The following is a 265,092-nucleotide window of genomic DNA, read 5'->3' on the forward strand; positions in this document are numbered from 1 at the left end:
AGAAGTCATTTGAAACCATTTTACAAATTATAGACACAACTTGTCCGAAGTAGTCGGTTGTCCTTTAACAACAGCTGAAGCTGGAACAAAGCGCTAACATTGACAAACGGCAAATGCTGCCCCCTCGTGGAAAGGAAAAAACATAGCCAGAGATCTGGCCAGCGCTTTATCGGCACCCCCCGCGAGAATAAACAAAACCCAAACAAATTCGGGAATGGCGCTCAATGTCACACTTTTCAATTCCCGAATAAATTCGGGAACGGCAGCAAATGAGTCAAAAATGACAAAACATCCTAAACAAATTTGCATGACACTTGTAATTCTCACATAAATTGTGAATTATGTGACTACGAACACTACATTTTAATTCCAAAGATTTGTCACAAATAGAAGCGATGGACAGTCATTCATTTCTAAACTATCTTTTCCAACGCGTCAGACGGAAGAAAAAATGGAATCTGTATTTGCCGTGAGCAGCAAGCATGTTTGTGGATGTTCCAACTGTGTCTGTGGGAGCTGCTGGTGCCTTGACTGGGACAACTTCAGAGCACATTAGTCCAGATTACAGGCTGATGCGAAATGGCAGGGAAGCGAGCCAGAAGAAAACAGATGGATCAGGAACTCGCAACCTTGGAAAATGTGGGGATGGGGGCAGGGAGGGACCTTTCATGTTTCAGATTGAAGGTCCCCTATCAAGGAAAGACAAGTCTAAACTTGCCTGGTTCATCCAAAAACCTCAAATTGTTCAGTTCTGCTGATGCACTTGTGTGTAAATTATTTTGGCCCAAAAATTACAACTAGTCCGACAGAGATGCCTTGTCAAGCTAATCTAGGATGTACATCATGAGCATGCTTTCCTTTGGTGCATGAAAAGAAATTCATCATAATGTGAATGTTTTCTCAGGCAAAAGCTCGCTTAAGGTCAATGAAAGTATAGTTTAAGGTTACTTAAAAGCCTCTGGATAAAAACTTGATCTGAAATGTATGTTTGTGTGTGTCTGCCCGCTACTCTTGGAGGAACAACGAGAATGCCAATTAGCCTGGTGATTTTCTTTCTAAATGTCACGTGCGTGCTATATTAAGACCACAGTACTTTTCTTGCTCTTGGGTTTCTGGATTTACACCCTTGTTTTATTTTTTTATTACAATTCACACACATCGGCCATCTTTGATTGTCCTAAATAAAAACTTGCACAAAAAAAGATGAGACACACTGTATCTATATTTGGTCTATTTTTTTATGGTTTTTTTTTAACAAATGTGTCTCTCTGCCCTTTCTGCTCTTTTTTTCTCCAGCATCCTTTTATGGCGATGGCTTTGTACAGCTGAAGGCAACAGGGTCGTCCGACCATAATAAGCTCCATATTCGCTTCCGAACTTCCAGTACTAACGGCCTGCTGTTTCTCGCCGCCGGCCAAAGCGCCTACTTTCTGTTAGAGCTCAATGCCGGTCGCCTACAGGTGGGTACATCCATGCCCCCCCCCCCCCACCCCATGCATGAGCATATGTGTTCAAGCATACATGGTATGAGCACACACATGGATGCATGCATGCATGCATGCCTCAAAAAAAAAAAAAAAAAAGTCGCACCCATGCCATCGCTGACTGACCCAAAGCAATGACTCCAGATCCGCTAACAGTGTCAGTCTCTCGAGCCGGGAACACAAGCAGACAAGTCTGCGTGACACGAGCTGAGTGTCCGGCGCCATACTAGTCTCATCATGTCACAGCTGCGCATTCCGAAGGCTTTCTAATTCCCTTGTGTTTTTTTATGATTGGAGTTAACATCACCGATTAACAGTTTGGTGTGAATTAGAATTAGAAGGAAGTTCATGTTGTAGCAGAAGCACATCATGACAAAGTCAGACGAAGAATAAAAAAACAGACAAAAAAACACATTCAGTATGATCGTATATCTATAAAAGTGCAACACACGGATATGCAAATAAACAATGGTAATTCTTGGAATTTCGATCACCGTATCAAATATTGGAAATAGATTTTGAGTGTAAATAATACATTCTACGATCAGACCCTTTGCCATCATTATACCGATATACACCTTCCATCAAAGTCTCAACTGTAAAAGTGAAGGTGGTTTCTGTCACAGATGCACTTCAACAGTGGTGGTCCAAGCACCCCCCCTTTCCCAAAGCTTTACTGGCTAAAGCTACATACAAAGGGAATGTACACTACATGTTGGAAGGCAATAAAATAGTTCTGAGTAAATCATTGCTAGCAATCTTGAGAAATTGTTACCAATCTTTTTTTCATATCAGACATGGATTGAAAGTCTGTACACTGTTTCATGCCTGAATTTTGGGATGTGGGGGGAAGAGGGGTAGACTGCTCATCTCCTCTTCCTTCAACAGGGTCAGGCTACCAAATTATTGTTGTGTTCACTGGCACAAGTGAACAATTGTGAGTCAGGCTTGCGCGTCTCTCCCAGGAAGCCCGCGCTCATTTAGCAGGGACTCAGCCGCAAGCCTCGACAAGCATGTCATCAGAATTAGTTTGAGAAGGTGACATGATGCACTCCAAGGTGTAGCTCGAGAGATAATATAGCTCATCTTGCTCGGAATCTCCAGACAAATTCCATTGTTAGATTAAGAGACGATGTCCTTTTCCACTCAAAAATATGTATGACATGTTTTATAACACAGCATGTCTTTTCCTCAGCTGAAACTGGACTTGGGATCTGGGGAGCAACTACTGCGATCCGAGAGAGGCATGCAGCTCAATGACCTCGCCTGGCATTCCGTGGAGGTCAACCATTTCAAACGCAATGTTACTCTGACAGTAAACAAAAACTCTCACACATGTGCAAAGATACCCGGCCCCAATCATGTTCTCCGCATCTCCGATGGTATCTATGTAGGAGGTTCGCTTGGCCTTGACAGACTTTACAATCCCAGAGACCTAATTGGCTTTCGAGGCTGCATGGAAGATGTTGTTTTCAATGAACATGACCTGCTATCTTCGCTGAGGCCATACACTGGATTTAAGACCGTCCATGAGGTGTCGCTTGGTTGTAGTCCTCAGTTTTTTGCCACCGAAGAGGACCCAGTTAGCTTCTTTAGCTCCAGAGCTTATATTTCTCTTCCTCCCTGGAATGGCCAGCAAGAAGCGGTGTTTGAGTGTGTTGTGCACACTTCAGCCAGGGAGGGCATAGTCCTGTACAGCTCGGGCAAAGAAGGTGACTTTGTGGCACTGGAAATCCAAGAAGGCTTGCTCGTGGCTATCGTTGGGAAAGGAGGTACAAAAACGGAGCTGAGTTCACTTACGTTTGTCAATGACAGGAAATGGCATGCTGTTAAAATGCGATTCAATCCCAAAACACTTGACTTAACAGTTGATGGAAAAATGGTGAAAAGCAGCATTAGCTCCCGTTCGAAGGGGCTACACTTTAAAGGCTCCATTTTTATCGGAGGCATCGATGATAGCACCAGATCAGAAGTCCGAAAGGTTCAGTTAATGTCTGTGGCGGGAAAACGAATGCGCGGAGGTTCTTTCAAAGGATGTATGAAGGATATTCAAGTGAATGGAGTGAAGATGGGTCTTGCCAATGCGGTTGTCACAAAGGACATCTCAGTTGGCTGTCAACCTGAGAAAGATCCACTGCCGTCCACCACCGCCAGTCCAACAAGTGCTCCAGAATCTCTCTTTTTCTTGGTGAGCCCGACACCGTCACTGTCGACCCTGGCATGGGGTTTGGACAGAAGGTACGGCTCTAATTTCGTGCAGCTGAAGCCTTTGATAGTTGAAGAAGGCGGACGGGCGTCTCTCGAGGCCAAACACATCAAGGTACTCTTAGATTTTAAGATTCTTGGTATTCGTCAGTCTCAAATTGTATTCCAAATTCAAGAACAGCCATTGCACGGTCAGATCAGGCTTGACGTTGATCAGGACCAACCTCAGGATACCTTCAGTATGTTGGATCTTTGGCATGAACGAGTCATGTACATCCATGGAGGGTCGGAGGATCCAGATGACTTTTTCATGTTTTCAATAACTTCCAACAGTCGGAAAGAAGTACCGGATTATCTGCAGGATAACAAATTGTACCGCTTCAACATAACAGTAACACCCACCAATGACGCACCAGAATTGAGTCTCCCCGAAGGCAATCTTTTCGTCTTATTGGAAAACTCAAAAAAACGACTGACCACGGATGTTCTGAAAGCCAGGGACATTGACAGCGACCATAGCAGTCTTGTTTTTACCATACTCGGGAACCTGAATGCGGAGGCGGGCTATTTGGAAATTGAGAACAACCCAGGAACTGCGGTGACCTCGTTCTCTCATTCAGACTTGGAAGAATTAGGGGTGTATTACGTTCACACGGGGGTGAGAAACTCGAGGATAGTGCTTCGAGTCAGTGATGGGAAGAAGGTTAGTAACACCGTCGTTTTGAGGGTAATGGCTGTAGCGCTTGAGTATAAAATCGGCAACAACACGGGGTTGAAGGTCAATCAAGGAGAAATAGCTCTAATCGGTTTACAACAATTGTCCGTCGAAACCAACGCCATCAAACAAATGATTGACATTCGTTATGATGTCATGGAACACCCGCAATATGGAGAGCTTCAGAGACTTCACTCGAGTGGCGAATGGAGGCCCACCGACTCGTTTTCCCAAAGGCTTCTAGAAAAGGGACGCCTGAGATACGTCAGCACCTATCGCGACATCCAGTCATCCGATGCCACTGATCACTTTAAATGTCAAGTCCTCGTGGCGTCAAGGGCAACCGTGGAAGTAGTTTTCACAATCGCTGTGAAATGGGTGCGCTACAACTTGGTGAGGAATGTAATGATGAACTTGGATAAAGTTAGGAAAGTCACGCTCGACTCGGATTATCTGTTTGCCGAGGCCACGGGTGTGATTGTACCTGAGGAGGATCTTTATTTTAGAGTTCTCACCACCCCAAAGAAAGGAAAACTACTTCTGGATAAAACCATTCTGACAAAGAACTCCACCTTTAGTCAAAGAAATATCACGGATCTAAAAGTACACTACGAACTAGTTGACCGTCCCCATGAGGACACACATGACAGATTCAAGTTTCACATATTTTCCAAACATGCTCAGTCCCAGAATTACGATTTTCAGTTTTCAATTAAAGCAGATGTGAATAACATTTTCATCAGGAATGCCGGATTGGTTCTTCGAGAGGGGGAAAGTAAACTAATCACAAAAAATGAGCTATTTGCAGAAACATTACTGACACAGGATATGTACTACACCGTTCTAAGCAGCCCCAAACATGGAAAACTTGCTCGGATTTCTCAATCTAATTCAAACTCGAGCTACAACAACATCTTAACCTTCAGCAATCAAGATCTCTTAGAAGACCGGATCATGTATGTTCACGATGATGGTGAAAAAAGTCAGGATGAGTTCACTTTCGTTGTCTCCGTCACCCAAGGTTTCAAATCCGTCATTGCAGATGATGACATCGGGTCCAAAGAAGGAACGTTCAACATATCCATTCAACTTGTCAATGATGAGAAACCGGTACGGGTCATTGATAAAGTTTTCCATGTCGTGAGAGAGGGGCGAAGACTCCTCACGGTTGAAGATTTACGTTACCATGATCCAGACTCCGATTTTGACGACAGCCAGTTGATTTACATCCGTCGCGGAATTCCTATGGGAGATTTGGTGCTGGCGAATGACACAAGCCATCGCCTCTTTGAGTTTCGACAGAAGGATTTAGAAGAAAAGAAAGTCTTGTTCATTCACAAAGGTGTAAGCGTCGGAAGGTTCGTCCTCTTTGTCTCCGATGGCAAAAACTTTGTGTCAAGTCTTTTAGACATTAATGCACAGGACCCTTTCTTGGAAGTTGTCAACAATACCGGCTTACTGGTGCAAAAGGGACAGTCAGTGATATTTTCGGCAAGTAATTTCACCATCAGATCCAATCTGGATATACGAGATGACCGAGAAGTTGCGTTCAGACTGGATCACGCCCCCAAGCACGGAAGACTATACCGAGACACAAACGCGCTGGAGTCATTCACGCTATCCGACGTCAAGAACGGATTGATCTTTTATCAACACGATGACAGCAAACATCTGGCGGACCATTTCAACTTGACAGTCACGGCGAAGAACATCCACCTTGCAGCGAGGATCAACGTCAAGGTTTACCTGGAAAGTCATCAGAGGCCGCCCATTGTGCAGCAACGCGACACTCTCCTGGTTGAGGAAGGACAACCAGTCAAGATCGACGAGACTAAACTTGAGGTTAGTGTGAGAGATGGTGGCTTTTACTTGGTTTGTCTTTTTTCAGTCTTTTTGTTTTTCCTTGTCTAAAATGAGGCAGTGTTTCCAATTGACACACAGGTCACACATGAAGACAATGTGCCATCCGAGATCGCGTTCACAGTCAAGGCGGGTCCCTATTACGGCTTCCTACGACATTTTATGGAAGCAGAGCAACGTTACGTCGGAAGCAAGGAGTCTCCCGTCAAGACATTTACCCAAAAGGACATCAACAGCGGAAGCATCCAGTACGTACAGGCGGAACCGAACAAAGTCAACGACACATTTGTCCTGGAGGCCACCAATGGAGTCACCGACGTAGGCGACATCAGCATGTCGGTCGATATCATACCCCGTCGCATCCCACTTCACGTCTCCAATTTCACCATGGAAGAAGGTGGCTACAAGGCCCTGACAAAGGAAGTACTTCAAGTCAACAACCGACACTTCGCTGGAATTAACTTCCTATTTAATGTGACCAAGCCCCCACGTCACGGCCGCATCGAGCACTCCCGACATCCCGGAGTGCCTTTAACGTCTTTCAGCAGGAGGCAGGTATGATACATGACAGATGGTCAAGCATCTACGGCAAAATTTCAAAATGAATGTGACATTGTGGAATGTCTAAATATTAACTCATTCACTGCCAGACGTGCAAAAATATGTCCACTCCAGTGCCAGAGTTTTTGTCATTGTCACTTGAATTCCGGGACCCACAGAATATTGAGTTTTAGGACTACAAAACATTCATTGCACCGTAAAAAACCTTAGACCCTTCTTTCATCAGAAAAAAAGAGTTAATTCCTAAATTATACGGGCCCGCTTGTGGAAAAGAAAATAAACATTGCCCGGAGGTGATGGCCAGTGCTTTCTCGGCACCAAGTATGAAAAAACAAAATCCGAACAAATTCGAGAATGCCGCTCTACATCATATTTTCAATTCCCGAATAAATTCAGGAATGGCAGTGAATGAGTTAATCTGATCATAAAGTTTACTCACCTCACATGATTAATTTTGTCCCTAAAATAAATCAAGTACTGTATTTTCCGCACTATAAGGCGCACCTAAAAGCCAGTTTATTCAAAAGCTGACGCCTTATAACCCAGTGCGTCTTATATGTGGAAAAACTTTAAAATGTCATTCGTTGAAGCTGCACCTTACAGTCCGGAAAATACAATACTTTTTTGTAATTTCCTATGGGAATTAAAAGAAAGAAAATTGGAAATACCAAAACGGGTTGTGCTCAACTTCAAAAGTTTGACTTTACATTTTAAAAAACTACCCATTTACTTTAACATACTGCCCTTGTTTTCAAACTGCGTCGACTCCCCTGACGTGAGTCACAAATTATTTTGTATTTGTTCTGTTCTGACTTTTCCGGGCTAATAATTTACAAATTTCAACCAGGTGGATCATGAATTCATCTACTACGTCCACGACAGCAGTGAGACATCAGCAGACCACTTCACAGTGGTTGCCAATGACACAGGCCTTAAAAAGCAGAGCGAGGCTCGCACGCTGTTCATCCAGGTGACAGCTGTCAACGATGAGCCCCCCGTGATCACTTCCAACAGAGTCCTCAGGGTGAGCCTACACTCCTACTTTATATTTAAATATCAAACAGTACGTCCAAGCACCGCACTCATTCATCGCTTCCAGATGCTTTCTGTGGTTGTTTGTCGTTATGTACTATGATACCAAGTACCAAGAATCAGGTGGGATGCGACCAGAATGAAGGCTGGCACTGTAAGAGCGTTGAATTCTGTACAATATGAACAAATGTGCTTAACAGTTTGGCTGTCCACAAGGTGTCTCTATTGTACTTTACTTTGAATTGTTCAGAGGATTCGTTTGAAATAAATGAAAGACAGGTTTGTTTGAAAATCACCATCTTTATATTCGCTGAAAGTGACACGAGCCAAATATACACAGATGCACATAAATATACAATTATTGTGAAAAAATGTTAAAAAATAAAATAAAATCTGCATTTATGTATGATGTAGGTTTCCCAACAAATAGGCATTTTTTTTTGAACAATAACAAGTGAAAACCCACAATTCACCAGATTTAGCATATAGAATATTACATCAAAAATATCTGAATCTTAAAAAAAAGAGGGAGGGGGGAATGGGGGAAAGGAGGAGAGAGAGAGGGGGAGGGGGAAAGGGGGAGAGAGACAGACAGAGAGAGAGAGAGGGGGAGGGGGAAAGGGGGAGAGAGACAGACAGAGAGAGAGAGAGAGAGAGAGAGAGAGAGAGACACAGACAGACAGAGACAGAGGTAGGGGGAGAGGGGGAAATGGAGAGAGACAGAGGGAGGGGGAGAGGGGGAAACGGGGGGGAGAGAGAGAGAGAGAGAGAGAGAGAGAGAGAGAGAGAGAGAGAGAGAGAGAGAGAGAGAGAGAGAGAGAGAGAGAGAGATCGAGAATATATAGAGTTTTGGCTATGACACAAAATGCTTGGAAAACACCCCAGTGTTGCAAGTGTAATGTTATGTATTCGATAGAAGAGGTTGAAAAGTGCTGGAGTGTTGACAGGGTTGCTGTCAGCTCCGCCGCGAGAAAGACTTGATGAGCTGTTGACTCAGCGTGGAAGCCTTTTTGTCAAACTGATCCACCAACCTGTAACTTGCTACTAAGCGGGAGAGTGCTCGAGGTGGTTGCTGTTTCCTCCGGAGGTTTTGCTGATTAGCATGGTCCTATGAGGCGTTTTGTGGCAGTGTTGATGGGAAGTGCGAGTGTCCCATGTGGTTGTCTTACATAGGTGTTAATTGAAAAATGATTCTGTGCTTCCGTTCCAGTATGAGCAGTTTACTCACTGAGCAAGTGGCAGACTGGGGCAAGGCCTGTCATTTGATCAGTGCTAAGTCAAACCCTGCAATTTGAACACCATTTTATCACCACTAAGTCATAAATCCCAGGTAAAAAAAGCAGTAGAGAGGAAACAATTTTTAAAAAAAGTGCTATTACACTCATTTGCTAGAATGACGAGTTCAGTCTTAGCGTTGACCTTTATTTCGACCAAGACGACATCCGTTTTTGTGCTTTGTGCCTTGTCCTCTATAAACTCTACCGAGCCGTAACTGACATTGGCAACAATAAAGGCGAAGTACTGTCATAGTTTGGATCTTCACTGCAGAACTGCCCGTGGGAGTTACGACCTGTGTTCGTGGCAGCGTTACGCAATAGCTGCTTTTGGCGCAGCAAATGGAAGCTCATCCTTTGTTGTCAAGTCTTTGCACAGCTCACGAGTTTTGCTTTGGAATGAAATTTACATGGCATAATGACGAGTTTAGATTTTTGCTGTCCGTAAAATGCGTTCTTACATTCGAAATTCATTCAGACGGTGTATCTTCTTTGCCACGGTTTGCAAGGTGGTGATGGCGGGTCCGGATGCCAAAAAGCAGGCAGGAGGGAGCAGGAGGTTGTATTTGAGAAATTGTATTAAAATAAAGTCAGCAGGAACAAAATGTAAAACATCAAAATCATCTGAATGGAAAAAATACAAAGTATCAAAAGAAAACTAAGATTAAAAGTCCGCCAAGATTAAACAAACACATGCACTGCACACAGTGCATACAATTGCATCCAACAGCATACATGTGTTCAACAGCATTCAATGACATTTAACAATTACCCGACACCGAATGGTCGTGCCAGGTGTCCTTTTGAGTGTGACTGATTGGAAACGACCGGCACCTGTGCAGGTGCAGGTGGGGCCGACAGCGCCACCTGTTGGTTTCCAACCAGATCATGACATTATTTCCTTGACTTTAATATAGGCTCTGCCCTGCTTCCTCCCACATTCCAAAAACATGCATGGCAGGCAGATTGAACACTAAATTGTCCCTAGGTGTGAGTGTGAGAGTGACTGTTGTACGTCTTTGTGTGCCCAGCGATTGGCTGGCAACCAATTCAGGGTGTCCCCCGCCTCGTGCCCGAAGACAGCTGGGATAGGCTCCAGCACCCCCCGCGACCCTACTGAGGAATAAATGGATGGATGGATGGACTCACCACCTGCTGGACCTTGAACACGACTCCCTTAGCAAGCTGGCTATTTAAGTTTTAAATCAATTGATATTGTTCTACAGAGGGAAATGGAGTTGGCTGCTGACAGTAGTTGCGAGACTTGTTGTGGCTCACTATTCACACATGAGGCGCACTTGCGTATAAGGCGCAGGGTCATCTTTTAAAGAAAATTGAGGCTCTTGGGTGCACTTTTTACACCTGAAAATATGGTATTTTTATTCTGAAATGCCATGGATGTTCCATCTAATACATACAAAAGAGCAATTGTGTACCTCTGTCACACTCTAAGTGCACACCGTGACACTGCCCCCACCACCATGCACGCATACATTACATTTCTTGACTCATTTAGAAGATCCTCAACCATTTAAATTATGCTTGGTAATTCTGTTTGGAAAATCGGACTCATTTCTTCCGGTCATCATCTAGAAGACATTTTATTTTCTGCTTCATTGGATGATGTGCAATGGAAAAAGGCTAAGGGAGATTAAAAAAAAGTATGGGGAAAATAGCCTAAGAGGTGAGCGTCCGTAGGACTTTTTCTGTCATTATGAAGTGAAGGACACAGCTGCTTCCGAAGGCCTTCAGCGGTCAAACCGTCACGAAGCATTTGTTATTGCAGCCATTTTGATTTTGCGATACATTCTATTTGTATGTATCAAAAATATTTGTTTGTAAAAAAATGTTTTGTCATGATTCAGATTAGTTTATTAAGTACAAATTTTAAACATTAATAATCGAAAGTTCAGGTGTGTGGTTTTTTTTATTACGCTGACTAGTATTTCTTTTCCTGACACGCATTTATGCCCTGTGTCAAGGTTTGGGTGACCTCGGTGACAGAGATCAGCCCGGAGGACTTGAGGGCTCAGGACCTCGACACATCCCCCGAGGAGCTCCACTTCATGGTGACCCCACCCAGCAATGGTCACCTGGCCCTAAAGAGCGCCCCCATGACAACCGTGCTCAACTTCACCCAGGCCCACATAGACCGAGGACAACTGCTGTTTGTGCATAAAGGTGAAAATCATTTTTCATTTGGCTGCGAAACCGCTGTGAAATTGTCATCAGCCACTCAAATCCTTCTTAGTTTCATTTTGGAATCTGGTTCCTTCCAGGGGCCATGTCCGGAGGATTTAACTTCCAAGTCAACGACGGTGTGAATTTTACTCCCCGGCAGATTTTTAGCATCACTGCTAGATCCTTGGTCCTCAATTTGGCCCGAAATCGCCCGCTTAAGGTTTTTCCAGGTAAATCCCACCACAAAGTAAGCTGACAATGCATCTTGATTGCCTCAATGTTAATGTTAATTTGTAACCAAGAAAAGAAATTTATTTAGAAATACTGTATTCTCACTTCTCTTCCGTTAAATCATTTCTCACCAATTCTCACTGACGGCAGCAGCCAAACGCAGCATTTGCCTTTTGTACAGCAACCCCCATTTCAAGCTCAGATAACTCCAGACCGATATAACTTAGGAATTAACTATTTTTTTTCTGATGAAAGACCAGAGTCTAAGGTTTCTTATTCTGCACTGAATGTTTATGTAGTCCTAAAACACAATATTCTGTGGGTCCTGCAATTTGAGCGAAAATGACAAAAACCCCTGGCACTGGAGTGGACACATTTTTGCACATCTTCTAGCAGTGAATGAGTTAATGGCTGCGATGCTATTTTACATAAAGTTGAGCTAAAAATAGGCCGCTGACTGTCTGTGAGCTTTCCTGGGATTTCCAGCTGTCTGGATGCGCGTTTGGAGGGAAAAGGATGATAAGAGGCGTCGCAACCAGCCAGTTGGCATACTCTGCTATGCTTCCCAGAGTGGTAATTCGAAGAGCTTTACACTGTCTCGTCTGAGGAAGCTTTTTTTATTATTTTTTTGTCATCAGATTTAACAGTCAATTAAAAATGTGTGAGAAATACAGCGAATCACTCTCATGATGCAGAGTGATAATTGTGTAGCTGAGCATGTAGCACTCCTCGGCTCACTAATTATGGCCTCAGAACGGCTTCACAATGTTTCCACAAAGTGTCTCTACCGTCAACAAGAAAGACGACAATACCGGGAGTGGCACGGTTTTGCAAGGTGGTGATGGCGGGTGCGGATCCCAAAAAGCAGGCAGGAAGGAGCAGGAGGTTGTTTGACAAATTATATTAAAATAAAGGTCAGCAGGAACAAAATGTAAGACATCAAAATCATCTGAACAGAAAAAATTATCAAAAGTATCAAAAGAAAATCAAGTGTAAAAGTCCGCCAAGGTTAAACAAACACATGCACAGCATACAATGCATACAAAGCATGCGACAAACATGCAGCAAACAATGAACCGACACCGGATAGTCGTGCCGGGAGTCCTTTTAAGTGTCAGTGATTAAAACGACCAGCACCTGCGAGGCTGCAGGCAGGGCTGACGTCGCTACCCGTTGGTCGCCAAGCAGATCATGACAGGGAGAGCTCATGAAAGTTGATCTATTCACCTGCCTTCAGTGTTGCGGCTTATGTATAAACCTACCAGGTAGCATTTGTGACTGAGTCCATTTTTCTCGCCTTGCATTTGTTCCGGAATCATTTGTTTGTAAAAAAAATGTGGTGACTGTAAATACTGTTTCCTTTGTTCAGGTTCTTCAACGGCAATTTCAAATGAGGAATTGCAAGTCGTGACCAATGACGTCAGCCATACTTCAAACCGCACAATTACATTCAACGTAATCCGACATCCCAAATTGGGGCGACTGGTGAGAAAGCAGTCTGAGAATTTCTCCGTTGACATTTCCACGTTCACGCAAGATATGGTGGGTGGAAAACAGGAAGAATTTCCAACCAGCATGAAATTCCGAGGAGGATGCAATTTGTGATGCAATCTTTTGTGATTGTATGACAGGTGGATCGAAAAGAGGTCTTGTACATCCAAACCCCCGTTGAGGCGGTGGGCTGGGAAGCCACAGACTCGCTGAGCTTCTCTGTGACATCGCCGCCTTCATCCCTAGAGAGTCTTACTATTAAGATTGACATCTCGTATGAAAATAAAGGACCTCAACATCACACAGTCCTTTTGGCGAACACAGGTAACAACATTACAGGCCACCATTCAGGCTGGAGATTGAGCTTACAACTCTCATCATTTTATTTTGTCATTTTTTTTCTTCTTTTGGATGTTACAATACAATACATATTAATTCATATAGTGTAGTAGCTGCATTAAAGCGGCTCATTGTCAGCCACGAGTATATACAATAGTATTTATTTATATATTTATTTATTTTAAAGTTTGGCAGATGCTATGTGGACCGGGGCTTTGGTCCTGGTGTGGTCACTGTAGAACACATATAGGAGTTGTGGGTTGCGTGAGAGCACGTGCGTCATGTGGAGACACACCGGAGGGGTTTAAAATAATTGAACGCAGTTAAACTTGACGCCACTTTGTAGAAAAGTTCATGTGTTCTCTTTTGAAGCTTCAGTTCATCACACTTTTTTAATCATTCACGTTTATACTTTTTTTATGCTTTGCAGTATGTACAGTTCTTTTTTGGATTTGATTTGACCTTATTAGTCTCACAGTGGAGAACTTCACATTTCACATAAGTTCTGCTTATAAATTCAAGTTATAAAGCAATGTTATGAAAGGAAGAGGAAAAGAAAGGAAGAAGTAGAAAAACAAAATACTGTACAGAGCTGCTGTCAAGTCAGCCACTGTCGCGGCACCATCTTGAAGTCAAAACAACAATATAACAAATAATATGTACAAATAATATTAACAACACAAAAGTCATTCAATCTTAAGCACTTTCTACAACGTCTTTGTTGTATGAAGCAGTTCTAGATGAAAGAGGAGAGTACCAAAGCGTCCTTTGTACAAGCTAAATATTGAAAGCAAACACGAAGCTGTAGATTCCATTGACGAAAAGAGATTGTCCCACATCTCCTGTTCCACGTAAATATGTTTCAATTCCAAGCCGCGACAGTTCCAGATACGCATTGGCACTTTTTATGAAACTGATTTCACTACTGTGTGACTATTTAAGGCTTTCTGATTCGGATTTGCTAAAGTTGTTAACAACACTTCTCTCAAAACTAACATGTTTTCTTGATGCCAGGCGCTCAGGTCACGGAAGGCGAAAGCGTAATTATTGATGAGTCCAAGTTGGACGCCAGTAACCTAATGTGGAAGCTGCCAACGCCACAACGGAGCGCCAACGAAGTCTGGTTCCAGGTGAAGTCGTTGCCGCAGCACGGTGTCATCGTCGTTGGCGAAAGAAACCTCACCAAGGAGAAACCCAACTTCTCTCAGTTTATCCTCAACAAATATGGCATTACCTACAAGCACGACAACTCGGAGACGAGCCACGATTCCTTCGCCTTCAGCGCATGGGTCAACTCAAAGGGCAAAACTGCCCAAAGGCCTTTCGATGACATAGATGTTATCGAGGAATTGTTCAACATTTCAATTTCTGCTGTGAATGATCAGCCGCCTGTGTTGAAGACCAAAACGCCAAGTCTGACCGTGGTACAAGGAGAGACTGTTGCCATTAAACCGGAGAACCTCAGTGTGGAAGACTTAGACAACCCCCCGGAGGATATTTTCTTCTCTGTGATTAGCAAGCCGAATAATGGCTACCTTGCTCTTGACGGAAAATTGAATGAATCAATTGTCTTTTTCACCCAAGCACAGGTCAATAATGCGAGTGTTTATTTTATCCATGACGGCAGCCCAATGTCAGGGGTGTTTTACTTCAGCGTGACGGATGGTCACCATAAGCCGATTTACAAACTCTTCAACCTGGATGTGACCAAGATCACCATCTCGCTCGTAAACCAAACGGCGTTGACACTTGAGCAAGGGAGCACAGCGGTTTCTTTCATTCGAGACAACCTGGCCGCTAAGACTAATGGAAGAAACGCTACAATTCATTACTTGATTTCAAGACCACCGAAATTTGGCAAACTTCTACTGGACAATCGTGAGGTGTTTCAGTTTGAGCAGGAAGATGTACTAACGGGACATCTCGCTTACCACATGACTGATCTTTCATCCGCGGAAGACAGTTTTGAATTCACGGTTTTCACTTCAGAGGCCAATCTGAGTGCGCAGGTGTTAAACGTCACTGTCACTCCTCTGATCCGATTTAGCAAAAGTATCCAGGCACCCAATGGGCTCGTTCTAAAACTGAACTCCGCATCCCTTGATGCCTCGAAACTCGCTGAAATTTGTAGCTGTGACCCCGTGTTTGAAATCATCTCACATCCCAATAACGGCAAAGCGATTCGGCCAAAGACGAAAAAGTGGCGTACATCTGAAAAGGTTGAATCGTTCACTTTCCAGGATATCATACAAGAGAAAATAGGATTGGAGTTGAATGCCAACTTGACAGGAATTCAAGCGTTAAACGACTCACTGGTGTTTTTACTGAAAGCTGACAATGTCCAACCTGCTAAAGGGAACTTCCATTTTACCATCGTGCCATATGATCCCACGGCTTTTCCAACCACAAAAAATCCCATGGTAACAACATCATCTCCTTCTCAGACAACAATCCAGACGCTGAAAAATGCTTCTCCTCCACCTGACCGCTCCACCGCCGTCGTTTACACCCAGCAACCGAGCAAAAACCAACAACGATTCAAAGGACGCAACCGCTGGGGGAAATCCAATCGAACGAGCGTTTTTACCACAACCCTTGCAAAACCGACCACGGGAACGGCTCATTTTCCCTTCATGAACACACCCATTCGTGTAGAATCCTACCCGCAAAAAAGCTCCAACCCTCTTCTGGTGATTTTACCGCTGCTCGCTCTGCTGTTACTTGTGCTCATTTTCGTGGTGTTGGTTGTTTTCCTTCGACACGACCGGCGACGGAAGCAAAGGACTGACACACCAAAGGAGGGGCCACCTGCCGGTCCCCCAAGCAGCCAGTCATACCGAGGTCAACCCCAGAGGAGCGCCGCCGCCCCGACTGTCACTGTCACCCCACTTAGCCCCAGCAACACAGGAAGCCCTGCTCTCAGTCACTTACTGGTACGGAACCAGCATCCGTACAATCATAGCACGTTCGATTCCAATGTTCTCATAAGCTCTTGGAGTTGCGATTCTTCCACTGCGTCATCCCAAATTGTCCAAACCCCGACTCCTTCGCTTAGGAGGAATCAGTATTGGGTTTGAGCGCAAACTATTGGGCGCATAGGTTTGTCCATAATATCTCGGTAAGATGAATTATTCAAGAGCATTGAACTCATTCACTGCCATTCCCTAATTTATTTGGGAATTGAAAATCATGACGTGGAACGCCATTCCTGAATTTGTTCTCGGTTTGTTTTTTCTTCTGGGGGTGGGGGTGGGGGGATAAAGCACTGGTCAGACCTCTGGCAATGTTTTTCCCCTCCCACGAGGGGGCAGCATTTGCCTTGTGTACATTTCAAGCTCAGATAGTCCCAGACCCATATAACTAAGGAATTAACTCTTTTTTTCTGATGAAAGAAGAGTGTCTAGGATTTCTTATGCTCCATTGAATGTTTATGTAGTCCTAAAACTCAATATTCTGTGGGTCCTGCAATTTGAGTGAAAATGACAAAAACCCTGCCACTGGAGTGGACACATTTTTGCACATCGTCTGGCAGCAAATGAGTTCAAGGGTTATTGACCAACTTCCTATCTTTTTGGGACGGCGGAGGTCTCCCCCAAGACTTTGTCCCTTTTGAGTATGTCAAGGTAGTAGCACATAAGTCAGAAAGACGGTTCAACACTGCACGAGTATGTCCGCCTGAGATGAAAGATGTGAAATCAGGTGAAGTAATTGTTAAAAAAAAGCTAAAAAAAACCTTTGTATATCACACAAAGAAGACAGGACAAAAATAATCATTGTACAAACAAAGAGGGGCTGTTAAAGAGCTGTCAAGAAATCACACATTGGTCATTCTAGCTGGCTAACATTAAAAGTCCTTGCATGTCCCAAAAGTCCCAAAAAAGTATTTAATTACTTCACAAATGCAACATTTGGTTATATCATCTTCCCCAATTTCAAACAAACGTTTTTTGGCAACAAAATGTTGCAAGTCTCCTCGTTAATTAGGAAGTGGTGGGAGTTGTGACACTTCCCTTTGTTCGCAAGTTATTTTCAGTCCTCTATATTGGTCGAGAATATCTCAAATCAACAAATAATGAGAGGATAGACCACAAGTATTGATTTGTTAAGGGGTAAAAAATATTGACTCGTTTTTAGGCATGCTGGGTTCCCCCCTCCGACAGTGATATGTAATTTACATGACCAACATCACTCTTTTCCAGCACAACTGACCACTTACCTCGTCGTTTTCTTTGAACTCACGTAAACTCCTCTGTTTTATTTCAGTTAATTTGGGAGGACACTGATAATAAACTGTTGCTTGTTGAGAATTGAACGTAAGGATCAACGTTCACCTCCTCCAGGGTGAATATTTACGAAATTAATGATCCATCCATTTCATGTGGGGCACTTTGGCTGAACTTCATCGTGTATGACTGCAGACATTTGTACAATTATCAGCCGAGAGGCACTTAAAATGGTGGACACTGGACAGGTATATGACCTCACTTTAAAAGAAAATGTAAATTTGAGATGAGTTAACTTTTTGCGACAAGGCATAGTGTAGACCGATTTTTAAAATAACATGCACTGTGATTTATCAAGATTACGTCTGTTTTTAATAAGTTTCTATCGAAGGGGCAAAGTTAAAGAAATCAACATTTATTGAAAAATGGAATCACTTTCAAAATTCAAAACATATTATTACACAACGAAATTTCAAGCTCAATAATACCTACTTGTGTTAAATTCCGCCAAATCATCGATGGTTTGTCCTGACCGAGCGCTCAACAAACTCCTCACTGACGCCCTCGCCTACACGCACAAACAAAACACGTGTACCGTCGCCGACCTACCTGCAGTTGAAATTTGCATACTCGGCACGGCAGCCAATCAGAAGCCTGCTTCTTTCTTCCGGACTTTCGCAAGCGTTATAAAGTCGTGCAATTGCATGTCATTTTCCAAAATAGATGCACAGAACCTCAGACCAGAAGAAAGATTCAAAAGAAGCTAACAACATATGTGACGCTAAAAAAAAACGTAAATTTACATTAAACCGTGACTGTAAAGTGTACGTGAGACTTATGAAAGGGGCTTAGTGGCTCGTAGGAAGGAATGCAAATGTTGTATTGTGCACCGCAATGACAATAGACTACTGCAGCAAAAGCTACAGCCTTGCACATTTACCGTAAATTAAGCAAGGTAGCATTTGTAGTAGGTGCATTCTTGTTTTAAAGAAAAAAACTTTATACTTTGTTACAATGTTTTTTTAATGTGATTAGTTGTGGCTTTGTGCTTCAAAAAATGGGACAGGCAACTTTTCAGTATCTGCCCTGTTGTTCGCTAACTTTTTGTCATGAGTTTTAGACACTGTTTGAACTATAATTTGGGCAAGTTCGGCGGGCCGGATTAAAAAGCCTAACGGGCCGTATGTGGCCCGCGGGCCGTAGTTTGCCCATGCCTGGTGTAGACCGATTTAACAGGAAATCCAGTAATTTTTCCAAATAAAATATTCAAATTCTTAAATACAACGGAAGTAATGAAAGTTATTGATTATTTCTATGCGGCTCGAGATGGAAAACCGTCGTACTCTGACATATTGTTGGCGGCTTCTTGGCAACTTCGAGACATTCAGGGGAAAAGTCCAACATTCGTTGTTCTTTTAGGTAATTATCTTGTGATTGGAAAGTGTCGTTAAGAGTTATGAAAGGCGCTTATAAATGAAATGTATTAGTATATTTATTTTATTTGTCCGTCCTGCTGCTGTTAAAATGTATCTCCCAGTTTAGCCCTCTGTTAACACCACTAGAGGGCGCAGTTGTTGTTACGAAACGTTACGTGGTGTCACTAACCACTGAACAATTGAGGCAAATGGTTGCTAACTGAGTGGTGTCCGAACAATGGGAATTTCTGATATTGATTAAGCTACTGTCTAAGCATTTCACTACATGATTTTCAAAACTCAATCGACTACTGATTATATTTTTTTAACTCAGGTACCAGCTCCCCAATTTGTTTCACTTTATATAGATATATATTGTTATGTGTTGCAAGTCGGCTGCTCCAAAATGGCATGTTCATAGGTCCAATCATGGATTGAAAATACTACGTATTCATTCACAGATTTTTACTGCATCGCGTTGTTACTCGTTGCATGTGTGAGAACAAATGGTCATAGTTAACACACTGTGTAATGCTTGCTCGCTTGCTTTCTGATGGGATTTCCCTCATTAGCCTTTGTTGTCATCATGACTCAATGAGAGTCAACTTAAGCAGGAAACAAATGGACTCAAATTTGCCTGGTATTTATTATTTAGTCATTTGTTTAAAAAAAGAGCTGCTGTTGATGGAAGGTACAAAATAATCACTGGAAACCTTATTTCAGAATGGACTGATACAACCCTTTTAAGTAATGCACATTATTCTAATCTTTGAATGATGTAAACCGATATGATGTACATTGCAATATTTTATTTATACCGCATTTTTATTAAACCACTTTCAACGAGTGTATTGTCTCCCCAACTGGTTTTATAATATCTCCCTTAAAGGACAACCGACGCCCTCGGACAAGTTGTGTCCGTAATTTGTAAAATCACTTCAAATGACTTCTACTGAGTGTATTTTACAAAGATTCCACGGCATATAGCTATATTTTACGTTTGAAGACTCGCGCTGAATATTCCGGAAGTCTTGTTTTCGGGTTGGTGACGATTCCTGACGTGTTGTCACGTCAGGAACGTCCATGACCGAGAAAGTGACACACAATGCATTTTGGGTACTATGTTTGATCTGAAAACTTCGTGTTGATGGCAAAATTAGAAGGAAAACACATAAATAACGCGATGGTGAATCGTTGTGTGTTGCACCAAGACTACTATTTGATACTAGTTGACACAAATTACCAGCCCTTTTCCAACGGAGCTTGGGCGCCATCTTGTACATTTTCAGGGGCGCTAAATTGGAGTCCTGACGGCTCGAATTGATATGGAAGGACTTCTTTAATCGAACATTTTTGCTTTCCTCTTCAGCACTATTTGAATCATATTCATAACTGGATGAGTAACAAGAAAGCATCTTCTCCGAATCTGAAGCCATTGTTTTATTTCTAGAGCAAGGCAAGATGTCCTGGCGTGACGTCACGAACTAGGGGGTGGTACCTTCTGAAACCCGCCATCTCCAAGGTCATTTTGAAGTAGTTTTTGGACACTAACTCATTTCTATTGCCGTTTTGCTCTTGACGTTTGGGTGTTTTGGGTGTTTTAGATGCTATAAAACGTTTTTCTGGTGTCAGTTAGGAAACAAAAAATGGTGTCTGTTGTCCTTTAAGTCTTCGTTTGGATCTCTTCGGTTTACTCTCATTACAAGAAGCACTTAATGCCCTGCTCAGGATCTCTACACGTGGTACTAAAATAATGAGGGAAGAAACATTCATTACAATTACCATTATCTGTCACACTTATCTTTCTTAATTATTGTACCCAAAGACAATATAATTGTGCCCCTTTGCCAATGCATGTCACCTGCTAATTAGACCTAGGTTTTAGTCACAAATGCTAGATCGACCGCCTCACTGATGCTATGCAAATAAATCGCCAACATGAAGATCGAGCAAACGCTAACAAATCCCCACCCCCTTTCCCCATTTCCTTTCAGTAGTTTGAAGTGGAAAACTGAGAAAAGGAAAGCCGTTTATAAGTCAGTTTTTAAAAGTCTAACTTCTTGACCTTTTGTCTGCATGATAATGAGTCATAAACTTTCAGCACTGTCAGGACCATTGTTTGTTTTATTACACACGCCACAGGAGAGGGTCGGCATTCAAAGAAGCTCTCTATGTGGAGCAGTTTAGTAGTTGATGTGGAAATACTTCTACAATATGTCTGATGACTGTAATTTAAAGGTTGCTAATTGCTGATGCGCACCAAGACATGTCGATGCAGAGTGCTTTTAACTTCCACACATTAATGAGGTTTCACACTGAGGCTTTATTGAACTTCTGCAACCCCCACACTTGCTTCATTTCACTTCCGAAGAGGTTTCTCTCACCTCACACTCTGACTCTCTCTCTCACCCTCACTCTCACCGTCTCTCTCTCTCTCTCTCTCTCTCTCTCTCTCTCTCTCTCTCTCTCTCTCTCTCTCTCTCTCTCTCTCTCTCTCTCTCTCTCTCTCTCTCTCTCTCTCTCTCTCTCTCTCTCTCTCTCTCTCTCTGTCTCTTTGTCTGTCCTCTCTCTGACTGTCTCTCTCTCTCTCTCTGTCTTTGTCTGTCTGTCTGTCCTCTCTCTGACTCTCTCTCTGACTCTCTTTCTCTCTCACACACACAGACTCTCGCTGTGTCTCTCTCATTGTCTCTGTCCCGGACTGTCTCTTTCTCTCTCTATGTCTTTCTTACGGTCTGTCTGTCTCTCTCCCTCACTGACTGCTGCTCTCTCACTCTCTTACTGTCTCTCTCACTGACTCCCCCCCCCCCTCTCTCTCTCTCTCTCTCTCTCTCTCTCTCTCTCTTTCACTTTCTCTCTCCCTGACTGTCTCTACCTCTCATGGCCTGTCTCTCTCTCTCCCTCACTGTCTCTCACTGACTCTCTCTCTCTCTCTCATTGGAGCTGCTCTCTCACTCGCTTACTGTCTCTCTCACTGACTGTCTCTCTCTCTCTGAGTGTCTCTCTCACTGCTGTCTCTCCCACACTGTCTCTGACTGTCTCTCTCTCTCTCTCTCTCTCTCTCTCTCTCTCTCTCTCTCTCTCTCTCTCTCTCTCTCTCTCTCTCTCTCTCTCTCTCTCTCTCTCTCTCTCTCTGAGTGTCTCTCTCACTGCTGTCTCTCCCACACTGTCTCTGACTGTCTCTCTCTCTCTCTCTCTCTCTCTCTCTCTCTCTCTCTCTCTCTCTCTCTCTCTCTCTCTCTCTCTCTCCCCACCCTCTTAAATACCCCATTAGGAAGCCGTTTAGTTTATTCCCAAGGACCAATCAAGACATGTAAAATACTGCAGGGGCCTATAGAATGTGGCACGTTAGTGTCATGGGGAGCATGCGCCTGGAGCACTGCCAACGTAGCACAAAAATATACGAATGAATATATATTCAGCGCTAAATTACTTTATTCTGATTATACCTGCTGTGTAGTTCATCACTGCTCCACATAATCATAAAGATCCTCGTGGCTTTTGTACTACTCTTCCCCCAGGACACAATTGGGACGGGCTTTTATTTAAACTATTAAAAACAGATGCCCCGTGTGTGCAAGTAGGCACTGATTACACTTTAGATTTTCCTTTGAAATGTACACTTTGCGAACATATGTTAGCAGCTAATGATTGGACTTGATTTCAGGAGGATGTTGTGTTATTGACGTCTGTTTGACATATCTGTGACAGTAATATCATCGCAAAATGATAGGAAGACAAGTGAAGTTAGCCAATATACCGTGGCATGCTATCGGGAACAACTTCAAAATAAAATATATCGACGTGCATATAGTATACTGTATTTCTTTTTATTTGAGAATGGTTTATTTTGAAGTGAGCAATGCATCGCATGAACAATTGTTGTGTGGTTGTATTGACTTGAACTCCCTCATGAATGTGTACATCAGATAAGTGGGTACCAGATTCAAATCAAAAACAAAAAAAGAAGCGATAAATTGTAATCATGGAAACTGATGTTACTAACTGAATGCTACTATAAATAACGAAGCAAAAAATGGACATTTTGGAACGGTAATCTTTACAGGTGCGATGTTGTCCTTGTCAGGTGGCTTTAAGAGTGAGTACGGTAGTTTTACTCTTATTTAGGTTCATGTTGTTCTTAACTTGGCTTTAACTTTGGCATATGTGACGCTTAAGAAAAAAATATCAAGACGTTATTTAGCCTTCATTTTATTTCTTGTTTAGAACACAGCGACAGTTTATATTGAGAGCGAAATAATTCAATTATTTTCTCTGAGAAGTAGAAAAGTATAATTAGTCTCCAGTGTGAACTTCTCATTAAATACTAAAGAGAAGTCTACCAACGTAGTGTATTATGTAAGCGACAAAATAATCCTGAGCAAGACTCTGGGCCTTTCCCCCCATGGTTGTTCCTCCTCATTTATTTTAATTAGTGTGTTAAATGAAGCTTTGTGATGGAGGCTAACCTGGGAGAATGTACTGTGCTCCACTAAGATCCAAAAATAGAGGAAAGAAACCAAACATGACCATGTTGTGTATATTTTGGAGCTTAGTCAGTGAGTTGGAGGCTTATTTGGGTGGGTCGGGTGGCGTTAGTCAGCGTTTTGTCAGACTACATGAATGAGGCCCCCACCAGAGAGAGACGCTTCCTGTGTGAGGGCTGTAAAAACAAAAGCAACACAGCAAGTGAAGTGCACACGGTGCTCCAACATTCCAGAACCTTCTGCCAGGTACTGTAAGGGGACAACCATCCCATGATGCATTGCCTCAAACCCAAAACAAAAAAACAACATATTGGAATACAAACATGAAATGCTCCATAATTATGGAATTTTGTTCCTGAACAATACGTTTAGGAAACAATACCTTTTTACACAACACCAATACACCAAACAACAATCGTATTTATTCATCTAAATTTCAGTATTGCCTTGAGATATGAGTAAGCCTAATGGTTTTTAGCTTATTTTTTTTGCTTTGACTTGACAGTAAATACACTTTCATCTGGTAGATTACATAAAAGATAATTTGTCATGTATTAAAAACACACAAAAAAACAGACAAAAAAAGCACATATCTAGCCTCTAATTTAAGGCTAATGCTAACATTGGCGTTGGTTAGCATCTATCTCTTTATCTATCTGTCTTATCAACTGGTATCTGGTAGATATACACTTATTTCGCTCACGCAGTATTTCAAAATAATAATGTATTGTTTCCCATCTATATGTGTGATGCAGATGTTTAAAAATGCTTCCTCTTTCTCTGGGTCCATCACAAGTCCTACTTTTATGTTTCAGCGGACATCCTGGGCGAAAACGGCTCACAGAGTTTCAGACCCAGGTGTCGTCGTTGCATGATGCGGTCGTGCTGAGGTTGGCAGATGATCTCATGGGAGTGCGCTGACCAGGCCCACGTGTTTGTCTAATCTCTCTGACTGTCTCTCTCTCTCTCTCTCTCTCTCTCTCTCTCTCTCTCTCTCTCTCTCTCTCTCTCTCTCTCTCTCTCTCTCTCTCTCTCTCTCTCTCTCACTGCTGTCTCTCTCTCTGTCTCTGACTGTCTCTCTCTCTCTCTCTCTCTCTCTCTCTCTCTCTCTCTCTCTCTCTCTCTCTCTCTCTCTCTCTCTCTCTCTCCCCACCCTCTTAAATACCCCATTAGGAAGCCGTTTAGTTTATTCCCAAGGACCAATCAAGACATGTAAAATACTGCAGGGGCCTATAGAATGTGGCACGTTAGTGTCATGGGGAGCATGCGCCTGGAGCACTGCCAACGTAGCACAAAAATATACGAATGAATATATATTCAGCGCTAAATTACTTTATTCTGATTATACCTGCTGTGTAGTTCATCACTGCTCCACATAATCATAAAGATCCTCGTGGCTTTTGTACTACTCTTCCCCCAGGACACAATTGGGACGGGCTTTTATTTAAACTATTAAAAACAGATGCCCCGTGTGTGCAAGTAGGCACTGATTACACTTTAGATTTTCCTTTGAAATGTACACTTTGCGAACATATGTTAGCAGCTAATGATTGGACTTGATTTCAGGAGGATGTTGTGTTATTGACGTCTGTTTGACATATCTGTGACAGTAATATCATCGCAAAATGATAGGAAGACAAGTGAAGTTAGCCAATATACCGTGGCATGCTATCGGGAACAACTTCAAAATAAAATATATCGACGTGCATATAGTATACTGTATTTCTTTTTATTTGAGAATGGTTTATTTTGAAGTTAGCAATGCATCGCATGAACAATTGTTGTGTGGTTGTATTGACTTGAACTCCCTCATGAATGTGTACATCAGATAAGTGGGTACCAGATTCAAATCAAAAACAAAAAAGAAGCGATAAATTGTAATCATTGAAACTGATGTTACTAACTGAATGCTACTATAAATAACGAAGCAAAAAATGGACATTTTGGAACGGTAATCTTTACAGGTGCGATGTTGTCCTTGTCAGGTGGCTTTAAGAGTGAGTACGGTAGTTTTACTCTTATTTAGGTTCATGTTGTTCTTAACTTGGCTTTAACTTTGGCATATGTGACGCTTAAGAAAAAAATATCAAGACGTTATTTAGCCTTCATTTTATTTCTTGTTTAGAACACAGCGACAGTTTATATTGAGAGCGAAATAATTCAATTATTTTCTCTGAGAAGTAGAAAAGTATAATTAGTCTCCAGTGTGAACTTCTCATTAAATACTAAAGAGAAGTCTACCAACGTAGTGTATTATGTAAGCGACAAAATAATCCTGAGCAAGACTCTGGGCCTTTCCCCCCATGGTTGTTCCTCCTCATTTATTTTAATTAGTGTGTTAAATGAAGCTTTGTGATGGAGGCTAACCTGGGAGAATGTACTGTGCTCCACTAAGATCCAAAAATAGAGGAAAGAAACCAAACATGACCATGTTGTGTATATTTTGGAGCTTAGTCAGTGAGTTGGAGGCTTATTTGGGTGGGTCGGGTGGCGTTAGTCAGCGTTTTGTCAGACTACATGAATGAGGCCCCCACCAGAGAGAGACGCTTCCTGTGTGAGGGCTGTAAAAACAAAAGCAACACAGCAAGTGAAGTGCACACGGTGCTCCAACATTCCAGAACCTTCTGCCAGGTACTGTAAGGGGACAACCATCCCATGATGCATTGCCTCAAACCCAAAACAAAAAAACAACATATTGGAATACAAACATGAAATGCTCCATAATTATGGAATTTTGTTCCTGAACAATACGTTTAGGAAACAATACCTTTTTACACAACACCAATACACCAAACAACAATCGTATTTATTCATCTAAATTTCAGTATTGCCTTGAGATATGAGTAAGCCTAATGGTTTTTAGCTTATTTTTTTTGCTTTGACTTGACAGTAAATACACTTTCATCTGGTAGATTACATAAAAGATAATTTGTCATGTATTAAAAACACACAAAAAACAGACAAAAAAAGCACATATCTAGCCTCTAATTTAAGGCTAATGCTAACATTGGCGTTGGTTAGCATCTATCTCTTTATCTATCTGTCTTATCAACTGGTATCTGGTAGATATACACTTATTTCGCTCACGCAGTATTTCAAAATAATAATGTATTGTTTCCCATCTATATGTGTGATGCAGATGTTTAAAAATGCTTCCTCTTTCTCTGGGTCCATCACAAGTCCTACTTTTATGTTTCAGCGGACATCCTGGGCGAAAACGGCTCACAGAGTTTCAGACCCAGGTGTCGTCGTTGCATGATGCGGTCGTGCTGAGGTTGGCAGATGATCTCATGGGAGTGCGCTGACCAGGCCCACGTGTTTGTCTAATCTCACTTCCTGCTTTGTGTGAGGCCACCAAGGAAGAAGATAAGGTCAGTGACACATGGAAAGGAGAAATACAGTAATACAAGAGAAGAGGTTATTTTTTAAAATCTTTAACTCAGCTTGAAAAGAGATGCAATGGCAGGTCAGTTATATTACCTCACAATTCCATGTAGATCTCAACTGTGATAATGTTGTTCCGGCTCCAACATCACTATCGCCGGGCTCGTCATGGCCGATAATAAACCGGTTGTCATCTTGCCATCACGAAACAACAGATAAGTGCAATGACCACTTTCACTCAGACGTGAGTGTGACGCAGACTTGACATCCTGCTCATGTGTGACAGCATAAAGTGGGCTGTGATTGAGTGCGGCGCAGAGAAGAAGTTACGAGGCATTTTTGTTGTTTTTCTTGGGGAAGCAGCGTGGGTGCAACAGGAAGCGACGCAGTGGCGTTGATTAGCTTTTCGGTGCCAGCCTTTGAAGGAAGAGACATCCATCCATCTATATTTCTTATATAGTCCACATTAGGAGTGCGGTTGAGCTGGAGCCTTTCCCAGCTGACTTTTGGGCAAAAAGTGGGCCGCTCTCTCCGCCACTTGCCACGGGGCGGTTAAAAGTTGTATGGCTGCCATAAAAACCCCGTAATTTATACCTTGATGACTTATACCGGGAAAACCAAGGAGTTGGTAGTAGACTTCTGCAGGAAACAATCGTCACCTGCACCGTTGAACATCCAGGGTTCAGACATTGAGAGGGTGACCTCCTACAAGTACCTGGGTGTTACTCTCAACTATAAACTGGACTGGACTACAAACACGGATGCTCTAATCAAAAAGGGACAGAGTCGCCTCTTCCTACTCAGGAAACTGAGGTCTTTTGGAGTTCAGGGGTCACCCCTAAAGACTTTCGATGACTCTGGTGGCTTCAGCCATCCACTATGGAATTGTCTGCTGGTCAGGCAGCATCACCACCCGGGACAGGAAAAAACTGGAGCGCCTTGTCAAGAGGGCCAGTTCTGTCCTGGGCTGCTCGCTGGACTCTCTGGAGGAGGTGGGCAACAGACGGACGCTAGCTAAAAAAAAGCTATGATGGACACCCCCTCCTGCCCACCCTGACAGCACTGGGTAGCTCCTTCAGCCAGAGACTGTTACACCCGCGCTGCAAGAAGGAGAGGTACCGCCACTCGTTCCTACTGACTGCTGTCAGGCTTCGCACTTCTCAATGATCGATGATGTGAAAAATGATTTGAAAAAACTGGACACTTGTAAATATGGGTTGATGCAATACAGCTACGTATATCAATATGCATTTCTTTATACTTGCACGATGTAGTTTTTTATGAAACAGTTTTGCACATTGACATTTGCACAGTTGACATTTTTATTTTGTTATGCTTAGAATATCTTGACTATCTGGACTGCAAATTTCCCCATTGTGGGACGAATAAAGGTTTTCTGATATATTGTGGTTTTCCTGCCATTTCAGGTTCTTGACATCCATCAAATTAACTGATGAGTCATGAAAAATGACAGCAGATTTTACTATGAGGAAAAGGGACAGAGAAATATTGGCGCACCCCTACTGTTTGAAAAGAGGAATTGAACCTTGATTTCTAACAGCATTCTACTGAGAAGATTAAGATGCCTTTTCCTGAGGAAATGTCACCACTATGGGCAAGTTTTACTTTTAGAAATGAGTCTAGCATGTATGTTTTTGAATGTGAAGCCTAGTTTCATGCTGTCATCATAGAAATGGGCGCTGATCCTATGGTTGCACTGCCAAAAAAATTGAAAAATGAATGAAAAACAAAGTTAACCGTATGTTTCAATCCAAGAGGCATGCACTTTTTTATGATTTGGAAAAAAACGTTTTAAACTAGTACATCATTTTTTAAAGATATGTTTATTCATACCTGTCAACTTATACGTGTAACCATATTTTATCATTTCAAATAATGTACGGCGTACTACAACTATTATACCGAAAAAAAAGTGAACCTATTTTACAAAGTTCGCTGCGTACGGTAGCATTGATAAAAGCATAACGTGCACATGCACGCTGAGCTGTCTGCATTTCCGCTTGGCTTACCTTTTTTTTTTATCATTTCAAATAATGTACGTCGTACTACAACTTTTATACTGGAATTGTAATCATTTCTAAGGGCAGCTTTTAGCTAACGGTTCATTTGTAGTTTGACACATTAAAAAAAAAAAAAACAAAAAAAAACTTGAATACAGCTTTTCATATATTCCCGGCATATTTAATATATTTGAGGTTGAAAAAATATTTCTACCTCTTAAATCATAAATATATTCCCATCCTACATGTATTATTTTAATTGAGAAAATGTTTACTTGCATCGTAGATGAAAACATTTTGCAAAACACTTGTTCACCATACTGAGTGTTCCAAAAGTGTCTTAGTAAAAATCTTTAGACACTCCCCTACTTACGAACATTCTAGTTACGAACAACGGTACATATGAACATTTTTGTAGTAACATATAGTACAGTGAGACCTCAACTTACGAACTTAATTGGTTCCCAGACAGAGTGTGTAAGGCGAAAAGTGTGTATCTAAAAAAAAATCCCATAGGAAACCATTAAAATGGGAATCATCCGTTCCCGGGTTTCCATAAAATATACTTTTCAACTAAATAAGCCTTAAAACTACACACAACATACCTTAGTCTATGTATAATAAATGTGCTATTGTATTGTAATGAAAGAAATACACTGCATTGTGTCATAAAGTCACTTTATTTACATTTGTGATGGTCATTGATGGCTTGATGGAATGGCGTTGGAGGTCGAAGGTCAAAAGGAATTGCTGTTTGGAAAGAGAGGCACATTACATGAGGACTGTAATTAAAGAAATAAACTGCTGTAAAATAACGTTTTATTTACCTTTTTGATGGTCGTTGATTGCTTATGGAAGGAGAGTCACCTTCCATAAGGACTGTTGGTAACTTAACCTCTGGTGCTGTTCGGTCGTGTGCTTCCGCCGAAGATCACTCCGCCAGCCGTGGTGGGTGTGTATTATGAAAATAGTGCTTATAATAAGGTTTAATTTTCAGAAATTTGACGTTTGTAAGACGAAAAGTTAGTAAGATAAGGTGTTTGTAAGTTGAGGTCTCACTGTATTCTCTCCAGTTGTACATGTACAGATCTTTATAGAGCATACATTTTATGAAATGTTTATTTTTCAGTACAAACCAATACAGGTTACTTATACAAGCCTTAAACATACATTCCATACAAAATATAACACTGAAGGAAGTTACAAACAAACTCACCTTACGAACGACCGCTCGGAACGTATCTTGTTTGTAAGTTGGGGAGCATCTGTATTCATTGTCTACACAAACATTCAATTTCTCATAGCAGCCGCTCCAAATGGCAGTGAACAAGCCTCACATAGCCTCACATAGTGCAAAACGCTTCTTGCAAAAAAAAATCAGCAGTGAGAGATGAATCAAGTATAAAAGGTCGTCGTACTTCTGGAGCACGTCTAGTCTGCCTGTGTTGTGACGTGTTTTGCCGCAGCAGCTATTTGCGGTGCAGCGTCTTTACACGTCTCTTTCGTTCTCAATCAACAGTTTCCTGTTGTCGTGAATGATGCTGAATGGAAATTTTATATCACGACTTTCCATCCTTTTATTTTCGCTTATCCTCAGATTCAAAGGGAGTCCATCCCACATAACTTTATAATAATAATAATAATAATAATAATAATAATAATAATAATAATAATCTTCTTTTCCTTTCGGCAAATCAGTGTCCTCCATCTTTAGAGGTTTGATCCCCATGTTTGTTTTGGCCAAGCTTTTACATCGGATGCCCTTCCTGACACAACCATCTGTATTTATCCGGGCTTGGGACCGGCACAAGAAGACTTATGTCCCTTTGTGGCTACAGAACAAGAAATTCAGTCAGTAAAAGGCTCCCATACACAAAATGGTCATCGGCACAGCAACATTCAAAGCAAAAACTATACTCACCATTTGATCACAATGCTCTGATCTTACCATGAAATGGGCAACTTCAAAGTCCTTTAAGATGCTTTATCTTCCAGTCACAGTATATATATCTAAATGATCATCGCTTTCTCTATATTACATCACACTATGACAAACTAATTGTTTTGCTGCGGGTCATAATAATAATAATAATAATAATAATAATACATTTCATTTATAAGCGGCTTTCAAAACTCTCAAGGTCACTTTACAGACACAGGATACATTTTTCTGTGGGTGAGCAGCGGCAGGCACACGCGCCAGCGTTCACTCAACCCGGAATAACTCATATAAATAGAAAGCGAGCTTGCTAGCTAGCTAATGGATGGATGGATGGATAGGTTTAGGCGTGATCTGCCAACCGATTTGTCAAACAACCACCCACAATGATTGTATTCACAGGTAAAAACAGTTTTGGGAAATCACAATCATCAATTTTTTTGGGGTGAAATAGTATTTGACCCAGATTCACTGTGATCTGTGCACAAAAACACCTCTTAGCAGGTCACACAAGTGAGAACAAATGCCCCAGCATGCATTGCATTTCTCAAGCAACTGTCTCCAACAAGGCAAATCCAATCCAATCCAAGCCCTGCGGGGAGCTGTAGAAGCCACAAAACAAGAACACCCATTTCCTAAGGGGTTGAAAGCACACAGACCAGAAATAAGAGGCCTCAGGACATTTTGTATGTATCGTGTTCATATTTAAGAAACTAACATTTTTTTTATACATTGAAGTCTAGCGTCAGCACAAAGTTGAAAAAAAAAAAACACTTTTACGGCATGATCTCAGGCCTAAACAGCATATCACTACTAATGCTGATCATCATTTTTGATCTAGTATGCAGTGGTGGCCCGGAGTTATGCGTGACTCAACCAACTCGTTTCTTCAGCAAACCCAGAAAACAGGTTAGCTGTGACGTTCGTAATGACGTCCATTCTTATGTACAGTTTTTAATTACAATACTGTTATTGCGAGAGAAAAAAATCCTCACAAAAACCACATAATTCAGACCGCTATCTCAATGCTAATGCTAAACGGCATCTATGTTGGGCAGCTATTGACTGTACGTACCAAACACTCATATATTCTTTATCCTCTGCAAAGAACGAGCAATGTTAGCACCGTTTTGTTGTTGAGGAATCTCATTGGACAGGAGGTTGTGCCTGTCTGGACTTTGATGCCCCCAAGTAGCAAAAGCAAATACAACAGAAATAGCAGAACATTAGGTCATTTAATGAATGCAGCACAACAAAAACTGTTTAATTATGGATAATTATGCCTGATGACAGCTGGGATAGGCTGCAGCATGCTCACGACCCTTGCGAGGATAAGCGAATTACAAAATGGGTGCATGGATATATTTTTTCTGAAGTATAAAAGTGGACAATTTCATTGAAAAACATCAATAGACTTAATTTCATTCACATAAGTTGAGAGCTTGTTTAAGGCATTTGTGTTGACAGCTGATAAATAAATAAAATAAATCTTCCCCAGCTGTCAGTGACGTCTTCCTGTCCACTGCACCCCCCCCCCCCCCTTAACTCCCACCCTCACTTAACGCGACCCGCATGTCCCACCCGGCATCCGTCAGCACATCTGAGGACCGGGCAGGAAAACACTGACACGGCACAGAGGCAAATGTCCAACCCCTGCAGTGCTTTTGCTGTCTATGCGGCTATTTCACAACATTGGAAGCCAGAGGTGGGCCCACAGTGCTGGAGAGGCACTAAATGCAGTTAAAATCTGCATGTCGAGTTGTTAATTTAACTCATTCACTGCCACACACATGCAAAAATGTGTCCATTCCAGTGCCAGGGTTTTTGTAATCTCATCTCATTTCATCTCATTTTCTGTACCGCTTATTCCTCATTAGGGTCGCGGGGGTTGCTGGAGCCTATCTCAGCTGTCTTCGGGCATGAGGCGGCGGACACCCTGAATTGGTTGCCAGCCAATTGCAGGGCACACAAAAACATACAAAAGTCACTCTCACACCTAGGGACAATTTGGAGTGGTCAATCTGCCTGCCATGCATGTTTTTGGAGTGTGGGAGGAAACCGGAGGACCCGGAGAAAACCCACGCGGGTCCGGGGAGAACATGCAAACTCCACACAGGGAGGCCGGACCGGGACGCGAACCGGCGATCTCTGCACTGTGAAGCCGGTGTGCTAACCACTCGACTACTGGGCTGTCCGGTTTTTGTAATTGTCACTCAAATTCCAGGACCCACATAATCTTGAGTTTTTGGACTATATAAACAATGCAATGCAAACAATAAGAAACCTTAGACTGTCTTCTTTCATCAATACATATTGGTTTATATAGCACTTTAACAACAGCTGAAGCTGGAACAAAGTGCTAACATGGAAAAATGGGAAATGGTGCCCCCATGTGGAAAAGAAAAAACATTGCCAGAGGCCATAGCCAGTGCTTTATCAGCAACCAAGCAAGAAAAACCAAAACCTAAACAAATTCGGGAATGGCGCTTTGTCATATTTTTAATTCCTGAATACATTCACGAATGGCACGAATGGGAGTTAAGAATTTAAAGAAATCATTTTTAATATTTTTTTTACAAAATTATGACAGCAATAATTTCAGAAGTCTTAAAAAAGAGGTTTCAAACTGTCATCACCACTCCCACTTTTATGATCTCACTAAACAAGAAATTGATGATTATATTTTGCATACGTAAATTTACCACTTTGCTCTGCCTTTCGGCCTCCTAGCTTAATGCTACTATGTACTAACAATACAAACACTAGAACATCACTCTCAGGCATAGAAGTCGAGAAAATATTTTGAACGATCATTGCGATGGCATTTTTAGTTCAACTGTGAATTTGATGTTTTGTTAACTGCAATCGAAACACATTAAATTGATAGCGAGTTGAACATATCGATTGGAACTGCAGTAATTCAATTTTCCCCAAATTCCACGATGTTCTAATTCACTGAATGGCACCTGCAAATAAAACACTACGATATCCAGTCAAAGAAGGCGGTGGTGTTTTCAGCGACATACTTTAGTTAAAAACAACATGTACATGTATGTAAAGCTTGAGTGACAAAAAGGAGAAGGCACAGTGAGAGGATGTGTAAACATTTTCGTCTGGGTTAGCTGCAGTAGTCTGTTAATCAAATAAGGCTGGGGGGGGTAAAAAAAGTAACATGGAAACCTGATCACCTTCTGTGCGCTAAGCTAATGCCGTTTACTGAAACAGAAGGCCTAAAAGTTGCGTTAAATACAACGGTGTCCAACATTTTTCATCATTGGCAACAAAAGGAAAACTCCAGGATGTAAGGCCTACATTTGTGTCAAGCAACTTTTGATTTATAAAACAAGCTAAAACAATTCTGTCAAACAACCATAAGTTGATTTTTATAAAATACAGGTTTAAATTTGTTTTGTGATCACATGGATCTCAAACATGGATCTCAAATCATGGTTTGTCATTGAAATGAATGAAAATATCTTATCCGTTTGACCTCCCCACAGAAAAAAAAGCTTTTTAATAAGGAAAATAGCACCTTATGGTATTGAAAGTCAAAAAAAGTAAATCACTATGATTACTGAAATACAATACACTCTTAAAGGACAACCGACGTCATTTTTTTGTTTCTTAACTGACATCATAAAAACGTTTTCTAGCATCTAAAATACCCAAAACACGCAGTATGATATTTTAGTCAAATGCAAAACACCAATAAAATGACTTAAAGTGTCCAAACTCTGCAAAAAATGGAGCTGCGAATTGGGCATTTTCAGAAAGTCCCGCCCCCAGTTCGTGATGTCACGGTAACACGTCTTGCATTGCTGGAGAATCAAAACAATGGCTTCAGATTCGGAGAATATGCTTTCTTGTTCCACATCCAGTTATGAATAGGATTCGAATAGTTCTGAAGAGGAAAGCATACATGTTTGCGATTGATTAAAGAAGTCCTTCCGTGTCATTTTGAGGCATCTGGACTGCAATGTAGCGTCCCAGAAAAGAGGCAGAAAATGGCGACCAAGCTCCTGTGAGGAATTAATCAGCCCGTTTCCACAGGCTGATAAATTCAATATTTGGGGCTTGGTCGCCCTCTTCTGGCTATTTTCGGTGCAACATGAAGTTTTCAGACCAAACAAGCACAGCAAAATGCATTGACGTGATGGAAGGACTGCTACAATGTGTCCTTTTTTTTTCGGTCAGGGGCGTTCCTTCAGTGACGTCACGTACGGACTCGTCAACTACTCAAAAACAAGACTTCCTGAATATTCAGCGCAAGTCTTAAAACGTAAAATATAGCTATATGCGGTGGAATCTTTGTAAAATACGCTCAGTAGAAGTCATTTGAAGCCATTTTACAAATTATGAACACAACTTGTCCGGAGACGTTGGTTGTCCTTTAAAGGACAACCGACACCATTTTTTTGTTTCCTAACTGACACCAGAAAAACGTTTTATAGCATCTAAAATAGGTGACATCACGCCAGGACATCTTGCCTTGAACCAGAATCAAAACAATGGCCTCAGAGAGTTCAGATTCAGAAAAGATGCTTTCTTGTTACTCATCCAGTTATGAATATGAATCAAATAGTTCCGAAGAGGAAAGCATACATGTTTGCAATCGATTAAATGAATTCGAGCCGTCTGGACTCCAATGCACAAGATTGTGCACAAGCGCTGTTGGAAATGGGCTGATTTGTCCACTGGGAATTTGTATGAACTTACACCTTCTTTATGCGTGTTACCGCAATTGGCTGCGACACACAACATTTCACCATCACGTTATTTATGGAGTTTTCCTTCTAATTTCGCCATCAACACGGTGTTTTCAGATGAAAAAAAGTACCCAAAATGCATTGTGTGTCACTTTCTCGGTCACGGGCGTTCCCTCCGTGACGTCAATTAGGGGATCATCATCAACTCAAAAACAACACTTCCTGAATATTCAGCGTGAGTCTTAAAATGTAAAATATAGCTATATGCCGTGGAATCTCGGTAAAATGTGGTCAGTAGAAGTCATTTGAAGCCATTTTACAAATTATGGACACAACTTGTCCGGAGACGTCGGTTGTCCTTTAAACAACGTTTTCCATGCACAACCAGAAAACAATCTGCATTGACGGTGACATCTTGTAGCTCATGATTTGTTATTCATGTCCTTACATGCCACATATCACCCAATTGATGCTATATTGCTTATTCACGGAGCTTCATATATGCTTCATATGTCGTGTCCTTCACCAGTTTCGTCGCGTACAGCTCAAATTGATACGGAAGGACTTGTTTAATTGATCTCAAACACTGATGCTTTCCTCATCAGAACTATTTGAATCATATTCATAACTGGATGAGTAACAAGAAATTGATTTTACAAATTATGGACGCAACTTGTCCGGAGGTGTCAGTTGTCCTTAAAGCTGCAGTATATTCCTAATTTTGGGGAGATGATAAAGAATATATGCCCAATGGGAGTTTTATGTTCTATAAAATGGACGACAGGGTTTAAATGTAACACAGTTTGGACACCCCTGTATTGACCAATTTGATTGGTCCTCCAAGCCTCGGTTGCACTTGCCCTTCTTTGAAAGTTCCTCCGAGCCGTAGCGCCTTTGTCGGGCCTTTTCAGTCAAAAAAAAAACAGGCGGTGTGACAGACATGAGGCTACGCGGCGTCGTACTTGCTCAGGGCTTCCTCCAATGTGGCGGTGATCTTTTGGAAGAAGGCCATCTGTTGTGTCAGGAAGTGTTGCATCTGCGCCCGGAAGTCCCGTACGCGGATCTGGTGGAAGTGTTGGATCTCGGCCAGCGTGGCGCATGAGATGATGTTGCAGCGCTCTGTGATGCCCTCGGCCTGCTCCGCCTCCATCTTGCCCTCCTCCACATGACGCTGGCTCTCCTTCACCTTGGTTAAGGCGCCTACTCGACACAAGATATTGGTGGAGAAAAAGGTGACGACCAAAAACAAATCTGATCAAATTAAGACCTGTGTTTCGATACATATTTTCGGTACACGTGCATCCCTTCTTTATCTGTACAAACTTGTATCTTGTTTTCTCAACTGCATGGGTAGATGGGTAAGGCATCCTTTGTGGGGAAGTATTTATTTGTATAAAACCACATTTATTTAGTCAATTACACGTGAAGGAGGTCTTTATTTTGCCCAAAATAGCAATTTACTGAAGATGAGAGAAGATTAGACAGACAGATGGATGGATGGATGGATAGATAGATAGATAGATAGATAGATAGATAGATAGATAGATAGATAGATAGATAGATAGATAGATAGATAGATAGATAGATAGATAGATAGATAGATAGATAGATAGATAGATAGATAGATAGATAGATAGATAGATAGATAGATAGATAGATAGATAGATAGATAGATAGATTATTTTTGTCAACTGCAGCTTTTGGTTCTGAGCGCCTGTGAAAATGAATGGATATGTGTGACAGAGACTTCTAATTTATCTCAAAGACCAATTAGCCGATTTGGTTGTTGCTGCTTTTTGGTTAGCAAAAGGCTTTTAATGGGATGAGCTTTTTTTTAATGTGGTACTTGCACTATATTTAGTTGAGGCGTTTATTTGTCTAAAACGGAAAACAAATTGATGCACGGCATCTCATAGAAAGATGGTGAAAAGTGGTAAAAATGGTTGCAGTCTGAGATAGTCATGTGGGGAAAACATAGCTCACACAAAATAAAATAAAACAATTTGGATGCACCTGCTTGACTTTGCTGCCACAATCTCAAATGTAATATTTAACTTTGTGCACACACAGAACAGGGAGAATCGTGAAAGCGTCATTTAAGGAAATGTTCTGCGCCTACCAAGGTCAGCGGCTATTTCAAGGACCAAACGTCAGTGCTGTATCAATTTCAATCATTATGTCATCCTACATTACAATCCATACAATCGTTACAAAGTCAAAAGCATAGAAATGTTGTTCCGCAAGAGTGGGAACATTTGCACATAAGTGACGAGTTCTTGCGGCGCAACCTGATTGCGATATGATGCTTCGCAACCTCGCATGTCCACACTGAAACCAAAGTGGAGCCACTTCCTCTTTTTTTACTCCAAAACATTACTCATTTACAAAGCCATCATGCCAATGTGCGGTGTTTTCACAGTGGACCAAGGCGCTAGATCTCACAGCCAATTGGATTTAACTGAAGTGAGAAAGCAACAATAAGAGTAAAAACTGTGATCCAAAACGTGAAACATTCCAAGCCCTCTAAACGTGGAAAATAATGCTGATTCGATACGAATCTCAATACATGGGTTGTGATATGATTCAAGTACCGTATATTCCGGTGTATAAGGCGCACCCAAACGCCTTGATTTTCTTCAAAAGATTACCCTGCGGTCTTCGCGAACGAGCCAGTTTTTCTAACAACAAAATGGCAGCCGACTGTTTTTGTCCTCTATTCCCCGCCCCCAGTCTTCGGTTAAAGGTACGTGATTGGTCAAGAACGCAGCAGTGAGTGGGGGTGGTTTAAACATTAAATAGACAGGCAGACGACAGTGAGAGTTTCAACTTTGATAGTTCAAAGGCAGAGTGTAGACTGCAAGGTTAAAATATCCCATCAATCAGGCTCCACAAACAACCCGCACAAACCATTTGTACACTTGATGCAAAAAGCTATCAACCAGCCAAACAGAGCACAATTGATGAGAAACTAGATACAAGTATCATAGAGAAAGCACCTACAAGGGATCATTCCTCCAGATGGTGAAAAAAGAAGCTTACGTTCCTCATCAGGTGTTTAATGCTGATGAAACCGGCCACTCCATTCCATCAAGCCATCAATGACCATCACAAAGGTAAATAAAATGACTTTATTATACAGTACAGTTTATTTCTTTAATTATAATACCACAGCACATTTATTATACATAAAATAAGCTATATTTATGTAGTTTTAAGGCTTATAAAATTAGAAAGTAGAAAATTATGTTTTATTGGGGACCTAGGAACGGATTATTCTCATTTTAATGGTTTCCTATGGGAAATTATTTTTTGGGATACACACTTTTCCCCTTACACACTGTCTGGGAACCAATTAAGTTCGTAAGCCAAGGTATCACTGTATTATATTTGAATATATATGGAAAAACTTTGAAAATACATCATTCATTGGGGGTGCGCCTTTTACTCCGGTGCGGCCTATACATCGGAAAACGATATGTTTCATTTTGATGTGGATTCAATTTTTATTTTATTTTTTTAATATTGTCATTTTCCGATTATTTTCAACAGCTGTGCTTTCAGATGTACTCCACTAAATTGGGTGAAAATTGGCCTCATGGATTTGGTGGAATCTGTCTGAGAGGTGAGTGAACCTGTTTAGTTCAGAGAAAATAAAGAAAAAAAAGAAAGAAAATACTAATAATAATAATACATTTCATTTATGAGCGCCTTTCAAATCTCTCAAGGTCACTTTACAGTCACAAAATAAGTTTTTCTGTGGGTGGGCAGCAGCAAAAAAGTCCTGTTGTGGTCGTAGATTATGGATTATTTTTCATTCACTCAAAACATTTTATCCATTAAACAGCTTACTGATGTCATCCATTTACTGACCAAATATCATTGATTTAGCAGTTACAGTTTGGGCATTGCATGAGTGCTGCTAAATAGTGCTAGCATGCTAACCATGCTAATATCAACTGTCCATAAAGATTCCTAAAATGGTGAGTATAGTTTTGCTTTGTTTGAATGCTACTGTGCCGATGACCATTTTGTGTTTGGGAGCCTTTTCCTGAGCATCTTCACCTTTATTAAGTTCATAGAGTTGCTTGTTCTGTAGCCACAAGGGGACACAAGCCAGTGTCTTCTCGTGCCGGTCCCAAGCTCGGATAAATACAGAGGGTTGTGTCAGGAAGATCATCCGACGTAAAAGCTTGGCCAAAACAAACACACGAATTAAACCTCTGAAGATGGAGGACACTGATTCTCTGTGGCGACCCCCTTGAGGGGAGAAGCTGAAAGGAAAAGAAGAAGTGTGCTGCTAAATAATGCTAACATGCAAACTATGCTAACATTATCTGTCCATAAAGGTTGCTTGGATATCGTTTCAGAGCTCCTTGGCCATGGATAGTTTTTCACTGGCAGATATTTGACTGTATGGCCCACCAAATACCTCCAAGGAGATGGCTCCCATGAGGGGGGGGGGGGCTAAGGGGTGTTGGCACAGGTGGCATTGAGCCCTATTGGGCCGAGTTTATGTAATCCCCGCTTACATAATACTCAGCTAGTCGAGCGTGCGACCTCAGGGACAATCCCTATCTCATCACCACACTCATCCATTAGGGCACCGCGTCGCATTTGACGGCTGTCGCCTCAAGTGTTTCTCACTTTGCGGGTGACAGAAACTGGGCTTTGTGTGATTTCGCTCAGCAATGTAATCATGGCTCCGACGGGGGAGGACATTCCGTCTGACCCCATTTCAGTGTTGTTTTAGCTGGCCCGTTGTAATCCCGAGCTGCGTTTTCTTATCACTTTGAAAGTTTACACATGGTCAAAGCGTGATTATTTTTAGCTTAACAGTTAATAAGAGCAGTACCAAAGTCAGAAATGTGTACTTGTAAAAAAAAAAGCACAGCAGGCAGATTTGGAATAACGAGAACAAATAAAAGTGTCAAGTTTTGTTGGAAAGGATTCCGAGGATTTCATATTGTTTGAAAGTCAGAGAGGAAACATAAAAAATAACATTGACACCTTTATATGTTTAAGAGAAGACGTGAGGGTTTAGATTCAATTTTTTTGCTAAGGTCATGTGATCAACAAGGTGATATTATAGGTCAAGTGGAACGACCTTTTTGCAAAGTTGGAATCCTTGTCAAAGTCACTTCCCAACAACCGTAGTTGTATTAAGGCTGAACCAGCACTACCCGAGATCAGCATTCAAACGTCAAACCCCTCCTTGGACTGACCGAAAATATAACGTTTCATCTTCTTCACTATCAAATAATTAACTGCCATTCTGAAATTTATTCAGGAATTGAAAAGTGTGACGTTTGGGTTTTAGTTTTTCTTGCGGGGGAACTGATAAAGCGCTGGTCGGACCTCTGACAATGTTTTTTTTTCTTCCAAAAGAGGGCAGCATTTGCCTTTTGTCCATGTTAGCGCTTTATTTCCGCTTCAGCTGTTGTTAACACGCTATATAAATCACTATGTATGCAAATCACTATGTATCCATTTCAAGCGCTGATACCCCCAGACCCATATACTTTAGGAATTAACTCTTTTTTTCAAATTAAAGAATAGAGTATTAGGTTTCTAACACTCTCTTGAATGATTATGTAGTCCTAAAACTCACTATTATATGGGTCCTGGAATTTGAGTGAAAATGACAAAAACCCTGGCACTGGAGTGGACACATTTTTGCAGAGTCTGAATCAGCTTGGATAAATGTTTTTGATCTTTTTGTTTGGCTTGGTACAACCCCGACGCAACACTCGACAGCCTTGCAAAAGCTCAATAAGAACCACCATCGTGCGTGAACAAGCCACCCATCAAACTATTGGCTAATAGAATGCCTGCAGATCAATAGTCACGTTGATCGGGCCAACCCCGCAAATGGTGTTGCCACACATTGTCTGCTGTGGCTTTCATTTCCATTTCCAGCAACGTGTGTGGTAAAAAAAATCTCAAATGTTGTTTCATGAGAAAAAAAATAAGAGGACTGGAAGTCACACAGCCAGGCAGCCCATGTGGTTGGAGAATAAATAGCACCCAAAAATGAATAAACACATCTGTTTTTGACCAAGATCAGCAAACATCTGTTTGGTTAGATTGAAAACAAAAAGCCCTCTGGCTGTAACTTTTAATTCCTGCTGTGAGGTTGATGTTATCATGATGTTCCTGGGGATATTTGGGATGTTGTCGCAGCATTCAGCATGGACAACTGAGTCACCTGTGTTAGGTCAGCTGATGGCTCAATGTTGGCACACAGAGCTCCTGATGATGGAGTCAATGGGCTCAGTGTTAAATCAGAGAGTCAACAAATAACGTTACTTTGGAATGAAGGCGGTTCGCACAATGCACAACTGCTTTTGTTTAAATCAAGCCATAGCCCATTAGCGGTCCAATTAGATTAGAGATTTGTACTTAGATACGGTGCCATGGAAAACACATTTTCCCCTCTTCTCAAAGTTGCATTTCAAATTCTTATTTTTGAATACCGTATTTTCCGGTGTATAAGGCGCACCCCCAATGAATGGTGTATTTCATTTTTTTCCATATATAAGGCGCACCGGACTGTACGGCGTACCTTTGATGAATGTTTTTTTTTCCCTAAAAACTACTACTACTAATAATACCTTTCGTTTATAAGCACCTTTAAAAACTCTCTTGGACACTTTACAGTCACAGGATAAGAACAACATTTATTTTTTTCTGCAGGTGAGCAGCGGCAGCCATTCGCGCAACCCGGATAAATATATGTTTTTCAAATAGGAAAACATATTAAATAGGCTGGGGTTGCGCACTTCTTGTACGGGGGAAATGGAGTCGGTGGCTGCTGACAGTAGTTGCCAGACCTGTTGTGTCTCAATATGACTTCACATATAAGGCGCACCGGCGTATAAGGCAGGGTCATCTTTTGAATAAAATGAAGGCTTTTAGGTGCACCCTATACACTAGAAAATATGGATTAAATAAATGTGAGACAAAAGTAAACATTTAAATGCAGTTTTAGATGCAATTCTCTCCCTCATCGTATATGTGACAAGCATCAAAGAAGTACAGATGACGGCTGAAGAAACCCTATCATTGATGGACCACTCCTGTACGACTGAGAGCTTACACAGACGTGTGACAAGCATAGATATTCACAGTTTCATTTTTATCTTCTACGTGTGCTCCTCTAAAGGTGTGCTCCTCTAAAATCCAAAATGATACAACGCCACCTTCTATAGGGATCTTTTTGTCACGAATTTCATTGGAAAGCTGTGTAAGACTGTAAAGTGACCTTGAGAGTTTTGAAAGGCGCTTATAAATGAAATGTATTATTATTATTATTATTATTATTATTAAGACCATCTTCCGGTCCAAAACGTACTGCACAAAGAGTAATCAATATCCAACTGTTCGTAGTGGTGTCAAACTCTTTTGTTGTCGTTGGTGCAAGCCACGCGCGGTAATTCCGGTTTCCCTAGTCACGATGACTGTGAAAACAGAAACTTTTATTTCCCACACCAAATTATTATAGCTATCCCACAAATTATTGATTAGTCCATTTCAAATTGAATGAGTTAAGACTTCCTGTACACTTTCATATGTTCTCTCCACATTGTTGTCGGCATCCATGTTTTTCAGATGTGTCTTCTTCGGTTTTTAGGAAAAATCCAGTTACTTATTACATAAATAAAAACAGCTGAAAATCTCCACGGCAGAATCGTAGCAGCTATTGAAAGCTTAAGCTATTGAACGTGAACAGTACAAGACCACCGGGGATGAATTATTAATACTGCATCCAGCCTTGGTATTTATGTTTCATCAGAGATGGATGGAACATGACATCACAAGGATTTATTCATATTATCCTCTTATCTCTTCTTGTGTCCGTGGTCAACATGCTTTCTCCATAGTGCTCAATGGTGGCTGCAAGGCATAAATGGGGAGTGACGAGGTAAATATTTCACTGCTCATTTGGCAGAATTTCACTGGGCAACCCTGGTTACCAAACAAGATTGTCCCCAAATTGCGTAAAACAACCCCACAAGGAGCGAGCAACAACATGAATGAGGACATGATGACGGCCTAATTGCAACTCCACTGCGAGCCGATAACATATTCGTTACATCTGGCAGTGACATGCTACCAAGTGTTAGCGAGTCAGCCTTTTTGATAATAACGTGGCCCATTTCTACCACGCCAATGCGCAATTAGCTCTGAAGCTATTCCTGCAACTGGAAAAAAAACATGTTTCCCTAAAGTGTTATGTGTTTTTGTGTTACAATTTAAGCACGTCGTAAAATCGTGGCAAAATATAAACATGCGATGTCTGGGCTAATTTCGCGGCAAGATGTTTTTATTGTTCAGCCACATTGGCTTAAAGATTTCATGAGCCACTGCCAACCCCGAGTAAGTTAAGGTCTTCCTATCCTGTCAGAAAGTCAAGTAATTGTGGTTTTATCGCAACAAGCGCCACATCCTCCTGAACAAATGCATCAATTGTGTGTCATTGAGGAACAATGTTGACACTCATATCACGACCACATCGTGAGAACAATCAAGGGTTTCGTTTCTTGCGGGATGTCAACTGACTTCCTGGAGGTTTACATTAACGTATGTCACTAGGGAAACAACCTCAAAAGTGCCACTGCAGATGAAAGGCAATTTCTTTTTTCTTTAATGGACGCTACAGCTTCTTGTTGCGTTGAAACTTAGCTTGTAGCAGATGTGTGCTCATTTTCAGTCTTCGGATTCTTTGATTCGCTCCTCTTTTATCTAGAACTGTTTCAAACAACGCGTATGCAGGAAAAGTGGTTAACATTGTGCGACTGACTGACTGTGTCTTATGTGTTGTGTTGTATTATTTTGGTCATTTTATGTTATCTGTTCTTTGGCGGCACGGACACCAGCAACGACTCCTCTTGTCTGTTGTCTGGTTGAGAAGGAATAAAGTTGTACTTAACTTCATTTTAACGCGGTTCTAGTAGCAATTAGTTTGATTTTGCTACCTTTCTTCGAACTTCCCTCTGTGAGAATAATAAAGCTAGCTTGCCGAAGCTTGTTGTTAGCTAGGTGGTGTAGCACAAGTATTCTCAGTTGTTCAATGTTTTTTTTAATGCTAATATCCTTTGTTCAGCGGAAAGGATGGTGCTGTTGGACAGTCTGTGGTTGGATTGATGCATGGCTTGAGGAACCTGCGCTGAGAAGAAAGGAGCGTCAGCGCAGAGCGCTGTTGTGTAAGTGGAGCAGTCGCGGCTTGGAATTGAAGTGGATTTACGTGGGACAGGAGATGTGAGACAATCTGTTTTCGTCAATGGATGCTACAGCTTCGTGTTTGATTTCAACACATAGCTTGTAGCAGACGTGCACATTTCACCGTGACGTCCTTGATCCACTGGTGAAAAGGAAGTGTTGATCTTTTTCTCTTTCATCTAGAACTGCTTCATACATGACTGTCTGTGTTTTTTGTGTTGTGTCACATTATTTATTTAGTTTTTTGCTGTTGTTTTGCTGTTAAGATAGCGCCTCTAGAGTGGCTGCCTTTCCAGCGGGTCCTGCATTTTGTTGTTGTACTTCTTCCTTTCCTTTCCTCTTACTTTCATCAATTTGATGCTGTGAAATGTAAATTTCTCCACTGCGAGACTAATAAAGGCTAATCCAATGGATGCTACAGCTGCATGTTTGCTTTCAAAACTTTGCTTGTAGTAGACGTGCACATTGCACCATGACGTCCCTAATCCACCGCTGAAAAGGACGTGAAAAGGACGCTTTGATGCTCTCCTTTTTCATCTAGAACTGCTTCATGTCACAAAGAGGGTAAAGCAAGTGCTGAAAAATGAATGACTGTGTCTTTGAGTTGTCATGTTATTTGCCATTTAGTTTTTTTTTATACTTCAAGATGGTGCCGCTGGAGAGGCTGCGTTTCCAACAGCTCCTGTATTTTGTTTTCCACTTCTTTCTTTCCTTTCCTCTTCCTTTCATAACTTTGCTGCTGTGAAATGTAAATTTCTCCACTGCGAGCCGAATAATGGCACATCCAATCCAATTCAATCCGTCATTGCCCAACCCCTATCGCCTCCATTTGATAGATTATTTTTGTGTCCATGACAGGAAAATACAAGTGGCAGCCTACTGAATTAGTGCTGAGCACATCCATCTCATTAAACAAGGAGACAAGCGGTATAGAAAATGGATGGCCAGATAAACTTCAAAGTGGCCCGACTATTATTCTCCAGTCTTAAAAAAAAACCCTCTGTTGTTGAGCAAATGTGAAGTGCGTTACCTTTCTGGACATGGATGATGTCCGGATAGTTGGCGAGGTGTCCCTGATAAAGAGCCAAAAGGTCCATGATAGGGTCCAGATCCTTGTTGGGCTGCTCTGCAAAGTAATTCCCAATGGATTCAAAGGCGTCACCGGTGAAGGAGATGGCCTGGTTGAGTCCGGGTGAGTAGATCTGCTGGTCCATCTCAAAAGCCTGGCTGAGGACCTTGAAGGACACGCCCATCTTGTGGTACTCCTTCCGGAAGCCGCTCATCTGTTTGCGCGCAAACTCGCCGGCGGTGGCGTTCAGTTGTAGGGCACTGTCATCCATCCTTTTGGTGAAGGCTTTGAAGCCATCAATCTTGCTTTCCACCTCCTGGAAGTCGAGGGGCGCTGCCGGCGTGCTGATGGTGAGGAAGAAGTTGGCGCCCACCATCTCGTCCTTCTCTGCCTTCCTTTTGCCCATCTTCCAGGCTTTGTCGTCCGTGCTGCAGGTGAGGAAGTGCTGGAACACGTCGCAGCGCGCCAGCACCGGGTGGCTGGTCATGTGATTCATCCACCAGATGAGGCCTTTCAGTCTCTTGGAGATGAAGTCCTCCTCGAAGCGCCCCGTCGCCTGCTTCTCTGGGATGTGAGGCACCGAGATGACGGGGAACTTCTCCACCAGGCGGGCATACAGCCAGTCGAAGTGCTTGTAGCGCCTATTGACCTGCTCTTGAGTGTGCGTTGGCATTAGCTTGTACGACATGTAGCTCTTCATCCCTTTGAACTTAGTCTGCTTAGTGGGGTCGTCGATGGTGCAGGTGAACGGGTACGGGTTCTCCTGCCACTCGGGACCGTGCTGACCCACCACCACACAGATCTTATCCCCGTCTTTCACAAAACCCGCCGCCTCACCCAACACGAAGGCTTCACCTCCGGACTTGACGAAAGTAGAGAATCGGTTCAGGTTCCGGCTAACTGTCGCTGAGCTTTTGGCATGCTGACCTCTTGCCGTGGAGCATGTGGACACCCTGTAGGTGGAAGCCCCGTTGCCATCGAAGTCCTGGTAACGGTTTCCCGCGGTACCGGGCTCATCCGCTACGGTTGAGGTGTCATCCCAGTCGTCATCCCAGTCATCGTCGCTACCCTGGCTGGGCTGCTGGCAGATTTGTTGCTCAGCAGGGGCCGGGAAGGCGTTCTCCCCTCCCGTCGCGGATGGCACGTTAGCGTATCGGGACTCGGATTGCGCATCCCCCAGTGTGTTGTTGTTCTCCCCCCTCAGGATCTCCACGTAGGACGCGGGAAAGAGCCCCCTCTCACCTTTACTATTCGTACCTTCCAGCCAGCCCTCGATGTCCTGCTCGCTGAACAAACTTACTATCTCGTTCTCGCGCATCGACACCTCACCGGGATTCTCCGAGTTAAAGTCATAAATGGCCCTGGCTCGGAGGATCGCCGCCATGCTTGAAATGAAACGGGGCCACGATCAAAGGGGGGCGGCCGGATAAGTTCCGAGCGGCTGGCCGGAGCCGTGTGGTGGTTTGGGGAGGGGGGCGTGCAGAGAGCGGCACGGCGGACAGTCACAGCTAGCTCAGCCCGCCACTAACTTAGTACAATGTAGTCCGTTTCTTGCAACCCCCTTTACACACAAATACAACACGATGTTTTGGTCTCCCGCGGCGAAAGCTGTTCCTCACCTCCAGAACTCCTTCGATCCTCGTCGGACGCTGCCCGCCGCCTGGTGCTGCTCAGCAACAGCAAGTCGGCCAGGCTGGCTAATCGAAGGCGGAGTTGTGTGATTCCCTCTCCCACCCCCAAATGCACACACGTTGCTGGTTTATCAAAGGCGGAGCTGTGATACCACCACCCACAACTCGCCAATATGTTTTATGGCGAATTTTTGAAACCGTTGAAAATGTGTTTTTGTGGTGTGAATGTGCGTGTACGTGTAGTTTCCAATGACTCTGTGAACGACAATGGACCACTAGATTTGTTTTAAACTAAAAATACATTGACTCAAATACGTATGTTTCAGCAACAGCATTTGTTTTACGCTCACTGTTATTTTACGCCTTTGTTAAGTCGATGTATCCTTTCCACGTGTATTACGCAACAAATCAGGATACTTGCAAGGCTTAGACATCCAGGATCAGGTTAACTTTTAGCTATTTATTTGAAAGCTCAACCTCACCTTTCACCCGTTTGAAAGCAACTGGCTGTCAGAAAGTGATTTTAAAAAGATAAGATATGAAAACCTTTATTTGTATCACAATGGAGAAATTACCAAATTACAGCAACAAAGCCATGAAAGGAAAAAGAACAATAAAAACATTTTCTTCTAGCAAAGGCAGGTGAACTCTCCTATTGCAGACTAATAGATGTGTACCTTGAATGCCTTGGCAGTTCAGGTATTGTAACATGCTTAGAAGTTGGCTGAATTTGGTGTTGTCATCATTGGCAAGACTCGGGAGCATAATATTTTCTCACTGAAAAGTAGTGAACGTCAATTATGTTCAGAATGTAATATTCGTAAACCAATTTCACAAAGGCGTTTCAAGGGAGGGCTCGTGTGTGTTTTAGCACATATAGATACTGCCATCTTGTGGTTTGCTGTAAATTTGGGATTTGTTGTTCAAAGATGATGCATAAAACGCAGGACTGCACATGGTAACTGCAATCAGTACTTAATGGTAATTCTAAAGTATGACTGTATTGTTTATTACTACTGCGTACTCTTTATATTCCTGCAAAGCAAGTTTCAGATAGAAACAAAAGTATTTCTTAATAGTATGTATCTATTGCTAATGTCTACTTACGCTGGTTACTAACACATTTTATGAATAGTTATTACAGTATGTATTGGTGCTACCAGATACGACAATGTATTTATTAAACACATAATGTAAGCCCAGTGTAATTTTTTGCTGCTTGTTTTGGTTACATCAAAATATTTTATTTAACCCTATTATTTAACATTTGTAATATAATTTCCCAATTACATACGAAAGGTAAACATACGTTCCACTAAATAGATGATGATGTAAAACTCATTGATCAGCAATAGACCAAATATTCTGTTGCATATGTACTGCGGTGTTATGAATGTTTTTAGACGTGTAAATTTAAAAATAAAAAATGTTCACTATTATTTACACATTTTATTTTGATATTTATGTAGCAGTAAATGTAAGTAAATTACATGTTATTCACACCAGAAAGAAGTGGACAATATCCATGAGCTATTCATGGATATTGCCCTCATCCTTCCGCACATAAAATATTGACCAAGATTTTTTCCTCAAGGGAAATGAAATACTGTATCCAGCAATTGAGCTTGCATCATAGAAGCACAATTCCTTTTTTTCTTTTTTTTAGACTGCTTATATAAGGAAACCCTCGTGCCCCTGTGATTATTCCCAGTCGCTATTATTTGTGCCCCCTTTCCAAGCCAATTACACTCTTGAGAGGCCTTTATGTGCAGCAGACACATCAGGTATGAAAGTAAGTAAATATTTCACGCTTTTTCCTGGGCATACATATTAACAAGGAACCAAACATGGACTTTGCACTGTCTTTCGATGTCGTCTTCCTTCTTGTAGGTGTTTGCGTAATGTATTACAGGTGTAGTTTTCAGCAGATATGATACCCAAATGTACTTCAGTTCTTTATTGTGTTTTGCATTTTGCTTGTTCAGCACTGTCGACTTTGAGTTTTAAAAAATAGTTTTATTTTTATTATTATTATGAATATTTATAATAAACAGTATGTTCAATCTTAATATGTTTATTATTTGTTGACTAAAATATATCGTTACATTTCTAGCTAATTTACTGCAATTCCCAAATTTATTCGGGAATCGAAAATATGACATAGAGCGCCATTCCCGAAGTTGTTCGGGATTTGTTTTTTTCTTGTGGGGGTGCCGATAAAGCGCTGGCAAGACCTCTGGCAATGTTTTTCCTTTCTACAAGGGGCAGCATTTCCCCCTTTTTCCACGTTAGAGCTTTGTTCCAACTTCAGCTGTTAAAGTGCGATATAAACCAAACGGTATATATTGTATTGTATTTTGGACAACCACCCTCATTTCAAGATCATATAACCCCAGACCTACATAATTTAGGAATTAACTCTTTTTTTCTGATGAAAAAAGAGAGTAAGGTTTCTTACGCGGTATTGAATGTTTATGTAGTCCTAAAACTCACTATTGTATGGGTAAAAAACCATGGCACTGGAGTGAACATACATATTTTTGCACGTCTCGCAGTGAATGAGTTAAAGATGATCAAGTAAGGACTGTGAATAGTCACGGATTAATTATGATTATTCAAATTGAGTTTACAATACTTAATTCATAAGTATTGTAAACAGTTTACAAGTTTACAGTTTACAGTTTACAATATTTATTTCATATTTGAATTCTTAAATTAATGGAATAAAAAAAACGGGAAACTCTAAACTATGAAACCAACTCGATTGGATTAATATATTTTTGTTGATACTTCGCTGGGCTCATTGCTTTTCCGAATCAACACAGTCGCCATGTGTTTGGTCACGTGAGCACGTTACGCTCATACGCCGTCTTGCGTGACGTCACCACGGAGGCTTCGTCGGTTTCCTCAACTAAACAAGCCAGACAGCCAACCAAGCAAGCAACCAAAGCAACGACTTTTGTGCTTGCTTTTCAGTGTCTGTGACAAGAAAAAAACTGCAAGCTCGAGTGTATGCTCCAGGCAGGAAAACGCCCTCGAACCGACAAGCTTCCCTTCGCTCGCGTCGACCCGGGACGTCGCTGCCTCGTTTCGGTTTGCTTTCAGCAAGCGGCGTTGGAGACGGTGAAGAAGAAAAGCCCTGAGTGCTAGCCCACTGAAGGCTCTTTTTACACACCGCCGTGGCTTGTCGGAAGGCGGGGAATACAAAGCGACGTGTTGCCAGGACGCCCCTCTTGTCAAATTTTGGACATTTTGGTCAAAGTCTGCTCGTCTTGCTGGGACGCCATAGCGGTTGCACATGGATTATCTGGTGAGTAAATGTGGCAAAATGGAGTGGCGTTGTTGCTTTTTCTGCCTTCCAATATGATTACGCCTTTTGACGTTGCTGTTGTTCGTAACAAGGGGTCGCCCGGATATGTTAAGGGAATCCTGATGCTAATGAGTTTTCTCATCCAGACGCTCTTGTTAAACGTCGATTTATTGTGTTCCCAACTGATTGATCTTTTTACGTTTACACCCTCCATCAAACTCTTGAACCAACTCTGTTCAAGTTCCAGCTGTGCCTTGAGATACGTGCTTGATTCGTTCTGTACTCTTGTGTGTTCAAGTTCCAGCTGGGCCTTGAGTTACGTGTTTGATTCGTTCCGTACTCTGTTTTCAAGGTACAGCTGTGCCTTGAGATACGCCCTTGATTCGTCCGTGACCTTCCACCGAACTCATGAACCAACACAATTTTCAGAATCAGAATCAGAAAACCTTTATTCGCCCCACAATGAGGAAATTTGAACATGTATACAATATTATAACAACTATTTCAAGTACCAAGATATAGTTCACACAAAATTGAAATTGAATGAAGATGACTAAACATAAAAAAATGTCAACCCTAAATTATCCACTTATACCACAGGTGTCAAAATCAAGGCCTGCTGGCCAAATCTGGCCCGTCACATCACTTTATTCGGCCTGCGAAAGCAAATCAAGCATGTCAAGTTCCATGATGCTTGCTAAAGTCTGAACCAAAATTTAACATTGTCCCATGTAAACCTCAATGACAGTCATTCTACTTCACTTCAGATTTGAAAAGTAGTCATTCATGAATTTGTTGTGCACTCTATATGTAATAAATGGAGGGGTTGAAACATTCTAATGGCTTCCCTAAATTCACAACTACCCTCGAGAGGAAACCATAACGACAATGTGGCCCACAGTAAAAAAAATGAGTTTGATACCCTTGACTTATACAAACAGTCCTTCTTGTAAAATCCGTAAGAAACCTGTCCTTGTTTTACAGTACTGCCCCCAGTTCTCACAATTCTAGCCCCTCAAACAGTAAGTAGTCTCATGTTCATGCAATTCTTCATGAAAACAGACAAATTATGTTTGTGTAATAAGACATTTATTTGTCGATATCTGCTTTCACTTTGAAATAAAATGATCACGACTTTTCTCTATTTTCGGACATTTTACGGATCAAACCCTAATCTTAATTTGCTTGTGCATTTTTTTTTTGCTTGTGTAATTTTATTTTTTCAGTAGTAGTTCTGGTTTAAATAGTGAGTGGTTCATATGTGGGGTAGGGAGTGGTGGGGCCTTGTGCCTGTGATGGGAAGGGTGCTGCTGAGTTGAAACAGTGCAACAATAGACAGGAAGCAGGGGAAAATAATAACACAGACATTATTGTTGTCATACTTCAGGGAGTGCAAATGCAGAGGAAGTTGGCCCCTCAGTATTGTCAGAAGGCTTATAACAAGTTGTACACCCAACCAATATCGAAGTAAAATGGATTGTGATGCCAATCCATCCCATTTCTTACTAAACGTGTCTTCATTTTGGTTACGGGTGAGTTGGAACCGTAATATGGGTGACTTTGGCCGAGAGGCAGGGTGCGGTTCGTTTTTTTGCCAATCAGTCGCACAACAAATAGAAGAACAACCAACTTTCCACTCATACTCTCACAGACAATTTCAATACTCACACAGACAATTTCAAAACGGAGACCAGTCCAAACACCCATTTTCGACAGCACATCTCCTTAATTAAGGTTATTGCCAGGCAAACAAACATCCACACTCACATTTGCACATCTGAACAATTCCGATTATAATCAATATTATTATTATTATTTTTACAATAACCTTTGGAGCACCATTAGTCTAAACCACAGTCAAAATGGTCGTAAGTCGAAATCCATTCAAAATGTTGAATAGAGACTCTGTGCTAAATGACATGCATACGATCTGATTCGGACGCCACAGGGGCGGGTGGGCATGGGTCTGGGTCGCCCGTGTTCTACCAGTTGCCCTCTCCCTGGCCTTATCCCGCATCTTAAGTATAGGTGGTCGTAAGTCGCACCGGCCATATGTCGGATGTTACCTGTATTCTGATTGTGGAAAATGAATTAAGCATCAAAATCGAGCATTTAAAAAAATCAATGTCCATGGGTGGCCAGTTTGGTAATTGTTGTCAATTGAAATTTGTACTTGACACTTGCGCAGGACTCAGATCTTCTTCTTTTCCTTTCGGCATTTCCCATCAAGGGCTCACCACAGCAAATCAGTGTCCTCCATCTTTAGAGGTTTGATCCGCATGTTTGTTTTGGCCAAGCTCAGATGACAACCAATTACAGATCAGCTTGCAAACATCACATGATCAATCTCAAAATATTTTTTTCATTTAAGTGGAAAGTTTTTCCACACATTCAGCCATTCACAGACATAACGAGGAGGCGGTTTTGAGTGTTGTTTAAAGTCATTCAAAAGTACGTAGCTTTAGTTGAGAGAGCTCCAGAACCTCCTAGCTTTGAAGTAGCTAATAACACTGTATATTCTTTAACACACTGGAAATAACTGAAAGGTCGACAAAGCAATAAATACTCGTATTTTTATTGTTTGTATTTTTTTGTCTGCGATGGTTCAAAGAGCTTAAATAGTTCCATGGAGATTTTTGATGGTGCACGGTGGACAAAGTGTTAAAATGGGACCTCACAAGCAAGCAGTGCTCAGAGAGGAATTTGCTGCTAGCTGTTGCTATGATACAACCTTGCTAAATTACAAGTCCACCAAGTGGCCGGACACGACCTGGCAGCGGACTGGACGCTTGTCTCGTGTGAGAGGGAGACAGCCTTTGTCAGGCTTAAGTTTGACTGTCTGGAATTCATGTCATTTTTTGTGCTCATTTCTGGTTGGAGGACTATTCACAGACTTGAAAAAAAGAGACAGTGGCACAATCATTGCGAATTCCATATTTGTTCCACTTGTCTAAGTATGGTTTAACTAAAAAAGCCATTCAGTAATCCATCCGTCCTGCGTTTGAGGAACACTGCAGTAAATGGATAACGACTCTGTTTAACTATGAACGTTGACAAAGGAAACATGGCACGATAGTCAAATGCTTTTCAGAGGTAATTTATTTGAGCCACATGACCAGCTTCTTTCATTCCAAAGGGAAATACCATGCTCGAAACGTCACCTGAAAGAATGCTTTCTTCAACTAAATTTGGTATAACCTCAGTATAACCTCAAAGCTTTAATGCCGCCGGTTCAACATCTGTTTTTGGATTTAGGTCATGTGACAGTCGTTAAGTTGGGTTGTGATTGGTCGCTGCCTGAGAAACAGTGATATCATTTTCAGTTGACAGCAAGTAGCATCGTGGCCACCCCATGATGTGTGGATTGGATTGGATTGGATTTGCCTTTATTAGTCTTGCAGTGGAGAAATTTACATTTCACAGCAGCAAAGTTATCAAAGGAATGAAAGTAGAAAAACAAAATACAAGAGCTGCGTGAAAGGCAGCCACTTTCGCGGCGCCGTCTTGAAGTCAAAAGAACAAAAAATAATAATAATAACAAATAACATGACAACACAAAGACACAGAGAGTCATTCATTGTGTGGGGTGAATATGGCTGTTTATTTCATATTCTACGAGCGCAATGTTCTTCACAATGTTTGGATTGGTGGTGCAGAATATGAGCGTAAAATAACAAACATTTCTTGACTTTGCTGTTCAAGTACAGTGGGACCTCGGTTTACGAACCCCTTGGCTTACGAACTCTTCGGTTTACGAACGTTACATTTATGAAAATTTTACCTTGGCATACGAACTATTTTTCGGGATACACATGGAGCTGGCACAATAAGAGATGTGTCGTTCGTGAATGAGCCCGTTCTCCAAACAAGGAAATGGCAGCTGAATTTTTTTTTGTCCTCTATTCCCCGCCCTCAGTTGACGGTTAAAGCCACATGATTGGTCAAGAACGCAGCAGTGGGGTATGGGGTTGTAGACTGAGAGAGAGTGAGGCCGTTCTCCAAAAAAATAAAATAGAGCCACGCGATTGGTCAAGAACCCAGCAGTGTGTGTGTGTGTGGGGTGGGGGGGGGGGTCAACATTAAAGAGACAGGCAGACAGAGAGAGAAACACACACACACGAAAGGGAGAGGACAGAGCTTGAAACAAAAAAGAAAAGGTGAAAAAACAGTAAAATGGTGAGAAAATGGATAGAAAACAGTGACGTTTGGACCCATTTCAACTTTGATAGTTCAAATGCAGAGTGTAGACTGGAAGGTTAAATATCCCATCAATCAGGCTCCACAAATAACGCACAAGTCATCTGACACTTGATGCAAAAAGCTATTAACCCAGCTAAACAGATCACAATTGATGAACTAGATACAATTACCACAGAGAAAGCACCTACAAGGGATCATTCCTCAAGACGGTGAAAGAAGCCTATGTTCGTCATCAAGTGTTTAATGCTGAGGAAACTGGACACTCCATTCCATCAAGCCATTAACGACCATCACAAAGGTAAATAATATGACTTTATTGTACAGTACAGTTTATTTCTTTAATCATAATACTATAACACATTTATTCTATATAAAATAAGGTACATTTTGTGTAGTTTTAAGGCTTAGAAAATTATGTTTTATGGGGACCTGGGAACTGATTATTCTCATTTTCATGGTTTCCTATGGGAAATTAATTTTTGGGATACACACTTTTCGCATTACACACTCTGTCTGGGAACCAATTAAGTTCGTAAGCCAAGGTCTTTATTGGGTCTTAGTTTGGCTTCATAGAAACTAAAACTGCTCATGATAGATAGTGCTGGGCAACATGGGTAAAAAAATATGTCATGATATCGGCAACGATAAAGATACACCACCACAGGTCCACGATGTGGAATAAAGATACACCACCACAGGTCCACGATGTGAAACTGTCGCGGCTTGGAATTGAAGCGGATTTACCTGAGACAGGAGATATCAGATGATCTGTTTTCATCAATCGATGCGACTGCTTCGTGTTTGCTTTCAAAAGCTTAGCTTGTAGCAGATGTGCACATTCTGCCATGACGTCCCTGAGCCACTGGTGAAAATGAGGCTTTGATCATCTTCTCTTTCATGTAGGACTGCTTCATGCAACAAAGAGGGTGCAGAAAGTGCTTAAGATCGAATGACTGTCTGCCTCTTTTGTGTTGTGTCACATGATTTATTTTGTTTCTTGTTTACTTCAAGATGGCGCAGCAGTGTGGCTGCCTTTACAGCAGCTCCTGTATTTTTTGTTGCTGTTGTGAAATGTAAATTTATCCACTGTGTGACAAATAAAGGCTCGTATAATCTAATAATAATAATAACTTTTTTCACAACCCTTCAATTCAATGATAAATCCACTCAAAAGTGCGACTACAAAAAGTTAGCACGTGCTAACAGAGGCAAAGCAGTCTAGATATTTTTTTTTACAAATGTAGATATCAATCAAAATATCAAATGAAGTATTACAGAAATTGTTTAAAAAAATCAAGTCCCACCTATTAAAAATAGACACAATTCTAAAGTAGTTCAATAATACACTAAAGTCCGATACTGGTCATGAATATTATATATCTTGATCTGGATAATTGTATCCCTAAAATATTTAGTACGGTCTTGACCAGAAAAGCTCCTCGGGACATCGCACAGGTTCAGATAAGATGAACCACAAATCCCAACAAGTCGCAGTCATAAAAAGAATCTGTTATTAGATTTGGGTCCATGCAGAAAGATGTCTTGGCCACAATATGCGATCTTGACGGCGTTTTGTAACAGACTTTTAGTTCAATTTGACAAAAAATATCAGCCTGCGTGTTTTGGGTATTTTAGATCCTATAATGTTTTTCTGATGTCAGTTAGGAAACAAAAAAAATGGTGTCGGTTATAAGGGCAATCATGGGGACTGTCACTTGACATCGGTGCAGATTCAGCAACATATTGACTCACTTGACTGTTTTCTACAAGACCAGTGCAAGTCTACCAACTTACAAGAGCACTGTTTTCAAACGACAACGTAAAGTATGGACAGTCCGGGCGTGTAACGGTGCCTAATCCAATTTACGGTTTTATTCTGGATTGGAGTTGTGACTGCACCCTTAATCTCTGAGACAAGATCTCCCACACTGATTCTTGTAACACTATTTTTGTTTCATAGCGAGTAAACACATGGCAAGCTTCTCTCCCACCCGTCCGTTGAAACCTGATTTAAGAAGCCCACCGCGAGGCGTCGAGACACGCGACTCGTGTCGCTTCCCCGATGCCGTTTAGCTGAGCCACTCCTGAGCCGCCTCCGTCCATTGACTCACTCTGGGAAGCGTGGCTTCCATGTGTTGCCGTGGGATACGCCTGTTGCCGGGCGCTATGTCGGAGGACATGCAGCTCTCCTTTGCCTTGTGCAGAATTGGTCTATACAGGGTAAGAAACATTCCCCAGAATGCTACAATGGTTTCTTCCAGAGAGATTTTGTTGCGTTGTACATATTTATATATGCGTTGTGAGTTTCAGGATGGTGGATTTCTCCTTGTGTTTAGAATCAGGCGTTGATCAGCTCTGGCTGTTACCTGATCACTGAATGGAGTGTTTTGCTGTGATTCACGTATGCAAAACGCTTAGCGGGAGGAGTCAGAGGATGTCAATATTTTTATCGTGTACTGTGGAGGTAAACGTTTCCAATAAGATGATATTTTGAGGGTATCCTTATTGTGGGTGTCTGTCTGTGTAATTATTAATTAATTATTTTGGGTGCTGTTTTCAGTATGTGGAATAAATAATTGAGATATTTACCGTTTTAAGATTTTCTCTGGTGTCTAAACCTCACCTGGCCACTTTGATTATCGGATGAGCTGACAAACAGCGAGCCTCGTTGCATCTATTAATACTGTGTCTCGCACATGACTCATCGCACCCTCTGTTGCACTTGAATCCAGCATGTGGGAACACCACAGATGAATGTTGGCTTTATTCGAAGCCCACTTTTGCAGAGACGTCTCTGTTTTTTTTCATGCAGGCCGATACGCTTGACACAGTTGACAATTTTGAAGGCCGGTTTGTCACAGAGGACCTCGTCCCATCGGACAGCTGTTCGTCGGTTTGAATGGATGCACCATTCGAATGAGCAAGTTGCCTCTTAGATTTTGCGCTGATTGTGTTGGTTGGACCAAATACTCAACTCAATTGTGTTTGTGACTTTTTATATTTCAAACCCAACAATCAACATGCAGGCTGAACTCACATTTTTTCTAATAGAGGTTAATGGGGTGCCCATTAGGCACGTTGTGGTCACTTCATTTTGTCATTAATGATCTGGAAAATGACCCCCCTACTGCCCCTCCTCCTTTGAATCCTTGGGCTCGATAATCTTATGGCAGGTTCATGCTTGGCTGGAAAAACAAACCCATCAGAGTGTGCATGGGCGTCTGCTCCAATTAAAGCGAAAAAGTACTCTGGAAGTTACACGTCGCAGCACCTTGCAGCAGATGTACTGCTGCTGCTTCTCAAAGCGAAAATTTTGTACCGTGCATTTATCTTACTCTTGAAATTGTAATAAAATTAACAAGATCTCGGTAATTCATGCTTCTGTTTGAGCCGTAAGCTGTAGAAGAATTTGCGCTCAGCTGATAAATATTGCATGCCGTATCCTGATTTATGCACTTTAACACGGTTTCTATAAATAGAAATGAACCAATCTAAATAGAACTGCTTCTTCACGATACTGTTAATGAATTGGTGTTGAAGTGCCATTACAAAACAACAACAACAAAAATTTCTGACCCTTTTAAAATAAAAAAACAACAAATAAAACAGAGCCTATAAAATTACCACATAAGAGCAAACAGACAAATCTGTGCTGTATGTCATGCATATTAGCATATTTGACAATAAAGCTGACTGACTTTGACGTCCGTGTAAGCTCTCAGTCGTACAGGAGTGGTCCATCGATGAAAAGGTTTCTTCACCCGTCATCTGTACTTCTTTGAAGGTGTCGGACGTTTCACTTCTTATCCAAGAAACTTCAGCAAACTAAAGTCTTAATGGTAGTTTAGGCCCTATATATATCCCTACTCTCCACACGTTGCGGTGCCGGACTCTGCTATGATAGGTCCCTGCTCTCAGGTTGGGGGGAGCAGAGGACTACTCCCTGCAGCTGCTCCACTGATAGTTCCTATCGTTCTGACTAGCGACTGACCTGATTGCCCCACTTCGACCGGTATCACCTCATCAGTATTACTAATCCTATATTTGTTATTTTTTCAATTTTTTTTTTCCCCAAGATGGCGGCGCATGAACACGCAGCGGCTCCCCTCTCCCGGCAAATTGGCGTTTTCATGTTTATGTTTGTTAAGTAATTATAAGTACCTTGCATGCTGGGTTCGAGAGGACAGTAATTTCATCTGTGCTGTATGTCATGCATATTAGCATATTTGACAATAAAGCTGACTTTGACTTTGACTTTGATGTTGCCTAAGCAGGCTATTGTATGAACGATCCAAATTGAACCTCACCCCACCAAACCGGTGTAATGAAGGATTTAGTTGTTTTATGAAAATCGCTTCACATCAATATCATATGAACAATATGGAGCACATCAGTAACTGTCATGTATTCTTTCACTGCAGGCCAAAAACATGATCGTCACAAAAAAATAGATAAGTCTCGTCAATGGAGGGACAAATCGAACGATTGCTTCATTCAGTGACTTTATTGGTGCATTTTGACAACAGGCAAAAGGTATGTTCACAGCCCATCGGTGATTCGAGTTTTTAATAGAACCAAAACCACTCTGTGAACATAGTTGGCCGCCATTCGATATGTGTCGTATAAAACACTCTTTGGACTGGTCGAATTGCTTTAAAGGACAACCGACACCATTTTCTTTGTTTCCTAAGTGAAATCAGAAAAATGTTTTATAGCATCTAAAATACCCAAAACACGCAGACTGATATATTTAGTCAAATGCAAAACACCAATAAAAATGAGTTAAAATGTCCCAAAACTACTTCAGAATGACCCCGGAAATTGCGAGTTTCAGAGCGTCCGGCCCCCTTGTTCGTGACGTCACGCCAGGACGTCTTTGCCTTGCTCTAGAATCAAAACAATGGCTTCAGATTCGGAGAAGATGCTTTCTTGTTACTCTTCCAGTTATGAATATGATTCAAATAGTTCTGAAGAGGAAAGCATAAATGTTTGCAATCGATTAAAGAAGTCTTTCCGTATCAATTCGAGCCGTCTGGACTCCAATGTAGCGTCCCAGAAAATGCACAAGATGGCACCCAGCTCCATTGGAAATGGGTTTATTTGTCTGCTGGGAATTTGTGTCAACTAGTATCAAATAGTAGTCTTGGTGCAACACGCGATTCACCATCGCGTTATTTATGTGTTTCTCTTCTAATATCGCCATCAACACGGATCAACACAAAGTTTTCAGACCAAACAAAATGCATTGTGTGTTGCTTTCTCGGTCAGGGGTGTTCCAGACGTGACGTCATGTCAGGCATCGTCATCAACTCAAAAACAAGATTTCATTGAATATTCAGCGCGAGTTTTAAAACGTAAAATATAGCTGTATTCCGTGGAATCTTTGTAAAATACGCTCACTAGAAGTCATTTGAAGTGATTTTACAAATTATGGACACAACTTGTCCGGAGGCGTCGGTCGTCCTTTAAACACAAGTGTCAATTCGAGCCGTGTCATGTTTCATATGCTCCTCACGCCACATTGTCTTATCACTTTTGGAATTTTCATGCTTTGCTGGGCGCGACGGGATAGACCCATATGGATAAATGCTTTAGTTGTGCCTTTAATGTAGTAATTTTACGGGATCTCTGTGTCAGAGTTTCAATTCCAAACAAGTGTTGTCGCCTCCAGTCCTTGTGGTTTGTCTTGATAAAACGCTTGCTTGTCTGTTACATGATAACAACTATCCTTGTGTTTAAAATCAGGCAACCCAGGAAATGATATTTTTAGCCACATTATCTCGCTATACTTAAGTCTGGTTAACTCATCCGCTGCCATTCCCGAATTTGTTCGGATTTTGGTTTTTCATTGTGGATGCCGATAAAGCACTGGTCAGACCTCTGGCAGTTTTTTTTCACTCCCACAAGCAACATTTTCCTTTTGTACAGCCGCCCCCATTTCAAGCTCAGATAACTCCAGACCCATATAACTTAGGAATTCAGTATTTTTTTTCTGATGAAAGAATACAATATAAGATTTCTTCCACTGAATTGAATGTTTATGTCGTCCTAAAACGCAATACTCTGTGTGTCCTGCAATTTGACTGAAAATGACAAAAACCCTGGCACTAAACTGGACACATTTTTGCACCTAGTCTGACAGTGAATCTTTCATTTTATCATTTGATTAAGATTTTATTTCCCGGTGCAATAACACATACTTTGAACTATGACAAGTTATAGGGTCACACTGTATAGATCAAATGTGTGCGATGAATACTCTTTGTTTAGGTTACCAAAATCACAAGAAGTCCGATTTGTTTATTGTTTTTATGCTCTCTAAACCCAGCTGTGCTCTCAAAGTGTGGGACCAACCTTCTACTTGCAACCTGCTTCCGTCCTTTTCGAAGGCAGGATGGGAGCAGCGATTGGGCCCCCCCGGGCTGAAAATGTCCCCACACTTGGAAGTGCGTGGTGGGATGTTGATTGAATGGTCACTCACCCATTTTTACTGGTTTCCTCAAACGTGTATGTCAAGCTTTACTGGTTTGTTTTGTTTTGTCAAGGTCATTTTTGGGAAGGAATTTTGCTCCGCTTGTTTTGGGGGGGCAAAAGAACAAAGAAGTACTTCCTGTTTGACGTTCGACTTTGGGTGGAGGGGTAACACATTGGCCTTTTGTGAATTTTGTATACCAGGAACTGGAGCGTAGTAAAGTATGTCACATTGTGTATGAGTGATTGCTAAACAGAGCAACAATTGTACAAAATAATTTGTCAATAGTGCCACATTCAACCTCAATACACCCTCATCCATTTTGTTTGACACACAACATGCCCAACAGAAGCCCATTGCACAACCTTTGTTTATGACCAAAATGCCTCCAACAGGTAGTAGGCATTGGTCCTTCTCTCGCTCTTGCCCTCTAATCATCCAAACCATCCATTATCTGACTTACATTGCCCTCATTTCGATATTACCTCATTTTCCGGTCTATAAGGTGCACCCAAAATAACAAGCATTCTTCTTAATTTTCTCCAGAAGATGACCCTGCGCCTTATTAAATTCAGAATACCCCTCACATACTACTAATTCTACAGGGGGAAATGGAGTTGGTGGCTGGTGACAGTATTTGCGAGACCCGTTGTGGCTAAACATTACTTCACACATAAGGCGCACCTGCGTATAAGGCGCATGGTCATCTTTTGAAGAAAATGAAGGCTTTTGAGTGTGCCTTATACACCATAAAATACAGTACTTTTTGGTAGAATCAGTGGCAAACAATATTTTATTCTAAGATGTTTTTCTGAGCAAGATCGTTTGACTTGACTTGCGTGCTTTATTTTTTTGGCTTTCGTAAACAAAATAATTTCCAGAATTCTGCCATGCCCTCCGCATTTGTGTGTGTGTGTGTGTGTGTGTGTGTTGTGTGTACTGTATATACAGTATAAGTACTGTATATAAAGTGTAATGTGGTATGGTGGTTTATGGGTTAATGTTCATTTGTGGTCGACAAAAAAGGGTGGGATTTCAAGCATTGCCCATTGGTTATAATATCTTTGCATTGCAGTCGCAGCAGGTTATTACCAGCGGGTCAATTACCGATTTGGCAACCATGTTGCAATTACTATTCCTGAAACCCTCTTTTTTTTTGATGAGATGATGGCCATTTCGTCACTAACGTAGAAAGAGCAATGGCGTCCTCTACTGGTAATGTACGTTAAATGATTTAGTTAATTTGTTTATCATCTATCCATTATTCCGTCGATCTATCTATCCATCTCTCCGTCTGTCTGTCTGTCTCTGTCTCTGTGTGTCTGTCTATGTGTCTGGCTTTCTCTGTCTGTCTGTCTCTGTCTTTCTGACTATCTCTCTGTCTATGTCTCTCTCTAGCTCTCTCTGTGTCTGTTCTATCTGTACTGTCTCTCTTTATCTCTGTCTCCCATTGTCTCTATGTCTCTCTCTGTGTCTGTCACTCTCTCTCACCCTCTCTGTCTCTTTGTATATGTCTCTCAGTCTCTGTTTATGTACCCCCCCCCCCCCTCTCTCTCTCTCTCTCTCTCTCTCTCTCTCTCTCTCTCTCTCTCTCTCTCTCTGTCTCTCTCTCTCTCTCTCTCTCTCTCTCTCTCTCTCTCTCTCTCTCTCTCTCTCTCTCTCTCTCTCTTTCTCGCTCTCTCCCTCTTTCTCTCTTTCTCTCTCTATGTCTCTCTGTCTTGCTCTGTCTGTCTCTCTCTCTTTCTCTCTCCCCCTTTCTCTTTCTCTTTCTTTTTATTTCCTTTCTGTTTCTCTCTCTCTTCTCTCTCTCTCTCTCTCTCTGTCTCTCTTTCTCTCTCTTTCTCTTTCTCTCTGTCTTTCTGTCTCGCTCTGTCTGTCTCTCTCTCTCCCCCCTCTCTTTCTCTTTCTCTTTCTTTTTCTTTTTTATTTCCGTTTTCTTTCTTTTCCTTTCTCTTTCTCTTTCTCTTTGTCTCTCTCTCTCTGTCTGTCTGTCTGTCTCTCTCTCTCTCTCTCTCTCTCTCTGTCTGTTGAGCAGTTAGCATGTCAACCTCACAGTGCAGATGTCTGGGTTTGATGTTTGGAACTGTCTTCCTGTGCGGAGTTTGCTTGTTCTTACCATGCCTGTGTGGGTTTTCTCCGGGTATTCTGGTTTCCATAGGTGTGAGTGTGGATGCGGATGGCTGTGTGCCCTGCGATTGGCTGGCAACCATTTCAGGATGTTCCCCGCCTCCCCTCATGAGGATAAACCAGACCGTAAAATGGATGGAAGGATAGATGAATGTTCTACAAATGCAGAATATCCCATTTTCAGCAAAGGATGAACTTCCTTCTTTTGTCCTCTGTGTGGTGCCAAATAGTTACGGATCTTTTCTTACTCCAAGCAAGTGAACTGAAAAGAAATGCTTGACCTGCTTAATTGTTTCCAGTGATTGTCAGCACAACATTCAACACAACATGGAAGCCTTGGCAGCCATCATGTCATATCAATCAATCAAAGTTTATGCATATGTTGTCCTGTTTTATTTATCTCTATCTGAGCAAATACAGATGACCTCGGGTTGTTTTTGTGAGCATTCGCTCCCCTGATCCCGTGCCCACTTCATGGCATATTATAATTGTAGTGTTTTTGTGGCATTTCAGACGTATGTGTGGGAACTGGCACATCAAAGAGACATTTTTCAGTGAAATCCTAATCTGGTTTTATTGTGTGCAGCCCTTTGCACCTATTAAATTTAAAAAAAGGGAAAACAAGTTTCTGTGAACAGAGGCCAAAACATGTTGAAACCATTTGAGCCTTTATCGTAAGCACTTGTTTGGCTCAACCCCATTTACTTTTTCTCACATTAGAGGCCACTTTAATGTTTTTACTCCAAATCTGGCTCTGTTCATTTGCTCAAATATTGTTGTGATGGCCACCAGTTACATGGTAAGAAAAAGATACAATTAGTGCTGCCCCGTGAGTCTTTTTTCATCCCAAAACCTCAAGAATGAAATATATTCCTCCAGTGACTCAAATGATGTATACTTGTGACAACATCAACAAATATTCTTCGTGAAGAAGGATCATGGCTCAGGCCTTACACCTTTGTTGAACGTGTCACATCCAGTAGGTGGCATCCTAATACAAGGGAACAAAAACCATGAAGGGTCGCATTGAAGTAACCACACATGAATTATATCGATTTATTAAAATAATAATAGCAATTAAAAAATAACAAGTGCAGTGTCAGTGCCAAAAAACAAGGACTGAAAAGTACTGTGTGCCTGCTTTGGTTGAATTTTTCCTCTGTGCTTTTTTCTAAGCTGCTAAGAACTGTTTTCCCTCTTAACAAATTCGATAACAATCTTGTGGTTCTGCATTTTTCCTCCCCTTTCAGAGAAGATGTCTATTATGTGTTTTGAGTAAATGGCATGTTGTGAAAATATGTCAAAATTAATTTGTAAACTGAAACTCAAAACAAGAAAAACCCAAGGAGAACCATGGCCGTTTGTCAAACACTGTGGGTACTAGATGCGCCCATAGAGACGTCTTCACTCCCACATTTTAGCTTTAGCAGACAAACTATTAACGACACAGACAAATATTTTTTAATGCGCCTTGATTTCTGTCTCTGGAAATGTGGGAAATGTAATTAAATGTGTAATGCGCATGTTCAAAAGAAACTGCTCAACGTATGAGCCAGCCACGCACGTCGTTCATAAAATATGATGTGTCTCTTGATGATGAGCCAGACATGTTCTGCTGCTGTCTACCATTCAGGTCTCGTTGTTTGTTTCATTTACTGCGCAGATGATACGAATTGCCTGGGAAATTTCGGGTAGGCAAGTGATGTCATTATCGAATGTATTACTGTATTATATTCAAACTGGACCTCCATATTTTGTGAAAGCTTCCGACTTGATCCTAAGCTCAGTTTTCAACCAAAAAAGATTCCGATGAATGTGTTGTCACTGTGAAGACGTTCGGAAAGTAAAGTGGGTGTACGGAAAATGTACAAGATATTTTAACTGACACTTGAGCAAAAGTTTTACTTGGGATCAGCAATTGGGCACAGTGAAATACTCTGGCCGCACTATATGGGCCATATTCTCCCAAGTGCTCAAGTAAAAAGACGTCTGTGTAAGCTCTCAGTCGTACAGGAGTGGTCCATCGATGAAAAGTTTTCTTCAGCCGTCATCTGTACTTCTTTGAATGTGTCGGACGTTTCGCTTCTTATCCACGAGGCTTCGTAAGCGAACTGAAGTCTTTTTGCTGGTAGTTTCGGCCCTATATCTATATCCCTACTGTCCAGGCGTGGCAGTGCCAGACTCTGCTATGATTGGCCCCTGCTCTCATGTTGGGGGGAACAGAGGACTACTCCCTGCGGCTACACTGATGACTTCTATTGTCCTGACTGATTCACCTTGAATTGTGATGGCGCAAGGGTCCCGTGTTAAAAGACAAGCCTGTTTTTGTTATTTATGTCTTTATTTACATATTATACATTATACATAGGATTAGTCATGCTGATGAAGTGATTCCAGGGCCAATTGGGCAATCAGGCCAGTCGTCAGTCAAGACAATGTGGTCCTACAGGAATGGTCCATCGATGAAAAGGTTTATTCAGCCGTCATCTGTACTTCTTTGAAGGTGCCGGACGTTTCGCATCTTATCCAAGAAGTTTGCGAAGCTTCTTGGATAAGAAGCGAAACGTCCGACACCTTCAAAGAAGTACAGATGACGGCTGAATAAGCTTTTTCATCGCTCATGCTGAGTTCTGTATTCAATCTTTTTTCCTTTTCTGGTACATTAAAATATGTCGCTGTTGAAATTTCTCCATGATGAAAAAAAGGTTGAGGTCTACTAAGCAAGCATCATTGTTTTTTAGGTCTGGTACTTCCTGCTTGGCTTCTCGGCAGACTCTTTGAAATAGGCAGAGCTTACACCGAGGCTTTGTCGTACTCACGCGCAACGAAAATCAAACGCAGTGTGAAATGGCAGAAGAGATGACTGAATGATTGACATTTTTCCATGTACCTTCTTTAAGCTCACGAGTCTGAGCGCATCTCCTTCACTCTTATCGCTTTTATTAGCGAGGTAATTGAGTTTGGGAATTGAAAGTCGCATTCATTTTTGCAGAAGATAACAAAAGGAGTGGAGTCCGTCTGAGCCGAAACAATGTCCAACGCGTCCACATCAACAGTAGACAGTGACTGTGCCACAAGTTCACGCGGTCAGTGCAAGATATTGATTGATGCTCGATGTGTATTGCAAAACGATGATGGACGGCCATCACGCAGTCTGAGCAAAACGGTACTTTGCACCCATCACGTTGTCTTACGTGGACATCTGGATGGTGTCTATCTGGTTCTTATTTTCCACTTAGTCTGTTAGAACACAGCAGTTAATTTGCCAGTTTGGGAAAAGTAGTCGACAGCAAGGCGACTCCAAATTGAAATGTTGAATTGAAACTCCCGCAACAAACGCGGTACTTTTAGTCAGTTATTAGTCAGAGGTAAACTGATTTTGCGAGAGGGCTGGGTGAAATCAACCCCAAAAGAATTGCCTACAAAATAAAGACAAGCCCCTCTTGATAGTTGACTTAACAACGTACCTGTGCAAACGTCCGACGTTTAAGCAATCCAGCAGAAATGCAGCGAGAAGAGCCTATTAGGTGACTTTGAATTTAGCGTTTTAAATTGCCCCAGCCGAGGGGCCCGTGGGGTGCAATTATTAATTACTGATGGCTTTTGCTTCCCAGTGTCAGAGAGTCATGGGGCCATTGATATCACATGCGTCGAGAGGCAGAAGAGCAAAAGGCCTGTCATTACCATCACCCCTCAAACAATGCGGGTGTTTGGGTCTCATGCATTTTATTTGCCTAATTGACGGTTAGGATGCACTTTTTTGACCCCAGTTTTGTTTTTTGAGGAGGCGACCGCGCCCCCTACAAGCTTGGTCTTGATGAGGAGAACTTGGTGAGCTTTCAACCTCACCCAGCAAGAATCTTCCGAATGTTCTTTGATGGCAAGAAAAGCCACTGGAGACCTCAGGGGCCTCGTTCGCTTCCATTTATGTATCAACACCATCACACATTTTGGATTCTTCTTGACAAGAAATGAGTGAGGAGCAAAAAAGAAAAAATGTATGAAAGGCGGTATAGCGCATATGTGGGATATGAACACCCACATCTCCAGGGTGGTACATTTTGTGTATGTGAGGAGGCAATGAAAGGGTGAGGCCATGAACTCATACCGGGGTTTCCTCATTTGCATAATTAACTGTTGACACTAACTGTGCTTAATGAAGGCCTATTGAAGTCACTGACCCTTCTACACAGCCAGCCCCTGGGAATGAGACACAGGCTCCTCCGGCAAAGGTTAAAACAATGTGTCTGCTTCGTTTCTGACAAAGAATCATCCTCCACCCGAAACGACCTCCCATTTCCCACATACTGTCACATCCATTATGATTGTTATCATTCACCATCGGCTGACTACCGTGACTCGTTATAAAGTTTTTAGCTTATAGAAATGTTCAGATATGAGTCCGCATCACTATAAAGTGTCTTTGGTGTCCCCAAGGTTTTACTCTCCACACAACAAGGCCTTATAGTTGAAAATGCTGTCCACCCCGTTATTGTGTGGTATCTGCCCCCTTTGATAAGCTGTCAGATTTATTTTTCAAGGACATAACCAGCTTGATGTTAGTTTTCAATACAATCTGAAACAGTGGAAAGTTACAGAATCAATCATTATTCTTATTTTTCTGTGATTTTCAACATATTTTGTGTTGTTGGATATTGTTGAGTTTGACATGTCCACTCAGTCATAGTATAACACAAATAGATAACAAACACCTTTAATGAATTTGAAATATATTGCTAACTGAATCATGTTGACCGAAGTCAAGGTCCAATGTGATGTTCAATAAATACCATTGACCAAAAATGTCCATCAAGTCGTATTGTACATTGTTTGCTAGTAATGAATTTATATGAGAGAAAGTACCGTTAGCTTAACCTGTATACATCCCAAACTGCAAACATGTATTTAATAAAAGGAGGATGAGGTCCAATTTATCTATTTATGTATTTATCTCTGTATCTTTTTATTTGGGTATTTATTTATGTATTTATTGATCTATTTATTTATTTATCTATCTATGTATTTATGTATTCTTTGCTTATCCAGTTCTATATTTATTTGCCAGTTTGTGTATTTTTCTGTTTATTTATTTAATTTATGCATTTTCCACAAAGCTTTTTCAATGTATCCTTTTGTCTATTTATATACAGTAAAGTCTCGTTATATCGATATCGGATATATCGATAGTCCCGGTTATATCGATACTATTTCTATGCACGCACGGAGAAAATTACATGCGAACAGGGTCGGATATATCGATAGTCCCGGTTATATCGATATTTTTTCGGACTCCCTCGAATATCGATATAACGAGACTTTACTGTATTTCTTTGCAGTGTAGACTGGGTATTTCTCAAAAGCCCACAGTCTGGTATACTGTACTTGCTTTTTGGGATTGGTATTTGGTATATTTGGTATATATTGGTATAGCATTGGTATATATGAAAAAATCAGATTTATTATTATTAATAATAATAATAATAATAATAATAATAATAATAATAATAATAATACATTTAATTTCTGAGCGCCTTTCAAAACTCATTCAATCATAAAAAAAATATTTCCATTGAAATTGGATTGTATTGCATAAGCCTTCATTAGTCTTGCAGTGGAGAATTTACATTTCACAATTAGCAGGGTGAGGAAAGGAAAGGAAGAAGTAGAAAAACAAAATATAGGACCTGCTGTAGAGGCAGCCATTTTCGCGGTGTCATCTTGAAGTCAAAACAACAATAAAAAAAACCTAAATAACAAATAATGTGACACAACAAAAAAGACAGACAGTCATTCAATGTTAAGCGCTTTCAGCACCCTCTTTGTTGTATGAAGCAGTTTTAGATGAAAGATGGAAGGATCATAGCGTAACAAAGATAAACAAACCACTCTGGAAATTTTCAATAGTTCTTCAATGCATGTGTGATAATTTAACACAACGAGAACTATTGTGTGATTGAGATTTTTTGGATGTTGTTCAACCTCCCAAACTGGACGTCATGTTGTTTTTCCCTTTTTCTGCAAACTAGTTGAGACTTGAAGTCGGACATCATTTATACAACATGCTAAAACTACACCAAAGCGACTTGGTTGATGGACATTGATGGAGTGCATATAGGCCCGCAACTTCACATGAATAAAGTGTCACATGAATAAAAAAAAAAAAAGTAGCCTGTGGGATTATTATTGGATGTACATTCGTGTGGTGTAGTTGCGAATGGGAATCTAATATGATCCAAGTGTGGGAGTAGCTTTTTTTTTGGGGAGTGGGCGTGGGGGGTTGGGGGTGGTGGCGTCATTAAAAACACCAGAAACAAAAGTCACAACAATATTTTGCACTGAATGCATGTTATGAAAGCAAAATACTTTTGCACTGGCGGGATCTCTTATGAGATTGCTATCATCTACATTTAAATAGCCCCTTATGTTTTATATTACTCGAACTATGTTTCTATCGCCTAATTGCTCGCAGTGCAGAAAAAATCAATTTCTGCTTTTGTCTTTGCAAGGAAGCTCGTAACAGAGATGTTTTTCAAACCCTGCAGTAATTTGATAGTGTTTTTGTGGTACAAAAATCAAAGTTGAAAGACAAAGCCAATGATATTCTGGTCAATCATCAAAAACATGTTGATCAGCGGCAAACCTTGAAATCTTTTTTTTTCTCTAAATCCCCGCCAAAAAGGGTGACCCATTTTGTCATTGCCGTTTTTCTTCAGATTGTTTTATGTGCATGAGCTAATGATTTTTATAAATAATACGACGGGAATTTCTGACTTTATTACCGAATTAGCATAAGTCAGTGATACACTTTGGCACATCCTGCCAATGTAAATTAATATGACCTGGATAGGTGAGACAATATAAGCCATTTTTAAACTAGCAATTTTTTTGAGTTAAAAAACAAGTTAAAAAAATTACTAATTACATTACACTGTTAAGTTAACAATATCGTGGGCACTTTATTTGTCGAATGTATCTATTTACCATATTTTCCGGTGTATAAGGCGCACCGTAGTAGAAGGCGCAGCCACAATGAATGGTGTATTTTCAAACTTTTTCCATATATAAGCCTCACCGGAGTATAAGGTGCACCTTGAATTAATGAAAAAAGTTTTCCATGTATAATATATAAAGGATTTCCAAATACACGATACACCACTTTATAAGGCGCACCAATAAAGGCTGGTGTTACGCACTACTTTTTCTACAGGGGAAATGGAGTTGTGGCTCAATATTACTTCACATATAAGGTGCATTTTTGGCTGCGCCTTATACACCGGAAAATACAGTATTGATTTCCTTGCTGTCTGATACTTTCAAATACAGCTTGGACAATTTTACGATTAGACATAGATATATATTTTTTCAATACATTTGTAAATGTACATAGTGTTGTTTATTTTTATTTTTTATGTATTTATTTTTAGTACGTTGACAGTAATGGACACTAGTAATAGTGGTGTGACTAGTAGCAGTCATATTGCATCCTGCAAATCCACATAGTTTTTAACTCATTCACTGCCAGACGATTTGCAAAAATGTGTCCACTCCAGTGCCAGGGTTTTTGTCATCTTCACTCAAATTGCAAGACATTGAATTTTAGGACTACATCAACATTCAATGCAGCATAACAAACCTTACACTCTCTTCTTTCATCAGAAAAAAAGAGTTAATTCCTGAGTTATATGGGTCTGGAGTTATCTGAGCTTGAAATGGGGGTGGCTGTACGAAAGGCGAATTCTGCCCCCTCATGGGAGAGAAAACATTGACAGAGGTCTGACGAGCGCTTTATCGGTATCCCCGCAAGAAACAAAACCTGAACAAATTCGGGAACGGTGCTCCACGTGATGCTTTTCAATCCGCAAATAAATTCGGGAATGGTGGTGAAAGAGTTAAATAATACATCTCATTTATTGTATCCTGTCCGTGTGTCCTTTGCTACACAAGGTTGATTGGAGACTGGTTGCTGTGGACTGACCTTGTTTTGTGTGTACAATATGATATACGTGTGTCCTCTATTTTAGGAATCAAAATTGTGCCATATCCTGCTAAAATCTTTTTTATAATTGAAAGGACTTTCCCAGTTTGTGGGCCATACTCAATCAATTGCAATCTGTATGTATTAAAACAGATTTATTGTTCACTTCGAATTTTTTTTTGTCTCACAGGGGCCTAGAAATAGTTGATGGGGCAGCCTCTTTCATATTTTATGACAATGTCCTCTTGTAAGAAACTTTCCCACACTTGATTCGGTGAGAACGGGGGCCCAAAGATTGGTTTTGAAATCAGAATTTATTTTGTCATCACAAGATGCCTTATGAAAATGTGCTATCACTGATGTAAATGGGACAATTAACAACCCCATCCACCCTTTTAATGTCTATGAGAAGGGCCTCCCTGCACCCCCCTCGGTTCTTGCACACTGCTTTCTGGGCGTTCAAAAGGGGGCCCCTTGAGCTTTGATCCTCCAACATGGGTATGTAAAAACATCTTTTTTTGGCCAACAGTTTGCCCACAAAACCATACTTTTTGCCGCCATATGCTAATGCGGCCTAGCTAATCACCCTTTCTAATCACAAGATTTATATCCCATAATGGTACCCCGTGGCTCCTCTCTATTCTCTGCCCCACTTATCTATCCTCCGGATGTCCCACAGAGCAAAGGTGATCTTCTATCTTTGAATGCAGCTGCCCTGCCACCACTTCAACCTCCTGCTTACTTGTACAAAAAAGTGTGTGTGTCTGTGTGTGTGTGTGTGTGGGGGGGGGGGGGGGTCGTGCAGGTTGAAAATAGTCCTTGGGCGGGCCCCTTAATGCCCCTTCCTCCCTCCTCCTGTCATTGTCTATCTAATGTACTTTTGCAGAAGCACACAGTGACTGCCAGGTAGGCTCCAGACAGACAAATGTGTCGGGTGGGATGGTTGTTTGACGCAGAATTGCTAAGCTTATACATATTTGAAGACACATTTCTGGAAAAAATGACACTTCTGATTATGCTTTACGGAGTTGTAAAGGTTCAATGTCAAACTGTGTTTCACCTTTTCTTTGTTTATGTATTTATTTATTTTTTGTGGTGTTGAGGGGAGTTCCTGATACGGATATTATGTGCTTATCTGTCTAATTGCGATTTCCTTTGTTATTCTTACTGGGCCCATTTCTAATTACTCATTCTTTAAAGCCAGTCGCTCGTGCAATTTTAAGACGATAGGGAACAAGGAATAAAAAAAAAAAAATGTTTCAATCACGTACACGTTGACTTTGCGTTGTTAGACTTCTACTTGGAAACAGATTTATGCTGAGGCTATATAAATTCGCTTCAGAGTACAGTAGGAGCATAATAACACAAAGTCAATGTGCTGGCTGATTACATTTTAACATGCTCTTTAACTGCTCTGTTTCATTTCTTGCAAGGTTTCTTAACTCATTCACTGCCAGACGTGCAAAAGTGTGTTCACTCCCGTGCCCGGGTTTTTGACATTTTCACTCAAATTCCAGGACCCACAAAATATCGGGTTTTAGGGCTACATGAATATTCAATGCAGCGTAAGAAACCTTAAACTCTCTTTTTCATCCGAAAACAAAGTTAATACAATACAATACAATACATGGGTTACATGTATTACAATAGATGGGTTGGGAGTTATCTGAGCTTGAAATGAGGGTGGCTGTACAAAATAGAACACAATGCATTGATTTAAATAGCCCTTTAACAACAGCTGAAGCTGTAACAAAGCGCTAACATGGACAAAAGGCAAATGCTGCCCCCTCGTGGGAGGGGAAAAACATTTCCAGAGGTCTGATCAGCGCTTTATTGGCACCCCCTGCAACAAAAACCAAACCAAAAATTTGTTCGGGTTTTGGCGCTCCATGTCATATTTTCCCGCCTATCAAAGGGCAGCATTTGCCTTCTGTACAGCCGACCCCACTTGAACCTCATCTTTCTCCAGACCCACATAACTTAGGAATTAACTCTTTTTTCTGATGAAAGAAGAGAGTCAAAGGTGTCTTACACCGCATTCAATGTTTATGCAGCTCTAAAACGTAATATTGTGTGGGTCCTACAATTGAGTGAAAATTACAAAAACCCGGACATTGGAGTGGACACCTTTTTGCACATCGTCTGGCCGTCAATGTGTTAATATCACATGAACAGCAGCATATGGAGTTAAACGCAAGAGATTTTCTCAGAATAAAGTCACCAAATATGATTGACAGTGACACCAAGCAGCAAATGGCATCAAAAGACCGAAATGTAAATGCCCAATTTTGACAACATAATATATCGCCTCTTGGCTATATTATGTCATCAATGTATCACTTATTCTATATATTATTTCATCAATGTCAGGCGTTTAAAATTTTCTGTTAATCTGATATTAAACATTATCTTCACTCTATTCTTGAGGTTATACATTGCACGACGTGTCTATCGGTAAGTTTGACACTTTGAATAGACTGTCAGCAAATGACGCAAAATTCCCCAAGTATTGTTTGGGCAATATACATGTCAAAGCCTTTGCGGCAGCTATTGGAATAGTTCGCTTTGTGCACTTGTTGTGTGTGTGTGTGCGCATGTGCGTATGTGAACCGTAACAGCAGACACTTACTGCCACATCCAGATGGTGTTAGAAACAAACAGGGCTACGCTGTAGGACCCCTCAATAGGAGCGTCTAGACTGGTCCTTTAGCAGACAGATACAGCCTCCCATCAAATTAGCGTTTGTCAGATTTATGGTAATGGCCTGCAACAGTCTTCCTGTCATTGACATCAAGATTTACAGCGCCCTCCACCCCCTACCACACACGCACGCACACACACACACACACACACACACACACACACACACACACACACACACACACACACACACACACACACACACTCTCCTCATCCTCAGCGCTTTTGCACCCCCCCTTCCCCGAGATATGCGTCGATTCTATTTCACTTTCTTTTCACCCACCAATCTCTTTGCTCCAGAACAACTTTTATTTGATTTTGTAGTTGAAAAGTTGTGTTTGGGTGTGTATGTATGTGCTTTAGGAAGGTTAGTGAGAGGGCTGAGGGTGCTTCGCTCTCACAATCAAAAGTGGAGGGGAAAAAAGTCCCACACAGGATGGCAGAAGCCCACAAGCCCCCTTCTACCGCCGTAACAATGGCTTGTGTCAAGGTTTCCGGTTAATCCTCTGTGATGAAGCTAGAGTGTTTTTTTGGGGTGAAGGGTTGCTCTGGTGTGTGGGGGCGGTGATGGTGTTGTGCGGCTTGGGAGTTTAAGGGGGTGCAATTTTGGTGGTGTCTGGAGAGGACACAGTTCTACAGCCTGATACTTTATTGATGGTGGACAGAGCGCTAAAGTTACCCGATGTCCAACAGTGGGAAACACCTAATGACAGACGTCTCGTCCATTCTCAGCCCAAATGTTTTTCAAAGGCTCCCTCTCTGTCTTTGATCCCTTACCCACAGAAAGAAAAAGAAAACATCCTAGGTCGCAAGGAACCATGTCAGAGGAAAAGGATGGTATTGGTACTTCTGGAATTCCAGCGCATGTTTCTCGCACCATTACGTTGAACCTGGAAAAGCACAGAATTAAGTTTATCGCTATTCCATGTTAAGCTCTTTGTTGCAGCTTCAGCTGTTGTTAAAGCACTATATAAATCAATATGTATTGTATTGTATTGTATTGTATTTGGCAATTCACTGGCCGTTGAGATGCGAGATGAGTGACCTGACTTTGGCATCTCTAACAGATACGACAAAGAATTGCTAAATGATTAATTTTGTGACTGCTCCTACGGCGCTTTGTACGATTATTATTTGTACGGTTATATCACAGCTCTTTTTTTCACTGAATAATGATTTTTAAAAAATCACTAAACTTAAAAAAATAGGATCTTTTCACATCCCCGATAGACCTGAATTTCTGATCACGTGATCATATCTTGACCACTTTAACTCATTCACTGCTCCAGACCCATATAACTTGGGAATTATTTTTTTTTCCGACGAAAGAAGAGAGTCTAAGGTTTCTTACGCTAAATTAAACGTTTGTCGTCCTAAAACTCAATATTCTGTTGGTCCTGTAATTTGAGTGAAAATGACAATAACCCTGGCACTGATGTGAACACATTTTTACACATCGTCTGGCAGTCAATTAGTTAATACAGTATAAAGAGAAAAGTTGTTTTTCTGGAAATTTTCTGTGCGATAAAGCCCGTCAAAATTCGTTCTGAAAGTGCCTTTGAGTTAATGTAAAATGACATTCCTCCTCAACCCATTGACTGGTAAAAGAGTACCCATTTTTTGACTGACAATTTTCTCAAAATGAGAATAACCACCTCTTAGGATGGGTTGACTTGCAATTAATGTAACTTGGCATTGCTGTAAAATGGCATTACTGGTTATAAAAACTCAACTTAAAGGACAACCGACACAATTTTTTTGTTTCCTAACTGACATCAGAAAAACGTTTTATAGCATCTAAAATACCCAAAACACGCAGGCTGATATTTTTTGTCAAATGCAAAACACCAATAAAAATGACTTAAAGTTGCCCAAAACCGCCACTAATGGGCTCAAAACTGGAGATTCAGAAAGCCCCGCCCCCAGTTTGTGACATCACATCAGAAAAGTCCTTCACAAACTGCCTTGCCCCAGAATCAAAACAAGAGCTTCAGAGAGTTCAGATTCGGAAAAAGATCTTTTCTTGTTACTCATCCAGTTATGAATATGATTCAAATAGTTCTGAGGAGGAAAGCATCAGTGTTTGAGATCTGAAGGAACGCCCCTCAGCGAGAAAGGACATACCTTGCATCACCTCAATGCATTTCGCAATACTTTGTTTGGTCTGAAAACTTCGTGTTGATGGCGAAATTAGAAGGAAAACACATAAATAACGCGATGGTGAATCCTTTTGTATGGCATCTATTTGATATTCACTGACAAAAATTGTAAGGAATTAATCAGCCCCTTTCCACTGAGCTTTGTCGCCCTCTTCTGCCTCTTTTTGGTGCTAACCCCCCCCCCCCCAGATGACACACATTCGGTGCTACATTTCCCCCCTCAAAATGACACAGAATAAATTCTTTAATCGATTGCAAACATGTATGCTTTCCTCTTCAGAACTATTTGAATCATATTCATAACAGGATGAGTAACAAGAAGGCAAATCTGAAGCCATTGTTTTGATTCTCGAGCAAGGCAAGACGTCTTGCCGTGACACCCCGAACATGGGGGCGGGACCTTCTGAAACTGGCCACTTCCGGTTTCAAATTGTAGTACTTTTTAGACACTTATTATTATTATTTTTATTGGTGTTTTGCATTTGACTAAAAATATCATACTGCGTGTTTTGGGTATTTTAGATGCTATATAACGTTTTTCTGATGTCAGTTAGGAAACAAAAAAGTGACATCGTTTGTCCTTTAAAATTTCAAATTGAAGAGTTACAAACTTACGTATGAATGACAGCATGACAGAATGACTGCTCTACTCCTTTAGAAATACTTCATGGCTAGTCCGCTGGAAATTTGTGTAAACTTACATCTTATTTATACGTGTTACCGCAATTGGCTGCCACATGATTCACCATCGTGTTATTTATGTTGTTTTCCTTCTAATTTTGCGATCAATATGGTGTTGTCAGACGAAACGAAGTACCCAAAATGCATTGTGTGTCGCTTTCTCGGTCAGGGGAGTACCATTGTGACGTCACTTCGGGCATCATCATCAACTCGAAAAGAAGACTTCATGAATATTCAGTGCAAGTCTTAAAACGTAAAATGTAGCTATATGCGGTGGAATCTTTGTAAAATGCGGTCAGTACAAGTCATTTGATGTGATTTTACAAATTATGGACGCAACGTGTCCAGAGGTGTCGGTTGTCCTTTAAGTTGCCAAAACCCACACTTATTCTTGAGAAGAGTTCATGTACTTCCATACTTGTTTTTTATCAATTTACTTTTTCTCAGATTTCACAGGACTTTTCAAGTGCACATTCCACACTATTTTCAAAAAGTGCAGAACGATGACAACCACCTGTCACAATATGAATCATGATTAACAATTATGGATAATAATTCACTTCAATCAGAATCCTAGACTTCATTTTTCCAAGTAAATCAAGTGAGGCAATGCTTCCCTCCTCATTGTTTAATGTCCTCTGAAGGAAGCCAGGGGGAGCTATAACTTCACTGTAGCTCTCTGTGTATTTGTGGGTGCTGTCTGTGTCGGATACTCTCATTGTCCAGACACCTTAGCGTCAGGGCAGTAGTGTCGAAGCTCTTAAATGAAGGCCAGACAGACAGAAGCGGAGTGAATGATTGGGCAGCAGGGGTGCAGAGAGAGTTAGAGAGAGAGAAGGGGAGAACGAGGATATGGCTTTAGTATAAGGGGATGATGTGCCTGAAAAATGGTGACAAGAAAATCAGCTTTAAAACAGGGTGGTGGTGATAGTGGTGGGGGAAGTCTACCGTCTGCACACGCAGGCATAATAGTTTGCGGGTTATTTTGTCCTGCCGAGGTAAGACATGGTCTGCTTCCCCAGATGGGATATTGAGCCGGTGCAGACGGTGTCGTCTTATTATTGCTCTGTGTCTGTCATTTCAATCCACCCCCATCTTCTCGATATCACCTTTTGCAGGCGTCCAAGTAAACAGTAGACATATTCTACATTTCATTGCAAACGTTCCACGCCACTGCAAGCGCATTGTTCAGGTGCAGAGTGTCTCGTATCCCCCCCAATACTCTCATCTACTAGTGTGTGTGTGCTTGTCCTTCTTTGTGTCCGTGCGTGGCTGTCTTTTTGGTCACGCATCTATTTCTGATGCGGGGTGTCATGACTGGCACCTGTTCTAGTGTCCTTAGTTGGCCATCATTTTTTGCACACAGGTGCTTTGCGGCTGTGGCGAGGAGCGTTCTCATCCCATCACTTTTTGGACTCTGGGTGGTGTTCACACGCTTGATTAACACGCATCGATAACCTTTTGGCGCAGGGCGATTCGTTATAAACGTGTGAGTTTGAAAGTGGTTATTTGAATGCTAGTGACTGAAGAGGTGGAATCCAGATTGAATGTGGCTAGGACAGGTAATGTCCTGGCCACATTTCACATGTTTACTCAAGTTTGAAAACTGGTGCAAAGAGGTTTGCCAAGTTTTAAAACTCTTTCCGAATGTCCGGCGAACCCCCGACAAAAAAATAAACATTCATGACGTTCGCAAACACGATCAAACTGTCACGATGCAGTGGGATAAAGGATAAACTGAAATGTAAATGCTGTCCTGACCAAAGACCGGGGTTAAAATTCTTTCATTTGTTCATCTTCCTGACCCCCTAATCGTCATTAGGGTCGCGGGGGGTGCTGCAGCTTTTCCCAGCCGTCTTTGGTCATTAGGTGTGTGACACCCTCAATTGGTTGCTACCCAATCACAGGGCACACAGACACAACCATTCGCTGTCACACTCATACCTCAGAACTATTTGGAGTGTTCAATCAGCCTCCCATGCATGTTTTTGGAATATGGGAGGAAACCGGAGGACTCGGAGAAAACCCATGCAGGCCCGGGGAGAACATGCAAACTTCACACAAGGAGGCCAGAGTTGGATTTGAACTCATGATCTCTGCACCGTGAAGTCGGCGTGATAGCCATTCGACTACCGTGCCGTCGCGTGTTAAACATTACATTTTAAAAAATTAATACATACGTAAAAAGAATCCTGAAAAGATCCAAGTTGAATGAAAGACTGTGTCATTATGAGTGTGAAAAGAATTGGCTTCAGCTTACCCACAGCAGCGTAGAAAATGGACAGTCAACATACCTACTTCCTATCTCTGAGCACAATAAATAACACAAAAGTTACAACTTGTGCTATTTTATTTTATTTTATTTTATTTTATTTTATTTTATGAACAAGGACCATTTGCTTTCAAGAACATTACAATTGCCTTTTACACGCTGGTTCCTTCGTCATATACAGTATTTGTGTCATTATAGTGTATAGTCAATGGAATTGGGTAAATTGGGCATTGTGTGGTAGGAGCTGTGACACACTAAGCATGGGAAGAGTCCAGTTTGCCGCTTTTTGTGTATCGCATGTCTCTCTCCACCTCTTAATGAGAACGGCATGCAACGCGCCCCAAGCACCCTCTTCCTTCCCTCACTGTACTGAATCCCACCGAGCAGCCCGCCATCCAACTTCAAAGCAGCAAATAACAACAACTGAAAGAGGGGATGAATGAGGATGAATGAATGCCCCCTCGTCCCTCTCCGACCCCTCCTCTCTTGTACACCCGTCCACCTCTCTGCTTCCAATTCCCCACTACTCTCCTTTACATCCCCGACTGGCTGGTCTCCTGCATGCCTCCCAACAACGTTTTTTGCTAGCCCGTGACTGTGTACACTCTTACTCGGTTAGCACCACTCTTCTGTCAGGATAGACGACCATCTATGTTACTGTCATATCCAAAAGGTCACAAGTAATGCCCTGCACACAAGTGCTGTCCCGACATGTCGTCTGTATAAAACATATAAAATATAAAACAATAACAAAATGGCCCGGCAGCCCATTCGTGTCTTATATCCGCCTCTTTGTGGAGATGATTCTCAGGCGCTGGTATCCTCCATGATCATTGTACACACCCAATTGAAAACCATGACGTGGAGCGCCATTCCCGAATTTGTTCGGGTTTAGTTTTTTTCTTGCAGGGGGGGTGCGTTTGAAGCTTTGGTCAGACCTCTGGCAATGTTTTTCCCTCCCACGAGGGTGCAGCATTTATCTTTTGTACAGCCACCCCCACTTTCAATGGAGATAACTACAAAAAAGTAGTAAGCTCGAAATAAACACTCCACTGCCATGGGTTTTGTCATTTTCACTCAAATTGCAGGACCCGCAGAATATTGAGTTTTAGGACTGCATAAACTTTCAATACACCATTAGAACCCTTAGATTCTGGTCTTTCATCAGAAAAACAGTAAATCCCTAAGTTATATGTGTCACGGTTTGCGAGGTGGTGATGGCGGGTTCGGATCCCAAAAAGCAGGCAGGAGGGAGCAGGAGGTTGTTTGACAAATTGTATTAAAATAAAGTCAGTAGGAACAAAATGTAAAACATCAAAATGATCTGAATGGGAAAAATACAAAGTAGCAAAAGAAAACCAAGTGTAAAAGTCCGCCAAGGTTAAACAAACACGTACACAATGCATGCAGCAAACAAACAATGAATCGGCACCGGATGATCGTGCCAGGTGTCCTTTTAAGTGTTATTGATTATAACGACCAGCACCTGCGAGGCTGCCGGCAGGGCTGACGTCGCTACCCGCTGGTCGCCAATCTGATCGGGACGACCAGCACCTGTGCAGGTGCAGGCGGGGCCGAGGTCTGGAGGTATCTGAGCTTGAAATGAGGGCGGCTGTACAAAATACAATACAATACATATACAGTAAAGTCTCGTTATATCGATATTCAAGGGAGTCCGAAAAAATATCGATATAACAGGGACTATCGATATATCCGACCCTGTTTGCATGTAATTTTTTCCGTGCGTGCATAGAAATAGTATCGATATAACCGGGACTATCGATATATCCGATATCGATATAACGAGACTTTACTGTATATTGATTTATATAGCGCTTAACAGAAAAACTAAAACCCGAACAAATTCTGGAATGGTCCTCAACGTCACACTTTTGAATTCCCGAATGTATTCGGGAATGGCAGCGAATGAGTTAATATTCACCAGTAACTGCAGAGTGGAAACATAAGTGGCTTTCAGGTGAGCTTTTTAAGTTTGGAATTTTTGTTAAAATCGCTTTTAGAACTGTACTTATTTTGCATCATGTATGATTCTGAGTTCTGTGTCTTCACCATGGTTTCCCTGAGTAACTTAAATTGCTGTGTTTGGTTGATTGATATATAGTCAAGAGAAGTGATTGTTATTCAACACTTTTCACATTGAAGTACGTCTCATACCGTACTTCCTTTGAAGGTTAATTTCAGCGCCAGAATCGTGAATATGAATGCGAACAATCATGCCGAATCAAAAAACAAAATGTGACCGACCCTACCGTGTGCCTTTGTGAGAACCCCGACACTTTTCAGTGATTACACAAGGGATAAAGAAAACTACGCCATAGAAACTCAACGCTTGGTTGGGTGCCTCAATTTGGACTGTGCTCTCATTCATGTCTCAGCTCAACTTTATGTCCTTTTGGTGTCCCGACGGTAGCCATGGAGTACGAGAGTGAAACATGAACCAGTCTGCTGCAGGAGTAGCGGCTTCCCTCTAACCTACATTTATTACTTCTAAAAATACAAAGGAGTTTTCCAAAAAGAGCCTGGCCGGCTCTTGTTATGTCTGACCACAGCAGGTGTACTTATAACATGGTGGCTTACGACTCATTGTCGGCAGAGTTTCCCCCATTTTTATTTGTCAACTCCCGATTGATAATGACTCAATCCAGTGCCCCTGAGCATTTTCCATTGCTCTACAGCCCAAACATTCATGGATCTGACCCGTTATGAAAGACGGTCATCTGAGGTCAGCCTCTATAATAGGTTTTGACTTTATCTGCCTTTTAGCATAGTTTACAGAACCTGACTGAACAATGTTCAAAGGCAGGAATGTAAAAAAAGCCAGAGGAGTGTTTCCCTCCTAATTTGAAGTACTCATTCCGAATAATTCAAATCCTCAATGGCTAAATGTTGCCATTTAAAACACATTTGAACACCTATCAGCCGCTTTGTATGAATAGCAGCGGGCTTCCATGTTATATTTTGCAAAGAACCAGGTCAGACAGATGGATTTAATAATTAGTAAACATATAAATATGTAGTTACATGAAAAGCCAGAAGACACTCCCCACACAATCACACACACACGCACACACACACACACACACACACACACACACACACACACACACACACACACACACACACACACACACACACACACACACACACACACACACACTAGTATTAAAAAATGGTTCATCAATACGCTCTCCATTTTTTACAGAATGTTAAATTTTGCCATGATTTGGTGGCCGCTTTGCATTTTTAATCTGAATACATTTTTGTCATCATCCCATAGCTTTTGCACTATAGCTTCCGCTTCCGACTTCCTGTACATATGACGGGATTTGTGTTGTTCCCGCCTGTAGTTTTGCTTTTCAGTGTGTCCCCATGAGGCACAAAATTAACATTTTGACCCGCAAACAGCGATGCAAGACCACTTAATTGTAGTCCTTTCACATTTATTTTCTCGAGGGAAAAAATTAAACATAGCGGTGATAATTACATTTTCCAATCTTGGTCATTTACGTAAAGTCTGGTTAATGAGTTTTCACAGTAACAATGAGGTAATGTCTCGACAGGCTGTTCAAGAAATGACTTTTCAGATATAACCTGGTTTTACAAGACACAGACAATCAATGAACCTGTCTGTGTTTTGGCGGGGATTTGCTTGCAACCTCAGAGTTTTTTTGTAACATTCCTAATGTACCACAATGTCAGTTTGATAACGAGGGTGAATCATTGACTTGTAAAAGTGGAGAAATAATCTTCCACAGTGTCAAAATCACTCCCAGATTCAAGACCTAAACAACTCAGCGTTCTACTTTTATCTACTTTTTATCGTACTTGTATTGGTGAGGCAACATTCATTTTTAGGAAGGTTTAGAAGAAATTCTGGTCAGAGCATATCGCCGAATGACGGGGTTGACGTTAAAATTTGCTAGGTACCATTTAAGCGACATTTGTGTGTACACACTGTTTGTGGATGAGGGTCATTGTAAGGGTATGAATTCATACTTTTGACTCGTCTCGTGTACAATACGTAGGGGAGCTGGTTGATAGACAAGTAATAAAATGGAGTTTAACTGCTCTTCTGAATCAATGTAGCAATTTTTCATTGATTAAATGTCTTTGGCACAACAGTCATGCTTGATGTTAGAGTCAATGGCACAACACACTCTGACTCGCCGATCTTTACGGGTCTGTCTGACAGGAGAGGGTTATCTCTTGAGTCTCTTTAAGTCACTAAAGGCCTTCGGATGTATTTATTTTTCTCCTGTGAGTCTTTTGACCAAGCTCCCCCTCGTCTATCTTGGTGCTGTCAAAGTGAGGCCAGAGGTGGGAGCTACGATTTCTCTTGTTCGCAGTGACCCGGTGTGCATAGAGACCCTGGGGTCAGGCACTGGGTGCTTCTCTAGTAGCGCTTGTGAAATTTGGACTGTACAGCAAAGAAAGAAGTTTGCCTCCACAGCAAAGAATGAAGTTTGCCTCCACGCAATAACAGTTGGGAAAGCTTTTATTAGATCATCAAAATGTTGAACGCATATTCGTTCATCCATTTCAGCTTTTGTCTTTTAGCTGAGGGAAAATTTCACTCTCCATAGACGTCTTTGCATGTAACCTTGGGGCAAAGTAGATGAACTGTGGCGGGAGATCGAAATGTCCGAGCAGAGCAAAGAAAATAGAGCGACTTCACTAAACCGTCTTTTTACATGTGTTGCTACTTCGAACATGTGTATATAAGTGTGTTTCTGATCTTCCCATTTCTCCCAAAGAGGGGAATGTTTCCTGTTTGAGTCGACTGATGGGTTCACGAAGGAGTCGGGGGGTCGGGTTGCTCAGTCAACGTCTGGTTCTGTTGAAGCAGATTCCCCACATCTCGATCAAACAGCAGCTCTGTTTTGGCACTGCACTGGAAAGTGACCCGAGTGGTCACTGATGTCTGGAGTTTGCTTGATCTGAAAAGAAACCAAGAACTGGACATCATCATATCAGAGCCAGACTGGCGATTAAAATGACAACAGGTCAATGTTACACAGTGGTTTGTTTAGAACTCTTCTTCCCGATTTAACCCTCGTCTTCATTTTATTTTATTTCATAGTTTCTGATGTTTTTTTTTATGTCATGGCTGAGTACACCTGGAGAATGTGCTTTTCAGTTTGTATACACTTATGTGTTTACCTTCCTGTCAACCTTTGATTGAGCAGGATAGTGGTGTCTCAAACAGGGTTGTCTACGGACAAGAGCCGTGAGCCACCTTGTTTTGATCTTCTTCACCCTGAAATGTGATAGGAGATGCTAAGAGTCACGGTTTGTCGGAGTTTCTGCTCGACCCTAGCCAGGCTGGTTCCTGCCACACTAGTTTAAAAAAACACATACACACACCTATTTAGTTTTGTCTTTGGATCCTTCTACACAAGTTAAAAAGATCTCATTCACGGTTCACACTGCATTTGCCCCTTAATGTCTCACAGCAGGCCTTGAGTCTCAGGCCGTGATTCATTGGGTGTCAGGTCTGCCTCTGGCTGACATACGGGCCCAATCAGACAGGGTATACACACACACACACACACACACACACACACACACACACACACACACACACACACACACACACACACACACACACACACACACACACATACGCACAGAATACAAATAATGTGCACCAGTCCTTCGATGCACCCATTCAACACACTTCATAACTCTTTACTTTGACACAATGACATTAAAATTAAACAAATCAAAGTTGTAGCTTTGTTTCCCATTCCTCTTTCTAAGATGTTGGTGCTACTCTGGTGGAAGGAGAGACATCAGCTGCCACTCCAAAAGTATTCCCAAACGCAAACGCAATCTTTTTTTTTCTCGTTTTTTTTCCCTCTTTCAAAGGAAGACAGCTGGGAGGCCCACGAGAGTCTTCCTTCAGAGCTCTTGCGACTCCAAATGCAGATACTTAATCACTATCCCAGTCGTGCTGAAGAATTTGATCCCCCTCCGACCACCCCCCTCCAGCCACCCCCCTCCATTTGATCCATGGTCGTGTTTGTTTTCGTTGCAGTGTTTCCGGGCACTGTGCTGTAAAGGACCGCCACCGCCAAGACCGGAGTATGATGTGGTGTGCATTGGCCTGACAGGTGCTGGAAAGACCAGCCTGCTATCGCGCCTCTGCAGTGAAGGCGGTGACGGGATCGTTCCCACTACAGGTATTTGGGAAAAACATTTCAACTGCTGTTCCAGGAAGATGAAATAGGTCACCTTTGCTTTCCAATAAATGTTTCAAGCCTCAAACTGCCCTAACCCTTCAATAATACTGTATGCTGTCTTTCAAATTTGAGCCACTTATTGCAACTATCAGCGTAGGGGGGAGGATTTGCGGGTTAGGGGTATTTTTCATCATACATCTGTTTCGTAGGCTTGCCAGAGAAGCCGTTGCAACCTCACCTGCCAATACACAGGTCCCCCCCAACCCCCTTCCAGCGCAGTGGGAGTTGGGTAAGTTTGTCCAGAAGAGGAGGCTCCGTGGTGAGCGCACGAGTCTCCTGGCAGTCAGCGCTCCGCTCACCGTATACGTAATGCAGCCCTTCAAGGTCACTGACATTCCTCTGGCTCCTCTGGCTTTGTCTGCAATCAGCGTTGAGCTGTTGCAGAAATCCCATCATAGGTTTAGCCGCTGTGTACCTTTACTGAGGAGAAATGTGCTTCATCAGCCCATCAAGTCGGAATGACGTTTTTCAAAAGAAGCCAAACCTGTCTGCACCTGTCATAGACACAAAATGCGTGTTTGCTTGTTTGTTTGTTTTTTTGCAGAAACTTAGTTTTATCAGGTTCTCTGAAATTACATTTAGCTGCCAGCAACGTGTCCATCTGCCAAAAGAATTGTAAGAGATGTGCCTGGCATTTGCCACCCACAACTGCTTTCATAGCTTTTCGCTGTTGCAACACTCTTAAAGTCACGTCACAATCACATAAAATGTGTTTGCGTCTACAAATAGAATTTAGTATCATTTGGACATGAACCAGATGCAATCTTGACCCCCCACTGTGTTTTTCTCTGCTGCTTTTCATTCGAAAAGCACACATGTGATCTGCACAATACATGATGCTCAGCTCATATTGGCACGCCCCCAAGACCCCCCCTGTCCTAGTCAACTTGGACCACACAAAATGTGATGTCACATAAATATGTTTTCAATCCGTTGATTTACCCACCTGTAGAAATACGACGCATTCTAATATTGAGTGAGAAAACAAAATGGCACCGTCAATCATATTGGAATTCTTGACACTCAAGACAATGACATTTGTGTTTCCTCTTCAGGTTTTAGCATCAAAGCAGTGCCGTTTCCAAATGCCATCTTGAATGTTAAAGAACTTGGAGGTAAGACAAATTGCAGTTCAATTTCTCCACGATGCTGAATTGTATACATGTGTGCATTTACTACCATACGTCTGTGTAAGCTCTCAGTCGTACAGGAGTGGTCCATCGATGAGAAGGTTTCTTCAGCCGTCATCTGTACAAATTTGAAGGATGACGGCTGAAGAAACCTTCTCATCGATTTACTACCATAAACCAAGGAGAAATGTGGACTACTTCCCCGGTGAAGTGTCGTTAACTAAAAGAAACTAGACTTTCAGTGTGCTTTTAGAATGTTTCCGTTGATATATCAATATGATGTAGTATTAATAATTACCCTATTTTCTTGTGTATGAGGCGCACCCAAATGCCTTTATTTTCTTCAAATGATGACCCCTGCGCCTTATACGCCAGTGCACCTGATATGTGAAGTAATTGTCTGGCCACTACTGTCAGCCACCGACTCCATTTCCCCCCGCAGAAGAAGTAGTGCGTAACCTTGCCCCCCCGACTGTAGCGCCTTATAAAGTGGTGTGCTTTATATTTGGAAAATTCTTATATATTGTGTATTGTGTATTCCAAACATTAATTTCCGATAGGAAACCATTAAAATGAGAATAATCCAGGTCCCCACAAAACATAATTTTCAACTAAATAAGCCTTAAAACTACACACAATATACCTTATTTTAAGTGTAATAAATGTGTTATGGTATTGTAATTAAAGAAATAAACTGTACTGTGTAATGAAGTTGATTTATTTACCTTTGTGATGGTCGTTGATGGCTTGATGGAATGAATAGCTTTTTGAATAAAGTGTCTCAAGGAGCTCTGGGTTGTACATCTTAGAAGTTGTGATATTGCAACAGATACAGGCAGATACACTGGAAACTTCATTAATAGCTCGTTCCATTGATTACATGTTCTCGTCATATTGTACAGATGGATTGTATGGGTTATTTGTTAAGCCTGATTGATGGGATATTTTAACCTTGCAGTCTACACTCTACTTTTGCAATATCAATAAAGTTGAAACGAGTCCAAATTTCACCAATCTTCACTTTGTTTTTTTTGTTTCAAGCTCTGTCGTCTCCCTTTCGTGTTTGTGTGTGTGTTTCTGTTTCTGTAACCCCTAACCCCGCTCATTGCTCCGTGTGTCTTGCTGCGTGTGTCCCCTCCCTCCTTTACCATGGATATTGACCAATCACATGCGGCTTTAACTGAAGACTGGAAGTGGGGAATAGAGGAAAAAAAGCCGGCTGCCATTTCAGGAGCTCCAAGAACCGGCGTGTTCGCGAACGATACATCACTCATTGTGGCGCTCCTTGTGTTTACCGAAAAATAGTTTGTATGCCAAGAATATATTCTCGCGAATTTAACGTTCGTAAAGCGAAAAGTTTGTAAGCTAAAGCATTCGCAAGCCGAGGCATCACTGTACACCGTTCATTCGGGGTGCACCTTATACTCCGGTGCGCCTTATACACCAGAAAATTGAGTAAATAGATGAAATTGATCCAGAATTTATAATCCAATGGCCATCCCTCTCACACATAGGTGTCAAAGTCACATTCCGGGGCCAAAGCTGGCCCGCGAAAGCAAATCAAGCATGTCAAGGGCCATGATGCTTGCTCAAGTCCGAAGTCATTATTCTTGACTTTAGGTTTGAAAACTGTGTATTTGTTAATTTGTTGTCGTTCCGTATGTAATATGTGGAGGAGATGTAACATTCAAACAGTTTCCCCAAATTCATAACGGCACCGAAACCGTAACTACAATGTGTCCTGTGGCAAAAAATTAGTTTGACACCCTTGCTCTAACATAATTTCTGCCCTAATTAGTCCCCATGAGAACCATGCAAATAAATACAAATGCAACCCAAATAGAGACCTTAATTTACCAATCATGGAAAAGAGACAATTATTTCATTCTAACGGATTATTCAAAGTGTAGAAATTTGGCATCAATTCAATCAATTGTAAATAATTTCTTTGATTAAAGCTTTTGTTTCTTGTTTAGTGCTCTTCTTACTGTGAGTTGTGTTCGATTTTCTTTTTTTTTAAACTACATTTTCAGTTGACATACATTATATGCAACATACCGCAAACTGTCTAATAAAACATTTCAAAAAAGAAAGGGTCCCCCCGTAGAAGCCTATCGTAAATCACATGTGTTTTAACTTTAGTTACTCAATTTTGGCCATCCGTTTGTGTGTCAGTTTCAATCATTCTTAAATAAAATTGGATCATCTTAAAATGATTCTATTTGTAAGTGAGCAAAGGAGGTGAACGTGTGTTTTTTGTTTACCCCGACTTGCGTCACACAGTTTTGCACACATGCTGACGTTTGCGCACCGACGTCAGACCTGTTGATGTTTTTCTTTCGTGTGGCTCCGTACAATCTAAACGCTATGATTCCTGGAAGTGCGCAGCACTCAAGGAAGCCGTTTAATAAGCACAGATGCAAGATCTCGAGGTGGAGAAACGTAAACAGACTCAAAGGCAATGAGAGGACCTCCCCTTCCCTTAAAGGGAGCCTGAGGCGTGGGGCACGTCGGTGCTCGAAGTTCTTTCTGTAACACAAGATGTATTGTTTTGATAAATGTTCGAATTATTGTTGTCTTCCGCACACTCCATTTGACAGGTGCAATGTATACTTTTGACGCCTCACCCAACATGGCCTCCTGAGCAGACAAAACACACGTACACCACATACAAAGAGGAACTGGGTGAAGACCAACGGGAGCGCTACCAAATTTGGACACATGAGATGGGATTTGAAAGAGGGGTTTCTGGTTTGGGTCAAAGGCTTGTCTCGCGGATGACACTTTAGATTTAAAGGAGTTGGCGTAAATGCTGGAATCGATGTACTCATATTCTGTGCTTCTGTCTCTTAGCAACCTTAGTTATTTGTTTTGTTTTTTTAACATCACAGTGGGAGCATTCTGTTCAGGTTCATCGGTTGACAGTGAGGTTCTTCTATTGTTGCCTTCATAAGACTTAAAAAATATACTGGCAGTGTTTTTGAAAACATTTGAATATTCTTAATTATCACATAGGTCAGGGGTGTCCAAACGTTTTGCAAAGTCGGTCAGATTTGGTCTGTTAAAATTGTACTGGGGGGGAAATCTTGGCAGACATTCTTTATATATAACAGCAATTAATTTAAATACATCTGGGCGAGCCATTCTATGTTTCACATTTGTTTTTTTGGTTTTTTTTTATTTTAATTTCAGCTAACTCATCTTAACTCATTCACTGCCAGAAGATGTGCAAAAATGTGTCCACTCCAGTGCCAAGGTTGTTGTCATTTTCACTCAAATTGCAGGACCCACAGAATATTGAGTTTTAGGATGACATAAATATTCAATGCGGTGTTAGAAACATTAGACTCTCTTCTTTCATCAGGAAAAAAGAGTTAATTCCTAAGTTATATGGGTCTAAGCTTGAAATGGGGGTGGCTTCATAAAATACAATACAATACTTACATATTGATTTACTGTATATAGCGCTTTAACAGAAGCTGAAGTTGTAATTGAGCGCTAACATGTACAAAAGGTAAATTCTGCCCCCTTGTGGGGGGAAAACATTGCCAGAGGTCTCGGCACCTGCTGCAAGAAAAAAACAAAACCCGAACAAATTCGGGAATGGCGCTCCACGTCATGCTGTTCAATTCCAAATAAATTTCGGAATGTGACACCATTTTTTTGTTTCCTAACTGACATCAGAAAAACGTTTTATAGCATCTAAAATACCCAAAACACGCAGTATGATATTTTAGGCAAACGCAAAACGCCAATAAAAATGACTTAAAGTTGCCCAAAAACTCCCACTAATGAGCTCAAAACTGGAGAGATTCAGAAAGTCCCGCCCCCAGTTTGTGACGTCTCGTCAGGAAACTCCTTTACAAACTGCCTTGCTCCAGAATCAAAACAATGGCTTCAGAGAGTTCAGATTCGGAAAAAGATCCTTTCTTGTTACTCATCCAGTCCAGTTATGAATATGATTCAAATAGTTCTGAAGAGGGAAGCATAAGTGTATGCGATCGATTAAAGAATTCCATCCGTATCAATTCGAGTCGTGTAAGCAAAGCTTGAGAGTTTTGAAAGGTGCTTATAAATGAAATGTATTATTATTATAAAGCGACGAAAATGGTGAAGGAAAGGACATATGAAGCATATATGAAGCTCCGTGAATACGCAATATATATCAATTGGGTGATATGCGGCATGAAAAAAACTAGCACCAACACTTTTTTTGTACATTTTTAATGTATTAAAAAAAACTAGCACCAAATATTTTTTTATGGAGGGGGTGATTACTAGCTAGCTTTCTGGCTGGATATCAATTGGCTATGTTTTAGCTAGCGTTCTCTCCATTTCTGTTATTCTGGGTTGAGTGAACGCTGGCGCGTGTGGCTGCTGCTGCTCACCCACAGAAAAACTTATCCTGTAATTGTAAAATGACCTTGAGAGTTTTGAAAGGCGCTGATAAGTGAAATGTATTATTATTATTATTATCATTATTATTATGAATAACAAATAATAAGCTACAACATGTCATCATCAATTCAGATTGTTTACTGGTTGTGCATGCAAAACGTTTAAACTTTCAAGATTGCCCAATATTCATCAGGGTGCGACATTATGGCTAGTTTATCCTCGGCCATCGAGTAAGTGTCATCCGTCGTCTGCGCATGAACGTCTGCGCCCTCGGGACCCGACTTAGAGGTCCCTCGGGGTAACTTCCGCCCTACTAACGTGGATCCCACTGTGAACCATTTTGGGGTTGGGCATACCCCGGGCTGATAACAGACGAAGAGTTACGAAGTTACGTATGAATGACAGCGGTTGTCCATCACTAACTTTTCAGACAAAGTACCCAAAATGCATTGTGTGTTGCTTTCTCGGTCAGGGGCGTTCCCTCAGCGACGTCACTCTGGCATCATCATCAACTCGAAAACAAGACTTCATGAATATTCGGTGCGAGTCTTAAAATGCAAAATATAGCAATATGCCGTGAAACCTTTGTAAAATGCGGCCAGTAGAAGTCTTTTGAAGGGATTTTACAAATTATGGATGCAAATTGTCTAAGGTGTCTGTTGTCCTTTAAAACATGCATATCAAAATTGAAATGACATTGACAGTCAACTCTCCTCCTTTTGTTGATTGTCACATTTTTTAGGCAATTGCAGGGCTCATTCAGTCAATTACTCATATACTAACTTGCTGTTCCTAATGGAGCCTCTAGATGGCAGCACTCACCACAGGCAAGTAATAGCGCTACTGCCCAATGTATTGATTCTACATGTGAGCCAGACGTTATTTATTTCATGGCAACGGCTGCGGACCGGATTATAATTGACCATGGGCCCTATTTGGCCCCTGGGCCGGACTTTGGACATAGATACTATCTAATAAAGCAAAATGAAGCGGGAACAGGAGGATGTTATGTGGATGTTTGTGTGGAATACAATAGATTCCAATCTGATCTAAATCATTGCGTATGGACTCTGATCTAGGCCAAATTGACCAAGTAAGGCGAGCCAAGAGTGGGACTAGAAAGAGAAAACCAGGTTGCTCAAATTTTGGAGCGTCTTCCCATTTTCCCTTGAGATTTTATGGTTCCCGCCATTGAAGCGGCCTCTCATAGGGTGTGAAGGTATGATGTTTTGACACCTCCACTGACAGCTTTCTATTTAGGGAATGAGGTTGAGCTTACTGCTTCAAGTGAAACGTTGACATACTTCCCCGTATGTTTAGTCGAGTGAAGATTGGCTCCGCCTGTTCCAAATACATGAGACGTAAGTCTGGCGTCTGGGGAACTTCTAACCTTGCGTGTTGTTCCAATTGTCAGTGCTCATAATGAGTCTTTCCAATGGTTGCCAGATTAACGACCCCTTGTAACTTGCTCAACACTTTGCCTCTCTTTATTTTCGAGTCTTTCCCAACGGTTTTAGAACAAGCAAACATGCCCTTGTTAGCGTTGTGATATTTTGCATGACTTTGCGATGATGCGGAAAAACGATACAAGATGTGAGGTGCAAGCATTGATATTTCTAAGCCTCAAAACATGCTTTACACGCTACATTTGGGGCTTGTCCTGCTCACTCATCCTTAACTAAGACATGGGCAGAGGGCCTGATAAAATGCAAGAAGCACTTTCTATGTATTTATTTCCTTCCTTTTTGCAACCAAAGTCTCCCTTGAATGCCTACCACATAGAAAGAACTACATCAAGTCTTGCATATACAGTTGTTCTTTAAGTGCAAGAGGTTCAAAAGTCCATCGGAGACGCTGCTGCTAAATTAATGATTTGCCGGTGGGTGAATGTGGGGATGAAATACCGTACTTAACACATGAAAAACTAAAGACGCTCATGCTTACGGGATGCTTGAATGTCATAATAAATTGCTTGGATTTTTGTAAAACAGTGATTCATGAAGCTTTGACACCAAATACCCCCGTTAATTACCAATATTATAAAATAGTTACAAAATAGCATTGATCGTAAATAAGGTAAGATGATAGAGTTTGGTCAAGACGGTGTGTGTGTACTTCACCATGGGCACACAACATGTTCAGATCAGTAAGCAAAGCTTAGCAAGGGGTTTGGCCGACAGGAAGGGAGCAACTGGCGACAAAAACAAAAAACACCTGAGTGAGAAATACATGTTTGCATTGGGCATGTAAAGAACACCCACAAGTATTACGGGCATCATACATCAGAGTTTCCCGCTCATAAGCCGCTTTGGTCTTCTGGTTTAAAGGACAGCTTGAGCTTATCACAAATCCCGGCCTGTAAATTCAAATGCAGAGAGAGTTACACCCTTGGGCTAAGCAACAATACAGAAGATGGAGGTGACGGTCTGACTTCTTGATGATGTTAATCTTGTAAAATCTTGAACTGCGTAATTTGGTTTCTTGGGCTTGTTGATTCATAAAGCTGCACGGAGTAATACCCTAGTGAATATTCAGATAATGACACAAGAAAATATACCTGTACTACCATTTGCTATATGAATCAATATGCATTGCAGTGGTGGGCCATGTATTTAATCGCTAGGCCTTCAGTAGTGCCCCGTCTGAATCAATCTAGACTGAAAAAGTCCGTCTTGAAAATGGCTTTAACAATAAATCTCCAACCAAATCATTTACTTCTCCTTCAGCCATTGTGGGTTGACAAACCTCTACTAAATTAACACAATATATTTGCTTATGCAGCTTGCTACTGATACAGTGTGCTAGCTCTGTGCAGTCTGCTCTTGTTTCGTCTTGTGATCAGAGCAGTTTTCGCAAACTATATTTGGCTAGTGACTATCCAATCATAGTTTGTGGAAACTCTGACGTTGACCAGCGCCTTCAAGAAGGCGTTGGTACCCCATTTGGGTTGCCAACTCGTAATCTGACTGGTTAGAGCAACAGTTTGATCGACACATTTTACGCGACAGTAATGAAAAAAAAGTAATGAAAGGAAGCTGAAAGACAATTTGGAATTATTTAATAAGAATTCATGGACAAAATATAATTAACATAAGTCTGTGATTCAGATATTTTCAGGCCAGCAGAGAAGGCTTTCCAGGCCATGACGGTCCGGCAATGCTGTATTGTATTATATTTGGACACAATATTATTCTTTCCTATATTCAACCTACAAAATGACTCCAAATTTAATTCTGGATATTCGTGTTTGTCTCCCTTTCAGAATTTTTTCCTAAATGTAAAATTTGTCACCACCAATAATAGGGGACATGTTCTTGTGAAATTTACAGGAAATAAAAATGTTATGAACAAGTTGCAGGTCTGAAAATAATTTTCTTGGGCATCCAATCAGAATTTTATAGAGATTCTTTTTATTGGTATCTTCCCGGAATGTAATATTTCTTTTTGTGATCCCCTTGAAACCATCCAAAAACATTTTTGTGATGCCTTACACACCAAATTGTTTGCACTGTTGTTAAATTTCATTAACCCAGACATTGTATCCACATTATTTACCCAAATGATACTGTGCATTGCAGATGGAGACTCAAGCGAGTCTCGTTTTGTTGCGAGGTCACTCTCATCACTGCAGCATAGCATAACTGACAAACTAAATCAAGTGTGGTCAAATCTATTTCATTGACCATTGGTATATGATGTCCGTTACAAACGTGACAAATATTTCTCACTCAGCTTACTATCAGGTACACTGTGACAAGATTGCAGTGTGCGTGTGTGTGTGTGTGTGTGTGTGTGTGTGTGTGTGTGTGTGTGTGTGTGCGCGTGTGTGTAAACTGGACTGTGATATGACGTCAAGTCTAGACAGACCATTTCACAGTCTGCTTTGATGCCACACTGACAGCTGATGAAGAGGTGGTCCAAAAAATTCACACTCATCGCTGTTGTTCTTTCGAGCCATGCCTGTCATCACTTGATGTGCAGAGGCAGATATACCATATGCACATGCCGGACACATATTTTTATATATTTATATACAGCCAGACTGCACAGGATTAGTCACTTGGAAATCTCACAAGAGGTGTTTTGTTCTGCTTTTATGATCAGATTAAAAAAAGAAAAGGGGAGTATATAATATTTATTGTCGGAACACTTTTTGAATATTTTATGTTTCATTGTTTGGTGAATATCCGATGTGTAATTCGGGGTGATTTATTCTTGCCAAATCACATCATAGTCCGGTAGACAAAAATTAAAACAAAATGACAACATGAAACTCAATATTGCTTGATGTCACTTCAAAACCCAATGTTTGAAAATATAAATACGTATCATCAAGTCAGGTCTGTGTAAGCTCTCAGTCGTACAGGAGTGGTCCATCGATGAGAAGGTTTCTTCAGCCGTCATCTGTACAAAAGTGAAGGTTTCGGACGTTTCGCCTCCTATCCAAGAGGCTTCGTCAGCGAACTAAAGTCTGACTGGTCGTATCGGCCCCATTTATATATCCCTAATGTCCAGACCTGGTGGCGCCGGACACAGCTATGATAGGTCCCTACTCTCAGGTTGGGGGGGGGGCGCGGGACCCCCCCCCTGTGGCCCCACTGATTGTTCCTACATTCCTGACTAACGATTGGCCTATTACACCCACTCCCCCCGGTATCACCTCATCAGCATAACGACCCTCATCAGCATTGCGAAAGTTGCCTAACCTGTTTTGCCTGAGCAGGCTATTGTATGAACGATCCAAATTGAACCTCACACCACCAGACCGGTTTAAAGAAGGATTTTGTTGTTTTATAAGAATCGCTTCTTTCACCCCCCTTTCAAACCATCTATGTTCTTTCGCTAAGATTTTAACCTCATTGTCGTCAAATGAGTGGTTGCTAGCTTTTAGGTGCAAATGTACTGCCGATTGAGGCCCACTAGTATTATCCCTGCGATGTTGATAAAGTCTTTTTTTGAGAATTTGTTGAGTCTCCCCAATGTACTGCTCTTTACAATTTTCATTCTTACAATGTATGGAATAAACTACATTACTTTGTTTTTCATTTGGTAGCCTATCTTTTGGATGCACTAATTTTTGCCTTAACGTGTTTATCGGTTTGAAATAAGTAGGAATTTTATGTTGCCAAAGGACTCTTTGTAATTTTTACAAACGTTTTTACAAAGAGTCCTTTGGCAACATAAAATTCCTACTTATTTCAAACCGATAAACACGTTAAGGCAAAAATTAGTGCATCCAAAAGATAGGCTACCAAATGAAAAACAAAGTAATGTAGTTTATTCCATACATTGTAAGAATGAAAATTGTAAAGAGCAGTACATTGGGGAGACTCAACAAATTCTCAAAAAAAGACTTTATCAACATCGCAGGGATAATACTAGTGGGCCTCAATCGGCAGTACATTTGCACCTAAAAGCTAGCAACCACTCATTTGACGACAATGAGGTTAAAATCTTAGCGAAAGAACATAGATGGTTTGAAAGGGGGGTGAAAGAAGCGATTCTTATAAAACAACAAAATCCTTCTTTAAACCGGTCTGGTGGTGTGAGGTTCAATTTGGATCGTTCATACAATAGCCTGCTCAGGCAAAACAGGTTAGGCAACTTTCGCAATGCTGATGAGGGTCGTTATGCTGATGAGGTGATACCGGGGGGAGTGGGTGTAATAGGCCAATCGTTAGTCAGGAATGTAGGAACAATCAGTGGGGCCACAGGGGGGGGGTCCCGCGCCCCCCCCCCCAACCTGAGAGTAGGGACCTATCATAGCTGTGTCCGGCGCCACCAGGTCTGGACATTAGGGATATATAAATGGGGCCGATACGACCAGTCAGACTTTAGTTCGCTGACGAAGCCTCTTGGATAGGAGGCGAAACGTCCGAAACCTTCACTTTTGTACAGATGACGGCTGAAGAAACCTTCTCATCGATCATCAAGTCAGGTAATTGGTCCTAATATAACCTTTGTTGTTTATACCCCCGAAGCCGCATTTATAGGCTCACCAGGCAGAGTCCAGCATAACAACATGTTAGATTGATGAAACAGTCTCTGATTAGCCAAAATAGACCATGCAGGCAATAATAAATAATAAATAAAATAGATAAATAAATAAATAAATAAATGCTGGTAACAGGAACACAGTTTGTCGATCGCAAAAGCAGTCACCTGCATCTCTTATTTTGCAGCCTGTAGCCAATGACAATCCAACATGTGTGTAGTTTAGCACCCACCGTTCCTTTTTTTGTTATTGTGTGATCAGTATCAGAATTGGTATTATTTTCGATATCCATTTTAGTTGATCATAATCCGTAGAATGAAACCATAATTGGAACACCCTAAGTTACTTCTGAATAAAAATATTCACGTGACATTAAAAACTACTCTCACAATTAAGGTTTTACAAGAAACATATTTCACGAAATGTAATGCTGCAAATCTCGCTCATGAAGGTAAAATTAATCAAAAATAAACCGTCGGTCGAAAGCAATCATGTCAAAGTAATTTTTTGTCGTGGGCCACATTGTAGTTACACTTTCCTCTTATAAATTTGGGGAACCCAATGGAATATGTAAACCCCTCCAAATATTACATATAGAATGCACAACAAATTAATGAATAACTCGTTTTCAAATTTGAAGTAAAAAATAATTTCTGTTTTTGTGGTTTACATGGGACAATTTTTGGTTCGGACTTTAGCAAGCATCGTGGCACTTGACATGCTTGATTTGCTTTCACGGACCAGATTTGTCCCCCGGGCCTTTACTTTGACACCTGTGATCTAAAGGGAGTGGGAATTTGAAATCTCCGTGAAGATGTCAGTAAATCTTATGCACTGGCATTCTCAATCTGGTACTGTGAGGCACAGGCTATTCTCATTTTAGACTTCTGGCAGCAGTTGTGGATCAGATGTGCATCAGAGGGCCGTTCCCCAAAGTTAATGTTAGTTATGACGTGGGAGCCATGTGTCACAGATACCGCGCTGAGCAATACAGCAAAGGCATTATTTGCTGCGATATGATGTCAAGTGAGAAGACATTGCAGTGCACAATTTCCATTCAACCGTCGGGAACGTTAAATGGCACATGACCCCACTGAGAAACAAACAAGAATTTGCTCTGGTTGAATTTCAGGTGGGACAATGTGTGGTGGAGTCTAACTGTTTTAAATGTGAGTTTGTATTCTTTGTTTTCTTAACACCCTGTGTGTTGGTTTTACTTTGCGAATGAGCCAAACATGAGGTCATCCTTTGATTCTTTGCCAAAATAAGGTCCCACGAGATGATGCGCTGATGTCTCTCGTCGCTTGTTCATGACAGAGGTTACCAACAGTCTTAAAGGACAACCGAGGCCCCCGGACAAGTCGTGTCCATAATTTGTAAAATCACTTCAAATGACTTCTACTGAGCGTATTTTACAAAGATTCCACCGCATATAGCTAAAAAAACAAGACTCGACTCGAACTCGAAAACAAGTTGATGACGATGCCTGACGTGACGTCACGTCCGGAACGCCGCTGACCGAGAAAGCGACACACAATGCATTTTGGGTACTTTGTTTGATCTGAAAACTTCGTGTTGATGGCGAAATTAGAAGGAAAACACATAAATAACGTGATGGTGAATCGTGTGTTGCACCAAGACGACTATTTGATACTAGTTGACACAAAGCGGACAAATCAGCCCATTTCCAACGGAGCTTGGGCGCCATTTTGTGCATTTTCTGGGACGCTACATTGGAGTCCTGACGGCTCGAATTGATACGGATGGACTTCTTTAATCGATTGCAAACATTTATGCTTTCCTCTTCAGAACTATTTGAATCATATTCATAACTGGATGAGGATCAAGAAAGCATCTTCTCCGAATCTGAAGCCATTGTTTTGATTCTCGAGCAAGGCAAGAGGTCCTGGCGTGACGTCACGTACAAGGGGGCGGGACCTTCTGAAACTCATTTTGAAGTTGTTTTGGGACTCATTTTTATTGGTGTTTTGCATTTGACTAAAAATATCAGCCTGCATGTTTTGGGTATTTTAGATGCTATAAAACGTTTTTCTGATGTCAGTTAGGAAGCAAAAAAATAGTGTCGGTTGTCCTTTAAGTTGTGAATTTTTAAAAAATGCCTGTTTTACCAACATCTTCAGGTTAAAGTTGTCGGGTTTTGTTTGCTGTTTTTTTTTTTTTTTTTTTTTTTTTTTTTTTAATGGGGGCGGGACAGGATTGAGGGTGCGTTATTTTGGCACAATGTCATAATATTGTACAGATATGCAATATCATATTTTGCGAAAGTTTTATGTCAGTATTCACAGAAGTTATTTCCTTTTTTTTGTCCTTTAACTTTCAAATGTCTTTATTTTCAGATGGCCTATTATTTCACCAAAATTTAGCTTTTGTTTCCTCTGTACAAAAAGAAAAGATTTTTTTAAATGCAAACTACAAAGTCAATGTTTTCTAAGAACTGTTGGGGTGTCCTCGTTTATGTTGAGCACTCTATGTCAAATATTTAGAGTTACCGTATCCTAATTTGTGAAGTCTGGTGTGGTCTCCCACATACATCTGCTCGGGGTCTTAACACATGTGACAGTCCAGGACTTCCTGTTTACTGTTTACTTCCAAACAGCTGTGTTCCAAACGTCACTGCTTTAGATCCACCCTTGGCTCGTTCGTCAGCGAAGTAAGCAAACTGCCAGAGCTGGTCCTTGACACCACCCCCAAAGTCCCTCCTACTATCTTGTTTCGAGAACACCTTCAATGATTCACACTTTCCATGTGAGGTGATTAGACAAAAGTTCTTGACTCGCGGCCCTCGAACTTGCTGCGCTCTGACATTATTCTTTTATTCAGGATAACCTTTCTTGATACTTCATGTAGCAGTTGTAAGAGCCCGGATGAAATGAGCGTAATGTAACACACTTTTGAGAATCACTACAGCGACTGGTTGTGAATGGCAGGTGCACAGTCCAAGGCCTGAGTGTGTGAGAAAATGTTTCAAGTTGGCCGAGGAACCATTCTAAAAAGTCTTCCAACAAACAAACAGAAATCCATTTGTAGCCCAAGATAAACAAAATGTGCCTAACTGGACTGCATTAGTCATGTCGGGAAGAGTAATTTGTTTTGGAAGGACTTCTCAGTAGGTCTCAGCAGTATGTTTTGTTTTTTTGATCTAGTTCAAATGAAAACACAAAGTGGTCCATAGTAAATGTGATGTCGGCTTAATTATGTGTCCTTAGGTTGTTGAACCCTTGGAACAAGATGTCCTTCCTTTGAACAATGTTTTTTTTTCCACCGTAAACAAATAAATAAATAATTCTTGTTTTGAATGACTTTGCTAGGTACACTGACCGTTGTGTGCCGCTGACACATTTCTCACAATGACGCCTTCACTTTCAGCGATCTCGTGCTGACCTCAGAGTGCACCCGAATAAATGAGAATGTGTCACGTTGATGAAGTTATTCAAAGCCTTGTTTCAGCTTGCCTTCATTTGCAAGCAAGAGCTGACAAAATATTTCTTGGCCCATCTCGAGCTGAAGCGACCGGTGGGTGCGCTGCTTTGACGTGTTTTCCTCACATTAGATGTTAAGCCATTTAATTCCACAGAGACCTCTCTTTGACCCCTCCTTGTTGACTCTTTTTTTCGTATGTTTTTCGTGTTTCAATTGTTGACCGCGGTCCAAATGTAAAAGACTTGTTCAATGTAATCAAGTTAGTTCCAATCAAGTTAGTTCCAATATTACTGCGTTGGTATGTAAGGTAACAATAGTTTCATATAACACACAAATCTTCATTAACTCATTCACTGTGCAAAAATGTGTCCAATCCAGTGCCAGGGATTTTGTCATTGTCACTTGAATTCCAGGACCCACATAATATTGAGTTTTAGTACTACATAAACATTCAGTACAGTGTTAGAAACCTTAGACTGTCTTCTTTCATCAGAAGAAAAGAGTTCATTCCTAAATTGTATGGGTCTGGAGTTATATGAGCTTGAAATGACGGTGGCTATCCAAAATACAATGCAATACATAGATATTGGTTTATGTTGCGCTTGAACAATAGCTGAAGCGGGAAGAAAGCACTAACATGGAAAGAAGGGAAATGCTGCCCCCTTGTGGAAAAGAAAAAAAAACATTGCCAGAGGCCATGCCCTGCGCTTTAGCACCACCCAAGCATGGAAAAAACAAAACCAGAACAAATTCGGGAATGGCGCTCTACGTCATATTTTCAATTCCCGAATAAATTTGTGAATGAGTTAAAGAAAGAAAGCAACTTATTTTTCGACCTGTAACAATCATAGACAACTATGTCCTGTCACTCCCCATTTTGACATTTCATTTTATTTCTCAATTGCCACTCAATGCTTATTTTAACCATTACATTTTTTCATAGAAACATCGACTTTAAATGAGACACAGCTTCCTAAATGGCCTTTCAACCTTGTCAGGGCAAATATGTTCAGAGTAAAAGATAGATCCGAGGACTTGAGCTTAAATCTTCCTCGATGCCGTTGGATATTATTTCGATTCCCAGTGTCTCATGATCCTGTGTCTAGAAGTCCTGTCGTCACACCAATAGGTGGCAGAAGTTGCAAGCTGGAGTCAATGACGTTGACGTGACGGACATGGCAAAGATGAGAGGGTCAGTCTCAAGTGGCACTTGTATGAACAGCTTTCCTCTTCATCTGGAGGTCTCAGCAGGGAAGGGGGGGGGGGGGGGGCGAAGGCTGCCTGAGCACATGGGGAAGAGAGAGCAAAAGGAAAGGGAGATGTCTCCTCTGTCTTTTTCTGTGGAAGTGAAAATTTCAAGTTGTTAATTTTTACATTGTGTTGGTTTACGTCGGCTCTATAGGTGGGAATTAAGGGGGCTAATGAAGCTAGCTAGCTAGCATTATCATGTTTGCTCCACAATATTTTTCATGGTGCAAATCTATTACTCATGGCTTTAGAATGTTAATGCAAAGAAAGCTTCATAGATGATAAAATGCAATATAAAATGTGTTGCAAAGATTTATATCTTTGAAATTAGTCCATGGTGTGGTCTATATGAAGTCAGTGTGTTGTTTCTTTGTTGATGGAAAGACAACCCTTTTGAAGGGTTGCGAATGTAGGAGGTCCCACCCGAGTATCTTGGCTCCCGTTCATCTGTTGGAAACGAATGACATCTCACCATATAGAATTTATTGTCAGACGAGAGAGGAATGTATCGTTGAAACGCGAACAAAAATACAGAAATCAAATTCTGGATGGAGGCAACACACTCAACTCATGTCAAAACAATCAGCAGTTAAGCAAATCAGTCACAAAATAAAGCTACAAGCCGTTTAATGCCACTCAGAGGTGAAGTTGATACTTTGACTAAAAATGGAACAAAAATAAATTACGAGTTGTTTTTTTGAGAGCAACCACGTAACCGTAAAGTTTGTTTGCTTAACGTCAACGCAGTCTGCTAGCTGAAAGGACAACCGACACCATGTTTTTGTTTCCTAACTGACATCAGAAAAACGTTTTATAACATCTAAAATACCCAAAACACACAGGCTGATATTTTTAGTCAAATGCAAAACGCCAATAAAAATGACTTACAGTGTCCCAAAACTGCCACAAAATTAGATCAGAAATGGTGAGATTCAGAAAGTCCCGCCCCCTTGTTTGTGACGTCACGCCAGGATACACCGTCACAAACTGCCCTGCTCGAGAATTAAAACAATGGCTTCAAAGAGGTCAGATTCGGAGAAGATGCTTTCTTGTTACTCATCCAGTTATGAATATGATTCAAATAGTTCTGAATAGGAAAGCATAAAGTCAAAGTCAGCTTTATTATTATGCTGATATGCTGATATGCATACATACATACATACATACATACATACATACATACATACATACATACATACATACATACATACGTGTAAATAAATGTTTACAATCAATTAAAGAAGTCCTTCCGTGTCATTTTGAGGCGTCTGGGCTCCAATGTAGCGTCCAGAAAATGTACAAGATGGTGCACAAGCTCAGTTGGAAATGGGCTGATTTGTCTGCCGGGAATTTGTGTCAACTTCACATCTTCTTTATGCGTTTTTACCGCAATTGGTAGTCTTGGTGTGACACATGATTCACCATTGCGTTATTTATGTAGTTTTCCTTCTAATTTCACGATCAACACTGTGTTTTCAGACGAAAAAATGCCCAAAATGCATTGGGTGTCGCTTTGTCGGTCAGGGCCATTCCGAATGTGACGTCAAGTCAGGCATCATCATCAACTCGAAAACAAGACTTCCCGAATATTCAGCGCGAGTCTTAAAACGTAAAATATAGCTATATGCGGTGGAATCTTTGTAAAATACGCCCAGTAGAAGTCATTTGAAGTGATTTTACAAATTATGGACGCAGCTTGTCCGGAGGTGTCGGTTGTCCTTTAATGCGAACACATGACAGGCAATGCAGATTAATAGTTGTGAAACTTCTTTGTTTATGTCTGCGGTACTATATTATACGTCCCCATGCTGGCCAAGTCGCAATGAAATAATCAGTTCCTTAAGATTTGTTTTTAATTTACGAGCATAGTCATGCAATGAACAACACTCCCATCTTGAGAAACGCTTATATTTTTTTTAATTTGACACATTCAGGTCAAAGAAGAGGACTGTATATTCCAGTGTATAAGGTGCACCGACATATAAGGCCCCACCCCCAATGAATGGTGTTTTTTCAAACTTGTTCCATATATAAAGCGCACCGGAGTTTAAGGCGCACCTTCAGTGAATGAAAAAAGTTTTCCAAATATTCTGTATAAATGTATACAAGTTATGCAAATATAAGGCACACCGCATTATAAGGCGCTACAGTAGAGGCTGGGGTTACACACTACTTCTACAGGGGAAAGGGAAATGGAGTCGGTGGCTGTTGACAGTAGTTGCAAGACCTGTTATGGTTCAATATTATTTCACATATAAGGCGCACCTGCATATAAGGTGCAGGGTCATCTATTGAAAAAAATGAGGATTTTGAGTGCACTTCTACACCAGAAAATACGGTACATATGAAATTATAAATATGGGACAGTGTTGTTGTAAAAATATATAGTATATTTCTAATGATATATTATTATGGCATGAATATATTCTTTGACCTTAAATAGTACCTCGGAACATGTTTTATTGCCCTATCCATCCAGGGTCACCAATCGGAGGGGTGACTCAAAGAACAACGTTATAATGACATTTTTTATATACGTAATTCCTACTTCCACATGATGCCACTTTTTCATTTTCGTACATGCCAACAATGAGTCCCTCCAAAAGTTGACCATCTACCGGCGTTACGTCCTTCCACAGGAGCTGACAACATCAAGAAATATTGGTGCCGCTACTACCAGGGGTCGCAGGGTGTCGTCTTCGTATTAGACAGCGCTTCATCAGACGAGGACCTTGAGGCGGCACGTAATGAGCTGCACTCGGCTCTGCAGCACCCTCAGCTCTGCACGCTGCCTTTCCTCATCCTCGCCAATCACCAGGACAAGCCCGCTGCAAGGACGCCCAACCAGGTAACGATGCCCTTCTCGGGACACCCCGGAATGGCTCATCGACTGACTTTCCCCACATGTGTTGAAAACATTTCACCCAACATTAGTAATAGTTTTTGATGAATTCTGCTGTATTCATCTGGTATCTTCTCATGAAGCGTCATGAACTGCTATTTAACTGACTTGACACAGGCACGACCATTCAATAAATTGCACAGGATGCAGGCTATTGATGTGTACCCTTGGGATATCACCACCACAATGTTGGATGCATGTCGTACAAGTTCAGCCACCATTGTTTGATGGCCAGAAATAGATTTACACAGGAAAATGTTGATGACTGCCCTACTGTGATCACAACACTGATTGGATACTAATGTGATGATGCTGCACTGATATCTGGGGCTTCACATTGAGTCAACTACCACATGTCGGATAATGACATGAATATTCTAACTCTGCAAACCTAATTCCTTTTTCAGTAGTGTGCAAAAACAATTGTATTTTACACACAATATTAAGAAGTAAAGTAATTAATAATAATTCATTTCTCACATCATTACTTTAAGCTTTGGAATATAACCCAGCACATGTGTAATACTCATGGGAGTTTTTTGAAATATGTACATCTTACATGCGAATTAAACCTCTAAAGATGGAGGACACTGATTTGCTGTGGCGACCCTTTGAAGGCAAAAGACAAAAGGAAAAGAAGAAGAAGATATAATGGCTGGTGCATTTGTCTAAAAGCAGATACTTGATGCTGTTTTGTGTTTTTTTTCTTTCTTGTTTGATTTCTGAAGCTGGATGGCAACATATGATGAAATACAATGGATGCAAAGAATACCAATAATTCTTAATCCTTAGTGCTCACCCTATATTAGTTCCCTAAAACTAAGTCAACACACTACTGTATGCGGTACTTGAGTCTTGTGGGTTAAGTACACAGCACTATTTGTATCTATCTAACCAGCTATCTAGCTAGCTACATCTACCTCGCTAGCTAGCTAGCTAGCTATTGCGCTCTGTCTCTGTCTCTGTTTGTTTATTTAGTTAGTTAGCTATTAACCTCCTTAAACATGTTCTGCTCTTTGCCCGATTATTATTTGTGATTTATCTTGAACACCAAAACATCAGTTGTAATGTCACTATTTTTTATTTTTGTGTGAATCCTTGAATTTTACTTTACTCTTCTAACTCCGACTGTAGAGTCAATGATTGAGTTGGAAGTCATCATACCCAACTCAGAACCCCATATTAAACAGTTGTCATTGTGTTGCTCAATATTGTGTTGTTCTGACAAAAGATAGAAAGGCATAAATGTCATGGAATAGTCATGCTGGTCATGTTGTCACCTCCCTGCAGAACACAATTAATCCCTCGTTGTGGAGATAGGGATTTAAAAAAAAAGGCAAAACAAAGCAAAAATCCAGAAACAATGATAACATGTTCCATATTTCTTTTTCTCTTTGGTTACTCCAGTGTCTTCCCTGCTTGCTTCACCACTCCAGTGTAAAATGTCATGTTCCCAGTACGACTCTCACTCATGTTTCAAAAAAGCTGGAGCCTCACTTTCCTACAAATGCATTTGCTCACACATACATAATCTGCCAAGGACTATTTTAATGTCTCTGAAGGATTCACTAAGACAGATGCCTGCAGTGAGGACCATCTGTATTTCCTTGCTTGGACCACCGGTGTTACGGCTCTAAAGGGATGGGAGATCCTCTCTGGGAAATGATAGTGAGAAAATTCCTCTACCAGATTGTATTTATTATGACCCAAAGTGGAACCTTTTGACTGCCCCTCAACCAGTTTAGCTTGATTTAAAGTCATTAGTATGGATTGATTGCATTTGTGCACAATTCACAATGCTCACGGAAACCCACTTATCTCAATAATGGTTAAAATTGCAAGCACTCACAGCGGAGGCGACAACATTGCTCTCTTTGTTGGTGCCCATCACAGAGCAAGTTCATCCAGCCTGTTCACTGCGCGCACTGGCTTCACTGGTTTTAGCGTGATGTGTCCTTTGCTATATTTGACCCCCCTGTTGTATCAATTTCTGGAAGTATTGACTTTGGGCAACTGTTTACAAACACCAATGACACGTGTGACTGGCTGATGTGGATGGATGAATGGGGATGGATGTCGCCCAAAGGCCACATTTGCACTTTGGGAAGGCCATGTCAGTTCAACTGAATGACTTACATAAAGTAGGTCTGCTTCTATTACTGATGTGATGTGTGCCTCATTCAATTATGGCAAATCAGTCATTGGGACATTAAAGCTCTGATTACTATGATGCTATTTTGTATTTATAGTATCTATGCCATTTATGGCATAGATACTATGCACTTACTAAGCACTTTCTCAAGATTTCCCTGATCATTACAGTCAACCTTCTTTTCATATCAACGTACACAATTTCTCCATTGTGGGACAAATAAAGGTTTTTACTTATCTACTTTTCCATCCATCAATTTTTGAATCTGCTCAGTTGTCTTTGGGCAGTAGGTGAGGTACACCGTAAACTGGTTGCACATAGACAAACAACTATCTGCACTCGCACGCCGCGGGACAGTTTAGAGCAGTGGCGTCAAATTTAAGGCCCGGGGGCCAAATCTTGCCACCACCTCATTTTTTCAGGCCCGCGATGTCCTTGCTAAAGTCTGAACCAAATTTTCAAATTGTCCCATGTAAACCACAATAACAGTCATTATTTTGGACTTCAAATTTGAAAAGTAGTTTTCATTAATTTGTTGTACGCTCTATGAGTAATATGTGGGGGGGATTAAGCATTCTAATGGCTTCTCTAAATTCACAACTGCAATGTGGCCCACGGCAAAAAAAATAGTTTGACACCATTCGTTTAGAGCGTTTAATTAGCCAGAGCTCTGCACTTCTGCGTGGTGAGACCAGTGTGCCAACCAGCTGACCACTGTGCTGCCCTCATTAAATTCCAACAAGTTACCCCCTTCACAGCTCTGTAATGTTGATGTCATTGGTGTGTTAAAAACAGATCCTCCTGATGGCCTCCTAGAGCTTGTGAAAGAAGGGGGGGGAACTCACATGGAGCCTGGTCAGATGTGTTGCTTTACAGAGATAGTCTCGCCAACATATTGAGGGCCGCAGGCCACCGAAATCCACTCAACAATCTCCTGTATACTTCCCTCGTGAATGAAACTCAGCAATTGCTCAATCGCAAATTATAGCCTATCCAATCCAAGAAACATTATACACAGGCAAGCTGTGTATATCACCTGTATTATCACCAAGTGACACAGTTACCACCAAATGATAGCAATACATTATAAAATACACCTACTGTGCTTTACAATAACACTGTCCCATATTTATAATTTTATATGGAGCTGTAGATTAAATAGTGAAGCTTGTGATGAAAATATTCTTTCCTGTGTTGTCTTTCTGTGGCAGCCTGCATCTTCCTGGACTGGCACTCCAACTTTTTTTGATGACCGTATTTTCCGGTGTATAAGGTGCACCCAAAGGCCTTGATTTTCTTCTGCCTTACACGCAGGTGCGCCTTATATGTGAGGTAATATTGAGCTATAACAGGTCTCGCAACTACTATCAGCAGCCACCTACTCCATTTCCCCCTGTCCCTAGCTTCTACTGCAGCGCCTTATAATGTGGTGTGCCTTATATTTGGAAACTTATAATATTTGGAAAACTTTGTTCATTCCTTGAAGGTGCGCCTTATACTCCGGTTTGCCTTATATATGGAAAAAGTTTGAAAATACACTATTCCCTGAGGGTGCACCTTATACTTCGGTGCAAGCATATACACCGGAAACTATGATAATAAAAGTGATGCGGACACCAACATATGAGGAGCTTCAGAATGTCATACACGCTCTTACAGTTCACATCGCATGGAGTCCTTATGCTATACTTCCCAGTTAAATTCGGATGTATTTGTATGTTTTTGTAGGGTTTGAATGTCTTTTAACTAGTTTGTGGTTACAATGTTACATCCTGATCTCATCATTTATTAGTCACGATACTGTTTGCATTGTGTTTGAGATTGCATTTTGATAGTGCGGATGTTTTATCATTGACTCACGGCTGTTTCACTTGGTATTCAGTGACTCACAAAAGAAGCATTGCCGAGATCAAACCGCAACTAGTCACTGCCTACACCACGTGCTTTGTTGCCTCCGTACAGCTTCCCGTCAATGAAGTCATGGCAGTCTTGACTTGAGATTGTTATGCCCCCCTATACACACACACCATACACTCTTGAAAAGAAACAAGGAAAGAGTAAGCTTGCGCGACCACTGGAGTGTGCCAGAAGAAAGCAGTGGGCCTCCATATGTCAACCAAACATTTTCTCAACATCTGCAGGGGTCTCTTCCAAGGCTGTTTGAGGGTGTATTGAATGACCCAATTGACAGTGGAAATGGTCTATGCTGTACTTCGGTATACTTTCAATTAGGCTAGTTCAAGATGTCAGATTTTGAAAGTATATAAAGTAACCTTGAGCAATTATCGATGAAAAGGTTTCTGCAGCCGTCATCTGTACTTCTTTGAAGTTGTCGGACGTTTCGCTTCTTATCCAACAAACTTCGTCAGCAAACTAAACTGTTTGCTAACCACTCTTGTACGACTGAGAGCTTACACAGACGCCTTGTGCAATTATCAACTTTTCCTATTTTGTAATTTTCCAATATGGACAAAATGTCTTTTCTTGGTTAGTATGAAATATTTTTTTTCTAAATAAAATGAAAACAATAGTACAGGTGGAACTACATGGGCGGTGTAAATACATTATTGTTATTTATTGGCGAGTCACAGCATGGATGTTGTGCATTGGCCGACATCCAGGCAGACCTTAGCTATCACATCCATGAATCACCCATTGTCATTTAAAGGACAACCGACGTCACTAACTGACATCAGAAAAACATTTTATAGCATCTAAAATACTCAAAACACGCAGTATGATATTTTTAGTCAAATGCAAAACACCAATCAAAATGACTAAAAGTGTCTAAAAAGTACTTCAATTTGAAACCGGAAGTGGCCAGTTTCAGAAGGTCCCGCTCCCATGTTCGTGGTGTCACGGCAAGACATCTTGCCTTGCTCGAAAATCAAAACAATGGCTTCAGATTCGGAGGATATGCTTTCTTGTTACTCATCCAGTTATGAATATGATTCAAATAGTTCTGAAGAAGAAAGCATACATGTTTGCAATCGATTAAAGGATTTATTCCGTGTCATTTTGAGGCATCAGGGGTGGGAAATGTTGCATCCAAAAAAGGCAGAACATGGCGACAAAGCCGTGTAAGGAATTAATCAGCCCGTTTCGACAGGCTAAATAATTCTTTACATGGAGCTTTGTCGCCCTATTCTGCCTCTTTTTGGTCCTACAGAACGTTTTCAGACCGAAGTACAGCAACATGCATTGACGTGATGGAAGGACTGCTTCAATGTGTCCTTTTTCGGCCAGGGGCGTTCCTTCTGTGACATATGGTGAGGACTCGTCACCAACTCAAAAACAAGACTTCCGGAATATGCAGTGTGAGTCTTAAAACATAAAATATAGCTATATGCAGTGGAATCTTTGTAAAATATGCTCAGTAGAAGTCATTTGAAGCCATTTTACAAATTATGGACACAGCTTGTCCGGAGACGTCGGTTGTCCTTTAAAATCAGATTAAAATAACCCAAAGTTTATCAAAAACAATTTATTTCTCCTGCCTTAAAATTGTTGACTGCCATAACCTGATTACCGCAATCATCCCATTCCGTATGAATAAAATTTGCTTTCGCTTCTGAATGATAAATTCTCTTTCTGAAGTTGAATTATTCACAAAATAAGAGGTTCTTCTCAATTGTTTGTCTTGTCATGACTTATTGATAAAGATCAAGATGCTCCACTAAGGTGCTTAATATTAAATGACAGTTACACTTTCAGAGTACACAGGTATGTGTGTGAAACATGTCTTTATAGTGGCTCAGTGTAAGTGCAGTTATTTCTACTACACACAGGTTGGACGTTCAGATAAAGAAAAATCCTTGTCCAACAGTATCCAATCCTGTATCGGGATTGTTGTCCCTATTTTGAATTGAAGCGTCTCCTGCTGGTCCAGAATACTGATTCTCGTCCCTTGACTGGTACTTGTAAGAGGGAGCACATAATTCCTACTCTGGGATCCCTTCACTGGCTCCCTATACATTTTCGAGTTCTTTTCAATATCTTATTATTTCACTTCAAATCTTTAAATGGCCTTGCTCCTTCTTACTTCTCCGAGCTCACCCACCATCAGGTGTGCTGACCAGACATTATTAGATGTGCCAAAAACTAATCTGAGGCTCAGAGGGGATGGAGCTTTTTCCCTTGCTGGTCCCACTCTTTGAAATGACCCGCCTCAAAACTCACTGTACTGTACTGGCATTTGACTCAGTATGATTCAGACTTGATATTAGTTTTACTAGGGTTGTGTCAGGAAGGGCATTTGACGTAAAAGCTTGGCCAAAACAAACATGCAAATCTAACATCTGAAGATGGAGGACACTAATTCGCTGTGGCAACCCCTGAAGGGAAAAGCTGAAAGGAAAAGAAGATATGTTAGTTGTCCATGTTAAGCGCTGTTGTTTAAGCGCTATATAAATTAATGTGTGGTATTGTATTGTATTGTATTTTGGTGTGACCCCCGGATTTGTTTTTTTTTTCTGTGAATGAAGCTTTATTTGTTTGTCTTTTAGAAACAAAGTTGGTGCAGATGGAAACAGCGCTGTTTTTTACAACATATTGTTTGTTTAATTTGCTTTTGAACTGTTACGTCAACATAAACTTTAAAAAGAATTAAGTCCTCAAAGAAACCCACATCCACTGTTATCTCTTCTTCTCAAAATACTCAAATGATGTCACATGTGCCCCTATAGGAGAAACCATATATGCCTGGTGTATGCTATGCATCTTTCTATTATTCATTCGAATTTCCATTAGCTTTTTACATGGAAGTCATCTTCAGGGTCAGTGCACATTGCTTTTCAGACGTTTTGAGCCACTGGAGCTACTTCAAGCAAACTTTCTCGATGCCGTAGCTTTTTTTCTCCCCGTCCCTCCTCGTTCTATCTGTGGTCATGACACATAGTGAAGTCTTATCATCACGGCCAATTTTGATGAAAGCAGTTTTACAAAATAACTTCCTGGACAAACGATTTGATAAGTGGGTATCATAATGTCAGTAAAATGAGGTGTGAAATAGATAAAACTGAGACATGGGTGACCAAATTTAAATCTGGAGGGGGCTCATTTTTTCATCTGGGTGACTCAGGGGCCACATAGTAACATGCACTGCCTAACCAGATGTAGGAGGAAAATCCCATGAAATATGGAGAAAATACATACTTCCTTGCAAATTGCACACTCTTAATAGATTTAATTGTATTTTTATTTTTTAATACATGAAGAAAAGATCATCGGTCCCTATGCAGCGATAAAGGGCTTTAAGCAAACAAAATTACACTATAATGTCATTTTCCCCATTGCATAAAAATCACCAATTATGGCCAGCACAAAACTGCACTTTGTGCAGGAACATTTTTTCCGACAAAAATTAACTTTTGCAAAATGTTTGAGGTACTATGTTTATATTGCATATCATAAAAAAAAGATCTGCAAAAAAAGGCCTATATGTAGAAGACGGCAGCATAAGACCCAGTGTGAGCGCACCTAAGACATGACTGCTATCTAATGGTTACTGGAGATATTACAACATAAAATGAAAAACATTCCATGACTATTTGCAATTTTATTTTCATCATTTTGGGTGATTTAGATTTTTTTATGTGGTGCTTCTCAGAATTATTTGGATTTGTAAAAAAAAAACATCATTTTGTAATTATCTTTTTTAAGCAGTTTGCATTAAATTAAAATATACACTTAGATTAGATTGGATTTCCCTTTATTCGTCTCGCAGTTCAGAAATTTACATTTTACAGTTAAACTACCACTCTCAAACTTACACACAAAAAGACCCTCACCCCGCCTGGTCGACTTGGGTGTGGATAATACCACAACCACTGATTGAAGAAGCCAAAAAAGAAAACTTTGTCGACTCACTGAAAGGACAACCGACGCCTTCGGACAAGTGGTGTCCCTAATTTGTAAAATCACTTCAAATGACTTCTACTCAGCATATTTTAAAAAGATTCCATGGCATATAGGTATATTTTACATTTTAAGACTCACGCTGAATATTCAGGAAGTCTTGTTTTCGAGTTGATGACGATGCCTGACGTGACATCACGTCTGGAACGCCCCTGATCGAGAAAATGACACACAATGCATTTTGGGTACTTTGTTTGGTCTGAAAACTTCATGTTGATCCGTGTTGATGGCGAAATTAAAAAGAAAACATATTAATAACGCGATGGTGAATCATTGTGTGTTGCACCAAGACGACTATTTGATACTACAGTAAAGTCTCGTTATATCGATATCGGATATATCGATAGTCCCGGTTATATCGATACTATTTCTATGCACGCACGGAGAAAATTACATGCAAACAGGGTCGGATATATCGATAGTCCCGGTTATATCAATATTTTTTCGAACTCCCTTGAATATCGATATAACGAGACTTTACTGTAGTTGACACAAATTCCCAGCAGTCAAATCAGCCCATTTCCAATGGAACTTGGGCGCCATCTTGTGCATTTTCTGGGACGCTACATTGGAGTCCAGACACCTCAAAATGATACGGAAGGACTTCTTTAATCAGTTGCAAACACTTATGCTTTACTCTTCAGAACTATTTGTACCATATTCATAACTGGAAGAGTAACAAGAAAGCATCTTCTCTGAATCTGAAGCCATTGTTTTGATTCTTGAGCAAGGCAAGACGTCCTGGCATGACGTCACGAACAGGGGGCAGGACCCGAAACTCGCAATTTCCGGGGTCATTTTGAACTAGTTTTGAGACACTTGAAGTCATTTTTATTGGTGTTTTGCATTTGACTAAAAATATCAGCCTGCGTGTTTTGGGTATTTTAGATGCTATAAAACGTTTTTCTGATGTCAGTTAGAAAACAAAAAATGTTGTCGGTTGTCCTTTCATGAATATATACTTTTGATTACGCCATCATATGCGAGAAATTTAAGTTTCGATATGAGGATTTATTGGTATTGATTTGAAGGGTCCCGTGCCCAACAGGTTTTCTTGTGAATTCCACAAACCTTCAAAGATATTTGACATAGAAAAAAAATAACTGGAAGGAACCCAAATTCATTTGGTCCAAATTCTGATGTCCCCGCTTCTCCTACTCACAAGAACTGCTGTGTTGACATAAAAGGTGACTCGTTTCCTCAACATACAAACACACAGGCATTGGCTTGCACTGTTTTCTAACGCCACTCCTTGTTTACAGCATCACATTTGTTACTGAGGGTGTTTCTCAACCAGAGTGAGGGGTGAAGGAAAGTGCAGGTGCCCTAATACGGTTCTGCAGGACTGCTGAGGCCTCACTGGGGCTCTCTGTGCTGGTGCAAATGTTTGTCAGGAGCTGGGTGGGTCTGGAGGAGTTGTAAGGAAACGTGGGACAAAATTCCTTGTTGACATCAATCTCCTGCCATTGGGGGGGAGAAGAGGTGGGGGTGAAGGGAAGTCACCCTGTTGATATAACACCTCGACAAAGTTGGTCTGTTTGAATGGTTGGGACTAATGGGCTGCGTCCACGTGAATCTCTTGTTTTCGAAAATGTTGTCTTGAGTTTGTGGCGAGAAGTGGAGTTCTCTTTGAGCCCTTTTGCGAACTATGGTTCAGAGACCTAATATGTGAAACCATAACTGCTGATACTCTGTAATCCCTAAATCGAATCACAGCTCAAATTGACTTTTGTGGGAAATACATGGAATGACACAAGTGATGAAGATAAAAAAGATGAACAGTCGTTGGCTTGTATATCCAGCCTTATTACCCCATGACGGCAGCTATCAAGACTTTACAAATCAAACTTTGATGTCAAATCCCCAAATGACAGAACAGATCACCCGCTCCGACAGTCCTGAGGTAATCTGGTACTGAATCATTCCTTTAAACTTAAGTCGAGTACGAGGAAAACAATGCCTGGTATGAGTCGGAGAATATCTGTTTTAACTGGACAATATCAAGATTTGCTTCTGCATTGTGACAAGAGTTACACTACATAAAGAAACTACAACTGAGATGTGTAGTTGCCATATATGACCGGAACGTTGAATTACTATGAATAACATCACCTAGTTTTAAAATATCGTTTCGAGCGATGAAACAGTTTCTTCAGCCGTCATCTGTACTTCTTTGAAGGTGTCGGATGTTTCGCTTCTTATCCAAGAGGCTTCGTCAGCGAAGTAAAGTCTTTTACTGGTAGTTTCGTTCCTATATATATCCCTACTGTCCAGACGTGGCGGTGCCAGACCCTGCTATGATTGGTCCCTGCTCTCAGGTTGGGGGGAGCAGAGGACGACTCCCTGCGGCTACACTGATTACTTCTACTGTCCTGACTGATTACTTTTATTGTCCTGCCTCAGTATGAGGTCTACGACTGACCTGATTGCCCCATTTGATCTGGTATCACCTCATAAGCATAACTAAGCCTATGTTGCCTAAGAAGTCTGTTGTACGAACGATCCAAATTGAACCTCACCCCACCATGGCGATTTAGTGAAGGATTTTGCTGTTTTATGAAAATAGCTTCTTTTACTTCCCTTTCAAACCATCCATTTTCTTTCGCTAAGATTTGACGACAATGAGGTAATAGTCTATTTTCTTTCGCTAAGACTTGACGACAATGAGGTAAAAATCTTAGCGAAAGAAAATAGATGGTTTGAAAGGGGAGTAAAAGAAGCTATTTTCATAAAACAGCCAAATCCTTCACTAAATCGCCATGGTGGCCTGAGGTTCAATTTAGATCGTTCGTACAACAGACTGACGAAGCCTCTTGGATAAGAAGCGAAACGTCCGACACCTTCAAAGAAGTACAGATGACGGCTGAAGAAACCTTTTCATCGATGGACCACTCCTGCATGACTGAGAGCTTACAGAGACATATTGTTTCTAGCATTAACTTCCCTTGAGTGAGGACAACAGTTTCAAGAAGCAGAACGGAGTCAGTCAATATCCACCAGCAAACATGCAAACTTATCATTAATCATCTATTTGGCATCTTTTGACAGAAACAGTCAGACAGACACACGTTGGCTCAATGACGCAGACGCTTCGTACATCTCATGGATATGTTTTCGGCTCACCCGAGGAGTCATTTTCTCTGAAAAGGAAGCTTTTGTCTGGGCTCCTCGTGACGACTGCTAACGCAATCGCGAGCTTCTCTTCGCTCGTCGTCAGAATCTTCACAAATCAAGTTTTCAACAGCAGTTCAATGTGGGGGCCTCTTGGCTTTGCCCTTGTTGCAAACACGGTTTGCGTTGAGTTTATGTATTAACACTTTGATGCACCTTATGAGGTGGTAACGTGATAAACTGTCCACTGTACTAACTGCTGTCCTTCAAAAGGGTAAAATTCCTAATCACAATGCTGCGGCGGGTAGGAATGGTGCCTTCATTAGTTGTAAAAAGTTCTGACTGTTTATATTCAGAGTCATTCAAAGTTTCGTCTTAGGTGAACCGTTTTTTTTCTCCTGTCTCCCAAAAAAGAGGCTAGCCACACAAGGCTCACAAAAATTGTTTCTTTTATTCAACATTTCCATTTTTCAGGAGCAATGTTTTACAGGACCTCATGAGTTTTAATAAATAATAAAAATATCACGGTTGAACTGCGTAACTTTAGGGCTGTAGCCAGTCAATATTTTAGGATTTGAACATCCTACTAATAAAAGTCCATCAAATAATTGAATGTTTGGATAAACTATATTTTTGATTGCTCAAATCTCAAATATAATCACAAAAGACAATTTAAAACATTTTACTCAATAACAAATTACCATTAAAAAAGTAAATAAAATCAACATTTTAAAATCGCCCAGTAACTTAGCCTGACACTAAACAAAATTTAGATGCAATTTGTTGTATTTCACTCTCAAGTGATGGAGACATCCAGATCTGTGTTTGCTGCTGTGACAACCGTAAGCGACACCGCAGTTGCAGATTAGGAGGGTAACTTGGTCATGGTTTCGAGAAGTAATTGTTAGCCATCTTTTTTTGTCTCTATTTCAGTAAGCCTGATAATATGGTGGGCGGAGTAGGGGCATGGGGAAATGGGTAGGGGGGGTGCTGGGCCCGGCTCCCTGTTTGATCATTGATCTCCGTGACCCCATTTGAAGGGTCTTAATCTCTCAGTTGACCTCCTCCAGGATATTTTTGAGGGAGGGTGACAGGGGTGGATGTTTACTGGGAACCATCAAGAGTGAGGATACTGTGGTGAAAGTGATTGTCGGGTGGGGGGCTTTTTCCACTCCAGTGCAGTGTGGCGTAATGAGCCTGGGAGGTCTGGGGATGTACGTTTATATGCCTGAAGCGGTATTCTACCTGTAAAATAGAAAAGGCTATTTTTATGTCGGATATCTGGCTTCTTGTGCCGGTCCCAAGCCCGGATAAATACAGAGGGTTGTGTCGGGAAGGGCATCCGACGTAAAAGCTTGGCCAAAACAAACATGCGGTTCAAACCTCTAAAGATGGAGGACACTGATTTGCTGTGGCGACCCCTTGAAGGGAAAAGCCGAAAGGAAAAGAAGAAGATATCTGGTTACTATTGTTAAAGTTGTGCAAAACAAAACCAAAAGGTTGTCTCATCCGACTGTCTGAATTCAGATCCTTCTTGCAATGTTTGTCAGTCAAACAAAGGTATGCCTCTTTCCCGAAATATTTCAAGCTAACTTTCCTGCAGCTTTTGTTTCTTAAAACTGCCAGTTACTATTCTTCATCTCTATAAGAGGATCACACAATGTCCGTCTTCAGGGCTCAAAGTGATTGTTGTGACGGGAAAACCATGCAGGCTCCACCCTTGCATATAAATGTGTACTGTACTTTGCGTGCTGTAGTTGGGAAAGCATTGGTATTGTACCACACCAATTTCGGACAGAAACTCTCTCAAACTACTTGAAATGTCTCCTTCAACTCCATTTAGTACAATCACAGACTTGATGCAGTTCATTTACCCCTCTCTTGAAAGCAGTCATGCATACTGGGACGATTGACCAAACAGACTTTGCAAATGTCCAATTGAGATGCAGTGATACCTCAATTTACGAACCCCTTGGCTTACGAACTTTTCGGGTTACGAACGTTACATTTATGAATATTTTACCTTGGCATACGAACTTTACCTTGGCATACGAACTTTTTTCATACACGTAGCTGCCTCAATGAGTGATGTGTCGTTCGCAAAGGAGCCCGTTCTTCGAACAACAAAATGGCAGCCGACTGTTTTTGTCCTCTATTCCCCGCCCTCAGTCTTCGGTTAAAGCCACGTGATTGGTCAAGCACGCAGCTGTGGGGGGATGGGTGGTTTAAACATTAAAGAGACAGGCAGACGACAGTGAGAGAGTTTCAACTTTGATAGTTCAAAGGCAGAGAGAGTGTAAACTGCAAAGTTAAAATATCCCATCAATCAGGCTCCACAAACAACCCGCACAAGCCATCTATACACTTGATGCAAAAAGCTATCAACCCAGCTAAACAGAACACAATTGGATTGGATTTTGGATTTGCCTTTATTAGTCTCACAGTGGAGAAATTTACATTTAACAGCAGCAAAGTGATGAAAGGAATGAAAGTAGAAAAAAGAAATACAGTAAAGTCTCGTTATATCGATATTCAAGGGAGTCTGAAAAATATCGATATAACCGGGACTATCGATATATCCGACCCTGTTTGAATGTAATTTTCTCCGTGCGTGCATAGAAATAGTATCGATATAACCGGGACTATCGATATATCCGATATCGATATAACGAGACTTTACTGTACATGAGCTGCTGGAAAGGCAGCCACTCTCGCGGCGCTGTCTTGAAGTCAAAAGAACAAAAAAAACCTAAATAACAAATAATATGACAACACAAAGACACAGAGTCATTCATTAATAATAATAATAATACATTTTATTTCAAGCGCCTTTCAAAACACCCAAGGACTTGCTGTACCCTCTTTGTGACGACATGAAGCAGTTCTAGATGAAAGAGGAGAGTATCAAAGCGTCTTTCCACCAATTGATGAGGAACGAGATACAATTATCAAAGAGAAAGCACCTACAAGGGATAATTCCTCAAGATGGTGAAAGAAGGTTACGTTCCTCATCAAGTGTTTAATGCTGAGGAAACTGGCCACTCCACTCCATCAAGCCATCAACAAAGGTAAATAAAACGACTTCATTATACACTACAGTTTATTTATTTAATTATAATGCAATATCACATTTATTATACATAAAATAAGGTATATTTTGTGTAGTTTTAAGGTTTAGAAAATAAGAAAGTAGAAAATTAGGTTTTATGGGGACCTGGGAACGGATTATTCTCATTTTAATGGTTTCCTATGGGAAATTAATTTTTGGGATACACACTTTTCGCCTGACACACTCTGTATGGGAACCAATTCAGTTCGTAAGCCAATGTATCACTGTACTTGACTCTTGACGATGCACACAAATTTGGATGTTCTCATTATTCCATTGTATAACTTGAGCTAATTTATGTAGAGAGGAATAAACAGGAAGAGGGAAAAAATAAGAGGGTGACTGTTTTCACTCAAGCGTCTTTGAATAATCAAATTGCTCATCATGGAGACCACCAAATTAAAAGAATATTTTGGAGAAGGTGGGTCGCTCCAACACACCTATTCATGACAAGCCGGCAGATGTCTGCACATGTGACTTAACTGTTACGTTATACACCACGAAACATTTCCGCTCTGGGCCAATTGTGTGGGCAAGCCAGCGGTCACACTTAAGAGCAAAGGTGGAGTCAGTCGCATAAGATGCAAATCAGACGTGCGTATCAAGTCTTAAGTCTCAAGTAGCTTCTTGTGCTTCTTCTTTTCCTTTTGGCTTTATTCTTCTGGGGTCGCCATAGCGAATCAGTGTCCTCCATCGTCGGAGGCTTGATTCGCATTTTTGTTTTGGCCAAGCTTTTACGTTGGGTGCCCTTCCTGACACAACCCTAGTCAAAACTGAAATTGATGAATAAGTACTTTTCAATTTTGAAGTAAAAAATAATTACGGTTATTTTGGTTAACATGGGACAGTTTCAAATTTTTGTTCGGAACTTAGCAAGCATCATGGAACCTATGTTTGAATTGCTTTCCCGGGCCACTTGAAAAGATGTGGCGGGCCAAATCTGGTCCCCGGGCCTTGACTTTGACACCTGTGGATTACATTAACCATTATGAGTCTTACAGTGGAGAACTTCACATATCACAGTAGCAAAGTTATGAGAGGAAGAGGAAAGGAAAAAGTAAAAGAAGAAACTATGGGAACTACTGTAAAGGCATCATTTTCGCAGCGCCATCTTGAAGTCAAAATAAATAATATTACACAACACCAAAGACACAGACAGTTAAAAAGCACTTTTTGGAACCCTCTTTGTTGTATGAAGCACACTCTTAATTATTGCAGGTTTTCAAATGTTATAGGCAAGCCGTGTCGCTCAGGTCTAAGTCAACCTGAGTCTCCAACATTAGATTTATCCAAGCAAGTCCAAAATTTGGTGACCCAATTCCAAAAGGGGTCGAGTCATGCGACTTGAGTCTATTTAAGAGTAACCACCAAAGCACCATCTTCGTTTGTAGACAGTTTGGTCTTGATTATCTTTTCTGTCTTTCGCTAGCAAGGTTTTCAAAGGGGCCATTTGTTGTAGAATATCCGAAATTCATAATGAGTTGATGCTGGGAGGAAAGTCACTTGTTTATAGGAAAGATAGTGATCTTGCCAAAATTCGCCAATGTAGCCGCCACCCGCCTCCTTGGTTGAACTTGTAGACCTTGCCTTCCATTTATCCCTCTTTCAATCATCTTTATCAGCACAGAAATACTATTCAGGGCAGGTGTTATTCAACGTTTTAACCCCCAACTATATGAATACAGTTAGTTATATTCTAAAACAGTTAGGTGGGATTTTGCATCAGTCACGATGACAGATAGAAATTGTGTGTTAACCATCTTGACTTGGAAGCTGAACGTGGCGACTGAATTGGGTTTATGGCACCATTGTGCGTCCTGTTTCTCGGCTGCCAACATCGTCAACATTGACTGGTCGGATTTTGTTATGTCTTTTCTAAATGATTATACACAATCAACGAGGCCCACACACATGCATATGCATTCTGTATATTGACCTAATGACGATCCACATTCATTCTATTGCCTTTTTACTTAAAGCGTCTGCATTCCTTCATGGCGCAACCACCTCCAGATGTTCACTTCTTGTACACCCCCCACCTTCCCCCCACACAAATTTATTTCAAAAGATGGAGAAACGACGTCTTTAGATAGTTTCTGTCACATAAAGCCACCATGTGCCAATATTTAATTTCTTTCTTCGAACTTTCAACATGTTGAACCCTTTATTGGGAAATGTAAAAACAGCAGGTTGTAAACAAAGACAAAGGTTGGTTTTAGCTTTGGACCCACAAAAAAGAATGCATCCTGACAGCATTAATTTAACTTTTTTGAAATTTTGCAATAACTTCCTAGTGTAATGTATTTCCACGCGTAAATCCCTGGTTATTTTGGTATTTCTTTCCATTTTGTGCTCAGTTCTTGAAGCAACCTACCCCCTGCAATGGCAGACATGACTGATCTGTGGGCCTGTCAGGTACCATCAGTGTAAATCTGGTGCCATGTGACGCCCCCGGCGGCTTGCCAAAAGCTAATTGTGCTAATTGGCGAGCGCCAATCCTGTAACAAGGCTTTGAGGGGCGACCCACCGACACAGATGAAAGCGCACAGATTTGTCTTGTGTCAAGGACTTGCGGGTAATCGGCGCGTCCAATGACCTGCGGGCCAGGAGGGCAGGAGCAGGATGGTGTTGTGGAGGGTGAAGAAGCAAAGGGGATGTGAATTAAAGATTCCACTCAGACCCTCTGGCTTCAAATCCGATTTAAATTACATTACACAATGTGTAAGAATCTCTTCTGAAATCTAACCAAGAAAACATCTAGCCAAGAAAAAGAATTGAGTTCTGCCTGTTCACAATCAAGATGAGTGCTAACGCCACCCACTACTTCCCATTTTCCTCATTCACAGAGGTTTTGAGCAACCAGAGTGAAGTCTCCTTTGGTCTGTGAAGTATAAATAATGTTCTTTCTGGTTTGATGAATGATCCTGGAAAGCAGACGGAGCTCTCCCAAGCGCTTTACCAGTCATCGGGTCATTTTATATTTGCGGCTTCAGTTGTCTTATTAGTCTTAGGTTGGAGTGCAGAATGTACGAGAGGCCTGGGTGATATTTCTCGGTTCTTCAACGGTCAGTGGTTTATAAATTAGACATTTATCGACTCGGGTTCATTAGCTGACTTAAGCGACAACTAACGACTGTAACATCCTGTTTTCACAAAATTTGTCTTTCAATTTTCACACTGCTTTGAAATCCGAACCGTTCGTAGGAGTGCTTGTTTTATTGCCTGCCTCCTTGATATACGTATAGGTACACATACAGAGCCATAATCATGTCAAGACATTCTTGCCATAGCACGTAAATGCATTGTTATCCATATGCTATCATTAGAGAATAATTTATTTCTCAAATATCAAATATCTCCTTGTGACTAATTGCATTTCTCATTTCTGCTTTCAATAAATGTGTCCCCTTTATTTGTAAAAATCTAAATGACTGCGACAGTTTTTTGAAGCAAGTTTTGTTTTGGCTTTTTTTTCCTTTTTGAGGATTTGCTTTCTTTCCCGATTACTTGCATCTACTTCCACAGAAACAAAACTATCTCTGTCTGTCTGTCTGTCTGTCTGTCTGTCTGTCTGTCTGTCTCTCTTTCTCTCTCTCTCTCTCTGTCTCTCTCTCTGTATATGTAAAACAGCTATATAGCTAGCTAAATAGATAGCTAGATAGCTAACTAATTAGATAACTAGATAGCTAACTAATTAGATAGATTGATAGATATATTGATAGACCGACAGACAGGCGGACAGACAGACAGACAGACAGACAGACAGACAGACAGACAGACAGACAGACAGACAGACAGACAGACAGACACAATCCTTACGAAATAAATTAAGCAATTTAACAACTATGTAATAAGGCTCAAATTTCATGGCTCCTTTTCCACATGTGTCTTTTGCCAGCTCGTCCACGATCTTTTGTCACGTCCCGACCTCTGCAAAATATTTGTGGCTTGGAAGCATCCCTCTGGTCATACGTTTCCAACATATTGTTTAAGCGTGTGCATATGCATACCATCGCCGTGTCTTTTCAATATGTTGATGATTGAATGTGCGATGGGTTCTTGCCGGTCTCCTTTCTTGTCATGTGGAAAACAATGTTCTCTGTATGTGTGGGTTACTGTTTTATAAGCAGAATTGGAATTTGTGAGCTACATAACATGACCATGGCTATATTGGCAAGGAAAAAAAGCACAATGCTATGTTTTATAAGAGTTCATATTATATTTAATGGTGGTGACTTGTGTGAACAGACTCACACCCCACGGTTTTACAGATTGCAAATTGAAATTGTAAACATGGCCATGAATGCACACCCTCCTCCGTTGGTGATCTCAGCAGTTCTCGTCACATCCGCGGATAAATGATGTGGGATTTTTTGGGAACTTTTGCGATTGACATGTCCCCGCCTGAAGAGTTTGCTTTACAGGATCATGTTGAACAAAAAGTGCAGTGTTTGTTTTTAAGTGACATCGGCATTTTCAAACTGGTCAGACAAAAATGTGCCCAATTTTACTTGGCAATCTCCAAAACGGGCATAGCATGACAGCCGTTTTTAAACAAGTCATTTTGCATTAACATGAGTGATCTTTTCTTCTTAGCCGTCCGTTTAAAAACGTAATTAAATTCCGTTCCCTGTAATCAAGTGTGAAATAGATAATTACCTAATGATCTGTGATTTCTTTCGACATACCTGCTTTGGATAATGTCTGGAGCTTGACAGATCCCCCCGCCCCCATGTCCATTCACCCACATAATACTATCATTACCGCTTTAGCAGCGGTAATCATATATTAGAATATAACAAAGCAAAGCCTCAACTGTTGGCCAGTAACAAAGCCATATGGCGGCGCTACCCCAAATGCAATGAAAGATCAAACGCACCTCCTGCGTTGACTTTATCACACCTCTGACAGCTCACGTTGGAGGGGTTAATCTGCGAGTGCCAGAAATCAAATGAATGCGCAGAATACTTGGCATGTCACTCTTCCCCGGGTGAGATGTAGCCACATGAACATGTAAACTGTCTGAGTTTTGCAGACATGGCTGCAGGCTAGAGGGAATTACACTGTCACACAGAGGATATGGAGCTGCCGTGACATCCTCTTGGCACATAGTTGAAGGCCATCCAGGTGGAAATTGCTGCGCTCTGCCAACAGCGAGGTGGGGAAGGGAGGCGGTTAGGTTCTGTTGCATCTGCATCAGCGAGGATCGTCTTTCATGTGTACTATTTTCTGTTACCTGTTGTAGCTGTCATGCACAAGGAGAAGTGTTTAGTGTTAATCAATGGAAATGCTTGCAGATGTCAAAGCTTTATTTCACCTCTCGGTTGCACAGTTGTTTTTTAATTATTTTTTTTAATTATTATTTACTAGTGCTGGGAAAAATTGACAATATTTTATATTTTGATAATGACACATTTAGTGGTATACGGCTTACGAACATCTCTTCATACGAAATGTTCAAGTTAAAAAATGCCTCAACAGGAAAATACTGCTCATTTTTATGAAATACATTTTATGATACGAACGATAAAATACAAATGATAAAAATATAGCATGGACTGCCCCTTGCCGTTCCTGAATGCAACATATGTATAGCTGCTCTGCCATTGTTACGTAATTGGCGAGCATCATTTTGGCATCTCATTGGTTAAGAGGGACCTCGACCGCATGTGTTCATGCGTGAAGATGTATGGATGGATGGATATGTGGATGGATGGGTTGTGTGGGCTGAGTGGAGGGTTGGGTGGATGGATGCATAATATGACTCAAATGTGAATCACCAAGAAAAACCAGTCTGGTGATCACGCACAATGCTGATATTAACCCTGGACATTTTCTTGAGATTAGATGAGATGAGATAACCTTTATATATATATATATATAAAATTCCTAATTGACAACAGCAAGTTCTTAGAGCATTGTCATCAAATGGTGAGTATAGTTTTACTTTATTTGAATGCTGCCGTGCCGATGAGCATTTTGTGTTTGGGAGCTTTTTACTGAGCATCTTCATCTTTATTATAAATTCATCGAGTTGCTTGTTCTGTAGCCACAAATGGGACACAAGCCAGTGTCCTATTGTGTCGGTCCCAAATACAAAGGGTTGTGTCAGGAAGGGCATCCGACGTAAAAGCTTGCCCAAAACAAATATGCGAATCAAACCTCTGAAGATGGAAGACAGTGATTCGCTGCTGTGACCCCTTGAAGGGAAAAGCCGAAGGGAAAAGAAGAGGTTTTGTTCAAAGATTGTTAAAAACCGAAACAGCTAATGTCCTTGGATCAGTTCTCTACAAAATGCCAGGCTTTGACATGTAAAATGCGTCTCTCCTCACAAAATGTTCTAATTAAGACATTTCTTCCAGAACAACTTAATTTCGTAAATCGAGGTACCACTGCATTCCAATTTAGTATTGCGGTTACGACAGTGGTCTTTGTGACGATACGCGACTCAGATAATGGACGCATTCATGGAAGTTTGCCAGCTCATTTTGAAAGCTCCAATTCACACAACTGTAGTTTCATTCTGATTAGATGAAAAACCATAGTCATGTGGGTATACAAGTACAAAAACAACTACAAGACTGTTTTTTGAGAACACCACAGCCACAGAACCTAACCGTTTGGACTAAGTGGCCCAGCCCAGCCGGCGTCACCAACCAGATCCAAATTCCAAAAAATCTTAGTTCTGGATCACTTGCCTAGTGTGTCGTAAGAAAGCGGTGATCTCTGGAAATAAATGTGAATTGCAAGACACATTGATCATCCCCACTTTGAGCTGTTCCTCACTGTTGGACCAGACCCTAGTTTCTCCAGGCTTGGCCGTCAGTAGACCAGCTTGTCTCGTAGCAGTCCTGCTCATTGTCATCATATGACTAAAGAGGTGCGAGAAAAATACATGCAGGAGCAACGAGGGGAATCAAAAATAATGATACATTTTATCAGTGGCGGACCGTTAAGTCCTGAAAGCCTTCTCTGATGGCCTAAAAATATCTGAATCACAGACTGATGTTATTTATACTTCTTCCAGCAATTCCTATTAAATAATTCAAAATTGTCTTTCAACTTCTTTTGATTACTTTTCTCGCTTCCCTGCTGACAGACGTGTGTTTTCGTATTTAAGCATTTAACCAATCACATTTCAGCTGTCATTTGTTACCAGGGTGAGAAATCAACCTGGACGCCTTCAAAATCAATTCTGGCGGCCCTGGAGCATAAATGTGTCGATCAAACTGTTGCTTTAACCAATCAGATTTCGCGTTGGCAATCCAAAACGGGTACCAGAGCCTTCTTGCAGGCGCTGGTCAACATCAGAGTTTTTGCAAACTATGTTTCGCTTGTCACATGATTGGCTAGTCACTAGCCAATCATAGCCGCTGGTGATAAGAGCATACTGACCAGAGCTACCACACTTTATCGGTAGTGAGCTACCTAAGCAAATATATTCACAATGGCTGAATGAGGAGAAGACATGGATTTGGTTGTAGATTTACTGTTGAAGCCATTTTCAAGATGGACTTTTCAAGAAAAATGAACATCATTAAGAAAGGTCAGACTAGCAAAAATAGCAAATAATATTGCAGTTTTATGAGGGTTATTATTGATGATTCGCAATCCTGTTCAATCTTCTCTCCGGTGTGAGAGTGATTTCTAACCCCATATCATGAATCCACACATTTATCGTAAATACGCGAACAGTTTAATGACAGTAGTTATTTCCTGGATCACTGTACCCTCTAGTACAGTACAGGACGTGTGGTAAACCACACCACACTTTTTTACAGTGGCAGCTGCGGATTGATTCAGACCTAGCACTACTGAAGGCCTAGGAATGACATGCACGCCCCACCATTGAAAATTATTTATTATTATCGCATCTCTTTATCGAATTGGGCACATAGTTTCTAACACCAAAATACAAAATTAGAACTTAACTCTGTGCGTATGTGAAAAACAGTTTGTTGTTGGTTTTTTGAAGACGAGGTGGAAAAATACTCCCACTACTTATCGGTTGAGTGTATACCTTTTGTGTTTACGGCGCTTTGGACGACAGAGAAAGTTCTGCAGCGTAACATGATGTAACCTGAATTTCATGGCGCGCCTTTGGAAACGTCTGCGGAAATAAATTTGTGATTACAGGGTTGGCACACAATCAAAGCACACTCCATTCTTCATAAGGCCTTGACAGGTAACTTTCCTTGTCGAGTTCCAGTGACAATGGTCGTCGATTTTTCCACATGTTCGCAGGAACAGTTCAATCATTTGATCCAATCAATCCATCAAATGATTTGATGTTGATAAAGCTGTTACTGACATCGGATGGCTTTTTTTTAATTATTGCGAAACCTTGCCAATTATGCGGCTGTCCAGAAGCACTTTATGCTACAATTTATCAGTTTCTAATTTTATGACTCTTCAAAATGCACTTTAATTAATTTACAAAAACTGAAATTAGTGGAAATGGTATTCTACTTTTTAAGAACCGCATGTTGACAGCTAAACGTTAAGGAATTGGGAACTTTGGCATTGAAGATTTCTGGCGACCTCTCAGTTCTGTGGATTTCAGATCATTTCTCCCCGTGGTGAGTCAAGATGCCTCCTCATGTTGATCCTGTGGTGCTTGCAGAACTGATAACGGTACCTTGAGGCCTCATATGACGTCGCAGATGGTAGCTGTTCAAAATTGAATTCTCATTTGTTGTTGGTTAAGGCTTGTGAAGCTGAACTGGAAATGTTTTGGAAGGCCTTTGGTGTGGTCTACTTGCGCAGATTTGTTTTTTCCTCTGGCCTCAGAAACACCGTCGAGGGTAAAATAATGTCTCAGTGGAAAGCTATTTGTACAATCATTAATCCAACCTAGCATGTCTTCAAGCAACTCTGGTTCAACACACAAGACAACATTCAAAGAGGACTAGATGGAAAATAAATTGAACAATGCGCAGATGGAGGCAGTCATTCCTGAGACGTTCCTATTAAACTTCCAGAAAGTTCCAAGAGGCTTTTTGGCAATATGCGCCAAAATGGAGGTCAGCCATATTTCCATCGTCTTCACTCATGAACCACATCGACGAATGTGTTGAACCGTTTTGCTTAGTTGATCACAAAACGATTGTCCCAAGCCATTGGGTTGGGTTCGGTCACTGCGGTGTTCTTAAGAAATTCTTGTAGCTGCTTTTGGTCTCCATTTAAAATGTCTACGATGTTTTTTTTTTTTTGTCTCTTATCTGCGTAGTCCTTTGAAATAGTGCCCCTTCGTGTTCAGAATGAAACACCACAGTTGTGTAAACTATAGGTTTCAAAACAAGCTGGCAGACTTCAATTTTCATAGAGTTTGAAATGAACTAATTAATTTGAGAGTCTGTTTTTATCATTAGACTTCGATTTTCATAGAGTTTGAAATGAAATAATTAATTTGAGAGTCTATTTTGATCATTAGATTTCACAACCCCACCTAAGGACATTTTATAGTGTTTCATTCATCTGACATGAATCTTTTTGGAATGTGGGAGGTAACTGGAGTACCCGGAGAAAATCCACACCAAACATGCAAACTCCAAAAAAGTAGTTCAGAACCAGAATCGAACCCCTGTAGGCTTCACATGAAGAAAATTGGTCGCGGGAGAGTCTGACGTTTTTTGTAGTGCTTGAGGCTTGGTGTGGCCTTTTTAGAGTGCCTCGTTGTAGTATGGAAAAGCCCGCAACAGCCCGGTGGAATATATTCCAGTTACGGAACGGCTTTAGGCGGATATATTTTAAAGGTTCTTTGTTGTTATGTGTGGGCATACGTAAAATGACAGATGAGGTGGCATCCATTTTTTTCCAGGTCATAGCAATGACTGTTGATAAAGCAGATGGACCCACAGCGTCCAAGGGTGGAGAGATAGGCCAGATTTTTCACAATTGTGAACCTTTGTTTTATATACCGTATTTTCCGGCGCACCCAAAAGCCTTGATTTTCTTCAAAAGGTCACTCTATGCCTCATACGCAGGTGCACCTTATATGTGAAGTAATATTGAGACACAACCAGTCTCACAACTACTGTCAGCAGGTACTGACTCCATTTCCCCTCTGTAGAAGTAGTGCATCACCCCAGCCTCTACTGTAGCGCCTTATAATTTGGTATTTTGAAAACTTGTGTGTGTGTGTGTGTGTGTGTGTGTGTGTGTGTGTGTGTGTGTTGTGTGTGTGTGTGTGTGTGTGTGTGTGTGTATATATATATATATATATATATATATATATATATATATATATATATATATATACATACAGTAAAGTCTCGTTATATCGATATCGGATATATCGCTAGTCCCGGTTATATCGATACTATTTCTATGCACGCACGGAGAAAATTACATGCAAACAGGGTCGGATATATCGATAGTCCCGGTTATATCGATATTTTTTCGGACTCCCTTGAATATCGATATAACGAGACTTTACTGTATTTATATACAGTATATTATACAGTGATACCTCGGCTTACAAATGCTTTAGCTAATGAACTTTTCGCCTTACGAACGTTAAATTCGCGAGAATATAATCTTGGCATACAGTGAGTGATGTGTCGTTTGCGAACGAGCCCGTTCTCCTAACAAGGAGTTAGAAATGGTAGCTGACTTGTTTTTGTGCTCTATTCCCTGCCCCCAGTCTTCGTCAAAGCCGCACGTGATTGGTCAAGATCCGTGGTAGAGGGAGGGGGTTGGAGACACAGAGCAGCACATAAAACAGAATAGGCACATAACAGAGAGAGAGTGAGAAAATGGATGGAAAACAGTGAAATTTGGACTCGTTTCAACTTTATTGATATTTCAAAGCAGAGTGTAGACTGCAAGGTTAAAATATCCCATCGATCAAGCTCCACAAATAACCAGCACAAACCATCTGTACAATTTGAACAGAAAAGACAAGCAAGGGAAGCAGGTATTAATGAAGTTTCTTGTTTCTGCCTGCATCTGTTGCTGTTGCAATATCACAACTTCCAAGATGTACAAATCAGGGCTCCTTGAGACACTTTATGCAAAAAGCTATCAACCCAGCTAAACAGAACAACAAAATTGATGAGGAACTAGATAAAATTATCGCAGAGAAAGCACGGCAACTTCACTCAGATATCATCAAGAGGCAACTACATTAACGACCGTCACAAAGGTAAATAAAGCGACTTTATTATATACAGTAAAGTCTCGTTATATCGATATCGGATATATCGATAGTCCCGGTTATATCGATACTATTTCTATGCACGCACGGAGAAAATTACATGCAAACAGGGTCGGATATATCGATAGTCCCGGTTATATCGATATTTTTTCGGACTCCCTTGAATATCGATATAACGAGACTTTACTGTAGTATAGTTTATTTCTTTAATTAATAATGAATCTACAACAGCACATTTATTATACATAAAATAAGGTATATTTTGTGTAGTTTTAAGGCTTGTTTATTAGAAAATTATGTTTTATGGGGACCTGTAAACAGATTATTCTCATTTCAATGGTTTCCTATGGGAAATTAATGTTTGGAATACTCACTTTTCGCCTTACACACACTTTCTGGGGACCAATTAAGTTCGTAAGCCAAGGTATCACTGTATTTGGAAAACGTTTGCGCCTTATACAGGGAAAAACTTTTAAAATACACCATTCATTGGGGGTGCACCTTATAAACCGTAAAATACGGTATTTGAGGATTTTATTTTATTGACCATCTAAATTTAGCTGTGTTAACTTTATTCCTTCTTAAATTGTTTTATATTTTCATTCTTTCTTAGATTTTAACATAATGCTTGACTTGAAAAATGTATAGACTAATGATGATTCAGTTTTTCTAACACTACATTTTATTGAAGATTGGAATAAAAGTGTAGAATTTTCGATTTTATTTTTCTGTATTTAAATTCACCATGTTGGTCCCTTTGGAAACCGTTTGACCGTTTTTAAGTCGAGGTGGGTGGTGTTGTCTTTACACCCGCACTGTCCTTTCCGAGGGCCAGCTCGTCTGAACCCAAACCACAGTTACATTTGTTCTGCCAGGGTTGGGAACACATTCAGCCACCTCTAGCGGTTATTCTGCCAAACCCCCCTGATGCCAAACCTGTGGGCCTTACTCATATGCCAGCTCTCTTTTTACGCTTTCTTTTCACCCTGTCTGATTCTCTCTGACATCGTCACAGTCTCTGGCGGAGTGTCCTGAGAGGGAAGCCATCTGTGTGGCTACATGATAGGGAACCAACTTATAAAATAATTTAGGCTACAAACAAACAAATACACTGCTTTGAGTGGAATTTTAGGATGTTTAATATGTCATCTTACAAAAACAAAATACAAGTTTCAGGCAAGTCATATATTCTAACTGTTCCCACTGTTAACTACTCAAATCTTAAAACTAAATGTCCAAAGTCTAGCCCGGGGGCCAATTGCGGCTGGTGGTCAATTGCGGCTGGTGGTCAATTTTCATCCGGCCCATAGCCTCCGTTATAAAATTACTAACGTTTGGCACGTACAGTGATACCTCGGTTTACGAACCCCTTGACTTACGAACTTTTCGGTTGACGAACTTTACATTTATGAAAATTTTACCTTGGCATACGAACTTTACCTTGGCATCTGAACTTTTTTCGTACACGGAGCTGCCTCAATGAGTGATGTGTCGTTCGCGAACGAGCCTGTTCTTCTAACAACAAAATGGCAGCCGACTGTTTTTGTCCTCTATTCCCCGTCCCCAGTCTTTGGTTAAAGCCACGTGATTGGTCAAGAACGCAGCAGTGACGGGGGTGGTTTAAACATTAAAGAGACAGGCAGACGACAGTGAGAGAGTTTCAACTTTGATAGTTCAAAGGCAGAGTGTAGACTGCAAGGTTAAAATATCCCATCAATCAGGCTCCACAAACAACAATCTGTACACTTGATGCAAAAAAGCTATCAACCCAGCTAAAGAGAACACAATTGATGAGGAACTAGATACAATTGTCACAGAGAAAGTACCTACAAGGGATCATTCCTCAAGATGGATACAGGTTACGTTCCTCATCAAGTGTTTAATGCTGATGAAACCGGCCACTCCGTTCCATCAACCCATCAACGACCATCACAAAGGTAAATAAAACCACTTTATTATACAGTTTATTTCTTTAATTAGAATACCATAGCACATTTATTACACATAAAATAAGATACCTTTTGTGTAGTTTTAAGGCTTAAAAAATTATAAAGTAGAACATTATGTTTTATGCGGACCTGGGAACGGATTATTCTCATTTTAATGGTTTCCTATGGGAAATTAATTTTTGGGATGCCCACTTTTCACCTTACACACTCTGTCTGGCAACCAATTAAGTTCGGAAGCCAAGCTATCACTGTATGTAGAATTAATACAATGGGTAGTAGCGCTGTTATCTGCGTGTGCTAAGTGCTGCCATCCAGAGGCTCATTTAGGAACTGCAAATCAGTACCATATTTTCAAGTGTATAAGGCGCACCGGAGTATAAGGCGCACCCCCAATGAATGGTGCATTTTCAAACTTTTTCCATATACAAGTTGCACCGGACGATAAGGTGCACCTTCAATAAAACGAAAAACATTTTCCAAGTATTATATATGTAAATATATAAAAGTTTTCCAAATATAAGGCACACCACATTATGAAGTGCTACAGTAGAGGCTGGGGTTATGCACGACTTTTTCTAAATAGTCAGTGGCTGCTGACAGTAGTTGCGAGACCCATTGTCGCTCAATATTACTTCACATATAGGGCACACCTGTGTATAAGGCACAGGTTCATTTTGTGAAGAAAATCAAGGCCTTTGGGTCGGCCTTATACATCAGAAACTACAGCACTTCTGTTCAATTGTTACAAAAAAATGTTTGTGTTAAAAAAAGTGAAGTTAAGTGAATATTCAATTTTCAATGTCAATTCTATATTGACACACGTTTCAAATGAACCAAAACACATGCTTAAAATAGCTGAAATTATCATTAAAAAGCAAATGTGCAACACAGAATGACTCGCTGAAATGTATTTAAATGAATTGCCGTTATATGTTTAAAACGTCTGCCAAGGTTGCCCCACCCTCCCCCCTCCTACATTTTTAACACAGCAAATCTATCTTTTCAAAACGTTTGGACGCCCCTTCCTTAAAAACAGACTTCTTCTTCTTTTCCTTTCGGCTTTTCCCTTCAAGGGGTCGCCACAGCAAATCAGTGCCCTCCATCTTTAGAGGTATGAACCGCATGTTTGTTTTGGCCAAGCTTTTACGTCGGATGCCCTTCCTGACACAACCCTCTGTCTCATCTCCTTTTAAAAAAATGCCTCGGCAGCCTCTTTTCACAATAACCACATCGGCGATGGACTACATGCCTCATTACCTGACACTCTTCCATCACCATTGTGTGTGAGATAGATGAGTGAGCGTTTGCACACACAACATCGAAGTCGCAGTGGTGTCCACAGTGCACAACCAATGTGCAACGCTTCAGAATCCTCTTGAAGTGTCAAGCTGCCGATTGCTATCTGCGTGTTGGCTCTTAAAACAATTATTGTTTCCTAACTGCGTACATGGGGGAATATATGGAACACATTCACATTGTTAAATTTTTTATTTGATCATATTTAACATGTACTGTGACATAATCTGCAAGGTGGGAAAACAAAAATCGGTGCAATTCAAGTTCAGACTCTGATTCATTTTACTTATTAAAACCTTTGACTCCAACGGTTTTCATGTTCCATGCCAGGAACATCAGTGCCATCCAGCAAACAGGCAGCAGAACAGAGTAAGTGTCTGACTGAAAGGGAAGGGGCTTCCTTGGCTGAACGTAGGGAATGAAGAAAGAGGGAGTCATCTGTTCTGTCTGCCACATTAGCCCTGAATGAGGCCTGAGCACGTTGGCCCAATTCACAGAGGGTGCACTTTGGCCTCGGGAAACAAAGAAAGGCCACATCGAGTTACTTGGTCGCACTTTAGGCCACCTCTTCTTCTACATAAGATTTCAGGAAAGAATTTGGTCACTTGTCCATTGCAATTTGTATTTATTTTTTTGTCCATCTTGAATAAAATGTCCATATTGACGTTTCTCATGTTGGTTAGAAAGCAATATGGCAGACCATGCCTCCTTTTTAGGTGTTTGCTGTATTCTGCAGATGCGTCCCTGTTTATTACCGGTTGGGTATTCTGGCCATGGCCTAGTACATGTGAGATGACCCAGGCTCGCTTCAGTATTCTACCAAAGGTGGACAGACATGAGGAATTACAGACTTTGCTGCTCAAATTACTGTAATCTTGTGGTGTATGAGGCCAACTGGGGTGTAAGGCGCGCCCCCAATAGATATATTTTCTAACCTTTTCCATATATAAGGCGCACCGGACTATAAGTCGCACTTTCAATGAATGAAAAAAGTTTTCCAAATATCATAGATAAATATTTAAAAGTTTTCCAAATACAGGTAACATCCGATTTACAACCGGCGGGAGTTACGACCACCCGTACTTAAGACCACGACCGCTAGACCTTTTTTTTTTCAATATAGGCTTAGTTATGCTGATGAAGTGATACCAGAGCAAATGGGGCAATCAGGCCAGTCGTAGACCCTATAATCAGGCAAGACAATAGACTCCTGTACGACTGAGCTCTTACACAGAAATACCAAATGCTGTTCAATGTCCATATTCGCAATATGACAAACCTTGTTCAACTGAAAACACATGAGTCAAACATGTAAATTTCACTTGATCAGTTCATTCCATAAATATGGCGCGTCGGATTATAAAGCGCATGGACAGCTTTTGAAAAAATTTCAGGTTTTTAGATGCGCCTTATTACTCTCTCACATATCAGACTCTCCTTTGACATCATATATTAGAAATGTTGCATTTTCTCTGAGCAGGAGCAAAAAAAAGGTGCATCACCTGTTTCCTTCTCTCGCACGTTCCTCAAAGTGTCATTGGACAAACACCTTGTAAACAACCTGAAATGTAATCCACACGCTCCATCTCTCTCTACATTTAGAACCAACCGGGGACGTCCGGGCTGGTATTGACATGTCCGGACTTGTTTTCCAGCCTTTGCCCCCCCCCCCCCTCACCCCCAATAACCGGTGGCCCTGTCCGTTAATCACAGGCATGTTTTTGTAAGGGATATGTTAACCTTTCACGTACATTGGGCAGTGTTACTCTCCGTGCCTTATTCTTGACTTTGGTTACTACGTAGATGATCTGATTATAGCAATATAGTAACATATTCTATGGCGATGCTGTCACGAACACAAGACACGTCCATGACCTCAGTGCAACATGATTATGCACTAGGCTTAACCCAGGGCATCAAGGGGGGGGGGGGCTCAAGGGTCTGCATTCCTCTTATGTGTGTATTATGATCTCATGGACTTCGGTGACACTGATTCATGCTTCCTTGATCTGTCTCTGGAGTGTGCTAAAAAATTGGAACTGTCATGGCTTGGAATTGAAGCGGATTTAAGTGGGACTGGAGATGAGACAATCTCTTTTTGTCAATGGATGCTACAGCTTCGCGTTTGTTTTCAACATTTAGCTTGTAGCACAGGTGCACATTCCACCATGACGTCCCTGATCCACCGGTGAAAGGGACGCTTTAACCATCTCCTTTCATCTAGGACTACTTTATGCAACAAAGAGGATACAGAAAGTGTTTAGGATTGTCTTTTGCGTTGTCACATTTTTTTGTTATTTAGTTTTTTTGTTGTTGTTTTGACTTCAAAATTGTGCTGCTTGAGTGGCTGCCTTTACAGCAGGTCCTGTATTGTGTTTTTCTACTTCTTCCTTTACTTTCATCTTACTCTTATCACCTTTCTGCTGTGAAATGTACATTTCTCCCCTGCGAGACTAATAAAGGCTAATTCAATAACTTGCACTAATGACAGAAATGTTGGCCTCATGCGTGGTCATAAATGAGGGATCATCCACATCAATATAACAAGACGATGAGATGCAATATCGGCCTTGTACGTGCGAACAAGCCACGTGAAAAGGACGCAGTGAACATATTTTTTTGGTATTCAGATGAGCAGCTCGAGGCTACAGTTGATTCGCCCAGACATTTAAAGATGGTTTGTTCTGCAAAGCAAGACTGCGAGCGCAGCTTTTCGATGCAGACAGTATTGTGTGGGACTTGGCAGACACCCCCCAAAGCGTCTTTTCAAAGAGGTTACCTTGTTTGCCCCTTCAGCTATTTTCACCCCGCCTGTGTCTGGACTCGCAAGTCTGTGAAAAAAATTAAATAAAGAAAATACTCCTCACCAACCTTATCTCTACCTTCCTTTTCTCCATCCGTGCCTGCCACGACGTCACCGACGTCAAGTATCCAAAGCACACGGCGGTAAACGAAAGGTTTATTGAATATGAATTATTTACACACCTGCTTTGCGGCACATTCCTGATTACGTGGTCTCACGGGATGGGCACTCCAAGCGGGATTAGTTAAGCCCGGCGGCCATACACCTGAACCGCCGTACTACCCCTAGTCAAACATCCTCCTGCTAAGACAGAAAAGCTTGTGGAAAAGTTTACTGTAATCTTGTGTTCTTTTGGCTTATTTATGCATATATGCCAAATAAACCACGCTGCCAGATTGCACCCCCCACCCTTCCAAGTATTTTGCAAAAACTTGATGAGACCATGTAGGGGACAAAATGTTAACTCATTCACTGCCATTCCTGAATTTATTCGGGAATTGAAAATATGACGTGGAGTGCCATTCCCGAGTTTGTTTTTCTTGCGGGGAGGATGGCAATCAAGCGCTGGTCAGCCCCCTGACAATGGTTTTCCCTCCCACGAGGGGCAGTATTTGCCTTTTGTACAGCTGCCACCATTTCAAGCTCAGATAACTCCAGACCCAAATACGCTAAATGAATCGCTAAACTGTATTTAAAGGACAACCGACACCATTCTTTTGCTTCCTAACTGACATCAGAAAAACGTTTCATAGCATCTAAAATACCCAAAACACGCTGGCTGATATTTTTAGTCAAATGCAAAACACCAATAAAAATGTCTTAAGTGTCCAAAAACTACTTCAAATTGAACCCGGAAGTGGCCAGTTTCAGAAGGTCCTGCCCCCTTGTTCATGTCACGCCAAGACGTCTTGCATTACTCGAGAATCAAAACAATGGCTTCAGATTCGGAGAAGATGCTTACTTTTTACTCATCCAGTTATGAATATGATTCAAATAGTTCTGAAGAGGAAAGCATAAATGTTTGCAATCGATTAAATAATTTATTCCGTGTCATTTTGAGGCATCTGGCCAGAAATGTAGCACCCAGAAAACACAGAAGATGGCGCCAAAGCTCCATTGGAAATGGGCTGATTTGTCTCCTAGGAATTTGTGTCAGCAAATATCAAATAGTTGTCTTGGTGCAACACACAACGATTCACCATCGCATTATTTATGTGTTTTCCTTCTAATTTCGGCATCAACACGGATCAACACAAAGTTTTCAGACCAAACAAAGTACCGCAAAATGCATTGTGTGTCCTGTCTCGGTCAGGGCCGTTCCTTCTGTGACGAGTCGTCAGGAATCGTCACCAATTCAAAAACAAGTCTTCCTGAATATTCAGTGTGAGTCTTAAAACGTAAAATATAGCTATATGTATGTATATGCTTTCTTGTTACACATCCAGTTATGAATATGGTTCAAATAGTTCTGAAGAGGAAAGCATACAAGTTTGCAATTGATTAAAGAATTTATTTGTGCCATTTTGAGGCAACATTGGGGGGAAATCTCTCACCCAAAAAAAGAGGCACAAAATGGCGACCTCCTGTGGCCACCTCCGTTTCCACAGGCTGATAAAATCCTTATATGGCGCTTGGACGCCCTCTTCTGGCCTTCTGGCGGGTTTTGGGTGCAACACGAGGTCCTCAGACCAAACAAGTACAGCAAAATACATTGACGTGATGGAAGGACTGCTACGATGTGTCCTTTTTTTTGGGTCAGGGGCGGTCCTTTAGTGACGTCATGTATGGACTCGTCACCAACTCAAAAACAAGACTTCCTGAATATTCAGTGTGAGTCTTAAAACGTAAAATATAGCTATATGTGGTGGAATCTTTGTAAAATACGCTCAGTAAAAGTCATTTCAAGTGATTTTACAAATTCTGGACACAACTTGTCTGGAGGCGCTGGTTGTCCTTTAACTCATTCACTGCCACTCCCGAATTTATTCAGGAATTGAAAATATGATGTCAAGCGCCATTACCGAATTTGTTTGGATTTCGGTTTGTCTTGCGGTTCTTGCCAATGAAGACCTCTGGCAATGTCCCCACAAGGGGGCGGCATTTGCCTTTCTTCCAGCTGCCCCCATTTTAAGCTCAGATAATTCCAGACCCATATGACTTATTATTATTATTTTATTTTTGTCGCATGTAGTTTTTGTTTTGTGTGTGTTTGTGTAAAAATGAAAATCTGTCTCATTTCCCATGAACGTCCAAGTGTGGGTGGTGCTATTTTTTGTCATTTTAGCACCCAAATATTTCCTGGCATGTACCGAATTTCCAAAAACATCTTTTGATTCCTTTATTTTATCCTTGTGGGTGAACTAGCCATGCTTTTAAAGCATGTGCCATGTCGCATTATACCATGACGGGATGGTGGGCTGCTAGTCTGGCTTTTTTTTTGTAGGCCTCTTTCCAATTAGTTCAAATTGAACTTTCTTTTATTTGAATGGAATGTTGATTATTCCACCTTTAAATTTGAAAATCGCATCACTTCAGATGAAGGACTTGATATCAAAACCACGATTTAATGCCTGCGTCACAGCCCCTCACAGATGCGCAATACGAAGGCCGTGAACAAAATGTGTGGGGAAGATGACTCACCACCGCCGAAACCTGATTGGGGCTAATGGTGAAATATTTAAGGTCTCTCATGTGGCATATTCAAATTGATCCTCATGGGAGTTTACTCTCAGGCAAGTCGACTCAGTGTTGGCACCCTGCGTCACAAGCACGTCCGAGCGCTGACGTTTTTTGGACACTTGAGGCCATGTTCTCCCATTCATGCGTAAGTCTGTTTTTTTTCACCCTCACTTCTGGCTTGTGGACTTTCAAGGTACACCGATTCTTCCGTAATGACTTGTCACACACCCGCTGTGTGTAACTGGCTCGAGTGTCAGCAAGGACTGAGGTAATGTGAGTCATTGAAGTGGTTAAACAGAACAAACGTTAACACGGGAAGCAACAGAACAACAGGGCGAGAGTCACACTGTTTTTTTTTTTTTTTAATGAAACTGTGCTCTCCATAAAGTGTGTTAGTGCAGTCGCATCATAAGCAAAATAACACTTGTCAGCTCTATATAGCTGTCAGCATGGCAGTAACAGTGTGTAACTTAGCCATTGTGTACTTTTTGCTTTTTTATTGGTATGGAAATTTTTACTAGTAAAAGTTGTGATTATTTTTTTTAAATGGCAATCTTGTGTTCTGCCTCGCATACTATTATGAAAGAGATACTGCAGCTTCCATTCATTTTAAAGGACAACCGACGTCTCCGGACAAGTTGTGTCCATAATTTGTAAAATGGCTTCAAATGACTTCTACAGAGCGTATTTTAATAAGATTCCACCGCATATAGCTATATTTTACGTTTTAAGACTCGCGCTGAATATTCAGGAAGTCTTGTTTTTGAGTTGGTGACGAGTCCATACATGACGTCACTAAAGGACCGCCCCTGACCGTAAAAAAGACGTATTGTAGTGGTCCTTTCATCACGTCAATGTATTTTGCTGTACTTGTTTGGTCTGAGGACCTCGTGTTGCACCCAAAACCCGCCAGAAGGCCAGAAGAGGGCGTCCAAGCGCCATATAAGGATTTTATCAGCCTGTGGAAACGGAGGTGGCCACAGGAGGTCGCCATTTTGTGCCTCTTTTTTTGGGTGAGAGATTTTCCCCCAATGTTGCCTCAAAATGGCACAAATAAATTCTTTAATCGATTGCAAACTTGTATGCTTTCCTCTTCAGAACTATTTGAACCATATTCATAACTGGATGTGTAACAAGAAAGCATATTCTCCGAATCTGAAGCCATTGTTTTGATTCACAAGCAATGCAAGACGTCTTGGCGTGACGTCACGAACTGGGGGCGGGACTTTCTGAAAATGCCCAATTCGCAGCTCAATTTTTTGCAGATTTTGGACACTTTAAGTCATTTTTATTGGTGTTTTGCATTTGACTAAAAATATCATACTGCGTGTTTTGGGTATTTTAGATGCTATAAAACGTTTTTCTGATGTCAGTTAAAAAACAAAAAAGTAACGTCGGTTGTCCTTTAAGGTTCTGTATTATTGTTATTATTATTATTATTATTATTATTATTATTATTATTATTATTATTATTATTATTATTATTGTTATTGTTAATGGCAATCTTGCGTTCTGCATACAATACGATACCGACACAGCAGCTTTTATTTATTTTAAGCTTTTTTTTCAGGCAATCTTGCACTCTGCATACAATTACGGTACCGATACTGCAGCTGTTATTTATTTTTAAGTTCTTTTTTTGTTTGTTTTGTTTTAATAACAATCTCGCATTCTGCCTCACATTCCATTATAATACAAATAATGCACCTTTTATTTATTTTAAGGTTTGTTTTTTTAAAATCTTTTTTATGGCAATCTTGCATTCTGCCTCGCATACAATTGCAATACCAATACTGCAGCCTTTATTTATTTTAAGATTCTTTTTTTATGGGAATCTTGCGTTCTGCATACAATTACGATATTGATACTGCAGCTTCTATTTATTTTAAAGTTCTGTTTTTTTATCACAATCTTTTTTTAAAGGCAATCTTGTGTTCTGCCTCACATATGATTACGACGCCAATGCTGCATTTTGTCTTTATTTTAAGGTTATATATTCTTCGTGGCAATCTTGCATCCTGCACACAATTATGATACAGATACTGCAGCTTTTATTTATTTTAAGGTTCTTTTTTTTTGTAATGACAATTTTATATTCTGCGCCACATGTTTATTTTTATTTATTTTTTGGGTGCGGAGACAGAGTACAATTGGAATGTTCTCCCGAAGTAGTAAGGATCTAATGCATTGTTTAACTTTTTTTGTCTTTTTTTCCATTTCCATTACATTACATAGTTTCACATGAAGACATCATTGAATATTCACGTTTACTGTATGTTGGGTGACAGGAAGTGCCGCCACGATATCGATAGGATTCATATTTTGCGCATCTACTACTTTTCTTGGATTTCCTCCAATAAGCAGAATGTTAGAATTGATGACTATATCAGGTGATCCCCCTCAGCGAAACATGTTAAGTCCTGACTCCAAACATCGGCGTCTTGTTGGCCTTCTACAAATATGTCTGGATTCCTCTGATTGATTTATTTCATTGCATACTTGCTTTAGAGCTCATGACTCACACGGCTTTGCGTGATGGGCGGGGTGGAATAACTTATAAATAAGAAACCTTGATTAATAGCATAATTATACCTGCTCTGAATGTGAAATAAATATAAAGGAAGCTCAACGTTTAATTGATTAACTGCTCCCGCCCCCAAGATGTGTTGAAAAGTTGACTGCTTCATCCGTCACGTCTCAGTCCGACGTAGTTCACGTGAACTCTGGTGCGTGGCGTATGTCACAAAGTACGCTGCCAAGTAAACAGCGCACCGATGCATGTCATACCATGCACGACTTTTGAAAAAAAAAAGATTCATGCAGAATCTTGCCTGCCTCGCTCAGTCTTTACCAATCGTAGCAAACGTTTGCAGAAATTGCTCCTGAAAATTGTTGGCGCAAGCAAACGGGTAATTTGAAGTTCGAAGCTAATTCCTTCCAATGCCACGCTATTCATATATTATTGTGTTGATGTAACATTTTAATCGTGTTCAACTTTTTTCCAATTGTTCGGGGTTGAATGTAGATTTCTGAAAATGCAAATAAATAAGGAAAACTGAATCGTAAATACAAATGGGACACATTTCCGCACAATGCAATGAGTTCAGTTTGCAACATTTCCATTTCGGAGCAACTGAAAGAGGCAAGCGGACGCTAGAATGAGAACGAATCACACGTTACAGCACTGCTATTAAGGTCAAGGCCCGAGGGCAAAATCTAGCCCGCCACATCATTTTATTTGGCCCGCCAAAGCAAATCAGCCACGTCAGGTGCCATGATGCAAGCGAAAGTCCAAAGCAAAATTTCAAATTCTCCCATGTAAACCACAAGAATGACAAGTCGTTATTTTTTACTTCAAATTTGAAAACTAGTTATTCATTCATTACAACTGAAGAAAGTTGAACCCGTCAACTTCAGTCGACAACATTTGAAATATCACCTCAACACAATAATATATGTCAACCGTGTCAGACACTTTCAAGATCAGTGTCCCAAGAGGGAGGTCAACACCAACTCCATCCTGAGGAAGGCCCAAACGAGGATGTACTTCCTGAGGCTGCTGAAGAAGCATGACCTGCCACAGGAGGTGCTGCGATATTCCTACACAGCAGTCAATCCTGTGTTCCTCCATCACGGTTTAGTTCAGGGCCGCCACAAAAATGGACAAAATCCGACTTCAACGGACAGTTTGGACGGCGGAATAAATCATTGGCATAGCCCTACCCACTCTCGAGGACTTGCACACTGCAAGAATCAAGACAAGAGCGCGGAAAATCCTACTGGACCCTCTGCACCCTGCCCACCACCTTTTCCAACAACTCTCCTCAGGCAGGCTCTACCGATCCATGCGTACCAAATCCAGCAGACATTTAAACAGCTTCTTCCCCAGTCTCCATTAACCCAAATATAAGTGTACAGTGCCTCTTTGCAATTGTGCACAACCCTGTGGAACAGCATCCCGTTATCATAATGATCGCTCCAGTTCTGTACTTAATTGAACCACTGTCTTCTTGATACTTTGCACATTGTCTCACAGTTGTTCCTGAGAGGTACCACTTACATGAAGGAATTCGATTTGATTAGCCTTACTTAGTGTACTCCATACATATTTGGCATGTCTTTTTTATGATGATACTAGTGCAGCGTGTTCGGAGACAAATTTGTTGTGTGTTTTACATATTTGGCCAATAAAGATGATTCGGATTCGGTGCACTCTACATGTAACGTGGAGGGGATTAAACATTCTAATAATAATAATAATCATCATCATCATCATCATAATAATCATAATCATCATCCTCACAATCATAATAATAATACATTTCATTTCTAAGCGCCTTTCAAAACTCTCAGGGTCAAAGCATAAGTTTTTTTCAGTGGGTGAGCAGCGGCAGCCTCAAATTCATAACGACCCCCGAGACCGTAACTAACTACATTGTGGCCCGTGGCAAAAAAATAAGTTTGACACCCTTGTTCAATGATACCTCGGTTTACGAAGCCCTTGGCCTATGAACTTTTCAATTTATGAACGTTAAATTTATGAACATTTTACCTTGGCATACGAAATATTTTTCGAGATACACACGGAGGGCCACAATGAGTGATGTGTCGTTCGCGAACGAGCCCGTGCTAACAAGTAAATGGCAGCCAACTGTTTTTGTCCTCTATTCCCCGCTCCCAGTCTTCGGTTAAAGCTACGTGATTGGTCAAGAACGCAGCAGTGAGGGGAGGTGGTTTAAACATTAAAGACACAGGCAGACGACAGAGAGAGAGTGACAAAATGGATAGAAAACAGTGAAATTTGGACTCCTTTCAACTTTGATAGTTCAAAGGCATTGTGTAGACTGCAAGGTTAAAATTCCCATCAATCAGGCTCCACAAATAACTCGCACAAGCCACCTATACACTTGATGCAAAAAGCTATCAATCCAGCTAAACAGAACACAATTGATGAGGAACTAGATACAATTATCAGAGAGAAAGCACCTACAAGGGATCATTCCTCAAGATGGTGAAAGAAGAAGGTTACGTTCCTCATCAAGTGTTTAATGCTGATGAAACCGGCCACTCCGTTCCATCAAGCCATCAATGACCATCACAAAGGTAAATAAAACGACTTTATTATACTGTACAGTTTATTTCTTTAATTATAATACCATAGCACATTTATTATACATAAAATAAGGTATATTTTGCGTAATTTTAAGGCTTAGAAAATTAGAAAGTAGAAATTTATCCAATTGTCCAAGATGGAAACTCATCAACCACTGTCCTCCGTCACATTTGGACACATGGTGAGCTTGCAGGTCCTGGCACACGTTGGGGTGGTGGCTGTTCTGTTGCGTGACTCACGCGGCACCCAGCGTCTGAAAGTTTCGTCAAACGTCTAGCACATTCTATGTGTGTCATCGGGGCCGGTGACGTCCGCGGCACTAAATTCCCCACCGGTCGTTGATTGGATGCTTGGTGGATGAGGCACAGGTGAGAGCCAATCAAATGAACCTTTCCAAGGAAACAACACGGCGTGAGCAACTCTGTCGCCAAATGGCTCCCAGTTTACTTGTTAAGATCACCCTTATTATACCTTGCACTTGCGTCACCGCGGATGGGAAAATGTTGATTTCATTATTGCCAGCTCACTCGCAGTTTGGAACAAAGTGAAAGTTGACAATTAGTCACTGGCAAATACGCAGATCCTTTTTTAGCTTTTGAACTATCGGAGAAAGAATTAACGCTTGATGTTAATTGCACCCATCTATGGCGTCAATTGGTTCATTTTCCTCAACCTTTTCACATCCTCACTTTGAAAAACAAAATGTATATCAAGAGGATGATGCCACAAAGATGGTGACGTTTGGATTAGCAATTGAATCAATGAGGAAAGTCAGTGCTTTATTATTGGATGGTTATTCTGTGGTATTTTCTACTTAAGTTGTTGATACTTACCCGTCGTCATGATCCGTATGATCATGATTTATTCTTATCATGCACCATTTATCCTTATTCATGTCCCAGGTGAGCTTGAGCTTCTCCAAGCACCACTCAGATTACACCCTGGATTGGTTACCAGGCAGACCAGAGGGCACGTTCACACCTACGGACTATTTATAGAGTCTCCGGTGAACCTAATGGGAATATTTTCCAGATTTGAGTTAGGGGGACGACAGTTTACCCTGAGAAAAAGCCACCCGAGCACGGTGGGACCAATGCTTTGATTCAGAGATGAACTGAAACAAAACATCCTGTTCTTTTGACATTGTTCTCAATCGAAACGACCCCTAAGCAGTCCCTCCACAGTGTGCTTGTCAACCTCTGCAACTCCATAAACACTCCGGGATCAAAGTGATGCTTGATGTCACCCTTTAAGTAACTGTTGTGTCGACCTTTGCTCCGTTTCATGCTTCATCACAGACATGAGCTCAGGTCACCGCTACATCGTCGTTAGAGTGGCCCGCAAGAGATAACGTCTCTCTCACCCCCCCCCCCCCCACCCCCCGCGAAAGGGATTGCTGCATTGCTGTCAAATGATTCAGCAGATGTCGCCTTCATTCACTGATTTTTCTTCTTTCTGCCTTCAGGGACTCGAACATTTGCTAATTTTTGTTTAGCCTTCCTGTCTACAGAATATTGATGAAGAAAACTTCCAAAAAGGGTGCCCTGTCAGGCTCTTAATCTATGAGCAAGTCTGAAATTTGAGAGTAATGAAAATGAGCGCAGTCTATTCAATTTTATGACTTGGCCATCATAGATGGTCTCCATGAAGATAAAACACGCTTTCAACTTGCTCAGTGGCAGAAATTTTGCTGGGCAATCCCACTCTTGGATTACCATTTCGAACCGCTCGTGCCCTCTGTTTCCGGATGCTTACTTAACAAAGACCAATCAGTGACTTTAAATCAAGTGAAACCAGACTTAAAATGTAGAGGGCCATGAACCTACATTCATGTTTCAAAATCTTCAATAGGGTCGACATTTTAAGCATAGAAGTAGAACAAAACTGCCTTTTCCAATTCTAATTTGATTGTAGATCACTATGTAAACAACATTGGATAATAAAACGTCTTACACTATGACTTCTATTGTCTTCTTGTGCCAGTCCCAAGCCCGGATAAATACAGAGGGTTGTGTCAGGAAGGGCATCCGGCGTAAAAGCTTCGCCAAAACAAACATGCGAATCAAACCTCTGAAGATGGAGGAAACTGATTCGCTATGGCGACCCCTAAAGGGAAAGCCCATAGGAAAAGAAGAAGAAGAAACTATGAATTCTGTTAACGTGTTTAAACTCATCGCAATGAAGTCTTGATTCCGCCTACACACAGGTCAATAAAACAATTACATATACGATGATTATTTCAAAAGCAGTTTAAATTCAGAGCGTCATTAGTATCGATTCAATTCTCTGTTACCAAACAGTATTTCTAGGTTTTGAGTAGCCACCAAGAACCAGATTGTTTTAAAAAACAAAAAGCACCGTTTTTTTTCTGTAAAAAAACAAGGCAAATTATTCAGACAATCCTGCACACATAAAATCTACAGAGCCGTATTTCATTTACTTCTGTGCTAAACCCAATTGCATCATCGTCACCGACCTGAAAGAGAGGGAGGTATCATTTGCCCAAAAGTCAAATCGCCCTCGGCTTCAATAGTGCGTCAAAATGGACACAAGCGAATTGGTGGACTGCAAATGATGACCCTTGAGAACTCGGCTAAAAAAGCAATCTGTCACAGGCTCCCATATTCCAAGTCAGAATTAGGCAATGATGTTTCCGAATGGGCCGTGCAACTCAATTGTGTCCACAGCTAAATGTCCAAGACCAGCAGGCTCAAAGACAGTTTCTGTCAGGCGACTCAACTCCCTCCCAGCCCTGCCCCTTCCCACTGCCACACTTACCGAACTCTTGAGTACACGCTACACGCTGTACTATCATCTTGAACTCAATTTTTTTTGTTTCTCGTTTTTTTATGCAAGACCTCACTTCAACCAACTCACTTTACATTCAGAAATTACATGTATTGTCTGTTGTCAATTATATGTCTCTTTTAGCCACATTACGAGTGCCTTGCATGCTGGGTCCGAGGACATTAATTTCATCTGTGCTGTATGTCATGCATATTAGCATATTTGACAATAAAGCTGACTTTGACTTTTATAGAACACATAATTGTATTGTTCAGTAAAGATGCCACCGTCGTGTACCCCTGGATATTTGTGGTTAGAAATAAGATGTGCAAATTAATTGGGTGAATGAGTGCAACGGATTGTATTTAGTCTGTGTGAGCTGTACTGAGTTATGGAAGCTCATGTATTTTGTTTTTCTACTTTCATTCCTTTCATCACTTTGCTGCTGTGAAATGTAAATTTCTCCACTGTGAGACTAATAAAGGCATATCCAATCCAATCCAAGTACCTATTTGGAGAATAGCTTGAATAATAAGACAACAGACAGGCAAAGAGGATACCTGGGGGGTTGTGGGGTTACGGTGGTCTGATTTTTAACACCGGCGGCTCACTTGACCTTGACAATGAAGCCACAGAGAGGGAGCAGTCGCTCTCCATCTCCTTCTTTTGTCTCCATCCACCTTTCCTCTTCACGGCGACTGCGCTCATTGGCGGTGCATCGAGTGCCACCGCCGCCACCGCATCTCTGCCCCCCCCCCACACCTCCTCCCACCTTACCTCACGTCTGTTCCCTTTCCAGACAAGCGGGTTTAAAAAGTCAACTGCGTATTGAGCCGTCTAGACTGAAGTTGGTCAGCAAGCAGACCCCCTCCCCCCCCGACTTGTGATTTGCTGGCTATGGTGGAGAAAAAAATGGATGAGGAGCAGGTGACCTTGCTACGCTCCGTTCCTTCATTTTTAGCTTTGTGGCCACATTATATAAACGCGTGTAACATCCCCTGATATTCTTTTCATGAACATTTGTACGCAGTCTGTACATTTTGAAGGTGGTAATAAGTGCATTAAATCAAATACTAAAAACATGAAAAAACAAATTGGTGTTTATTATATAGACCGTGGCAGCCCAGTTTTCCCGAAACAGGGCGGCGTGAGATTTTTGTGTACAGTGATACCTTGGCTTAAGAACTTAATTGGTTCCCAGACAGAGTGTGTAAAGTGAAAAGTGTGTATCCCAGAAATTAATTTCCCATAGAAAACCATTCAAATGAGAATAATACGTTCCCAGGTCCCCATAAAACATACTTTTCTACTTTCTAATTTTCTAAGCCTTGAAACTACACAAATATATGTAAATAAAATTATAAATATAAAAATAGGGTATATAAATATACCCTATTTTATGTATAATAAATGTGCTATGGTATTATAATTAAAAAAATAAACTACTGTTTTATTTACGTTTGTGATGGTGGTCATTGATGGCTTGATGGATTGGAGTGGCCGGTTTCATTAGTATTTAACACTTGATGAGGAACGTAGCCTTTTTCTTTCACCATCTTGAGGAATGATCCCTTGTAGGTGCTTTCTCTGCGATAATTGTATCTAGTTCCTCATCAATTGTGTTCTGTTTAGCTGGGTTGATAGCTTTTTGCATCAAGTGTATCAATGGCTTGTGCAGGTTATTTGTGGAGCCTGATTGATGGGATATTGTAATCTTCCAGTCTACACTCTGCTTTTGAACGATCAAAGTCAAAACGATTCCAAATTTCACTGTTTTCTATCCATTTTCTCACCATTTCACTTTTGTTTTTTTTCACTTTTGGTTTTTTGTTTCAAGCTCTGTCGTCTCCCTTTCGTATATGTGTGTGTTTTTTCTCTCTCACTCTTTCCCTGTCGTCTGGCTGTCTCTTTATTTCTCTCTTTGTCTCTTTTTCAGGGACAGCAACTACCACAGTGGTGATAAATCAGATGCGCAATCGGGTTACAGATTATCATTAATTGTGCATGACAGGGTTAATTTTCCATCAATAACTAAATGACTATCTATTCACTTCTAATTGTTGATTAATATGATAATTGATTAATTGTCTATTAATTGTTGAAGTGATAATTTGCCCTTTTTCCCCCCAGTTTGCCATTTCACATTTGTTCCAGCTCGACTGACTTTCATTCCAACCTCAATCACCTCTGAATCTGATTGATCTCGATTCTATACCTCTTTTACACCTTTGTCTTACTGCAGCCCTCCCCTTCATCTTCATCTCTGCTTTCTTTTTTTTCCCACCCATACAGCCTTTCTCATCCTTTTATCCCCCGGCTGGTGGTCCGCCCCTCTGGGAGGTTAAGGGGCATTTTGGGTGAGAAGGCTGTCGGCAGGTTGTGCGGGCACGTAGCTTGCTTTTTCCCACAGCTCACGTCAAATGTTGCTGAACCCTGACCTCAGCGGCTCCTCTCAAAATCAGGGAGGAACAGAATTCAGCCAGAGCCAGACCCTATTCAAAACTGGACTTTCCATTGGAAGGGGGAGGGAAGGGGGGGGGAGAATCCCATCCAATTGTGGCTCGTGCCCTCCCTTTTGTGCGCTGTTCAAGCAGGGTCGGACGACTGGCCACCGCTAGCTATGACAAGACTTCCGAAAAGCCTATTCAGCATGTGATTTGACCTATGGTTCCATTGCTGACTCACGGAGATCAAACACTGGGAACTTTTAAGTGATCCATTGAAACAAACCTTTTTTAGTAAATTGTCCAATCGTCTGCGGTCAATTTGCGGCAAGGTTCAATCCATGTTCAATTTAAAGTGGCACTTCTTTTGTGTCACTCACTTTTGACTGTCACTTCTAAAAGTCTGATCGTTTCAATACATCTATTCTTTCATGATTTGCCGCCGTATGAAAATAACTTATTTTACGGTGTACAAGGCGGATCGAAAACCCTTGATTTTCTTCAAAAGATGACCCTGCGCTTTATACGCAGGTACGTCTTTTATGTGAATTAATATTGAGCCACAACAGGTCTCGCAACTACTCAGCAGCCACCAACTCCATCTTGCTCCATAGAAGAAGTAGTGCGCCGTCCATACTGGGATACATAAAGCGGCATTTCATTTCAATAAACTCTTCAAATTACTTTGCAAGGTGAAATTTTTTTCTCCATTTCACCAAAGTTTTCCGTTTTTGGCATAATGATTAGAAATGTAAAAGTTTGTTTTTTGCTTGTTTTTGTATTTAGTGTCTCAAAAAACTGTTTATTTCTGAAAATTTTAAATCCAAAATATTCCATGAAAACCTCTAATGTACATAACATTAAAGAAGCTAAATTGGAAATTATATCTATAATTGTATTGAGATAAACTCTGATAAAACGCTTGACTGTTTTTGAACTCACTAAAATTGAGGAAATACCACTCATTATACTATTCTGCACTTTTTATTTTTGTGATAGACATCAAAAAAAGGAAAATTATGACAAAATCTGACAGTTTTGTTGACATTCCCTTCTAATCTGGCATGCTTTATATATGGAAAACCTTTTTAAACATGTGATTCATTGAAGGTATGCCATATATTCTAATGTGCCTTATATATGCGCCACAAGAGTGGCTGCCTTTCCAGCACCCCCTGTATTTTGTTTTTATACGTCTTTCTTTCCTTTTGTCTTTCTTTCCTCTTCCTTTCATAACTTTGCTGCTGTGAAATGAAAATGTCTCCAATGCGAGACTAATTAGGGTCAATCCAATCCAATATTGTATACAATGCTGCCTTTACAGCAGCTCCTGTATTTTGTTTTTGCTGGTGTGAAATGTAAATTTCTCTATTGTGAGCCGAATAAAGGCTCATCTAATCTTATCTAATCTAATATGGAAAAAGTCTGACAATAAACCATTCATTTGGGGTGCACCTTATACTCCAATGCGCCTTATACACCGGAAAATATGGTAGTCGTTAGTGCTATTCGTGTCAAGTCTCAATTGGCTCCTATCGGATGCTAAAATAGACAGGATGCATTACTACAATGGGCAACGGTACTTTAAAATGAACCCATTTCCTCCAGACATCAGTCAGGCAGCTACCGAAGAAGTAAAAAACTCTTCCAGCAACTGTACAACATTGTACGGTGATTGAGCAAATTTCGTTTAACCGCTTATAAGGAGACTGAAAACAGTACACTGTTCTCAGGCGCAGTGTACAATGATTGCAAATTTCCCCATTGTGGGACTATTAAAGGCTTTCTGATTGTGATTCTGAAATGTGAGTATGCAAATCAGTTAAGGTAGAATGCGTCAATGCGGTTTCAACACGATGGATTATGTGTGTGCATTTCTGAGGGTAACATTTGTGCGGACCTCGAGGGCGCTGCGCGGTTTGAATCTTTTGCAGCGCGGCCAGCACTTTGATTGTAGCGCCGCGTGCTGTGTGATAAAGTGGGTAGAGGGAGGAGAGGCTGCTAGAGCTTTCAAGCTGGTCAACTGTCAAGACTAGTGCATGAAAGGAGGCCTTAGAGTGAAAGGGCTTGTAAGGTCTTACTAGGGGCTCCTGCAGAAGGGAGGGTGAGGCTAGCTTGTGATAGACCGCCTGGGCTCGGAGGACCCTCTGTGTGGGCTGCGACAGCATAGCAAACCTCCTCGCGAGAAACTGAGAGTGGGGGCGGGGGGGTCTTTGGCACGTTGGCCTCTACATCGTGGCACACGGGCAAGATCCCAGCTCACCAGCTCAAGAACCGAAGACCAGATGTACTTTGTCAGGGGCGCCTTGGGCCTTTACCACATTGAGTTACCGTAAAGCTGTAACAAGACAAACAAGGGATTTCACGTTGCACAAACTTCCCATGTACTTAATCCTCACTGACTTGTCTTCATGTGCACCAGGTCAAACCTCGGTGAAGGGGCTTTAGCTCTTACTCAGAACCTGAAAATTATTTTCAAACCGAGAGGATTGTAGTCCAACTATTATTCCACTCTCCATTGTATAGTTCTGACCTCAACATATCTGTTGATAAATATGACTGAGAGATCAGTAAAAGTTGTTAGTTACACTGGAACATTGTATCCATTTTGTAGAGTTTTCGAATATTGATCAGATTTTAAATCCTGTTGAGTCGAGTTAACTTCCACCCAGCGGTTCTGTCAGTTATCTCAGGCACATCTTGCATGCCTGCATGGAAAGGACATTATCGGCACGTTCAAGACCAGTCGCAGTGTTGTATGATTGCACACCTAATGGGTCAGTGAGAACGTCTCCTGTGCAGTCTGTCTCAGATTTACTGCACCTCGGAGGGACGGCTCTGTGGCCACTTGGCTTTGAAGAGAAGCGGACCATCAGCGGTTCACTTTGAACGTGCAACGAGCTGAGTCCGGGGGAGACCTCTGCTCCCACCACAGTGGAACAGGACAGTAAATCTTAATTCAGCTAAGCTTTTCGCTGGGGCACTGGGGACCTGCGTCTTAATATGATACTTGTCAACGCCAGTGGTCTTACAGTTCAACAGCAACTGCAGCTTGATTCCAGGGTGGCCTCAGCGCTTTCATTTGCCGGTTTGGCAATGGAACCAGTAAACCATCAATTCAGGTTTTCCATCTGATGTGGTTACATTTTGTTTTTGCATCTGTGTTTGCATCGTTTCAAATTTTAGTATAGGGAATTTGTACAGTGGCAACCGCCATGAAACACTGGAATTTGGATTTGGTCGAGCCACATATTGGTAAGCATACCTGCCTAGAAAACAACTCATCCACCCAAAAATACAGTGATACCTCGGTTTACGAACCCCTTGGCTTACGAACTTTTCAGTTGACGAACGTTACATTTATGAAAATCTTACCTTGGCATACAAACTTTACCTTGGCATACGAACTTTTTTCGTACACAGCTGCCTCAATGAGTAATGTGTCGTTCGCGAACGACCACGGTTCTTCTAACAACAAAATGGCCACCGACTGTTTTTGCCCTCTATTCTCGGCCCCCAGTCTTCGGTTAAAGCCATGTGATTGTGCTCGACCACCGTGACAATACAGGAACCTACGCAAGGATCCTGTTTGTGGACTACAGCTCTGCGTTCAATACCATCATCCCAGAACTCCTCATCCCCAAACTTCTCCAGCTTGGTGTGTCCCGCACGATCTGCCAGTGGACCCTCAGCTTCCTGACAGGACGGACACAACAGGTCAGACTGGGAAATATATCATCCACAACACGAACCACGAGCACTGGAGCCCCGCAGGGATGCGTCCTCTCTCCATTGCTCTTCTCTCTCTACACGAACGACTGCACCTCAACGCACCCAGCTGTCAAATTCATAAAGTTCGCAGACGACACCACGGTCATCGGTCTCATCAAAGACGGCGACGAGTCTGCGTACCGACAACAAGTGGAGCAGCTGGAGGTTTGGTGCAGCCGTCACAACCTGGAGCTGAACACGCTCAAGACAGTTGAGATGATGGTGGACTTCAGGAAACATCCATCACCACAGCTACCCCTCACACTATCCAACTGCCTGGTGTCAACCGTTGAAACCTTCAAGTTCCTGGGAATCACAGTCTCCCAGGACATGAAGTGGGAGGTCAACACCAACACTATCCTGAAAAAGGCCCAACAGAGAATGTACTTCCTGAGGCTGCTAAAGAAGCATGGCCTGCCACAGGAGGTGCTGCAACATTTCTACACGGCTGTCATCGAATCCATCCTGTGTTCTTCCATCACCGTTTGGTTCGGGGCCGCCACAAAAATGGACAAAATCCGACTTCAACGGACAGTTAGGACGGCGGAAAAAATCATTGGCACCGCCCTACCCACTCTCGAGGACTTGCACACTGCAAGAATCCAAACTAGGGCGCGGAAAATCCTACTGGACCCTCCGCACCCTGCCCACCACCTTTTCCAGCTACTCCCCTCAGGCAGGCGCTACCGATCCATGCGCACCAAATCCAGCAGACATTTAAACAGCTTCTTCCCCCAAGCCATTAACTCTTTGAACTCTTTCAACAGTAGCCAAAATGGAACTGTATAGTGCCACTTAGCAGTTTTTTTGACAACGATACTAGTGCAGCGTGTTCTACCGGAAACAAATTCCTTGTGTGTCCTACATACTTGGCAATAAAGATGATTCTGATTCTGATTGGTCAAGAACGCAGCAGTGAGGGGGGGGGGGTGGTTTAAACATTAAAGAGACAGGCAGACGACATTCGGAGAGTTTCAACTTTGATAGTTCAAAGGCAGAATGTAGACTACAAGGTTGAAATATCCCATCGATCAGGCTCCACAAACAACCCGCACAAGCCGTCTGTACACTTGATGCAAAAAGCTATTAACCCAGCTAAACAGAACACAATTGATGAGGAACTAGATAAAATTATCACAGAGAAAGCACCTACAAGGGATCATTCCTCAAGATGGTGAAAGAAGAAGGTTACTTTCCTCATCAAGTGTTTAATGCTGATGAAACCGGCCACTCCATTACATCAAGCCATCGAGCATCACAAAGCTAATTAAAACGACTTTATTATACAGTACTGTTTAATTTCTTTAATTATAATACCACAGCACAATTATTATACATAAAATAAGGTATATTTTGTGTCGTTTTAAGGCTTAGAAAATTCTAAAGTAGAAAATTATGTTTTATAGGGACCTGTGAACGGATTATTCTCATTTTAATGGTTTCCTATGGGAAATAATTTTTTGGGATACACACTTTTCGCCTTACACTCTGTCTGGGAACCAATTAAGTTTGTAAGCCAAGGTATCACTGTATTTCCATTCGTCACACTTCATCATCCACTAAAATGCTTTTGTGATGTAAACAACCTGGCAGGATATTTGAAAATGGATGAAAAACATCAAGGGTCTGTTACAGACTGAGGTCAAAGCACCTCAGAGAATAAACTTCAAAATGTAGCTTTTATGTCCTAATCAAAGCTATTTAGTGGCTTAGTCCTCTGATTTTTTTGGGGGTTGTTTTTTTGTTTTCTTTTTCCGTTCAAATTTTGCATCAAGCCCTTGCGTCTGTGGTTCTTAAAGTGGGTTTGATCAACCCCAGTGAGTCGGTCTCAGGGCTTCGGTGGATCCTCCACCGCAGAGGTCCACTCCTCAGTCTCGTCTGTAGTTCGTGGGCACAGTCATTGGAAAAAAGGGTTAGGTGAATGAGTATATCAAACTGGTGGGGTTCAGTGCCTCCAACAAGATTAAGAACCGCTGCCTTGTGTGCTTGCTAACTGTCATTGAACGTTGACTTCATTTGGGCGCATTGGTGCTGTCCAAGCAAATCTCAGACAGGTCCTGAAGTCTTTACTTGATGAAACTATTGTTGTTGTCCAGTAAACTCCTTAAAGGGTGACTTGACGAAGGTGTTGCGGCCTTGCAATCAGTGGGTTTCATTTGCTGGCCAATGGGCTGTTTCATTTGACACCTCCCACAGATTGTGGTGCAATGTTTGTTTTGTTTTTCACTGACCTCCCAAGTGCTTCCCTCGTGGGGTCCTCCAGGCTTTCTCATGTCTTCTAGACTCTTTCGGTAAGCCGGAAAAGCAAACAAAAGCCATACGTATGATATCGTGAGTAGATCTCGTGTTCCCTTGCCATTTCAACACAATCGCCAGTGTGGGCCACTTTCCAGTTGACGGATATCTTGGCAGGGGCCGACATGTGAAGGGACAAGGTAATTGATTGTCTTGATATCCGAGTATGCCCCATTTCCTTTTTCATACAAGTCATTATTCTTTCTTTGAGAGACACGGCGCCCACGTCTTCATATTTAAAGGCGCTTGTTCCATTTACCAAGCTTGGACTCAATCTATAAAAAAAGAGGAGAATATAGCGTTTAAAGCTTTTTCTTTCATCTCCCATCGGTCTGTACGGCACACATGATCCTAAGTAGCGTTTGAAGAAAGGATGTTATTTTGGTTTTACAGGTCCCCCGCTGAAGGTTACACAAATGAAGACCTCAAGGCTGAAATCAAGTCGGCTCTCCAATGACATTATTGAGTAAAGCTCCCCTTTGCTCCACACGGAGGGTTTTGATGTTGCCTGCAGGAAAGTAGCGTTTGAAGGATAGCACATCGCTTTGAGTCCGACTTTTTCTTTTGTGTTTTGGCGAAAAAGGTCAAATCTACTCAGGTTATCATCTTTTTTTTTAGATGATCCTATTACTTTAACAGGAACATTATTATATGTTGTTCAATATTACTGAATTTAATTCACATTTGTTTCTTGTACTTCAAGGACCTTGCGGCAAATAAATACGACAGCCAGACTGGCTGTCCTAGCTGTCCTACATAAAGAACACTGGTTGATTTTAAAGTGTAGGCCGGGAAAGGCTATTCTTCGATACGGATCTGCTGCAGGAGTGCGTCTTGGAGACCTACTTGTGTTCCATCTGGCTTTGCCGTTATCCGTCCCAAGAATGCTCGCCCTGACTTCCCAAAAATGTGAGCGTATTACAAGATAACTGAGCCAAAGTGGGTTGCCTTATCGGAAAGAGCCCCATACGTCAATGTAGTGTACTTTTTGCCTTTGGTCCGAAAATTACACCCATGAGAAAGACACTAATTAGAGGAAATAATACCTCCAAAAGGCTAACACTGTCACAAGAGTGAAGTGGGAAAAAAGAGTCTTTTATCCTGTCTTGAACAGGCTGTGTTCCAAGGGGGCGACCCCTTCTCATGTTCATCATTGTAAAAGATTTGCAGATGTAAAGTTGAAATGGCGCAACAGTGCCGGCGTTGATGGGAACAAAAATCATTTGATACACAACAGCTTTTTACTCTTTTCTACTCTGTCTCACTCTTGCCCCTCTGTCTGTTTCCTATCGCGTGTCAAGGTGGCCAGGAGGTGCCGACTGGCAGAAGATGGCAGCCAAGCCTATTCAATTTGGCAAGCGATCCTCTTCACTTGACACAAATCTACTATCATGCATCACATGTAGCGTTCCTGGCATGGGCCGCCGAGCAGCCAGGTGCCATGCATGGTCATCAGTGCACTAAGCTGCAGTTTATACACAGCTGACTCGGAGAATGACCAGCTACTTCTTGTAACTCCTAAGTCGGCGTTTCCACGTATTTCGGATTTGTTGTGATTAAGGTACAAGTATGTCTCCTTTTTAAAAGAAGAAATTAATCATAATCACTGATCTTTATTGGCCTACGTCTCATCCGAAAAGCTTCGTCACTGAACTAAAGTTGTGCTGGTAGCCCTGGCCGTGTATATATATATATATATATATATATATATATATATATATATATATATATATATATATATATATATATATATATATATATATATAATGTATAGGGGTGGAGGTGCCGGGCCTCTGCTTTGATAGGTCCCTGCTCTAAGGTTGGGGAGACTAGTGGACTACTCCCTGAAGCTAATCTGATTGCTTCTTTTGTACTGTCTGATTGTGTTCTATGACTCGCCTTGATTTCCCCATTCGCCCTGGTATCACCTCATCAGCATGACTAAGCCTATGTGGTAACAATCTAAGAAGTCTGTTGGAAGCATGATCCAAATTAAACCTCAAACCACCATGGCGATGTAGTGAAGGGTTTTGCTGTTTCCCAAAAAATGCTTCTCTTACTGTCCTTGGGCGCCTTTATTGGCCTAGTATGTAGAAAACACAAGGGATTTGTCTCTGGTAGAACACACTGCTCTAGTATCATCAGAAACATCATAACAAACAAGTATGGAAAGACATTCCAGTAGCACCTGCCTGAGGGGAGTAACTGGAAAAGGTGATTCTTGCAGTGTGCAAGTCTTCAAGAGTAGGTGCCAATGATCTGGTGTAGCTGTTCGCCAAAAAATGACCCCTTCTTATACATTTCCTTGTGTGTTGGATCCGTATTTGCAAATGTTGGTTATGAGTATGCCAGCGGTGGAATTTAGGTCGATATGTAGATCCGTACAAAGGCGATGTTTCAGTTGCTTTGTGCAAGCTGACAGTCCAGAGAACTTTACGTCAAGCACAAGTCAAAGCTCACTTTCTGCTGCCAGTGTGATCTTCTTGGTCAAGCTGGATTTCAGCACTGGGAATGCAACGGATGCCGGTAATTATTTTTCTTTTTTTTTTCGACACCCTTCCATGCAAACGTGCATAAGCCGCTTTCTCCTCTGTATGGGTTGCGGCGTATGACCTAGAAGACGCTAGACTGGATGACCCACTGGTCATTCTCCGAGCCATCTGGCAACGGCGTACTTGTGGCTTACCCTTCCCGTTGCCTCACGCAATTCCTTAAGCAAGCATAAGTGCGCTTAGAAGGACTTAATCTTCAAGAAACGCGTTCGGGCTACGCTGCTGGAAAGCCGGCGTGGATGCGCCCAGCCATCGGGTCACAGGGTTCCTTTAGCCTCATCACACTAAAGCGGGTTTGGAGGCCAAAGCTCCACCTGTTGTTGCCGGGACTAAAACCTCTGGATTGAGTGGACGCCGATTACAAGACACGTCTCAGACAAAGGCTTCTCTGACGGTGATGATCATGATAATAACTTTGAGCGCGCCCAAGGACAATAATTCATAGGCTATTGCAAACAATGACACCCATATTCATTGCAACGTCCCGACCTAACCTCTATGCATACGTGATCTAACGATACCATTACAAAGGTTTTAGCAAGGTTTTGTAGTCCACGATATCGTGATGATATGATCAAAGATGTCACCGATCATTTTTTTAATACCGCAGACCGATTTTCCATCAAACACGATGGACCAGTAACGAAACCATCGTTGTTGAAAGCCATGCGCATGTTTTTTTTTCCCTCAACTAGCTGGCCGGTGCTGTGCCGTGTGAAAAGTGTTATGACAGTATGTGGATTTTTTTCATGTTGTCTCGTGAATAAAGATCTCGACATCCTAATTAATGCTGACCTATTTGGCGATGTTGGAGCTTCACTTGGCGCTGACTTACTGATATCCTCACACCACAAATGTCTGTTTGCTGTTCCGTTGAGTGTTGATATTCCAGATCTTTGTACGTATTAATGCAGAGTCTTAAAACGACAAATCGTTCGACCCTAAGTACCGCGTAAAAATAATACACAGAATTATCGTGATGAATGTTGATATTTGCGATAGACAAATTTGAAAAATATATTTTTTGTGATTGTATTTGTTGCTGAGTGTATTCTTTGCTGAACAGACGGTGCTTGAGGAGTTGCCAGAGAAGCAGCATCAAAGATTTTAATAGAGCAGGCTAGTAATATGAACAGTCAAAATACTGTAAACGACCTTGGTTCCATATTCTTCACATTTTTTACCTGTAATGTATTGGATTGGATTGGATTTGCCTTTATTAGTATACAAAACTGTTTACTGTACAGTTCATTTATAAATTTTATACTTACCTTTACGTGTCGCTTTATCTCATTTTATATTTCATATTATCAATTTATATTTTATAATTAGATTGTATATAGTGGATTAATGAAAACACTTATACGTAAAGAATACAGCTATTGAAAAATTGCTCTCCCTGCTAAAGGCCAGAAGAGGTCGCCCGACACACACGCTCGGATTCAGGCGGACGCCAAAGTAAAAAAGCAGTGTAGAGTACGACAGGAGATGTTACCGAGACGATATCTGCACTGTATAACTACTGTATTGAGTGTAGTCACACAGTAGATTGCTGTGCGAGTGTGTGACATGCTGGCTGGCCAAAATTGTAGTACACGTTGCCGGCTGCTTGCGCGTTCCGGTTCCAGGTGTAGAAAAAAAAAGAGTCTGGCGGCCATGGTTGTAAGTACGGGTGGTCGGAAATCGTGCCGGTCATAACTCGGAGGTTACGTGTATTATATTTGGAAAACTTTTTTCATTCATTGAAGGTGCACCTTATACGTATATTGAAATACGTATATTGAATACACCATTTATCAGAGATCTTGTGTGACAATGTTAAAGAAGCCAAATGGCTTTTTTTAATAGAGAAGAAGTGCAAGAGAGGCTTGATGTCGTCTCCATTTGCGCGCACACACACACACATACACACACTCCTGTTTCAATGGTTTTTGTGTGGTCCGGATGACTCCAGATAAGGAGTGTGGACCACCGTTGCTGATAAGTTTAGAGAAGAACTAGTGTTACATTTGGACACTAAATGTCACCCCATTTCCCACTTCAACTTATTTAAAAACAAAGAAATAAAAAGGGGATTTGAAATAACTGAACTGAACTGAACTGAAATAACAGCATGAGTGAGGTTTCTGAATGGGTACATTCAAAGTTCTCACCCCTGTAGTGAGTTTAGTTAAAATGTCGTTTTACTTTTTGTGGTATGAACGTTTTCCTTTCATTAACCACGCACACACACATAAACACACAGAGTGAGTAAAAAGTGTGTGTGCATATATAGACCCTCTAGAAGCCTTTTGAAAAACCTGTGAGGACCGGCCAAAAGGTCCTCACTTGTCAAAAATGTCCTCACTAAATATGGTATAAAATGTTAGTCGTCCTCACAAGACTAGCCATACAAACACACATACACACACACACACACACACACACACACACGACACTGCAGGCCTTTTGATTGGCAGCCAATGCAGGGCCCAGAATCTTCCAGAAGAGGGCCTTGCTTGGTACAGGCAAGTCAGCCGTCCGGCAAGGCAGACAGGCAGCCATTCGCATCGTCTGCATGCAGTCTCGGTCTCGGGCTATTGCCTGGACCGGGGGGGCGGCTCATGTTACCCAGACAGATTTGTTAACACTGTTTGGGTCCGCTCGGCTTTCTCGTCGGGCCCCTGAGCCAAACGCGGCTGAGGTGACTTAATCTGTCATTAAACTCACATTACACCCGGACAGCGACTCGACTCTCGGGGGGTCGGCGCTCGATATCCCACTCGCTGGCATGGACGGCTGCATTTGAGCAGGCACAAGACCCCATTGCCCCCACCACCATATCTCCTTCTTCCTGGGCATACCACAAAACAGCTTGACAGCAATGCCAGAATCAACAATTTCACTTCAAGGCATTTGTGTACAGGGGGTGAATCACTGCCCTCGTCCATCTCAGGATGAATTTGTCTTGTGAGATGATAAAATTCAATTTTTGTCTATTGTGGGAAATATTTCTCAAGGTACTTTGGAACATATGCTTCTCATCCCAGTCAGTGGCTGCTTTTAATGAGACGTAATCAATCAACGATTGTGCGCCATATTCATATGCAGACTGTAAAACTGGCAATATGATATGAAACGGAATTTAGAAAGAAAAAAAGCCAATCACGATGTAAAAGCATTTTAGTCTCACATTAGGGTTGATGATGTGTACCTGCACCTGTTTACTTTTTTTCTTCCTTCAACGGCAAAACCATGATAATCAATTTCACGATTTCACCATAATCATGTTTCTCATTTCATCTTGGCTTCGTTGCCGACTGACCTCAGCCAACAAATGTCATTGATTGCTTCCTTTTTTTCATCTCTTAAGTCCTCAAATCACCCGCTTTGGCTTCCTTGCACGGGAACATGTGCAGACTTGTGAACGACTTCCAATTGGTTTTAAAAAAACAATTGTCCCATAGGATTGAATGGAAATAATCAGTTGCGGGGTCATACCGTGGCTATCGAAAAGAAACTTCACAGATGTACAGCCAATGTTTTGAAAGGACATTTTAATCTTCTTAGCTGTATCAAACAAATGGGCTTTATTTTTCTTGCTTGAACCCACCACAACAGAATTGATCCTGCCATACATGTGACCCAAGCACATATTGTGTGAACAACTCTTCCAAAAAGATGCTTTCTTTTCTTCAATGCTTCTACCAGTTGAATTTTACTGTCAAACTAAACATCAAATTAACCTTGTACCTTGTACATGTAATTAATTAACTTATTCACTGGCAGAAATGTGCACAAATGTGTCCACTCTGGTGCCAGGGTTTTTGTCATTGTCACTTGAATTCCAGGACCCACAGAATATTGAGTTTTAGGACTACATAAACATTCAGTACACCGTCAGAAACCGTAGACTCTCTTCTTTCATCAGAAAAAAATACATTCCTAAATTATTTGGAGTTATTGGAATTATTGGAGTTAGGTGAGCTTGAAATGAGGGCGGCTGTCCAAAATACAATGCAATGCATACATATTGGTTTATAATAATAATAATAATAATAATAATAATAATTTTATTTATAAGCGACTTTGAAAACTCTCAAGGACACTTTACAGTCACGGGATAAGAATTTTTTTTTTCTTTTTTGGTGCGGGTTTACTCTACCCGGAAGTAACACAACAGCAAAGTTATGAAAGGAAGAGGAAAGGAAAGAAAGAAGTAGAAAACACAGGAGCTGCTGGAAAGGCAGCCACTCCATCTTGAATTCAAAAAACAAAAAATAACTAAATAACAAATAATATGACAACACAAAGAAACAGAGAGTCATTCATTGTTCAGCACTTGCTGTACCCTCTTTGTGACATGAAGCAGATGATAAATGATATGGGTCTTTATATAGCGCTTAAACAACAGCTGAAACTGGAACAAAGTGCTAACATGGAAAAGGGGGAAGTGCTGCCCCCTTGTGAAAAAGAAAAAAAACATGGCCTGAGGCCATGGCCAGCGCTTTATCAGCACACATGCATGAATAAACAAATCCCGAACAAATTCGGGAATGGCGCTCCATCTCATATTTTCAATTCCCGAATAAATTAGTGAATGGCAGGGAATGAGTTAAAAACACCGCCTGCTAGCTTAAAACCCCACTGTCATGCTAATGGTTAGCATTGATAATCGCCATTTTCGACCTGTTCAGCAACAGTTATTTGGTGTAGCAAAACACATAGACTCACAATCTGGTTTCTGTTGATGTGTACAGGTCAAGAAGTACTTTGAGCTGGAGCCCCTGGCCCGGGGTAAACGTTGGATCCTGGAGGGCTGCAGCACGGACCAAGTGGACGCCGTGAAGGAAAGCTTCGCCCAGTTCATTAGTCTGCTGGAGGACAAAGACACGCAGGACGCCAGGATATGACGCCGGTAGTTAACGCCGAGAGACATGAACGCCGGACGGCGACGCCGACACGTCTCGCTGGTGCGTACGCACCGACAAATCCACGCACCCCCCACCCCACCCTACCCCGACACTCCTTCAGGACTACCTTCCAGGGGCCTTCAGAACCACGTAGAACCTCGTGATGATGCCTCTCCTGCACCGTGTGTTGAGGTGGGCTTTGTAATCTTTAGCTGCACCCCTGCTGACACACACACATGCACACTCGCACACTCAGCGACGCCCAGGTTGTCCGTCAGACCCCGATTCTTCCGCTAATTACTTTTCAGGATGTCCGAGTGGGAACCTATTGATGTTGCTTCCACTTTACGTGTGTCAAGTGTGTCATGTACACATGTTGCATATCAGTGTGTGACGCCATATCTTAACCTGAGCCGCGTCGTGCTATCTCATGGAGTCTGCTGTACACTTTAGCGCGCCATCGGCACCCTGTGCAATAGTAGCGCCGCTAATCATTTGACTGGGCGATGGCGCCCATACGTCTTAACACCTTTTTTTTTTTTTAGTCATGAGCAGCATATGGCGCTTTATGTCCACAATCACTTTTGTATTTTTTATTTTTTAATACGTATCACATCACATCACTGACAAGAATTTGGGAATTCTTCTCTCAAAGCTAGTCACCATGTGAGTATTAGGGGCTTGCTAGAAAGAAAAAAATACAATAAAATAGCACCCCTTTCTAAATACCACAATGCCGAAAAATGAGATTAGTCATTAAAAATAATCTGGTTATTTCTTGAAAATAAAAAATCCATTCCTGAGCTTGGTGTTATAATATTATGAGAAGAAAGTCATATGAGTGAAAACGTCAGAATGAACAGGACTGAACACTATTGCGCCACCCAAGTAAAAAAATAAATACATACAAATACTAATCAAATAAAGTGATCATTTTTAGGAGAAAAGTGGCCTTATTTTGTCAGGAATGTTATATTACAAGTACACATTGGAGTCACCATTCCAATGGCAGATTTCAAAAACATAAATTTCAAATATTTGGATAAAGGAAAAAGTCATCAAGAGGAAGAACTCCTGATTTTTCACATAATCGCAACTTTTACGCCTCCCAAAAATCTAACGTCAATCTGTTATTGTAGTCTATTGTGACTATGTTTGTTTTTGTTCCTTTTTAATGTGCCTGTCTTACTTGTATCCTAATTGTGCAGGCTGGATGTATTGAAAAACACACTCAATGTGTTTCACGTCAGTATTTTTTGGCCTCGGCCGTTGATGTTGTTGTTGGAATCCGCCTGGGCTGGCGTTGCCATTGCGGCCCAATAGAAAGTCAATCAATCAGCCGCAGCAACAGCTGCATGTGACAAGTCCCTGTCTGACACCCTAATGCCTTCCAACTGTCTGTGAAGACCCCCCTCCGGCCCAGACCAGCCTCGAGCCCCCACACGAACATGCCCAAGTGTATTTGCGTCCCCCCACCCCTTTTTTTTCCTCTCCTCAATTCTTCACATGATGTACCTGTCATCCATTCTGCAAACAACAAACAACAGGACAACTTTGCCTCTTTGCTGTTGTCTTTTTTTTCGATCTTTACTTCTTTAGTCTTGACTCGTTTTTTGTCTATGTCTATTAAATTTGTAAACATCGAAACTGCTGTCTCTGTTATATATCTTTGCACGATACAGAACCCAACGAGAACCGAAATGGGTAAACTAGAGTCAATAAAACATTGCAAGATCCATAATTCATCATAATAAATTAATAATACTTTTAAATAAGCAACAATTATAATATGAGACATACAAAAGTGTGTGATACACTATGGAAATACTGCGGTACCTTGATATTTTTTAAGTTAAATACATATATATATATATATATATATATATATATATATATATATATATATATATATATATATATATATATATACACAGTAAAGTCTCGTTATATCGATATTCTAGGGAGTCTGAAAAATATCGATATAACCGGGACTATCGATATATCCGACCCTGCGCGCATGTAATTTTCTCCGTGCGTGCATAGAAATAGTATCGTAATAAGCGGGACTATCGATATAACCGATATCGATATAACGAGACTTTACTGTATATATATATATATATATATATATATATATATATATATATATATATATATATATATATATATATAAAGACTTCTTTAATTGATTGCAAACATGTATGCTTTCCTCTTCAGAACTATTTGAATCATATTCGGAACTCGATGAGTAACAAGAAAGCATCTTCTCCGAATCTGAAGCCATTGTTTTGATTCTCAAGCAAAGCAAGACGTCTTGGCGTGACGTCGCGAACAAGGGGGCAGGACCTTCTGAAACGGAAACTTTCTGAGGTCATTTTGAAGTAGTTTTGGGACACTTTAAAGGACAACCGACGTCACTTTTTTTGTTTCGTAACTGACATCAGAAAAACGTTTTATAGCATCTAAAATACTCAAAACATGCAGTATGATATGTTTATTCAAAGGCAAAACACCAATAAAAATGACTTAAAGTGTCCAAAATCTGCAAAAAATTGAGCTGCGAATTGGGCATTTTTTTTTGAAAGTCCCGCCCCCAGTTCGTGATGTCACGCCAAGATGTCTTGCATTGCTGGAGAATCAAAACAATGGCTTCAGATTCGGAGAAGATGCTTTCTTGTTACACATCCAGTTATGAATATGATTCAAATAGTTCTGACGAGGAAAGCATACATGTTTGCAATCGATTAAAGAATTTATTCCGTGCCATTTTGAGGCAACATTGGGGGGAAATGTCTCACCCAAAAAGAGGCAGAAAATAGCCACCGAGCTACTGTGAGGAATGAATCAGCCCGTTTCCACAGGTTGATAAATTCCTTACAGGGAGTTTGGACGCCCTCTGCTGGCTCTTTCTGGTGGAACCCGAGGTTTTCAGACCAAACAAGCATTGACGTGATGGAAGGACTGCTACAATGTGTCCTTTTTTTTCGGTCAGGGGCGTTCCTTCAGTGATGTCACGTACGGACTCGTCACCAACTCAAAAACAAGACTTCCGGAATATTCAGCACAAGTCTTAAAACGTAAAATATAGCTCTACGTATGCGGTGGAATCTTTGTAAAATACGCTCAGTAGAAGTCATTTGAAACCATTTTACAAATTATGGACACAACTTGTCCGGAGACGTCGCTTGTCCTTTAAGTCATTTTTATTGGTGTTTTTCATTTGACTAAAAATATCAGCCTGCGTGTTTTGGGTATTTTAGATGATATAAAACGTTTTTCTGATGTCAGTTAGGAAACAAAAAAATAGTGTCGTTTGTCCTTTAAAAAGCATTTTATTTAATGTGAGTGATCATCGCGAATAGAGGCAGCTTCTGTTTCCAGAATGGCCTATGAAATAAATACATAAAATTAATGTAATATGCCCTTAAAGATTTTCTAAGAGGACTCTGACTGAAGTATGAAGCCAAAGTGTAGTACGTGAGGCACTACTGGTGATAAATCTACCGTGCGAGCTCCCGGTTGGTGAGCACAAAGTGTGTCACGCAGGTTGCCGCGGCGACCCTTTGATCCTGCTTTCCAGTTTGTGCCTCTGGGCCAGACATGCTTCTCTTCAGTCTGCTGCGCAGCGCAGCACCTTGAGAAGACGCTGGCTGGATGAGCCCTCTTGGGTTTTTTTTTCCTTTTAATCCCCCACGGGTGTTTTCCCTCACTCCGCCTCGCTCTGCTTCCCTTTCGGTCACACCGAACAAGAATTCGACATGTCCCTGGTTCTCCAGATTTTATTAGGGCCCAAAACAATTAATCGGCTGGCTGATTTTATCAGCCAATATTCACCCTTTTAAAATGTAGCCTTTTTTTTTCTTTTACACAAAACAACACCAGACTAAAACTCCCTCTGTCTCCATTTTTGCTGATGTTTCACTATTGTAGAATTAAACATCGACCAAAAGACCAAGTCTGGCAAGTACCAAAAGTTCTTCCTGAAATTCATTTCTTTATTGAACTCAACTCTGTCCCTTTAAAGGACAACCGACGCCTGCGGACAAGTTGTATCTATAATTTGTAAAATCACTTCAAATGACTTCAACTGAGCGTATTTTACAGATTCCACCACATAAAGCTATATTTTACGTTTTAAGACTCGCGCTGAATATTCAGGAAGTCTTGTTTTCGAGTTGATTACGATGCCTGACCTGATGTCACCTCTGGAACGCCCCTGACCGAGGAAGCGACACACAATGCATTTTGGGTACTTTGTTTGGTCTGAAAATATCGTGTTGATCCGTGTTGATTGTGAAATTAAAAGGAAAACACATAAATAATGCGATGGTGAATCGTGCATTGCACCAAGACTACTATTTGATACTAGTTGACACAAATTCCCAGCAGACAAATCAGCCCCTTTCAAATTGCTGCTGTGGACTGCAAATTTCCCCATTGTGGCACGAATAAAGGTTTTCTGATTCAATGGAGCTTGGGCGCCATTTTGTGCATTTTCTGGGACGTCGATGAGAAGGTTTCTTCAGCCGTCATCTGTACAAAAGTGAAGGTTTCGGACGTTTCGCCTCCTATCCAAGAGACTTCGTCAGCGAACTAAAGTCTGACTGGTCGTATCGGCCCCATTTATATATCCTTAATGTCCAGACCTAGTGGTGCCGGACACAGCTATGATAGGTCCCTACTCTCAGGTTGGGGGGGGGCGCGGGACCCCCCCCTGTGGCCCCACTGATTGTTCCTACATTCCTGACTAACGATTGGCCTATTACCCCCACTCCCCCCGGTATCACCTCATCAGCATAACGACCCTCATCAGCATTGCGAAAGTTGCCTAACCTGTTTTGCCTGAGCAGGCTATTGTATGAACGATCCAAATTGAACCTCACACCACCAGACCGGTTTAATGAAGGATTTTGTTGTTTTATAAGAATCGCCTCTTTTACCCCCCTTTCAAACCATCTACGTTCTTTCGCTAAGCGAAAGAACGTATTTTTGAGAATTTGTTGATGTGAATAATAAATAAAAAAAGACTTTATCAACATCGCAGGGATAATACTAGTGGGCCTCAATCGGCAGTACATTTGCACCTAAAAGCTACTAACCACTCATTTGACGACAATGAGGTTAAAATCTTAGCGAAAGAACGTAGATGGTTTGAAAGGGGGGTAAAAGAGGCGATTCTTATAAAACAACAAAATCCTTCATTAAACCGGTCTGGTGGTGTGAGGTTCAATTTGGATCGTTCATACAATAGCCTGCTCAGGCAAAACAGGTTAGGCAACTTTCGCAATGCTGATGAGGGTCGTTATGCTGATGAGGTGATACCGGGGGGAGTGGGGGTAATAGGCCAATCGTTAGTCAGGAATGTAGGAACAATCAGTGGGGCCACAGGGGGGGGTCCCGCGCCCCCCCCAACCTGAGAGTAGGGACCTATCATAGCTGTGTCCGGCACCACTAGGTCTGGACATTAGGGATATATAAATGGGGCCGATACGACCAGTCAGACTTTAGTTCGCTGACGAAGTCTCTTGGATAGGAGGCGAAACGTCCGAAACCTTCACTTTTGTACAGATGACGGCTGAAGAAACCTTCTCATCGATGGACCACTCCTGTACGACTGAGAGCTTACACAGACGTATTTTCTGGGACGCTACATTGGAGTCCTGATGGCTTGAATTGATCCGGAAGGACTTCTTTAATCGATTACAAACATTTACGCTTTCCTCTTCAGAACTATTTGAATCATATTCATAATGAATAACAAGAAAGCATCTTCTCAGAATCTGAAGCCATTGTTTTAATTCCTGGCGTGATATCACGAACAAGGGGGCGGGACCTTCTGAAACTCGCCATTTGCTGGGTCATTTTGAAGTAGTTTTGGGACACTTCAACTCATTTTTATTGGTGTTTTGCATTTGAATAAAATATCAGCCTGCGTGTTTTGGGTATTTTACACGCTATAAAACGTTTTTCTGATGTCAGTTAGGAAACAAAAAAATGGTGTTGATTGTCCTTTTAGGCGATACGGTGAGACCTTGGCTTACGAACTTAATTGGTTCCCAGACAGAGAGTGTAAGGCGAAAAGTGTGTATCCCAAAAATTAATTTCCCATAGGAAACCATTAAAATGAGAATAATCTGTTCCCAGGTCTCCATAAAATATAAATTTCAACTAAATAAGCCTTAAAACTACACACAACATACCTTATTCTATGTATAATAAATGTGCAATTGTACTGTAATGAAAGAAATGCACTGCACTGTATAATAAAGTCACTTTATTTACATTTGTAATGGTCGTTGATGGCTCTTAATTGACACCTGTTGCTTTCTGACTTGTAAGATCTTATGAAACTGAGGCATCACATTATCATTCATCATGTTGATGATTCTCATAGCTCATAGGATGGAACTGTTCAATAAAAGCCTGCACATCAACTCCTAAATGCTTGTCCTCTTGAAGGCAAATCAAATCCTCTGTGTTGAGGACCTCATTATGGTCAGCAACAAGCTCCTCGATGTCATCTGCATTCACTTCGAGTACCGTAGGTGCTGGCAGAGATTTTATTACAACAAAAGGCGTCCGATGATTCCACGGACCAGGAATAGAACGCGACAAATGAAGGCGGGCGGGGGGGATCCGTCCAGCCTGTCAAGCTAGGCAAAATAAAATGGCACACTTGTGATCCTGGAAAGCAACAAACTTACGCGATCGCGGCTAACAATCACCTCGGGCAAAGCAAACTCTTGGACTTGTCAGCACAAGACACAGCGAGGCGTCGTAATCAAGTCACTGGTGAGGTGACAGCGACTCGTTGAAATGTCCCAGTATCTGTGATTATGGGATCAACACGCACACCTCGTTCGTCTTTCTGAATGATTTCCTTCTTCTCCTCGACTGTAATTTTGTTTTGTGTCTTCTTCGGCTAGCGGAGGTCGCGAGCGGCGGCCCCACCCCAGCTGTCAACTCGCACGTGACATTTTCGGTGTCATTAGTCACGTGAAAGCATCGACTAAATAACGCCTTTGTGTCAAGCTTTTAGCAAAGGATGGTAGCAATGGTGGACTGTACCGGGCTCTTTATTTGTAGAATGGTAGTATAAAGTTACTCTCAGGGAAGTGACACACAGCGTGGGAGATGTGTCAGGCTGAGATTCACATGACAGCCGCGGTACGCACCTGTGACGCCACAAACGCACACCTCGTTTGTGTTTCTCAATGATCTCCTTCTTCTCCTCGACTGTTATTTTGTTTTGTGTCTTCTTCGGCTGAACACGAGCCTGTGGTGGGATCTTTTTCGGTCCCATAACGGCAAAAGTATTGTTGAAGACGATCGACGTGTGCACTCATAGAAAGCGGTGTGGAAAGGTAGGCCGGCTGGGATGCTGTTCGGTCGTGTGCTTTTGTATTCTTCCGCAGAAGATTACTCCGCCAGCCGTGGTGGGGGGCGGGTGTATCGCGAAAATAGTGTGTATGGCAAGGTTTTATTTTCATAAATGTAACGTTCGTAAACCGAAAAGTTCGTCAGGCAAGGTGTTCGTAAACCGAGGCCCCACTGTACTTCCCTACCTCAAGGAAGTCCAAGATGGCGCCCGAGTAGGCAGCCGTCAGCAAATACTTTCCTGAGCCTAGCTTTTCTTTTGTTTTATTTGTGTAGTTTTTGTGTTTTCTTTTGTCACTTTGAGTTGTTGTGCATCATGTGGAACAGATAGGGATTGTTTTTAAGCATTTTTGGCCATTACATTCATCGAGGAGGAGACTGAGCTGAGCGGTTGTGCCTTTTCGGCAGTACAAATATGCCAGCACTGTTTTTTATTTGGAAGGAATGTCTGTGTCATTTGACTGTCATTCCTGGACAGATCTGGGGCAATTGTGCTTTTTTGCGCCTGTAATAGGCAGCATTTTCACAACCATGCTTATTTCAGTGGAAAGGTCAGTGCTGGTGGACTGTCGCGGCTTGGAACTGAAGCCGATTTACGTGGGACAGGAGGTTTGAGACAATCTCTTTTTGTCAATGGACGCTGCAGCTTTGTGTTTGCTTTCAACTATCGCTTGTAGCAGACGTGCACAGTTCACCATGACGTCCCTGAACCACTGGTGAAAAGGACGCCTTGATCCTCCTCTTTCATCCAGAACTGCTCCAAGCAACAAAGAGTGTGCAGAAAGTGCTTAAGATTGAATGACTGTGTTTTTATGTTGTGTTACATTATTAGTTATAGAGTTTTTTGTTGTTGTTTTGACTTCAAGATGGCGCCGCGACATTGGCTGCCTTTACAGCAAATCCTGTATGTATTTTTTTTTCTACTTCTTCCTTTCCTTTTCTCTTACTTTTATCAATTTGTTGCTGTGAAATGTAAACCAAACCTTTTGCAGTGAATCTGACATTAATTTTAATTATTGGTTTTTAATTCAATTTAGTTCCGTTGTTTTGTCACTCATATTCTGACGCGCCCTCCCTCAAGCACCTTTGCTGCCTATGGTTTATTAACATTATGAAAAGTCCTCAAAACACTCCCTCCAATGAACCCTGTGAGTTGTGGCATCCAAATGTGTGTTTACTAGACAAACACAAGGCCGGCCTGTTTTCTTAAACCCATCGAAGAATGCCTACCTGCTATCTTCTCTGTCTTCTTCCATCAAGCGTGTTTGTGTTTTTTTTTTTTTTTTTTTTTTTTTTTTTGATAACAGAGGTTACCAGGACATCCATCTGGTCCTCGTATCCCTGCTCTGCCTCCCACTGTTGATGATGACAATACTCCATGCTGAACACCCAGCATTCCCGGCAACCTGGGTGTGTATGTCACTTCTACTGTACAGACAAAAGTATTAAGATGTGCATTTTAACCTTAGTTTTATGGGTCTAATGAGATTTTCTGCTTTCGTGGGGTGGCAGAAGTTAAATCTTTTTTTTTTTTTTTTTTTTGGGGGGGGGGGGGGGGGAGACACTTTAAAGCCCCAAATTGAAATTTTCACCAGAAAAATGTGGGGTTCGGCATTTTTATACAATTATGTACACGAATAAGTCTTCATTTTGACTTTGACTTGTTTTAAATTGATCTGCGGTATAATTAAAGCAGGGTTGAGCAATGCAAATACTGCAGGGGGCCAAAAATGTTATTCAATGTTACCTGGGGGAAACATAAAACCACAAACTGACAAAAGCAGATTTATGACCCAAAATTTGCAAGATTAGATTCGATTAGATTAGATTAGATTAGATTAGATTAGATTAGAGGCAATTGGATTGGATTGGATGGGGTGGGATGGGATGGGAAGGGATTGGATTACATTGTATTAGATTGGATTATATTAGATTAGATTAGATTAGATAAAATTGGATGAGATTGCATTGGATTGGATTGGAAGGGTGGGATGGGATTGGATTGGATTACTTTGGACTAGATTGAATTGGATTAGATTAGATTAGATTATGTTAGGTTAGATTAGATTAGATTACATTAGCCTTTATTTGTATCACAGTGGAGAAATTTACATTTCACAACAGTAAAAACAAAATACAGGAGCTGCTGTAAAGGCAGCAACTCCTGCGGCGCCGCCCTGAAGTCAAAAACAAAATAACAAATAATATGACAACACAAAAGACCCATACAGTGGTTCAATCATAAGCACTTTCTGCACCTTTTGTTGCAAGAAACAGTTCTAGATGAAAGTACAGAAGCGTTCTTTTCACCAGTGGATCAGGGACGTCATGGTGAAATGTACATGTGTGCTACAAATTAAATGTTGAAAGCAAACACAAAGCTGTAGCATCCATTGACGAAGAGATTGCCTCACATCTCGACCTCCGCCTACTCAGGTGCCATCTTGAACTACAGTGATATATTGGTTTACGAACTTAATTGGTTCCCAGACAGTGTGTAAAGTGAGAAGTGTGTATCCCAAAAATAATTTCCCATAGGAAACCATTAAAATGAGAATAATCCGTTCCCAGGTCCCCATAAAATATAATTTTCTACTTTCTAATTTTCTAAGCCTTAAAACTACACAAAATATACCTTATTTTATGTATAATAAATGTTCTATTAATGAAAATTATAATGAAAGAAATAAACTGTACTGTATAATAAATTCGTTTGCCTTTGTGATGGTCGTTGATGGCTTGATGGAATGGATAGCTTTTTGCATAAAGTGTCTCAAGGAGCTCTGGGTTGTACATCTTGGAAGTTGTGATATTGCAACAGATGCAAGCAGACACACTAGAAACATTATTAATAGCTGGTTTCCTTGCTTGCCTTTTCATTTCAAATTGAACTGATGGCTAGTGCGTCTTATTTGTGCCGCCTGATTGATGGGAATTTTAACCTTGCAGTCTACACTCTGCCTTTGAACTATCAGAGTTGAAACGAGTCCAAATGTCACTGTTTCTATCCATTTTGTCTCTCTCTCTCTATTGTCTGCTTGTCTCTTTAATGTTTAAACCACCTCCCCTCACTGCTGCATTCTTGACCAATCACGTGGCTTGATCCAACGACTGGGGGCGGGGACTAGAGTACTACAACAAGACGGCTGCCATTTTCTTTTAGGAGCACAGGCTCGTTCGCGAACGACACATCACTCATTGTGGCAACTGTGTGTGTATCCCGAAAAATAGTTTGTATGCCAAGGTAAAATTTTCATAAATTTAACGTTCGTAAACCGAGAAGTTCGTAAGCCAAGGGGTTCGTAAACCGAGGTATCACTGTATTTGAAACACAGGCAAAACATATATGCATACATGCAATTGAAAATACATTTTTCCATACATGAATAAAAGATCCAATATTGTAATCCAACAATAAAACAAATTTCTTGATGTCTTGTTCTTGGCGTGTCAAAGCCAGCTCTGGCCCGACACATTATTTTATGTGACCTGCAGTCAATCAAGTGGTGTCAAGTTTTGCTAAAACCAAACGATTTCCCGAAATTCATAATGTTCCTCCAAGGTAAAACGAAACCGTAATGTGGCCTTTGACAAAAATGAATTTGACACTCCTGATGCGTACATGTTCTTAAAGTCAACACTGATGACTCCATTACAATGGGACGAGACATTCCAATCATTTGCAGATAACATCAAGTCTTCTGTCCTTGTTTTGGTAAACTTACGTTGGTGTCACCATCAATAAAGGCCACTTAGCAATTTAAGAAGTAGAACACAAGTCGTCATAGTCAGAGCGAGGAAACAGACTGAAGGTCTTTTTTTTCATCCTGTCCTCTGTGTGATCTTTGTGCGCGCCGGCTGTTCAGAGCTGTAAAAGTCATTAATGCCTGATTGACTCTTAAAGAGTTGAACTTTGAACTGCTTCGCACAAGTCATATTCGTCTCAAGTGGCTTTCGCTTACAGTAGGCGCATGCATAAAAGCAGCCGCGCGCCTTTTTTTTTTTTTTTGGTCTGTTGAACCGCTTGACATTTTGAATGAATCGTCGCTACTTACAAATGGAAGGAGGTGATTAACGATTCATCTGCCTCGTATCCCTCAGTAGTCATCACCGTGCGTGGCACTTGTTACGTTTAAAAATGCAAACTCATTTATTTTAAAACACATCACACTTTGGTGTCTGAAAGTCTGTGGGTACACACATTTTTAATATTTACGACGGGAGGGGGGCGGGGGGTGGATCACTCTTAGCGCAACCCACACCAAGGGATAATCACCCAGGATATTTTTTTTTTAGCAAAGGCACCGTGAATAAAATTAAGAAAAGGTTTTGCAAAGGTTACTCCTGACCAACCTTTGCAATTTTTTTTAACGGCAGCAGCATTGAAAGCATTAAGACACAGAGTTGACAGACTACACAAAAGACATCGACATGTATGTTAAAAATATTTTTAAAAAATACAAAACATTTTTGAAATGGCCCACTGTAACAAATATTGTAACTTAATGGGTTGTAAAATAGTTTTTACAAAAAAGAAGTGAAGAACAATAGATTCAAAATAAAAAAAGGACAGGTGTAGTTCCACAAAAAAACTTTTTTTTTTTTTTGAGAATGGGCAGTTAAAAAAAGAGAATAGAAAAATATATATATATCTATGTATAATAGAAATATTTCTTAATTTATTAGAGAATGGGCAATTTCAAAAATCATAATTTATTAGACCATGGCCAATTCAAAATAAAGATTTTTTTTTTCGTTTAGGAGAGAATCGCCAATTTAAAAATAATAAATATTTATTTCATAATTTATTGGAGAATGGGCAAATTAAAAAAAGATAATACATGTTGTTTTTCATAATTTATGACAGAATGGGCAATTAAAATAATAATCATATTTTAAGGAATTTCGAGAGAATGGCCAATATATATATATATATATATATATATATATATATATATATATATATACAGTAAAGTTTCGTTATATCGATATCGGTTATATCGATAGTACCGCTTATTACGATACTATTTCTATGAACGCAGGGAGAAAATTACATGCGCGCAGGGTCGGATATATCGATAGTCCCGGTTGTATCGAGACTTTACTGTATATATATATATATATATATATATATATATATATATATATGTATATATATATATATATATATATATATTTGTGTGTATGTGTGTGTGTGTGTGTGTGTGTGTGTGTGTGTGTGTGTGTGTGTGTGTGTGTGTGTGCGCGCGCGCGCGCGCGCGCGCGCGTGTGTGTGTGTGTGTATATATTGTCAATGGATATATATATGGTCAATTCAAAAAATAAATATAAATAAAAAATATTTTTTCATAATTTATTAGAAAAGGGGCAATATATATTGCCTCTTTTAATAATAATATAATAATATATATAATATAAAAATCATAATCATGTATAAAAGAATGGGTAATTCAAAAAAAGAAAATAAATATTAAAAATTAAAAAATATAAAAGCAGAATGTATTAGAGAATGGGCAATTCAAACAAAAGAAAATAAATATTCACAAATAAATAAAAGACATATTTTTCATAATTTATGAGAAAATGGGCAATTAAAAAATATAAAAAATCATAATGTATTAGAAATGGGCAATTCAAACAAAAGAAAAATACTTTTTTATAATTTATTAGAGAACAGGCAATTAAAAAAAATCATAATTTATTACAGAATGGGCAATTCAAATGTTTTTTTTCACAATTTATTAGAAAATTGGCAATTTAAAAGGAAATCATAATTTAATAGAGAATGGGCAATTTAAAAAAATAATTGTTTTCATAATTTATTAGAAAATGGGCAATTCAAACAAAGAAAAATATTTTGTTATAATTTATTAGAGAATGGGCAGTTAAAAAAGAAAATAAATATGTTTTTGCATAATTTATTAGACAATGGGCAGTGAGCCTTTCCCAAAAACAGCAATTAATAAATGTCTTTTTTGCTTTACAAATCCAATATTACATTACATCAATATATTACATCAATACTCGTCATCATGCATGCATCATGCATCTGCTACAAAAAAAAAACATTTTGTTTGAAACGGTGCTGACCAAGGAGTGATCTGTATTTGCAACCTCATTCGAACTCTATTTTTGTTTTATTTTTTAGAAGCTCCTCCCAACAAAAATGTAGTAGTCCGCAATTAGCACATTAGCTCTCGAAAATTAGCAACAGTGGTTTAGTCACTGTTGGTTAAGCAGAACGCAGAATAAAATCACATTCTCAAGAGTCAAGTGACTTGACTCTTGAGAATCGTCTGCACTTTTTATGCAGAAAATCCTACCTAAGCAGTCAACCTAATTTTGACAGGAACCAGATGTATCTTTTTTTTTCCAGGAACACTTCCCTCCTTCCACATATTCAAACATCATCAGCAATGTGAACAAGTGCCCCCCGACGGCGTACGTTTATACAAGGCCACCTGAACACCACCTAGCAGTTTTCCTTGTGACTTGCTTTGTTTTTCCTGCTGTCTGAATAGATGTGCGTGTTGTTTCTCTTCCTCTCCACATGTCCCGGGTTGCTGATGGAGACCCGCATCCCAGGTGCCCACCCACCCCCTTTAACCCCACACCACATCAAAACAAGAGCAGGGAGAGCAGCGCTCTTGCTTTTCAGACAAACATCACTCACTTTCTTTGTTGTCAGAGGGACGGGGGGCACGGCGGTTTATCTCCCAAAGCACACCCTACCCCGCCTTCCTTTCCCTGCTATCGCCTTGCACCCGTCCGTCGCTAAAAACAAACGTCCGCCAAAGTGAGGGCGGCGCATTCCTTGGAAAGGTCAATTAATGGCGACCACCGCTGGGAAATGGACTCAGGAAGTGGGCATTTTCTTCTTCAAAATGGACCATGAGATTGACCATCTTTCAATGAGTGCTTTGGGCACACCGGATCCAACTTTGGGGCGAGAGATCGGCTGCACTCAGCCAATGACAGGTCACAATGTGTGTAGATAAACTATCATTTGAACCCCGAACGCCATAACCGTGAGGCGGTCATGCTAACCGTTATACCAAGTCGGCCCATAAGAAATATATTACAAACATGAAACAGTTTCCAGGTGTCTTCCTAAATTTTGTGACTCATGCTTTTTCAAAAATACTACAAAAATCAAAGAATATTTTAACACATCCTTATTGGTATGTTAAAACATTTACGATAGCAATTCGCACATTAACTCCCGAACGTTAGCGCTACTAGCTTAGTCACCTGTCTGTCATTTACCAGAATACTTGGACATGTTGTTTTGTCATGTTTTATTTGGAACAGCATTTGTGTGTGTGTGTTTTTTTTTTTTTTTTTACAGTTTACGAACCCCTTGGCTTACGAACTTTTCGGTTTACGAACGTTGAATTTATGAAAATTTTACCTTGGCATACATACTATTTTTCGGGATACACACAGAGCTGCCACAATGAGTGATATGTCGTTTGCGAACGAGCCCGTTCTCCTAACAAGAAAATGGTGGCCGACTGTTTTGTCCTCTATTCCCCGCCCCCAGTCTTCGGTTAGAGCCATGTGATTGGTCAAGAACGCAGCAGTGAGGGGGTCGGGGTTACAGACAGAGAGAGAGGAGGCCATTCTCCCCCCCAAAAAAATGGTGTCTTCGTTTAAAGCCACGTGATTGGTCAAGAACGCAGTCGTCATTAAAGAGACAGGCAAACCACAGAGAGAATGAGAAAACACACACACACGAAAGGAGGACGACAGAACTTGAAACAAAAAAAACAAAGTGAAAAAAAGTGAAATGGAGAGAAAACAGTGAAATTTGGACTTGTTTCAACTTTGCTGAGTGTAGACTGGAAGGTTAAAATATCCCATCAATAAGGCTCCACAAATAACCTGCACAAGCCATCTGTACACTTGATGCAAAAAGCTATCAACCCCGCTAAACAGATCACAATTGATTAAGAACTAGATACAATTATCACAGAGAAAGCACCTCCAAGGGATCATTCCTCAAGATGGTGAAAGAAGAAGGTTACGTTCCTCATCAAGTGTTTAATGCTGATGAAACAGGCCACTCCATTCCATCAAGCCATCAACCACCATCACAAAGGTAAATAAAACGACTTTATTATACAGTACAGTTTATTGCTTTAATTATAATACCATAGCACATTTATTATACATAAAATAAGGTAGATTTTGAGCAGTTTTAAGGCTTAGAAAATGAGAATGTAGAAAGTTATGTTTTATGGGGACCTGGGAACAGATTATTCTCATTTGAATGGTTTCCTATGGGAAATTAATTTTTGGGATACACACTTTTCACCTTACACACTGTGTCTGGGAACCAATTAAGTTCGTAAGCCAAGGTATCACTGTATTTATTTAGTTAGTTAGTTATGTATTAAGCTGTGTGTTACAGTTTTAACTGCGGCTGTTTAGCGCTGCCCTTGTGGCTCCCTGGAGCTTTCTCAAAACTATTTGTAAATGGAAAAAATGTGGGAGGAAAATAGATGTTTGGTTTTCGTATCTCAAGATGCCATGGAATACAAAATGCACTTGTGACTGGTTAAAAAGTACCTTTCTTAGTATTTTGGTTACAGGTAAAGCAAATCACATAGTTACATTGGTTTACAAACGTATATAAACATATAAATATATTTGTACATTTGTAAACCAATGTAACTATGCGATTTGCTTTACCTGTAACCAAAATGCTAAATAAGGTACTTTTTAACCTGTCATACACTTTCCTTAAAAATAAAGGCAGATAAGGAAGTAAAGGTTGTCTTATCTTTCCTTAAAATATCCCCTGTTAAGTTCAACAGGCACTATGTACCGTAGTCCGCCCGCACACATGCAACCGTTTGCACCTTCAAGGATGAGGCCCAGTTGGCCCTGACCCATGTGGGCAGGTGATTTGGTGTCCAAGCGGAATGGCAGGGGGGGTATGTGGCGGGGGCGGCTTTTATGAGCCTGACCCTACCATGGCCGTCTCGACCAGTCTAGACTCCGGAGTACCCGTCCTGCTGCTGCCTATCAGACTGTGACTTTTTACAAGGCACAAAACAAAGGAGAAGGAGTGGCAGCGTGTAGCGCCCTCATCGGCATATAAACTCACCCAAAAGAAGCATTTACTTAACTGTAGAGAATACCGGGCAGGGAGTGCGGCAGTTAGGGGTTTCTACTAACACTCAGCGCTAACGCGCTTAAACTTCTGAACAGCATCAGACATTCGCATTACACGCAAAACTTCAGCGGTGGTAAAAAAATGTTCATTTAAGAAATGTGTTTTGGATGATATTTTTTACCTTTCGGTTTAGAATTCAACGAATCAATTATAAATCAATGTTCATGAAGTCATTAAAACAAGGGGGACGAATAAAGTTTGGTCCCTTCTCTTCCATCTATCATTCAACTCGTCCAGAATTCTCCAAAGAGCTCCACTGGCTCCCGCTTAACTATAGAATCAACTTTAAAATTCTTCTTTATACAATTAAAGCTAAACATCATCTTGCCCCCTACCCCCCATACCTATCTGACCTTCAAATTTTTATTCCCTCTCGTTCCCTCAGATCCTCTTCCTCCCTCCACCTCTGTATGCCCCCCTGCCCGTCTCAGCATGATGGGGGATAGGGCTTTCAGCTGCTCTGCCCCCAAACTCTGGAACTCACTTATTATTATTCTTTTATTATTATTAAACTTTGAAGACAAGTCATGGTTCGAGTTCTTGTTACATCATAAATTATGACAGTCGAGCTAGCTATCAAGCTACCTATTTGCTATCTGTTAGCTATTAGCTCGCTATTAGATGGCTATTAGCGTTCTAGCTGGCTGACTAGCTATCTAGCTATTAACAGTCTAGCTGCTGGATTAGCTATCTAGCTAGCTATCTACTGTGTTAGCTATCTATTAGCTAGCTATCTAGCTTCCTATTTATTTGAGTTACTTCCGGCTGTGTGGCTGCCGCTGCTCACCCACTGGAAAACATATCCTGTGACTGTAAAGTGACCTTGAGAGTTTTGAAAGCCACTTATAAATGAAATGTATTATATTATTATTAATATTATTCATTGTTGCTTCTAAACACATCCTTTAGCACACGGATGTCAAAGTCAAGGCCCGGGGGCCAGATCTGGCCCGCCACATCAATTTATTCGGCCCACGAAAGTAAATCAAGCATGTGAAATTACATGTCTGAACCCAAATTTCAAATTGTCCCACGTAAGCCACAATAACAGTTATCATTTTTACTTGACATTTGAAAACTAATTATTCATTAATCTGTTCTAAATTTTGTATGTAATAAATGGAGGGGATTAAACATTGTAATGGCTTCCCCAAATTCATAATGGCCGCTGTGAGGCAACCGCAACAACAATGTGGCCCGTGGCAAAAAATGAGTTGCTTTAGAAGATGACTTTAATATGGCTGATGTGCCGCGTGGCGGTAGACTGAACGCCATAGATGTATTAGCTCATTGAATCCAAACAGTTTACAGCTGATGATACTCTGCGGGCAGCTTGCACATCTCCACAATACAAACCACAAAAAAAAATTAACAAAAGAAATGAGCGTATTTGGCGAGGGACAATCGAGTAAACACGGCCCAGCCGGGCGCGTAGAAAAAAAGAACACCTGTGTTTTCTACACTGGGCCGGAGATCGAGCGGGATGACTCACGGCGGAAGACTGCAAAGTCAGATGAACAACTGCGTAGAAGCGAAGGTGGCCGTGAGTCAGCTTTGTGACGGCGGCCAATAAGACGGAAGCCGCATCCAGGAATAGCGCTTGCAGATTAGGGTTAAATGTCACACGGGGTCAACGGAAGACAACCGGCGGCTTCGTTTGTGTTTACACACAAGCGGCTGGAAAAGAAACGGTTATTGTCGGTAAAACATTCAAGGTCAAGGTGTGTTAAAGCCATTGGACAGGCGTGCACGTGTTGTTCATGTGTGCATGCGTGGGAATGCTAAAATGTGTTTTTCATCACGTGACGATCACGTGTTTGCTGTTGCGTTTTGCTCAGGCTAAACATCCCCTAAGAGGATTAATGACAAAAAAGAGCCCAGAAGAAAAAAAATGGAGCTCATTCGCCAACACTTTGCTCATATTTGAATTCGCTCTCATTTTAACTTCACAATCTAATTGTGATTCACCCACCACAACCACCACCACCCTTCTCAGTTGCAATTGCGATTTAATATGTACCGTACTTTCCGGTGTTTCAGGCGAAGCCAAAAATCTTCATTTTCTTCAAAAGACGACCCTATCCCTTATACGCAGGTGCGCCTTATATGTGAAAGTAATGTTGAGGTCTCGCAACTAATGTCAGCATCCACTGACTCCATTTCAAGTGACCTTGAGAGTTTTGAAAGGCGCTTATCAATGAAATGTACTAATATTTCTTCGCCCGTCTCTCACCCCTCACACCACTACCATCCTCGTTCATAGTCTTGTCACCTCCCGGATTGACTATTGCAATTCACTTCTCTTTGGCGTTCCTCAGAAACTTCTCCACAAACTTCAACTCGTCCAGAATTCTTCAGCCCGGATCATCACCTTTCCCGAACCTCATCCTTTCACCACATCACCCCCGTCCTCCAAGAGCTCCACTGGCTCCCGGTCAAATATAGAATCAACTTTCTTTATAAATTTAAAGCCATAACCTTGCCCCAACCAACCTATCTGACCTTCTTTAAATTTCTATTCCCTCTCGTTCCCTCAGATCCTCTTTCTCCCTCCACTTCTGTATGCCCCCCCTGCCCGTCTCAGCACGATGGGGGACAGGGCTTTCAGCTGCTCTGCCCCCAAACTCTGGAACTCACTTCCTCCCAACATTCGTAACATCGATTCTCTTCCCACCTTCAAATCCCATCTCAAAACCCACCTATTTAAAATTGCATTTTCTGTGTAGCTCTTTCTCTTGTTTCTATTCATAACTGTTTTTTATTTATTGTATTCTATTTGTGATTGTATTTTATTTATTATGGTACCTATGCTTGTCTGTGACTATAAAGTGTCCTTGAGAGCTTTGAAAGGCGCTTAAAATGAAATTTATTATTATTATTATTATTATTATTATTATTATTATTATTATTATTATAAATTCTTGTTCATATTCTTATTCTTATTATTCTCTGTAGAAGTAGTGCGTAATCCCATCCCCTACTGTTGGGCCTTATTATGTGGTGTGCCTTATATTTGCAAAACTCATATATTTATATATATTTGCAAAACTTTTTTTTCATTTATTGAAGGTGCACCTTATAGTCCGGTGTGCCCTATACTGTATATAGTAAAAGTAAAACAAAATACACCATTCATTGGGGTGCGCCTCATACTATGGTGCGCCTTATACACCGGAAAATATTGTAATTTTTTTTCCAATCGTGCACAAGCTATGATTTTTATGTTTTTAATTTTGGATTTTTTTTTGTACCTACCCTGTATTACTAGATGAAAAAAAGGCATTCCATCAAATGCAATCTTAATAATAATAATAATACATTACATTTTAAGCGCCTTTTAAAGCTCTCAAGGACACTTTACAATCACAGACAAGCATAGGTACTATAAAATCCGGGAGGTGACAAGACTATGAACAAGGATTGCGGTGGTGTGAGGAGTGAGAGACGGGCGAAGACGATTGATATTGCGTAGGTGGAAGTACGCAGACCGGGTTAAGTTATTTATATGGGAGTGGAATGTTCTGTGCCTCCTTCGGACAATCGAAAATGTCTTTATTTCTGTAATTGTTTGTGGAGAAATGTACATTTCACAGCAGCAAAAACAAGATACAGGAGCTGCTGTGAAGGCAGCCACTCTTGCTGCGCCATTTAGTGTGCAACATTTTCACTTTTATTGTAAAATGACTGAAAATAAAGACAGCTGCCTGTGTTTCCAGGCTGACTTTGCACCACACGTTCAAAGTTCAGAAGCGAAAGTTCCTTCATCCACTTGGCCAAAGCAAATCGTGCGTTTAAGGCACTGCACTGCTGCGTGGTTGGGGCCCACCTCTCGGCCCCTCCCGCCGCGCCAGCTTCACACACACAAGATTAAGTAGCAAAAGTGACATCCAAGACCAATCGGGCCACCCAAGAGAAGCGCAAGCGTCGGAAAGGCTGTCAGAGACCCCCAGTACTCCCGCCTCGCCCCCCCCCTGGCCACATTCATCTTCAAGCCTCTCCTGCCCTGCCAACTCACATCGCCTTCAAACGGCGGCCCGGTGAACTTTTCCCTCCCCGGCGTTCCGAGTCGTGCCATCGTTTAACTTTTTGGGGTACAATTCATCGTCGCCCGCCGCGGCCCGGACCACTTCAAACACGCAGGCGAAATGAATGACTTTTCCAGACTGCGAATACATAACGTGTGGGAAGCTCAGGAGTCATTTACAATGGGCAAAATGCTCACCGGTCGCCTTCGTTTATCGTCTTGGCAAACAGCTATAATGGGGGTCTTCATTCATGGAGTGCCATTAATCCAATCCTTCTTCCCTACAAAAAAATAAAAGTGTGGTACCGAATAGTACCAATAGGTACTTTAATGAAGAAAAATTGAACTACATAATATTGTATTTTATAAAAGCAGAATTCAACAACATAATTTATTGATGAGAAGGTTCCTTCAACCGTCATCTGTACTTTTTTGAAGGTGTCAGACGTTTCGCTTCTTATCCCAGAGGCTTCATCAGCGAACTAAAATCTCTTGCTGGTAAACTACCAGCAAAAGATTTTAGTTCGATTTTAGTTTTGTAAACTACCAGCAAAAGATTTTAGTTCACTGACGAAGCCTCTTGGATAGGAGGCGAAACGTCCGACACCTTCAAAGAAGTACAGAGGACGGTTGAAGAAACCTTCTCATCGATGGACCACTCCTGTACGACTGAGAGCTAACACAGACAAATAATTAATTATAAAAAATAACTCTGGTCAAAAGGTTTTTATGTGGACAGACGGAACAGTAGTATTTTTTAAAATAATAATAATAATAATAATAATAATAATAATAATCACAAAGTATGGAAGTGTGTGTGTGTGTGTGTGTGTGTGTGTGTGTGTGTGTGTGTGTGTGTGTGTGTGTGTGTGTGTGTGTGTGTGTGTGTGGTAGGGCAGCGGTTGTTTGAAGGTTTGTAATTACAATACATCAAAGCTAATTTGTTAGCTAATTTATCTTAAGATAGATTTCGGGAATTTCAGGTCAATTGAGTGAAGTAAACCCACTTTTCCTCTTATTTGAATTACCTTTGTGGTAAAATTGAGTGCAGGCACATAAAAAAAAAACAAAAATGTGTGCTTGAATCATATGAAATGTTTTAAGCGTGTGTACAACTCAATACAAGCATTTTTGTTTGGTCTCAATAGTGCTGATTTTCACACATTGCTGGAGGGTCTGAAACGTATACTCCACCATAAATGTGTTTACTCTATAACCAAATGCATCTTTCATCTGTGTGTGGGGGGGGTGGAGTGGATGTGGGGGGTGGGGGGTGTCCAACCTGATATTAGTGTGAATGGGAAAGCAGCACAGGCGAATAAATGGCGGAACATCAGTATGTAATGCAGCGGATGCCTTGGGTCCCAGGAGAGGGCCTTCCCCTAACCCCAAACTCAGCGCAGGACCCCCCACCCCCTGCCCCCTCTCCAAAAAGAGGGGGCACATTGCGCCATCTAACCCCTCACCTGCCTTATCCCTTTTGAAGACACTGGGAATCAAGCGGCATGCCTCAGATATTTTCTACTGGTTCCAATTTACTCCATTACGCATAGTTGTAAATCTGCTGATGCGTTCAAGGATAACACCGCTGCTTTCCTCTTTTTGTTGCTTCCCTCAAAAAGAGAAAAAAACGGACGGGATACATCTCTTATGAAGATAGAAATATATAAATATACATATATACAATACTATGTAATTATATACAGTGAGACCTCAACTTACGAACTTAATTGGTTCCCAGACAGAGTGTGTAAGGCGAAAAGTGTGTATCTCAAAAACAATTTTCCCATAGGAAACCATTAAAATGGGAATAATCCGTTCCCGGGTTTCCATAAAATATACTTTTCAACTAAATAAGCCTTAAAACTACACACAACATACCTTATTGTATGTATAATAAATGTGCTATTGTATTGTAATGAAATAAATACACTGCATTGTATCATAAAGTCACTTTATTTACATTTGTGATGTCATTGATGGCTTGATGGAATGGCGTTGGAGGTCGAAGGTCAAAGGGAATTGCTGTTTGGAAAGAGAGGCACATTACATGAGGACTGTAATTAAAGAAATAAACTGTTCTGTAAAATAAAGTTTTATTTACCTTTTCGGTGGTCGTTGATGGCTTATGGAAACAGAGTCACCTTCCATAAGGACTGTTGGTAACTTAACCTCTGGTGCTGTTCGGTCGTGTGCTTATTATAAGGTTTAATTTTCAGAAATTTGACGTTTGTAAGACGGAAAGTTTGTAAGATAAGGTGTTTGTAAGTCTCACTGTACATATATATATATATATATATAAATATAGGTGGACGATAGCTAGGTAGGCAGGTAGGTAGGTCGGTAGCTGGGCGCGTGGGTGCGTGAATGGATAGATAGATAGATAGATAGATAGATAGATAGATAGATAGATAGATAGATAGATAGATAGATAGATAGATAGATAGATAGATAGATAGATAGATAGATAGATAGATAGATAGATAGATAGATAGATAGATAGGTTTATTTTATTCATCATATAATTACCAATAGTGTGAATTTAGAGAAGGACTGGGTGACGATCAGGTAAATTTAAGGAAGAACATTGTACATGTTGAGATTTACTCTTAGCGATATGCAAATTCCAAATATCTGGTGTTTATTCATCATCTCTTTCTTGGCATAGCAAAAGTGGCGAACAATAGCTTTGGATGCTGCTGATCTGTGGGTACAGGGGATGTAAAAAAATGTCTACATACCCTTGCGTTCAAATGAATCTGCTGTTGAGCGGCACTGCGCATGTCAAGCCGCTCATAATGAGGATGTTGTCCAATCAATGGCTTCAATGTGCATACATTCATGCACTTATAATGCTTTCAACTTTTTACGAAGAGCGTTTTTTTTCTCTTCTTTCTTCCCTTCCCCTTCTACCGAGTGCATTTCTAAGGCTAATAGCAACACATTGCCGTCTTTCACGGCCCGCCGACCCCATCGGACCATTACACTCCTATTAGATCGGTGCCTTTGATGCGCCCCGCGACAGACCAACATAAATAGCGAGCACAAGGCTTTGCAATGCGGTGCATTAATTAACCAAGGGTTATACCAATTAAGCATCCATGGCTGGTATGTGAACGTCAGTGCAGTCACGCAGAGCGGGACCGGGCGGCAGAGTAACACCACTGTTTACTGAACACAAAGGTCGCAAACAAGCTCCGGGAGCGAGTCCGCCACCAAATGTGAAGCCCTTTTCTTTCTTTTTTTTTTTTTTTTGCTAACCGTTAGCCGCTCGTTCACATCATCACGTTATCGCGGAAAGGCGTTTGGCTGTTTTATCAGCTGCAATGTTGTTGTTCTTTCTTCCTTTGGGAAAGGCAGTTTAAATTCCAGCACTATTCTGCAGCATAACTGATTTAAGTTATTGTATTTCATGTTAGATTAGATACTCTTATTTTGAAGGCCATCTCATTGAGGATCTTATTTTGAATGTCGTTTTGACAGAAAATTAACATGGCAATTTTGTTTGGTTCTTTACTTCTTTACATCAAAAGCCATTGGCTCTTTTTTTTGTCACGCCTTCGACATCACCGTCTGTATGTTTATGCATAGATATGCGGAGACTCAGATTTGTTTTGTATTTAGTGAAAATGATTCTGTTCGATGAGGAATTCGATGGTGATGCTAGAGACTCGTTGCTAGCTAGTTGAGTGCTGTCGAGCTAATGTTAACCTCAGTTAGCATGTGCTAATCTTGTCCTTTTAATAATACGTAATACATTTTATTTCAAGCGCCTTTCAAAGCTCTCAAGGACACTTTACAGTCACATACAAGCATAGATACAATTATAAATAGAATACAATAAAAATACAATTATGAATAGAAACAAGAGATAAAGCTCCACAGAAAATGCAAGTAATTTTTTTTTGCTTCTGTTTTTTGTAGTTTTACTTCGTTTATATTGGAAATTTGCTGAATAAATAGGAGCTTTGGAAGCTACATCCCAACCCATCTTTTTTTTCAAGAGGAATTCGGTTGTGCTGCTAAATTACTCTTATTCAAAATAAGAGTACAGTGAGACCTCAACTTACGAACTTAATTGGTTCCCAGACAGAGTGTGTAAGGCGAAAAGTGTGTATCTCAAAAAAAAAAAAAAATCCCATAGGAAACTATTAAAATAGGAATAATCCGTTCCCGGGTTTCCATAAAATATACTTTTCAACTAAATAAGCCTTAAAACTACACAAAACATACCTTATTCTATGTATAATAAATGCTATTGTATTGCAATGAAGGAAATACACTGCATTGTATCATAAAGTCACTTTATTTACATTTGTGATGGTCATTGGGCAAATTTCCCCATTGCGGGACGAATAAAGGTATTCTGATTCTGATTCTGATTTATGGCTTGATGGAATGGCGTTGGAGGCCGAAGGTCAAAGGAAATTGCACGAGGACTGTAATTAAAGAAATAAACTGTGCTGTAAAATAAAGTTTTATTTACCTTTTTGATGGTCGTTGATGGCTTATGGAAGGAGAGTCACCTTCCATGAGGACTGGTGGTGCTGTTCGGTCGTGTGCTTCCGCCGAAGATCACTCAGCCACCCGTGGTGGGTGTGTATTATGAAAATAGTGCTTATTATAAGGTTTAATTTTCATAAATTTGACGTTTGTAAGAGGAAAAGTTTGTAAGTTAAGGTGTTTGTAAGTTGAGGTCTCACTGTACTTGATCTAACATGAAATGTAATAACTTAAATCAGTTACGAGGGCAGATCAAGCACTGTTATGAAGTAATTTGATTTAATTTTACTAAACCCGACATCGGTAGTGTCGATGATTGACTGCACCGAACAAAAATCAAAACGCTTCCTCTTTCTCTGGTTTTTCATAAACGCAATACAACTCTGTACATTTTGTGGTCATTGAGGTTTAACCATCATCTCAGGAAAGAAAAACAAAACTTCAATCGAAGGCAGATGGAAACAAAATGTCGGCCAGAAAAACACAGCAGGTCGAGCCAACACATATATTTACCGCGCCGTTTAAACAGGTTGTGATTGGACTAATATGTCGGGTCTTTGTTACACAAGCCTCCTCACGCCGCAAACACTTCATGAATCAAATGTGAAACATTAGGAAGTCGGTAATGAGGTGAATGTTTGAAAAACGAAAGCAATAATGACGGCACGGTTTTGGTTGAAAGCGTGTGATGAAGTTTTTATTGACAAGAATTGTACAGGCGAGACAACAGAAGGTCACGGTGACTTAACAGATGCTTCTCGGGTTTACTTAGCGGACCTTCTGGTCCTCTTATCCCAAGAGAAGTTGGCGCCGTAGGATTTGGTGCGAGGCTTCGGGGTCCGTTTGTCGGTGATGTGGTAGCTCCAACCTGGAGGGCAAAAAACATCAGCGTGAGCGGTGGTCAGCGAAGTTTGCCTTGCATGGCTTCCAACTGCGAATGGCGACGGACTGACTGCTGTCATCCAGTCACGTGACCAGAAATTTAATGCCATATTTTCCATTACTTATTAGTGCACATTGTGTGATCATGGTTAACCATCGAGACTAGATAAATTAGATTTATGGTTATAAATGACCTGCGTGCTAAATTCACTGCCAGACGATGTGCAAAAATGTGTCCACTCCAGTGCCAGGGTTTTTGTCATTTTCACTCAAATTGCAGGACCCACAGACTATTGAGTTTTAGGACTACATAAACATTCAATGCAGCATAATAAACCTAAACTCTCTTCTTTCATCAGAAAAAAAAGTTTATTCCTAAATTATATGTGTTTGGTGTTATCTGAGCTTGACATGGGGGCGGCTGTACAGAATACAATACATATTGACTTCTATAGCGCTTTAACAACAGCTTTAGCTGTAACAAAGCGCTAACATGGACAAAGGGAAAATGCTGCCACCTCGTGGAAGGGAAAAACAATGCCAGAGTTCTGACCAGCGCTTTATCAGTACGCCCTACAAGAAAAATCACAATCTGAAGACATTCGGGAAAGGCGCTCGACGTCACACTTTCCAATTCCCGGATAAATTCGGGAATGGCAGCGAATGAGTTAAAAGTAACAAACTTGGGCCAATTAGATTTGCGTCATAAATTGACATTCAATTATAAGTTCTACTTTGACATAATGGTCTTTAGATTTGTTTTCTAGATCAGCTAATTTACGTTCGTAAGTTTCTTGGTATGTGCGATAGTTAGCAATATAGCCGCCCGTGTGCATGTCCGAAGTTGCTAAATGTGTTCCGGGCAACACTCAGGGAAGTTTGTGGGAATACTCATACACGTGAAGAATGATAAAATGGATTTTCTATTCATAATTTGCTGTGTTTGAAGCGGATTGGTTGGTTTTACATGATTTCCTATTGGAATTAGTGCTTTGGTTTTTTTGCAAAAGATTAATAACAAAAACTGAAGCTACGCTGACATTTTGCTGCAATAGGTGGGTTAGTTCATCCTTATCAAGATTTTCCATACCTAGATCTCTTTTACAATAAGGACATTTTGATGAATTGAAGAGAAAAGAGAAAGGCAACACGGCGTAGTCGCCTTCATCATCCCCGCCGGGCACCCCTTTGGTCCGCATGTAGCGATCAGTATGGGACATTTTTGGGTCCTTTGCCGTCGCAGTATACTGAGCCACACATGGATGTAAAATTTAATAGGCTGAAACCTAATTACCATTTTTTTCCGCAAAGGCAATGGCGTCTTCCTTGGAGGAGAATGACAGCACCATGTTGGATAATGGATCGGCACTGCGTAACAAAACCAAACAAAAAGTAAATCAAGAAACTTGTACGTGAATTTTTTTGACAAAAATCGTGAAAGAACGCTTCGTACGATGAGGCCCAGCCCATCAGCTGGTTCTCCCAACGCTCCCTGGTGTCAAAGTCCATCTTCCACTTCTTGGTGCCGTTCACTCCCGACTGCATGGCGGTTTTGGCGGGCACAAAGATGTGAACTTTGCGGCTTTTCACGTGCTCCTCCGGGACGCCCGTCACCGTGGTGATGTCCTGGCAAGCACAAAAGGCACAAATGATCTTTAACCCTTTCATGCACCCGGATCACGTGATAAACTGTATATATATACTGTACATAAATAAATAAACAAAACCAACTAAATAAATAAATAAATACGCAACAAACAATAAATAAATACAAAATATGGATCCGTAAATAAATAAATAAATAAAACTAATTAATGAACCATATAAATAAACAAGCAAAAACTAATATTTAAATAAAGGCATAAATACATCCACAAATAAATAAAACCAACTAATGAAATAAATAATTGAATAAATAAACACGCAACAAACCATAAATATATAAATCAATAAATACATCCACAAATATATACATAAATAAAAGCAACTAACTAAATAAATAATTGAATAAATAAATCCGCAACAAACAATATATAAAATCAATAAATAACTACAAATAAATAAAACCAACTAATTAAATAATTGAATAAACACGCAAAAAACAAGAAATAAAAAAATCAATATATACATAAATACATCCACAACTAAATAAATAGATAAAACACAAATATCAATAAATAAATGCATAAATACATCCATAGCTAAAAAAATAAAACTAAATAACTAAATAAATAATTGAATAAACACGCAACAAACAATAAATAAATACATCCATAAATACATCCACAAATAAATAAAGAAAACTAATTAACTAACTCCATAAATCAGCAACAAAGAAATATATAAATAAATCAATACATGTAGAAATATATCCACACATAGATAAATAAATCGCTTTTTTTGAGGGCATCCGTGCCCAGAATATCCCATCGAGCCTTTCCACCAAAATGATTAGAATACATGAATACTTTTTTAACTAAAAAGTGATTGAAGAAAAAGTGCTATGAAAGTACTATGAAAAGTGCTATGAAAGTACATTTGTCCTGGATCCGAGTTCCTATAGCCCGCTGCAAAGTTCTCTTCAATGACAACCGACGCCTCCGGACAAGTTGTGTCCATAATTTGTAAAATCACTTCAAATGACTTCTACTGATCGTATTTTACAAAGATTCCACCGCATATAGCTATATTTTACGTTTTAAGACTCGCGCTGAATATTCAGGAAGTCTTGTTTTCGAGTTGATGACGATGCCTGACGTGACGTCACGTCAGGAACGCCCCTGACTGAGAAATCGACACACAATGCATTTTGGATACTTTGTTTGGTCGTAAAACTTCGTGTGGATCCGTGGTGATGGCGAAATTAGAAGGAAAACACATAAATAACACAATGGTGAATCATTGTGTGTTGCACCAAGACTACTACAGTAAAGTCTCGTTATATCGATATCGGTTATATCGATAGTACTGCTTATTACGATACTATTTCTATGAACGCAAGGAGAAAATTTACATGCCGCAGGATCGGATATATCGATAGTCCGGTTATATCGATATTTTTTCAGACTCCCGAGAATATCGATATAACGAGACTTCACTGTTAGTTGATTCTAGTTGACACAAATTCCCAGCAGACAAATCAGCCCATTATCAACAGAGCTTGGGCGCCATCTTGTGCATTTTCTGGGACGCTACATTGGAGTCCTGATGGCTCGAATTGATACGCAAGTACTTCTTTAATCGATTGCAAACATTTATGCTTTCCTCTTCAGAACTATTTAAATCATATTCATAACTGCATGAGTAACAAGAAAGCATCTTCTTCGAATCTCAAGCCATTGTTTTGATTCTACAGCAAGGCGAAGACGTCCTGGCGTGATGTCACGAACAAGAGGGCGGGACCTTCTGAAACTCGCAATTTCCGGGGTCATTTTGAAGTAATTTTGGGACACTTTAAGTCACTTTTATTGGTGTTTTGCATTTGATTAAAAATATCAGCCTGCGTGTTTTGGGTATTTTAGATGTTATAAAACATTTTTCTGATGTCAGTTAGGAAACAAAAAAAATGGTGTCGGTTGTTCTTCAAAGGGGGTCAAGTTGGACGAAGTGAAAACTTAAGAGTCAGGAATTGACAACTGATCACATTAATCGCCGACTATTTTAAGAATGGGGAGCCATTGTTTAAATAAAAAAAAAACAACAATCCAGATTGTGTGATGTCAGCCTCCTAAGAGTAATCGTCTGAATTTCTGCGGTCTGCCATGCAAGCGGATTGATTCTCTTTGGCGTTTCATGAAAATAAGACTATCACAAACATCTGCTTTAATTTTGGAAAACAAAGACCAGACGCGGAAGTGAATCGGTTTCAAAAAGGTTAGCAAGCACAAGATCACACCCTTCCCGTCATAGGATATCGCATGTATGTATTTATTTATTTATTTTTACTCAGTAAATAATACAAAATAGACACAAATAATTATTTCATAAACTGTAATAAGAGTAAAAAACTGGTATACATGAAAGCAAAATAAATGGAGTGATGGATCAATGGAATTGTCATTTCTAAAATGATTGCATAGTGACAGGACTTATTCACACCAAAAGCAGGCAGGCCACTGTGACAACAAGACGGGATAGTTAAGGTAGGGGGGGGTGAAATCTAGGGGGTTGGATATTCCTGAGCAAGTGGTACCGCTTCAAACGCTATCAAGAATTGGGTCCAATTCTTGACGGAATTAGCAAACAAGCGATGAGAAATGGGCGACAAAACCCAGAGGAACCTCCCATCGCGCCGGCAGCAGCCACCCAAGACTGAGCCCACCCACCCCACCCTTACACCCCCTTTCAATTGGAGAATTTTACACATTTCAATGGCCATTACAACTTCAAAGAATCAAATTTTCATCATTGTCTGTCATCCGCCGCTTGATTTGTCGAGAGGAGGAAGGTGGGGTGGGGTGGGGGGGTGAAAGGGAGGTGGGTCGCTTTGCTTGAACCTCGCACACAAAAGCCCGTCTATGCTGCGGCAAAAGAGCTTCCAACCCTATTGAAGCTTGGCACAAATGACAGGTCCCACCGCCCGCCGACAAAAATATCCGGCGCAGCCCTGCCGCGACTCCATGTCATCATAAACAAGATCTGCGCATTGAAAGCAACGCAAAGGGGGGAGAAAAGAGGGAGAAGAATTCACAAGTACTCGGTAATTATTTCCGTCTGCCCCGTCTACTTAACCTTAACAATTCCTGCGTGTCGCCCAGAAGAGAAAAACATGTTCTCTTCACCCGCAGGGAGCGCGGCGGCGGATGGCTGATGACACAAGAACACCCAAGACAGTGTGAAAGTGCAACTAAATTAAGGCGCCCATGTTCTGTTTCTTTTTTTTTCTCTTCTTTTGGAAGCAAATAGAAAGTTACTAAAGAAAACCAAACATGCTTGGAAAGGTTTCCCAGGGGATGTATTTAGTAGCAATTGTACACGCGTACCAGAAGGCTCCAAGAAAAATATATACAGTATTTTACAGTGTATAAGGCGTACCGAAGTATAAGGTGCACTCCCAATGAATGGTGTATTTTCAAACTTTTTCCATATACAGGTAACATCCGAGTTACGACCGGGTTCCGTTCCGACAAAAACAGTCGTAAATCGAAATGCATTCAAAATGGCTGACGCAAGGTTTATACGACAGGATAGAATACAATGTCAATCTGTCGTTTTTAAGCGTTTTCTATTGAATACTGTTATATGCCAAAATGTTGACAGTTCATTTTTAAATCTTATAACTTTTAGTGTCATTTTAATCATTTTATATTTTGTATTATCAATCTTTATTACAGAGTCGGTGCACAGGCTTTCTGCTAACCCAAATACGCACGGCTTCCCACGCATGCGAGCTGTCCAAAAAACGCTCACCCTGCTAACGGACAAGCCAGAAGAGGTCACCTGTCGAGGCGCCGACCGTAAGCCCGACGCAGCGTTTGCGTCGCGGCGATCCCACCCACTTGAGCCGACCTCCCCCTGTCAACTTGTATTTGTACTTTGTATTACCCAGGACTTTCAATATCATCGGTGCTCGGTCCGAGCCCCTCCCTCCCACCCCCCGCACACAGACCCCGTAATCGTTTCGGGATTGTACCTTTTCTGCACCTGCGAGTTGCTTTGCGGGTCGGGTTTCCCGTTGCCGAAAACACATAAATAACACAATGGTGAATCATTGTGTGTTGCACCAAGACTACTACAGTAAAGTCTCGTTATATCGATATCGGTTATATCGATAGTACTGCTTATTACGATACTATTTCTATGAACGCAAGGAGAAAATTTACATGCCGCAGGATCGGATATATCGATAGTCCGGTTATATCGATATTTTTTCAGACTCCCGAGAATATCGATATAACGAGACTTCACTGTTAGTTGATTCTAGTTGACACAAATTCCCAGCAGACAAATCAGCCCATTATCAACAGAGCTTGGGCGCCATCTTGTGCATTTTCTGGGACGCTACATTGGAGTCCTGATGGCTCGAATTGATACGCAAGTACTTCTTTAATCGATTGCAAACATTTATGCTTTCCTCTTCAGAACTATTTAAATCATATTCATAACTGCATGAGTAACAAGAAAGCATCTTCTTCGAATCTCAAGCCATTGTTTTGATTCTACAGCAAGGCGAAGACGTCCTGGCGTGATGTCACGAACAAGAGGGCGGGACCTTCTGAAACTCGCAATTTCCGGGGTCATTTTGAAGTAATTTTGGGACACTTTAAGTCACTTTTATTGGTGTTTTGCATTTGATTAAAAATATCAGCCTGCGTGTTTTGGGTATTTTAGATGTTATAAAACATTTTTCTGATGTCAGTTCGGAAACAAAAAAATGGTGTCGGTTGTTCTTCAAAGGGGGTCAAGTTGGACGAAGTGAAAACTTAAGAGTCAGGAATTGACAACTGATCACATTAATCGCCGACTATTTTAAGAATGGGGAGCCATTGTTTAAATAAAAAAAAAACAACAATCCAGATTGTGTGATGTCAGCCTCCTAAGAGTAATCGTCTGAATTTCTGCGGTCTGCCATGCAAGCGGATTGATTCTCTTTGGCGTTTCATGAAAATAAGACTATCACAATTTTGGAAAACAAAGACCAGACGCGGAAGTGAATCGGTTTCAAAAAGGTTAGCAAGCACAAGATCACACCCTTCCCGTCATAGGATATCGCATGTATGTATTTATTTATTTATTTTTACTCAGTAAATAATACAAAATAGACACAAATAATTATTTCATAAACTGTAATAAGAGTAAAAAACTGGTATACATGAAAGCAAAATAAATGGAGTGATGGATCAATGGAATTGTCATTTCTAAAATGATTGCATAGTGACAGGACTTATTCACACCAAAAGCAGGCAGGCCACGGTGACAACAAGACGGGATAGTTAAGGTAGGGGGGGGTGAAATCTAGGGGGTTGGATATTCCTGAGCAAGTGGTACCGCTTCAAACGCTATCAAGAATTGGGTCCAATTCTTGACGGAATTAGCAAACAAGCGATGAGAAATGGGCGACAAAACCCAGAGGAACCTCCCATCGCGCCGGCAGCAGCCACCCAAGACTGAGCCCACCCACCCCACCCTTACACCCCCTTTCAATTGGAGAATTTTACACATTTCAATGGCCATTACAACTTCAAAGAATCAAATTTTCATCATTGTCTGTCATCCGCCGCTTGATTTGTCGAGAGGAGGAAGGTGGGGTGGGGTGGGGGGGTGAAAGGGAGGTGGGTCGCTTTGCTTGAACCTCGCACACAAAAGCCCGTCTATGCTGCGGCAAAAGAGCTTCCAACCCTATTGAAGCTTGGCACAAATGACAGGTCCCACCGCCCGCCGACAAAAATATCCGGCGCAGCCCTGCCGCGACTCCATGTCATCATAAACAAGATCTGCGCATTGAAAGCAACGCAAAGGGGGGAGAAAAGAGGGAGAAGAATTCACAAGTACTCGGTAATTATTTCCGTCTGCCCCGTCTACTTAACCTTAACAATTCCTGCGTGTCGCCCAGAAGAGAAAAACATGTTCTCTTCACCCGCAGGGAGCGCGGCGGCGGATGGCTGATGACACAAGAACACCCAAGACAGTGTGAAAGTGCAACTAAATTAAGGCGCCCATGTTCTGTTTCTTTTTTTTTCTCTTCTTTTGGAAGCAAATAGAAAGTTACTAAAGAAAACCAAACATGCTTGGAAAGGTTTCCCAGGGGATGTATTTAGTAGCAATTGTACACGCGTACCAGAAGGCTCCAAGAAAAATATATACAGTATTTTACAGTGTATAAGGCGTACCGAAGTATAAGGTGCACTCCCAATGAATGGTGTATTTTCAAACTTTTTCCATATACAGGTAACATCCGAGTTACGACCGGGTTCCGTTCCGACAAAAACAGTCGTAAATCGAAATGCATTCAAAATGGCTGACGCAAGGTTTATACGACAGGATAGAATACAATGTCAATCTGTCGTTTTTAAGCGTTTTCTATTGAATACTGTTATATGCCAAAATGTTGACAGTTCATTTTTAAATCTTATAACTTTTAGTGTCATTTTAATCATTTTATATTTTGTATTATCAATCTTTATTACAGAGTCGGTGCACAGGCTTTCTGCTAACCCAAATACGCACGGCTTCCCACGCATGCGAGCTGTCCAAAAAACGCTCACCCTGCTAACGGACAAGCCAGAAGAGGTCACCTGTCGAGGCGCCGACCGTAAGCCCGACGCAGCGTTTGCGTCGCGGCGATCCCACCCACTTGAGCCGACCTCCCCCTGTCAACTTGTATTTGTACTTTGTATTACCCAGGACTTTCAATATCATCGGTGCTCGGTCCGAGCCCCTCCCTCCCACCCCCCGCACACAGACCCCGTAATCGTTTCGGGATTGTACCTTTTCTGCACCTGCGAGTTGCTTTGCGGGTCGGGTTTCCCGTTGCCCCCCCCTCTCATCGTGTTTGGTATTCTTTATTTTTGATTATTCCCCTGGTCCTCTTTTTGGGACCAGCGCTTTGTGTTGTCTCTTAAGAAATCATCCTGCACGGACCTCTGTCTCTGTCGCTTACTTGGGGATCCAGACATTAAATTTAGTTCCGACGAGTCGGCTGCTTTCTGCCTCGTTCGGAACGTTACAGATCTAAACAAGAAGCACTATCTTTTATTCTACCAAATGCATCGCAAACACGCTGTGGAGATCAACAGCGTTGCTGGGCTATAAGGCGCACCAGACTATAAGGTGCCCGTTCAATGAATAAAAACAATGTTCCAAATATAATATATAAAGATTTTTCAAATACAAGACACACTACATTAAAATCCTTGATTTTCATCAAAAGATGACCCTGCTCCTTATACACAGTTGGACCTTATATGTGAAGTCATATTGAGCCACAACAGGTCGCGCAACTACTATCAGCACCCACCGACTCGATTACGCTACCATATATGAAGTAGTGCATAACCTTATAATGTGGTGTGCCTTTTACTTGGACAACTTTTATCTATTTCATTATTATATTTGGAAAACTTTTTTCATTCATTGAAGTCCGGTGCGCTTTATATCTGATAAAAAGTTCGAAAATACACCCTTCATTGGGGTGTGCCTTATACTCCAGTGCGCCTTAGACACCAGAAAATACGGTAATCATTTCAGTGTCCTTCGTTTACTGCTTCCAAAACAACTCTTACAGGCATAAAAGTTGTAAAATAAAATATTTTTAAAAATACTTTAGATGAAATAAAATGTAAAATGGAATACTTTTATTTTGAAAATACATTTGCATGAGGAACTTCCTTTCATTACATTTGGTAATTAATAGATATCATGTAGCACAATCCGCCTAACCCCAGCCTCTACTATAATGCACTGTAATGTGGTGTAAATTATATTTGGAAACAATATATTTTATATTATATTTGGAAAACCTTTATGTACTTATACAGTATATTATATTTGGAAAACTTTTTTATTCATTGATAGTGCGCCTTATCTATGGAAAAAGTTTGAAAATCCAACATTCATTGGGGGTGCACCTTATACTCTGGTGCACCTTTTACACGAGAAAATACGGTATTATTCAGTGACGTGCAGTCAGGGGAGGCAGTGCCTCACCTGTCATCTTGAAATATCAAATGAAAAAATCAATTAAACAGTTATATTTATTTATTGATTTGTACTTTAAAGTTCTTTTCCATTTAACTTCACCATTTTTGGATTTTTTTTCAAAATCGCTCAATTGTCAATTACCGTTCAAATACTATGCTAACTGTGCTGGCTTGCTCTGCAGTGAGACGGCATTGCTGTCCATCTGCATATCGCTATTATAGTGTTCAAAAACTTTTAGTATATGAAGTAAATTTCTACACTTTAGCTGGTGTATATAATGTAGAGTCACTGTACATTATAAACACTGTACTACAGTGTTTATTTTATTTTATTTTGATCAAAACTGTGTGCATAGGTGAGGCACACAGTTCTCCTGCCGCATGACAGGGGGCGCTGGTGATTACAGAGATTCTTGCGCCTCCTCGGCTGCTGAATAATAGAATTAGTGAGAGCAAACTACAGTAAACAGTGAGCAAGTTAAGTGCAACCATCCAGTCATTTTTTCGTGTTGCTTAGCCTTATTTTCAGAATGGAGGATTACATATCTAAATTGAAAGAAATAGAGAGACTTGAAGAAAGAAACTGAAGAAAGATAAGGAAGGCTTCTCCAAAGAAGTTATCGATGCCTTTCTTCAGAAGGAGCGGTGCATGGACTTCATTTATTAGTAAAGGTAACACGATAATCACGTTTTCTTAAATTCTTTTTTTCTATGCTACAGTTTATATAAAGAATGCTGACATGACATTTTAAACAAAACATGTTAACTGTTGCCAATCAAATGGTGAATAAGCTACTCTGTAGACTTCATGTTTGTAAATCTGACTGTGATGACGTCAGTGCCTCACCAACGGTGAACCTCACCGCACGTCACTGGTATTATTATACAATCCAGTGGTCCACACTACTATCATCATTACCAAGCCGCATATTGATTTGGGGGGTTACGTCTCAATCAGGACTGCATGTCATTGTGGGTATGATTGTTAGTCACTGTATTTGTACCAAAAAATGAATAAATAAATCGGGAAGATGCGAGCAAAGCAGTCCGGTAAGTGGTTTCATCCTCATACAGATTACTCGAATCACATCTCACTCCAAAAAGGTCCTTGACGGAAGGCGGTGGTAGGATGTGTCAAAACAAAGACACTAGAAACACTGGGAGCTCATTATGGGTCCCAGCGTAAGCACAAGTAGCAGTCTAGACTCGGACTATGCCTTGCACACATGAGACCGAGCACTCACGAGGTTGTCGGCCCAGCACTCTACGGGCCACAATACTGGGATTCACAAAAGGGAACGATTGTGGTTGGAATGCGCCGCGTTCCCAGGAGGACTTAGGCGGCAGGCTTTACAAAAAAAAGAGAGGAAAAACCCGCACGGTGGGCACTTTTTTTTCTCTTCTGCCACGTACAGGAAGCAAAATGAGAGCGATCAAGTTTGACACTATTCACAGAGCCTTCACGGGACCCGATAATACCTGGCCAGAATGTGGAGCTTAAAAGCGGGGTGTTGGGGTGCTCAAGTCTCCGTCACGTGAAAGCGTGTCGGTATTTGTGACACCTCCAGGCTCCGTGCCAAATAAAGAGCACGGGGAGCTTGGCCGCCCAAAGATGCTGAAAGCCGGTACCCCCCGCCCCTAAATGCTGAAAGCCTGCTGGGGGCCGATGGCATCAACGCCGCTCAATTTGGGCGGCGCAGATATTTTCCTCTGTGTTTTGACAATTTGTTATCAAATTCCAGGTTGAAGCAAAAATAATCAACAAGTGGGCTTTTTTAAATGCTCCAAGTAGCCATGAATTCAAAGATTTTGGAACTCAAGATGGATTTTTTTGTCCACTAGAGCATTTTGTTATTTTGCACTTGGATGACTTCCACCTCCTTTTAAAGAACAACTGACGCCCCTGGACAAGTTGTGTCCATAATTTGTAAAATCAGTTCAAATGACTTCTACGGAGCGTATTTTAATAAGATTCCACAGCATATAGCTATATTTTACATTTTAAGGCTCGCGCTGAATAATCAGGAAGTCTTGTTTTTGAGTTGGTGACGAGTCCGTACGTGACGTCACTAAAGGAACGCCCCTGACCGAAAAAAAGACACATTGTAGCAGTCCTTCCATCACGTCAATGTATTTTGCTGTACTTGTTTGGTCTGAAAACCTCGTGTCGCACGCAAAAGCTGCCAGAAGAGGGCGTCCAAGCTCAATGGAAGGAATTTATCAGCCTGTGGAAACGGGCTGTTTCATTTTTCACAACAGCTCGGTGGCCATTTTGTGCCTCTTTTTGGGTGAGATATTTCCCCCCCCCAATGTTGCCTCAAAATGGCACGGAATAAATTCTTTAATCGATTGCAAACATGTATGCTTTCCTCTTCAGAACTATTTGAATCATATTCATAACTGGATGTGTAACAAGAAAGCATATTCTCCGAATCTGAAGCCATTGTTTTGATTCTTCACCAATGGCGTGACGTCACGAACTGGGGGCGGGACTTTCTGAAAATGCCCAATTCGCAGCTCAATTTTTTGCGGATTTTGGACACTTTAAGTCATTTTATTGGTGTTTTGCATTTGAATAAAATATCATACTGCGTGTTTTGGGTATTTTAGATGCTATAAAACGTTTTTCTGATGTCAGTTAGTAAACAAAAAAGTGACATCGGTTGTAAGAGTCGCGCTGAATATTCAGGTATTCGAGTTGATGACGATGCCTGACGTGAAAAAAAACAAAAACCCGAACAAATTCAGGAATGCCGCTCTACGTCATATTTTCAATTCCCGAATAAATTTGTGAATGGCAGTAAATGAGTTAATGTCCTTGAATGTAATGAATGAATGAATGAATGAATGAATGAATGAATGACCTTGAAAGTAAAACTATCAAAGGGACGGCTAAGGAAGTTTGGCCAAAGGATGGACGGTTGTGTATGTGTGATGGACACAAAGTGTCCTCGGGCCAACGCGGTGTCCATTTTGTTTGAATGATTTACACAAAATTGTTCACATTTCCTGCCGAGCGTTTCCCACATTTTGGACAGTGGAAATTCAAACCCGCTTTTGCCTCCTTGGTGATATCTGCTCTGGACATTCTTGCTGATTTCATTTGCAGATCTACTTTGAAAAAATAAAAATAAAATAAGTAAGGGGACATTTTAAGGATTTTTGTGGCTAAACGTAAATGGAAAGAAAAGTGGCTCGCAAATATTTCTGATGAATGACATCCAAGAAAACGTGCTCTGCAATTCATCTGAGATCGCGAGCGGCCAAGTTGGATGACGGGAGAAAACGTGTGAGGGATGCGGGGGGCGTATGAGGGGGATAAGGACTAGCAGTTAATACCAAAAGACCTCACGGAGTTTTGGTGGAACATTGCCTAGCGCTGGGAGCGGCGCGTCCTCTGCGCCGTTACTGTTGGTTCGCTTAGCCTCGCTTTCGTCGGGGCGAATACTTGATACTCCCCTCGCGGCTATTGAAAAGAAGAAAATTATTTTAGTCTTATAACAAACCATAAAAAGAAAACTCACATCTGTTTGTTTTGTTCCTTGACGGCTCAATTATTGGAAAATCATCTGCACGCAACCGAGCCAGGTGGTGGATGCGCACAGTTAGCGTGGTGGACTTGAGTTTAGCAAGCATCTCGGGATCAAGCGTGCACAAAATAGCATTTTTTTTACGCACTGGTCTATTTACAGGTCATATATATTTCCCTACCCAATTATTCATAATAATAATTATCATAATAATAATACTTTACATCAAGGGTGGCAAACTCATTTTTTGCTGTGAGCCACACTGTAGTTATGTTTCCTCTTGGCGGCCATTTTGAATTTGGGGAAGCCATTAGAATGTTTAATCCCCTCAACATATTACATATAAAATGCATAACAAATTAATGAATAACTAGTTTTCAAATTTGATGTAAAAAATAATGACTGTTATTGTGGATTACATACGACAATTCGAAATTTTGGTTCGGACATTAGCAAGCATCATGGAATTTCACAAGTTAGATTTGGGCCTTGACTTTGACACCTTTGTACTACGTTAACAAACACAAGAACAACTAAACCACAGATAAAATTGGAAATAATAAAAAAATGTTTTTAACTCATTCACTGCCAGACGATGTGCAAAAATGTCTCCGCTCGAGTGCCAGGGGTTTTGGCATTTTCACTCAAATTGGAGGACCCACGGAATATTTAGTTGTTGGACTACTTAAACATTCAATACAGCGTTAGAAACCTTAGACTCTCTTCTTTCATCAGAAAAAAGAGTTAATTCCTAAGTTATATGGGTCTGGAGGTAGCTGAACTTGAAATGGGGCGGCTGTACATAATACAATACAATACAATACATACATATTGGTTTATATGGCGCTTTAACAGGTAAAGCTGTCACAAAGCGCTAACATGAACAAAAGGCAAATGCTGCCCCCTAGTGGAAGGGAAAAACATTGACAGAGGTCTGACAAGCGCTTTATCTGCACCCCCGCAAGAAAAAATAAAACCCAAACAAATTCGGGAGTGGCGCTCCACGTCACACTTTTCAATTCTTGAATACATTCAGAAATGGCAGCGAATGAGTTAACAGTTAGCATTAGCATCCTAACCTACTGCTCCAGCGAGGTCATGCTAATTGAGCTATCTTGATTCTTGACACTACCTGACAAAGAAAAAAAACGGTGTTCATTAAAATATGCCGACACTTATTTTTACGCTGACTACATAGCGTATGACCGATGGTGTCTGGTTATGTGACAAAACGTCTCCATTGGCAGCAGATGCCATGACAGCTACGACACGTCGGTCGTACGCTCGGGCTATTATAGCGCAAACTTCCGCAAGACAAAGCTGCAGCTCGGCAGCCCCTAGAGAGGTCGCGGAGGTCAGCGGAGCTGAATTATGTTGAGTCAGCATGTGTTGAAAGCACAAACACATCACCCTTAACCCCCTCTGGCGCCCCCCCACCACGCTATCCCAGCAGCACCCAGACCGAGACCCTCACTCAACAAGCTCCGCCGGTTCCCACCTTTGCCGCATCTTTGAAGTGCCTCCCCCCAAAAAAATAAAGTGTGCCAATTACCGATCGGACATAGAAACAAATCTCAAGTTGCTGGCCTCATGTATGGCGACGGTCAAGAAGCAGCTGGCGCGAGGGTCATCTCAGATCTCACGTTACGCATACCGTCAAGATGGAAAAGGCCGGATGGACCGAGTCTTTGTGGGTCTCATGTCTGCTGCGTAGCATCCCATCCCAAACTCGCTTCAAGTGTTCTTTTGGACAGATGTGGTGAGTTTCTGCCAACATTACAAAATGACATCCATCTTTTGCGAAATAACGCAGATCCATCCAGAGCAAGTGATTTGCCAACATTGGACGGCAACCGATTTAAAAAAAAAGCTGCTTAAACATGTTCGGAATGACAGCTTCACGAGGCTAAATACCTGAAACGCGATCCGAAATGGAACCGCCTATTAGAATTTGTCACTCATTAATCCTACCGGACTGTCTGTAGTTTGGAGTCTTCCAAAAAATTTAACAGTGATACATTATTTTTTTGTCCTCTCTGTCAAATTTCCAAGTGAAGTAGCCAGAATAGAGATTTAATAAAAAGTTTTTCATTTCACATGAACCCTGTAACCTGATAACACCATAACACCCTGTCCACTGGAGTAACACGCTGTCCCCAAAAAGGTTTAAAAAATCACCGAACTCGATTGCGTCCAAGAGAAGGTCTATCCTGTGGTTATGAACTAAAAGAAGCATGCAAGGTTTTTATTGGCTCTGCCGAAACAACACTTTTCTAACTTTCTATAAAACTAATCAACACTGACAAGGGCTGAGGACTACTCTTAAGAGGCTTCATTTCGAGAGTGTCAATGAATGAAGTACTATTTAGCGGATGATGCATAATAAGGCCCTTCAAAGACATCCCACATCCGCAGACACAGCTGACATTTTTTTTCACGTTCTTTTCGAGAGTGCAACCAGACAAAACACACTTCACTTGTCTGGGGTGGGGGCGAAGGGGTGGTGTTGAGGTTGGGTCTGGTGTCGCAAACTGGGGCTCGACAGGCTCGGAGAATTATACACCCCTGTTATTGCATACTTAAACTGGATGGGCTAAATGGAGCTCCGCCTGTGAGGCGGTTTTATCGTAATTCTGCCTCTTGAGTGGACAAGAAATACATTTTTATATTATGAATGGGTATGTACAAAGGTGTTGGAGATGAGATGCTCTTGAGCGACACAAGAATGATGTTATCTCCACTGAAGGCGTTTCTATTTGTAGTTTGCGCTTCCGAGTAGATGGCTATGGTGCGCCTAATTCGGAAAAATCAGGTTACCATATTTTCCAGACTATAAGGTGCACCTAAAAGCCTTCATTTTCTTCAAAAGATGACCCTGTGCCTTAGATGTGAAGTACCGTATTTTAGGATGTATAAGGCGCAACCAAAAGCCTAGATTTTCTTTAAAAGATGGCCCTGTACCTTATACACAGGTGTGCATTATATATGAAGTCATATTGAGCCACAACTGGTCTCACAACTGCTGTCAGCAGCCACTGACTCAATTTCCCCCGGTAGAAGTAGTGCGTAACCCCAGCCGCGACTGTTGTGCCTTATAATGTGGTGTGCCTTATATTTGGAAATATTTTATGTATTATATTTGTAAAAGCTTTTTTATTCATTGATGGTACGCCTTATAGTCTGGTGCGCCTTATATATGGAAAATGTTTGAAAATAGACCATTCCTATACATGGGAAAATACGGTAATATTGACCTGCAACAGGTCTCACAACTACTATCAGCAGCTGCCGACTCCATTTCCCCTGTAGAAGTAATAATAATAATAATAATAATAATAATAATAATAATAATAATAATAATAATAATAATAATAATACTTGTTATTATTATTATTATAATTATTATCATCATTATTATTGTTATTGTTATTATTAATTCATAATATAATATTTAATAAAATTTTAATGCCAAATTATTAAAAAAAACACTATGGAAATTTTCAAGAAGATTGGTCATCTCTGAAAATTATTTTTTTTATTGTAATGTGATACTCTGATAAAACCCTGGAATATTTTTGAGCTCATAAAATTGCATAATGTAGTGTGCCTTATATAGGCAAAAATTTCAAAATATGTCATTCATTGAAGTTGTGCCTTATAATGCAGAAAATATGGTACATAAAACACAGGGCCACTCCATCTTTTGGATCAAAGTGTTCTGAAGGCGCCGGCAGCCTCACTCGCACCAATGAGAACAGCCGTTGGCAGAAGTAATAACAACGCCGTCCAAAACCTTCCCGATGCCATACGAACGAAGCAAAAGCGCGATTGGTTGTGACACAATTAGGACGATGATAATTGGACGCATCTTGGAGCTGTCAATGGATTTCATAACAAGACAGCTTTCTCACAATCAGATCAGTTCAGTTAAACATGTCCTCGATGGCCGCTTTGCAGCGAACATCAAAAGCACAGGTGACAAAGTCAAGGCCCCGGGGCCAAATCTGGCCCGACGCATCATTTTATTCTGCCCATGAAAGCAAATCAAACTTGTGAAATTCCATGATGCTTGCTAAAGTCTGAACCAAAATTTAAAATTGTCGTATGTAAACCACAATAACAGTCGTTGAAAACCAGTTATTCATGAAGTTTTTGTGCACTCCAGATGTAATATGTGGAGGAGATGAAACATTCTAATGGCTTCCTGAAATTCATAACAGCCCTGAGAGGAAACCATAACTACAATGTGGCTTTGACAACCCTGATCTAAAACAACTGCTAGCTACATTGGCGCTTTTGCCACGCGACTAAAGGGGAAGCAGGAACATTTGAGGCTTACTGAACTACTGAAATTACTGAATAGTTTAAACCGCAACTTAAACCGCAACTCTTTAGCTTGGACGGGATGTTTGCAACCCGGAAAATAGTTTCCTATAAATGTTAGGAGAAAGTAAATATTTCCCCAATTAACTCATTCACTGCCAGACGTGCAAAAATGTGTCCACTCTTTTTGTCAGTGTCACTTGAATTCCAGAATCCACAGAATATTGAGTTTTAGGACTACATAAACATTCAACACAGCGTTAGAAACCTTAGACTCTCTTCTTGCATCACAAAATAAAGTGTTAATTCCTAAATTACATGGGTCCGGAGTTATATGAGCTGGAAATGAGGGTGTCTGTCCAAAATACATTGCAATACATACATATTGGTTTTTATAGCGCTTCAAGAGCTGAAGCTGTAACAAAGCCGTAACATGGAAAAAAGGCAAATGCTGCCTTGTGGAAAAGCTAAAAAACATTGCCAGAGGCCATTGCAAGCGCTTTATCGGCACCCAAGCATGAAAAAACAAAAGGCGAACAAATTCGGGAATTGCGTCATATTTTCAATTCCAGAATAAATTCGGGAATGGCAATTAATGAGTTAAGAAACCTCGCCGTTCTACGCGGCAAACAGACAAGCTAGTTTCGTGCTTGAGCACATATTTTCCTCCCCGACTCGCCACCGCTGACCCGTCTCCACTCTCTTGTAAAACCCAAGTGCCTTTCAAGAACTCTATAACAAGGCTTCACAAGCACTTTTAAGATGATGGTGTCGTCTTTACATGCGGGTGAAAAGGGAGCTTACTTTTGCCGCGGCTAACTTCAACTACTCGAACAAATCGCCGGTGGATTAGCGCTTCATTTGATGCACTTTCCTAGACTGGGGGGCGGAGGGTGTCAATGATCTCTGCCAAAGGGGCGAGAAAGTAAAGCGGGAAGGTTGGGCCACAAGTGACGGGAGGTCGCAGACATTCCGTGTAAAAGCTGTGTATCAGTGGCCTGCCAGCCGGACGCTGGGAGCTGCCCAGCATGCTTAATCAAACAGTAATTACAAACAAAAGCAGGTCGGCATGGGCAGTCTAGAGAACAGCTCTGGGCACCGCCGGTCCATCACGCAGGGGCCCCCCACCCCCGCTCCTTCCTTACTTTTGGCAGGGTATCAATTGAGGCATTTTTTTTCCGCCACTGTGTTCAGAAGCACGTCAAACTGTGAAACATTCTATGGAAAAGACTCACCGCGATGGGCAGATATTGTCATTTACCCCAACTGAAAGTATTTTTCATGTAACTGGGGCCAATTTTGTCATTGGTTGCCATGACAACAAAAGTCTAATTTATTTGGGCTTGTTGGTTTGTAAAGGTGTTCAATGTTTCTATGTGAACCTCCTCAGATGTCTGGCACTGCCACCTCTGTCCATCAGGGATATATATGTATAGAGCCAGAGCTACCAGCACAATTTTAGTTTGCAGACAAAGCATTACGGGTGAGGAGCGAAACGTCCGACAAAGAAGTACAGATGACGGCTGAAGAAACCTTTTCATCAATTCCTTAGTTATTGTATGTCTTGTCGAACATATTGGAGAAATGTCGATTGTTGTTTTAAATGTCTTTTAGTTTTCACAGTGTTCCACAATAAACGTTTTGGATATCAGTACGAGGCGTCATCCTTGACCGGGGTAGGGACATTTCACTTAATTGATATCAAGAAAACTATTTAGGGGAAAGAATTGTTTTTATTTCATTGCAAAATGTATGATATAAGTTATGAATTGTTGCTGTCCCAATAAATCTCACGGTATAGTTTGTTTCTACAACACAAAGAATGTCATTGATGTGTGTGCGGACACATGTCTTTCATTGACGAGTGACAAGACGGTCTGAACTGCCCGATGAGAAACAGATGAAGACGGGGAGGTAAAATTTACGCTCTCCAACTAAAGGGGGCGGAATTACACGAATCCGTTTCAGAACAAGAACTTGAAAAAAAACAAGTCGCCGCAATTTTAACGCTTCAGATGGAAGACCACACCTTAGCTCCCAAAACTGTAACAACAGGAGCTTCCTAGCCACACAGAATCCAAGAAGTAATTATTCCCCCCCTCCCCATCTCAGTATTCTTTCTAAACTCTTACAAAATCCTGAGCTCCAGGAGACTCGCCCCCCTAGCTTACCCTCCCCCGAACCTCCCAATCCTTCTGTAATGGAGATGAGTACTACACAAACCGCAGATCCGAGTTCCTGTAAGCAGCGTTTTGTTTGGGATCGATGGGCAAGATACCGAATGTCACCCAAAGACTAGGGTTTTGCCGGGGGGCCAATATGCAAGTTCATCTAAAAGAGGTGATTCACAAAGGTTGGCAACCACAACGCAGCATTTTTTTTCTGCTCGGGATGGAGACCGCGTGCAAACCCAACGTAACATCTCGGCGGACCGACCGAGACCTCTGACTGGTCGAAGCAGAAAGTAATTCGCACATATTAACGTCCGGATGAATGACTAGCGTGCTGACATAGTCTGAATGGCCAAAATGGAGAGCGCTCCCATTAGCCTCTCCCATGTGAGACGGGTGGGGTGCGGGGGGCACCGACTGTCCCGCAAACAGCTGAGGGCCTCTCTTTTTGGGCCCGTTTGAGCAAGTGTTGGAGTTCTTCCCGCCGTCGTCACCGTCGGTCCACAAAGGGACCTCTGTGGCCGACAGCACTAAAGTGGCCACTGTCTTTTCTTCGGGAGTCTCAGGGTGTCTCACAAACTTTTTTCCAAGCTTCTTTTCTTTCACCACCAGCACCCCCTCCTCGTTTTTTTTTTGGAGGCCCTCTTTTTTTTCCTTCTTCTTCTCCTCTCCGCTGTTCCTCTCAGTAGCCCCCACTGAGAGGACAGAGACAGACACTCCACCCAGCCAAAGGTTTGTCTGCCAGTATGGTCAGCTTTTGGTGAGGAACAAAAGCACACTGACACTGCCCACACACAGCACCGAGGCCCACCAACACCCCCCTCCCTCCACTGGCCCAGCAAATCCTAAAAACAAGCCCTCCAACATACTCCCTCGTTCTTACCAAAAACACCCTCTATTTGTTATCTTTTATCTCATTTTTAATGGCTTTAACAGTCACACCACTAAAGAGCAGCACAATCTGCTTGAGGACAAAACGGTCCATCTCGGATTTGTTGAAAAACAGTCTACAATATGATACATCTTTGTCTATAAAACGCCTCCAGCTGTGCTTGGAACAAAATGCCGTACTGAATATTAAACATTAAACAACCGTAACACAACAGCAACTGACCCTTTTTCCCCCCTTTGGGAAACAGAAGAAATATACACCATTAACAATAGTACATACAATTTTTGAAGTACTATTTTCAGTTCATCAGGTTATGATCAATCACGGTTCTGAATGTCGCATGACCACACTGAGAAAACAAATGCATCCACATTCAGTCTGCCTTCTTTTCCTTTCGGCTTTTGCCTTCAAGGGGTCGCCACCGCGAATCAGTGTCCTCCATCTTCAGAAGTTTGATTTGCATGTTTTTTTTGGCCAAGCCTGAATGTAGTAAAATGGCCGCCACATTGAGTTGGCCTGAATGTGGCAAAATGGCCACCACATTCATTCAGCCTGAATGTGGCAAAATGGCCGCCACATTCATTTGGCCTGAATGTAGGAAAATGGCCGCCACCTGAGATCGATAAAAATGGACAGGGGGATTTTGCTGCTCATATCATATTCCACATATGCAATATTAAACAGAATGTCGTGTTTGTACAACATTGCCGTGAAGAAAAAAAAATCATGTTGGCTTCCCCTTTAAAATTCTCTGGATTATGTTTAATGACAAAAGGTATCATGCCGCTGCCGTTGATGTACATGTTTTTTAATATAACTTACAAATAAAATGTCCGCGACCCTAATGAGGAATAAGCGGTACAGAAAATGAGATGAGATAAAATGTACAAACAACAAAACTATTTAGCTTCCGTTTTTATGGTGACTTGTAGGTTGATGAAGTACAAATAAAATGTATTGTTATTGTTATAACAATACACATTAATTTTCAGTGTTTTTGTATTTTGTCTGTTTTTGGTGTGTTTTTTTTTTATTTTTATTTTTAAGGTTTGAGCTCAAAATGAGCCACCATGATTCAGTCAAGACATTTTGGACACAAAATCATGAATAAACATATTCTGCCATTTATTCACTTACCAGTGTACAAATAAAACTTGAGTGATGATGAGACATGTGCAGTACAACCGCCATTGATTTGTGATTTTTGACGTAAACACGACATCAAGAAATACTGCCATCAAGCAATTAATAGTTGTTTTTCAAATAAACTTTAGCAAATTAACTATGCTGATTTTGATTTGTATTTTTCTGACTTGTTTCAGCTGAAAATAACATTGATTGTGTCGGGTAATTCTTGAAAAAAATTAACAAATAAAAAATTAGCATCAAGCCATCTTGAGGAATGATCCCTTGTAGGTGCTTTCCCTGTGATAATTTTATCTAGTTCCTCATCAATTGTGTTCTGTTTAGCTGGGTTGATAGCTTTTTGCATCAAGTGTACAGATGGCTTGTGCGGGTTGTTTGTGCAGCCTGATTGATGGGGTATTTTAACCTTGCAGTCTACACTTTGCCTTTGAACTATCAAAGTTGAAACTCTATAACCGCAGACTGGGGGTGTTGAATAAAGGACAAAAACAGTCAGTTGCCATTTTGTTGTTAAAAGAACGGGCTAGTTCATGAACGACACATCACTCATTGAGGCAGTTCCGTGTATAAAAAAAAGTTTGTATGCCAAGGTAAAGTTCGTATACCAAGGTAAAATTTTCATACATTTCACGTTCGTAAACCGAAAAGTTCATAAGCTAAGGGGTTCGTAAACCGAGGTATCACTGGACTTGTCACATAGACAATCACCGGAGAAGATCCATACTAAGTGAAAGTGAATTTGCGTCTTCCTGTTAGCATCTTGTTGCAAAAATAATAATAAAAAATTGACAGAAGAAATAATTTCATGCTGGCGCGTGTTTTATGCAGCAGTCTTTCGTGGCTTTGGCGGTTCCGTCATATTTCAGATATACTGTTTTTTTGTTTTGCACATCGTTCATATTGGAGTGGGTTTAACAAAACAACTGTACTACTTCATATGACAAATATGAACAAAGCCCCTAAAGACTCATTGTGTGGGATGTTTTTACAAGATTAATTTAAGCTGGAAAATATGAGCAAGTTCATGGGTAAAATATATTGGCAAAGTGAAGCAAAGCAAAGGCCCAAACTGGATTATGGGACAAAAGCTACATTAGCTCCAAATTCATTTACAGTGTTGGAATCAAATAGCCTGTCATGGTCAAATTAAACAGTTATGAGGTTTGGGGTTCGAATCTTGGCTCAGGCATCCTTGTGAGGAATTTGTGTGTGTTCTTGTGGTTTTTCTCCTGGTTTTCTTCTTTCCACATTCCAAAAACTTGGAACATTAAATTCATTGCAGACTGTGGACAAGATATTGTTCAGAGGTATAAATGGCTCTTTCTCTCCCTGCAACTCAGTGACGAGCCTGATCAGGCTTGGGCTATGCAGTGACCTTTCATGAGGACAAGTGCTCCACTTTATAGAAAATGGTTGTTGGGTTTGCCCATTGCTCATTTTGCTGTCTGTATTCATTACTGGCAAATTATCATTACAACAAAAAATGTCACTTTTGTAGAGGAGAATAGAAGATAACTGCTTGAAAAGGAATGATTATTACTGCAATAACTTTGAATAATGAAAGAGAGCAGAGCGCTGATGCGTATGTGGAACTGTCGCGGCTCGGAATTGAAGCAGATTTACATGGGACAGGAGCTGTGAGACAATCTCTTTTCGTCAATGGATGCAACAGCTTCGTGTTTGCTTTCAACATTTTGCTTGTAGTAGACATGCATCTAGAACTGTTTGATACAATAAAGAGGGTGCAGAAAGTGCAAAAGATTGAATGACTGTCTCTCTTTTTTGTTGTGTCACATTATTTGTTATTTCGTTTTTTTGTTCTTTTGACTTCAAGATGGCACCGCAAGAGTGGCTGCCTTTCCAGCACCTCCTGTATTTTGTTTTTCTACTTCTGTCACGATCTGGTCGGCGACCAACAGGTGGCGCTGTCGGCCCCACCTGCACAGGTGCTGGTCGTTCCGATCAGTGGCAGACTGTCACGTTCTGGTTGGCGACCAACGGGTAGTGCTGTCGGCCCCGCCCTCAGTTGTACAGGTGTTGGTCGTCTTCATCAGTGGCAGTTAAAAGGACTCCCGGCACGACCATTCGTTGTCAGGTCATTGTATGTGTTTGCGTCTCCCAGTCAGGTTTGTTTCATCTTGGCAGATTTTTACTCATGGTTTTCTTTAATACTTTGTACATTTCTGTTCGGATGACTTTGATATTTTAGATTTTGTTCCTGCTGACATTATTTTAATACAATTTGTCAAATACAACCTGCTGTTCCTTCCTGCCTGCTTATTTGGGATCCACAACCATCACCACCCCGCGAATCGTGACAAGTTCTTCCTTTCCTTTCCTCTTCCTTTTATAACTTTGCTGCTGTGAAATGTAAATTTTGCAAGACTAATAAAGGTAAATCTAGTCCAATCCAATAAAAGTTTAGCATTTTTAAATTTGGTTGTCATTCTTCAACTTTGACACTTGACATCCATCAACGCAAGTCAACGTATCATAATTACAGTGCTTGCCAGGATTTCACACTGTTTCTAATTTTGACTGATTCCAGGAGCTGTTTGGCAATAGACGGGGAAGTGTTTATAACATGTTCTTCCACAAAAGCATGATTGTTCTGGCCACTGATGAAAGCATCGTGCGGTTGCAAAGCAGGGCATGAGACAAACGTCAATGTTTGCGTCACGTTGTAACGAAGACAGAATTCCTTACCAGTTTCTCATCTACTGTGATAAGCTGCGTGTCTCGTCCAGCTCCCTCCGCCAGCCTGCGAGCGGAGGTGCTTGTAAACCTAAAACCATTAGATACGTGTTAGACATGGAGAAAAATACATGCAAAATTGCACAAGAAGAAGCCATAGTGACAATCATGCAAGTCAGACTATCTAAAAATATGAAGTGACAACGTGGGAATGCCCTCCCTGTCGACGATTACTTCTGTCTGGTGAATTTCAAGCCTCGTATGGCTCTCATCCTAATGACAGGACGCGCTTCGTGTTAACTGCGGTCAACTGACTGTGTAGGCTCTTTGTCGATGTGCAATGTGCCTGCAAGATTGTCATTCTTCTGGACAACTACAAGGCCGCTCCGCTTTGCCATCAGGAGTAATAAAGCGATCGCAACGTTTGAAATTCATTTATAGACATCTATCCATACATTTTTACAGTGCTAGTATTTTTATGAAACTGAAAAAATTCCTACTCTGTTATATGCTTTTTACATATCCTCAGTTAAAGGTACAAAAACGACTTTAAAGTAGAGAAAACATGTTATCAATGGGGCCACCCTGTAGTCGAGTAGTAAGCACGCCGGCTTCACAGTGCAGAGGTCGCCGGTTCGGCCTCTCTGTGTGGTGTTTGCATGTTCTCCCCGGGCCCGTGTGATTTTTCTCCGGGTCCGCCAGTTTCCTCCCACATTCCAAAAACATGCATGGCAGGCAGATTGAACACTTTGAACACTTCAAAATTGTCCCTAGGTGCAATTGCGGGAGTGACTGTTGTATGTCTTTGTGTGTCCTGCGATTGGCTGGCAACCAATTCAGGGTGTCCCCCAGCTAGTGCCCGACGACGGCTGGGATAGGATCCAGCCCCGCCACCGCAACCCTAATGAGGAATAAGCGGTACGGAAAATGGATGGATGGATGTTATCAATGGAATCTCACCCTGGAGAGCATGCGGACAGTCGGAGGTCAACGCATTGTTTTCTTACAATGACTAAGTTACTGTTTGACTAGAGAATGGTCCCAAACTATGACATGGTGGACAAATAAATACTTATCACTAGAAATACATACATGTATGTCATATACAGAACTATCTAATCACATGATCAGATTTGTTTATTTATCTTTTTCAATAGTGTAAAGAAAGAAAGTTCAATTAAGATTTGTCTTTATCTATTTTAAGGTGACGTAAATTGGGCAATTAAAAAAATAAAAAAAATCCAATGAGCAGATAGAGAGAGATGGAGAGAGAGATGGAGAGAGAGATTAATAGGACAGGTTGTTTTTTAGGTAAATTGCAACTAATCAACATTTTAAATAATTTTAATTCCCACATAGCAGGCTGAAATGATTATTTTTGTTGAAGGAAAAGGCCCCCATTAGACCACTGCACCCCTTGTAGATCTGTTAGTGTTAGTAACAATATTCTTACAACCCATTTCTCGAGATACATGTTGTTCTAGTCATGTCACAAAAATTTAAGAACTTATCAGGGCACGTTTATTCCCGAAGAGAAAATTTGAGCTGATCAATTCTGCGTAATGTTTGACATCATCTAGCATTAGCTAATCAGATGGCTAGCCGCAAGTGCATAGGGGGACATTGTTGTTCTAAATATTGACATCGTGATCTAAATGTTTCAGTTCACACGTTTAGCTTCCACGTTTTAACTAACAATCGCTTATTTTGAATGACATGGAGGCATTTAGTGTCTATTATTATCCATTGACCAAAAATCCACACGACCTCCGTGCTACGTTGCCTTTTTTCCATCAAATAGAAGTAGCACGTCTTTCACAGTCACTCCAATGAAACTCAAACGGGTGTAAAATGACCACACAAGTGATGTAATGTTTACCTGAGTGGGTTCAGGAACAATTTAGAAGCGGCGCCGATCATAGAAAGTCGACTTAGTCCCACAAGTGACATTGAGGACGCCATGTTTGTTGTCATCAAGCACCTACGGCAACTGCGGCAGGTCAAAACACTTACTTCAAACAATCATCTGGACGTAAAACCACACGCCATAACTTACGAAATTCTTTGAAATTGGTGAATAACGTTTTTATTAATAATAATACCCATCCATTTTACATTTATAAGCGCATTTCAAACTTCTCAAGGGCACTTTAAATAAAATGAAACAGATCTGTATGAATGATGATCCGGTTGTTGAAAAGAAGTAATTAAAATAATTATAGTACACACTTGAATATTATAGAATAGCATTTTGTACACATTTGAATACGTACAAAAAGGCAAAAAATTAACTCAATATTTCATTTCTACAGCTTTTACAATATTGCAAACCTGTTACAGATACTCATGTAACAGAAAAATATTATTGAATAAATACTTTACAATTATAGAAAGACAAGTGACATTCTTTCTCAGGAGTATTTTAATAAACAGAATTGCAAAGTCAATGCTAGTAATGTCAGCATGTAAGGTGTCTATCTGTTCCAGTAACATATACTGCCAATATACTCACTGCAATGTCTCTTAGTAATTGGTGGGATGACAGACAGCCGTCTGCGGGCACATGGTGGAAGACACCTTGAACTGGTTGCCAGCCAATCAATCACATATACAGTAGAAGAACACTCACCCTCCCACTCACACCTACGGGCACTTTAGAGTGCCCCATACCCTGCCATGCATGTTTTGGGAATATGGGAGGAAACCGGAGTACCCAGAGAAAACCCACGCATGGTCAGTGAGAATATGTAAAATCCACACAGTGAGGCTGGAGCTGGAATTGCACGGTCCCTCTGCACTGTGTGGTTTTGTGTGGTTGGAATTAGCTTATTGCTCCACTAGAAACACGTTGCTTTGGAAGTGCCAAAGAAATAATTTTCCATGTTGAAATCAGCCAGTCGGGTGAAATTTTGGCAGAACTATCCTTAATGTGCAACTTTCCCATAAAATTCACCTTGAAAATGATCTTTTAATAATGTCCAACATTTGGTTTCGCTTATCACCCATTTGACAAATCGGAAGGCTATTTAAGTCTGATTAACTAATCAGGGGACAAAAATGCTGGGGTCAAGGTAACCCTTTTCCAATGTCAACTATGGTCAATCCGAAATATGATTGGTTTAAAAAAACACAGTCTATGTATCATGGGTTAATATTCCTGATTCTCGAGGTTTTGGTTAGAATACCAAGGCATCAATCCAAATCAAGATCATAATCATTCATAAAATAGAAGGTAGCATGCAAACGACTAAATATTGGCACAAGCTACCACAAAATGCTATTTCTTTTTTTTTTTTTTAAAGTTTGATTGTGGTGCTGGCATGTGCTTTTCCAAGTGACATATCGCGAAACAACAAATCCAATGCTGGACTTTTAAACAATACTGTACCAAAATAATATTCCAATCTAATTTTGCAAAAGTATTCCAATCTAATTTTGCAAATTCAAATCTTCCCAAGACAAGAGTCAGGAATACGTATAAGGAAAAAAACTTTTATTGTTTTACTCTTGATATCTGTACAAATATCCTCAAACTTTTTTTTGTATGTACAAAGGACATTTACATAAAAAATACAAAACTATATATTCATAACAGAATTTTGTATTTCTCTTGCTGATGCTTTAAAATAAACATTGAAGGGGGAAAAAAAACAAACAAAACAAATAGAGGGGCAAAATGTGATATTGTGTTGTATACTGCAATAAAACATGCATTTATCCTACCGGAGCTCTGCGAGAGCAACATTGGCATAGGAGAAAGACAACAGCACATAAATGTTAATGGCACATTGTTTCCAAAGTCGTCAAGTATCATCCCAAATTCTTTTTTGTCTTGTTGTTCTAATGCGACAATATAAATGCTGTTATAGAATGTTGACAAATCTAAAGGGCTAAATGTGAACTGAAAAGCATGAAAAGAAAAATCATTTTTTTTTTATTATTTTTCTCTTCTGTTTTAATTACTGCTGTGTTGTTTAAAAACATTAAAAGTCTCCCTTTGGTCAATTATTATGGAGTGTAAACAAACCAGAAACACATCTGTACATTAAAAAAAATGTTGATATATTCCCAATAAATAAACACACAGCCTAAACATGCATTTACGTTGGTGTAATAAACATCTGTGATAGAGATTTGACAGGAACAAGTAGATTTTTCTTTTTCTTTCTTTCTTTTCCTTTTTTTACAGCTGAACAAAAGCGGAATGCAATTTACAGCATTTGCCGAGAACTCATACTTACATGGTAATGTGACAAATAAATAACACTGTTTCTCTTTGGACACATATTTCTTCATGGTAATAGAAAAGAAAAAGGAACGGAAAGTAAAAAGCACAACAGTAACCCCAAAAAAAGGAGAAATGAGTGGTAGATTGTAAGCCTGACATTGTTAATGTATAAATAAGAAAACATGAAAACAAAGTATAAATAAACATCTAGCAGACTGGACTATATGTATACTGTACTTCCTTTTTGTTTAAAAATAAATAAGCATACACATCATGTACAGTATGGACATGGTTTCTTGGGACTGGCATGAATGTGTGAGTAGTGGCGGAACGAGAGGGTCAGGTTGGGGGCGGTGGGGGGGGGGTGTCATGTTGTAGTTGGAAGGCTATCCATCCAGTATAGAAGATAAACCCACATAGGCCTTGTAGTCGTTCTTGTCCTCCTCCTCCTCCTCTTGCTCTTCTCTGATGGCTATACGAAGGAATATAGCCATTGTATGAATACGGACCACAAAAAAAAATTACGAGTGAGTCAGTGGGTCTACAAAATGGGTGGTGGTGGGAGAGGTGGTGCATCGGGGTGGATCGACGAATAGGAGATGACAGTGATGGGGTTCAAAGGGTTCGGGGTCCAGTGGATTGGGGTGAATTTGGGAGTGGGGGCATGGTGCTTTTCTGTATGTAGCTTGTTGTTGTTGGTGGTGGCGGTGGTGGTGGTGAGCGCAGGAGGCCTCAGAAAGCAGCTCAAAACATCATCAACACAACTCTGAGGTATTTCCTTTTCTTTTTTTTTACATTTTAGACACACAATGTAAAAAGAAATCAAAGCTAAGCAAGGTGACAGTATATATATATATATATATATAGTATGTAGATACATACATACATACATATAGTATGTAGATACATACATATATATAGTATGTAGATACATACATACATATATAAACAATGAAAGAAACAAAAAAATAGGATATCCCTCGTCAATCCAAACATTCAAACATGGCATATCACATTCAGTGGAAAACAGCAACGACAATAAAGTTTTTTTTTTTTGAACGATGAAGGGAGTCCGTGGGTGATCCGACATTACATTTCACATTGAGAAATATTCATCCCATGAGGTGATCGTAAAGTTGGTCCCTATGGTGTCATAGCGCGAGAAGCTAACAATGAGACATTCTTTTGAGTGGAGCAACATGGAATGTAAATGTGATACTTCCTTCAGGGCTCTTGCTCAATTTCAACACCGCTTAACCTCCAGCACCACTACCCCCCCCCCCGCCCCCCGGTACTCCTCCCTCCCCCTCAACGCCGTCTGCTCTCCAGATAGATAGGTAGTTACACGCGATTATCAAGGTTCAAATTTGCCGTTCGTCTTGACCCGTCACGACACCAATGTTACAATCACCATCACGTGAATACGGTTTAAAAGGGTTGGCGGCACATTCACAATGAGACATTGGAAATGATTGATTCACAGCCAAAAACAAAAAAAACATCCATACAAAAACGGAATTGAAAAACACACAAACGGCCATTGGCGGATGAGCATAATGTAAAACCATTCATCGCTTCATTGGCTGTTGTTATGAAAATACAGTATGCGCAATATGAATGGTTAATGTTTGTCCGGCTAAATTCATTCCACATTCCAAAAACGTGCATTTTAGTTTTAGTGAAATTGCTGTGAATTGTTCAGATTGTTCATTTGAATTGGAGTGACAATGCCTGTGTGTCTGGATGTGCCCTGCGATTGGCCGCGCATTAGTTTCATTGAAGATTTGAAATTGTCCAGGGATGTTTGGGATAAAGGAGAGGGATGGGGGCCAGGCGAATATCAAAATAGTGGAAATTTGCGAATTATTGAGGCCGATTGAAATGTATCAAATTTCTCTTGCCCTTTTTTTTTCATCCCAAAAATTAGGCCAAAAATTGCAGGCAAACCTCCAACATGGTTTTTCTACAAAAACGGTCTTCCAAAAAAAAAGTGACATTTTTTTTTAAACTCACTCATTGCCATTCACGAATTTATTCCGGAATTGAAACTATGACGTACAGTGCCATTCCCGAATTTGTTCTGGTTTTGTTTTTTCATGCTTGGGTGCAGATAAAGCGCTGGCCATGGCCTCTTTTTTCCTTTCCACAAGGGGGCAGCATTTCCTTTTTTCCATTTTTAGCGCTTTGTTCCAGCTTCAGCTGTTGTTAAAACATTCTATAATATAATATGTATGTATTGTGTTGCATTTTGGACAGCCGCCCTCATTTCATGCTTATATAACTCCAGACCCATAAAATGTAGGAATTAACTATTTTTTTTTCTGATGAAAGAAGATAGTCTCAGATTTTTTACGCTGTATTGAATGTTGTTGTAGTCCTAAAACTCAATATTCTGTGGGTCCTGGAATTCGAGCGACAATGACAAAAACCCTGGCACTGGAGTGGACACATTTTTGCACATCGTCTGGCAGTGAATGAGGTAATTACAAAATATTGGGGGAAAATGTGCAATTATATAAATAGGTCCACTGTATAACTCGCCTGTCGCCAAGCATTAATCGAAAAAAAATGGATGAATGGTCTGCCCGGTACAATACAGACATAGAAATGGGGGTTCAGAACATTCAGAGGCCAGCTAAATTACCTGTATTTATGCAATAGACAAGTCTAAATGCCCTACCGCGAATCAATCCATTAGTTGCTCGTCTGAATGAGATTTAAGGCAAATATATACTATGGCACTCATCATGTGGATATTTACATATGACCACTTTAAACTCCCACCTCACTCATACTGAATTAGTCTCTCCGTTATAATGATTTGTAGGCGTACACGGGGAGGATGCGGGGTATAAAAAAATCAAATCAAATGAAAAGACAACATCATGCAAGTCCGTTCCATTCCAAGTCCGTTCTCCTTGCGAAAGCTGTGCTTGGTGGTGTGTCTGGGGCGGGAATTCAGGGAAAGGAAAAGGGAAGGGGCAAGAGGGTCGTTTAAGCAATGTGGAATACTGTCTTTTTGCCTTGGACAGGGTGAGGGAGATGGGGTGGGTTCTTTCTTTTTCTATTTACTTACAGTTGCAAGATCCAGAGTGCTTGACCTCTAGCAGCACCCCGTCGGCGCAGGCGGCTTGTTTCATTGCGCATTCGCTGGGGTAGGTGGTGTTGTCGCTAGCGCAAACCGCCTCGTCCGTCCGGCTCTCGGGACACGTGCCTTCGCACTGCGAGCAACGTCCTCGGCTCATGCGGGCGTCCCACAGACATTTTTTGCCGCCGGCGCACTGGATGTCCTCGCATGACTTGGCCTCTGGTGAGGGGGGGTACAGTGAACAGTGATTTAGGAAAACGGGGGCATATCTTGTTTGGGAGCCGTTTTGTACATGGATTTGATCGGTTTTAACACTGGATGGGGTTGAATGCAAACCCATTTGTGACCACAGGTGGAAGAAGTAGTCACACTATAGAGTTAAGGCAAAATACAGATACTTTTTTAAAAACGTTGGTAGAATTCATGATGAAAAAAAAGTTTAGAAACTATGAAATATAGAGAACTCTTTTTGTGGTATTTCTTTATTTTATTTTTTTGCTCATTGACTCTATTTTGAACTCAGAACAGTTGAAATCATCACTCCCCATTAAAGTGAATGGAAATAAAAGTAATTTGTTCCAGAGTTGTAATCATTTTGAAATCAGCATGACAGTTACTTTTTATTTTGATGTGACTTTTTTATATTTAAATACAATTGTTTTAAGGCACAATGCATTTTGGATGTATTATTTGCTGGGCGCAGATGGCTATGGCCTTCTTGTGTGAAGTTTTGCATGATCTCCCCATACATGCGTGGGTCTTTATTATTATCATTTGCTAGCTATTTGCTTGAGAGTTTTAAAAGGCACTTAGAAATTAAATGTACAGTAAAGTCTCGTTATATCGATATTCAAGGGAGTCCGAAAAAATATCGATATAACCGGGACTATCGATATATCCGACCCTGTTTACATGTAATTTTCTCCGTGCGTGCATAGAAATAGCATCGATATAACCAGGACTATCGATATATCCGATATCGATATAACGAGACTTTACTGTATTATTATTATTATTATTATTATTATTATTATTATTAAACTGGCTGGCTAGCTAGCTATCTAGCTAGCTACATCTATTCACTATTTAATTGGCTGTCTATCTAGCTACATCTATTCAATATCTAGCTGGCTGGCTATCCAGCTAGGTATCTGTTAGCTAACGATTGGCTAGCTAGCTACCTTTCTATCTATTTGAGTTACTTCTGGGTTGAGTGAACGCTGTCGCGTGTAGCTGCCACCGCTCTCCCACAGAAAAAAAATGATCCTATGACTGTAAAGTGACCTTGAGAGTTTTGAAAGGCACTTAGAAATGAAATGTATTATTATTATTATTTTCTTGGAGCACTCTGGTTTGCTCCAACATTCCCCCCAAAAAATCCAATAAAGGTTAAGTAAACACTAAATTGACCATTAGGTGTGTCTGTGTATGCCTCTGTGTGCCTTGCGATTGGCTGCTTACCAGTTCAGGGTGTACCCTACTTGATATTATTCTTTCATTTTTTTATTTTACTCTTTATTGTTCTAATACTGTAGTTGAGTGTAGTAATCTTCATGCGGAGCAGTAGTTTATTATAATGTTAATTATACTTCAGAGGAATAAAACTGACGTGTTTATGATAAATGCCTGACGTTGCTTTGTGGTAAACGAGGCATTTTTATTCGATGGTATTTAATTACCGTATTTTCTGGAATATAAGGTGCACCTTCAACGAATGACATATTTATAAAAACCTTTTCCAGACATAAGCTGCACCACATTATAAGTGGCACCTTCAATGAATGACATATTTGAAAACTTTTTCCATACATAAGGCATTATGAGGCACGTGGTCCAATTTTCAAAAAAATATTTTCTATTAGGTGCGCCTTATAGTGCAGAAAATATGGTACTTTTGTGAACCAATTCCTCAAGCATTCTTATGATTTACTTATGCACAAAAATAGTGTTCAAACACATTTAAAAGTGTGTTTATATTTTAATGTTTGATATTTGTGCGTGTTGTAGAACTATAACAAATGGCCTCTCGATATTGTGTTTTTTAACTCATTCACTGCCATTCCCAAATTTATTTGGGTATTGAAAAGTATGATGTGAAGCGGCATTCGGGAGGGAAAAAAAATTGCCTAGAGACAGTGTCTGAAATTCATGACAAAAGTTACCGGACACCAGGGCAGACCACTCTGAAAAGTTGCCTGCCCGGCCATAAAGTTGCCTGCCCCATTTTTCACAACTTGAAACACAATAAGATGACTAATCGCAAAACAAAAAGATTGTTGCAAAGTATTAAGGATTTTTTTATTATTAAGGATGCACTCCCTTGCTTAATTTATCGTAAATATCCCTTGCTGATGATTTTGCTCCAGTTGTCCAATGCAATGTTTGTGTTGTGTCGTCTGCTACAAGCCACGTAAACTACTGTTTCCACAATGCTTGTAATAATAACAATGATACATTAATTTCTAAGTGCCTTTCAGAACTGTCAAGGACACTTTACAGTCACGGGATAATGTACGTTTACGTTTTGTCGCGTCATAAATTTTGTTAGCTTCTTTTGAATCTTTCTTCTAGGGTTGAGGTTCTGTGCATCTACTTTGGAAAATGATATGTAAATGCACGACCTTATAACGCTCGGGAATGTCCGGAAGCACCAAGCAGGCTTCTGATTGGCTGCCGTGCCGAGTATGCAAATTACCAAACGAACCGAAATTCTGAAATTTCCAAACCGAACAAAGATTTCAAAATCGGAATAATGTATTCCAATTTCAAAATCTTCGTTCAAACGTTTGCTTTATTCAATAAAGCAAACGTTTGATTTGAAAAAAAAATTGTTGTTGTTTTTTTTTCTTGATGAAGTTGACATTTTGTATGTACAGAGACATTTTGTATGTTGTACGCCGGACGCAAAAGTTGCACGCCCCGGGCGTCCGTGCAGACGTTATTTCAGACACCGCTAGAGATCTGAAATTCACACACAAGATGGACAGGAGCTTGATATACCCCCCCCCCCCTATACAGAATGCCGCTTCATGTCATACTGTTCAATACCAAGAATAAAGTCGGGAATGGCAGTGAATGAGTTAAATTGGGCTTTGTGGTAAAACGAAAAAGTTGAAAACTCCCTGACAAATTGCACACTCAAATAAAGAAATAAAATACAGATATCGCAAAGGGAAAAAAAATACATCCTAAAGCACAGTGAGGAAATGTTTGTACTTGGTTGACTTCAACCCCCCGCCCTCCACCCTGCACTGCACTGCGCTTTGCTGTTCCTCCCAACTCCCCCATAAAGGGAAGTGCTGCCAACATCAGGAAATAATCAAGCGTCCATCATTTCTTGAGCAAACACTCGACATCCAACATGGAATGTTGGCAGCAATAAACACTCTCATTCGGGGAGGTGGGTCAACTTTAAGCCAGTGTGTGTTTTTGCGTCTGTGTATGTAACTTACTGACGCATTTGCCCTCGTAGGCCACCCCGATGGATCGTCCCAGCAGGCAGGTGGCCCGCCTCAGGTGGCAGGCGCTGGCGTACACGATGCCGTCGTTGCCGCACAGGTACTGCTCGGGGGACGTCACTTCGGGGCAGATCCGATTACACGTCACACAATAGGCGTTGTTGGTCTGGTCCACCACGCAAGTGGAGCTGCCCGGGCACAGAACGTCTCGGCAGGTTTCTGAGTTAGACCACAATTGGATAACAAGCTTATCGATGATGTCGGGTGGAATCCTTTGAGGTTCAAATGTGTTCCGTTTTTTGACTTTGGGCAATATGGGGATTTTCCACAACAATACAATACATATTGATTGATATAGCGCCTGAAACTGTAACAAAGCGCTTAACATGGACAACTATCATACACTGTACAGGAAAAATAAAGCAGTCACAAAGATAGTAGAAAGCAGTTTTTCACAGTTGCTTTGGGACATTTTGAGGATGTCATCAAGCAGTTTCTCATTTCTTTGGATATGTTTACTAAAAGTTGACATCAGTATTCAGAATCAAAAAGCCTTTAATAGTCCCACAATGGGGATATTTTCATTGTGCTCCATTTGGAGGACAATGATAATTCGACGACGTTACTAATCAATTTGACTCTTTTGAAGCTAACCACAATGAGTTGATATTGTGATAGCACTGTCACGTTCCTGGATAGATGTGAACTTTTCAGAGACAAAAAGGAGGATTTCGACCAAGAGATTTACTTTTGCTATTCCTACTGTTGATTATGATAAATGCACAGTAGGTTTTTTTCCAAATTTTGAGAATGTTGATATAATGCTTTCGGAGATGTGAGGATTTCACTCTACGGTGATTAGAGCTGGACATAGTGGGGTGCGGGGGGAGGGGGGGTTGTGACATACAGACAAATGTTGGAAGTGCAAGAGAAAAGCATCACAGGGAAATGGGGATAGTTGGAAAGATGCTCAGATAGACACAGGGGGACGAGAGAGAGAGAGAGAGAAGAGACAGAGGCAAAGAGAGATGAGACAGAGAGACGGGGGGAGAGAAAGAGAGAGAGCGAATGAAGAAGAGAAGAGAAGAGAGAGAAGAGAAGAGAAGAGAAGAGGCATAGAGAGAGAGATGAGACAGAGAGTGGGGGGGAGAGAAAGAGAGAGAGAGCAAGAGAGAGAGAGAGAGAGAGAGAGACATGGAGAGAGACAGTGAGAAAGCAAGAAAGCAGAGAGACAGAGAGAGATTTAGAGAGATGAGAAAGAGAGAGAGTAATAGTGAGAAAGCGAGAGAGAAAGAGAGAGACACCTAGAGAGAGAAAGACGCAGTGAGTGAGAGAGAGAGAGAGAGAGAGAGAGAGAGAGAGAGAGAGAGAGAGAGAGAGAGAGAGAGAGAGAGAGAGAGAGAGAGAGAGAGAGAGAGAGAGAGAGAGAGAGAGAGAGAGAGAGAGACGCACGCGCGCACACGAAAGTGACTGACTTTTGCATTTTCCCTGGTACTGCACGTCCAGGTCCGGGTGCGCTTTGCATTTGGCCTTGAGCAACGCGCACTCGTCCTTGTAGGTCTTCCCGTCCGAGCCGCACACGGGTCCCTTCCACGTGACGTTGGAGCAGTCGGGCGCGCAAACGCAGCGCGGCTTACTCCTTCTGTTCATCTTGCACCTCTTGCCTGGCCCGCAGTCCACGTTATCGCAAGACTCTATTACGCAGCAAGAGGTTGGGGGGCGGGGGCAAATTCGTTACAAAAGGAGCAAAAGACTCGTGCGTAATAATGCGCAAACCAAAGGAAAATGAGTGCACCTCCACCTTTGCAAGGTATGCAATTGGGGGCTCCGCCGTTGAAGATCATCCACCTGAACAGAGTGCTGTTGGGGACGTCCTCTTCGGTCCAGGATGTGCCCAATCTCCCACTCCTGCAGCACTCCTCCCTGCTCATCCCGGGCATGTAAAGCACCTGGCAGCGGCCATTCTTACCCTGCTGCAACCAGCAGTTACCAGCTGCAAACAAACACCCCCAACAATTTTTTTAAAAGTATATATAGAAAATCAAAAGTTACCATTTGGGCGAGTTGGCATCCTCCCTTTACGCTATTTCGGCACTCCCTCCCGTGCGTAAATGACAAGCGCGAACAATGCGAGCATCAAATAAGCACACGGGAGGAGAGGAGGGTGTGAGGGGAGAGGGTGCTCTTAATTCCCACAGCCGCGGAGCGTCTAGACGTGCGGCACTAAAACGCCACAATAAGCAGCAGCGGCGCGCTATGACGCACCGTAAGCGCACCAAAAATATTTTGTTCACATAACGGGACGCAGGTGTTGGGATGATTTCATTCAATTCAAAATATTTTCAGACTTTAAATCAACCCCTTTTTAAAATGTGACTTGGTCATAATATTCATCGCAGACAACCAAAAAAAAAACCTTGTCGACATGCAAACGGCAGCTGCTGAGGCACGATTTTACCTCTTAAAAAAACAAATAAAAGTTGCTTGTGTATTATACTTGAAACTGCGTGTGTATGGGAATAATAAAAAGAGTATTTAAAAGATGAGCACGGCTTACCTTGAACTTTTTGATGCTCCATGAGATGGCAGAACCATACAAAAAAGCAGAAGAAACCCGGCTGGAGATGATCTTTCGGCATCCCAAACATGATGGAGGAAGTGGAAAGTGAGGAGATAAAAAGAGGAGAAAAGGAAGAAAAAGGAGGAAGGAAGAAGAAGCAGACCAGCAACAACAAACGCGAAAGCGGCTGTATTGAACCTGCGGAGGCAACAAAAAAAAGTAATCTGCTTAAGGTAACACTGTTGAATAAGTGTCAGTCTGAGAATGCAGCCTCTCTTTTTAAATCTATAAGGGGTCTCGGGTTGACTGTCTCTGGTGGGCGGTCTCCTTTTTTTGCTCGTGGGGGTGGGGAGATGGTTTTTTTTCTTCTCCTCTTCTCCACTTTGCAAAAGTTCTTTTTCGCAGTGTGTAGTCAGGTGACGTGCAACTTTCTCCTGCGGCAAAAAAAAGAAAAGAAAATAGGGATGCATTGATGAGGACATATTTTTTGAAATATATATCATGTAATAACTATGATTAAGTGAAATGTTATATTGCAGATTGTTACACGCGAAGCTGTTGTGAAAGCGCTATATAAGTCAAGATATATTGTATCAGAATATTCAATTTTATGGCAGGGGGCAGTCGTTCTTTCAATTAACTCATTCACTGCCAGACGATGCGCAAAAATGTGTCCACTCCAGTGCCAGGGTTTTTGTCATTGTCACTTGAATTCTAGGACCCTCCGAATATTGAGTTTTGCCACTGCATAAACATTCAATACAGCGTTAGAAATCTTAGATTCTCTTCTTTCATTTAAAAAAAGAGTTAACTCCTGAATTATATGGGCCTGGAGTTATATGAGCTTGAAATGAGGGCAGCTGCCCAAAATACAATGCAATACATACATATTGGCTTTTATAGCAACAACAGCTGAAGCCGGAACAAAGCGCTAACATGGAAAAAAGGGAAATGCTCCCCCCTTGTGGAAGGGAAAAACATCGCCAGAGGTTTGACCAGTGGTTTATCGGCACCAATTCCAGAAAAAAAAATAAAATCCAAAGTAATTCGCGAATGGCGCACTACGTCATATTTTTAATTCCTGAATCAATTTGGGAATGGCAGTGAATGAGTTAAAGGTGCTTCCATGGTTGTAACTGATACCCCCCATCACCACCACCAGCACCAACTGCAGACAAATGTCTAAATCGTGCGATGGAAATTGAATAATGTTCCCCCCACCTCCATGCGCGAATAATATGTAACCCCCCCCCCCCTCTCCCCATCTTCTCAGGCGCGCCTGAGTCTAATATTAGCACAGACAGTTGTTTGGGTTTCTCTCCCGGGTCAAGCTTTTCAATATAATCAAACCTGTTTCCGAAGGGTGGGGGTGTAGGGTAGGGGGCTTCAGACAGAGCAAGCAAGGTGTTACGTTTCACTTGAATGGAGCTCACACACTTACGCACGCTCACTCACACACGTGCACACTAGAGGAGCAGTTTGGAGCTTTCACAAAGTCCTTGTGCGACCTCTTCAGATGGAGTTTGGTCACAGTCGAAGAGGCACTACTCCCCCCTCCCCCGTCCTCCGCCGAGGGGTGACAATCCGGCGGGGAGACAACCGCCATGTCACCGCGTGCTTCATATCTTCCCTCTCTGTGATGCTTTCTTCTCCAATATATCCCGGATATGCATTAGCGCCGCAAATGGGTTGTCAAAAATAGCACATTCATTTGTTTCATTACAAAAAAACTTTGTGAAAGACTTCACGAGGTTTTTCTTGCTTGACAAGATCAATAGATAGCAAACCATCTTCCCAATAGCCCTAAATGATTATTGGATGTGGATATAAATATTGAATATAAGTATATTACAGAAAGAACTACAGTACATGGAAACATATAAAATTGTAAAGGACCAGTAACAAACCTCAGTGGTGGACAATGTTGCCATACAGAACCATGGAACTGAAATATATTGAATCCCTGATACACTTTCATAGTTGTAGAGATTTTTTTTCAAAAGTGTGTCTCAAAGTGGCAGTCCTTTTATTACACTAGTTGCCAGAAAGTAGCTGTTTCAAAAAGGTTTGGTGATGTTGGATTGAAGCTATATGGTGAATAGTACATAACATAATGCCCTTATATTTAAAGGATGCCTTCCCGATGATGCATCATTAGAGAACAAATTACAATAAAATAAACCTCATGTTAGTCTGTGCGTGTGCGTGAGGGTGTCTTTGTGGGGGCGTGTGTGCGCGTGCGTGGGGAGGAGATGCTCATCAGCGCCCATGAGAGCAACATTTGGGCTCCAGATGAGAAAAGTTTGCAACAAGGGTTATTTGGAAGGAAACTACAAGATAATAAATGCTCGTTTTTGATAGCTACGACAGGCATTTATTTTACCACATGCTTATTAACAGCGAGTGTAGTTTGCAGCTGTATTGTATTCATTTGATGAGGTAAAATTATTAACAGCTCCCATGATGCTAACAATGTCGTTTAACAACCACATTAGCTAATTTGGAAATATGCATGACGACCCCACCCTCCTTCGACACTGCCAATCAAATGCAGACAATTATGAGCTGGCCTTTGTTGATCCCAAGTGGGGGACATTTATTATTTTATCTGGCGCTTCCTCGTACAACAACAAAAAAGAAATACTGTGTGGCTTGCAGGCAACCATGAAAAAGATTCATGGCGCACTCGAGATTAAATCCAAATTAAGCCTTCTGGAAAACATTCGAAGGCATCCCATACCACAAAGTAAAAACACCCGACATTAAAAATAAAGACAAAGTGCACTAAAAAATAAATGTATGACGTTTTAAGATTTACACGTGCAATTGTGCTATCGTGGCTGTACCTGTGAGAGTCTCTCTAGCTCTCTCCGCCGCTCTCTCGGCCCCATGTACAGGACTGTAGTGTACAGATTCCTCAAAATATACATAACAAAACAATATTCACGATCGAACCATAGATTAAACATACAAACATTCGAATACCATTTGAAGCCCACAGTTCTGTATCCCAAAACGGCGACAGTCAAAATAGAATCAGTGTGCAAAAGTAACCCGTACTGTATGTACACTTTAATTTAAACAACAACAACAAAGCTTTTGTGGCCTCTTTCATTTATCTTTGATAAGGTAATTCAATATAATCATAAAAAAAGTAATAAAAGTGATTCACGGGGAAATGGTGAATGAAGTCAATCAGTAATTTAGATCTTGCTCCTCTCTTGTGGTCAAACGGTGCCAATGCACACATATGCAGCTCACTTATGACAAACCAGTTTTTGTTTGCTACAAACGTTCGGTTCAAATCATTTTGATTTGGTAATTTTCTCATTTGATAGTGTTGCAAGTATTGCACCATATATTAGTGCCTCTGATCCGGTTTCAAAGCCCATTGAATAAACATAAATACAAAAAAAATATTACTCACAGGCGCAACCTTTGAAACATTCACATATAAAACCTTAACCATCATTTCATTTTACAGTATATACACAAACAGACACACACACACGACAAAAAACGCACAAATGTTGAAAGAAACACACTTTTTTTTTGTTTTCTTCTATTTTGCTTTTGTCATATGGGAGAAACCGAACTCCAGGGTATAGATTCAAAACAAACCCTTCGGACTAAGGCGGATGTGCTAAATGGTAATCCACAATGATACGCTACCACAATTCAAGTACGCTGTAAGCAAGAAATAGCCCTGAGTATTTATTACCCATGCCAGTAGTTTAAGCACCCAGCGCACTTACGATATGCTCAAATGAGCCAAAGTAGAAAAAAAGAGCTTGACTACGGTATCCATATTGATGGTGATGCATGTCATCACCAGTGTTAAACCTGTAGAGTACAATACGGACCTCATTGCGTGTGTCCCCCTCCCCTCCTGCATAAAAAAAAGACTCTTAACAAATTCAACTAACTGTGCAAAAGGACCAAACAGGAACAGGGAGAGGGCAAGCTTAGGTTGGTCAGTGCACTTGAGAAGTACCAGTGAGCAAGCTGGATGACGAGCCAGTGTAGGAAGGTGCAACTTTGTTGGCGTGGTGGTGTTTCACAACACCCCATCATCATAGGCGTGGCTCTGGGTATCATCATCTTTTTGGAGCTGTTGATATTTCCTTTTGAAAAATCCAAACTAGACAGGGAGAAAAAAAAATACACGATGAATTCAGAGAATTGAAGGAGCCACGTCAAAATTTGAGAATGGGCCTCAGTGTCAACGTGAACAAAAATGTCGAAGGAGAGATATCGGCATAGGTAATCTATATTCCACCCCAAGAAAAAAAAACATATTTGTATTTTTGTTACTGCAGTGGACACCCCCCCCCCCCAAAGACTGACAGAGTGACTAATTATTCAACGCCACCGAGTAACTGAGTTATTGGCTAACTGTCTAAATTACAAACAAACTAACCAACCATGAAACTAAGTAATTAACCAAAATACAAATATCACCAACCAAACAACAAGACGTCAAGCAGACAAACGGAAAGCGTCAAGCTCAAACTAACAAACTAGCTAACTGGCTAGCCAGGGTATTAGCTAATTACCTAACTTGCTAGCCGGACAATTTGCTAACTGGATAGCCAACTAACTGGTTATAATAATAATAATAATAATAATAATAATAATAATAATAATAATAATACAGTAAAGTCTCGTGATATCGATATCGGATATATCGATAGTCCCGGTTATATCGATACTATTTCTATGCACGCACGGAGAAAATTACATGCAAACAGGGTCGGATATATCGATAGTCCCGGTTATATCGATATTTTTTCGGACTCCCTTGAATATCGATATAACGAGACTTTACTGTAATAATAATACATTTCATTTATAAGCACCTTTCAAAACTCTCAAGGTCACTTAACAGTCACGGGATAAGTTTTCCTGTGGTTGAGCAGCGGCAGCCACATGCGCCAGCATTCACTCAACCCGGAATAATGATAATAATAATACATTTCATTTCTAGATAGAAAGTTAGCTAGCTAGCTAATAGATAAGTAATTGATAGATAGCTAGATAGATAGCCAATTTATAGCAAATAGATAGCTAGCTAGGTAGCTAGCAAGGTAGCCAGCTAGATAGCTAGTTAGCAAATAATAAATTTCATTTATAATATATATATATATACAGTAAAGTCTCGTTATATCGATATTCAAGGGAGTCCGAAAAAATATCGATATAACCGGGACTATCGATATATCCGACCCTGTTTGCATGTAATTTTCTCCGTGCGTGCATAGAAATAGTATCGATATAACCGGGACTATTGATATATCCGATATCGATATAACGAGACTTTACTGTGTGTGTATATATATATATATATATATATATATATATATATATATATATATATATATATATATATATATATATATATTTGGAGCACTCACAAACTGTGGGTACCCTCAGTGGTCATTTAACAAATGTCAGAAAGGAAGAATAGGGAATGAAACCAAAAATTCTGAAGATACAAAAAGGAAAGGAGTAGCAGTACCTTACATTGCAGGAGTTTCTGAAAAACTACAAAGAGTCCTTTGGCAACACAAAATTCCTACTTATTTCAAACAGATAAACACTTTAAGGCAAAATTTAGTGCATCCAAAAGGTAGGCTGCCAAATGAAAAACAAAGTAATGTAGTTTATTCAATACATTGTAAGAATGAAAATTGAGAGCAGTACATTGGGGCAGTACATTGGGGAGACTGCTTTGAAAGGGGAGTAAAAGAAGTGATTTTCATAAAACAACTAAATCCTTCATTAAACCGGTTTGTTGGGGTGAGGTTCAATTTGGATCGTTCATACAATAGCCTGCTTAGGAGACATAGGATTAGTAATACTGATGAGGTGATACTGGTCGAAGTGGGGCAATCAGGCCAGTCGTTAATCAGAACGATAGGAACTGTCAGTGGAGCGGCTGCAGGGGGTAGTCCTCTGCTCTCCCCAACCTGAGAGCAGGGACCTATCATAGCAGAGTCCGGCACCGCAAAGTCTGGACAGTAGGGATATATTTTGCTGACGAAGTTTCTTGGATAAGAAGCGAAACGTCCGACACCTTCAAAGAAGTACAGATGACGGCTGAAGAAACCTTTTCATTGATGGACCACTCCTGTACGGCTGAGAGCTTACACAGACATTTCATTTATAAGCGCCTTTCAAAACTCTCAAGGTCACTTTACAGTCACGGGATAAGTTGTCCTGTGGGTGAGCAGCGGCGGCCACATGCTGCTTGGTTATTCAACTAACTAGTTAACCAGCTGACCAACCACCTAACAGTTAACTATCTAACTAGCTAACTAACCAACAAACTAACCGTCTGACTGATTGCCTAACCAGTCAACTTGCTAGCGAACTGGCTAACCAACCACTAACTCACGAATTGGCTGGCTGACTAACCAGCCAACTAGCTCGTGAAATAAATAAATACATAATAAACCTACAAACTAACTGTTTCCGCCTAAAAAAATAGAATGGCAAAGTGAGTAATAACTGGCTGATTGAGTAAGTAATGTACAAACCATCTTGTTAACAAATTGCCCGGGCTAACTATTTAACTTGATAATAACTTAACTGTGACTCAACCAACCACTCAACCAACCACCCAACCAACGTGAGCGACAAAATAGCTACAGTATGTAAGCTATGCAACTATCCCGAGTTATGATGAGATTTTTGAGATGAGCTGACCTTCCACAGAAGAGCAACAACCAGGCCGAGTAGCACCAGTCCACCGATCACACTGCCAACAATGACCCCCACCGGAACGTCGCCCGTCGCCCCTGGTTTACTCACTGTGACCACCACCTGAAAACAAATCCAGTGGAAAAAGGCATCTAGGATATGATGTCCCTCATGAATTCATGAATGTGACTTTACCGGGAGCTCTTTCAGGCGGAGAATGAATAAATCGGGGTTGGAGCTTTTGATTTCCACGGTGGATGTCAGCTCGGTGGTCTGATAGGCCGCCTAACAAACACAAATAGGGGGAGCTTCAAAATGACCGGCGTGACGTAACATGGTACAATATAAGGTCATTATCGCGAAATACCGTAATAAATGTCCCGCTCCAAATCCTTGTTTTAACTTTCACATAGTAGTCGCTGGTGACATCAGCGTCTTTGAGGAGACATTTGATCTGCTCGCACTTTGCACTCTGGCAATCCTGGAATTGAAAGAGACCAACACAAAGCGACTGCAGAGTCAAGACGGTCACATTCCAAGAATCCAATTCGGAAGTTCTATGCTGTCACCAACCAGCTTCTCGATCCCTCTGAGACTCTCTTCGGTGAAAGTGGCTTGGTGGTCCTTGATGCCGATTCTCAGTGGGTCCACCAGGCCTTTGGTATCACAGCTGATAGAACCACCCTGCACACGTAAAACAGTTAGCTCCATGTCACCATTTTTGATCAAGCATTTATTTTGGAGCTCAAATAACTCCACAAATTGACCAGAGATGAAGTATCTCTGAAGAAACTTTTTGGAAACATTATACACGTCGAAATAGTTTCATACTTCCTTCATCGGAGATATGTAAGAAGTCCAAATTGATTAACGTGATGACTCACAACTTGCGTGTCCACACTGGTAAGATAGAGGAGCGGATTTCCTCCCTTGGTGCTGACCGGCAGTGAGATAGTCAGATAAAGAAGGCTAACTGGGAAGTTTCCAGTCGAAACCTTTGAAATAAAACAAATTCAAGTCCAGGAGTAATTATAATAATAACAACAACAACAATAACAATAATAATAATAATAAGTCACTTTACAATCACAGGATCAGTTTTTCTGTGGGTGAGCACTGGCAGCTACACGCGCCAGCGTTCACTCTACCCAGAAGTAACTCAAATAGATAGAAAGCTAGCTAGCTAGTAGAAAGTCAATAGATAGCAAATAGTTAGCCAGCTAGACACCTAGCTATATACCTAATAGATAGACAGATAGATAGATAGATAGCCAGACAGATAGCTAAGCCGGCTATATAAGTAGCAAGATAGCTAACAGATAGCCAGCTATATTTAATAATCAAAACCCCAATGGAGATGGGTACAATCAGATATCAATTATATCGATTAGAAAGTGTACAACGGGTCCTTCCTGGTCTTTTTACATTATGTTGCTCACCTGAGCTATCTAGCTAGCAATCTAGCTGGCTACCTAGTTAGCTATCTATTAGCTAGCTGTCTATTTGCTGTCCACAAGCTATATGTAGTGTTTTTTTTCCCTTAAACTGCTGTTGTTATCAATTTTGCTCATATGCTACCTAGCTAGCTATTTGCTATCTAATATCCATCATTTCCGTTTTGGGATGTGCGAATGGACAACAAATATTGAAGTCGTGTATTTCACCTTCACAGTGAAGTTAAATTCAGGGCCGATGTCATCCAAAGTTTTCACAGTCGTTTCTGGTGCAGTGGTTGAATTTGCAACATAGAAGTTGATGTTTGACTTCCTGCAAGGAATAAAACAAGGAAATGCCTTTTGTAAATGTCAAATGGACCGATGGGACTTGACTGGTAATGGTCAATTATTTTACGGCCTAATGATTCAACAGCTTGCAGATTTGTATTCATTTAAAAGAAAAATAAAAATGACCTGGATAAAATAATTCCTGTATCGTATTGAAGAGGAATGGATATATCCACTTGGTTGTCTGCCGGAACCTGCTCTTTACTGTCACTGCAAAGCAGCAAAGTACACAACATAGAAGAAGGGATCCATTGACCAAAAAAAAAAAAGCCATATTTCTGCTTGTCATTATCACCCGATGTTTACCTTTTAGCCTCAAACTTGACCTTTGCCCGATTCAGCGGATGATTGAGGTTGTAATCGAAATTGAGCTGAAATTTTATCTGGGCAGAAATGACACAAATTTGAGAAAACAAGCAAATATGAAAATGAAGAGTAATTTTGAAAAAGTTATTTGACACTCACCATTTGGTCTTTTTTCAAAGCTGGATATCCCACCTGACAAACAACAGTTTGCTCTTGTGTTGAGGTGCATTTGACTCCCTCGGTCTGTAAAGAAAATTCAGTTTGTAGGATAATTGCACTGCCACATTTCCAAAAGCAAAAAAAAAAAAGAGAAACAAAATAACAAATAACAAAAAAAAAAAAAAACAAATAAAAACAAAAACAAAAAACCAACAACCAGCAAAATACAAAAGACAAAAAAAAAACAAAAAAATAAAAAAAATACACAAATAAAAACAACAAAAGACAGGAAGCAGAGCTGGAGATAGCTGAGCGGAAGATGTTGAGGTTTTCTTTGGAAGTGACCAGGTTGGATAGGATCAGGAATGAGTACATTAGATTGACAACTCATATTAGAGGCTTTGGAGAGAAAGTCAGAGAGGCCAGACTGAGATGGTTTGGACATGTCCAGAGGAGAGAGAGTGACTATATCGGGAGAAGGATGCTGAGTCTTGAACTGCCAGGCAGGAGACCGAGAGGAAGACCGACGAGGAGGTTTATGGATGTGGTTAAAGAGGACATGAAGGTAGCTGGTGTGAGAGAAGAGGATGCACAAAACCGGGATAGATGGAGGACATTAATTCGCTGTGGCGACCCCTGAAGGGAAAAGAAGACAGAAATAAAAACAACAAAAACAAAAAAAAAGTAAGAAATCAATAAAATAAAATACAATAAATAAGAATAAGAATAATGAACATGAATAAACAAAAAATGAATAAAAATAAAAACAAAAATTAAATAACCATAAAATAATCATATAAATATAAATAACAATACAGATAAAAACACTCATCACCAAAATTGCAGGCAAAAAGAAACTACTGTACTTACAGGAGGAAATACAGACGAGTAGAAGAGGTTGGCTGAATATGTAGCCAACACTTGTGTGTTGTAAGCATTTTCTTTTTTGTTCTTCACTGTGACCTCAAATGACAGTTCCCGCTTATTGGGGCTGACCAGAAAAGGGGCTGAACTGTAGAACAAGTCATACACTGGTCAAAATTGTGACACGGTATTTTGGGCCTTTATTGAGTTTTTAAGCAATGTTATACACCCACATAAATACCAACAGGAATTCAAAAAATAAAAATAGTTTTTTTGCAGGTCACAAAAATGTGGAATCTTGACTATGAATACCAAATAAACAAAGTGAAATAGACAAAGTCATGGCAGGTTGTACCTTCAGAGGTTAAGTATTAAGCAACAATCAGAGTTAAACATTGACACAAAACATTCTCAGACATTTCCTCCCCCATTTCATGGACGGCGGCTACTACAATGGGCAGCTTATCGGGTTACGGGCTGATCATTATTTCCGCGTGGAAGGGTTAAAACGGAGACGGGTCAAAAGGTTGGTCCGTGAAGATGAACACACACCATACAGGGTTACAATAAATCACCCTCACCTTGACCCTTTTGTGTCCGTCGTCACACTCAGTGCTAGGTCACTGACGCACACCTCATCTGAGCCGCAGTCTTTCGTGAAGGGGATCTGAAACAAATCAAAACGCAGCCACACGTCAACAAGTTTGTCACTTAAATATCATATCTCGCTCATATAGTAGTTCCCATCTTTTATTGAGATAAGGCAGAAAAAAAGTCACTGCGCACTACCAAACTAAATGTTACCAATTGAAATAAGAATGGTCTGATAATAATTTACTCACAATTTAATCTGTGGGAAATCCAGGCTGCTTATAGCTAGCAAAAAGTCGCTAAATTGTCCCATCATAGAAACTTACTGTACTTATGCATACACCGCTTGATATGACCTTCTGCCATTGAGGGGAGAGAATTTCCGTTTTTCCACCTCTTACTACATGTTGACACATTGTCACAGTTGGCATACTTAAAGGACAACCGACGTCTAAGGACAAGTTGTGTCCATAATTTGTTAAATGGCTTCAAATGACTTCTACCGAGCGTATTTTAATAAGATTCCACCGCATATAGCTATATTTTACGTTTTAAGACTCGCGCTGAATATTTCGGAAGTCTTCTTTTTGAGTTGGTGACGAGTCCGTACGTGACGTCACTATAGGAACGCTCCTGACCGAAAAGAAAAGACGCATTGTAGTGGTCCTTCCATTACGTCAATGTATTTTGCTGCACTTGTTTGGTCTGGGGACCTCGTGTTGCACCCAAAAGCCGTCAGAAGAGGGCGTCCAAGCTCCATATAAGGAATTTATCAGCCTGTGAAAACAGAGGTGGCCACAGGGGGTCGCCATTTTGTGCCTCTTTTTCGGTGAGACATTTTCCCTCAATGTTGCCTCATAATGGCATGGAATAAATTCTTTAATCGATTGCAAACTTGTATGCTTTCCTTTTCAGAACTATTTGAAACATATTCATAACTGGATGTGTAACAAGAAAGCATATTCTCCGAATCTGAAGCCATTGTTTTGATTCTCCAGCAATGCAAGACGTCTTGGCGTGACGTCACGAACTGGGGCGGGACTTTCTGAAAATGCCCAATTCGCAGCTCAATTTTTTGCAGATTTTGGACACTAAGTCATTTTTATTGGTGTTTTGCATTTCAATAGAAATATCATACTGCGTGTTTTGGGTATTTTAGATGGTATAAAACGTTTTTCTGATGTCAGTTAGGAAACAAAAAAGTGACGTCGGTTGCCCTTTAAGGGTACTAAGATAGAATATTTGTAGTTCATAAAGGACTTTTTAGGAGACTTATTCAATAAAATGTGAGTTCTTCCTGCTCTAGTAAATACTGTACCTAGCTGAAATGGTAAAAATTAACTTCCCGCATTGCAAAACTGAGCTTGTTGCAAAAAGTGGACACTTCTGTGACTCATGTAAGTGTTTGGAGACAGTAATAATCAGGTTATGTCATCTTAAATGAGTGTCTGCAAAATAGCTATTAAGTCTGGAGCCTCAAAATGAAAAAAAAAAAAAAAACAATAATAATGAGAATAGACGGCAACTCACGAAGAACTCCCAGGCGGTCAGAGAGAAGACATCAAGGACTGGGTTAGCGTTGGCATTCTCCTGTTTGATTTCCACTTTCAAACTGACTGAATTGACAAAATCGGGCGTCTCCTGATTGCAAAACAAACGTACCCCGGTGATCATTTCCAAACAGCAACACAAAAGACAATTGAAGTGGCAGTCAGTAAAGAAGATGTCCAAGGTGGTGCCCAAGAACAACAAATGGACAATAAATATTGAAGTTGCATAAAGCTTTGCTTTTTTTGTTTTTGTGTTTTATTTGGTCATTTTGTATTGTTGTGTGTTCTGTGGAATGCATACAGATTGTTTTTCAGCATGTTTGGCCACATTCATCAAGGAGGCGACTGTGCTGAGCGGTTGTGCCTTTTCGGCATCACGAATATGTCAGCGCTGTTTTTGATTTGGAGGGATGTCGGTGCCATTTGACTTAATGTCTGTCTCTAAATGTTCCCCTGTGTCAGCTTTGGACAGGTTCCAGCTCCCTGCCACTTTGAAAAGCATTAGCAGTACTAAACACTGGATGAAAGTATCAGCCGCTACCTGTACGTAGACTTGGAAGTCTTGACAATCCAGTTTAGACGAGAGCTTGGTATTCCCCGAAAGCAAACGCTCGTTATTTTTCATGAAAAGTCCTCTAGAGGTGACACGGGAAGCCTGCAAATCGGCATCCAGTGTCAATGTGTACGTGATATCTAGAAAAGGAGAATGCACTTTAGTTGCAGTATATCACTGTTCAGCTCGGGAGTGAAAAATGTGATCAACTGCTTTATTGGATTTACAAATGGGTCCGACTGGATTTTTGGGCCTGAACGTCGGACTGAAACAGAGCTTGGTGGTGAAACACGACATCTTGCGTCCGCTGATGTCGCAAGGTTTGCTTAAAATGTTGATCTTCTCAGGTTTAAAGGAAGCACTCGCTGAGACTGTGGCCACACCTCGGGACCTGCAGGATAATCAGACAAAAAATTCTGATGTCGCTATGGTAAATTAAGTCATTCACTGCCAGACAATAGGCAAAAATGTGTCCACTCCGATGCCAGGGTTTTTGTAATTTTCACTCAAATTGCAGGACCCACGGAATATTGAGTTTTAGGACTACATAAACATTCAATGCAGTGTAAGAAACCTTAGCCTCTGTTCTTTCATGAGAAAAAATAGTTAATTCCTAAGTTATATGGGTCTGGAGTTATCTGAGCTTGAAATGGGGGCAGCTGTACAAAAAGAAAATTCTGCCCCCTCGTGGGACGAAAAAACATTGCCAGAGGTCTGACCAGCGCTTTATCAGCACCCCCCTAAGAAAAACCAAATCTCGAACAAATTCGGGAATGGCGCTCCCGATCATGTTTTTCAATTCCTCAATAAATCCGGAAATGGCAGTGAATGAATTAATAATCGATAGTCAAACAGGAGTCGTAATGGGGGCGGCAGTAAAAAACAAGGCAAATGCTGCCCCTCATGGGAGGGAAAAACATTGCCAGAGGTCTGACCAGCACTTTATCAGCCCCCGCCCCTCCCCCACGCAAGAAAAAGCAAAACCCGAACAAATTCGGGAATGGCAGTGAATGAGTTAAACGTTAATGCAATGACCATTTAGTAAGACTCGTAATAGCGCAAAGCAAGAACAATAATAATTCAAATAATAAGTCTAAAGCAGTAGCATAATAACTCAATGTTGTTCATGCATTAATGTCTTATATTCACAATACGACCAACCTTGTTCGACTGTAAACACGCAAAGGATATCAGTTCATTCCATATACAGTGAGACCTCAACTGACAAACACCTCAATTTACAAACTTTTTGTCTTACAAACGTCAAATTTATGAAAATTAAACCTTATAATAAGCACTATGTTCATAATACACACCCACCACGGCTGGCGGAGTGATCTTCGGCGGAAGCACACGACCGAACAGCACCAGAGGTTAAGTTACCAAGAGTCCTTATGGAAGGTGACTCTCCTTCCATAAGCCATCAATGACCATCAAAAAGGTAAATACAACTTTATTTTACAGCACAGTTTATTTCTTTAATTACAGTCGTCATGTAATGCGCCTCTCTTTCCAAACAGCAATTCCCTTTGACCTTCGACCCCCAATGCCATTCCATCAAGCCATAAATGACCATCACAAATGTAAATAAAGTGACTTTATGATACAATGCAGTGTATTTCTTTCATTATAATACAATATCACATTTATTATACATAGAATAAGGTATGTTGTGTGTAGTTTTAAGGCTTATTTAGTTGAAAAGTATATTTTAGGGAAACCCGGGAACGGATTATTCCCATTTTAATTGTTTCCTATGGGATTTTTTTTTTTGAGATACACACTTTTCGCCTTACACACTCTGTCTGGGAACCAATTAAGTTCGTAAGTTGAGGTCTCACTGTATAAGCCGCATCGGATTATAAGGCGCATGATCAGCTTTTGAAAAAATTGAAGGCTTATAGGTGCGACTTATCATGCGGAAAAAAGGATACAAATTCCCATTCACACAAAAGGACAATTTAAAAGCTTTAATGTGCCTAACGTGTGTAGGTTTTAAAACATGTGAGCAGCACTTGAAATGTTTCATTTAAAAATCGGTTTAGAGAAGTTATTTATTTTTGTCTCACCACAGCTGGACCACTTTTCCAGATGCACCCACTGAGATATCGGTGAGAGTGTCATCATTTAAGTCATTGTAGCTATCGAGGGACCTCCCGAAAAAATGGACTTGAGGATCGATTTTTGAACCGAGTATTTTCTGGGGGAAAAAAACAGAGGAAACAACCAGTCATGTATGGGATTTGCATCCATTACTTCAAGACCACAAGTTCCGCAATGAAGACATTTGTACCTGTGAGAACTGCTTGTCTAGAGTCTTTTTCCTCCCATTGTAAATATAAACAACGCCTCTTCCTTTATCCTCCAAAGGTGCTCCAACGACGACGTCATTGTAACCGTCAAGGTCCAGGTCGGGAATTGCTGACATGGCCGTCCCGAAACGGGCGTTTTCAGTTGCTGGGGAGCCTTTGAGGAATCCCTGCTCATTCAGGATACCCTTCAGATTGGAACATAGAAGTTAACACGCCATTTTGAGGTTTGTCAAAAATGTTCCTCGCATGATTAACTTTTATGTGGACTCGTCAGACCACAGACACATTGGATGAGACCTTCTCAGATGAGCTGAGGCCCAGAGAAGCTGGCAATATCTTTGGCTGTTGTTGCTATATGCGTTCCCTAACACAATTTCTTGTCTTTGTCGTTGATCTAATTGAATATAACTTTAAAAAGAGTTGCAAATCATTAGGTCCTGTTTTTAGGTACATTTTACACAACGGAATTTGGGAAATTATATTTATCCAGCTCATCTAAAATCAGCATAGACTTCCAAAAACGTTTTTTAGTTATTTAACTCATTCACTGCCAGACGATGTGCAAAAATGTGTCGAGTTCAATGCCAGTTTTTTTGTCATTTTCACTCAAATTGCAGAACCCACAGAATATTGAGTTTTACTCCGACATAAACATTCAATTCAGCGCAAGAAACTTTAGACTCTCTTCTTTCATCAGAAAAAAATAGTTAATTCCTAAATGATATGGGTCTGGAGTTATATGAGCTTGAAATGAGGGTGGTTGTGCAAAATACAATGCAATACAGCCATATTGCTTTATATAGTGCTTTAACAACAGCTGAAGCTGGAACAAAGCGCTAACATGGAAAAAAAAAGGAAATGCTGCCCCCTCGTGGAAGGGAAAAATAGTGACAGAGCTGTGGCCAGCACTTTATCGGCACCTTCAGCAGGAAAAATCAAAACCCGAACAAATTCGGGAATGGCGCTCCACGTCAAATTTTTAATTCCAGAATAAATTTGGGAATGTCAGTGAATGAGTTAATTGTATTTTTTTCCTCCCACATATGTGCATCATATGCGGATATACATCAACATAAATTGCAATAATCTTCACTATATTTCTAAATAAATATAATGAGTAGATCATTTTGACTTGGTCATTTCAAAAGTAGCTCCCTTGCTGAAAAAAGTGTGAGCACCCCTATCCTAGCCAGATCAGACATTCGCACACCTCCTTCATATTTTGCTATTACAGTAAAGTCTCGTTATATCGATATCGGATATATCGATAGTCCCGGTTATATCGATACTATTTCTATGCACGCACGGAGAAAATTACATGCAAACAGGGTCGGATATATCGATAGTCCCGGTTATATCGATATTTTTTTGGACTCCCTTGAATATCGATATAACGAGACTTTACTGTATTTCTTTCTTAAATGCAATATTTGGACGCACTACTTTTCTCTTTTCACTTGTAGCAGCACTTACTTTCTTTAGAGGCATGATTAGGGGCTAAAAGTCTTCGTACACCTATATTAAATGTGAGAGCAAAACGCAGCGCATCCGCAAGCGACAACAGTTGGTCACAAAGAGAGCGATACACCGTACGCCGCTCAGCATCCCACCCTCACGTGCGCACTCAATAATCGTACCAGCGTTCGAAATCCGATTGTTGTTCGAACTACGAAGCAAGAATTTTTCGAATATTTTGTTCGGACTCCGATTTTTTCGAACTGTGAGTCATTCGAAAACCGAGATTCCACTGTACTTGGAACTCGCGTAATTTTACATTTTAATATGTTTTTTATTTTACGTGATTTACGAATAACCTGGTCCATTTGTTCATAATAAAAATCCAATTAGGGCACAAAAGTAAGCTCCAACACAAATGAGTAGCAAATGTAGCAAAGATCATTGTTACCCTGGTGACAGTGAAGAGGTACACACGGCCTTGCTCTCTTTTCCGTTCACTCATAAACATGGGCGCACCAACCAGCAACAGGTCCGTCACCCCGTCTTTGTCCACATCCAGCGAACAAAGGACACCACCAAAATAAGCTCCAATCTAGAATGAAAAAAAAGTCCCACTAAAATTTGATTTCATAACTGATCCACATCATTATGTGAAATCTGGTTGAGTGTAGCACCTGCTTTCCTCTTTCCGAATCGATTATAGTGAATTGCTTCTGGGGGTTGAAGGTATAGACGATTACTTGTCCGGAGTGGTTGGAGCGAGGCGCACCAGCCACAAAATATTCTGTCGTGCCATCACTCAGCATGCAGACAGAGTAGCCTGCAAAGCGGCAGACACACACAAAAAAATAATAATAATAAAGAGGCCATCAAGTACCTTATGTGTGCTCTATCGTGGCCAGTCTTCACAATATTAGTGTTTTGTGTAACCCTTTGAAGGACAGCTTATCAGGTTATCATGTTACAGGGTGCATGATGGTTCATACCCAGTAAGGAGCTGTGGTTTCGATCTTGAAGTGTTCCCTCAAAGACGGAAACAGGGAGAACATTCACTTTTGAGCCCGTTTGGTGGACGACAGTCCCAGCCCAACCATAGGCACCCACTGCTCCCAGCATCAACATGTCCTTTAACGGCAAATTCACCAAAAGAACTTTTAAACATTCATTCATTCATTCATTCAAACACCAAAAAAGATATTGTGGGGTGATGACACTATAATATGGATTCATTCCACTTTAAGAGGACAACCGACGTCTCCGGACAAGTTGTGTCTATAATTTGTAAAATGGCTTCAAATGAGTTCTACTGAACGTATTTTACAAAGATTCCACCGCATATAGCTATATTTCAAGACTCGCGCTGAATATTCAGGAAGTCTTGTTTTTGAGTTGGTGACGAGTCCGTACGTGACGTCACTGAAGGAACGCCCCCGACCGAAAAAAAGACACATTGTAACAGTCCTTCCATCACGTCAATGTATTTTGCTGTACTTGTTTGGTCTGAAAACCTTGTGTTGCACCAAAAAGCCGCCAGAAGAGGGCGACCAAGCTCCACGGAAGGAATTTATCAGCCTGTGGAAACGGGCTGACTAATTCCCTAGACGGCTTTGTCGCCATTTTCTGCCTCCCTTGGGTGCGACATTTCCCACCCCTGATGCCTCAAAATGACACGGAATAAATTCTTTAATCGATTGCAAACATGTATGCTTTCTTCTTCAGAACTATTTGAATCATATTCATAACTGGATGTGTAACAAGAAAGCATATTCTCCAAATCTGAAGCCATTGTTTTGATTCTCCAGCAATGCAAGACGTCTTGGCGTGACGTCACGAACTGGGGGTGGGACTTTCTGAAAATGCCCAATTCGCAGCTCAATATTTTTGCAGATTTTGGCATTTTTATTATAATAATAATAATAATAGATTTCATTTATAAGCGCCTTTCAAAACTCTCAAGGTCACTTTACAGTCACAGGATAGGTTTTTCTGTGGGTGAGGTGTTTTGCATTTGAATAAAAATATCATACTGCGTGTCTTGAGTATTTTAGATGCTATAAAACGTTTTTCTGATGTCATTTAGGAAACAAAAAAGTTACGTCGGTTGTCCTTTAACTCTTGATTATATGGATTGGCTTGGAAGACAAGATGGCAAAATGATGTGATTGAATGATGCGGTCAGTCGACTTCAATTTGATGAAAAAGGGGTCAATTTGACCCATCTAGTTATCTAGTTAAGAAGGTTTTTATGATGTCAGGTGCGCAATTTGTTTCATTGCACTTCGTGTTTAGTTGGAAAATCAACAACCATACAATTGATTTTAATGTGAAAAACAAAAAAAAATCACTAAATATTTTTCACCATCAATCAACTGATCTCTAAATTTCTGTCTAATTTCAAACATTACAGTAAAATATGTTGTAAATTATAAATTCAGAGGGAAACAGAAAAAATGGATTACCATATTTTCCGATGTATAAGGCACACCCGAGTATAAGGTGCACCCCCAATAAATGGTGTATTTTCAAACTTTTTCCAAATACATGTACAAGGCTCCTCGGACTATAAACTGCACCTTCAATGAATGAAAAGTTTTCCAAATATCGTATATAAAACTTTTCCAAATACAATATATAAAAATATAAACGTTTTCCAAATACACACATTTCCAAAGGCACACCACATTATAAGGCGCTACAGAAGAGGCTGGTGTTACGCACTACTTCTTCTATAGGGGGAAATGGAGTCAGTGGCTGCTGACAGTAATAACGAGAACTGTTGTGGCTCAATATTACTTTACATATAAGGCGCACCTGTGTATAAGGTGCATCTTTTGAAGAAAATCAAGGCTTTTGGGTGTGCCTTATACACCGGAAAGTACGGTACTTAGGAACTCCAATCACGTTTGTCACTTGTTGCTGGGCCGAGTTAATGTTGCTGAATGACAATGACTGCAGCTGAAGTTTTGATTCATGACAAGTGAAATACATCATTTTCCATGTGCTGGGATGATTGGTGTTTTGACAACGTTTTACAATTCCGAGGATCATAGTGGACCACGTTATTCTTCAGGTTTAAGAGGAAAAGCCATAAAAATAGCGCAGGTTTAAAGCATCGAATAAAAATACCTTTTTGCTGGAGTAGTGAGCGCTGAAGCCCACCTGGGACATCTCCATCTTGAAATTGTCACCGCCTTTTCCTGTGCCTTCACTCAACACAAATAGGAAAGAATGAATGGAAGAGCAGACATGTGGAGACCTGCCTTGGAAAAGAAAACACACAAGATCAAATATGCACCTTCAATGTTGAAGATGCGGCTTCCCAGCGTTCCGGCGATGTTGGACAGGGCCGCTTCTTCGGACACGTTAAAAAAGTAATTTTCCGTGGGCAAACTGGCAATGGATTTGATTTCTTTGATGAGGTTTTCAGTATCGATGTTGTTTCTGGTGTAGTAACCCAGCACCTAAGAAGAACGGGAGCAAATTGTTATGCGTGTGAGCAAGACACAAATTGAAAAGCTTGTTGACTGTGACATGGAGAAAAAAAAAAGACAAAAAATAAAAGCGGAACCTTACACATATGTAACAAAAATGAATCACCTCCTCCATTTATACAGCACTGTAATATTTCATTACCGTCAAGGGGAACGTTGCATTTCTAAAAATGGTTAATTCCATTTCTTTTTTTTTTTCCATCTGTGATGAGATGTGCCCGCGTCTTTTATTTTTAAGCACTAATAATTTTCAAGTGTTGGAAGTCCCCCTCTAGGGGATTTTGGCTGTTCAAGAAGTTTATAATAAGGCCTTTTGCTCACTTCATAATGTCACCTCCATACAACATCCATAATAATTCCATCAAAATGGAATCCTGTTTGGTTAGATTCATCTGAGTTGATCTGTTTATTAAAAAAAAATATTGTTATAATGCTTCGGTGCAATAGGAATAATAATATTTGCAGGCAGTATTACTTCTGATTATTCACATTTTTGGGGTCGCCAATGATGTTTAAATAATATTACGTCAAAAACAGATCATTGAAAGTATGTCACACCAGATTGTGTGACTACAAAAAGTCCCAAAATGAAATGATTGTTTTATAACCGTTTATATTAAAAATGCTGAATTATTCCATTATTGTCATGATCTGGTTGGCGACCAATGGGTGGCGCTGTCGGCCCTGCCTGCACCTGGACAGGTGCCGGTCGTTTCCAATCAGTCACACTCAAAAGGACACCTGGCACGACCATTCGGTGTCGGGTAATTGTTAAATGTCATTGAATGCTGTTTGTTGCATGCTTTGTCTGCAATTGCATGCATTGTATGCTGTGCATGTGTTTGTTTAACCTTGGCAGACTTTTACACTTGTTTTCTTTTGATACTTTTTTCTGTTCAGATGATTTTGATGTTTTACATTTTGTTCCTGCTGACCTTTATTTTAATACACTTTGTCAAACAACCTCCTGCTCCCTCCTGCCTGCTTTTTGGGATCCGCACCCGCCATCACCACCTTGCAACCCGTGACAATTATAATATAAATTTTTAAAAAAAATGGAATTTGTTAGGTGAAAGAAAAGTTACTGGTTACATCCGTTAATTGTTTTTGGATTTTAAACACACAAAGAAAAAAAACAATGAAACATGACCACACAACAGTTTTAGACTACATCAACCCAGAGCGTCGATGCTTATGTGGAACTGATGCAGCGGATTTACGTGGGACAGGAGGTGTGAGACAATCTCTTTTCGGCAATGGATGCTACAGCTTTGTGTTTGCTTTCAACATTTAGCTTGTAGCAGACGTGTACGTTTCACCAAAATGTCCTTGATCCACTGGTGAAAAGGACACATTGATCCTCTTCTCCTTCATCTAGAACTGCTTCGTACAACAAAGAGGGTCCATAAAGTACTTAGGGTTGTGTCTTTGTGTTGTCACACTATTTTATTATTTTGTTCTTTTGACTTCAAGATGGCGCCACGAGAGTAGCTTCCTTTACAGCAGCTCTGTATTTTGTTTGACTACTTCTTCCTTTCCTCTTCTTTTCATCACTCTGTGAAATGTAAATGTATCCACTGCCAGACTAATAAAGGCTAGTCAAATCCAATCCAATACCCATAATGTTGGAATCTTGCACTAAATATACAAAACTGAACGAGGCCCCACAGGATTGATTGAGACTTAAATACTGAATGTCATAAGGGGTGTTTATGTGACCCGAAAGATTGGTAACAAGTGTTCGTCAAGAAGTAGGCCGTTAGTCTAGTCAACACGGCACAGTTGGTCAACACTCACAGCAATACCGAAGCGTGTGATTCCTTGCTTTTCACATTCACTGATGACTGTATCTCTGAAGGCCTGGTCATGGGACTCGCCATCAGTGACGACCACCATCACCTTGGAAGCGCTTGGCCGAGCACCGTAGATGGGATTAAAACCCCACTGGCTTCAAGAGCAAAGACACACACGTGGAAAAGCTTTTCCATAGCATGTATGTAAAGAGAAGCACGTCACACTGCCAAATACCCACCTGGCATATTGAATGGCGTGAAACGTATTGGTCGAGGAACCTTGCATTTGTGTGAGTTTGGATGCGGCATTCAGCAACTGATCTTTGGTTTGGTACTGGTTCAGCGTGAATTCAATCTTGGACTCGACGGCGTATTGAATGACACTGACCTGGTCACAAATATTAACACACAGCGGGGTGAGATGATGACTTTTTGTTTTTTTTTTCGCATCTGCAAAAATATTCTGCAGATATGTTCTACTTATTTCTAGTGAGGAGCGCCCTCGAGTATGCGGTTGTGTCACAAAAAAAGGATGCGTCACAACTGGATTAAACCCATTCAGTGACTGTGGTTACGACAGTGGACAGATGATCATTGTATCAGGTTACAGAAGACATGACCAAATGCGGCCCGTGGTCAATTTTCATCTGGGTCGCGGCCTCTGTCATAAAATCAATAACATCTGGCCCGCACGTAGAATTAATACAATGGGCATTAGCGTTATTAACCTCCATGTGCTAAATGCTGCCATCTACAGACTCAATTAAAAACAGCAAATTAGTATACGAGTTACTGAATGAGCTCCCCAATTTCATAAAACGGCGACAATCAACAAAAGTAAGAAAGTTGACTGCGAGAGCCGACGGTTCAAGTATGGGTCAAAATTGGACTATTTATTCAGTGAAATATGTAACAACCAATGGTGGACCGTCAGGGCATGCAAGGCCTTCTCTGCTGACCTAAAATATCTCAATCACAGACTGATGTTATTTATATTTGGTCCATGAATTCTGAATAAATAATTGCAAATTGTCTTTCATTTTCCTTTCATTACTTTTCCCCAGTTGCGCTGCTTCCGGGTGTGTGTTTTTGTATTTAAGGATTTAACCACTCACATTTCAGCCATCATTTGTTACCAGGGTCAGAATTTTACCTGGACGCCTTCACAATGAGTTCTGCGGACGCTGTCACATCAAATATGGCTATTTTTAAAGACGTAAAATGTGAAGTGATTTATTTAAATTGATTGCTGTTACAGTAACGTCTCGTTATATCGATATCGGATATATCGATAGTCCCGGTTATATCGATACTATTTCTATGCACGCACGGAGAAAATTACATGCAAACAGGGTCGGATATATCGATAGTCCCGGTTATATCGATATTTTTTCGGACTCCCTTGAATATCGATATAACGAGACTTTACTGTATATGTAAAGAACGTCCGCCAAGGTTGCCCACCCGACAGTTTTAACACACCAAATCTAGCCCCCTTTGCAAAATGTCTGTACACCCCTCGGTTACGTGTATGAAAGGGTGAAACTGTGGAGGAAGGAACCTCTAGCAACGGGGTGGATGAATGTATGACGGAGGGCCAAAGATGGCGTCACCTGGGTGTTTTGGGGTCCGATTTCAAGAGTCGGTAAGAGTTTCTCAATGAACTCCCTCATTGGAGCCCAGGGGTAGATACTGTTGGAACCATCCAGTACGATGACAATATCCATCGGGCCTCCACAAGCTGGAGAGGAAGCGGACAAAAATTTAAAGCAAGTAGCATTGCGCAACTGAGATCCATGATGATTAAGACGATATCTCACTCTGGATGGCGGGAGCGAAGGCAGGTTGAGGCTGAAAGAGCGGGCTCAGTTTTGAGCAGATTCCAGGGTAGAAGTTTTGATCGCCACATTTCTGTGCCCAAAGGGGACCGCATGTCTGCATGGCAAGATGGGAAGACAAGTTGAACATACAGTATCTGACAACATACAGTAACTTCCTGTACTGTAACTTTTTGTTGAGCTGTAGCTAGCAAGTATGAGACAATTTTGCATCCAAGTTGTTTTACAAATTATTCCATACAGTTGGATTTTCTTTAGTTCACCAAGAGGCCGACCGTCAAGGCCTGCAAAGCCTTCTCTGCTGGCCTAAAAATATCTGAATCACAGACTGATGTTAATTATATTTTGTCCATGAATACTTGTTAAATAATTCCAAATTGTGTACTAGCCAAACTAGCCAATTATAGTCACTCGCCAAACATCACTGGATAAAGAAGAGCCAAGAACAAAAAGACACTTAAAAAAAATCAACAATCCACAGGTGCCGAAATTGAAGTATGCGGTGATCCACCGTACGGTTTACATACAGTGCGGGTCAAAATTTTAGGAATGTTATAGAAATGTGCTTCTTTTTGAAAGAGGACCATTCTAAAGTGAACTGCTAAACAAAATGAATTCCGTTGCACCTATAAGGGAAAAATGAAAAATTATATTTTTGTCAACACTGACGCTAAGAACCAAATGTTACAGTCAATATTGTTACAGCTATACACTGTTGCTCTCATAAAGCGAACAGTTACCTCATGCAGAGTGTAAGATACCCCCCACCCCACCCGCCACCACACACACACACACACACATTCTCTTCCCACCCACTTCCTCTGTGGTGTCCAGAAGATAATGAAGGGAAAAAAATAAAAAAAATGTAATGATAATTTTCAATCTCCTTCCTGTCCCTCTTTGTGCTTCCGCACTCCAAACACATCATGACAACTTCTTTTGCATATGTACCTCCTTAACTCATTCAGTGCCAGACAATGTGCAAAAATGTGCCAGGGTTTTTGTCATTTTCACTCAAATTGCAGGACCCGCGAAATATTAAGTTTTAGGACTACATGAAGAGTCAATGCATCATAAGAAACCTCACACACTCTTCTGTCATCAGAAAAAGTTAATTCCTAATTAATGAGTTAATTCCTAAATTATACGAGTCTGGAGTTATGAGTTTGAAATGGGGGTGGCTATACAAAATACAATACAATACATACATATTAATTTCTACAGCGCTTTAACAACAGCTGAAGCTGTAACAAAGTGCTAGCATGGAAAAAAGGAAAATGCTGCCAGCCTTTGTGGAAGGGAAAAAACATTGCCAGATTTCTGGCCAGTGTTTTATTGGCACCCCAACATGAGAAACCAAAACCCGAACAAATTCGGAAATGGCGCTCTACGTAATATTTTCAATTATCAAATACATTTTTGAATGGAAGTAAATGAGTTAATACTGTTGTGAATCGATAGTCAGACAAAGGGAGTCGTACCATCAGACCGTTGACTGCAGGCATTCGGGTCAGGGTCATACCCAGAGACATGTTGACGTTGACGTTGGTCACGTCAGGAATATTGATGGAATCTGTGGGGATGATTTGCAAACTAGCTTCTTATTGATGAAGTAGCAATGGTTCACAGCAACAATAAGTGAGGCTCCAAGGTGAAATAAGCCAACAGCCACGCCTCACCTTCAAGATTGAGTTTGTCGCAACTCGTTCTGGACCCTGACACCGGACATTTATACAAATCCCCCTTCCTGTTTTGAGTATAACCACTCCAAGGGGCACCAACCAGAAGCCTATACAGAAAACAATACATGTATTTAGATATTTATTGATTGACGCAGTGTTTTGCACAGATGGATTTACTTTATCAAAAACAAAAATCATAAGTGGAGTAAACTGCATTTGTGTCAGCTTTCCCAGACGTTAAACACTCAAAGCTCAGTTAAAAGTAAACACGACACTCCTCCAGGTGATGAATCAGTGTGTGCTCAGGACGAATCTTACACTCACTGGACTAAATAAATCCCCAACATCCCCAAGTACGACATATTTAGGAGCGTCTGAAAACACGAGGAAGTCATGACGGCTGAAGGAAAACTTGTGAATGAATTATTACCATTTGCCCTCATGGTTGGCAGCCTGTTGGACCGTATAACCAAACGCTTCGACCGGCGGCCCGCTGAAAATTTTAGCCCCCGCAGTGCCAACGTTGAAAGAGTGTGATAGGCCGATTCTGTCAGCTGCCGGAAGTCAAACATGAATAAACAAAGTTATTAAACATTGGAATATTCATCCAAAACCTTGACTTTGTGATACTTTTTACTGGATAAACGGTAGGCGTACTTAAGTGGTGCTCAACACACTGTGTTGTTTTTGTCTCATGAAGGGATTGAAATGGAAATTAGCTTTTAATTTGAATTATTAATTCATCCCCAAAATAATAAAATAATAACTACTTTCAGCCCTAGTTTGCATCATCAACCAAGAAAAGGGATACACATGCCTGCCTCACAGTGCTGTGGTTTTGGGTTCAAACCGGGTTCCAGTTATGGATTTTGTCCAGGTATTTTGAATTTCTCCCACATTTCAAAACATTGTGATTTTCTAAGAATGTTGTCATAGGGATCATAAGCATTGGTGAAGATATAGAGATAACGTGTTGTTCCTTTTACCTAATTATGATACACATTTCTTATCATCAACAGACTTAGCGTAAATGAATATCATATAACATTATTGATCATGTGAAAATATTATTTGACGACTGTAATTTCAGAAATATGTATCTAACTAGTAGGCCTTGACATTAATTTGTGCCCATGAAGCAAAAAAAAAAAAAGAATGAAAGAAGACATCTAGCAACTGTTTTTTTTTAATTCTCTCAAACGGAAGGGTAAAAAAATTTCAATCTCAAATAAAGGAGTTGTTATGTAGCTTCATCAGAAGCAGCCAATCGATATAACGAGACTTTACTGTATATGTAAAGAACGTCCGCCAAGGTTGCCCACCCGACAGTTTTAACACACCAAATCTAGCCCCCTTTGCAAAATGTCTGTACACCCCTCGGTTACGTGTATGAAAGGGTGAAACTGTGGAGGAAGGAACCTCTAGCAACGGGGTGGATGAATGTATGACGGAGGGCCAAAGATGGCGTCACCTGGGTGTTTTGGGGTCCGATTTCAAGAGTCGGTAAGAGTTTCTCAATGAACTCCCTCATTGGAGCCCAGGGGTAGATACTGTTGGAACCATCCAGTACGATGACAATATCCATCGGGCCTCCACAAGCTGGAGAGGAAGCGGACAAAAATTTAAAGCAAGTAGCATTGCGCAACTGAGATCCATGATGATTAAGACGATATCTCACTCTGGATGGCGGGAGCGAAGGCAGGTTGAGGCTGAAAGAGCGGGCTCAGTTTTGAGCAGATTCCAGGGTAGAAGTTTTGATCGCCACATTTCTGTGCCCAAAGGGGACCGCATGTCTACATGGCAAGATGGGAAGACAAGTTGAACATACAGTACCTTCCTGTACTGTAACTTTTTGTTGAGCTGTAGCTAGCAAGTATGAGACAATTTTGCATCCAAGTTGTTTTACAAATTATTCCATACAGTTGGATTTTCTTTAGTTCACCAAGAGGCCGACCGTCAAGGCCTGCAAAGCCTTCTCTGCTGGCCTAAAAATATCTGAATCACAGACTGATGTTAATTATATTTTGTCCATGAATACTTATTAAATAATTCCAAATTGTGTACTAGCCAAACTAGCCAATTATAGTCACTCGCCAAACATCACTGGATAAAGAAGAGCCAAGAACAAAAAGACACTTAAAAAAAATCAACAATCCACAGGTGCCGAAATTGAAGTATGCGGTGATCCACCGTACGGTTTACATACAGTGCGGGTCAAAATTTTAGGAATGTTATAGAAATGTGCTTCTTTTTGAAAGAGGACCATTCTAAAGTGAACTGCTAAACAAAATGAATTCCGTTGCACCTATAAGGGAAAAATGAAAATTATATTTTTGTCAACACTGACGCTAAGAACCAAATGTTACAGTCAATATTGTTACAGCTATACACTGTTGCTCTCATAAAGCGAACAGTTACCTCATGCAGAGTGTAAGATACCCCCCACCCCACCCGCCACCACACACACACACACACATTCTCTTCTCACCCACTTCCTCTGTGGTGTCCAGAAGATAATGAAGGGAAAAAAATAAAAAAAATGTAATGATAATTTTCAATCTCCTTCCTGTCCCTCTTTGTGCTTCCGCACTCCAAACACATCATGACAACTTCTTTTGCATATGTACCTCCTTAACTCATTCAGTGCCAGACAATGTGCAAAAATGTGCCAGGGTTTTTGTCATTTTCACTCAAATTGCAGGACCCGCGAAATATTAAGTTTTAGGACTACATGAAGAGTCAATGCATCATAAGAAACCTCACACACTCTTCTGTCATCAGAAAAAGTTAATTCCTAATTAATGAGTTAATTCCTAAATTATACGAGTCTGGAGTTATGAGTTTGAAATGGGGGTGGCTATACAAAATACAATACAATACATACATATTAATTTCTACAGCGCTTTAACAACAGCTGAAGCTGTAACAAAGTGCTAGCATGGAAAAAAGGAAAATGCTGCCAGCCTTTGTGGAAGGGAAAAAACATTGCCAGATTTCTGGCCAGTGTTTTATTGGCACCCCAACATGAGAAACCAAAACCCGAACAAATTCGGAAATGGCGCTCTACGTAATATTTTCAATTATCAAATACATTTTTGAATGGAAGTAAATGAGTTAATACTGTTGTGAATCGATAGTCAGACAAAGGGAGTCGTACCATCAGACCGTTGACTGCAGGCATTCGGGTCAGGGTCATACCCAGAGACATGTTGACGTTGACGTTGGTCACGTCAGGAATATTGATGGAATCTGTGGGGATGATTTGCAAACTAGCTTCTTATTGATGAAGTAGCAATGGTTCACAGCAACAATAAGTGAGGCTCCAAGGTGAAATAAGCCAACAGCCACGCCTCACCTTCAAGATTGAGTTTGTCGCAACTCGTTCTGGACCCTGACACCGGACATTTATACAAATCCCCCTTCCTGTTTTGAGTATAACCACTCCAAGGGGCACCAACCAGAAGCCTATACAGAAAACAATACATGTATTTAGATATTTATTGATTGACGCAGTGTTTTGCACAGATGGATTTACTTTATCAAAAACAAAAATCATAAGTGGAGTAAACTGCATTTGTGTCAGCTTTCCCAGACGTTAAACACTCAAAGCTCAGTTAAAAGTAAACACGACACTCCTCCAGGTGATGAATCAGTGTGTGCTCAGGACGAATCTTACACTCACTGGACTAAATAAATCCCCAACATCCCCAAGTACGACATATTTAGGAGCGTCTGAAAACACGAGGAAGTCATGACGGCTGAAGGAAAACTTGTGAATGAATTATTACCATTTGCCCTCATGGTTGGCAGCCTGTTGGACCGTATAACCAAACGCTTCGACCGGCGGCCCGCTGAAAATTTTAGCCCCCGCAGTGCCAACGTTGAAAGAGTGTGATGGGCCGATTCTGTCAGCTGCCGGAAGTCAAACATGAATAAACAAAGTTATTAAACATCGGAATATTCATCTTTTCATGGACAAATAATGATCATCCAAAACCTTGACCTTGTGATACTTTTTACTGGATAAACGGTAGGCGTACTTAAGTGGTGCTCAACACACTGTGTTGTTTTTGTCTCATGAAGGGATTGAAATGGAAATTAGCTTTTAATTTGAATTATTAATTCATCCCCAAAATAATAAAATAATAACTACTTTCAGCCCTAGTTTGCATCATCAACCAAGAAAAGGGATACACATGCCTGCCTCACAGTGCTGTGGTTTTGGGTTCAAACCGGGTTCCAGTTATGGATTTTGTCCAGGTATTTTGAATTTCTCCCACATTTCAAAACATTGTGATTTTCTAAGAATGTTGTCATAGGGATCATAAGCATTGGTGAAGATATAGAGATAACGTGTTGTTCCTTTTACCTAATTATGATACACATTTCTTATCATCAACAGACTTAGCGTAAATGAATATCATATAACATTATTGATCATGTGAAAATATTATTTGACGACTGTAATTTCAGAAATATGTATCTAACTAGTAGGCCTTGACATTAATTTGTGCCCATGAAGCAAAAAAAAATGAATGAAAGAAGACATCTAGCAACTGTTTTTTTTTAATTCTCTCAAACGGAAGGGTAAAAAAATTTCAATCTCAAATAAAGGAGTTGTTATGTAGCTTCATCAGAAGCAGCCAGCTTTGACTCCTGGTGACAAAAACAATTGGCAACAAGAGTGAAGTCCGACTGCATCATGTCTTTTCACATAGGAGCGAAATTGCACATATCGCAGCGATGTGCATCCATGTGAACAGGTCCACACTCGCACAAGAGTTTAAGAATGTGAACGTTCACCAGCACAACCACACCCGTTTACCCCCGACACCAACTTACCCGATCACGTTTTTAAAAGCACTTTTTATTCGCAGCACGACAAATACAAGAATGTTATTTCTATTTTTTTCTAAGCGCCGATGCATACTCGTAATACGAGCTTTGGTAATTGACTAATTAGTTCTCTTTCAATGTGCTGTACACCTAATTATGGGGAAATAGTCACAAGGGAATTCTGACAGGGATACTTCGGAGCATGCGCATGGGAGTAAAACAAGTTCAATTGTAGAAAACTTTTGATACTCACTCATGACAATCAACGAAAAGCAGGCGACGAGGTATTCCATGGTGAACTTTTATTCCATGTGCCCGAAAAGCTCCAATGCAGTCGCAGGAGAGACTCGGCTCAGCGTGTTTTTAAACCAAGAACTGACGCACGTTTCCGAAGCAAGGACTTCAGCTTCTTCTTCCTGGCTGCGCGTGTGCGTACGATTGAGTCTGTGGTAATTTTGACTCAGTTGTGTGCGCGGGGCTGACACCTGGATGTAGGGGGAAAAAAACAACCACATAAAAATATTTATTCACGTTATAACTACAGCCAGTTGTAAATGTTCTATCTCTCCGAAATATAATAGTTGATATAACGAACCCCCCTCCCCCCCCAAAAAAAGTGGTTGACACGACATACTGTCGGTGTAATTTAGCAAAAACAAAACACCTATGAGGCCAAGGTACGACGATTCATAAACGCAAAGAAACCAAGAACTCTCTTGTATTTTATATTTATTAAACAACAAAATTGTAGAAAAATACAAAAAAATAGGCCTCTATTTGTTTGGTAAACAAAAAACGACATTCCTTTTTGTTTGAGCTAATCTCACCTCTTGCCACGTCCTGCCAGTCAAGTGACGCCATCACAAATCGTTCCAGCAAGGAAAAGTTCGAAGGACTACTTTTACAGCAGTGCTACCAAAGTCAAGGCCCGGGGGACAAATCTGGCCCGCCACATCATTTATTTCAGCCCGCAAAAGCAAATCAAACATGAAATTCCATAATGGTTGTCCGAACCAAAAGTTCAAATTGTCCCATGTAAATCACAATAATAGTCATTATTTTTACTTCAAATTTGAAAACTAGTTATTCGTTAATTTATTGTGTGCTCTCTATGTAAAAGGGGATGAAACATTCTAATGGCTTCCCTAAATTCATAATGGCCCCTGAGATGAAACTTTAACTACAATGTGGCCGGCCCGCTGCAAAAAAAAAAGAGTTTGGCACCCTTGTACAACATTATATTTTAAACAAATCTAACATATGGTTAATATGCCAATTTGTGTATAGTGACTACAAAGTATATGGAAATATGGAATACTCCTAAAAAAATCAGCCACTATTAGCAACTACATTTCCTATTATCCGAGCTAGGTAGCTAGGATATAATAGGTAGTGTAGCTAGCTAGCTAAATAAATCGATAGATAAGAAAATTTCAATTGGAAGGTGTCAACTCTCAGAGGCTACTTGTATTGCATAATCATATTTGCAAACGTCATATTTTGCACATCGAATGCATCATTTGAGGAAGACTTCAGAGTTGCTGCATTTCCTTCGGTCATTTTCTGGATGAAGCAACCCTGATGACATCATCAAAACGAGGACATGATGGAGTTTTAACAATCAAGTCTTTGTTGTAGACTGAGCGTGTGGAATTTGAAAGATGTGGGGTCTTAAAGGAAAAGGGGTTGCTTGTTGATAGGTATGTTTGAACAGTAATATGCATTCATTTTTAGATCACTAGTTGTGTTTTTTTTTTCGTGCAAGAGGAGTCATCACCCTGTCTCAGTCAAGTGTCGTGGGAGGCAGAGTGCGCACAAACAACCAAAACTTATAATGATTAATGCCCAAGCCATGAAGCGATGTTGAGAAGTTATATACAAGAACGTGCTCTGTTTGTACACTATGAATGGAGTATAAACAACGCGGTGAACGACTCAGACATGCTAAGTCACCTCAGATCATTTATTATCTCATGAGGTAGTGGTCCATTCCGACCCATACGGTCCACTGCACAACACTGGACTGTTTTAAGATCAGTGTCTGGACCTGAAAATTACAGTTTGTCAGTCCCAAGAAGTCAAAGTCAAAGGCATTAAATAAATAACTAAATGCATAAAACACACAAACTGTGACAAACCATTGGTCACGGGTTGTTGTGCTGTCAAAGCAATAAAACAATGGATGGTTTGTTCAAAATTTTCTGATCCACTGCGGCCAATTTCATTCATATGTCCTCTTTTCCATAACACTTGTTCCCATTCGAGTCAGTCGTGAGTCAAAGGCAGTTGACATTGAATAAGATACAAGGTAGAAATGTGTCCCACAGCTACAGCTAAGCCAGCTATGTGACTAACTACACTACTAGTCAACAAACCAAATAGCTTTAGTGACACTAAAGTCAGAAATCTTTCATTCTTTTGGTCCCCCCTTTTCCGCTCTTGCTACAGCTTCATTAAAACAAAATTCTTGAGTCAGCGCCTCCCTCACAAATCAACATTCAAAGTTCTTTTCTTCAATAAGGAGTGACGTCAACTAAGTTTGGGAAACTTCATCCAATTGACGGTCCAACAGAGTCATACAATAGTGTTGCGGTCGAACGTAATGAACACTGGAGCTGTTGCAACTTCCTCAGGAAGAGGAGTATTTGTTTGTCCATCCGTCACTTCCTATGAATGTCAGGGGTATTCTTAGTGGAGACACAGGGTTGTAAAAATGGAACAACAGCTTTCATGATCAGAGTTCAGAGCAATTTGTGTTGTTAACTCTGATGTTTGGTGACACAAATTTTTGCTACGCAGGTCCGATATAACGCAACAATGTAGCCAAGTCATTAAAAAAAATCCCCACTGACTCGTCAGTCTAGCTTCTTATCAACAGACTTTGGTCGTGGGACTGTTTCATTCAGCAAAAATGGTATTTATCACTTAGCCTCATATAAACAAGTTAGACATTAAAGGACAACCGACACCACCAGACAAGTTGTGTCCATAATTTGTAAAATCACTTCAAATGACTTCTACTGAGCATATTTTACAAAGATTCCACCGCATATAGCTATATTTAAGACTTGCGATGATGACCATTTGGTGTTTGGGAGCCTTTTACTGAGCATCTTCATTTTTATTAAGTTCATAGAGTTGCTTGTTTTGTAGCCACAAGGGGACACGAGTCAGTGTCTTCTTGTGCCGGTCCCAAGCCAAGATAAATACAGAGGGTTGTGGCAGGAAGGGCATCCGATGTAAAAGCTTGGCCAAAATAAAACATGCGAATCAAACCTCTAAAGATGGAGGACACTGATTTGCTGTGGCGACCCCTAGAAGGGAAAAGCCGAAAGGAAAAGAAGAAGCCGAATATTCAGGAAGTCTTGTTTTCGAGTTGGTGACGATTCCTGACGTGACATCACGTCTGGAATGCCCCTGGCCGAGAAAGCGACACACAATGCATTTTGGGTACTTTGTTTGGTCTGAAAACTTCGTGTTCATGGCGAAATTAGAAGGAAAACACATAAATATTATTTGACGACTGTAATTTCAGAAATATGTATCTAACTAGTAGGCCTTGACATTAATTTGTGCCCATGAAGCAAAAAAAAAAAAAGAATGAAAGAAGACATCTAGCAACTGTTTTTTTTTAATTCTCTCAAACGGAAGGGTAAAAAAATTCAATCTCAAATAAAGGAGTTGTTATGTAGCTTCATCAGGAGCAGCCAGCTTTGACTCCTGGTGACAAAAACAATTGGCAACAAGAGTGAAGTCCGACTGCATCATGTCTTTTCACATAGGAGCGAAATTGCACATATCGCAGCGATGTGCATCCATGTGAACAGGTCCACACTCGCACAAGAGTTTAAGAATGTGAACGTTCACCAGCACAACCACACCCGTTTACCCCCGACACCAACTTACCCGATCACGTTTTTAAAAGCACTTTTTATTCGCAGCACGACAAATACAAGAATGTTATTTCTATTTTTTTCTAAGCGCCGATGCATACTCGTAATACGAGCTTTGGTAATTGACTAATTAGTTCTCTTTCAATGTGCTGTACACCTAATTATGGGGAAATAGTAACAAGGGAATTCTGACAGGGATACTTCGGAGCATGCGCATGGGAGTAAAACAAGTTCAATTGTAGAAAACTTTTGATACTCACTCATGACAATCAACGCAAAGCAGGCGACGAGGTATTCCATGGTGAACTTTTATTCCATGTGCCCGAAAAGCTCCAATGCAGTCGCAGGAGAGACTCGGCTCAGCGTGTTTTTGAACCAAGCACTGACGCACGTTTCCGAAGCAAGGACTTCAGCTTCTTCTTCCTGGCTGCGCGTGTGCGTACGATTGTGTCTGTGGTAATTTTGACTCAGTTGTGTGCGCCGGGCTGACACCTGGATGTAGGGGAAGAAAAAAAAACAACCACATAAAAATATTTATTCACGTTATAACTACAGCCAGTTGTAAATGTTCTATCTCTCCAAAATATAATAGTTGATATAACGAACCCCCCCCCCCCCCCCCCAAAAAAAAGTGGTTGACACGACATACTGTCGGTGTAATTTAGCAAAAACATAACACCTATGAGGCCAAGGTACGACGATTCATAAACGCAAAGAAACCAAGAACTCTCTTGTATTTTATATTTATTAAACAACAAAATTGTAGAAAAATACAAAAAAATAGGCCTCTATTTGTTTGGTAAACAAAAAACGACATTCCTTCTTGTTTGAGCTAATCTCACCTCTTGCCACATCCTGCCAGTCAAGTGACGCCATCACAAATCGTTCCAGCAAGGAAAAGTTTGAAGGACTACTTTTACAGCAGTCCTACCAAAGTCAAGGCCCGGGGGACAAATCTGGCCCGCCACATTATTTATTTCGGCCCGCAAAAGCAAATCAAACATGAAATTCCATAATGGTTGTCCGAACCAAAAGTTCAAATTGTCCCATGTAAATCACAATAATAGTCATTATTTTTACTTCAAATTTGAAAACTAGTTATTCGCTAATTTATTGTGTGCTCTCTATGTAAAAGGGGATGAAACATTCTAATGGCTTCCCTAAATTCATAATGGCCCCTGAGATGAAACTTTAACTACAATGTGGCCGGCCCGCGGCAAAAAAAAAAAGAGTTTGGCACCCTTGTACAACATTATATTTTAAACAAATCTAACATATGCGTAATATGCCAATTTGTGTATAGTGACTACAAAGTATATGGAAATATGGAATACTCCTAAAAAAATCAGCCACTATTAGCATCTACATTTCCTATTATCCGAGCTAGGTAGCTAGGATATAATAGGTAGTGTAGCTAGCTAGCTAAATAAATCGATAGATAAGAAAATTTCAATTGGAAGGTGTCAACTCTCAGAGGCTACTTGTATTGCATAATCATATTTGCAAACGTCATATTTTGCACATCGAATGCATCATTTGAGGAAGACTTCAGAGTTGCTGCATTTCCTTCGGTCATTTTCTGGATGAAGCAACCCTGATGACATCATCAAAACGAGGACATGATGGAGTTTTAACAATCAAGTCTTTGTTGTAGACTGAGCGTGTGGAATTTGAAAGATGTGGGGTCTTAAAGGAAAAGGGGTTGCTTGTTGATAGGTATGTTTGAACAGTAATATGCATTCATTTTTAGATCACTAGTTGTGTTTTTTTTTTCGTGCAAGAGGAGTCATCACCCTGTCTCAGTCAAGTGTCGTGGGAGGCAGAGTGCGCACAAACAACCAAAACTTATAATGATTAATGCCCAAGCCATGAAGCGATGTTGAGAAGTTATATACAAGAACGTGCTCTGTTTGTACACTATGAATGGAGTATAAACAACGCGGTGAACGACTCAGACATGCTAAGTCACCTCAGATCATTTATTATCTCATGAGGTAGTGGTCCATTCCGACCCATACGGTCCACTGCACAACACTGGACTGTTTTAAGATCAGTGTCTGGACCTGAAAATTACAGTTTGTCAGTCCCAAGAAGTCAAAGTCAAAGGCATTAAATAAATAACTAAATGCATAAAACACACAAACTGTGACAAACCATTGGTCACGGGTTGTTGTGCTGTCAAAGCAATAAAACAATGGATGGTTTGTTCAAAATTTTCTGATCCACTGCGGCCAATTTCATTCATATGTCCTCTTTTCCATAACACTTGTTCCCATTCGAGTCAGTCGTGAGTCAAAGGCAGTTGACATTGAATAAGATACAAGGTAGAAATGTGTCCCACAGCTACAGCTAAGCCAGCTATGTGACTAACTACACTACTAGTCAACAAACCAAATAGCTTTAGTGACACTAAAGTCAGAAATCTTTCATTCTTTTGGTCCCCCCTTTTCCGCTCTTGCTACAGCTTCATTAAAACAAAATTCTTGAGTCAGCGCCTCCCTCACAAATCAACATTCAAAGTTCTTTTCTTCAATAAGGAGTGACGTCAACTAAGTTTGGGAAACTTCATCCAATTGACGGTCCAACAGAGTCATACAATAGTGTTGCGGTCGAACGTAATGAACACTGGAGCTGTTGCAACTTCCTCAGGAAGAGGAGTATTTGTTTGTCCATCCGTCACTTCCTATGAATGTCAGGGGTATTCTTAGTGGAGACACAGGGTTGTAAAAATGGAACAACAGCTTTCATGATCAGAGTTCAGAGCAATTTGTGTTGTTAACTCTGATGTTTGGTGACACAAATTTTTGCTACGCAGGTCCGATATAACGCAACAATGTAGCCAAGTCATTAAAAAAAATCCCCACTGACTCGTCAGTCTAGCTTCTTATCAACAGACTTTGGTCGTGGGACTGTTTCATTCAGCAAAAATGGTATTTATCACTTAGCCTCATATAAACAAGTTAGACATTAAAGGACAACCGACACCACCAGACAAGTTGTGTCCATAATTTGTAAAATCACTTCAAATGACTTCTACTGAGCATATTTTACAAAGATTCCACCGCATATAGCTATATTTAAGACTTGCGATGATGACCATTTGGTGTTTGGGAGCCTTTTACTGAGCATCTTCATTTTTATTAAGTTCATAGAGTTGCTTGTTTTGTAGCCACAAGGGGACACGAGTCAGTGTCTTCTTGTGCCGGTCCCAAGCCAAGATAAATACAGAGGGTTGTGGCAGGAAGGGCATCCGATGTAAAAGCTTGGCCAAAATAAAACATGCGAATCAAACCTCTAAAGATGGAGGACACTGATTTGCTGTGGCGACCCCTAGAAGGGAAAAGCCGAAAGGAAAAGAAGAAGCCGAATATTCAGGAAGTCTTGTTTTCGAGTTGGTGACGATTCCTGACGTGACATCACGTCTGGAATGCCCCTGGCCGAGAAAGCGACACACAATGCATTTTGGGTACTTTGTTTGGTCTGAAAACTTCGTGTTCATGGCGAAATTAGAAGGAAAACACATAAATAATGCGATGGTGAATCGTTGTGTGTTGCACCAAGACTACTATTTGATACTAGTTGACACAAATTCCCATTTTCAACGGAGCTTGGGCGCCATCTTGTGCATTTTCTGGGACGCTACATTGGAGTCCAGACACCTCAAAATGACACGGAAGGACTTCTTTAATCGATTGCAAACATTTATGCTTTCCTTTTCAGAACTATTTGAATCATATTCATAACTGGAGGAGTAACAAGAAAGCATCTTCTCAAAATCTGAACTCCGTGAGCCCATTGTTTTGATTCAAGAGCAAAGTAAGACGTCCTGGCGTGAAGTCACGAACAAGGGGGCGGGAACTTATGAAACTCGCCATTTCCGGGGTCATTTTGAAGTAGTTTTGGGACACTAACTCATTTTTATTGGTGTTTTGCATTTGACTAAAAATATCAGCCTGCGTGTTTTGGGTATTTTAGATGCTATAAAACCTTTTTCTGATGTCAGGACACAAAAAATGGTGTCGGTTGTTCTTTAAATAGAAGTTTTACATGATTGGGGATACCTATAAAAAAGTAACTAGCAAACTTTTTTCCCCTCCTAAATGATTTTTATAAGATTTCAGGTCAATGTTGTTGTTTTTAGCCATTGAGCACCTGTATTTTTTTTGATAAGCCAGTATATATTTTGACATTCATTCAAGTGTTTTAAAAACAAAATATACAAAACACACACACAATAGGAACCCTGGGTGAATGGATTGCAATGCTGAGCTAATCCTTCTTTTGCACCCATTTGCTGACCTCTTTAATCTCTTTTTGTGGATCTACAAACGCGCATGCTCAGAGGGTTTTATGACTCAGAGGCTGCACATGAAGGATGTCAACATGTGGGAGACAGAACGTTATTTGACATGCAAAGAAACGGCTGTTAGGGGCATAATTTGAGATTACTTTTCTTTTCACTACTCAATATTGTGGTTGACATGGTTTTAGTAATGCACAGGAGAACATCTAATCAATGTAAATGAGTCAAAGAATTTGATAAGATTGAACAAAAGTTAATGAGAGCGGTTCAGTAGCAACCAACAACACTTGATTGTTGCAAACGCTTTATATTCTACCATTCAGTGAGTCAGTCATATTATGAGAAAGCAAATGTGTTGCAACATATTTTCACATTTGCCTTTTAATATAGAAAAATTGTTAAAAAACAGAAGTTCCAAAAATAATCCATGATAATGAAAAGGTTTCTTCAGCCGTCATCTGTACTTCTTTGAAGGTGTCGGTTATCAACATCGCAAGGATAATACTAGTGGGCCTCAA

General features: G+C 40.8%; 6 protein-coding genes across 10 annotated transcripts in view; 2 read left to right on the forward strand and 4 right to left on the reverse strand.

Moving 5' to 3' along the window:
* Positions 1 to 17,918, forward strand: part of cspg4ba (chondroitin sulfate proteoglycan family member 4Ba) — a 26,358-nt gene extending 8,440 nt beyond the window's left edge. The window contains exons 2-10 of the mRNA XM_088994036.1: positions 1,297 to 1,460; positions 2,680 to 6,246; positions 6,346 to 6,819; positions 7,673 to 7,849; positions 11,114 to 11,312; positions 11,411 to 11,542; positions 12,913 to 13,085; positions 13,175 to 13,358; positions 14,388 to 17,918. Coding sequence (XP_088850162.1) covers positions 1,297 to 1,460; positions 2,680 to 6,246; positions 6,346 to 6,819; positions 7,673 to 7,849; positions 11,114 to 11,312; positions 11,411 to 11,542; positions 12,913 to 13,085; positions 13,175 to 13,358; positions 14,388 to 16,450 — 7,133 coding nt within the window. The 3' untranslated portion in view covers positions 16,451 to 17,918. The remainder of the gene's footprint in view (positions 1 to 1,296; positions 1,461 to 2,679; positions 6,247 to 6,345; positions 6,820 to 7,672; positions 7,850 to 11,113; positions 11,313 to 11,410; positions 11,543 to 12,912; positions 13,086 to 13,174; positions 13,359 to 14,387) is intronic.
* An 11,289-nt stretch (positions 17,919 to 29,207) lies between these two features.
* snx18a (sorting nexin 18a) lies at positions 29,208 to 47,543 on the reverse strand. Of its 2 annotated transcripts, XM_088994037.1 has the most exons (3): positions 45,795 to 47,543; positions 36,508 to 36,745; positions 29,208 to 34,740 (listed from the first exon to the last, which is right to left on the reverse strand). In XM_088994037.1, the coding sequence occupies exons 1-3, from the start codon at positions 47,215 to 47,217 to the stop codon at positions 34,680 to 34,682; spliced, it is 1,722 nt and encodes a 573-aa protein (XP_088850163.1). In that variant the 5' UTR covers positions 47,218 to 47,543; the 3' UTR covers positions 29,208 to 34,679. The 2 variants fall into 2 exon arrangements, with proteins under 2 accessions (XP_088850163.1, XP_088850164.1); XM_088994038.1 differs by having other exon boundaries at positions 29,212 to 36,745.
* A 2,818-nt stretch (positions 47,544 to 50,361) lies between these two features.
* On the forward strand, positions 50,362 to 164,395 carry arl15b (ARF like GTPase 15b). 2 transcript variants are annotated; one of them, XM_088994039.1, is made up of 5 exons: positions 50,362 to 50,774; positions 85,419 to 85,563; positions 86,679 to 86,738; positions 104,475 to 104,683; positions 162,612 to 164,393. In XM_088994039.1, the coding sequence occupies exons 1-5, from the start codon at positions 50,763 to 50,765 to the stop codon at positions 162,762 to 162,764; spliced, it is 579 nt and encodes a 192-aa protein (XP_088850165.1). In that variant the 5' UTR covers positions 50,362 to 50,762; the 3' UTR covers positions 162,765 to 164,393. The 2 variants fall into 2 exon arrangements, with proteins under 2 accessions (XP_088850165.1, XP_088850166.1); XM_088994040.1 differs by lacking the exon at positions 50,362 to 50,774 and adding an exon at positions 57,126 to 57,194 and having other exon boundaries at positions 162,612 to 164,395.
* Positions 164,396 to 188,518: 24,123 nt separating this feature from the next.
* Positions 188,519 to 215,114, reverse strand: ndufs4 (NADH:ubiquinone oxidoreductase subunit S4). The gene is made up of 5 exons (XM_088995464.1): positions 215,005 to 215,114; positions 213,138 to 213,216; positions 190,185 to 190,357; positions 190,026 to 190,099; positions 188,519 to 188,717 (listed from the first exon to the last, which is right to left on the reverse strand). The coding sequence occupies exons 1-5, from the start codon at positions 215,097 to 215,099 to the stop codon at positions 188,614 to 188,616; spliced, it is 525 nt and encodes a 174-aa protein (XP_088851590.1). The 5' UTR covers positions 215,100 to 215,114; the 3' UTR covers positions 188,519 to 188,613.
* Positions 215,115 to 216,603: 1,489 nt separating this feature from the next.
* fsta (follistatin a) lies at positions 216,604 to 226,881 on the reverse strand. Of its 3 annotated transcripts, none has more exons than XM_088994041.1 (6): positions 226,457 to 226,881; positions 225,695 to 225,892; positions 225,375 to 225,593; positions 223,894 to 224,118; positions 220,430 to 220,660; positions 216,604 to 217,825 (listed from the first exon to the last, which is right to left on the reverse strand). In XM_088994041.1, the coding sequence occupies exons 1-6, from the start codon at positions 226,545 to 226,547 to the stop codon at positions 217,740 to 217,742; spliced, it is 1,050 nt and encodes a 349-aa protein (XP_088850167.1). In that variant the 5' UTR covers positions 226,548 to 226,881; the 3' UTR covers positions 216,604 to 217,739. The 3 variants fall into 3 exon arrangements, with proteins under 3 accessions (XP_088850167.1, XP_088850169.1, XP_088850168.1); XM_088994043.1 differs by having other exon boundaries at positions 216,604 to 220,298; positions 226,457 to 226,880; XM_088994042.1 differs by having other exon boundaries at positions 225,701 to 225,892; positions 226,457 to 226,877.
* Positions 226,882 to 229,029: 2,148 nt separating this feature from the next.
* itga2.2 (integrin, alpha 2 (CD49B, alpha 2 subunit of VLA-2 receptor), tandem duplicate 2) lies at positions 229,030 to 256,842 on the reverse strand. The gene is made up of 30 exons (XM_088994046.1): positions 256,632 to 256,842; positions 251,973 to 252,096; positions 251,540 to 251,649; positions 251,342 to 251,433; positions 249,843 to 249,957; positions 249,636 to 249,763; positions 248,262 to 248,410; positions 248,027 to 248,177; positions 246,034 to 246,199; positions 245,865 to 245,941; positions 243,725 to 243,863; positions 243,413 to 243,558; positions 243,187 to 243,330; positions 241,262 to 241,465; positions 241,038 to 241,168; positions 239,196 to 239,359; positions 238,957 to 239,108; positions 238,396 to 238,506; positions 236,856 to 236,941; positions 236,281 to 236,422; positions 235,411 to 235,494; positions 235,252 to 235,328; positions 235,072 to 235,155; positions 234,826 to 234,928; positions 234,046 to 234,156; positions 233,735 to 233,845; positions 233,529 to 233,642; positions 233,357 to 233,446; positions 233,168 to 233,284; positions 229,030 to 230,600 (listed from the first exon to the last, which is right to left on the reverse strand). The coding sequence occupies exons 1-30, from the start codon at positions 256,669 to 256,671 to the stop codon at positions 230,517 to 230,519; spliced, it is 3,546 nt and encodes a 1,181-aa protein (XP_088850172.1). The 5' UTR covers positions 256,672 to 256,842; the 3' UTR covers positions 229,030 to 230,516.
* Between the last annotated feature and the right edge of the window lie 8,250 nt (positions 256,843 to 265,092).

This window comes from Hippocampus bargibanti, linkage group LG04 (assembly GCF_051943395.1).
Source record: "Hippocampus bargibanti isolate YZ-2025 linkage group LG04, ASM5194339v1, whole genome shotgun sequence".
Classification (NCBI taxonomy): Eukaryota; Metazoa; Chordata; class Actinopteri; order Syngnathiformes; family Syngnathidae; genus Hippocampus; species Hippocampus bargibanti.

What these genes read in the sequence shown, in the direction of transcription:
- snx18a (XM_088994037.1), bottom strand. Translation starts at nt 47,217, where the DNA reads ATGGCGGCGATCCTCCGAGCCAGGGCCATTTATGACTTTAACTCGGAG. An exon ending in CATCATCCATGTCCAGAAAG is followed by an intron (nt 36,746 to 45,794) that starts GTAACGCACTTC and finishes TGTGTCGAGTAG; the next exon opens with GCGCCTTAACCAAGGTGAAG. An exon ending in TTGGAGGAAGCCCTGAGCAA is followed by an intron (nt 34,741 to 36,507) that starts GTACGACGCCGC and finishes TTTCCTCTTCAG; the next exon opens with AACTATTCGAATCCTATTCA.
- fsta (XM_088994041.1), bottom strand. Translation starts at nt 226,547, where the DNA reads ATGTTTGGGATGCCGAAAGATCATCTCCAGCCGGGTTTCTTCTGCTTT. An exon ending in CATACCTTGCAAAGGTGGAG is followed by an intron (nt 225,594 to 225,694) that starts GTGCACTCATTT and finishes GCTGCGTAATAG; the next exon opens with AGTCTTGCGATAACGTGGAC. An exon ending in GTACCAGGGAAAATGCAAAA is followed by an intron (nt 224,119 to 225,374) that starts GTCAGTCACTTT and finishes GGTCTAACTCAG; the next exon opens with AAACCTGCCGAGACGTTCTG.
- itga2.2 (XM_088994046.1), bottom strand. Translation starts at nt 256,671, where the DNA reads ATGGAATACCTCGTCGCCTGCTTTTCGTTGATTGTCATGA. An exon ending in TCGGACCCCAAAACACCCAG is followed by an intron (nt 248,411 to 249,635) that starts GTGACGCCATCT and finishes ATTTGTGACCAG; the next exon opens with GTCAGTGTCATTCAATACGC. An exon ending in TCACACGCTTCGGTATTGCT is followed by an intron (nt 246,200 to 248,026) that starts GTGAGTGTTGAC and finishes CGTTCTTCTTAG; the next exon opens with GTGCTGGGTTACTACACCAG.
- arl15b (XM_088994040.1), top strand. Translation starts at nt 57,141, where the DNA reads ATGTCGGAGGACATGCAGCTCTCCTTTGCCTTGTGCAGAATTGGTCTA. An exon ending in GCAGAATTGGTCTATACAGG is followed by an intron (nt 57,195 to 85,418) that starts GTAAGAAACATT and finishes TTTTCGTTGCAG; the next exon opens with TGTTTCCGGGCACTGTGCTG. An exon ending in CGGGATCGTTCCCACTACAG is followed by an intron (nt 85,564 to 86,678) that starts GTATTTGGGAAA and finishes TTTCCTCTTCAG; the next exon opens with GTTTTAGCATCAAAGCAGTG.
- ndufs4 (XM_088995464.1), bottom strand. Translation starts at nt 215,099, where the DNA reads ATGACAACAAACATGGCGTCCTCAATGTCACTTGTGGGACTAAGTCGA. An exon ending in TTGTTCCTGAACCCACTCAG is followed by an intron (nt 213,217 to 215,004) that starts GTAAACATTACA and finishes TAATGGTTTTAG; the next exon opens with GTTTACAAGCACCTCCGCTC. An exon ending in TCACAGTAGATGAGAAACTG is followed by an intron (nt 190,358 to 213,137) that starts GTAAGGAATTCT and finishes TGTGCTTGCCAG; the next exon opens with GACATCACCACGGTGACGGG.